At 52.4% G+C, this 238037-nt stretch overlaps 7 protein-coding genes and 4 long non-coding RNA genes across 16 annotated transcripts; 5 read left to right on the top strand and 6 right to left on the bottom strand.

Annotated features, from left to right (window-relative positions):
• Positions 1-10295: 10295 nt before the first annotated feature.
• LOC136372933 (uncharacterized) lies at positions 10296-19344 on the bottom strand. 3 transcript variants are annotated; one of them, XR_010745551.1, is made up of 7 exons: positions 18464-19344; positions 15256-15524; positions 14253-14435; positions 14021-14161; positions 13833-13912; positions 13712-13755; positions 10296-10728 (listed from the first exon to the last, which is right to left on the bottom strand). It is a non-coding gene; the product is annotated as an uncharacterized lncRNA (long non-coding RNA). The 3 variants fall into 3 exon arrangements; XR_010745548.1 differs by having other exon boundaries at positions 14253-15524; XR_010745549.1 differs by lacking the exon at positions 18464-19344 and adding an exon at positions 15730-16482 and having other exon boundaries at positions 14253-15550.
• Positions 19345-21545: 2201 nt separating this feature from the next.
• On the top strand, positions 21546-28663 carry LOC136372931 (uncharacterized). The gene is made up of 5 exons (XR_010745546.1): positions 21546-21584; positions 23235-23305; positions 25496-25595; positions 26490-27525; positions 28634-28663. It is a non-coding gene; the product is annotated as an uncharacterized lncRNA (long non-coding RNA).
• Positions 28664-38534: 9871 nt separating this feature from the next.
• Positions 38535-50134, bottom strand: THUMPD2 (THUMP domain containing 2). 2 transcript variants are annotated; one of them, XM_066337785.1, is made up of 10 exons: positions 50028-50134; positions 49646-49778; positions 48033-48448; positions 46782-46862; positions 45351-45403; positions 44964-45051; positions 44332-44403; positions 42941-43055; positions 41140-41257; positions 38535-39677 (listed from the first exon to the last, which is right to left on the bottom strand). In XM_066337785.1, exons 1-10 carry the CDS (start codon positions 50121-50123, stop codon positions 39350-39352), a joined length of 1500 nt encoding a protein of 499 aa, XP_066193882.1. In that variant the 5' UTR covers positions 50124-50134; the 3' UTR covers positions 38535-39349. The 2 variants fall into 2 exon arrangements, with proteins under 2 accessions (XP_066193882.1, XP_066193892.1); XM_066337795.1 differs by having other exon boundaries at positions 46785-46862.
• Positions 50135-50346: 212 nt separating this feature from the next.
• LOC136372917 (uncharacterized) lies at positions 50347-61563 on the bottom strand. The gene is made up of 3 exons (XR_010745544.1): positions 61438-61563; positions 56666-56855; positions 50347-51370 (listed from the first exon to the last, which is right to left on the bottom strand). It is a non-coding gene; the product is annotated as an uncharacterized lncRNA (long non-coding RNA).
• Positions 53965-67095, top strand: MAPK15 (mitogen-activated protein kinase 15). Its single transcript, XM_066337757.1, is given in 14 exon segments — positions 53965-54147; positions 56686-56784; positions 57045-57074; positions 59395-59485; positions 59634-59764; positions 60318-60481; positions 61461-61600; positions 62017-62074; positions 62833-62970; positions 63191-63296; positions 63705-64008; positions 64246-64308; positions 64311-64387; positions 65803-67095. Coding segments are annotated over 14 exon segments (1677 nt in total). The 5' UTR covers positions 53965-54078; the 3' UTR covers positions 66010-67095.
• An 873-nt stretch (positions 67096-67968) lies between these two features.
• On the bottom strand, positions 67969-77562 carry FAM83H (family with sequence similarity 83 member H). The gene is given in 8 exon segments (XM_066337766.1): positions 67969-68241; positions 68243-69874; positions 69876-70243; positions 70246-70844; positions 72948-73072; positions 73400-73564; positions 74935-75395; positions 77541-77562. Coding segments are annotated over 7 exon segments (3384 nt in total). The 5' UTR covers positions 75382-75395; positions 77541-77562; the 3' UTR covers positions 67969-68193.
• A 15553-nt stretch (positions 77563-93115) lies between these two features.
• On the top strand, positions 93116-94383 carry LOC136375354 (uncharacterized). The gene is made up of 2 exons (XR_010746070.1): positions 93116-93788; positions 93880-94383. It is a non-coding gene; the product is annotated as an uncharacterized lncRNA (long non-coding RNA).
• An 842-nt stretch (positions 94384-95225) lies between these two features.
• On the bottom strand, positions 95226-203342 carry SCRIB (scribble planar cell polarity protein). 2 transcript variants are annotated; one of them, XM_066337751.1, is made up of 46 exons: positions 203096-203342; positions 181886-182003; positions 181608-181686; positions 180165-180254; positions 179439-179495; positions 176002-176065; positions 174413-174487; positions 173979-174123; positions 173542-173660; positions 172791-172990; positions 172003-172169; positions 171267-171391; positions 168889-169014; positions 167730-167951; positions 166932-167249; positions 163609-163671; positions 151020-151109; positions 150444-150521; positions 147604-147918; positions 146818-146898; positions 141931-142179; positions 140221-140331; positions 138897-139073; positions 138417-138533; positions 136679-136867; positions 135439-135558; positions 135152-135208; positions 131257-131313; positions 130484-130567; positions 125521-125892; positions 123567-123635; positions 121413-121463; positions 120757-120798; positions 119832-119957; positions 118002-118115; positions 116785-116832; positions 115740-115905; positions 113554-113719; positions 112095-112184; positions 110571-110759; positions 106153-106317; positions 105319-105458; positions 104937-104974; positions 103851-103925; positions 102213-102264; positions 95226-97379 (listed from the first exon to the last, which is right to left on the bottom strand). In XM_066337751.1, the coding sequence occupies exons 1-46, from the start codon at positions 203255-203257 to the stop codon at positions 97219-97221; spliced, it is 5919 nt and encodes a 1972-aa protein (XP_066193848.1). In that variant the 5' UTR covers positions 203258-203342; the 3' UTR covers positions 95226-97218. The 2 variants fall into 2 exon arrangements, with proteins under 2 accessions (XP_066193848.1, XP_066193840.1); XM_066337743.1 differs by lacking the exons at positions 103851-103925; positions 106153-106317; positions 125521-125892 and having other exon boundaries at positions 203096-203339.
• Positions 203343-211504: 8162 nt separating this feature from the next.
• Positions 211505-212813, top strand: CCDC166 (coiled-coil domain containing 166). Its single transcript, XM_066340806.1, has one exon. The coding sequence runs from the start codon at positions 211747-211749 to the stop codon at positions 212752-212754; it is 1008 nt and encodes a 335-aa protein (XP_066196903.1). The 5' UTR covers positions 211505-211746; the 3' UTR covers positions 212755-212813.
• An 8656-nt stretch (positions 212814-221469) lies between these two features.
• GRINA (glutamate ionotropic receptor NMDA type subunit associated protein 1) lies at positions 221470-228402 on the bottom strand. Of its 2 annotated transcripts, none has more exons than XM_066337731.1 (7): positions 227924-228402; positions 224881-225223; positions 223681-223793; positions 223404-223604; positions 222872-223000; positions 222451-222594; positions 221470-222260 (listed from the first exon to the last, which is right to left on the bottom strand). In XM_066337731.1, the coding sequence occupies exons 2-7, from the start codon at positions 225191-225193 to the stop codon at positions 222111-222113; spliced, it is 1050 nt and encodes a 349-aa protein (XP_066193828.1). In that variant the 5' UTR covers positions 225194-225223; positions 227924-228402; the 3' UTR covers positions 221470-222110. The 2 variants fall into 2 exon arrangements, with proteins under 2 accessions (XP_066193828.1, XP_066193820.1); XM_066337723.1 differs by lacking the exon at positions 227924-228402 and adding an exon at positions 227607-227719.
• Positions 228403-228468: 66 nt separating this feature from the next.
• Positions 228469-235940, top strand: PARP10 (poly(ADP-ribose) polymerase family member 10). The gene is given in 12 exon segments (XM_066337709.1): positions 228469-228516; positions 228827-228987; positions 229911-230156; positions 230977-231158; positions 231160-231196; positions 231282-231868; positions 232454-232666; positions 232755-232896; positions 233021-233977; positions 234049-234182; positions 234252-234429; positions 235335-235940. Coding segments are annotated over 11 exon segments (3144 nt in total). The 5' UTR covers positions 228469-228516; position 228827; the 3' UTR covers positions 235643-235940.
• Positions 235941-238037: the final 2097 nt, after the last annotated feature.

Below are 238037 nucleotides of genomic sequence, written 5' to 3'. Positions count from 1 at the left end.
CAAACCTAACTACTAAGAACCAACTTACTCATCTGAAAACTGTACAACTAACCCTAAACATGACCAAAAAATACCCCACCTACCAAACTCTACTACTAACTCAAAAATAATAACCAATACCCAACAAAATTAGCTAAAAAACCCAAACCAATTAACAACATTTTAAAAAATCTAAATTGCAAAAAATAAACATCACTACCCCCAAAAAACTACCTAAAAAATCCACCATATCCTTGCCTATGCTCCCAAAAATAAAACTAATAACCCCGCCAAAATGACTGTCCTAGAGTGAGTTTTTGATGCTTGTATCGCCAGCTGTCTGTTCTGTTTGTGCTGTATGTTGCGTTCACTACTGTTAAGACCAATTCTGAGGGCAAAGCAAGGAAAAAAAAGAAAAAGTGCACGGTTTGTTTTAAGAAGACAGTGCTCACTCCTGTGCATTCCCTCTCCAGTATTCTCAGCTCAAGCACAGACAGACTGCAGCACAAAGAGCTGCCTGGCTCTTAGTTCCAGCTGGCTAGGGCAGAGAAGTCCCCTGGACTGGTTTTTTTTCCTTTTCCTTAGGGCTGAGCAAACCTGCCGCACACTCAAAAACCCAGAGAAGCACCGAGCACTGGCACCTGCAGCACATGGGGCCTTTATCAACACCAGAACAGCATTTTATCAACACCAGAAGAGCTGATAAGACACCAAAGAAGCTGAGCTACAACCCCCAGCAAGGACTTTCTAATTTTACTATCTCCCTTCGAAGCAACAAAAAGTTATTTATTTCATGTTATCCATTCTTTATGCTCGTTTTTTTAATAAATAGGTTTTCCCACTTTTCTCCAAAGAAGTTCTTCCCCACACCGGCTTGGGGGAGAGAGACCGTTTGGGTTTACTTTCCAGAAGAACCCCGTTGGGATGTTTCCTCCCACATTTGCCTATACCACGAGAATACGCATTTTTATTGGTGCCCAATGTGGCTTGAGAGAGCCACCTTGAAAAAACTTGTACTGATTTCATTTTAGTTATACTTTGTGTAAAGATGAAGCAGTCAGTAACTATGTTCCTCCTTAAATTCCTAATGTCTCTTAGAAACAAGTCCCTTTTGTGTTTCTGTTCCATAAGCTTTTTTAAGGTTTTAATACCTTTCCTGTCCTTAAGCTTGCTTTCTTACCCAGAAACAGCTCCTATCTTGTTCCTAACCCATAGCTTTTATACTAGAAGGGCACGAACTAAAAGAATGATTCTCCCAGGCTCAGTGATTATGATTTATAAAAATTTTATGCAAGTACTGGAAATTGTCCCAGGTATGTTTAGAGTTTCTAGTTCAAACCACACGTTTTAGAGATTCGTAATTGCACTCCGTTTGTTATAAGAAGAGTAGGAAATAAAGTTTTTCAGCCTCAGCTTTCCTTGTTCTCCTTCAAATCAGTTACAGCACTTCAGACAATGTTCATCTGAGGTGAAGCGATACTTAAAAGACAACTGCCATGATGACTCTAAGGAGAAAAAGCTCATTGCAATAAGCTAGGCTCTGGCATATGCTTATCACACACTGCTAGATACTGTAAGACAGCAGATAAAGGCAGGGAAGCAAAGAAATAAATCAGCAGCTTCCCAGTTACTCAGGCTGCAGCCAACAACCCCACAGCTACTCCAGTTATAGCTAAATCAAAGAGTGAGCCTAAGTCATCAGCTATACCAGAGAGTAAGCCTAAGACACCAGAGGTCACTGCAAAGAAAAAAAAAAAAGAAGCACACACACCAGTAGACGATAATCCAAGGGAGACTCCCTATCAGGAGCTGTTCAATTAGTCTTAGATATTGCTAAAAGAAAAAAGTAGCCAAAGCTCTTCCTCTATACTAATTCCCACTTAGTAGCCAATGCTCTATAGGAACTGTTAAAAAAGGTAAAAAAGGGCTAATTAGCAATGTTAAAACCTCCCAATTTATGCCAGTAAAAAGTAGAAAGACATCACTACCAAGGCAGAGAATCTATCTGGAAAAGTTCACCACGTAGATACCCATGTCCTCAAAAGTAAAGCTAATAAGGAGCACCGAAACAATAAACAAGTAAATCAAGCTACAAAAATAGAAGTGTCAAAAATAAACTTAAATTACCAACACAAAAGAAAGCTGTTCCTAGCTCACTAAGCTCATGATACCTCAAGTGATCAGGATAAAAATGCCACCTATAAGTAGGCACAAGGCCAAAAATAGATCTAACCACAAACAGTATTTCTCAAGCTATCCATAACTAGGAGACATGGGCTACAACCAAGCAAGCCAAGCAAATGAAGCCCTTACAGGATAGTGCGCAGTAGTCGAAACATAAGCATAAGAAGGCCCTAACAAATTGATTATATTACACTGCTCCAGACCACACCAAAGTAATAAGCACTGTGTACTCACCAATAATAGAAGCCACCACAGGATGGCTGGAGATCCACTCTGTGCCTCACCCTACAGCCTGTAACACCATTCTAAGCCTTAAAAAGCAAATTCTTTCAAGGCATAGTACCCCTAAGAGAATTAAGTCAGACAATAACACTTTTATTATTGTTTTATTATATATCTATTATATTTTATTTTATATATATTTATTTTTATTATATATTTATTTATTATGTATATTATATAGATTATATATATATTATAATGTATTATATATAATATATATTTTTTATATATATATATATATATAACACTATATTATTTTAAAAATAACCTTATCAACACCTAAGCTAACAAACATAGCAATTAAGTAAGTGGATCATATCCCCTACCATGCACCAGCAGCTGCCAAGAAAGTGGAGAAAATACAATTAGACTATTAAAAACCACCTTAAAAACATTGAACGATCTTTCAAAAATTAGGAGCAGTATCTAACAAAAGCCACCCGGCCAGTTAACACCCGAAGTTCAACCAACAGAGCAGGCCCTGCCCAGTCTGAGCTCTCACATACAGTAAATGGAGATAGAGTCCCCGGAGTACATGTAAGAAGTTTGTTAAAAAAAAAACAGTTTGAATCAATTCTACCTCAAGTACAGACAAACCCATCTGTGGGATTGTCTTTGCTCAAGGATCAAGTTGCACGGAGTGCAATGCAGAAAAATGAAACAACATGATATGTACTTCAAGAAAACCTAATTGTTAAGTAAGAACAATGTGTAAATAACACTGTTCATGAACTACCATTATCACTGCCTGTATATAGCGATATATATTGTTTCTACAGAGATACATGTACATGTAATGGATGTGTTTGTAGAGTTAGAATTCAATTAGTTTTGAGAAGTTTACTATAAGGGGGTAGATAAAGGGTAGAATGCAATAAAGTAACTTTATAATGCTGGTATCCCTAGTCATCTGTTCTGTTTGTGCAGTATGTTGTGTTCGGTACCTGTCGGACTGATTTTGAGAACGAAGCAAGAAAAAAATCTGAAAAATTGCATGGTTTGTTTTAAGAGGGAATCAATCCTATGCATTCCCTCTCCAGTATATTCAGCCCGAGCACTGACAGACTGTAGCACAGAGAACTGCCTGGCTCTTAGTTTCAGCTGGCTAGGGCAGAGAAGTCCCCTGCACTGGTTTTTGGCCTTTACCTTAGGGCTGAGCAAACCTGCTGCACACTCAAAAACCCAGAGAAGCACCAAGAGCTGGCGCCTGCAGCCTACGGGGCCTGGACCTCAGCATTTTATCAACACCGGAACAGCTGATAAGAGACCAAAGGAGCTCAGCTACAACCCACAGCAAGGACTTTCTAATTTTACCATCTCACTAAAAAATAGCAAGAAGTTTCATTATTTCATGCTATTCATTCTTGAGGCTTGTGAGTGCTTGGTTTGTTAAATAAAGAGCTTTGTCCACTTTTCTCCAAAGAAGTTCTTGCCCAAACCAATTTAAAACAGAGATGCCCTTTGGGTTTACTTTCCAAAAAAGCTCAGTTCAAAAGATTCCTCCCATATTTACCCTAAACCACGACAATAACAAACAAGTCAATGTACAAAAAAAACAAGAGCATATATACACTGAAATTAACAACACCAAAACCAGTTACTCCTAACTCAATAAAGCCACAGTGCCTCAAAACTATCAAAACAAAAATACCATCTATAAATACACAGAAAGCCAAAAGATCCGTTTGACTGTAAACAATATCTCCCAAATTATCCATAACTACAGAACGTACACTGTAGTCAAACAAGCTGACTATATAAACCCCGATAAGACAGTAAACAATAATGCAATTACAAACATTAGGAACCCCTAAGATATTAACTACATCACATTACCTCAAACCCACCAAAACGAACACTACACACTCACCATGATAAAAGCCACCACTAAATAAATAAAAACCTCCCCTAAACTTCACACTACAGCCAGTCACACCATTGTAAACTTTAGGAGACATACCCTTGGAAAATATAAGACCCCACCAAAAAAATTCAACAACAAATCTCAGTTCAAAACCAATCTGATCAACATGGAAACTAATAAACCTAACATGAAATAAATACACCATATGCCTCATCGTACACTATCTATTAGCAAAATAAAGCTACACAATAAATTATTTAAAACCACTCAACAGAAAAACGTTGAAAAAAATTTAAAACTGCATATAACAGAACACCCAAACTTTGACCAGCCTTACCCAATTGGAATCCTTAAATACAATAAACAAAACCCCAAGAACACGTATCAGAAGTCTATCCAAAAAAGCCACTTGAATTAATTCTACCTCAAATACAAACAAGCCCACCCATAAAAGTTATTTTCTTTGAGTGAGAGTTATTTTCACACAAAAACCAAATTACACATAAGACAAAAAAAACCAGAAAAAAACAAACAAACAAAAAAAAAAACACCCCACAAACAAACACCACTATATACCACCAAAGACCATAATATTGAATAAAACCCCACATGTAAGCACCACTATTTATTAGAAGTCACTATTTATTAGGTGAAGAAGGATTCCCTCCAGGTTAAACACAGACAATAATAGAAGAGGAGTTTCTTCCCTCCTTTTGTCCTCATTTCAACTCCTTTTGTCCTCACAACTCCTTTATCTTCTGGGAGCACCAGGGAAGAACTGGCAAGATGGAACTGAAAAGGCAAAGGAGAAAAGTCCCCCCTACAAACCCACACTAGCTCACCTGCTCCTGCTGCTCGACACAAAGGTTTGTCCCTCAGCACCTCCTGAAGCAATATTCCACATCCAAGTGCTCCCCATGACCCTGTGAGAGGCTCTTAATGGAGTTCCATAAGACACTTGTAGGAACCCAGAATGAGATCCTCTCCTCCCACAGCTCCATGCCAAAGGGAGTGAAGGCTCCTCTCTTCAGCAGCCCTGGCAGGAACTGCCCCCTCATTCTCCTTTACAGCTCTCACCTGGGGCTGCTCTGTGCCCTCACCGTCCTGCGACAACTCCCACCTGCAGCTGCCGCCACCCCGAGTGTGAGGGCGGGGGCAGAGGGGACTTGCTGCTCATTCCCTGGACAGTTCATTGTCTGCACCTGACCTGCAGGGGCTCCGGGCTTTCCTTGGTATGGATTAGGACCCGTTTTCTCCCGCAGGTGCCCAAGGCTCAAACTGGCATTCCACCTCCAAAATTCTGTATGTGTGAGATAATTCCTAATAATAATTCCTAAGGAAATTCCCCAGCAAGCATTACCCTTCTTTTACAACTTTTCCTTTGGAATAATTGCTAACTTGTCTTTCTGTGGAAGTGTTTCAAACATTCATTGAGAGTTCAGGAGCTGAGTTGGCTTTTTCATGACTCAGCTGACAATCCCAGGCTAAATCCAAATACCCAGAATTAAGGAATGTGTGGGGCAGGAATAGGGGAAGGAATCTATGGGGCAGAGATCTATGAGGCAGGAATGGGGTCAGGAATGTGTTGGGCAGAGATATGTGGGGCAGGAATGGGAGCAGGATGGGGGGCAGGAAAATCTGTAAGGCAGAGCTGGAGGGAGAAAAATGGGGTCAGAAAATCTCTGGGGCAGAGCAATCTATGGGGCAAGAATGTGTGGGGCAGAGATCTATAGGGTCAAGATGTGGGGCAGGGATCTATAGGGCAGGAAGAGGGTGAGGATGTCAGGCAGAACTGAGGGAGAGAAATGGGTCAAGAAAGCATAGGGCAGAAATGTGTAGAGCAGAGAAAAGGAGAAAAAAGGGGTGAGAAAATCTCTGGGGCAGGACTGGGGTCAGAAACGTGTGGGGAAGAAATGTGGGGCAAGGAATGGACTCAGGATGTGCGGCACGATTTGTGATCTGTGAGGAAGGGAATGTGCAGGAATGATATTCCCTGCCCCACATATTGTCGCCTCATAGATTTCTCTGCCCCGCAGATTTTCTGACTTCATATGTCCCATCCTCCAGCTCTGCCACACACAGGTCTTGGGTAGACCTGTTGTCCCTGGCTGGCCTTTGTACCTGCCTCTGGGCTCCTGGAAAGACCAGTCGTCCTAGGGCCTTTTTTGTACCTCCCTCTGCCTCTCAGGTTTCCTGTTGTCCCTGGCTGGCCTTCAGACCTGCCTCTGACCTCTTGGGTAGACCGATGGTCCCTAGCTGGCATTAATACACGCCTTTGGGCTCCTGGGTAGACCTGTTGTTGTTGGCTGTCAATACATTATTTTGGGCTCCTGGGTAGACCTGTTGTCCTATGGTGGCCTTTGTACGTTAGCTCTGGGTTCAAGGGTAGACCTGTGTACCAGGCTGGCCTCGGTACCTGGCTCTAGGGTCCTGCGTAGACCTGTTGTTCTAGGGCCATTTTTGTACCTGCCTCTGGCATCTCAGGCATTCCTGTTGTCCCTGGCTGGCTGCCAGACCTGCCTCTGGCCTCAAAGGTAGACCAGTAGTCCCTGGCTGGTCCTCAGACATCTGCCCTCTCAGGTAGATCTCTTGTCACCAGCTGAACTTAGTACCTGGAACTGGGCTCTTGGGCAGACAGAAACACCTCAGAATTCAACCACAAATCAACCCCACATTGAGCCCCAAAATAGCCCAAAATCAACACAAAATTACCCCCCCACATGGCCAAAACATGTTGAATATTGTCCCAAAATTATCCTAAAATTGTCTTAAAACAACCCCCAAAATACAGCCCCAAAGTTTCTACAATCAGCCCAAAATTGCCCCCAAATTCAGACACAAAATCAGTGAAAATTCACCCCAAAAATGACCACAAATAAAACGAAAATTCTCCAAAAAATTACCCCAGAATTGTCCCCAAATTGTCAAAAATTGAGCCCAAAAATCAGACAAAATCGGCCCAAAAACCACCCAAACATCTACTCCAAATGGTCCCCAAATAAGCTCAAAATTCAGCCCCAAATGACACAAATTTCTCCCAAAATACCGCAAAAAATTACCTCACAATCAGCTCAAAAATCAGCCAAGATTCAGCCCAAAATGCAGCCAAAAATGGCCCCAAATAACCCCCAAAATCATCCCAAACTTGGCTAAAAACTGGCCCAACATTCAGTCCAAACTTCAGCCCAAAGAGTCCCAAAATCAGCCCCAAAACAAGCCCCAAATCACCCCAAATGTGGCTCAAAATTGGACTAAAATTCAGCCCAAAATTCAGCTCAAACAATCCAAAAATTAACCCCAAATTCCACAGAAATTGCCCCCAAAATGAGCCCACATCACCTCCAAATGCTCCTAAAATTCATCCCCCAAATCTGCCCAAAATTCAGCAAAAATTAGCCCAAATTGTCCCAATTCCAGCCCAAAAATCTGACAAAACCACTTCTACAATCAGCCCAAAAACCACCTCAAACATCTGCTCCAAATGCTCCCCAAATCAGCCCAACATTCAGCCCCAAATGACCCAAATTTCTCCCAAAAGAGCCAGACAAATTACCCCCAAATCTGCTCCAAAATCAGCCCAAAATTCAGCCAAAAATGGCCCCAAATCACGCCCAAAATTGGCCTTAAATCAGCCCAATTTCAGCCCAAACAGTCCCAAAACCAGCCCCAAACCAGCCCCAAAATACCCCAGAAATCACTGAAAATTCAGCACAAACTCACCTCAAAATGCAGCCCAAAATGACCCCCAAAATAAGCCCACATCACCTCCAAATTCTCCTAAAATTCAGGCCCAAAGCAGCCCAAAACAGTCCAAAATTCAGCAAAAATTACCCCCAAATTCAGCCCAAAGTTTCCAAAGTTCAGCCCAAAATCAGCCGCAAATTCAGCCCAAAAACAACACAAAATTACCCCCCAAATGCCCAAAACCTGCTGAATATTGTTCCCAAAACTCTCCCAAATTATCCTAAAATTACCCCCAAAATTCAGCCCCAAAATCTATAAAATCAGCCCTAAAAATGATCCCAAATTCAGACCCAAAATCAGTGAAAATTCACCCCAAAATTGACCTCAAATTAAACCCCAAAATTACCTCAAAATTCAGCCCAAAATCAGCCAAAATCAGCCCAAAACCCACCCAAACATCTGCTCCAAATGCTCCCCAAATCAGCCCAACATTCAGCCCCAAATGACCCAAATTTCTCCCAAAAGAGCCAGAAAAATTACCCCAAAATCATGCTCCAAAATCAGCCCAAAATTCAGCCAAAAATGGCCCCAAATCACGCCCAAAACCGGCTTTAAATCAGCCCCATTTCAGCCCAAACAGTCCCAAAACCAGCCCCAAAGCAGCCCCAAAATACCCCATAAATCACTGAAAATTCAGCACAAACTCACCTCAAAATGCAGCCCAAAATGACCCCCAAAATAAGCCCACATCACCTCCAAATTCTCCTAAAATTCGGCCCCCAAAGCAGCCCAGAACCGCCCAAAATTACGCAAAATTACCCCAAAATTCAGCCCAAATTTTTCCAAAATTCAGCCCAAATCAACCTCAAATTCAGCCCAAAAATATCCACAAATTGCCCCCAAATCAGTCAGCATTCAGCCCAAATTGCCTCTCACTTGTCCCCAAGTCGGCTAAAAATTCAGCCCCAAATCAGCCCGAGAATCCGCCTCCAAAGAAACCCCAAATCCACGGTCGGGCGGCAGCAGTGCCCTCGAGCTCACAGCCCGGGGCTGCCGTGCGGCTCGCTGACGGGCCCGTGGAGCAGCTGCAGTACCGCTCTCTACCCACACGGTGGCAGCACCGCCTTGAGCGCAGCCCGGGGCTGCCGCGGGCTGGAGCTGCAGTACCGCTCTCTGCCCACACGGTGGCAGCACCGCCGCACAGCCCGGCCCGGGGCAGCGGCGCACAGCGGGAGGCAAAGAAGCGCGTGGCCAAAAATGCCCTTCCGAACATCCTCTCGAATAAACGGCCCAAAAGACTCCTAACCACAACTGCAAGAACCCAGCCATCAGCCAAACTGAAACCAAAAAAGCCTTTCGTTTAAGCTATGTTCCAATATATTTTGTATTAATTTTTATATTCTATTTATCATTACCATTCGTCTTTTTTATTCATATCTATGTCTACTGCATATAATACATTATAAATATATTTAACATGTAGCCGTATATATTATACTTATTTTTATTATTGATATTTTTTGTTATTTATTTTTCTATTTTTGTTAATAATATTTTTCTATTTTTAACTTTTTTTTTTAATTCATGTTTAACATATTAACAAATAAACAATATTTAAACTAGATGAAATCATCAACATAACACATCAGAACCACACTTAATTAGGATTAAATGCACCGGGGTCTCTAAGGGGTCAAGATTTAATTTTTATTTGAAAATTACTGGCCTATTTTCTCTTCCAGTGTTTTGTTCTTGGGGGAGTGGTTGTGAGGGGTTTTTTTGCTTTGTTTTGGATTTGTTAATAGAAGCTATAAATAACGAGTCCAATTTCATTTAAAAGTGCCAATTTATTAATAGAATTTTGTGAATCAGTATTTTGTGGAAAAAGCCAAAATCAATGGGACAGCATACAGCCCTCGCGATTAAACGCTGGGTGCACCTCAGGTGTGACTGCAAAGCCGCACCCCTCCCCGCTCACAGATTCTGCCCCAGACAGTCTCTGCTTGAGAAAAAAGGTTGCCTCTTTCTCTTGTCTACTCTGCAGCTGTTTTCAAATTTATATTTCTTTTCTTTTCCTCTGCTGCTCTGCTGAATGGGGCTCCGGGCAGAGCTGATACTTCTGATTAGTTTTTCAGGAACTTGGCATACCCACGGCCACGGGGCAGAGTGTGGATAAAGGCTCAGTCAGGCGATGAGCATTGAGTCATTAGTAATCTCATCGCAGGAGAAGGCCCATCTCCTTCAGGGAACTCCTCCCTTTATTTTGTAGATGGGGGGTTAACGTCATCCTGGAAACAATCACGGAGCTGCAGAATACTTTTATTTCAAAGAGACATAGGCATTAGATATCGTACATGTTTTATACAGAATGTTTTACTGAAAGAACAAATTAATTCCACCATGGCTATAATAATAAACAAGGAGGTTCAGGGAGTTACAAAAGAAAGCGTCGACTTTGTTTTGTGGCTGCCTCTGAAATACACCCCGACATCAGGCTGCTGCTGCCAATTCTGTGCACGGGTGGGATGAGACCTGTTCGCGGGCTGAAAGGAATAAAACGGCCCCGGGGGGTTCAGGGCTTTCTCCGTTCAGCTGTTTGACCCGAGCAGAAAACACGGAGCTTTTGCTGAACTGCGCCCTCCATTCTATCCACACGCCCAGGGCACGGGGAGGTCGTTTCTCAACTTCTTTCTTGCCAGCAGCCAAACTTCCACAGCCCCGGGGAAAGAAAGAGTCTGGGGAAAAAAGGAACAAAGAAAACATGAAAAAATAAAATAAAAATACATAAAATAAGAAACAAAATTAAATATAAAAAGGAAATAAAATTTAAAAGTAAAAAACTAAAACTAAAAATAAAAATAAAGAAAATTGAATAAAAAAGTAAAATTACTAAAAGTAATTAAAATTAGATAAAAAAAAGGAAATTAAAAATCAAAATAAAAAAATAGGAAGAAAAACGTTTTAAAAACACAATACTAATGAAAGTAACACAAAAAAATCACAAAAAATAAACATAAAATAGACAAAATGAAACAATAAATAAAATACATAATTAAATAAATGCAGCTCTGACCTCATGCCACTGCCTAACACAGCTCCAGGAGTTTCCTGGATTAGGCTGCAATACGGAAAACAAACCCAGTGCCTGCCACAAACTAAGGTTTTCTAGACAATGCCCAGTTTTGCTTGCAAACAAATTCTATCTTAGCAGGAAGCTCACTTTGGATGAACATCCACACGTGTGCCAAGGCAGGAAAGAACCACCTTACTGTGTCCCAGGAACAGCAGCCAGGCCAGGACTGCAGTTTTAATGGGATTCATGGAATTACAAATGCAGCAAATTGAACTTCACAAAGAGATGAATCATGGCCATGAAACACTTGGCAAGTTTTGCTGGGAATTCACAGAATTCTGTGGATATGGTGCAGAACAATGCCTGATTTACAAACATTAACGTGGTAAATTTCCTTGGAAACGTGAGCTAAGACACACCGAAATCCCAATTAGGATGGAAAACTAGCATTTGCAATAAACATTTCCCTTCCTAAAGCCAGAGAGAGGAGAAACATCAAAGAAAAGGAAGAAATACCAAAACCCCATGCCTAACACTGAAAACTTTTGGAACAGTCATCAAGTTAGTGGAAGTTCATGGAATGATGATTTAAAATCTGCTTCCTCTGCTCTGATTTTAAAGGGAAGTGGGAATTCAACAGGTCTACTTGCTCCTATCCAAGAGTCACCTGTAGTTTGTGGGAGTAGATGCAAAAAAACTCGAGACTCACTTGTATTTCACATCTGAAACTCTGTAGGGCAGGAATGTGTGGGGCAGAGAAACGAGGTCAGGATGTGGGGCAGGATACGTGTAGGGCAGGATTATATATGGGGCAGAGATCAGGGAGAAAATCAGGGGTCAGAAAAATCCATGGGGCAAAGATCTGTGGGGCAGGAATGGGAGAAGGAACATGTGAGGCAGAGCTGGGGGAGAGAAACAGAGCCAGGAAATCTACAGGGCAGGAAAATCCATGGGTCAGGAATCTGTGGGTCAAAAAATGGGGCCAGAGAAAGCTGTGGGGCCAGAATGTGTGGGGCAGGGAACATCATTCCCACACATTCCCTGCCTCACAGATCACAATCACGCCCCACATCCTGACCCCATTCCAGTCCCATACATTTTCTAACCCCTTTTTTCTCCCCAGCTCTGCCCCACACATTCCTGACTCTGTTTTTCTCCCCCACCAGCACCACCCCACACAGCTCCTGGGGAGACCTGTCGTCTATGAAGTTATGTCTTAAAAATGAAGTTTTTAGTTTAGTAAGGATCAAGTTTTGCTGCTAAAAATTAAGTAGGTGGCATGCTGGTGTCAGTGCTTTAACCTTCTGACATTAGAGAGTATTTGCAGTAAAAATTCATTATTGAAGCAGCTAACTTCAAAATAAGACTTAACCACAGAGTTAGCCAAAAGAGAGTCTCAAAATCAAGATATAAATCTCACAGCTATTAAAAAAACTGCTGTCTTTGGAGCCTGTAACTTACAAGCCCCTCATGTTTTCATGAAGAAAATGCAACAATCTGACTTATTGCATAACTATTCATTTTTAACAAGTAGATGATTAAAACATAGTAGAAAGCTTAAAAAATTTTAAAAAAATTTAAAACTCCAGGACAAAACTACTCATTTCCCCAAGTACCCTCAGTGGGGAGCTGTGTCAGGCCCAGGTGTTTGGTCCCTGGGCTGTTCTGCCAGGGATTTCAACCTTCGGCATCTGAAAGAAAGTTCAGACAAAAGCCAAAGTGCAGCAAGGTAACTTGACAGCTCCAGACACCTCGTGGCAACATGGGAATACCCTCCACAGGCCAGCTACACCCTACGTCACAAATTCCAAGTCCCCAGGACTCATCCTATTACCCCTACCCCCAGACTGGGCAGCAAGGCAGAGCAGCTCCGGGCCAAACACACACAGACACCCGCGACACAGGACAGGACAAACGAGGGGACACAACAGGGACATAAAACTCTCAGCAACAAGAACGACCGCAAGGACCGAGAGAACTCGGGATGAGACGACCGAGGTAAGACTGAGGGTGAGCTGACCAGGCCCAGAGAACCCTGCGGGAAGGTAATGCCAATGGGATGGCTTATCCCAAGAACCAAAAAGACGGATGCCCGCGAGTCCTACGGTCAGAATCCTCTACCTATCTTTGCATTCCTACAAGACCTGATCCTCCAGAATGGACCGTGGCAGTGCACAGCTGTGGACACAGCTCAGAACAAGACCCGAAAAGGCACCAGACCGGATGCTTGTGAAGAGAGATGGATTCTGGTGCGTGTCTGAGCACCCGAGTCAAAGGCACCTGGCCGAGGAACGCAGAGATCAGAGATGCTAAGAGCGATGCCAGGGTTTTGATAAGCCCCTCGAAGGGGTAAGGGAAAACACATGAAAGACAAAACACATAAAACACACAGAGTGCAAAACAGACAAGTGACACGACACACACCAGGACTGCTCTGCCCTGCTCACCTCAGCATTGGAATTAAAAATGAGATTTTCCCTCTCTGTAGCCTGAGGGGTCACATCTTGGACATCCCCACCTCCAAACCTGACTCAAAACTCCCTCCTGGTGACCCCTGCCCCGGCACCCCGCTTTCATCCCCTCCGTGAGCCGGAGCCCTCCACTTATCTCTCGGACGTCTGGGGTGCCAAAGAAGGCCGCCTCACCCTCAGGGAAATTCCTGGTGTCACCGGGCTGCTGTCTCAGTCAGCTACAACAAAGATGACCCAAGATGAACGCGTGATCTTAGCAGCACATTGGCCAAAAAGCAGCAATTCTGCTACTCACCATCTCCTAAGTGTTCCCGGGTCCTCGGGCCCCGTGCTTCAGCTGCGCCCAGAGGCCAACGCCGACGTCACGGGCTGTGCCTGGGTTAAGACCGGACAAGGTGACGTGGCATTGCTGAAACTCCAGGGGACCCTCGCTCCTCCTCCCCGAATCCTAACCCCAACTGCTCGGCTGATAGCCAAGCCTACCTGGATGGTGCCCACAAAGGGAAAAGATCAAGGCTTCCTCACAGAGTCCTGAAATGCTTCCTGGAGGGCTCACGAGCCAGGCGAACTGGGTCTGTAGTCCGGTCGGTGAGAGGGGAGCTCGGCGTCACGCCAGTGGACCACCTGAAACACACAATAACCGAGGCTTAGATTTTCACCAGCAAGTGAGGCTTGAGCAACCAGCAACTGCTTCTGCCCACCCATCACTGCTCACCGTGCCCACTGCATCTGGAGTGCTGATATCCGGCTTCACCTCCTAAAAATAAAGACAAAGAACAGCACTGTAACACGGCCACGATTTACACTTCCCCTGCAAACACCAACAGTGACTGACCTTCTTGGGGAAGCCCCCTCACCCGGCATGGGGCGTTCTGCCACAGATTTTATCCAGCTGCATCTGAAAGAAAGTTCAGACAAAAGCCAAAGTGCTGCAGGGTAACTTGACAGCTCCAGACATCTTGTGGCAACCTAGGAATACGGTTGACAGGCCAACTACACCCTACGTCACAAATTTCAATCTCTGGGCCTTGCCCTATTACCCCTACACCCAGACTAAGCAGCAAGGCAGAGCAGCTCCGGGCCAAACACACACAGACACCCGTGACACAGGACAGGACAAACGAGGGGACACAACAGGGACAGAAATCTCTTGGCAAGAAGAACGACCAAGAGAACTCGGGATGAGATGACCGAGGTAAGACTGAGGGTGAGCTGACCAGGCTCAGAGAACCCTGCAGCAAGATGCCAATGGGATGGCTTATCCCAAGAACCGCAAAGACGGATGCCCAAGAAAACTACGGACAGAATCCTCTACCTATCTTTGCATTTCTGGAAGACCTAATCATGCATAATGGATCGTGGCAGTGCACAGCTGTGGACACAGCTCAGAACAAGACCTGAAAAGGCATCAGACTGGATGCTTGTGAAGAGAGATGGATTCTGGTGCGTGTCTGAGCAGCCGAGCCAAAGGATCAACGCCCGGCTGTTATCGGCGCCGGGCCAATGAACAGGGAGATGTTAAGAACGACGCCCAGCATCTCCAACAGGCCCCCAGAAGGGCTAAGGCAAGAGACACACCACATGACACACCCAAAAGATACAGAGTGCATAACAGACAAGTGACACGACACACACCAGGACTGCTCTGCCCTGCGCACCTCAGCACTGTGAGACCTACCCTTGCACAGCCTCAGGGGTCACATCTTGGACACACCCACCTCCAAACCTGACTCAAAAACCCCTCCCGGTGACTTTCTGACCCAGCACTCCACTTTAATTCCCTCTGTGGCTCCGAGCCCTCCACTTATCTCTCGGATGTCAGGGGATGAGATTCCTCGTCGGGTGCCAGAGAAGGCTGCCTCGCCCTCAGGGAACTTCCTGCTGTCTCTCAGTCAGGTACCATAAAGAAATCCAAACATCGATGCATGATCTCAGCACATCTGTTGGCTGGTCAGTGAGGGGGTCTCTGTGTAATACAATGGAACACCTGAAACGCAGAAACAATAATGGATGCTTAGAGCTGCCCCAGAAACATCCCTACCCTAACCAGACAAACAAATGAATTTCAGAAAAGAAAACTCAAACAAATGTCCACAAAAAGAATCCAACTCTTATTACCCACAGTTCAACTACCAAATATAATAAAAATAACTCCCATGTCCAATCCCCTCAAGGAGCTCCAAAATATAGACCCAGAACCTCAAGTTAGAGCCCTGCCTCTGGCCAAAGAAGCAGAGAACCCATATCTTTTGAATTACATAAATTCATTAACCTAACACATCAAACCCACAAAATTTTCAATCCTTACTCAACACTAGTATGCCATATACCCTAATCCCATCACTACATACAAAATCAAAACCTATTGTCAATTATTAACATAACAAAAATTCACAACTTTTAACTGCAATAAAACCTAAAAATACCTCATTAAAAATAAAACAATCCCTTTACAACTAACCCCAAACATTCCAAGCAAACTTCCTCCAAAACAAATATTTCAAGTGCCAAAAATCTGCAAGCATTTAAAGTAACTACTTGAAAAAAGCCCTCTACCCACCATGCCACCAATAACACAAATAAATTACTCCCTTCATACAGTGCACACTACCAAAACCTAAATCTCCCTAAAATCTTTAAAATAATTACAAATTAACCCAATAAAACCTTTAATCTCATTAACAAAAAACCCAAAACCAAACACAAACTAAAAAACTCCACTATACAAACCAACTACCAGCCAACAAACCACACTACGCTCTTTTCACTAGCAATTCTTACCACATCATAAAATTGGAACAACAGTAAAAACAACCATATGGAATCCCACACATGAAACCACAAAAAAGTAAAAAGATAAACCAAAACCAATTTGCTAAACTCAAAACTGTACAATTGACCCTTACCATGACCAAAAAAAACCCAACCCAAAACTTTATCACTACACTAACTCAAAAGTAATAAGCAACACCCTATAAAATGAGCTAAAACACCCCAAACTAATTAACAACATTAAAAAACTCAAACTACTAAAAAATAAACATCACTACCCCAAAAAGCTACCTAAAAAAAATCCACCATATCAATACCTATGTTTTCAAAAATTAAACTAATAACCCCACCAAAATGACTGTCCTAGGGTGACTTGATGATGCTGTATCCCCAGTTGTGTGTTTGTGCTGTATGTCATGTTCGGCACCTTGAAGGTTAATTCTGAGGGGAAAGCAAGGAAAAAAAAGAAAAAGTGCACGGTTTGTTTTAAGAAGAGAGGGGTCACTCCTGTGCACTCCCTCTCCAGTATGCTCAGCCCAAGCACTGACAGACTGCAGCACAGAGAGCTGCCTGGCTCTTAGTTCCAGCTGGCTAGGGCAGAGAAGTCCCCTGGACTGGTTTTTTTCCTTTTCCTTAGGGCTGAGCAAACGTGCTGCACACTCAAAAACCCAGAGAAGCACCAAGAGCTGGCACCTGCAGCCCACCGGGCCTGGGCCTCAGCATTTTATCAACACCGGAACAGCTGATAAGAGACCAAAGGAGCTCAGCTACAACCCACAGCAAGGACTTCCTGAATTCACCATCACACTTCAAAATAACAAAAGGCTTAATTATTTTGTGTTACTCATTCTTTATGCTTGTGAGCACTTGCTTTGTCAAATAAACAGTTATTTCCACTTTACTCCAAGGAAGCTCCTTCCCAAAGCAATTTAAAAGAAAGATACCCTTTGGGTTTGCTTTCCAAAAAAACCCATTGAAAAGTTTCTGCCCAAGTTTACCCTAAACTACAACAACCAACAAATCATACTACACAACCATAAATAAATGAAATGACAAAAATAACAAGAGCAGAAATATACTTAAATGAACAACACTAAAACCAGTTATTCCTAACTTGATAAACCCACAGTGCCTCAAAACCATCAAAACAAAAACACCACCTATAAATACACAGAAAGCCAAAAGATCCATTTGACTGTAAACAATATCTCCCAAATTATCCATAACTACCGAACATACTGTAGTCAAACACGCTGAATAAATAAACCCCTATAAGTTGGTAAACAATAATGCCATTATAAACATAGGAAACCCTAAGAAATTAACTACAACACATTACCTCAAAGCCACCAAAACAAACGCTACACACTCACCATGATAAGCCACCACTAAATAAATAAAAACATCCCCTATACCTCACACTACAGCCAGTTACACCACTGGAAACTTTAGAAAAAATCCCCTTGGAAAATGTAAGACCACACCAAAAAACAATTCAACAGCAAAGCCCAGTTCAAAAACACTCTGAGCAACATGGAAACTAAGACACCTAACATGAAATAAATACACTATATCCCTCATCATACACCGTCTATTAGCAAAACAAAGCTACACAATAAATTATTAAAAATCACTAAACACAGAAAGCCTTAAAAATTTCAAAGCTACATCTAACATAACACCCAAACTCCAACCAGCTAGACTGAGCCGACCCAACCTGGATCTCTACACACAGTCAACAAAACAATAACACACGTCAGACGTCCATCAAAGGCAGCTCCTTAAATTAGTTCCACCTCAAATAGAAATCCACCCAAAAAGTTAACTGCACTCAAAGACCAAACTGTGCATAACAAATAATACCAAAAAAACAAACAAAACACTATAAACCACCAAAGAATGCAACATTGAATTAAAACCACAGGTAAGCACCACTAAGAATTAAAATACCAGGTGAAGACAGATTCCCCCCAGTTTAAACACAGACAACAATGGAAGAGAAGTTTTTTCACTAAATTTGAGCTCCTTTCATCCTCTTAACTTTTTTTTTTTTTTTTTTTTTTTCTTCCGGGAGCACCAAGAAGGAATCGGCAAGACGAAGGTGCAAAGGGAAAAAAGCCCCCCTCCCCCCCGGCAAAAGCCACAGCGGCTTACCTGCTGCTGCGGGGCACAGAGGATAATTCCGCAGCACCTCGGGAAGGAACGCTCCACATCCACGTGCTCCTGCAGGCCCCGGGAGAGGCTGCCACCGGCATTCCATAAACCACAGACAGGAGGGCAGCAGGCACTCCTCTCCTCCCGCAGCTCAGTGCTGGAAGGAGCGGAGACTCCCCGCTTCAAGCGGCCCCGCCAGGAACCTCCCGCTCATTCCCATTTACAGCTCTCACCTGGGGCCGTGTGTCCCCTCACCGTCCTGCGACAACTCGCACCTGCAGCTGCCGCCACCCCGAGTGTGAGGGCGGGGGCAGAGGGGACTTGCTGCTCATTCCCTGGACAGTTCCTTGTCTGCCCCTGAGCCGCTGGGGCTCCGGGCTTTAGGACCCCTCTTCTCCCGCAGGTGCCCAAGGATCAAACTGGGATTCCACCTCCACAACTTCACATGCCTGAGATCCATCATTCCCAAGGAAATTCCCCAGCAACCGTTACCCTCCATTTACAATTTTTCCTTTGGAACCATTACTACCTTGTCTTTCTGTGGAAAGTGTTTCAAACATTCATTGAGAGTTCAGGAGCTGGCTGTTTATGACTCAGCTGACAAGCCCAGGCTAAATCCAAACACCCAGAATTACAGGGAAATATAGAGACAGTTTATAAATACTGCCCTCCCCTGCCACCGTAGTTCTTCCTTGGACATCCCCCGAGCAGATTTACTCCATGCTTTCTTCCGAACAGCACCTCTCCTGCACAGATCTCACTTCTGAGACAGAAACTAAACAGAAATCTACGTGAACGGGGGCCTGGGGGGGGCCGGGCCAGAGCCCGGGCCGGTGCCTGTACCGGGGCAGCAGGGCCGAAAGCGGCCGGGCCTGAGCCCGGGCGGGGCTGGGGGAGCGGGGCCGGGCCCTCAGCGCGGGCCGGGGGCTGTTCCCGGGGCCCACTGTCCAATCGGCGCTGCCGATGCCTCAGCGACCCCGCCAATCAAGAGCCGGGGGGGGCAGGGGAGGGCACCCAAAAGGATGCCGGAAGTAGCCGCTGCTTTACGGGCTCGGTGGGCAGCTCTCCGGCGGGGACGCGGGGCCGTGCACTCGGGACCCGCCCCGCGCGCCCCTGAGGCCACGCCCCCGATCCTGCCCGGCCCCGCCCCCGACCGCCTCTGGGCCCCGCCTCACGGAGCCCCGGCTCCGCCCCGAGCCCGCCCCAGCGCCCCGAGCGGGCCGGGATGGGGCCGGGACCATCGCCGGCGGCCCCGCCCCGCGCCGCCCCTCACGGCTGAGCCGAGGCTGCTCCCGGCCCCGCGCGGAGCCAGACGGGGGTCGGGGGTGGGACCGGCCGGGGCGAGGGGATCCCCCGTGCTGGCCCCAGGATTCCCCAAACCCCGCCGCTCTCCGCGGGGCCGGGGAATTGTTTTTTCAGCACAGGCAGTAAATTCTTTATGAGAAAACTCAAAATTGAAGGACACGGGGTCTAAAGGGGAGAAAAGAGATTCTGCTATAAATTCAAAACGCATTGGGAAAAATAAATCTATGACACGGCTCATTTCCTTTCCCAGACTGTGTGATCGTCTGTGACTGCAACTGCTTAGATGGGATTTTCAACCTGTTGTGGCTATAATGACCTGCCAGATTCTAAGCACGACAGAAAATAATTGCAGAACTCTCTGGATCAGGCAGTGGAGCCTCCCTGTAGCATCCCAAAGGTCCAGCAGTGCCCAGCATCTCCGACTGGAATTTGAGGGGTCCCAGCACAGCCCCTCTGTAGCGTTCCTCCTCTTGAGCTGACACTTCCCAGCATCCCTAAAGAGGGTTTGGGGGTCCCAGCACAGGCTCCCTGACACATTCCCCTGCTTCTACAAGTCCTGTTTAACAAGGACTCCAGGGGCTCCCGGGCCGCCGCCCGGCTCCAGCAGCGACAGCGAGTGCTCCAGCTCTGGCCACAGCGCCAGCGTGTCCCGCCCGGGCAGCGGCCCCCCACATGACCTTCGAATGGCCCACCGAGGCAGCGGCGGAGACGCCCAACACCGGCCCGGGGCCGGCCCGGAACTCCTCTCGGGGGCCGCCCGTCCTGCCGAGGGCCGCCCCTGGGGCCGAGCCTGCACCGCCGGTGGGGTGTTTGCGGCTCGTTAGGTCGTGGAACCGAAGTGGAAGGTCTGATTTTTTCAGAACTTGTGTTTTGTATGAAGTGTTTTATGAAGTCACACCTAGTTCAGAGAACCTCCTGAGCTGAAAGGGGCCCACATGGATCATCCAGTCCCGCTCCTGGCCCTGCACAGGCACTCCAACAATCCCACCCCGTGCACCCCTGGCAGCGCTGTCCAAAGGCTCCTGGAGCTCGGGCAGCCTCGGGGCCGTGCCCATTCCCTGGGGAGCCTGGGCAGTGCCCAGCGTCCACTGGGGGAATAGCCTCTTCCTGATATCCCACATAAACCCCTCCAGACACAGCTCCAGCCGTTCCCTGGGTCCTGTGCCAGGGAGCAGAGAGCGGAGCTGCCTCTCCAGAGGAGCAGCAACACCCGGTGAGCTCTGTCCTGAGACTCCTCCAGGCTGAATAGGCCAAGTGCCCTCAGCCACTCCGGGTGTGGCCCCTCCACATCCCAGCCCTTTCCATCCAGATACATTCAGGAATGTTTTCCAGCCCAGCTGTGCTCAGGAGCTCCCAGGAACAGTGTGCTGCTCTAAGAGAAGGGTTTGTGACTTGTCCACCCTGTTTGCACTTGTCCACCCTGTCCCTAGGTTACGGGACACCCATCTCAGTTTAAAACATGCTGAGAAATAACATGAGTGTCCAGCAAGAAGCGAGGATTGAATTTTCAGGACTGCTCTTACATCTCTGCCGTACATTAATACTCATTGCCACTAGATGTTTTCAGTGCCACGGCAATCCTTGCCCTGCGGGACCCCGGAGTGATTGGCACAGGCATCAGTTGTGCAATTCTCATTCTGAGGGCACTGAAGTACAATGAAGCAAAGTAGTGGGTCAGAGTTCTGAGCTGGCTTAAAAGGCACCACTGACATGGCTAACAGAACAAACTCCTCTGAGTATTTCTGGTCTTATGAATATTACTGGGATTACATAGATCCAATTCCAGTAGATGGAAGCAAGCTGGAGGTTAATAAATGTAAGTATTGTGGAATAGTAGGTGCTAATCTAGCACAGGGAAAATGTTGCATAGCTTGTCTCTCTCATCTGGTTTTGTTTCCTTGCAATAGAGTCCACAACAGTGCATGGTTTGTGTAAATGGGTGTCTGCCTTCAGGCTGGCAAATTACTAACACACATTCTGGGCTTTATCTTACAGTATTTGAAGCTATAAGACTGCTGACACTAATTCTTGTTTACAAGGACAGATATATATATATATTTTATTTTTTTTTTAGTAATTTGCTAAGGGAGAATTTGATGACTTGAGAATCTGTAGTGTGGGGTGCTAGTTGCCTGTGTGCTACTATCACCAAAGTTCACTGAAAGAGCAGAGGTTTTCATAAAAATACTGTGTTTTCATCTTGGGACAAGGCTGACATTGCAAGTGGTAAACATTCAGACTTTTAGTAAAGGAAATGTATGTTTCTACTAGCAGGAACAATAAGCTACAATCATGTTGTTTTATCTTTCCTCCTTTGATTTAGTGCTGCTGAACTGATAAAGTAATAATAGCCATTATTGTGAAAATGCTTTCCACACTGCTGGGCTTTGCAGTTTATTTTCAAAGGATATGAAGTAGCATTCACCCAACTCACCTTGCAGTAGCTAGTTCCATTTCACACCTGGCTTTGCACAGTGAAACAGCAATGTCTTTTTATGGCTACTTAGAGCAAAAATTTTTGGTTTTTCTAATGTAACTGCACTGGTTAGGTTTTGCTAAGATAAAATGACAAGCTACATTACCGTGGATCAACCAAGGCTGGTGGATGGACTGACAAAGACCAAGGGGGAGCAGGTAGGGTGTGTTGGAGTCACTTCTACTGCAGGCAGTGCTTCCCCTTGATTTCTGTCAAGCCTCTGCCTGTGGTTATATCTTCAGTTAATTAACAAATGTTTGGCCTTTACTCATTGCTGTTTAGTTTACTGAAGATGGCTGCAGCTGTTCAGACGTGGTTTCAGAGACTAGAATTATTTTTCCCAAGGTTATTACAGTGAAATTATTCCATATTCCAGGAAAATGTGATGGCCTTTCACAATATCTTCCCTTCGCTTGGCTGGACAGCAGTAGGAAAAAAGAGCAGAAATCGACTCTGTACCACCTCTAGAAAAGCTTTTCTGTGCATTCAGATCAGCTGAGGGTTTACTGCCTCCAAACTTAGAGCACCACACCTTAAAGAAAGTGGTGAGAATATCCACATCCTTCTGTACAGAAAATCTAGCTCTCTAATGCTGTAGAGCAACATCTGGTGCTGCTGGGACCAGACAAGTTATGAGCAGCTCCTATGATTCTCCTAATTTTAAAGTTAGGGCAGATTATTACCCCCAAATTCCACCAGGGAAACCTCAAACTGCTTAGCTAAGCTAGATCTAAGTCTCTGCCATGTGGCTTGCATAGCAAAACCCAAAAATCAGGAAAAAAACTCTCCCCTGTTTTCTCCTTAATAACATTTTTCTGCCATTTGCATCACTTGGTGCACAACAGAGGAGGCATTGGTGTTATAGCACTTCTCTCTCTGGCAATTGACAGGGTATTTCTTCAGCTGCCTGTTTTCTTGAATTTTGTGGAAGTTGTGTTTCTGAGACAAGATGGTCACCCTCTGTTAAATTTAACTTAAATTTGTTAACAGTTTTGCAGAGGAAATTACTCCATATGTGCTTATGAATGATCTCATCAGCCTTATTTCCATTAAAAAACAAGGTAAACTGACTGATATTTTTGTCCCACTTGTTCTGTCCCCTTAAAGAAGTAGAGAAGTCGGCCACCTTTCAGGCGTTTTTATATTCTGAGGAGATGAAAATAGGTATTTTTCCATGTCAGCAGCCTAGGAGGAACAGAGACTGCAGCCTGTCGGCACTATTATTCTTCTTCTCCAAACACCAGTGGGAGAACAGTGGTTACAAGTTCTAATGAAAACACCAAGGGAAACAATTCCACAGCCGGTTACATTCTTTCCTTGTTTGGAGTAAAAGCAGCAGTCAAGCAATGAATATACTTTGCAGGATTTCCCGTCTTTGCATAATATTTACATTCTTCTACCCCGAGAAGCTGCTGCTGGGATTATTGGCTTCATGTGCTCAGGGCCATTGCTGGGGCAGCCCAAGGGAACTGGACAGTCGCCAGAACCCTGGGATGGGATTGCAGTTCCCTAATTCAGTTTTGCCTCCTAGGATTTTTTTATTATTATTATTATTTTAATGTGAAATACAGGCCTGAATCTCTGCACTTCTTTTCCTCTGTGGCTGGTCCCTGAAACTTTGTGAGACTGGATTTGTTGCATGAAAATGAATCTAGACACAGATAAAAAGCCATGGTCTTGCTTTCTATTTGTAATGTTGTGCATCTCTCTCCACTTTATATGAAAAATCTTAATTGGCCCATAAACTAATAGGCAATTTAAAACATGCACACACACATGCACAAAAGGTGATGGTAAAACTTAGCAACAGGAAAGTGTTTTATAGATTGGTAAAATATGAAAATATGTTATTCCAGTTAAAAAAATATATTAATTGCAGCATTTAAACCCAGGAAATTTTGTTTCAAGCTCCACCTGAGCCCTGGAGACAATTTATTTAGCTTCAGTGAATTCCATGAAATGTATTAAAAGATGTTTTTAGTAAATGTTTTTAAAAGATGAAGCAAAAATAGCTCTGATAGGGAATTCTGTAAATCCAAAGTCTTAATTTCTGTCCCAATAGCATGGAACACTTCAAAACTTTGGGCTTTTTAAAATGTCCCTGGGCAAAAGAAGAGTAAAATCAGCTACCCCTCCCGACTGATATTTCTCAGTAGCCCAGCTGAAACTCAGGTTTCTGATAAAGGTACAGCTGGACCAGCTCAAGTTTTGGGTTTAAAAGGAGTTGGGCTAATTCCCTGAATCTCTTTGTGGATTTGATGCCAACATATACTGAAGTTTTTTACAAAGAAACACTCAATCAAACATACTGGACCTGTTTCAAAGAACACAATGTTTTCTGTACTTTCAGAGGGAAGATTTATCTTGGTCAATATTTGTCTCTGGAGTCAGTGACCCTTCTTTTTCCACCTCATCTAAAGTGAGTCACCGGCAATGAATCCAGGGCAGAGCACCCAAACTTCCCAAGGCCACCACCACCACAGTGATCCCAGGAAGGAGCACTTTTGAAACAGCAGCCAAATGTGCTGTGGGGGTGAGAGTGGATTCGTCCCCTCCTTCAGTGAGACCAAGGCTCGCTCAGGCAGTAATTGGCACAGCACTGTAGCCTCCATGAAAGAGCAGCTCCCTTTGCTCCCCCAGGCACTTCACACTCTCACTAAACCAACTGTGACCTCGCATTGGCACTGGCAATCCTCTTCTTCCTTAAAGAAAGCATTTGCTCTTGGCAAATCAGGCAACATCTTGCACTATTTTATGGTGGTTGTGGGGGCACTGCAGCTAAACGGGGCAAGGGGCACATTCTCTTCCACTGAACTGATGTGCTGGGAGGGTCATGGGCACTTTGCAACAAACTTCCCTTGCTATTTCTCATGGTATAAAATACTTTCAGGCTGTAATTCCCTTCCTGAGTGCCTCTCCTTAAAGATCCTGCAGGATTACGCAGTGACCCCTCAGGCTTCCTGCACTGTGGTTGTGTATAAGGAACCATATTCAAATATGCACAGTTCTAGTCACCAGAACATTCTCCAGAGGCTTTTCCCAATCCCTCTCTCATCCCTGTTACCTGTTACCAGACACTGTTAGGAGGCTCCCAAGTCCTTTGACAAATTGGCACTTAGATTCCTCTCTCTAAAAGGAGAAACTCAATGAATCAAATGGCACACCTTTACTAGAGATGATAAATCATCTTGCTGTGTTTTATTTTTGCCATGCCAGAAGTATGTGACAGAATTACTGTGCTGTCTCCACAGACTCCATTGTCATTGCCTTTTGGGTCGGCCTTGCTGCCTTCGTGATGTTTCTTTTCCTTATTTTACTGTGTATGTCCTGCTCTGGATCAACGTCAGCAAAGTAAGTATAACCAGAGAGAAAGTAAGTAGTCACTGGTGTGAAAAAATAACCTGCAGGAAACATTCACTGCCTCAAGTGATCCAGCAATGACACACAGCATTTATTTCTGCACAGAGGTGATACTTCTGTCAGTATTTGGTTGGAGTGTCTCTTGACACACTGCTCCTCCTAAAGCATTTGGCCACTGCTCCTCCTGATCTGATCAGGACACAGAAATTTTCACTCAGGCAGAGATTCAGGATTAGGTCACAAACAAGCAGAGGGAAACAGCAGTCAAAAGGAGCACTAAGATTCTTTTATTGGCACCCTAGGGCCCCTGGCATGCTCAAAAAAGGTAACAAAAACAATAAAAAAAGGCAGTTTACCCAAAGAAACCACAAAGCAGGAGGCGGACTAACAACACAACACACATGGAAATAGACATGAGACTGCAGGGTAACAGAGGCATGTCGCCAAAAATTTACTGTTCCTAAAAAACTGGCAGGAGAAGTCTGTGTACATGACAATCTCAGAGTGTTTGGAAGACAAAGTATTCACTTTTAAAGTTTTTTCACTTTTCCATCATGTTACTGAGCAAAATACTTGGCTTAAAAATACACATATTTATCCCTCATGTAATTCTGGCCACCAACGAAGCCATTGCAAACAAGGGAAGTCTAGAAATGTTTTCTGGAGTGCCCAGAAACCATTAATGAAAAACAGCATTCGATGAGATTTGTTTTGGCTTTGAAACCTTCCTATCTTATAAATTTTCTAGGTTTGAAACATATTATAAGAAAACAATTTTAGGACTGAAGAAACTATTAGACCCAGTCACACACAAAACTTGTCCCTTTTGCTTGAGTTCTGTTTGTTTTTTAAGTCCCACTTCAATTCCGCTTCTCCCTATTCCAGCACCGAAACCCAGTGAAGTGCCTGAAAGAAGCCACCAGTGTAAATTTGCAACCCCTTGTCAACCTCTCTGCTGTGTCACTGTGTGCCCTTGGCAGGACAATCATGAAATAACTGTATGGAAACCTCATGTCTCTTTTCTTATGATAACCCTGATAAACTCACCCAACAAATGTACACTCACGTCACTGGTCAAGGCTGGAGAACGTTTCCCTTCATCACTTCTGTGCTCATCCATCTCTGTCAAGCCGAGGGACATGCAGGACCCCATCCTCGGGGGACCCCAGTGCCCTCCCAGCTCGTCCTGGTGAGAGGAGGCAGCTTCTCTGGACAACCTGTGCCAGGGCCTTTCCACCCTCAGCCAAGAATTCCTCCCCAGTATCCCATCCATCCCTGCACTCTGGCAGTGGGAAACCATTCCCCCTGTCCTGTCCTTCCATCCCTTGTCCCCAGTCCCTCTCCAGCTCTCCTGGAGCCACTTTAGGCCCTGGAAGGGGCCCTGAGCTCTTCCTGGAGCCTTCTTTTCTCCAGGTGAACACACACAGCTCTCCCAGCCTATCTCCAGAGCTGAGGGGCTCCAGCCCTGGGAGCATCTCCATGGCCTCCTTTGTGCTTGTTCCAACAGCTCCACACATTTCTTGTGCTGGACCCCAGGGCTGGGTCAGCTCTTGCAGGTGGGATCTCACCTGAGGGGGGGAGAGGGACAGAATCCCCCCCCCCCCCACCTCTTTTGATGCAGTGTTGATGAAATTTTGGCTATGCATGACAACCCATCTCTTCCCCCACTTTGTAACACCAAGGATTAACTCTCTTGGCAAGGGCACACCACCCTCCACAGCAGAGTCCCTTGTTCTTACCTGCACATCTGCACAGAAACAAGTCACTCTCCAAGTGTCTTCCAAAAGGCCTATGCAACGTCTCTGTTCACTGATGCCACAGTGTAATCCTTATACACGCAGAGGTCCTGACCTGGATCCATGACCTGATTGCACCCGACACTTCTGTGCAGTATTGGATGATTTGGTGCCAATGTTGATGGGTGAGTTTGGGAGAGGGGGGAAGGCTGATGCCTGTCCAAGCCCTGCAGTGAGGTATCCATGTCCCAGTGCCTTTTGTCAGCACTGCACTGTCTCACAGAAATAAGACAAAAGATCTGGAGCATGGGCCAAATGATTTCAAACCCATTTGCCTGCCAAGGCAGCTGATGATCACACTGCTGGGATGCAGAGCATTAGCATTTGCTTCAGTGAGGTGTATTAACATCCAAAATGATGCAGAAAAATAAAGGTTTGTGGCTGGAGATGGTTCCTGGACAAGGCTGGAATTTCACACAGTGGAAAGAGGACAAAGCGAGCTCCTTGCAGGTGTCCCATGCATTTCACAGGCATTTCTGATAGCCACACACAACACGAACCTTCTAGCTATTCTACCAGATGGCATAAAGTTGGAGAGAAGCCCAAGCTGGATGCCCAAAGAGTTGGCTCCATGGATGAGGAGTGAGACTCGCAGATCTTCCAACCCTTTGGGCGTGCAGCTTGGGATGCCTCTCCTAGAGAGGCTCAATCCAGGGCCCCCGGGCCCCTGCTGGCTCCAGACAGGTCTCTTGCAGGAAGGAACTCCATTCAGGATTTGGATGTAGTGCATGACCACCCTTACAGTGAACCACAGATGTGCAGGCTGCCTTCACCCTTCAAATCACACCTCCCTCAAAGAATGACATCAGACATTGTCACTGTCCTTGTCTTGGTGCAAACCCACAGAATCTGGAATTAGCTTCCCCCATCCTTTGAAAGACCTTTTCATTTGTATCTTAGCTTTAGTTGTGTGATTTTGCTTGGGCTGAGGTCAGTCGCAGCACTGCCTAAGAGTGACCTGGCTTGACCAAGTCGGTCTCTTTGGGTACTGGGACACCGGGACTATTCCAGCCTCCTCCAGCCTCTGCTGTTCCAGGTGTGCTTAACGATTAACCGAGCTGGCCCGAGTTCTCGTCAAAGGCCCCAGGTCTCTGGGATGCCAGTTCTACAGCTGATAGTAAAATGTGGATAGCTAGATGGTGGTACGTAGCTACTTGATAGACTGGAAAGAAAACATCCTGTTTTGGTAAGGTTTTTTTTTTTTTTCTTTTGTCTTGCTTCTGTTAAACAAAGAGGAAAAATGTCCTGTACATCTGCAGCATAGCCTTGGTTCAGTCGAGGACGGAACGTTCGGCTGACCTCGGCCTGGTTCGGCGCAGCCCGTTCGGTTCGGCTGAGCGCAGCTACCTTGGGCTGAATTCAAAGTCGGCTAAATACGGCTCGGAAAACTCGGCTATTTTCGTTTGTTCGTCTAAACTCGTCTGTTGTCGGCACCTTTCGTACATTTTCGGCTGTTCGGCTACACTCGGCGATTTTCGTCAGAGCTCGGCGATTTTCGGCTGGTGGGTTGCACTCGGCTGTTCCCGGCACACCTTGGCTATGACCGGACAGCCGTTTAGATTCGGCTCTTCGGGGAAGCTCGGCTCGGCTCGGCTGCCCTCGGTGCCCCTGGCTCCGCCCCCCCGCAGCTCGGTTCGGCTCCCTGAGGGCGGCGCGGGCCGGGCCGAGGCGCCGTAGCGCGGCAGCCTCACGTTTACCACGGAGAGCTCGGTGTTTTCCTGTTGCCGACTCGCGCGGGCGGCCCGGCCATCGCACGGAAACGAACGGGAGCGCAGCATCGGCCAGGAGCTCACAGGCAGACTGCAGTCGCGCTAATTAGTGGGTGCCGGAGCAGGCGGCGGGGTTCGGCCGAGCTCGGCCCGGTTCAGCTGAACTCGGCCGGGTTCGACCGTACTTAACTAGATTTGGCTAAACTCAGCTAGGTTCGGTTCCCAGATTTCGTGATGTCAGCCCCTAGGAATTCTGCATGACACAAACTAGCCTCTCCACATTTTCCCTTTCCAGTGGGATGCAGGTTCCACCCCCAGCAGAGGCAGGACAATTGCCGTGTTACCCACAGTACAACACCTGCCTGGCAGGCCCAGGATGACAGCAGCGAGCAGCCCTTCTGCCGCGTTTCCTCTCACGAGCATTTTAAGCCTGCCGTGCTTCACAGGTACTTTTCTCCTGAGGGCATTCCCATCTTTTTTTACCCGGATTCAATTTTAGAAAGTGGCGTTTCATGATGCTATAAATGGATGTGCTGCTTAATTATCCAATCCAAAAACAAACTCCAAGCAAAAGTAAATGTAGCAACAAGTTTGAGCAGCTTAAAAGTTACAATAATTTGCTTATAATATTGGTTCTACATAATAATACAAAAGCAAATTTATTCCGCGGGATACATTCCCGCGGGGTACGGAGCAGGACTTGGTCTCCTGTCCCCCGCACAAACAAAATGCTCCAAAATAAACCCCTTTATACAGTGCCTCACCTCCCATTCCCTCCCACCCCCGACCCACAAGATCCACAGCACTGCTCTCATCACCGCCAATTTCTGCCTCCACTGCGCACACCCCATCCCCCTTCAGGGGTCTCCTCATTTTCGGAGGTCGCAAGGATGAAGGCTAATGGTCTTCCTCTATATCCTGTGAATGACCTTTCTTAATTACACATGCATATTAAGCTTATTATAGATATAAATACATAAATATACTTTTGCTGGTACACTAAGGCAATAAATTCAATATAATTACCACTTTTCTGGATTTTCCCAGGTTTTCCCTGTTTCCCAGATAAATACAGCTTTTCTTATCTCAGTTTCTTCCTCTCTACTGAACATCTGCTGGAGAAGGGGGGGAAACTTCCCCCTCCTTCTTCTCCTAAAAAGTTATATTTTAACTACCGTTTTTAAATATTGATCACTGTTTCAATTTTGTCAACATGAATCATACCTATTTATCACAATGAGAATTGCTTCAAATTTTGATTAGCCTTAACTCTGAGTTTCCCTGGGCACCAAAATCAGGGGGTGAACCCTACATGGCTTTGAAGGGCCATGAGATCCCAGCCATCCTCTCCCCAAGCCCCTCGGCATTGGTCTGTTGAACCTTTTCAGGGTCCATTTAGCAAACTGAAGGGTTTGGCAATTTCAGGATCAAAATAATCAGAAACCCGTGAAAAAGAAACTGAAGGAAAGCCGGCTAAAAGCAGCCCCTGCTGATGACTCACTGAAACGACTCGTTCAAAAGGAGGCAGGATTGTTTCGATCCTCACCAACCCACCTGGCCATCCATAGACAGCACAGTCCAGCAGCAGAATGTCGGGAGTGAGTGCTGTTTCTGAAAACAAACTGCGTGCTTCTTTTTCCACCCCTTGCTCTCAGAACCGGTCTCAAAGGTGCAGAACTTATTTCTGGACTAAACGGACACATGGGGATACAAACCTCATAAAGTCACCCCAGGACAAGTGCCCCAAATTTCATCATCACCCCCCAGACTCCAACTCCCTCCCTTTTTACTCGCCCCCAAAGCAGGCACAAAATGAATCAAACTAGTTCAGAGAGCAGCCTGTTGATCTAATAATGCCATTTACATATATACAGCCCCTCTCCAAAAGGGGCCTCCATGTAATTTCTTATATTTTAAAATCTTGTATAAAATAGATATATTTTTCTTTGAAAATCTATTCATATACAAATTATTTTTCCCTATATTAAAAAAATTATAAACTTTACAGGTTTTGATACATAAATGAGTACAAGCAGAAATTGTATATTTATTTCAGATCTGATGATGTCCACAGTCAAAAAACCATGGTGCACCAGAAATAACATTACTCTCTATATTTAATACTAGGATATTATGAATGGCAATGTGTAAAAACCAAATATATATGAATCTGCTGTTTAAAGAAGACTAATTATATGCTGGTAACATGCTTACAGATAGCTTGGGATCTATCTGTAATTACCTCACTTCTGGTTAAATTAAAGCTCTTGACTGTAAAATCTGATAAATCAGTTTTAATCTAGGACTCCTCAAGTTAAAATAATTGTGACAACATAATGGCATTAACATTTAAAATTATATTCTTGTATACATAACACAGAACTTCATCCAATACCAAAATGTATTGAGAATCGATTTAGTTTGGTTTTATATATTCTTTGAATACAGTGAATTACCATAACTGCACTGTTGCTAAAATACAATTTTAATGTATCCAGTTTCTAGAGGGTGTATACAGTACAAGAAAAAATATTTGCAAAGGTTTGGGTTCACTTCTAATTTCTTCCAAAAGTTGTCTCTAATCAGCTGCATATACTTTAGTATTTTGAAGTACTGATATAGAAGTGTGTATTTAGTTGTATTTGTAGTTGACTTGCTTTAACAAAATATAGAAAACTTTGCTTGTCATTTGTTGGAGTCCAGGACATCCCCTTGGATGGCCTGGGACCCGAGGAAGGGAATTGGAGCCCTGGACAGGGGGGTGTGAAGACGGTCCAGGGGGCTCAGAGACCTTGGTACAGAGCCCAGGAAAACACCGGGTTTGATTTTAATCCATGGGAAAAGCTTCCAACATTGCAAAAGGAATTACAAACCACTGGGATGTGAAAACAGTAGTTTAGTACAGTAGACGATATAGAATTCAGTAGTTTTAGAGTTTATAGAATAAATGGGGACAAGATGGTGGAATTTGGGTGGTACCTCATGTACTTCTCCTTCTTCCTCCTCCTCCATCTTTTGGGGTGGTGATGGCACAAAGTAGTTAGGGTGGATTGGGTCAAAGTAGAAATGACACTTCTAGTGTGGGCACTGGGCATTGGCACAAAACAGTAAATAACCGACACGTAGTTATCTGTATAAATGTTAGGGGACATCCCATCGTGGGCAGTCGCCTCGTGTCCCAGCTGCTGTCCGGACCTCGGCTGGGAGCAGAGAAAATTCTGAGATATCGAATAATAAACACCACGAGAAACCTGAAAACAGACCTTGAGGACTCTGCTTTTTTATACTGACATGACTCGGGGCTTTTTGGAGGGCCAAGGACTTTAAACCACCTAAATCTCGGGTGGGGAGACCCTCCCCGAGAACTGGCATCCCTGGGTGGGCACTGAGTGGGCACCTCACCGAGAATTGGCCTCACTGGGTGCTTTCCAGTGGACACACAAAGCCCTCTAAAGCCAGGAAGGAACCCAGAGAAGACAGGGGAAGATTACTGGCCAAAGCAGCTGACTTCAGGCCCTGGACTCGTCACCCTGTGATCAGGACACCTCCGGGACGAATTTGAGAACATCTGCACCCTGTTCTTCAGTTTTGGTGAGACTGGTCGAATCCAGAACACATGGGGGTGGGAGTCTCCCAGGAACATCTTAAGATCCCAACTGCTTTACGAGTAGTTATGTCTGCACATCCTGCAGGCCTTCCTGAAAAGGAGCTTCAAGCTCTGCTTTTGTGGGTTCGGTGTAACTTTCCACATTGCGAAACCCACGTCCTATTTGAGCCGGCATTTTGGCAAGAGGCAAATAGAGAACTGTACCACAGGGCAACTAAAAGGGATAAAACGGCTGCGAAGCTATTGCCCGCAGGGAGAATCATGCTAGAAGCAATTTTACGTAATAAGAAGGCAGTTCCTCCTTTTTTACAGCAGCGGAGGGCTGCGCGAGAGGAACAGAGCGATGTTTCTTCTGTTGAACAGCAGCCAGCTGCTTCTCAGCAGCAGGCAGGTCCCATATCTCCTAGTGAGAATGTGGGAGGAGGGGATATCCAGCAGATTCCCCAGGTTATAGCAGCAGGAGAGAGCCAGCAGCTTCCCCAAGATGAGGCAAATAAATCACAAGAGCTTATCTCGGCGCCGCGAATTCCGAAACCTGATTCCCCGATGCCGGTCCCGGGAAAGAAAAAACTTGTACTTCATCCCAGCGATCAGGATAGAGACGTGCTTTCTTTTGAGGCATGTCCCCTGGACATGGGACAATTGCCCCAGAGGGGGGAACGGGAAGATTTAGATCGGATTCCACCTAGAAGTCCGTTTACCCCTCCCCAGACACCGCGCGAAATCGCTTCGCCATCCCTTCCTCCACCCGAGCAGGGACAGACACAACAGGGGGGAGGGGGAGTGAGCCAAACCCCAGAGCAGCAGGGAAAACAACCCCAAATCGCGCCGGCGGCGGGAGATAACACCGCGGCGCAAGGACGCCAAGGCGATGCGAGTCAATTGCGCCGGGAACAATCACACGGCGCGGACGCGGAACGTGACGGGGGGCAGCAGAAAAACACACCATGTCAGGGGGGCGCGGATCGCGGGGAAAAACAACTCGCGGGCGACCGTCGGGATTTCGCAGACCGCGAGACCGGGACAAAGGGGGAGGAAAAGCCCGTGCCGGTAGTCCGGCGTAGGGTGATGATGGAGGCTACGGGAAGCGAAATGGGCAAAATTGTGTCCACATCGCAAGGTGTGGGCAGAGAGCCAGGAGGGGCGGCGCAGGCGCAGAGCCGTGCACTGCAAACCCCAGAGGCGCTCGCGGCTCACGTTGGCGCAGGCGCAGTGGGGGTGGGATGTATCCCAAGCCGCAGTCTCGCTGCGGGCGGGGTAAACCCCGATGGCGAGCGGGACGGGGCGGCCCCCGGGGGCGGGTCGAGAGGGAACGCCTCCCAGGGCGGTGCCGGGACGATGCCAGCGGGATCGGAGACGGCGGGGGCGGTGCAAGTGTTGATGGGGTGGGGCCAGGGCGGAGAATTTCCCCAAGGGGCCGCCTCCTCACAGCAGACGCCACAAACCATAACCCCGCCCACGAGCGGCGCCTCAATACCAACACGGCAGCCACTCGGTGATTCAATATCAGCTAGCTCGTTCAGGCACATGGGTGCACATCCAAACATCACTGCAGTGTTTCCCAGAGATCCAGAAATGGAGAGTTTGTTACAAGCACAGCGTCTTCTGTCAGAAATGACTGAAGAGATCCCCGACAGAATATCGGTCGATCGACAGGGTCCGGTTGTCGCGATGCCAGCGCCACCTAGTGGCGGGACTGCACAATTACAGCAGCCACGGTGACTTCCACATCCCGCCATGGTAGCAACAGCGCCACCGAGTGGCGGAACACCCACATTGCATCATTTTTTCCCAGTCACATATAACAAGCAGATTTATTCTCCAAAGCAACAATTCCAACAAGAACAAATGGAGCCGTTGTCAACTTTAGGGGACCACGAAGCAACTCAACTTCAACAACAAGCATTTGCCACAGACGACAACATGATTCATATTACTGCTTCACAAGGCATTCCTTTCAGATCAACAACTGCATGTCCTTCATCTCAAGATTTCATGAAACAATTTTTTCCACAATTTAAAGAAATAGCTTTGGAGCTCAACCCAGATTCAAACATTCAATTCCCTCAAGTGCTCCTTCCACCAAAAGGCAAACAAGCATCTCTTCAGTTAACTCCACAGACGCTTTCTTCAGTTACCTTCCAGCTATCTGATGGCTCAACCCTTTGTTTTGGTAATGCTGCACAAGGATCACGTGCTGCACAAAAATCCCAGCATTATACTCCTCAACTAGAAGGGAGAGAAATGCCAAAAAGAGAAATATGCCTCAAGGATGAAGGGATCACGTCTCAAGAAGATGGGAACAAACAACAAATAAAGGCAGACTCCGGAATAGGAGGAGCAGTGTCACAATCAAAATCTCAAGAATTAATTCCATTTTCTCAAAATTTACAGATGTCTGATGCACAGATATCCAGTGCAACAGACTGGACTGAGACAAAGAAAAAAGTATTAAAAGAACTTAGTTCAGCAGGCACAAGAAGTTTAGTACTGCCAGCGGCATACTGTGCACAAGGTCAAAATGCAAGATGGGAGAGATTGGATCATGATGTGATCAAAGACGTGGTGAAAGCCATGCGTGATAATGGATTGGGATCCCCGTACTTCAAGCAGCTTTTGAAGGCAACATTTAATACATATGACTTAACACCTTTTGACCTCAAATCCATTGCTTCGATGATTCTTACAGGTTCGCAAATCCTTATCTGGGAAGCAAAATGGAGAAGAGCTCTTGAAGACCTCAGGAGAAGATATCAAAGAGGACCAAATTCAGGTATCACCGTGTCACAAATGGCAGGTGATCCACCAAATGATGAGCCATGTCATCAAGCAAGAGATTTACCACGAGAAGTGTTAGCAGATATAAAAGAAGCAGCAAGAAAAGTAATCCTGCAAATTTCACCAGCAGGAGTTTCAGAAAGTATTTATACAGAAATAAAGCAAAGCACATCAGAATCTTTCTCCTCATTCATTGATCGTCTCACACAGGCAATAGACAGGCAAGTCAATGATGAGGCAGCGAAGCCACATCTGCTTCGAAGTCTTGCATTTGCAAATGCCAACACAGAGTGCAAAGGTATCATCAGTGCGATGCCAGGTCAGCCTTCCTTAGCAGAAATGTTAGAAGCATGCAGCAAAGTAGGAACACCAGAGTATGTGGCATCCATTCAAGCAGACATCTTGGGAGAACGTCTAGGAAAACTTATCGAAGCCCAGACTGAAAAGTTCAAAGAGGCTTTTGCAACTCTTCGACAAAATGACTCCACAGCAGAAATGATGGTGAAACTTGTGAAAGCACAATGTTACAAGTGCAGCAAACAGGGTCACTTCAAGAAAAACTGCCCAGAACATACAAAGAATGCAGATCCATCAGGTGTTTGCCCGAGATGCAGAAGAGGAAAGCATCAGGCAAGCCATTGTCATTCTAAAACAGATGTGGATGGAAACTCTCTGCCTCTCTCAGGAAACTCCAAGAATCTTTCCTCAGAAAGGGAGTTTTGTGAAGAACAGCTCTTAATTTTGTATTACAGCAAAATATAAGATAACATATGGTCCAAGTGATTACAGAAGAATTCATCTATACGTACAGTAAGTCTCAGCATTCACACACAGATGTTTCTTTGGTATGTGTTTTTCCACAGAATGGGGGGGGGGGGGAGGTTGTACTTTTTAAATGTGTTTGTACTTCAGCACCAAAGAAACTTAGAGGGAACATCTGCAAAATTTCCAATGTTGGTATGACTACAGGGCATACATCATTATTTTCAGGTCTCAGCACTGTAAACCACAAAACATCAAACAACTTCAAAAAGCAAAGGCTTGAAGACCTCAGTTCACTGATCAGTTCTAAAAATGCAGCACATATAAAGAGTGAGGGTCAGTGTGACAATTAGCACTGCAAGTGCCATTTACATTCCCTTTTTGTTGGTGTTGCAAGACTAGAAAAATCAGTTTTCATACAAAAAAACCCAACCCCCCAAAAAAACCCCAACCATAAAGGGACCAAAATAGCCTTAGGACACAGGTAAATGTACTACAATAAACACAAAGAACTTGGCAAAACAACACAAAACCATGCTTCCATTCCTCATGAGTATCAATCATCTCACATTTCCATGTGGGCACAATGTGGCCTAAGCTTTCTTCTAAAATACCAAAGCAAAAATTTTCACCAAGGTATTTTTAGATGTTTTTGTAAGCACAATGGCTGAAGAATGTCGAACCACACTAGAAAAATATAGTTAACCTGAATCCAAAGTAATTGTTTTTAAAAAAGTAACATTTTCAAAATACAATTACATATTATTCTTTGATATGCTCAATGTTAAAAAAAGCAAGCCAAGTGAAACAAAACCAAAACCGGAACAAACAAAAACACCCCCTCCAACCTACCCTTACAAAAAAAGTTTGCTTTAGTCCAAAGTGCTGCTGAGTTTCAAAAGGAAGTCTTTAGCATAGACTGCACAGCTGCAAAAATATACATTAATAACTACAAGATATTTTAGGACAGAAAAGTGTTTGAAAACACAAATATATTCCCATTTTATACTTTTCTCAGTAAAAACATTTGAGAGAAAATGTGCTGAAGTCAACAAAATAACATTATTAAATCCCACTCTGCTCTTTAAGTCAGTCAAAATCTTAGAACAGAAGCATATAGAAATGTATTTAGTATTTTATCCTAATGTTCTCTTCCCAAAAGGCCTCCAGTGTTCCTGCAGATTGGCATGGCTCAGGAAAGCAGTGAGAAGTCTTTATGTTTAGTTCTCAGAGAAAATGCGCAATTATTTTTGGCTTTTGCTATCTCAGCCTTTGTACAAAGGATGCTAAAACACGGAGGAGAAAGTGATTTCAGTATTATCTTGGGCCCTTTATTTAACGCTGGTACAGTTATAAAGGCCCCATTTTGACAGGTCAGAAGAATCAAGAGAACAGAAAAGGTACAGCGAAGTCACAACAGTGAGAGGGTGAGAGGCCGGGGCAGGGAGGGCCCAGGACACACAGAACGGAGTCGGGGCCCTGGGACTTGCTGCAGCTCTGGCTGTCAGTGCTGCTTCTGTCCCCTTCGGTGCCCCCTTCCTTCCCAGCAACTCAGGTGGCTCGCTGTTGAGGGTTAAGTTTGTTCCTTTTTACTCTAAAGACTTTTTTCCCCATTAGTTACCGAGGAGACTAAGTGTGGTACTTAAGACTATTTAACAAAACAAAGGCATGGTCGAAGCTCGGAGGGAGAGATAACTGAGTTTTGGGGCAGGTAAAGGACAGCTTGAGGCACCTTGGCATTCTGGTTTTTTTCGGCGTTTGGGGGGGGAGAGAACGGCTGGATTGGTCTCTTCTAGAAGAGTTCACTGTCTCTGGAGAAGTCCAGTCCTGGGAAATCTGCCATCATCTGCTCGCCCTGGAATTCTGAGCTCCTCTGCCACCCTGTGGGAGCTGGGCCAGCCCAGCCCTGCCCTGCCTTCACGGTTTGGTCAGCACTGCTCCTCTTGTTACAGCGTGATTCTGCATCCCCCTGCCCTGCTGGGACACCCTGCCCCTGCCCTGCTGGGGACACCCTGCCCCTGCCCCAACACCCTGCCCTGCCCCGCTGGGACACCCTGCCCCTGCCGGGACACCCTGCCCCTGCCCTGCCCTGCTGGGGACACCCTGCCCTGCCCCGCTGGGACACCCTGCCCCTGCCCCGCTGGGACACCCTGCCCCTGCCCCTGCCCTGCCGGGGACACCCTGCCCCTGCCCTGCCCTGCTGGGGACACCCTGCCCCTGCCGGGACACCCTGCTCCTGCCCCTGTCTGCTGGGAGACCCTGCCCCTACCCCGACACCCTGCCCCTGCCCTGCCGGGACATCCTGCCATCCCAGCTACCAGCCTGGAACTTCTCCACTGTTCCCAGCTTGGTGCTCTGAGGATCCTACAGTGGCACTGAGACCAAACTGCCCTGGGTTTTTGTGAAGCCAAGTCCTCGAGATTCTTGATACTGTTTTTGTTATCAATGCTGTAGTTGTTTTTTTGTTTGCTTTCTTATACATACTAGTAAAGAACTGCTATTTCTATTTCCAAAATCTTTTGCCTAAAGCTTTTAACTGCAATTTTATAATTGGAAAAAAAAAGGGGGGTGGTGGTGGTTTACATTCTCCATTCCAAGGAAGCTCCAGCTTTCCCTGGCAGATACCAGTCTTCCCAAACCAAGACACTTGCCTATCCTCCACCTAAGAACAATCTCAACATTAAAAACAATTAGAACAGACAAAGCTGTAGCTTAAATATTACTTTAAAATTAGTAGCTGGAGTGGACAGCCCAAAGATCATGGGCAACCACATCTGGATTTGCAGTTCTGCAAGTAAAGACTTTCTCTCCCAGAGAAATTCTTCCCAATACTGAGCAGCTTTGCCTAAAGGAGAATTTGAGGACTCTGCCTCATTACAACATACTATATACTGTTTCACTGTGTACAACACAGTAGAACTGTCTGAAAGGCTGCTAAGCATCTTCCATCTCTCCTAAAAACCTAAGAGAGAAAAGCACAGTGCCTTAGGACATCCAAAGAAAGTGAGGCAATCCAATGGATGGCACTGGGTTTGTCTGCATCAGCAGGGTTCCACCGAGTCCTGCTGTGCTGCTTCTGAAGTGTCTCAGGATTCAAGTTCCCTCCAGCCCAGGAGCAGATAGCTCCCAGTTCCCAGGAGCAGACACCTTCCTGTATTTGTGTATGAAAGCATCAGTCTTCCCCAGACTAATGGCATAGACACCCTCTGGCACCAGAGACCCAAAACATCTGCTGAGAACAGATTCTCCACCACCCTGTGCCAAGGACGAAGAATTCCCATCCGCACTCAGGGCTTGTGCAGGGTCTGCTCCACTGTTGCCATCAGCAGAGTCACCTCCAGCACGCTTGGTCAAGCCATTCACACATCTGTGGAGCTCCTGGCTCAGCAGCAACACAAGAGTCCCTCCAACACGAAGCACTCTGGTAATCACAGGAAAAATAAAGGTTAGGTCTTGATTCTTCCTGCCTTTGCCTGGGCACAAGGCAACACTGCTGACACATCAGATGCCACCTGCATTCAGTAAAACATCTGAGTGTGTCACGGCTCAACTCAGCGAGCTGCATCTCCACAGGGAATTTAAATCCCAGATCTGCTTACCTCTTTCTACATGGGAGAACAGGGCCCTGTCCTGACTCTGAAACTTTTCTGATGGTAGCAGCTCTTTCAGTTGATTTAGCAGGGAAGATGGACTCATTTTTTACCACTATCAAGCCTATGGTTTTTGGAGATTGCAAAGGAACAGCCTCCCAGTGCAGCAAGGGCTTCTCAGGTTAGCAGGGTAATTCTGAAACTGGCCTTTCCTTTTGGGAACTTGAAAAGGTCTGCCCTTTCCCTGTTCCACTGATCCTTAATGCTTTCAAACTCAGGAAGCAGAGGAAAATTAACCATTGCTTGTAAGTAATTTTTCTAGGTATATGTCCAAACATTACACTTGGCTTTGAAAGAGGGAAAAAAATATTATCCTGACTAAGTTTACAGCAAGTAGCTTGACCAGTTTTACTGATGGGGCTCTCATGGTCCCTTCCTCATCTCCACCTTCCCAAGGGAATATTTTGCTCAGGATGGACCAATAGAGCAAATAAGGCCAGAAGGCAAGCACAGCTAAGATTGCCACACCATTCTGTGGTGCCACACCACCTTCTCACAACACTCCTGCCTGGAGTGAGTGAGATCAACACCCACTAAAGACCGGTCCTAGAGAAAGGGCTTGTTTTCAGGCAAGAAGCAGAGGGAAGATGGTGTGAACTGTCTGTTAGAAGCAGCTCACCTATTAGCTTGGCTCAACTCTGCCACAAAATGACACGGTGAGAGATGAAAGAAGACACCTAAAATTAGACCAGGTTGCTAGTGAGAGATTCCTGGATAGCACAGAAAATGCACGCCACTTTTTCTACTCTGAGATCCTTCCTGTCAAGGCAGGTTGGTCAAATCTCGGCTGTGACCTCAAAAAGGAAAGCCTATGATTTTATACAAGCAGGCCTCAACTGAAAAAGGATTATACCTTTATTTGCCTGGCCATGCTTTAACTTTGTCCATGTAGGCCTCTCCTCCTTCTCCTTTCTGTCACACTTTTGAGTGTGGCTCAGAAATATTTCATTATCATACCTTGCAAAGAGCATTTGTGAGCACGGCTCACACAAGATCATTCCTTGTCAGCCTGTGCTGCCATCAGCACTCACAGCTGGCAAAACACAACACAACAAAACACAACAGTCTCTAAGGGACAAGTAAAGGGCCGAGACTTCCACAGCCTGCACAGGGTCAGAATACACAGCTGGAGAATGTTTGGAACAAAGCAAATCTGAAGCTGACTGAATATCTGTATCACAAACAGTCGTGGCACTTGCATCAAACCCCAAGCCTGTCAAAGGCTACACATACCTCTCCATTTCCTGGAGAATATCTGGTAGGAGCTGGGCATCATTTGTGGTCTTGAACTTCTTCCCAAATGGAATATCTGAAATAACACTGTCGAAGCTCTCTGAAGGCAATGGCAATGCTGCAGAATAAAGGCAGGTCTTTATCTCTGAGTGTCTGAAATACGCACAGCAGCTGTGCCCCCACTCCCCTTTTAACACTGTCTGCCAGCTCTTTTTGGGTTATGCACCCGGATTCACAGCTCCTTCTGCACTGGCCCTCACAAACACCCCTCTGGAGCCACCACCCTTCTGCAGACTGGGAAGAGACAAACACATGACAGCATGGCTTAGTTTGCAGATTCCCTGCTCCTGGTGATGCTTGCCCCTGCAGCAAGGCTCTCATATAGGGCACCACATGGGTCCAAATTAACTGCTGTGTCTCAACACACCATACATCTCAAACATGAAAATAATTTAGCAAAATACAAAAGAAGAACTAAGTTTGTGAGCACTCAGTGAAAACGTTCAAGTGCACATGTATGAATGGCAAGGAACCACATCAAATTCCACCCCATCTCCCTTTTCTCCTCCCAGGAATCTGGTTACAGCCAGAATCACCTGGATTCCATCAGAGCCAGTGTCTTTGAAGTGCTGCCTTAGAGTTTCTGCATCCCAGCAAAGGTCAGTTCCCCAGATGAAGATGCTAGGCTGTGCAGGCCAGGCTGAGATCCTTCCCGAGACCCTCTGGGCCCCTGTCCCTCAGGGTGCTCAGAACTGACCGGACCTGAGCAGACAACAGGACTAAAGGCCTCCAATAGTTCCTCCTCAACTAAATTCTGCTGAGATTTTATGCCAACTTCTCTAGAACTAGCTGGAGATGTTCCCCGGACCATTCTTGGGTCAATGCTTGCAGCACAACAACTGGGTATCAATTTTATGTGCAAATGAAAGGACAAGTCACCTACAGCCCTGCTCAAGAAATGCAGAAATAACAGCTTTTTGACCAGTGATGAAGACACTATCTACTTCTTCAGTTTAGAAAACCTGACACCCAAGTACTTTCCATTAATCTAGAAACCAAAGTCAAACACAGCTTTTAGGTGAGAAATAAACCTACATTTTTATAAAAAAATAAACAGTATTTCTTACCATTCTGGTAAGAAATACTGCAAGATTAAAAAAAAAAAAAAAAAAAAAAAAAAAGGCACACTTCATCATTCATGCACAGGGGAAAACAGCCAGCTTGCCTGTCATGTATTTCATATAGGGATAATTTAGCCTCAGACTTTGAGGTCCAGAATAAGGTCATGAAATGATTCTTTGTCTGCAGACTAGCTTGTGAATTAAGAGGAAACAGATTCCCTCTTACAAGAGAAAGGCACCATCATTCAAAATACTCCTACTGCAAAACATGAACAATTCAGCTTAGCTAAATGAGTCCTCACCATTACTCTCCTGATTTAAGTTGCAGGTTGCATTTTATTTGGATTTGTCCTGGCTGTGTTCCATCAAGATACAAAGAACTCCCACATGGTACATTCTCTTTGTGGTATTTGCACTTTTACCATTAAGAAAGACAACTACTGTCCATGCCAGATAATTATAATTTTTATTGTCTTCTGCTGACTTCATTCTTACCAAAGTTCCCAGGTGCAGGCAGCATGGAGGAAGAATAAATAATTATCCCATCACTAGCACTACAGAGTCACCACCTAGCTATTTGTTGAGAGTTAGCACTATATCATGCCACCTCAAGAGAACCTACATTTCCTGTACAATCCTAGAAACACAAAAAAATTCACTTGGCAAGCCCACAGACACACCTTTCACAGAAGTTTTAAGCAGCTCAATCTTGTCCATTAAGCCTGCAGTTCTAATGTTCCCATCTGCGCCCTCTAACTGCGAGTCACTTACATCAGCACCCCAGTAACAGGCTTCCTGTTCAGAGACAAAGAGAAAAGTCATTTTGTTAACACTCAGGTGATTTGTTTTATAAACCCTTCTCAGAACTGCCTTGTTGCACAGCTCTTGAAAGACAACCCCCTTTCTGGGCCATCTGCTATTGTCCCACAGAGCAATTCACAATCCAGAGGATGGAGGAACGGAGGAAGTATGTGCGATCTTCACTCTTTTAATGTTCTGGTCTGTTCACAACAGTTGAAATTACAGAAGTATCAAGAGCATGTCCTAACAGCAAAATCCCAGCTAGCTGCAGCCAGCCCCACTGCCTGTAATGCTAACAAACTGTCACATCACACCAACTCCTCTGACCCCGGGATAAGCCCAGAAAGCTTTAGAAGTCGTGATTGCCTCACACAAACCCTGCTGTGTGAATCAATAGGGCCTTGCAGGACACATTCACCTGGGGGAATGTCTGCACTAAAACACTTCTAGCAGCTGCCTAGAAAGATGAGCTTGGTTTCACCTTCCCTCTCGGTGGGGGTTTCCTCACCCCAGATTTCGGTGGTTTAAAGTCCTTGGCCCTCTAAAAGCCCCGAGTCACGTTGGTATAAAAAAAGCAGAGTCCTCAAGGTCTGTTTTCAGGTTTCTCGTGGTGTTTATTATTCGATATCTCAGAATTTTCTCTGCTCCCAGCCGAGGTCCGGACAGCAGCCGGGACACGAGGCGACTGCCCACGATGGGATGTCCCCTAACATTTATACAGATAACTACGTGTCGGTTATTTACTATTTTGTACCAATGCCCAGTGCCCACACTAAAAGTGCCATTTCTACTTTGACCCAATCCACTCTAACTACTTTGTGCCATCACCACCCCAAAAGATGGAGGAGGAGGAAGAAGGAGAAGTACATGAGGTACCACCCAAATTCCACTATCTTGTCCCCATTTATCTCTATTCTATAAACTCTAAAACTACTGAATTCTGTATCATCTACTGTACTAAACTACAGTTTTCACATCCCAGTGGTTTGTAATTCCTTTTGCAGTGTTGGAAACCTCTCCCATGGACTAAAATCAGACCCAGTGTTTTCCTAGGCTCTGTGCCAAGGTCTCTGAGCCCCCTGGACCGGCTCCACACCCCCCTGTCCAGGGTTCCAATTCCCTTCCTCGGGTCCCAGGTCATCCAAGGGGATGTCCTGGACTCCAACACTTTCCAGCCATGGACTTTGGACAAACTAGTAGAGAGAAAATCCTGTATCACAACTACCAGTTTCTCTGCAAAGGTCCAGCCAGCTGTGACTGGGATACTTACAGGCCACTCTTTGGCAGCCTCTAGTAGGATTGTTCCTAGTCCACACATGGGATCCAGCACAAGGGCACCAGCCTAAGAGAGAAACAGAGGCATTACTGCATCCCAAGCAAGACAGACTCCTTACCCAGGACAAAGCTTACAAAGGGATGTACATAATCCCACTGAATCCAGCACAGGTTAACAATATTCCCTCACTTGTAAGGGAATATAGTAAAAAGCTTCACTACAGACAGCCCTGAGGTGACACTCAGGAGGAAACAGCACAAGTAGACTGCAGATATTGGTACCAAATTAGTCTGTGAAAAGAGATCACATTTCCTTGGGAAACAACACCAAAGTTTCATTTTTTCACTGTCACTGGACAGTGAAAAAGATCTTGCCACTTGGACATATATCTGTACAAGGATTAACAGGTCTGTTGGGAAGGACTTGGAATTACAGCAGGTACCTGGCTGAACAGCAGGTGACAGCACACTCTCATCACAGGCATGGCAGACCCTGTCCACATGCACTAGAAAATGGGGCATTAAAATCACCACACTCCTTCAGAGCGTCCAGCTCCAGTCCCGATGAGCAGCACCCCCCTCCCCTTCATTCAGGACTCCATTTCTTTGCCAGGAACATTCACTGACACTGATTTCAGCCAGAGATGCCATGGCCCAGGCGACTGTTGACCGCAGTCCTGCTGTTTTGATATACTCTCTGTTTGCCAATGGAAGCCTGCAGAGAGCAAAAAACAAAGCCAAATAACTAAACCAACAGAACCACCCAGAAAAGCCCATGTAATGTCAAAGAACAAATGAACTGGACAGATGCACTGAGAATCAGAGAAGTCTGCTTTTAACCATAACTAACCGTAAAGTAATTTGTGTTCATTTAAAATGCAGGCAGACTGCAAGACTGATTTGACAACCAGTGATTATCAAACCAAAAGATAAATACTCATGGTGGACAGCAAGATTTACAAATCTTGCTTGTTCTGATAGTGCCATGACAAATCTGGTGGGGAGAATGCTTACCTGAAAAGAGGAATCCCCACCACAGACTGAATGTCATTAAGATGTACAAAGATCTAAAAAGACGAAAAAAAACCAAGTCCAACATTTTAAAGTCTCAAACTGACACGACAATAGCTTTAACTCATTTAAACCAGATGCAGATGGTTCTAGAAACTTCTGATCCCATTTTTAAGAATAAAAATGCATACTATAAACAATAACAATTAACTGTAAGAAATCCAACTAGATAATCTGAATGACATTTTAAAGATGATTTCATGCTTAAGCAAGCTGAAGAGGATTTTTTCAGCCAGGAATCCACCAGCAAGCACTTGAATTTACAAGGGGGCCTATTTTTCCTTAACACAGCATGGGAATTTTTAGTTATAAATCCATTTACTACAAGTGTGAGAATATTATTCACTGTACACTAGCAACAAAATAAATATAAAACCATCAACCAAACAAAAAATTCCACCCCAAAAATCAAACAATGAAACAAAAAACCTAAACCCCACCAAATACATAAATAAACCCCCCAAACAAATAACAACAAACAACCCCACCATCATCCCCACTATTACCACTAAGGGGCAATTCAGTGTAGAAGTTATGTATAAATAATCGTTCCAGAAATGTAGGCAGCTAAAAGAAATTGTTCTGCTGTCCCACAGAAAGCATCCAAAAAGAAGAGTGAGCTCCCCCAGCAGGTCCTGCATGACTGCAATCCCTACCCCTGGAAAGCACAAAGGGAAACATGACGCTATTGAAAAGTCCCAGTCCTCAGCACTTTGATAGTTTTAGAGCAAAAATCTGGGCAAGAACAGGAGGTCCATATGAGCCACAACAAAGCCGTACAGAATGCTCAGCGTGGGAAAAACAGTGCCAGTAAATACACTGCAGAGCATCTACAGGTCTTGGATCTCTCAGCATCAGTGCTGACAGCAGCCTGCACAAGCCCAGGGCAGCGATGGAGAAGCAGCTTGTCAAGAGCAAGGTCTCCAGGCAGCTGCACAGGAAGGGTGCACTAAGTGAGCTGCCTGTCAGACAAGGCAAGAGGCGGCTCTTCCACAAACGCCTTCTCAGCTCCTGGAGAACACGCCCTTGCTGCTTGTTCTTTTCTCCTTCAGAGGCCACAGATGGCCCATGGCTCAGGTGATTCCCACTTTCACACAGTCAGAGCCCAGCAGTCTGTAAGGGTACTGGATCCTGAAACAACTCCTCTATGGACCCCTCCCATGCAGGCCCATGCAACAGGCTGCTGTTAATTCCAGAGCTCTGGAAAACACACGCACACACGGGCCGCTTTGCTCAGTGCCACCAGCTGATCTCCAGGTAAACTCAGCAGCAGAAAGACCAGCAGGGAGAGGTCCCATGGGAGAAGGGAGCAGAGAACAAAACAAGAGGTGTCAGGGGTGACTCTGGAAGCATCAACAGGCAGACAAGTACCACTACCTCCAGGTCAGGGTCCCGCAGATCAGCACGCCACCCGCACTGCTTCACGAGTGTCACACCAATGGCTCTTCCCACCTCCTGCAAGGGGCAAGAACAGTCACAGCCAATAAAACCCCACAGAATTCAGGAAACGGCAGATCACAGCCTTGGATGTGCAAGAAACCCCCAGGAAAAGAAAGACTGTATGCCTAAGAGAACAACTCACGCAGTTCATGCCAGAAGAGGTACAACAGGGCAGAGCAGGTGAGTGAGGAGCAAAGCAAACACACCACATGGCAAACAACCAACACTCAACTGGAGCAAAAGAGGCTAAAGGTCAAGTCCTGAGCAAGTGATAACAAAATATTCACTTGAGTTGGATTTGATCATTGTGGATCCCCTCCAACTCAGAATATTCTGTGATTGCCACAATTTTGGAATTCTTAATCACATGCACAAAATACTTCCAATGGCTCTACAGCAGATTACCTAACAGAAAACCTGTAAATGCACAACTACAACTCACAATTTTAATGCCTTCATTACATATAGAAAGCCCTGATTACCTTCAGAGTATAAGTTTAAACATAGCACAAATTTAGGCAAACACCCTTGTAGGGAGGGTCACGTGTCTCACCTTCGTCAATATACCAGCTCAAGTTAGGAAAAAAATCTAAACTACTGTTAACTTCAAGTAAGATAAACCTGCACAAATGGGAAGAGGGCTGGATGGATCAGACCCCTGGAGGTCTGTATGCCACTACTCTTTTCTAAGGACCAAGCTCCACTTCTCCCAAGACTCATCCTAGGGCTGCATTCCTGAAGAACAAGTTCTCCCCAACACCTAACCAGAGGTAACAGAAGCTGTAAGTTCAGGCTTTTACCCCTTCTTCTAGACTGCCTGCCACAACTGAGAGAAGTTTGGCTCCATGGTCCTTCCAATAGCCCTTTAAATAACTGTACACTTACCCAATTGCTCCACAGGGCCAGAAACCTCAAACTCTTACCTTTGCTTATCCTCCAAATAAATATCCCAAATAAAAGGTACTGATTGGAAAAACATTAAGGGTAATAGTGCACAGAAATTAAAAACAGCATTTGTATTTCTACTTGCTTAAGGTGAATGCAGGTTAAGGGCTTTTCGAGAAAATGCAAAAAAAGCTTACACCAGTTTCTTATTCCAGAACACACAACACAACTCAAATGACAAACTACACATCTCTGTTCACCTTTGCTGAATTCTTTTAAGACACAGATACTCCAGCATACCTGTGAAGTAACTATTTTGGCAATCGCTCCACTACAACGACAAGACACTCTGAAACTGAAGCTTAACTTCTCATTCACAACAGGACTTTCTCCACTGCCTTTTGAAAGGAATTCTGAGGAAGTCTTGCTCTCAGTCCAGCACTCCTGACTGCTCATTCTCTCTGGCGCCGCACAGGTCCCTCCAGGTTCCACCTGACATTCCTCAGACACAACTGCTCTCACTGGCTCCGTTTTCTGCCTTTTACTTATACTGGTGGTCTCTTCTTCTGACTTCCTCTTCAGAGCCAGTGTGTTTTCTTGAGAGACATCATCTGTTTCCCCCTCGTGTCCATGAAGTTTTCTCCAAACAGAGATAATATCCAGCCAGTATTTTGGATCCCCAACGACAAGGCTTTTAATCTCATGAAGCATTTTCCCTGGAAGAAAAAAGCAGTTTTCAGTATAGTACTTCAGCCTTGGCATTTCATTTCCCTATGGACTGAGAACAGCTGTTAACAGCAGCTGTGTTCAGATTTCATTCTGTGTGACTCCAGAAACCAGCAGCTGACACCACAGGCACAGCTGAGCTCTCAGCACCCGTGTTACCCACCAGAAGGCATACAGGCATCCCTGTGATTACAAGCTCTGCACAGCCAAGATTAAATCATGCAAGGGTTGAATTCTGCACAAGAACACTGCAGCTGCAGAAAACCAGACCACCTGTGAGAGTCATTCCCAGGGACAGAGGACCAGCTTACCATGCCATCCTCCCCAGAAAGCACTTGGCCCAGGACTAAAAGATGCAGGACACTTTCCAGAGTTGAAAGCCAGACACAAACATGAATTACTTTGAGTCATCTCAGGCAAAAACAAGTTTATTCTTTCAAAAAGAAAATTTCTGCTTCCCATTCGTCACTCTGCCTTCAACCCTGCAACAGACATGTGTGGGCAGTCCTAAGCTACAAGAGAGGCATGAGGAACAAGAGAGGCCAATTCACTTAACCTCAAATCTGGTCAAGAAAAAAAAAAATAAAGGTCTATCTAGTTATCTATTTTAATAATATCTATTATTAAAATTTTAGAATCATGATCAAATTTCATCCTTAAAGCTGAAGGTAATCTATCTCCCAAATAAACACCCACCAGCAGGCAGATATCATTCCATCCAACTTGAAATTCTCGTTCCAACAGTGACAAAAAGGATGACCCAAACAGGTAAGACTTAGAAGAAAGTTGTGTACTTAATAGTAAATTGACACGAGATATAGGTCGGGATTCACTTTGTTTAACAGAAATAAGACTTATTGGTAAAATAAACACAAGAGATCCAGAGCTGAACTTTGGTTTTCGGGTGGGGTGTTCTTCACTTTTTTGGGATCGGGCAGGGAGAGAGAGCCTCAGTAATACACATATACATTCAGTGCCGGCAGAATACAGGCGGGAAGGGAGCTATTAAAAACAATTTTAAAGCCCTTTTCAGGTTAAAAAAATGTTGAAAACACACGTGGGTGAAAGACGCTAAAGAACCGATTAGTGTCAATTAGAACTACAGCCACTAGTAAAAAACCCACCTCATATTTCACAGCTAGGAGGCAAAGGGAGGCTCCCCGTCCCCGCGCAGCCCGTGTCCGTACCTCTGTTCCCGCACACCGGCAGCGGGCTGTGTTTCTTCAGCAGCAGGAACAGGCGCTCCCCCGACCGCAGCCTCCGCAGCTCGCCCGGCCTCGCCGCCGCGCTGAAGAACACTTTTCCCGAGACGCAGTCAACCTGCGGGGAGAACACCCGTGGGATGGGGCCGGGCGGCTCCGGGTGAGCCCCTCCCGCAGCCCGCGGGCAGCGCAGCCCCAGCCCCGCACGGGCGGCGGCACAGCCCGGCCTGTGCTCGCCGGGCTCCGGGGCGTGCAGGGCACGGGCTGCGTTCCTGCTGAGCCCGACCGGCCGGAGCGTCCGGGCGGGCACCGGCTCCGGCTCCCCGCTGACCTGGACCGGAGCGCCGGCTCCCCGCTCCCCGCTCACCTCCGTGGCGCCGAGCCGCGCCCGCACCTCCCGAGCCAGGAAAGGCTCCAGCCCACGGCCCGCCGTGCAGAAAAACCGCCCCGGCTCCACCGACATCTTGATGGGGCGGGGCCCTCCTGGGGGGCGGGGCCCTCCTGGGGGGGCGGGGCCGCCTCGGGGGGGCGGGGCCTGAGAGCGCCTGGTGGATGTATTGTTTCCTATATTTTATTTTATTTAGCCTTCGGCTACCCAACCAGTACGTGCTGTTTGTGCAGGACAAACGCATTTTCCATACGGAAATGCACAAGATACTTGTCACCAGCTGTTCAGCGGGGCGGGCTCAGACACTTGCAATGGCTTTATTCTCTGTACAATTAGTATTGTGTAGTGATGACTGTATATAAATAATGCAGATACATACAGTATAGTACACACGAATTTTTTCTGTAAATTTAAAAGTGAAAAAAGTACTTCCCACTGTCATTCTATACAAACACTTCGGTAGGAAGTTCCAGCTGTTGTATTGGCATGACCTGCAACTTCAGAGGAAAAAGGACAAGAAATAGATCTATTCAGAGCTCTAAATTCACTATGTAGTAAATTACACAAGACATATATCAGCCAGCAGAATACCAAGGATCTGAATTCAGTACAGTAGTGATTCTTCCTCCAAGGAAAATAAGAAAAATCTTGCAAAAAAGAAAAGCTAGCAGCTTGCATTATATAACTAAGACAAATTGTGAATGTTACAGCCTTTTCTTCAAATGTTTGTAAACGATAGGTTTACGACTTCAGGCAAAGAAAACAAAGTTCTTGAGTTGGTCCTTGCACTCTTCACACATAAATAGCATTGTAAAAGTGCAAGGACCACAGCAAACGTGCATTTCATGCTTAAAAGCTTGAGTGTGCATTTTGTAGTTTTTATATGGTATATACACTCTGTTTATTAAGGCTACTGTGCACAATAGATTCTCAGCCACTGAAGGTGTTTCTGTAATTCTCTAAAAATTATTAGCAACATTCCTAAAGTTTAGCAGGCCTGTGTGAGATTATTGGGAAAAAGAATCATCCTTGTAGTTGACCCTCAGTGCTGTAGCCAGTCCCTGTACAGCCTGTGCACAGAGAGAACACTGGCAGCAGCCTGCATGGCCCATGAAGTGTTGAGAAACATGAGCTAGTATGCATTGTGTTTTATTTCAAAATACACAAACATTTCTAAATGGCACAAAGCTTGGTACAGGTGCATCTGACAGTGCAGACACAAATATATGAGGCACCAATCATTCAGGCCAGATCTATTTTTATATGTCTTGCAATCACTGTCTTCATTTCTTGTTGTCAGATAAATGCTACAGTTTGTCAGCCTGTAAGAAAAAATAAAAGTCAAAACACTTTTGGAGCTTTTCAGTATCAGACCACTGTAATTTCCCTACAATTTAGGTTTTGATCTTCCACTTCTGAAACTGCTTAAATTATTTTATTTTTAAAAACACAAGTGTTAATTTTCTTTTTCAAAATTTGAGACTTGATTATAGGAAACAGTAAAAACTGTACAGTGTATATTGGAACAATAACTAGCAATGTCTGAATATTTTAACATTGTTTGAAATTTTAATAAGGCCTGTCAGGAACACAGTTGTTGCTATTCAGGGTCTTAAAAATAAAACAAACCTGAAGGCACAGGAAAAAACTATTCGAATAGTGAAATTAGGCAGATAGAAACTAGCATCCTGCCTAGGATTCATTATTTTGCATTTGAACACTCTTCAAGTTATCTACAGCTTTCTCCTCCAGGCAACTATGATGACATTTACATGGAGATATGGATTTAAGTGACTAACTGTGGGGGACACAGCTTTTCAACTCTGGTAATTCTTCAGACATTTCAGATGGTCCACCTGGAGTACTTGCTTTTTCAGGGTTTGAGTCATATATCCTGAATAAATGTGAAAAGAAAAAATGCTGGTTTGTATAAACTGACAGTTAACAGAAATATAGACTAGAAGAAGAAACCGGGAGGGTTTTTTTCCCTAGTAGAGTAAAATTAGGCATCACCAAGTTATAAAAGCAGTATATTTGAGGTTAGTATCCAGAGCTGTGCTGCTTATCTTGCAATACAAAATGGTATTCCTTAACAAAACGGTTCCTATTTAATTGCATATACTAAAAAGCTAGCCACTGGCATTTACCTCACTCAATCTCCTGAAAAATTTGACATTACAGTTGACACAAAGCAGTGAAGTAAAAGCAGTGTTCCAGCCTTCAAACCTACAAAGTATAAGAAATGTCAGAGTCCTAAGATTATCTGAACAGACTGTGATGCAGTACTTGTATGTAATGCTGAATGGAGTTTATACATACTGTTTCAAGAAGTATTTCACCTCCCTCAGTTCAGGATCGGTTTTTAAACACTACCTTAACAATATTAAGTGAAGAGTGAAAAACCAAAAACTGGAACAACCCAGAAAATTTCACTACAATAGGTTAAAGTTTCTTCTCTAAATAAAATCTAAACATCAAATTAATAAAGAATTAGAGGCTTGAGCAGAAACTCATATAATACAAGGGTTCTTCTCATCACCCCCACCCACAGGACAGCACTGTATGCAGAGGGCCCTCACAAGAGCCAAGAGTCGGCAGCTGTTCTCAAATTTTAATCAGATTTAAGTGGTCAAGTCACTGGTAAGATGCACACACAGAGCTTTGTTTGTGAGCAGGATAAGGCAGATAAATGTATCCCATAAACAATACAGCCTAAAGTAGTTAGTGAGTCCCTTGAAGAATCCTAAATGAACATTTAAAACTAAACTGAATGCAATTTCTTTAAAATCATGAGAGGAATAAGCCTGTTTTGTAAGAGTCAGAATTCAGGAAACTTCCACACAAAATGAATTATGCCAGTGATGGAAGCGCACACTCAGCAAACCAAATCCCTGCACATGACCAAAGATGCCAGTTCATTAATAAACTGAAGTCATATCTCAAAGAACATTTACAGTCATGCAAATCCATTACACTAAATCCAACTCCATAATTTTCTCATTTTAAAAAAAGTAACAACAAACTATCTAGTAAATGCATTCAGCTTAACAATTTTGATTTCAAATTTGATTTTTGATCTAATTCAGAAAAGATCAAGCTTCAGAAATCATCCTACCTGCTATAAAATACAAGGGAAGAAAAGTAACGCTGTAGAAAACACGACTGCAAAGTGTCATATTAAATAAACTTTAGCCTCATCAGAAAAGTTGGAATTGGGTGGGGGTAGGAAGGAAGAATTAAAACTGGAGGGGGAAAAAAAAAAAAACCCCGAAGTATCATTTAATCTCAGAATGGTTGAGCTTAGAACGGACCTTAAAACTGATCCAGTGCCATCCACCTGCCGTAGGAGGGCCACCTTCCACCATCCCGGGCCCCAGCCCCGTCCGGCCCGGCCTTGGGCACTGCCGGGGATGGGGCAGCCACAGCTGGGCACCGCGTGCCAGGGCCTCGGCACCTCCCCGGGAACAATTCCTGCCCAAAATCCATCTGTCCTGCCCTCCGGCGGCGGGCAGCCGTCCCCTCGCGCTGTCCCTCCGGGCCCGTGTCCCGGGCCGCTCCCCGGCTCTCCCGGAGCCCCGGCAGGAGCAACCGGTCTCCTCCTGTCCCCGTCTCCCCCTGTCCCCGTCTCCCTCAGTCCCCGTCTCCCTCTGTCCTCCTGTCCCCCTGTCCCTGTCCCCCTGTCCCCCCGTCCCCGTCTCCCTCTGTCCCGCTGTCCTGTCCCCCTGTCCCTGTCCCGCTGTCCTGTCCCCCTGTCCCCGTCTCCCTCAGTCCCCGTCTCCCTCTGTCCCTTGTCCCCCTGTCCCCCCGTCCCCGTCTCCCTCAGTCCCCGTCTCCCTCTGTCCCTCTGTCCCCCTGTCCCCCTGTCCCCCCGTCCCCGTCTCCCTCTGTCCCCCCGTCCCCGTCTCCCTGTCCCGCTCTGCTCCTCCCTCAGCGCTCAGGGCACCGCCCGCCGGCTCCCCGCGGCGCTGTGCGCCTGCGCGCTGCGCGGGGCCGTTTCCATGGCGGCGGGGGCCCACAGGGAGGTGCCGCCATGAGCCCGCCCGAGGTGGAGCCGCTCGTGTGCCGCAAATACGAGATCAAGAGGCGCCTGGGCAAGGGCGTGAGTGCCTGGCGGGGGTTGGCCTGTGGGAGATGGGCTGGTCGTGGGAGCTAGGGGGGACCGTGAGAGCTCGAGCGGCCCGTGTGGAGTTCAGGGCAGCGAGAGAGCTCCAGGCGGCCCGGGGAGCTGAGGGCCGTTTGGGAGTTCAGGCGTCCGTGGCAACTCTGTGTGTCGCTCATGGCCTGGTGGAAGCTCCAGGTGACCCAGGGGAGCTCCGGGGGACTGTAAAAGCTCAAAAGTAAATAGTAAAATGGATCTGAGTCTCAAAGTACATTCTCTCTGTGCCTGCCAAATCCTTCTACATTTACTATAATCCCATCACTTCAGATCATGCTGCATCAAGTCATATCTTCTCCATAAAATGTATTTTTATATGTGAGTCAGTGGTAAATTCTAACGTATGTCTCCTCAGACAGCTCTAAACTATCCCGAGTTAGCTGGTTTTCTATTCTGGCACTTCTTTGGTATCATTTAGTTGTGTTGATACAAGTATTTAAGTATTTCCCTCAAGGAATCATTGAGGTGGGAAAGCCCTCTGAGCCTATGGAGTCACCCCTGCTCCCCCAGCACTGCCAAGACCACCACTAATCCATGTCTCCAAGTGCCACATCCACGTGGCTGTTAAATCCCCCTCGGGATGGGGACTCCACACCTGCCCTGAAGCAGTCTGTGTCAGGGCTGCACAGCCCTTTGCAGGTGTGTTTTTTCCAATATCCAACCTACACCTCCCAACTTGAGGCTGTTTCCCAATTGCCAGCAGGGTAGGACTGTAGCACTTACCTGAGGTACTCTTACAACTATTTGTACTGCCTGATGCACGGCAAAGGCCATGATCCCATGCTCCAGGACCACACATGTTACTGGAAAGCCTGCCTTGATGCCCTTACATGAGCTGGAATAATACATTGTACCTGTTTTGCTTCATACAAGTATTTAAACATTAAGTGAGCATTTCTGAGTGGGATGTGATTCCTTTGTGCAAGGGTAAAGCAGCTCCTAGACTGGAAAGTCAAGATTCAAATCTGTGGCCTAAAATAAAAAAAAATGGATCTGTACCACAGAGTAATCTGACTGAGTAATCATCATTTCTAAGTATCACAGTCATCCAGAATAGGGAAAACTCATGTTGAAGTCCCTGTTCCCTTAATAGACAACACAGCTTTTAATTGAAAAAAAAAGTTTAGTGTTGGACTTGACACTGCTGTGTTAGTGGTTGGACCCAGTGGTCTTGGAGGGCTTTTCAACCTCAGCAATTCTGGGATGTTGTCACTACAGACTGTGGTGAAAAGTCAAAACTGACCCTCTTTCAGTTTTGAAAGACCACAGTAGGTTCTCCTTGGAGCCATCTCTTCTCCAGACTGGGCACCTGCAGCTGTCAGCCTGGCTCCAGAGCAGAGCTCTCAGGGCATCTCCATGGCCCTTCTCTGCACCTGCTCAAATTGGTCTGTGTCTTTCTTGGAGCAGCTCCAAGCTGGATGCAGTGCTCCATTTGGGAATCTCACCAAAGTCAAATTGGGAAGAATTGTCTCTCTTGACCTGCCAGCCACACCATGGCTGGTAACAGCCAGGTGCCATTGACATCTTGCCACCTGGGCACACTTGGGCTCATGTTCAGCCACTGTCAGCAGCACTGCCAGATCCTTTTCCAGCTTTCCAGCCACTCTGTCCCAAGCCTGGCATGTTTCATGGGGCTGTTGTGACCCAAGAGCAAGACCTTGGCCTTGTTGAGCCTTGCACCTTGCCTTGGCCCATCGATCCCATCCCATCGATGCAGCCTTTCCAGGTCACACTGTCACAGAGGGAGGTCAGGTTGGTCAGACAGGACCTGCCTGTCACAACCTAGAACTGATCCCCTAGTTGTCCTTTTGATGCATCCCAGGACATGGTTGGCTGTCTGGGTTGCTAGTGCATGTTGTCACCTCATTTCCAGGTTTTTGTCCACCAGCACTCCCAAGTCCTTCTCAGGGCTGCTCTCCATACAGAGTCCTGGAAGCACAGAATATTTGTTGCAAGAGACTTCAAAGCCTGCTCATTCCCACCCCCTGCCATGGCCATGGACATCTTACACTAGACCTGGTTGCTCCAAGCCAAATCCAGCCTGGCCTTGCACACTTCCAGTGATGGGGCAGCCACAGCTTCTTGGGGCAGTCTGTGCCGGGGCCTCACTACCCTCCCAGGGAAGGATTTATTCCCAAATCCCATCTAAACCCTGCCCTCTAGCAGTGGGAAGCCCTTCCAGCTTGTGTTGTCACTCCAGGCCCTTGTCTAAAGTCCCTCTGGAACTGTTTTGGAGTCCTTTCAGGCACTGGAAGGGGCTCTAAAATCTCCCTGCAGCCTTCTCTACTCCAGGATGAACAACCACAACTCCCTCAGTGTGTCTCCTCAGTGGAGTAGCTCCTTGGCCTAATCTCTCTATCTTCTGTGCAGCTTCTGTCCCCTCTGCCTGCAGTCCATGGCTGGACAGGCTGTGGTTCCACTGCAGGCCTGAGCTGTGTGCAGGTGTCAGCACAGGGCTCACCTGTCTGTGCTTCTCCGCAGGCTTATGGCATCGTCTGGAGAGCGACTGACCGCAGGACAGGAGAGACAGTCGCTGTGAAAAAGATTTTTGATGCTTTCAGGAACAGAACAGATGCTCAGGTGAGAAATTACTGTCTTGATGTATTCTGAGATGTGGTGGGATTCCATAGGTATTTTCAGGACTTTTGTCTCTGGAAAATGATAATTATGCATGTAACAATACAGTCTGCAGCTATATTGGGATAAAAACAAGTGATAAATATCAAGCTTTGTGTATCATGGCATGTACAGAAGAGGAGTAGACTTAACCCTGTCATTTAACTGTATCTCTGTTATGCCATTGTCTTGAGTTAATAAATTGGTTTTTTCTTTATTTCTAGAGAACATTTCGAGAGATTATGTTCCTGCAGGTAATGTCCATGTTCCCCCTCTTCTCTGATTTTTTTATTATCTCTGATTTAAAGTCTAAGTATTTTCTTCCCGTTGTTTTCCAAAATGCAGCGGTCATTGATAAGTGTTGATAACTCTAATTTCTTTTCTGCACTATCTTGGCAAAGAGCCTTTCAGGGTGAGCCCACCTGAATGAAATAGTCTCCATTTGGGCTTATTTTTAGTCTTTCCCTCTCTTTCCCCATTATTAGCAATGTGTCTGCTGCAATAAAAGCACATTAGCACCTTCTGTCACTTCTTGCTTCTTTGTGGATAGAGACTGTTTCTCTTACATTGTAACTGCCGTGATTGGAGGAGGGGCTGGGGTGGGAGAGGGATTTACACTCCAAAATTGTTTTCCTCCATCATGCTGTTAGAAATTTAATCACTTAAAATAATCGAACCAAAAGAAAAAGGGAAATTCTTCAAGAAATAACTTTAGACTACTCTTGTTTTGATATAATTGACTTTAATCATGGCATTCCAGTTATCTGTCCACTCCTCCTCAGACTTAGCATGTAGAAACATCAATATTTTGGAATAATGTTGTAATAACTTGTGATTTGTGTCCTTGTTTCTATGGACAAAAGGGAGGCAGGGCTCATAGAAGATATATTTCCTAAGACTGCAAAGTTCAAGTAGGAAAGAGATGATTTTTTTTTACTTTTTAGTAATTCTTGAAGCCTGAAATAGAAGCTGCAAACTTCAAAGATAAAAATATAAACAATTCCTTAGAAGTGAACTATCTGTAAGTTATATCATCTCTGAAAGTGCAGCACTTCTGGAATGGATGGATGGAGGAGGAGCAGTGGAAAAAAGGATATTTCTTCTGAAGGAAAGAAGGAGTTACTTGGAAGCGGAGAGCAGGGAGAGGGAAGTGAATGTGCTGTTCAGGCAATACTTCCATAACTTTTGGTGGTCAATAGACTTTAACAATTTTAGTTTCCCCTCCTATTTTAAACCTCTTTCTTGAGGTTCAAGATGGAGGGTTCAGAGAGGAAAAGATGTGAAAAATACTCTGTTATTCATAATTGCATGCTTGTCTTAATTTATCTGTGCATAATAATTGCTTTGTTCAGTCTTGATGTTTATCACAAGGTCATTTGATGGGCTAGGTTATTATGTTATGTATCTCAATTATTCTAGTTGAGAAGCTGTAGAATCTGGAGTGTGAATGATTCTCTGATGGCCGTTGTTTGCAGATTTTGTGTTTGCTGTTCAGTTGTAGATCTACAGGTGTATTTTAGGCCAATTGTAGAATATCATTTTGGTAAGTATATTAGTAGCATCATTATTCTTTAAGAAAAGATTAACAGAACTGGCCCTGACAAGATTTTTTTCAAGATAATGTGGGTTTTTTAGTACAGATTGAAATTTTTTTACGACTTCCTGTTATCAGTTCCAGGGCAAGGCAGTGTGAGACAGTGGAATTTTCCTTCTGAAACAGCACTCTAGTAATACTGTCAAAATTTAGCTGCATCTCTAGAAACAATATCCCCTTTTGGGTAAAAATCTCCTTTAGATCATTTGGATGAGTATTGTGACTGTTCTCACAATGAAAATAAAGTGTGTGATGGCCTGGCTGTGTATCACTGCTCTATGAGTGTGTTTTCACAGGTTGCTGCAGGTGAATGTTGTTGTTTTGTGATCTTTCCCAGATGTTACATGTTATAAAATGTCGTAGTATTATGAATATGAAGTGTTTATGGTGTCCCCAGCTGTGCAGAGTGGGAAATTAAAGCTGTTACAGCTGGGGATGAACTTAATCATCCTATGAGGATTGTCAGTCTGCAAAAATGTGAGGAAGGACTCCACAGCTGCAGTGTGATACCTGTGTTGAGGTATCTCTGTGTGCTGTCTGATCTCCATGCAGTCAATTCCACAGTGCAGCCTGTGAGTGTCTGAGCCAGCCCTCAGACTGACATGTTCTGATTGTGTGCGTTTCTAACTACGAATGTTGATGGCAACTATCATCTATTTTCATGCCACAATAATTCTTTGGTTCAGTAGGAAGTTTGAGGTGCATAAAGGGGACTGGATATTATTATAAATGCTATAGAAGGAGTGTTAGAACTAATGTCTCATTCAACAGAGATTACTTTTTTGATTAACTGATTGTTTTCCTACTATGGAACACACTTAAATCCTTTTTTAAAGTTTATTTCAGAAGAAGCCTAAAAGAGGAAATAATATGTTTATGTTTGTTCTAAACAGTAATACAAATTAAAATAGGTTATTGTCCCTTTTTATGATTCACAAGCAAAACACATGTTTTGACAGCTGTGTCTCTACCCTGTGTAGGAATTCGGAGAACATCCCAATATCATCAAGCTGCTCGATGTTATCCAAGCAGAGAATGACAAGGACATCTACCTCATCTTCGAGTCCATGGGTGAGACTCAGCATTGCAACTGCCATTCAAACCCAGCCTCTCGTAGGAGTTATCCTTCTTATCACTTTGGTAGTGGTGTGGTGGTGATATGAATGTTCATGATGCTACTGATATTTACTGATGTAAATATATTACTGGTATATTACAGAGACAGATTTACATGCTGTGATTAAGAAGGGGAATTTGCTGAAAGACATCCACAAGTGTTACATTCTCTACCAGCTCCTGAAGGCAACTAAATTCATCCACTCAGGGAATGTTATTCACAGGGATCAGAAGGTACATTTTGATCATGATCTGTATCCTTCACTCCAGTTTTCTGTTGAACACTAAATAAAATCACAGATTGATTTGGGGTGGAAGGGACTTTCAAAGCCCATCCATTCCCACTGCCTGCCATTGACAGGGCCACTTTGCACTATCCCAGGTTGCTCCAAGCCCTGTCCAGCCTGGCCTTGTACACTTCCAGGGATGGGGCAGCCACAGCCTCTCTGGGCACCCTGTGCCAGGGCCTCAGCACCCTCCCAGGGAAGAATTCCTTCCCAATATCCCATCTAACCCTGCCCTCTGGCAGTGGGAAGCCATTCCTGCTTTTGCTGTCCAGGCCTGTGTTCAAAGTCCCTCCCAAGCTTTCTTGGCACCCCTTTAGGCCCTGGAAGGGGTTCTAAGATCTCCCCTGGAGCCTTTTCTCTAGGATGAATACCCTCAGCTGTCCCAGCCGGTCTCATAGGAAACGTATGAAGAAATACACAAGTATGAGACTAGTAAAAGAACCTTGGTAATCCGCTATTCAGAGATTAAAGGCTAATTGATTCTGCTGTGTTCAATGCAGCCCTCCAATGTGCTGCTGGATGCCCAGTGCCATGTGAAGCTGTGTGACTTTGGGCTGGCCCGTTCCCTGTGCCAGCCGGGCGAGGAGCAGCCCAGCCCCGCGCTCACCGAGTACGTGGCCACGCGCTGGTACCGGGCCCCCGAGATCCTGCTGGCCTCTCGCAGGTGAGTCCAGGGCTGGGGGCCTGGCACTTCAACACCCCGTGCAGGTTATTTGTCTGAAAGTCTTCAGTCTTTGAATTGTCAGTGTCACCAGATGCGGTGCCATGTCAGCAATCGGTTTTCTCAGTATACAATTAAACTTCCGTGACATAAAAACCTCTTATGAACATGTACACGTTCTTCGTGTGTTCTTAGTGTCAATGTACGTACGTGAGCAACTCATCTGTTTGTCACCTTTTCTCCCACCAGACTTATTTCTTCTCCCTTAAACCCACAGCTTTACTAAATCTGCTTGAGAACATAAGTCCTCTTTTCCAAATTGAAGCAGTGTTTTTTTGATAGACCTTCACGAAATACTCCTTAATCAAATGTTAAACCAGCTGCCTGTTAAGTCAGGCTTAGTCCTTTTTTTTTAAATTAAATATAAAAAATCAGAAAAGCAAATAAATAGAAGCAGAGTAGTATCCCAAATTTTAAATTGGATTGATGTGGGTATTTTGCAAACATCTCTATGTTTGTCCTATGTTTATATGATGTCCTATACCCACTGTTTGGCATTTACTTTGCTTGAAAATGTAATTCTTAGGTAATTGTGACTACTTTGTAAGTGCATCATGACCAAAGTCAAATGTTTCCAAAGTACAATGTGTATCTTCATTCTTGGTCATATGAAAAGGATATAATACCTTGTTCTGGCATTACCTTTAATATATTACCTTGTTCCTGCATTCCCCTGTAATATTTATTTCCTTTTATGGTTTCTTAGACTAAACTGTGAGTAGGATAAATCTCCTTCCTGTTTTGTACTTGCCAGTCTCATGATTCCCAAATGTTATTCAATTTGTGGTTTAAACCACATTTATATTTGAGAAGTCACCAAGCCTGCTTTCTAGCAAATAAATCAATGTAGGCGATGTGAATACCAGGTACAGGAAAATATTTGCTACATTTAATCCTACCTCTGTTCTGTTCCTGTTTGTAGTTACACTAAGGGTGTAGACATGTGGAGCATTGGCTGTATTCTCGGAGAGATGCTGCTTGGAAAGCCTCTTTTTCCTGGAACATCAACAATTAATCAAATAGAGCAGATCCTGAGGGTCATCCCTGCTCCATCCCCAGAAGGTAGGACTCTGCTGTGGGGAAAGGTACCAAAAGAAGGGTTAAGGGTGGAAGAAATCAGCCTGCCTGGGTCAGGGAAGAAGGTATCTCTCATTCATTCTGGCACTTTCCCAAAGAAATTAAAATCTTCATCTTGAATGTTAATGTTGGAGGAAAATAAGAATTTCACATATCATGGTGCTTCTGCATCTGTTACAATGACAATGCGAGTTAATGAAGTGTATGATTAATAAGTAGGAATTCAAAAATCAGATTAGAAAATTTGTAAGTAAATATTCCATCCCTCTTCCATAGATCTCTGACTGACTTTTATGAGGATAATTTCTAATGTTAATATCAAATAATTTGCTTTCCTTCATAAACTGTGTAGCTCTGCTAATCCTCATCTTGGCAGTAACAGTATCTTTTTATTATTGCAGATATTTTGGCTCTGCAGTCAGAGTACAAGGCCTCAGTTATTAACCACATGAGCTCCCGGTAAGCTTGAGGTGTTTGTGTGTCTCAGATCATCCAATGTAGGACCACGGAGTCATGGAACCACAGAATAGTTGGAGTGGGAAGGGACCTTAGAGATCATCTCATTCCACCCCCCTGACATGGACAGGGACACGTTTCACTAGACCAGGTTGCTCCAAGTCCCATCCAACCTGGCCTTCCAGGGATGGGGCAGCCACAACTTCTCCAGGAAATCATTGCAGTCCCTCAGTACTCTCACGAGCAGTAATTTCCTCCCAGTACCCCATCTAACCCTGCCCTCTGGCAGTGGGAAGCCCTTCCCAGTTGTGCTGTCACTCCAGGCCCTTGTCCAAAGTCCTTCTCCAGCTGCCTGTGAACCTTTTAAGGCACTGGAAGGGGCTCTAAGTTGTCTCCTTAAATAGAAATTATGTAAAATATGAGTAAGATTTGGTGCTTAAAATTATGTGCACAATTATATTTAGGATTTCAAAACGCAAAACCAGATTTTAAAGTGCTATCTTCTTTTAAACTTGTGTCTGTAAATTACTGAGAGGTATGTTTCTATTATCTTGGGTCTAGGTTTGTGGGATCACGGGGCTGGAAAATGATGAGCTTTAAGGTCCATTCCCAGCCAAACCCTTCTAGGATTCAGTGATTATGATACACCTTGTCAGTGAACTCGTGTCTGGTGTCACCTTGACGTGATCCCAGAACTGTCACTCCTGCCTTCACTGGGAATTAGACACTGAGAGTTTGTATCATTTTTTTCTGACTTCTAGGCAGCGAGTAGCATTTGAGGAGATTTTCCCATCCTCTACTCCACTGCCTGCCTTGGATCTGCTGAAGAAACTTCTGGTATTTAACCCTGACAAACGGCTCACAGCAGAGGAGGCTCTGCAGCATCCTTACGTGAGCAGGTGAGAATGACACCAGCATGCAGCTTCCCCTGATGTCTTCTGAGACATTACAAACCTGCTCTTGGCACAAATTTTCTTTAGATGCATTACAGAAAAAATGGCAAAGCTATTTCTTTATTTTCTCCAACCCTATTTACACAAGATTGTTTAATAATCCTGTTTAAATTTTAATAATCTGTTCCCAGTCAGTGAATTACATGATGTGTTCTCATTTCCTCAGATTCCACTGTCCTTCCAGGGAGCCCTCTTTGGATTTTGATGTGATCCTTCCTTTGGGGGATGATGTCCAGCTGTCTGTGGCAGAATATAGAAATAAATTATATGAGGTACTTTCATCCCATTTTCCCAAATCCTAATCCTCCAGGTAACCTGCCATTCTTGCACACACTTAATAAATTCTGTCATTGTCTTGTCTTTGTGTTCCCCTGGGCTTTCTGTACCTGCTGGCACAGTTATACTTGGTGTTTGATCAGCCAGTTCCATACTTTGAGAGACCTTTACTTGTCAAATTCCCACAGGGCAAAGAAAGATCTCTGAAGCATGATGTCTGAGAAAGATTCACAGAATGGTTTGGGTTGAAAGGTACTTTAAAAGATCATCTAGTTCCAAAATTATACTCGTTAGTTACCCTGTAAAATAAATTGCAGATATTTATAGGTACTTCTCTTTGTTTTGATGCTTTATTTTTCTGCTATATTGCTGTATTAAATCTAACCAGCTTTTCTGTTCTGCAGATGATCCTTGAAAAGAAGTCAAAGAGCCTTCCAAAGGAGCAAGGGCGGAGAGAAAACATTCAGCTGAGCCAGTGTGAATCCAGCACACTTGTCCCCGGTTTCAGCTCAGTGACTGTACCCACCAGAAAAGGCCAGCAAGAACCAACACCCCCTCTTGTAAACCCTTCACATGTGCACACTGGAGCCACAGCTGCGGCCCAGCCAACAGGATCCAGCCAGAGCAAGGACTTGGCCAGAACTGTGTGTCAGAGATCACAGATTAGTGTGATGATATACAACCCCATCACACACACCACTGTGCAGAGTAGGTACCACCTCCTAACCCACCTTGGGGTATTGTTGTGGGGGAGAGAGAATGAGTGCTGTAAAAGAAATGAAGGGAATTTGCATGGGAAAATGAGGGGCTGAAACTGTATGAGGGAAATGACATAAGAACAAAACACTGTGGAATGAGTGTTGATATGGGACTGTCCCTGCCTCAGTCAATGTGTTCTGTGTTCTTCTGATTTTCCTACTTTCTCTCATGTTTTTCCTTCTGCAGGAAATGCAAATCCTGGTGCTGGGATCAGGAACTGTTCTGCACCACCTCAACAGTCCAGAATCTCCACAATGAGAAACTAGGGAGACAAATCACATGGCCACACACTCGGCTCTCTCCTACAAGTGCGCAGAACCATGACAATGTGAGTCGCTTAACTTCTGTCCCTTACTTGTGGTAGCCTGGGTCACAGCAAGTCCCTGTAGTGCTCCAGGAAGAGTGGCTGGAAGCTGGAAAAGGTCACCTGGTGGTGCTGATGACAGTAGCTGAACATGAGCCCAGGTGTGCCCAGGTGGGCAGGAGGCCAATAGCACCTGGCTTGTACCAGCCACGGTGTGGCTGATGCCCAGAGCAGTACCTGTCCCCTGTGCTGAGGGACCTCCAATCCTGGGGGTAAGTTTGGACTTAGCACAACAAGAAAGGAGGGGTCCCACTGTGGGGCTGGAGTGTGTCCAGAGAAGAGAACAGAGCTGGGGGAGGGTCTGGAGCAGCAGCAGTAGCTATGGAAAAAAGGAGGCTCAGGGGGACCTTGTCACTCTCTGCAACTCCCTGACAGGAAGGTACAGCCAGGTGGGGGTCAGGATCTGCTCTCAGGAAACAAGTGACAGGAGGAGAGGAAATGGCCTCAAGTGGTTCCAGGAGAGGTTCAGGTTGGATATTGGAAAAAACACACCTTGCAGGCCTGGCACAGACTACCTCAGGGCAGTGGTGGAGTCCCCATCCCTGGGGAGATTTAACAGCCACATGGATGTGGCACTAGGGGACATGGATTAATGGTGGCCGTGGCACTTGGCAGTGCTGGGGGTGTGGTTGGACTCAGTGGGCTCAGAGGGTTTTCCAGCCTCAATGAGTTTGTGGTTCTAATGGATTGTGGCTGCTGAGCTGTGAGGATGTCAGTCCTGTCCTCTCTGCTCCTCCCTCTTCCTTGATCTTGGCCATGCTTCCTTGCAAAAGCCCTCACCCTCACTGGGTTCTTTAGTGACCTATTGCTCCTGCTTTTTTTCTTCCTGATCTGTCTGTCTGCTGCCTGGTGACTGCTGGCACCTGCAGAGGTGATTGGAGGAAGCTTATGACAGAGGAAGAGTATGGAAGGTTCACAGAATCACAGACTGCTTGGGTTGGAAGAGTTGTAAAAATCCATCTCGTTCTACCCCTCTGCCATGATCAGGGACACCTTCCACTAGCCCAGGTTGCAGAAACTTTCAAGCATGTCCCATAGCACACTTGCAACCCACCTTCTAGCCCCTCTGATTTGGAATCCCATCCAAAATGTTTTGAGAGAAAAAGAAACCATTTATTCCCCAAGATGGGATTGTGGAGCTTGCTGCACATGCAGGTGTACATATGACCAATGCATCTGGAAGAATCTTTAGGGAATTTTGACCAACTTTCTGTGACAAGAAGAGCAGAAGAGGGAGAAAATCAGCCTACATGCGCCCTGAGTTTGTGTTTTGTTTCCTGAGAGGATAGTGCTGACCAAAGCCAAACCTATGTCCTATTTGCATTCCAGAAAGCTGATTCCAAGTTATCAACTTTTCTTGGCTTTTCTTTCTCACACAGAATCCCAGAAGCTCTCAGTGTCACAGCAAAGATGTTCGTCCACTTCTGAAGCCCAGTAAAAAGATGTTCCAGATCACTGCAAACGTGGGAGCTGCAGGTGATCCCAGAGCATCCATGGGCAGCTACTCCCAGGCCTATGGAACCATCAGTAAATCTGCACTGCAGAGTCTTCCAATAGCAAAGGCCTCCAAAAACCCTGAGCAGTGACTGTGGAGATGTTCCAGACAGGTGAAGTACAGCTCATCCCTCAGCCCCTGACTAAGAGAGGGCAGCAGAGGAGAGCAAAACATGAGGAAATGCTTTAATCAGTGCTTAGGGCAATGTCCTCCTTTCCTCTGGAGAAGTTAATAGAATAGGAAATCCAGCTCCTCTGCCTTCCTGTCTCAGCATTCAAGGACACAGCTTGTTTGCTCTCACACCCTGAGAACAGGAAATGCTGTCAATTCATACTCCTTGTTTGAATTACTGCAAAAAAATCGCAGAAAACAGCATTATTCTGATACTTGGGTGGGTTTTAAACATAATCAGGATCCTGGGCAATGTCCTGCAGTTGAACAAGGCCAAGTGCAAGGCCAAGAAATGCTCTGAGGGCTTGAGCCTCTCTGCTCTGGAGATAGGCTGCGAGAACTGGAGGTGTCCAGCCTGTAGGAAAGAAGGCTCTGGGAAGACCTTTGAGTCCCTCCTAGTGCCTAAAGGGGCTCTAGGAGAGCTGGAGAGGCACTTGGGCCTGGAGTGCCAGGACAAGGGGAAATGGCTTCCCACTGCCAGAGGCAGGGTTAGATGGGATATTGGGAAGAAATTCTTCCCTGTGAGGGGGCTGAGGCCCTGGCACAGGTTGTCCAGAGAAGCTGTGGCTGCTCCATCCCTGGAAGTGTTCCAGGGCAGGTTGGACAGGGCTTGGAGCAGCCTGGGATAGGGGAAGGTGTCCCTGCCATGGCAGGCTGGGGTGACCTTTAAAAGGTCCCTTTCAACCCATTCTAGGATTCTATAACAGTCTGCCTAAATGGTGGGTATTTTTTTGAGCAGAACAGGTAACTGTTCTCTGAAGACCAAGAAGACCTAACTCTTCACAGATAATCTTACAGTTCTTCACTTATTTCTATGACTGTTCTAGGCTAGATGAACAGAATTTATTATGGTCTGGTTTTGTTAAAATCAAGTAGAAAAGCATTTGAAATACAGGCAGCTTCTTCTACAATATTTAACAACTTCTTTACTGTGTAATACTGTAATAATAAATCCTTTATATTGCACTGCAGAAAATCTTTGTCTTTCAAGAAGCATTTGCTGTGTCTTCTTCAATGAATAATTGGTCATTTTTATTGTTTTTGCTTTCAGAAAGCAAAGTTTCATGATACTATTGCTGAGACATCATAAAGGTGTTGCCAGTCTACAGTGGGACTACAGGAAGCTGTATATTCCTGTTTCAAAGATGATTTGGGATACATTTTGCTCATTAACTTGAAGCTCTTGTCTCTGTCGCTGGCGTTTTACTCTACCTGTGATGAATGATTGTTATTACCTCTCAGCTCTCTCAACTGCTCATGCTGCTCCAGACCTGTCACCTTATGAACTGCAGTTACACTGTCAAGGAAGTCACTACTTGGCCAAGGCAGGACTTGACTTTAGATGCTTATTTAAATTCAGACTCACCTAAGTAGGGCTCCTAAAACCAAGCCCTTCTCCATCAATAGCATCTCAGCAGCTTCTTTCAGCTCAGCCCCTAAAGCAAATTAATTCCCTATATACAGAGGAACAAACCACAAGCCAATCAGACTCCACAGCCTCAGGAACTGGTAAATACAAAAGCTGGGCTGCTGGAGAAGATCAGAACCACAGGTTAGGCCAAGACATTGATTACAACCTTTTTTTAATTTTTTGTTTGTTTTTGTATGTAAACCTTCAAAAAGGTGCCTCCTGTGTCTGATTCATTGTAAGATACAGAAAAATAGTAACTTCACCTGAGAAAATTCACTGAGCTTTAAATACTTTTTCCAGTTAATACCTGTGTGTGTATTTATCTTTTCTGGCCCAAACTCAAGTATGGAATTTTCTATTTTTTTTCCCCTGATATTTGAATGCTTTTGTCTGCTGAAAATATTCCTTGAGTTTAACAGAGACTATCACTTAGTTTGTAGAGTAACAGAGACTTGTTTTTTAAGCATGTTGTCATTTTAATTGTTTTATTTGGAACATACTGTGATAAGGTTGTTTGATACCACCTGACTTTATTGAGCAAACTGTGCCGTGGGAGGCTCATGCTGGATACACTTCTGCTCACTAACCAAAAAGAGCATTGCCACTGGGGTTTGTAGCCATCATAGACAAGTTTTCTTCCACATTTCCCTGTGACAGTCAGTGATTAAATGCAATTAAATAGGATTTCTAGGATCATTTTTTGGTCTTGAAGGTCCCCAGGATTTTGGGCATGAATTTTCCCCATTTTTTTGTCTTTGGCATCTGTGTCATACTCCTCTTCACTGGGAGTCGTGTGTTCATCCTTCTTGCAGAACACCTCAAACCTGCTGTAGACTCGCTTCTCCTTCCGCATGTTCTCCATCTTTTTCAGGAGGGTGTCTCTGTCCTCTGACGGCTGCCGCTGGAAGTTCCGTTTCTGGCTCCCAAAGCTCTCAGACCTGTGGATGTTGCAGCTTTTCTCCTTTTCCCCTTTTCTTTCCAAGCTTGTGGTCGACCTGGAGAGGTCAGGGTTGCTGGTGGATGGCAGCTGCTTGGCCAGCTCGGCTCTGTTCTTCTGGCTGTTGGCAGAGATCTGCTCCAGGATCACCTTGGTGTCGTCACGCAGGTTGCTGCTGTACAGGATGTTGGCTGTGGAGGAAGGGAACCTCCCTTGTGTTGTCTGGCTGCTCTTGGGGGGGAGCGGTGCTGCAAATTTGTGGGTTTTTTCTTCCTCCATTGCTTCTTGGCAGTCCCCTATGGATGATCGTTTGAGCACCACTGCCTGCTTGTCACATTTCCCACTCTCAGAAGCAGGCTCCTCCTCCAGTTTCTTTTCACCTTTTGGGTTCAAAAGCTGCTTCAGCCGCAGTGAGCCTTTTCTTAAAAACTCCATGGGATTTTGCTCTTGTTTTGAACAGTCTTCCTCAGATTTGTTGAGAGAGCTGTCAGAGCCTGGACTTCTAGACAGGCTTTCTAGAACTGAGGATGTAGTGCCTGTCCTAACCTGTGGTTTCTTCATTTCTGTGTTGACTAATTTTGGAGAGTCTTCTCTGAAGGTCACTCTGTCCTTCTTCTCTGGAAGAGCCAATTTCTGAGTGTCTCCTACAAATATCAGGCTCTCCTTCTCTGGAAGAGGAGGTTTGTTCTCGATGGGGTAAAATCGGGATGACAGCTTGTCCACCTTTGTGCCAAGATGTGCCAGGGGATCTTTACTCAACCCATCCCCAAGCTGGGGGGTGGATGAGGCCATTCCAAATGCTCTGTCCAACTCTCCATGCATTTTGTAAGTACTGCAAGAGTCTTTGGAGTCCAGCACCCTGCTCTCCAGAATCTTATACTGCACAGATTTGGTACATTTCTTCTCTGTATTCTGTGATTCCTCCTGTAGGTAACCCGAAACAGCTTTGGTGTGGGTGACTGTGCCCCGTTCCATGTCCTTGCCCACAGCTTTGTACTTCTCCAGCAGCTCGGCCACTTTGGAGGAGGCAGCCGTCTTGATGGTTTCATTGTCCTTTGTTAACTCACTGGACATTTGCTCTTTTTGGATCATCTGCACCTTTTCTATCGTAGTGTTGGGCTGATCTAACTTTGCAGCACTGAAAATCAGAGAGGACCTGAGCCTGGAGCTCCTCTGGATCAAGGGATTTATCCTGGACCTGAAGGCATCTGGTTTCATTATTGAGGTTTCTTCTCCTGGTCTGTCAGGATCTGCAGATTCCTTGGCACTGTCAATTCCCAGTGGCTTGCTACTGAAGGGTGTGGGGGGTTTGAATGCTGGAACAAGGTCAGTGGGGTGCTTTGTGAGGGGCTCCCCAAGAGCATCGTTGTATGCCTCGGACTCCATCGGCATCGGGAGCCCTTCATCTGGTTCAGACTGGTACGCACTGAGGTACGAAAGAAATCCTCCAGTTCCGTAGCCCTGTTCTGTTTTCCTGCGTGTTCTTGTCGTCATCCTGGTCTTCATCCTTGTCCTGCAGGAACAGGCGCTGCTCCAGGCTCTGCTTCTGCGTGGGAGAAGTCTGGCAAATGAATTTCTGTCCTATATTCTGCCTCCGTAACATCATTCCCATGGGGCCATTGCCCGCAGGGTTCAGCTGGTCAGAGCCATGTCTCACCTCCCTGGAAGAATTTGAGGGCACGTAATCCAGCCGTAAGGGGAAACCCTCCTGTTGGAAACTGGGCTCCAGTTCAGGGTATCGGGGTCCCTCTCCATAGTCTTCCAGTTCATTGAATCCCGGCCTCCCCCCTCGAATCCTCTCAAGAATCCCTGAGGTCTGCCAGAAAGATGGGGATGTTCAAACTGGTACTGGTAGAACTGGTCCTTCTGGAAATGACTGGATTGGATTTTGAACTCATCCATGTTGTTCATGAACATCTGCCGTGCGTACTGCTTGGCAGAAGCAAAATTTTCAAACGTTCCTTCTGCAAAACTGTGTCTCTTAAAAGCATCCACCTCCAGCTGCTTGGAACGGAGAAAACCCCTGACTGGATCCATCTGGGAATTCTCCATTTCCACCTTTTTATACATCCGCAAGGCTGAGCCCTCCACGGTGTGCCGCAGCATGTCATCCCGTCGAAAATTGGAGAGGAAGTACCTGTCCGGATCCACCCTGTCCATGAAGGAGGGGAAGAGACTCTCATCCCTCTGGAACATCAGGGGGCCTTTTTTGGGAAAGAAAGGCATGTTACTGCCAAAGGGAGCCATGGCAAACGTGTTCTCTGCCTTTGCCAGGAGGTTGGCTGGAGGAACGAGAGGTTCCGACTGTGCAAACAAAATGCGGAATTCTTCATCAAAGCTGGCCACCAGCTCACCCTGGAAGATGTGTGCAATGCTCCTGTGAATCTTCTCAAAGGACCACATGAAGCTGCAGAGAGAACAGAAGTGATGGAGGGTGTGACCATCAAGTAACTCAGCTGTTTTCATTTAAATATTTGCTCACATGAAGCAAATTCTACATTTTCTGGTGGTGGCAGAAAATTCCCCTGCAGCTACTTGTTACACATGACTGTTCCCAAAATTAACAGCTTGATTGATTTGGGATCACATCTTTGCAGAGAATTTTACAAGGCAATAAATATTTCCGTTCCAAAAAGCCAGTCAGTCGTGTCACCCAGAGTGAGAGCTGATGATAATCCTTATGTGAAGTAGATGTTCCTGTCTTTAACACTGTCAGAAATGACCTGGACAACAGTCAGTGTGTACCCTCAGCACCTGGCTGGTGACACCAGTCAGGGGGCCCCAAAGGGTGGGGAGGTGTGCCAACAAGAACCTCTGGAAAGACAAACACAAGATCTTACTCCTGGGGTGGCACAACCCTTCCACTCGCACAATTTGAGGGGGACTGAAGAGAAGGAGCTGGGCTGGAAATGAGGGAGGAACACGTTCAGTGTTACAGTGTTCATCTTCCCAAGTCAAGCTCTGCTTTTTTTTTTTTCCCCATCTGCTGACTGATGGGAAGCAGGGAAGGGATCCCTGATTTTGTCTTGCCTGTGTGTGCAGGTTTGCTGTAACTGTTAAAACTGTATCACAACCCAGGAGTGTTCTCACCTTTACAGTTCTCTACCACATCTGCTGGGAATCATGAGGGACACCTTTGTGAGGCTTGGCTGCCTGCTGGGCTTAACCAAAACTCTTAGAATTACTGTCTTTTTTTTTCCATAGATTTTTTAATTCTTAATGTGAAGGAAGCTTGGTTTGGGATTGTTTGGGCTCAAGGACTTCTTGGTGTATCTACCTCCACTGCAAAATGGAGTACTTTTCCCAAAAAATGTATACTCAATGCCCTTCAGTGAGCAAAATTTTTGTCCCTGATATTCATGTGGAAGTGCCAGAATTCTGCTTTACCAATCCACCAGCCTCTCTCAGAATCCCAGACTGGCTTGGGTTGTAAGGGACCATCACACTTTGTTTCATCTTCTCTGCCATGTGCAAGGACACCTTCCACTAGCCCAGGTTGCTCCAAGCTTTGTTGAGCCTCATCTTGAACACTTCCACAACTTCCCACTTCAGAAATGATACAATATTTGAAAGCCCAAAGCACATGGGAATGTGGCAGAAGTAGTCCTGAGCAGTTAACTTGATGCTCTCATAAACAAAATATGATCCAATTGGAACAGCTAGTTGTTTGGTACAGCTAACAAATGTGAGTAATTCTTTTCAAACATCAGAAAAAAACAACAACAAGGTGTAATCTTATTATCAAGGAATGTGCACTTTAATCAGATTCTTACAATTTTTTTTTCATATACTGTGTTTTAAAATACCCTTAATTCTATTTGCTTATCTTCCACCACAAGAAGCAACTCGTGGCAGGCTTTGAGCAACCTGGCCTAGAAGGTGTCCCTGCCAACAAGCAGGGGGAGAAACCATATGAGTTTTAGATCTGTCCAACCCAAACCATTCTGTGATTCTATGATTACATTCTTAAAGCATGACAGGTATGTATCCCATCACCCTTTTAATAAGTGAAAAAGAAATTCCTATACTGCAACTCAGCAAAAACATTTATTTTTGCCAAAAATGAACCCCTTAGCCTGGTAAGATTGTTATTCCCAAAAGGATGGTAATGTGTTAATGGCTGATGTCAATCCTAACTAAAACCACCCATCACAAAACCATCCACCTCTGTTGCCCAGAGAAGCTGTGCCTGCCCATCCCTGGAAGTGTCCAAGGCCAGGTTTGGATGGGGCTTGGAGCAACCTGGGATAGTGTAAAGTGTCCCTGCCCATGTGGGGCTGTGGGAGTGGAGCAAGATGAGCTTTAAAGTCCCTTCCACACAAACCATGCTGTGATTTGATGATTCTATGACCAAAGTTCATTTGGTCCAGACTAAGACGCAAATCTTAAACTCCTCACGCTATGGCAAATTCTCCCTGGAATAGGTCAGATGGGAGCTGAGCTCCTCTGCAGCCAGCCCCTTGCATAAAGCACCTGAGTGTCTCTCCCCAAACTGGACAGGGCTCCTCACCTGTAGTTGCCACTCAGCACCACCATGCAGTCCACCAGCAGGAACTTCTCCTTCAGGTGCCCCTTGAAGGACATCCCCGTGCGGCAGTAGTAGGTTGGGCCAGACACTGTCCTCACCCTCAGGAACTGCAAACCAGAAAGGCACTGACTCAGATGGGACCCTCATTCCCTCCCCTGCCCCTCCTTCCCTGTTTCCTTTTAACCTCCATCCTGCCTCTGGATTATCTTCCAGCTGCAGTGGTTCTGCCTGCAGACACTCTGATGTACAAACACCTTTCTCAGCTCATCTTCAGCCTTCACCCTAAGTCATGGCAGCTCTCCTCACTTTCTTCACACTCATCTTTCACCAGGCTACGGCCCATTCTCCCCTTTCTCAGGTGTTTCCTGCCATACTCTGTGTCACAGGACACACCCCCTTAGGACATGAATCAGGTAGGGCAGGTCTTTGCTCACCTCCACGTAGTTCAGGTTGACTCTGCACTTGGCAGCTGTGTCGAGGAAAAGCTGAGAGTTCATTTCATCCAGCAGGATGTAGACAGGCACTCGGCGAGAAGCAGCATCCAGCACCTCAAACAGCAGATCCACATCCGTGAAAACGTCCATCACAATTGCCACCACCTGGGGAAGGGACGCAGGGACATGTCACCCACCTGTGCTGGCCCTGACCAACCATGTTTCCCAGCTTCTCACACCCAAAAGCTGCACTGTCCTCATCTCAGCTTCCTTTTGAAACAGGAAACAGCCCAATTAAAGGTTCCATTAAGCACTGTGGGCTCCGAACTGGAAAGAGAATTTCTGCCCAGGAAGGTGCATGTTCTGTGTAAGCAGGTGAGAGGAAACCTCCTTGGTGTTTCCTGACTCATCAATCCAATGATTTCATGAATGTTTTGGCCATGTAATCACACTGGGTGGTGTATGGAGCTGGTCCCCCCACTCCAACATCCACGTGCCATTTTTAGGTAACTTCCTGGCCAGCACTCAGGCAGCCACTGTTCAGTGGCATCCATGTGTTGATAATATGGGAAGCAGCTTCACAGGTCTACCCTCCTGTCCTTCCCAGCAACCTGAGTATAAATACTTGATGGAAAGGGCGTAAGGAAGAAGGAGCCAAACTCTTCTCAGTGGTGCTCAGGGAGAGGACAAGACACAAACTGAAACACAGGAAATTACAGATCAGTTACAGAAAAGCCTTTGGGACTGTAAGGAGACTATCAACATGGGAACAGGCTGTCCAGAAAGGTTTAGTCTCCACCCCTGGAGATGCTCAATGACACATCCTGAGTGACCCTCTCTAATCGACCTCCTCTGAGCAGGGAGGTGGACAGGATCAGCTCCAGAGGCCCCTTCCAATCTCTAATGTTTTGGGATTCTGTGAGAACTCTTGGTGTATTTTAGCATGGCCTAGGACACTGTGCCATGGCAGCAGAGCAGACAAGCTTTGGTGCAGTCAGTGGTGGATTTGAATCATCCTGCTCCTTTGTCAGGTTCTGGAAGCAAAGTTAAGGGAATTGCCAGAGAACCTGATGTTGCTCAGCCTGGAGAAAAGAAGGCTCCAGGAAAATCTTACAGCCCCTTCCAGTGCCTAAAGCGGCTCCAAGAGAGCTCAGCAGGGACTCTGGACAAGGGCCTGGAGTGACAAAACAAGGGGGAGTGGCTTTACACTGCCAGAGGACATATGAGAAGATGAGAGAGGTGGGAAGATGAGATATTGGGAGGAAATTTTCCCTGTGAGGAGGATAAGGCCAGGGTACAGTGTGCCCTGAGAAGCTGTGGCTGCCCCATCCTGGAAGTGTCCAAGGCCAGGTTGGATGGGCTTGGAGCAACCTGGGATAGTGGAAGGTGTTCCTGCCCATGGCAAGGTGGGGTGGAACTGGATGAGCTTTAAGGTCCCTCTGACCCAAAGCACTGCCTTACGATTCTCTATTCTGATGCTTCTCTGGTACATGTGTGATTTTACCTCTGCTCTAGCTGGCGTCTCCCTGTCTCACCTGCTGAGCTGCTCGGATCATCCTGCGAGCCTCCTCCTTAATGCTGGGGTTGTCTGGTGGGGGTGGCTGCACCAGTGTTGTCACCTCTGTTCCCCTGAACCCAAAGACCATCGGCCAGCCCAGGTCAAGCTCAGGAATAGCAAGGTCTGAGTTCATGGGCCAGTAAGTCCCAGAGGATCCGTCCATGTCATTGTCCCCCGCGGTGTCTGTGCTGCCCTCCTGGCTGGCGTACTGTGGCTTCTGGAGGTTCTGGATGATGTGATCCACCTCAGAGCCACAGAGGAAGTCGGGGGCCGCCTCCTCGGCCAGGAAGCGCTGGTAACTCTCCTTGCCCTCCTCTGTGAGCACATCCAGGGCCAGACGGTAATACTCCTTGTAGTGGGGGGGAAGGTAGTTGGGGTCGAGGGGGTTGTCCCCCTGTGAGGAGCTCTGGGATCGACGAGCCATCAGGGAAGGGAAAGCTGGAGGGAAAGAAAACACATCCATGAGACTGGTGTCACGACAGCAACACATCTTCCTCACAGAGCAAAGGCAGAGATTAAAAGACCATGGAGCAATGCCGGAGAAAGTTCAATCCAAAGGCACGGGAGCCTAAAATTAGGCAGAGGTGTGAGTCACTTAACCATTACCTTCACACAGTTAATTGTTTTGGGCCAAAATAAGGAACAAATCAACCAGGCAGCCCTGGGATAAGCAAGAGAAATGCATCCAACAGAATGACCAACTTTCTCTTTTAGGTAGATGATTGCTAAGCTTCAATTTATCATTTGTTTTAAAGTCAAGATCAAAGCCGTAGGTGGTTATTATCTACAGTCCATTAAAATGAATTTCCAAATGCTACAGAAGTTATTTACTAATGCGGTCCTAAACCAAAAGGGTCTGCCTGAACACAAGGGCACCCTCTGGACCCGTATGAATTGGGTGCTACAACCACCTCAGCATGTGAACAGAAGCAGGTGGTGCATGGCTGCAGCTGAGTTTGGGGGTGTCCTTCTGGTGTAACACAGTCAGAAGGCAGAAGAGTCTTTATCAGATGAATGAAGAAATTAAAAACAAGGATGTGATCATTTCTTCAGTCACTTCATGCTGAGAAAAAAACAGAGCTGAAGGGGCTCAAATGCAATATTTGATAATTGTCTATAGGGGACAACTATTTGAGACTAGAGACAAATCTGATTTTAACCCATTTTTGAAAGAAAAGCTGCTTGTGCCACACCAGTAATATCTGATGGATCCACAAATTGCTCAAAGCACTTTGGCTTTAGACTCTGAATTAATGTCAATGCTGGAATGTTTTTTTCTCGCACCCCACCACTGAGGTGCCAGCAGAGACCTCTCACGATCCCCAAAAGAGTGACTCCTGCTCAGTTACATTACTGAGAGTGAGTACAGAAAGTGAGGGTGGCTGCTGTTGTCGCCATCCAACACTTCTGCTTCCAAAATGGGAGGGATTGCCATGGACTGGGAGGAAGATAAAGACTTCAGACTCAGACTATCATGCACTAAGAGCTGTAAGGATAAACTAGTTTCAAGTTCTTATCCCACCACCTGCCAAGCACACAGCAGCACTGTGTTACTCCTACCTCAACCTCCCACTAGTTACTCCTGCTCCAAACTCCTGGTAAAGCTGCATGATACAATAGGAAAAATTATAGTGTTAATACAAGGATAGGAAAATCCAACAGGTCCCCATGTGATGTACTGCAACAGATAATCATCTTTATAGTCCACACATGAAGCTGCCATTACAGTCTGAATTGTCTGCATTTATCTTCCCACTCTAATTCTGTCTTTTTTTTTTTTTTTCTCTGTATAAGAGAAAAAAATCTACAGAGCACTCCAGTATGTATCTCTGGTGGAAGGTGCCCCTTCCCATTGCAGGGTTGAGGAACAAAATAGTCTTTAAGGTCTCTTCCCCCTCAGACCATCCTGGGGGTTCTCTGATTTTAGGATGCTCAAGTCACCTATGTTCCTGCTTTAAACTATTTCAGCAGGGTCATGTCATTTTAAAGACTTGCTCCATGTTCCACTAATCTTGGATAGAAGAACAACATATCCAGCTCATCCAGATATAACCCACAAAGGGGGCAGTGGTCCCACAGCAAACTGCTCACAGTGCTCAGAGATGGGAGCGTGAGAGACAAAGGACCAACTGCAATATTGAATAGAAGAAACATCAGAAGAACCCTTTGGTACTGCTGGACAATCAAGGACAGCAGAGGAAATGTCATGCTGGTAAAGTGGCAAAGTAATTTTATATTGATTAATGTAATTCTTTCACTACAGTTATAAATGAAGAAGGAGAAGACGGAGCTTTAAATAAGCATCAGGTAATACTGACTGTTACTTGGTAGGACCACAGAAAACAGCAACACTACACAGGTTCAGGAGGACTCACAGTTGGAGTGGGCTGGGGGTAAGGATATTTTATTTCTCCCATCCCAAAAATGGGTGGTTTATGCCTGAACTCTTGATTCCTCAGTCTAGGGAAGACATCTACAAACTGTGACCAGGGCATCTCTGCTGCAAGCACAAGGACTAAATGGGCAGAAAATGAACCTCACAGCTGGTAGGTTCAGAGGACATCAGGAAACACCTGTGCTCACCTCCCTCATTGTTCTGCAACTCCCTGACAGGAGGGTGCAGCCAAATCGAGGTCAGCCTCCGCTCCCAGTTCTTACAGTGAGGAGTCCTTGAGTTCCCCAAGTCTTTGTGGTGCTCAGTATATTTGTGAATTAAGCAGGGAAAATGGTACCAGCAAAGAAGTAAATTTGAAGTGAAAGCAAACTGATGCTCATGGGTTTTCCTGAGACATGGATGTGGAGCTGGAGGTGTCCTGGTACCACTGAACACAGCTCAGGGGGTGGGCTGCTGGCCTGGCAGGGATGATCAGGGGATGTCTGGAGGAGGCCTGGAAAACCCTGCACTTTCTGTGTGTGTGAGGGGTTATTTCCTCCAAAATAGACCCACGACTCAGAACTGTGAAACAGAACCCCAAAGTTGTCTTTGTGTCCCCATAAGTGTCTGCCCCAGGTCTGCACGTGTTCCATGGAGCCACCTGGTCTGCTGGAAGGTGTCCTTGCCCAGGGCACAGGGTGGAACAAGAGGAGCTTTAAGGTCCCTTCCAACCCAAACCATCTTGTGCTTCCACGATTCCATTAATTGTTGCCATCCTTTAATTCCCTGGGTTGCAACAAGAACAACACTGTGTTGATGAAGTCTCAGTTTGCATGAAAAATGCTGGTTTATACATATAAGTAAGTAAATAAATAAATAGGTATACATACACACACACACACACAAAATTCTGGATATTTCATTATTCTTCCAAAATCCTTCCCTGTCAGGTAAGCAGAAAGGAAGAAAATACCTGGAACCCCAAAGGTTATTTATGACCTTCTGTCACTTTGGTGAGTGTGAGCTGAGTTCAGGTAAAGGAATAAATAAAATTTCTCCTGTTACAGCCCATCTTGCTGAATTCAGATGGATTTTGCACTTAGTTCACAGATTTTTTTAAATTTTGTTTTGCTCTGTTCCAGCTCCTGGGATCACCTGTCTGCAGCTGGCAGAGCTCTGAGGCTCTGCATCAGATTTGGTGTCATGAAACTGCTGACTGCAAGGCTGGTTCTCCAGTTCTGGATCAAATCATGCACTGTTTGGAAAGCAATTCCTCTCCAAATCAGATGGAAGCGATCACATACCACTTCTGGCTGATACTTGTGTGCCAGAGGGAGGTTTCTAAGACAGAACTGACTTCTAAACTCCCATCTTTTCACTTCTCTCTTAACTAGTTTTGATCCATTCCAAGTGTGTCCATTATCCCAGTGCAAGGCTGGATTTGGTGGAGGAGCAGTTCACATGCCTCAGGAAACAGCAGATGAGTTACTTCTTGTGCTATGTTGCCTTGTTATTTGTTATTTTGTAGGGCATTCCATGTTTTAAGTCTTGGTTCCTTTTAACAGGACTTCAGGGAACACAGCGTCAGGTTTCCTCTCAGGAGGACAAGAGACTGGACACATCAGTTATTAGCACTCTTCCCTGATGGCTGGATTCTCCTTGATCAGGGCACCTGAAACAACCTGGAGGAGACTGAGGGCAGACCTCCCTGCACTCCACAACCTCCTCACGACAGGAAGAGGAGGAGCAGACATTTGATCTCTTCTCTGTGGTCATCAGTGACAGGACTCAAGGGAGCAGCTCGAGCTGGATCAGGGGAGAGTCAGGCTGGAATCAGAAAAAGGTTCTTCACCCAGAAGGTGCCTGGGCTTCCTGGCAGAGTTCAAAAACAATTGGACAATACTCTTGGGCACATGCTGGGACTCTTGGGGATGGTCCTGTGCAGGGCCAGGAGTTGGACTCCATGATTCCTGTGGCCCCTTCCAACTCAGCTTACTCTGTAAGTCGAAGCAGGGGTTGGCTCCTTGGTTGAGCCAAAAATCTATCTCCTGCAGCTTCTTTCACCCCAGAAAAGACAAATGCTGTATTTCTGGAATTCTGAACCATCACAACTGTCAGAGAAACTGAGCCACAAATTGAAAATACCTAAAATGTAGATTTTCAGCCTGTAACTACTGATTAATAGAGAATTTTACTTACTTACATGCTTGTTTACTTGTTTATTTTATCTAATTAGGAATTTAATTTTATTTTAATTTCTGGTCTCAGTTTACAAAAATCTTCTGATGCAAGTAATTAGGATTTGGAGCAGAAATAAGGATGCTAAAAAGAATAAGGTGTGGCAATTCACTTGGGGGTCTTTATAACGGGTAACAAGATATTCTTTATGATGGGTAATAAGATATTCTGTGTGCAGTTACAGCTCAGGCACTGAACTGTCAGTGGGTACAGGAGGAGATGAGCTCATGTCAACCCAGCACCTGCAGCTGTGAGATGTGTGCAGCCACAGGGAACCCCTGAACATCCCTCCTTCCATTTCCATGACAGTATTGGAAAACTAAGGCCCTGAAGTCCCTTAGTCCAAAAGCCCTGCAGTGCACCTCCAGAAGGGAAGAGGAAAGTTCAGGCACATCCCCAATGTCCTCCATGCCTTCAATAGCCACAATTTTATCAGGAAAAGCTTCCCAGGGAGAGTGGGAGAGAACTGTCCCGGCATTAGACAGGAGGAAAGGAATCCTGCTACACCCTGCCAATATGATCTGGGAAAAAATTCCAGCTATTGTTTTAAGCTAGATTTTTTGAGCAGAAAACACCGACACAGGACCTGAGATGTTCTTCAGACCACTGAGCACACTGTCAACATCCCAACTGATCCTGCAGCCAAGACCCTGGTGCTTCAAGGAAAGAAAAATTCCAGAAGGTAAATTAGGCAGCAAGGGGGGCAATCTACTTCTCCCCATCACCGAGCCCTTAGGTCCTGGGGAAGTCACTATAAATAAAGTTCAAACAAACCATAGCCAGGGCAGCAATTGAGGTGTTCACACAGAGGTGCTCCATGTCACCTGGGATGCCTGAAGGTACCTAGCCTGGCCTCCAGCTGCTGCTGAGGAGTCTCTGCATGGCTGCTGTCACACCTGCTGTGCTTTATATGCCCCAAGGCACCTGGAATGGGCCAAAATCTGCGAGCTTCAGAATCAGGATTACTCCTCAAGGATCAGTGACCGAAAGCATATGTATAATGTGTCTATCTGCACCCCCTTACAGGTGATGGGAAATAATAATACCTGAGAAATACGGGATAGGATTCATCTTCCAACAGACATGCTCATGTTTGGCCAAATATTCTCTTAACTTTTCTCCCAGACATTAACAAATTGGCCTGCTAAAGCCTCAGTGCTCAGACCTCAACAGTTTTAACTCCGAGATTCTCCCTTAGGCTGTCACAATCCATCCTACCAAGATTCTGCTTGGAACTGTCAATTCTTTATACTAGACTTTACCTAGAGGGTGGGAGGCAACTTTGACAGGAAGATGAGTCAGATACTGGGGACACACTCTTCCCTGTGAGGGTGGGGAGGCCCTGGCACAGGTTATTGCCCAGAGAAGCTGTGGCTGCCCCGTTCCTGGCAGTGTTCAAAGCCAAGCTGATGGGGCTTGGAGCAACCTGGGCTAGTGGAAGGTGCCCCTGCCCATGGCAGGGGTATGGGACTGGATGAGATTTAAGATACTTCCAACCCAAATATTCCATGATTCCTGCTCAATATCCCATCTAAACCCTGCCCTTTTGCAGTGGGAAGCCATTCCCTCTTGTCCTGTTACTCCAGGCCCTTGTCCAAGTCCCCCTCCAGCTCTCCTGGAGCCCCTTTAGGCACTGTAAGAGGCTCTAAGGTGTCTCTGGAGCTTTCCTTTCTCCAGGCTGAACACTCCTAGCTGTCCCAGCCTGTTTCCAGAGCAGCAAGGTTCCAGCCCATTCCTATGTGTCACAGTGTCACTTCTTCATACATTCCACAAGTCTGTTACCATTATTTGGCATTTCATGCACTTCTCTGCTATCCTAAGTGATCATACCATGAAATTATGTCCATAAATTTAGAAGTATTAGCACTCATGATCAGAACCTTTAGAACCAAACCCGCAAAATTTAGTTCTTCCCCAAGAAATCCTTCTCCTAATACAATGGCTGGGACAAGCATGAGCACAGACATGTACACAGAACAGTGTGGAAAAAACCAGAGAATCTCCTGAGTTGGAAGGGACACACAAGGGCCATCAAATCAAACTCCTGGCCCTGCACAGGAAGCCCCAAGAAACCCCACAGAAAGAAGGTGGTATGAGTACTGCTGGCACTCTCCTCACTCACTGATCTGGGTTGGGTTCTGCAGCAGGAGGCTGCTGGAGAACAGAAAGCAGCTCTGTCGCTATTTGCAGTAACTCCTCCCATGCTCGGGGGCAGTGGATAAAGGAGAGCACGAAGCAGCTTGTTGGAAACTCAACAAGTGGGAGATGAAGGCCGATAGAATGGGCTGATGAGAAGCAGGACTCAGTTCTCCTCCGCCCGTCTGCCTGGGCTGTGCCAAAGACACCGAGCTGGCTCTGCTGCACCGGTGCATGGGGAGTCCCAGTGGAGTCACTCCCCTCTGTGGCCAAAAGCCATCAGAAGGAGAGAACAGAAAGGAAGGAGCATGCAGGTCCCAGACATCCCTGTGCTATGATCAAGGCAGGGGTGAGAAGGGAGTCTCCATGGAAAATTTTCTTTCAGCTTGGCCTGAGATCTGCCTCTGTTCCCATTGGCATAAATGAGAGTGACTTTATTGCCTGTGATACCTCTCACATGCATTCAGTTTTGAGATTCTCAAAAGCTGTCTGACCCCTTTAATAAAGAGCAGAGTAAGAAGTGATCACAGCTTGCAGATTCCTCCACGTTGAAAAACACTCAACCACAAGGAATATTTAATGTAAGGAAAAGTGACTGACAGATGAAGCTGGAGGTAAAATCCACCCTTTTACCTCTCGATTCATTATAGGAGCAGAAACTGGGAAAAACACAAACCTGTTGACCTAGGCAGCATTTGGTGCCTGTCCATATTATGTTCCATTTCAATAGACTTTTACTGCTTTTTCCTAACAGAGCAGCAGGAAATCATAGAGTCAGACATGCTGTGATCACCACAAAGCCCTGCAGATTAAAATAAATAAATAAAAGGTCCTGCCTTTCCCCAAGCCTTTGTGCCAGGTGTGAATCAAGGGCGCTGTTTGCCCAGTCTAAGCAAAAGGGAACCGGCTCAGTGTTCCCTTTCTCTCTCATCTGCTGTGCCTGGTGCCAGCCCTGCTGATGCCTCAGCACCTGGGGCTGGCTCCATCTGCCTCCCTGCTGCTGACTCCAGTGCTTGTTGTTACGTGTTCTGCCTGCACAGCCAGTTCCCAGGCTGCCTCGCTCAGGTGATCCCTTCCCTGGCTGGACCTGCTCCACTGCTTTGGGACACTCCCAGGGGCTGAGGCTGCCGCGGGCCTGTAGCACCCAGGAAGGAACTGCCTGGGAGGAAGCAGGGCTGGATCCCGGAGTCTGGAAAGGGCTGGGAAGACCCGATCTGTTCCCCGGACCCCTTATGTGCAAGTACAGACACAGTTCTGGGCTTAACCACCTCAGCTTTTCACTGCCCTAGACACCACCTAGAAAGAAGGCAGCACAGACTATTCTGTAGCCCACACTCTGCACAGGCAGCCACAAACCCTCTGTGCTATCAACATCTGAAGGACTTCCAAACCATGGGCAAGAATGAATCAAGGTCCTTTTGATCCCTGTGATGGGCCTCACCTGACCTGACACTCAGTGGCATCACTGACTTATCTTACAGTGGGCTGTGAAAAAAATTCATGTTTCCAAAATGTCTCAATACACGAAGTTTACAAATCAGTTATTAAAAGAAAATATTTGGCCTCAAAAAAAAAATAGGAAAGATCCTATGCAAACAGACTGCTGATGTTCTGGGAGGGTTGGGTTTAGGAGAGGACAGCAATGCCTGAGGGAAAATGACTGGAGCAGACATGGTGACAATGAGACATGGAAAGTGTTAGCTTGCTCTCAAGAAAATGTTGTACTTGCTAAATGATCTGGGAAGGGACCTGTCTCTTGGAATATGGTTTAAGGTGTGGGGTTTTTAATTCTGCACTGTGTGATGGAAGGACAAGCCAGTGCCTTCTGATCTTGCTGCAGAGGAAGAACCTGTATGAAGAGCAGGACATGCTCGTTGTCTCCAGAGGCTGCTTTCTCATTTTCCGTCCTGAGGGCTGCACTTCTGCTGAAAAGGATCCTGCCAGTCTCACAGGGGTGCAGCACATGTAGTTTTGAAGTGTAGCCCAGAATTTCCTATTTTGGCCAGAACACGTGGCCATGGAATCGTACAAGAGCTGAGGCCAGGAAGAAGCTGCCCAGAGAAGCTGTGGCTGCCCCATCCCTGGAAGTGTCCAAGGCCACACTGGATGGGGCTTGGAGCAACCTGGGATAGTGCAAGGTGTCCATGGCAGGGGATGGGTCCTTAAAGGTCCCTTTGAACCCAGACCATCCCATGGCTGCATGATAATGGATGCTGGACACCTCCCCATGAGCTGCTCTTCTCACCAAGCAGGGCTCAGGCACATTCCTCAGAACAGGACAGTGAAATATGGGTGATAACTTGGATTAGACACTCTTTTAGCTACAACTACCTCTGCCAAGTCCTAATTCTTATTTTTTCTCTTTCCATTTTTCTCTCTGCATTTCCTGCTGAGTCTTACCATGCTCTAATTCTCAATATCCTCTTCAGGGAGTACGCTCAAAGCCGGGTTACTATCAAATTTCTGGCTAGAATTTGTTGTTCCTGTTACAATGCCATATAATGCTTCCAGACCTTCTCCTTTAGTCATCTGAACAGCTGATCACTCCATGTTAATCATCTGAGAGAATTTCACCCCTTCTTCACTCTGGATGGTCTTATGTGTACCTCAGTCATCATTAAGAAAAAGACAGTTCCTCTGCCTGCTGCTGGGAGTTTCACTTCAGAAGTTTTGGCCATCATATTTCTGCTTCAACTAATCGATTTTTCACTGAGTCTTCAGACATCCCAGCTGCACTTTCCATGTTCATACCTGTGGCAGCTGACCCTGATAATGGCTCCAAGAACTCTTTCTGTGTCTCACGTGAGTAGTGAATGCCCTGAATGCCACAGGCACATGGCAGAGTGGAACTGGGAGCTTGGTCTGCAACTCACTGGACTCTTACTCATCTCTACTTACTAGGGCAAGGGATCCCACAGAACATCCTTTGCTGGAGAATCCGAAAAGTGGACCAGACACTGAGAATATCCAGGGGATCCTTCTGCAGGCCAGAGGAAGGGAAAAGTTGGAGAAGAATCACACGCTGTAATTTTCTTTGTGAAATGGTTATTTACTGAGACACCATGTCCCACAGTGTGTCCCACACTGGCAGATTGTGAACCTGGTCAGCCTTAACTGTCCCATGCAGCAAGGGTAGAGAGGTGGAGAGTCACCAGCACAAAACTTGATGTTTACAGCAACTGGAAATGAAATGCCATCCTATGTGCAAAATCTCTTAGCAGATTATCTGAATATCATTGAATCCTTTGGGTTGAAAAAGCCCCCTGAGACCCTTGAGTCCAACTGCTCTCTCAGCACTGCCAAGGGCTACCACTAACCCACGTCCCCAGACACCACATCCACCATTGCAATGCTCATGCCACATTCACTATCCTTCAGCCAATTCCTTTCCCTGGGTATTTATTCAAAAGGTAGCAAGTATAAGGAAGTCTAAAACAGAGAACTTAAAGGACAAATTGTAATTTGGAAAAGGAGAACCATGTGCTGCCCTGGACTTCTACTTCGCACACACACACTGTTTTTTAGAAATGCACTCATCAATCTCCTCTTCGTTACGACTACAAAGGTCCAACTTATGGGGTGAGATAAGCAGTCCAGATGTGTCCCATGTAACTGTAAAATGCAAAGAACTCCAATCCTGCAGGGTTTGGAGCTAATTTCCATTGCCTGGAAAAGTTGTGGTTGCCAGAAAAATTATGTCTAGAACATGGGTGAATCTGTCCTGAGCCACGACCCTGCTCTGAAACAAGCATACAGACACTTCCACGCTTATAGAATCTCAGAATCAGAGACTGGTTAGAGTTGGAAAGGATCCTCAAACCCATCTTGTTTCACCTCCTTGCCAAGGGCAGGGACGCCTTCCAATAGACCAGGTTGCCCCCAGCCCCATCCAGCCTGGCCTGAACACTTCCAGGGATGGGGGGAAACAACAACTTTTTCCTTTGGCACGCAAATTCCCTAAACCAGGTGAAAAGCAAGATTATTTTCCCCCCGCTCACAGTACTCCTATTGCCAGGTCACAGCAAATTCAACTCTCTTTTTACCCCTCAAATGCAACTATAAAGTCCCTCAGGTAAACGGGAGTGAGACCAAAATGAAAACACCTTCCCTAAAATGCAGCTCCCATGTGTCCATCTAAGGGGGGTTGGGACACCCTGTGCTCTCCTGCCTCCTGGTCCAGGGAGAACATATGCACAAGGAACTGGGAACTGATGTTCAGCACTGCTGTCACTGTCACTGCTCTGGTTTGGGGGTAGTTTGCTTTTATGGACCTATTTTTGGCCTCTCTTGCAGCTGAGCTTATTGCAGCTTCCACAAATTAGATGTTTTCAGCCAGCAGAAGGATGTGATCAGTACTTCTGTTCCTTCACAGGTGACTTTCCCTTTCTAACTGTTCTAGGAGATGGAGAACCCAATCCTCAGGCCAGGCAAGATGCATAATTGACCCCTATTGACCTTGGCCAATTTAGAATGAGCAACACGGAACCATCCCCTTCCTCTCCTCACACACAAATGCTGAGGTCTGTCAGGCTCACACACACCTATGGAAAACTCAGCAAGTGCCAGCCCGTGTGCCTGTGCACGCCTGTCCACACGCATCTGTCTGCACTCCTGCGTGTACGTGCATGACTGTGTCAGCTCGTGGGCCGTGGCAGCATTCGGCTGCACACCCAATCCATGTGTGTGGAATGCAGGGGCCTCGGGAGTTGCTTCCCAGCTCCTTGCCCACTGCACACCTTGGCCCTCACTGCACATACCCCCGGGTGCCAATCTCCTGACCATACATCCCTACAGTGTTTCCTGGTCCAAAGAGGAGGCCTGCTTGGGCTCTGTTATGGGGAGCTCATTAAGGCTGCAAGACTCTTCCCAAAGAATGAGGCCAAGTTTGGGAATATCTGCTCCTTAGGACTTCTCAAAGCGGAAGGGACAGAATTGTGTGAAGTGTTTGGTAAGCAGTTTTGATCTGAGGACGGAATGGTCCTTGTCCCTTGCCGTCCAGGTCCCTTCTCTCAATCACCAACCCCTGCTGTCTGCACTTGGGACATTCTGGGTCCGTTCCTTCCCCATGCCCAGTCCCAGCTGCCAGCGCTGGGACATTCTCTCGCCCCCCCTTGCCTCTCTCGTCTCCTCCTGTCTCTCCCTTCTCGCCATCATGGCTGCGAGCTTCTGCCACTGGAGCCTTCCTGCATAGAAGCAACAACCTCCTGCTCATGGACTGCCTGTGGAATTCCCTGTCCCAAATGCCAGGTGCTCAGCCCTGTGCGGAGAGGCAGGATAAACCCTCCCCAGCCCGTGCCCTCCACCTCACACAACCACACAGGTACCCCAGGAGGTATCTGCCCTTCTCCTACCTTACGAGGGCAGCCGGGCAGGTGGTGGGTCCCTCTCTGGCTCAGGCGGCCATGCAGATACCCACGAGGTCTCCACCCTTCTCTACCTTCCCAGGTAAGCTGGGGCAGCTGGTGGGTCACTCTCTGCTCACTTGGACGTGCCTGCGACCTGATTCACCTGGAGCCAGGCGAGCGAGGCTCCACCCAGGGCAGAGCGGGGGTGAGTAAGAGCGAGAGAAAGGCAAACTCCGGAGAGCTGTTCCCTCCCCAGGCGCACGGAGCCAGAGATAAGGGCTGCGCATTCCTGAGCCGCCGGAGGCCTCTCCCTTTCCCGTCTGCCCCGAGCCTGTCAGACCAGCTCGGGACTGCGCCTGGGAGCGGGGGCAGGGCCGGGCCGCAGCCCCCGTCCTGTTCCGGCCCTGGACATGGCCCCCAGCACAGCCCCGGGCAGGCTCCCGGCCGCTGGGCCCAGCCCGGCCGTAGCCCCGCGGCTCCCGGGAAGGGGGATCTGGGCTCCTCGGGCACTTCTCGTGCTCCGGGTCTGTTTGGACAGACGAGCAGCAGCTCCCGGGCAGTGGCACCGCGGTGACAGGAGGGCTCGGCGGCAGCGCCCTCCCCACTGCGGCGGGCCCGTGCTCCCCGTGTCCCTCGGGGTGCCGCGAAAGGGGGCCCGGGGCCGGGAGCCGTGGCTCGCTGTCTGCCCCATCGCCGGGGCCCCGCGGGCAGGGAAGGGTTAAACGAGATTCCCCGCAGCCCCGGGCGTGGCAGCGCCTGTTGCACCTTTCATGTCCCAGCTCGTCCCGCCCGGCAGCCGCCGCCGTGAGGGCCGGGCCGGCGCTGACTCAGGCGGGGAGGGCGGAGGGAGCGGGCTGGGGGAGCCCGGCGGGCTGAGGGAGGGCGGAGGGAGCGGGCTGCGGGAGCCCGGCACGGAGCGGGCTGAGGGAGGGCGGCACGGAGCGGGCTGGGGGAGCCCGGCGGGGAGCGGGCTGAAGGAGGGCGGAGGGAGCCGGCTGAGGGAGCCCTCCGGGCTGAGGAGGGCGGAGGGAGCGGGCTGGGGGAGCCCGGCGGGCTGAGGGAGGGGAGAGCGCCCTGCGCCGGGCCCTGCTGAGGACTGCCGGGCCGGGGCCACGTTTGGCCTCCTCACGGAAAGGGCACTGAGGGCTGGAGAAGGGAACAGAGCTGGCCAAGAGTCTGGAGCACCAGGAGCAGCTGAGGGAGCTGCCGGGGGGCTCAGCCTGGAGAAAAGGTGCGGTTAGGAGCGACCTTCTCGCTCTCTACGGCTCCATAACGGGAGAGTAGAGCCAGGTGGGGGCCAGGCTCTGCTCCCAGGTAATAGAGGACAGGATGAGAGGTCATGGCCTCAAGCAGCACCAGAAGAGGTTAGGTGGGGTATTTGGAAGAGTCTTCCTGCAAAGGGCCGTGCCACAGCTGCCCAGGGCAGTGGTGGAGTCCCCATCCCTGAGGAGATTTAACAGTGGTGTGAATGTGGCAGTCTGCGGACATGGGGTAGTTCTGGGGAGCGGCTGAACTCAGTGATCATTGAATCATGGAGTGGTTTGGGTTGGAAGGGACCTTACACCTCATCCAGTTCCACCTCCCACTATCCCAGGTTGCTCCAAGCCCCATCCAACCTGGCCTTGAACACTGCCAGGGATGGGGCAAGTCACAGCTTCTCTGGGCACCCTGTGCCACACCACCCTTACAGAGAAGGATTTCTTTCCAACATCCCAACTAAACTCACCTCTGGCAGTGGGAAGCCATTCCCTCTGTCCTGTCACTCTAGGTCCTTGTCTAAAGTCCACGTCTCTTGGAGCCCCTTCAGGCACTGGAATTGAGGTAGCGATTCCTCAGCTGCTTGGCTTTTCCTCCCTGTGGACACAACACTTCTGCTCTCTAATGGAATGTAGTGTTGTCTTTGTTTACATCTTTGATGTACCTGTTCTGTCATCAGGAAACTGCAAAGGATCTGTTCTGAGGCCCCCAAAACGATTGACACTGCTGGTCATGGTTATGATATGGCTATTTAAGGCAGGATCTATCAGACTGAACACTGGTGACTACTACAGAGGTGGCTGCATCAGCACCATGCTGATGGCTGCATCATGCTCATCTCATAGACCTTGGAATGGTGTCACTACCTTCATGGGGGCAATTCGGACCTTCCAGACCAAAAAGATCAACTGTAATTGAACGCCACTGATACAAGGGAGCTACACCATCTATCTGGCATCTCAGATATAAATTTAGATTGGGTAAGAAGTGCCCCTGGTCTGAAACTGTGATTCAGAATGAGCTGAACCATTCCTTCCTGTAAGGAAGGCCAGCTTCAATGAGTTTGGAGTTTTTTCCCTGTATGATACTGAAATATGAATTGGTGAAATCCCTCAAAAATTCAGGTTTAAAACTGTTTCATTCGTTTTTCTCTAAGGTTTCAGTGTGGCTTTACAAACCTTTTATCCCTAAATAATGATGACTTGTAGTAAGAGTCTGGAACAAACTGTAAAGAAACTTAAAATCTTTGTGAACTTTGGCTTTTAGATTCTATCAGCCTGCAGGGACCTGGGTGTTATTCTGAGATGTTATTACGTGAGAGAAACCCCAGTGAAAACACATTGGCCTTCACAGAGTTTGTGGGTCAGAACTACCCCCTGTGCTCTTGCTTCAGCCTTTATCTCACACCAGTCTAATGTACTTCTAAGGCTTAATACTAATACTAATGTATTAAGCCTCACAACCTGTATTTGACTAAGTACTTCTCAGTAACGTAAATATAATTATCACCTTCCAGTCTTCTCACTATTAAATAGTAACATTTAAATCTTCTCATTTTCTCTTTTCCTCATCAGTTAAATGGTGTTTGTGGACCTTTTCTGTTCCAGCTTTTCAAAACTAACTTTTAAATCTGAATATCAAACAGGATGCTTCTACTTTCAGTTTCACTATTGCTGTGTACACAAACACATCACCAGCATTTTATTAGAGTAGGTTTGACTTCTCCTGACCCCATTTCTTTGCACTCCAGAGTGATTATTACCTGGAATTGCTGGTTTTAAAGCTATTCCTAATGGAATAAAAGGCCTGCATCCCTCCACTTGGGAATTAGTAATAAAGTTTTGCTGCTTTTCTATTCTGAATGTTGGTTGTGTTTATTTTCTTGTATTGTTTCCAAGATAATATTGGTTATTTTAGAGAATCTTCTTTCACTGTAAATGCAAAGTACATGTGTAAGTGGTGTTTGTTTGGTTTTCATGAGTTACAATGCGTTTGCATTGTTACACTGGATTAGGGCAGTAATCTGGGTAATTACTGTTTGTCACCCGTGTTTTACTAGGCTCCCTCTGCAAACAAGGGACACTCGTGTCCCAGATTGATGATGTCTGGATAACGACATGGGGGTAAAACAAAGCGTGTGGAATGAGTGTGAGACCTAATTTCAGATTGTGGTGGCTGCCTCTGCTCCACTGCAGCTCCTGGTGCCAGCAGAGCACGGCAGTGAACACCCTGAGCAGGTGGGCAGCAGCAGGCAGAGCTCTGCTGCACTCCTCTCCCCAGGAACCAGCACAGCTCACATGTCAGGTCATGCTGGGGTCATGCTCCAGCCCTCAGCTTTGGCAACAGCCTGAACAGGAGCACTGCCAGGGGCCTCAGCACTGCACAAATTTGTGTCCTCGAGTGCCACAGAACTCAAAGCCCGTGGAGATTATGGCACTCAAGCACATGGTGTAGTGGTGACCGTGGTGGTGCTAGGCTGCTGGTTGGTCTTGATGCTCTTACAGGTCTATTGTGACCATATGGTTCTGTGATTCCATGATTTTAAAATTGAAATCATGGAAATCTGACCTGATGGGAGCTGGCTTCAGGTTCAGATGGGATACTGAGAGGAAGTTCTCCCCTCTGAGGGTGGTGAGGCCTTGGCACAGGGTGCCCAGAGAAGCTGAGGCTGCCTATCCTTGGAAGTGTCCAAGGCCAGGTTGGAGAGGGCTTGGAGCAGCCTGGGATAGTGAAAGGTGGGATGTGATGGGCTTTGAGGTCCCTTCCCACCCAAAACATCCATAATTCTGGGGCTGCCACACTTGGCCCCTGGCTACATCCAGTGGCCCACTGTAATCGCTGCAAGAATGCAAGGAACAGACACATTACCTGCCCCAAAGGTGCCACGAGCAGAGACAAGGTAATCTGGAGAACAGGAACTCATTCCAGAGTCGCTTCTTTAGCAGTGCAGATCCACAGGCTCTTTGATAATGCAGAAGGTGGTGAATCTTCCCCTTGACTCCACACTGATGACTCATCCCTGCTGCTACTTGGGTTTGATCTGTTCAGGCTCTGCATTTGTACATATCAGATTATCTGGGTTAAGTGCAGCTTTGTTTCTCCCTTTATCTGTCTGTTCTGATGCTGTTTAACATGATCTGCCTGTTTTTATGCCATTCCAAGGAGTCCCAGGCACTGACTGGCACTGAGCACTGAGCTATTTTTTTTTTTGCAGTGACTGCAGGCTCAGTCACTCAACCCACAGGTCCCTAATCCAATTCCCACTCCCTGCTCTGCTGACAGAATCGGAAGAGTCTCTTCAGTGGTTGTACGACTCACCCCCCCCTAGTTCCTCACAGTGACTTTTTATTGTAAAGAATGGAGAACTCTCACATTATCCTAACAAGCAGAACTGACATCTGAGTGGAACTCTGGGAGTGGGAACAGAATATGGTCTTGCAGAGTTTCACTGTTGGAAGTTGTTTGCTTTTTTAAAAGAAACTGTCCTCTATTAATGGGGCTGATGGCAAATAATCTGCAAAGAATCAGTGTTATATTTATACAGCAGCACTGTTTCGGTACCAGGGCATGAAGTTGTTGTGAGGGTTTGCTGGTTTTTTGTTTACCAGTGTTCAACCCTGATGGCCATCCTTTCCTTCTGGGGAAAAGCCCAGGAAGGGTCCTTGACCTAAGGAAGGTAGGTCCTAGGATCAGGTCACCTGGCCTTAACCTCTGACCACACCTCCCCGTGCAGACAGGAGGGATTCGGAACACCCAGTATGACCTGAGTAAGAGAAAATCCAGACCTGCTTGGCTTGGCCAGTTAATGTTCCCTCACAAGAACAAGGGTATCCAGAGCCAGAGCTCATCCCTGCACTGGCAGAGCTTCCATCTTCAATCCTCATGGGAGACACGTTTTAATTTCCAGCCCAGACTCATCACAGTCTGAAAATTTCTTATTAGGGGCCGAGGTGCAGACACTGATCTCTTCTCTGTGGTTACCAGTGGTAGGAACCAAGGGAATGGCCTGAAGTTGTGTCAGGGGAGGGTTAGGTTGGATATTAGGAAAAGGTTCTTCACCCAGAGGGTGGGTGGGCACTGGAACGGGCTCCCCAGAGCAGTGGTCACAGAGCCAAGCCTGGAGAGTTCAAGAGGTATCTGGACAATGCTCTTTGGCACATGGTGTGAGTCTGGGGATGGTCCTGTGCAGTGCCAGGAGCTGCACTCGATGATCCCTGCGGGTCCCTTCCAACTCAGCTCACTCTCTAATTCCGTGATTCAGACAAACTAGTGCTGCAGCGTGTGGAGAAGGCAAACAAGAATTTGCAGTCAGGTGCACTGTGTGTCTCCTCTGTCCTCCCTGAAGAGAAACAGCCTCACTGCACAGGGGGTGCTGATTTAGAATGCTGGTTTAAGGATATTAAGGCTATTAAATAAATGAGAATTCACCACAACTGCAGGTAAATGGTTTCTGCAGGCAGAGAACTGCACCTTTTCACTGGCGATGCGCAGCACGGGCGCTGAGCCGCTCCCGGAGCCGTTTCCATTCCCCCGCTCCAGGATCCTCTGCCGGGATCCGCTCGCCATTACCGGACTGGGCCTGGCCCGGCCGCGCCCGTCCCTGCTGCGCCACTGCTGCGTCACGTGACGGCGTCACTGCTACGTCATTCCTGCGTCACGTGATGGCGTCACTTCTGCGTCATTTCTGCGTCCCTGCTGCGTCACAGGGAAGCGTCATTGTTGCGCCACGTGATGGCGTCACAGGGGAGCGTCAGCACGCAGCGTCACGTGACAGCGTCAGGCCGGTCTGGGTCCGCTCCCGGCCCGGCCCGGCCCGGCCCGGTCAGTCCCCGGCGGTGCCGCCGCTCTGGGTCCAGCTCTCGGCCCGGCCCGGTCAATCCCCGGCGGTGCCGCCGCTCTGGGTCCCGTTCCCGGCCCGGTCAGTCCCCGGCGGTGCCGCTGCTCTGGGTCCGCTCCCGGCCCATCCTCTCCGGTCCTGCCGGTCCCTGCACAGCCAGGGCCCCAGCCCGGTGCCACACACACAAGCTGTTGTTAAGCCACACGCCGCCGGTGCCCGCCAGCGCTCCGGCCCCGCCGGGTCCCTCCTCTGCCCTCCGGGGAGCTGCAGCTCTTCCTGACTCCTCCACCAACCCGGTTAATATCCATGGCGATGGGTTGCACCAGGACAAAAGGACCTGAAGCCGGTGAAGTGGCTTTGGCCAAGGCCCAGAGATAGCCAAAGAAAACTTCTGTGGTGGTGGCAGTGGTCGCTGTGTTGAGGGAGGTTCTGCAATGCTCCGGCATTTGGGTCTCTTGGTGCTCCATGTGTGTCACTAATAGTCGCTGTAAGCACAGAATCAACAAAAACTACACGTAGCAGCAGCAAAAATGGCACTGAGTTACAACCACAGCTTCATCTCGTCCAGCCGTTTGTCTCCAGAAGCAGCTGGTGGCCGGTGGGCAAGACTGGAAACCAACATTCTCCAGCCTCCGTTATGGCAGGTATTCCAAGGGCCAGCTTCTCAGAGCTGAGGAACAGGTAAATTTGTGGTGGTTTGCAGCTTCCATGACAGCCCCTCCTCTCTGTCGGCAGACAGTCTTTGAAGAGACTCCTACAGTAATTCCAGACACCTGCCTGCTGTTATATATGGAGGGAAGTGCCGGGAAGGAACAATGTAATCCTTCCCGTTACATACCATACCAGACAGGATTGGCTCCAGAAACCAAGAAAACTTGCATTTAGCAGGATCAGAGGGGTAGGCTGTGCAGGTTCACACCTTCACACCGGGATTGTGTCCTCACATTTCCTACCCCTCCATCTCCCAGAGCCCAGCTGTGAATCGCTGCTGCTGCACTTGGCAGTCAGCTGCAAAAGTGTTTCTTGCAAAACCTTTCAACCCAGCCAGCTGTGCTCTGATCTTTGCCTGTGCAACCTTGGAGATATTTGCATTCTCCCTATATACTGATCTGGGTTATTTCTGTTCCCATTTATATAAAAACCATAGAATCATAGCACGGTTGCGGTTGGAAGGGGTCTTAAAGACCATCTCGTTCCAACCCTACATAAACAATCCCTAAATAAAACAATTTCCATTGATGTTGCTTCTGTGTTTGCTTTTGTCTGAAGGGGTAACTACTTCCTACGACCTAACCAGGGTTCCGTTGTAGTGGGCCAATTATACACACAAAGAGAGAAACCTGGTAGTAAACCTGGCCCAAGGAAACGGAGTGGGGAGAGAAGAGAGACCTGAAATGCAGCAAAGGAGCCATGGACAGAGCCTGTGCGAGGCTTGTGGTTCAGACTCCTGAAGTCTCATGTTGACCAAGAACACGGCTGTTCCTCACGTTCCATGAGGCACAGCCAAGGCACCTCTTCCAGCTGTACCTGTCACACAGCTGGGAGAATGAGGCTGAGGTCTGGCACTACCCTGGCTCTAGGAAAAGGAAATCCCCACCCTCTTCTGAGACTGCTCCTTTCCCTGGGGTGGCACAGCATGGTGCCCATCTGAGCTACTGGAAATGGGGTTGGTTTTTACCAGTCAAACTATTTTTAAAAACTTTAATAATGTAAACAAAATAGCGTGTTTTTTTTTTTTTGTTTGTTTGTTTGTTTTGGTTTTTTTTTGTTGCCTTTTTTTTTTTTTTTTTCTTTTTTTAACACAGCCAAGTGAGGAAAGCCAAGAGACTGAAGATCTTGCAGGCATCACTGTGTTTCATACCACTTTTTTCCCCACATCCCTGAATATTGCCACATCCCTGAATATTGATTCTCTCACAGCTGGCAGTAATTTGGGTGTGCATGAATTTCTGCTCCCAAAAGCAGGAACACAAAAGCAGGAGCATCTTTGCTGGTACATGCGGTGAGTAATAACCACCACCAAAGTGCTGATACTGAAATTGTAGACCTCACACAGGGCAAACCACTGTGACTAAAGGCTCTAAAATGTAAAGTAAACTTTATTATCCTTGAACCACAAAATAGATTTCTTTGGTTGTACAAATTTCACTAGTTACAGTCTTGATGCGCTAATTTTCCCTCGGAGTCTCTTGGGAGAGAACAGGAGAGAATCCAGAGCCTGGCACCAGGTACCGCACAGGGAAAGGAGAGAAGAATCACAAGTTAGTCACCAAAACCCAGCCAGGATTGTTTCCAAAACTGCTGTTGTTAAAAAGCAAATGCTAAAATTAGATTTAAAAGGAAAAGCTCAGATTGCTGATGATGGAAGCAGCTGCAGCTGCAGTGTGAGATTATCAAGAGTTCCCCCTTCACACGTCTGTAAAATCAAAACATACAGAGTCAGTTAAAATGATCCGCTGGATTTTGGCATGAAAGGAGAGGCTCAACTGAAAAACTGCACCCAAAAAACTGCATCCAGCTCTTTCCTTCAGCAAACGTACAAGAGATGTGCCTGTGACTGCACAGCCACTGTGAGGCTCAAGGTCCAACCCTGGTCTTACTGGGGAATCAGAGAGCACCAATGGACAGAGAATGGGACTGTGCCGAGCTTGGACCTTCCTCACGGTTAGAGGCAGTGAAAAAAAGAAAAAGAAAAGGGTTGTTTCCCCTCACTAGTGGCAGCAGAGGCTGATGGCAGAGTCAGGAGCAGCAGCTGTGACCTCCACATTGGCAGAGCTCCCTTGATACAGAACCTGCTCACAGCCCTTGTCCCACACGTGGAAACCAGGACTCCCCCTCACTCATTTCTCATTTTCCTTTTTCCATCTTGCATGGGCAAACGTGCATTTTCCCTGTCCTCCATGGAAAGGGGCCTGAAGCCAATGAGCTGGCAAAGTGGAACTGTGTAGTTATTGCAAGGCACAGGCCAGCCCCACCCAGCTCTGTGGTGCTCCTGGTGCTCCCTGCCAGCCCACAGCAGGCACCCCGTGAAATCCCACTCCACCCTACAGCCAGCGTGGCCCCTGTGCACTCCCCACCAGTATCTCCCATGTGTAAGATCCTCTGACTCCCAACCTGACCCCAGCAACGCCACATTCTACCCATCCCCAGTTCCTGAACTCTACCCACCTAAGGTACCTGCTGTCACACCTCCCACCTCTGCCATCGTGTCCTACCCCCATTGTCCTGCTCCCCATTGCTGTCACACACCCCTTACACCCTGCTACGGCTGTCGCCTCTTGCCCCAGTTCAGCCCCAGTCCTACAGGAGGAAACGCCTGCACTTGTGTGCTCGTGGAATGGCTCACACCGGTGTGACAAAAGGGGGACGTGACCATCCAGTGAGGGACCTGTCCCCAGGCAGTGTCCCACCAGGATAGAGGCAGGTGGCAGAGAGCTGGCTCTGTTTTCCTTGAGCACAGAGTGTCAGTGGCAGAGGGAGGCACTTTGATGGAATTCTGGTGGGTTTTTTTCTTTTTTTCCTCTTCTTTTTGCCTCCAAGCTTCCCATTCCCAAACACTCCCAAAGGGAAGTGAGGTGACACAGTGCAGGAGGTGGGAGGAGATGCTTTTTGGCAAAAGACTGGAAATTAAATAGGAGTAAAGGCAGGTTGGACCTTCCTCCTGATTCCCACCAGAGGAGAAGCTCCTTTTAACCACTGCAAAACCCAAGTTGAGGCAGTAACAGCTGGAACCCAACACGCTCTCACACTCCTACATTCTCCCTGTCCTACCCTTCCCCACACACAGTATTTACAGGCTAACAAGCTGCCCACTGTCCTGGCCACACTTCCTCTCCAGCTGCCAGCAGTCAGTCCAGTGTTGTCCCAGTTCTGGGACGTGCCCCAGCGCACTGCTGGATGAGAAACGAGGGCGGTTCACAGCCTCAGAGGAGTCAGCTGGCCACAGAGCTCACGGGAAGCTCAGGTCCCATCCAGAGTCTGTAGGCAGGGGGGCAGCCTGGTGCTGTCCCTGGAGCACAGGAAGCTCGGGAGGGCTGTGCCAGGCCAGTCCATTGCCCAGGTGTGTCAGGTCACCTATGTGGGGACAGCGGTCTCCAAACTGCGCCGGCTGTGCCGGAGCTTCCGCTTGCTGCTGTACAGGGCCATGTCCTCCAGGGCTGAGGGGGCTGCTGCTGCTGGATCCCGTGTTCCCAGTGTGTCCTCCTCCTCTGGCTGCCCATCCTGCTCCCGGGGAACTGCAATGACAGGAGACCTTTAGATCTGAAGACAAAGCGCGGGGTTAAGTTAGGAAAGCATGAGAAGAAATCCTTCCCTGTGAAGGGGGTGAGGCCCTAGCACAGGCTGCCCAGAGCAGCTGTGGCTTGCAGCAAGCCCGTCTGATGGAAGGAATCCCTGCTCAGGGCAGAGGGAAGGACTGGGTGATCTGCCAAGTCCCTTCCTCGCCAAACCATGCTGTGAGTCTGGCAGCACACAGCTGGCACAGTTAATGCAGACGTTAAGGCTATCTGAGGATGACAGAATGGTTTGTGTAGGGAAGAACCTTAAAGCTCATCTCGTTCCACCCCCTGCTACAGGCAGGGACACCTTCCACTAGATCAGGCTGCTCCAAGCCCTGTCCAGCCTGGCCTTGAACACTTTCAGGGAGTGTTCCAGGGTATTCCCAGGCACTAGATTTGGGGCAGCACTGGTCTGAGTCACTCACAGAAACCCCATGCCCAGACCTTCCTGTAGCTCACGCAGTGACCATTATGGCTCCTGGGAAGGAAATGCCATGGGTGAGAAGACACCTGCCTGTAACACCCATCATTCATTGGACATGACTGGAAGTGCCAAGCTGTATGAAAATTCAAGTGTCCTAAAATGCTTCTGCTCTCCAGACCATGGACCCACCCTGGCCCAGGTCTGCAGGGGGCTGAGGGGTCCCTCTGTCAGGAAGAGGGAGGAGCATCTTTGGTCAGAGACTGGCCCAGGTGGTCAGGAGGGCTTTGAACTTATGGGCACCACAGAGACACGGTGGGACAGTTCCTGTGCCTGAAGGGTCGGGATGGGAGGATCCAGACCCTTGGGGAGGGACAGGGGCAAATGAGGTGAGGGTCACCCTCTGTGCCAGTGCCCAGCTGGATGCAGGGAGCTGCACCTGAGAGGCTTGAGGAGCTGAGCAGAGCTCACAGGTCAGGACTGCAGGGACAGGTGACTTTCCTGACCAGGAAGACTGAGGGGATGAGATCTCCACAGACAGATGGGAGCAGCCTCACATTCACAAGCCTTGGTCCTTGGGGCAGGGAATTACCACTCCAGTGTCTGCTGGAAAGACTGCCCAGGAGGTCACAGGCAATCCATGAGCTTCAAGTGCAAGTGGGCTCCTGGGAAATCTCTCTAAAGCCTTTGGATGCAGCAGAGAGCCTCCAACAGAGAAATCCATGAAAATCTGTCAGCTGGAAGGCTCAGTCTGCTGTGCCCTGTGTCCCTCTGCTCCAGATGCAGATCTCTGGCAGTGGGAAGCCATTCCCCCTTGTCCTGTCACTCTGGGCCATGCAGAAAGTCCCTCTCCAGCTCTCTTGTAGCCCTTTTAGGCTCCCCAGAGCCTTCTCTTCTGTCAGCTGAGCACTCCCAGCCCTCCCAGCCTGTGCTGGGCTTTGGAAGCAGGTGACTGATCCTCAGACAAGGCACACAGGTAAAAAAGCAACACATGGGCAACATGAAGATAGAAATCCAGCCTGGGTGGGTGGGGGAGGAAATCCCATGGCTCAGAGAGAAGTCGGTCCTTTGAGCCCCTCTTAGGCCAAAGGAGCCTCCAAACATGCAGGTTTAGTGATCCCCACACAGCACACCAAGCTTTAAAACATTTGGATTGTACCCTGGGAAAAGCTCTACTGAAAACAAGTGGGGCAGCTTTAGTGGGCCAATCAATAAGTACTTACACCCCAGGAAAAGGGCAGGAAGGTGCTGCCACAGGACCCAGCAGCCAGGACTTGTACCTGGGGCAGCATCTTACAACTGGAAGGAGGAGGAGTGATGAAGGCTGTATCAGGGGAGACTACTGATGCCACCAAGCTGTATCAGGGAGTCAAGTGAGACTCAATTTTAACAAAGTGCATCATGATCTATACAGTTGAGGAGTAAAATGACATGGAACGGGCAATTTACTGCAAATGTGAAAGGATTCAAGAAAGAACTCTAAAATCAAATCCTCTGTCTTAGAAAGTGCAAACCCACTGATGGCTGCAGCCTGGAGCAATTCTGGAAGGAAGTACTTTGTGCATTTCCTCTTTTCTGGCACTCCCAGTGGCTCCCTTCACGCCCCAGAATAGCCAGAACCTTGTGCTGACTCAGTAAGTTCATTTTTACACCACTGGATGACAATAAAAGGCATTTCACTTTGAAGTTTAGGTACTGGAGAAGATGGGAGAGCACAGTTCAGAATGTCCTCCCCTCCTGCACAGACTGCAGGCAGCCCTGGTCCCTTCCTCCACTTTAGACACCAATGAAATAAAAAGGTCCAGGTGAGTGTGGGAATTGTTGCCACGCAGAGGAACCAGCCTGGGAAGAGGGGAACTGCTGCTCTCTGCTGGCTGATGGGACTGGCACAGACAGAGCAAAGGAGACACTCGCTCACTGCATCCCAGAAGATACAACGGAGTTATCCAGAAACAAGGTAAATAAAATGCCTCATTGTGGAACTTGGTATCACAACACTCCATGGAAATTCTAAAACATCTGGACAGTTTTACAGAGGCTCATTCCATTGCTGATGCAGATACACCTCGTTCAAGACTTGCCTACACAATAGATGAGCCCAGAAAACTGAGAATATTCATCTCTACAAGCTCATTTTCCCTGTTTCTCATGGTCTAACCCTAAGAACCAACTTCCAGCCAAAGAAGATCCTGGTGTATCCTGAACCAGTACAGGCCTCACTTACACGGTTCCCATCCTGAGAGAAAACAGGAAATACTGGAGGAAAACACAGGCATTGCCACTGGTACGAATCCAGAGATCCCACTTTTGTGAAATGTTGGCATTTTGGTGGGAAAGAACCTGTGAAATGCAGGTCTGGAGAAGGAAAGGATGGATGCAAGTCTTTGGAGCAGTGATGTGGCTGAAAGGGCTGGACAGGCGTAAATTAGAGCCACAAGACGGCAGAGAGAACACCTCTGGAGTGCAAGAACTGCCAAGTTCATTACCCAGCAGCAATTAGGCCGGGTGCAGGATGAGGAGGCACATTCCTGTGGAAGCTGCTGCAAACACCAGACAGCCCAGGTGGGCAGAGACCACAGGGACAAAAGCTGCTCCTCACATCCTAGAAGCAGGTTTCCAGTAACAGGAGCAACCCACAGTCATCAGGGGAATTCCTGGAAGCTGAGGGTTCAAGGACTGGGAAGCGAAAGTCCCCAGGTGATGTGGAGAAGTTATGCCATAACAGGATGACACAGTGCTTGGTTCCACCCTAGAAATGCTGCTCTGCAGTTCAGCAACTCCACAGCCTCATGGAAACCTTACAGTGAGGCTTTTAAATACATTGAAGAGATGATGACCATGAAGTGAGACCAGAGAATGGAAAGAACTGTTCCTGCATGGACAAGAGGAGAAGGGTGTGCTGGGAGGAGTGAGATGTCTTTCCTGCAGTTGGATTTTCTGAGTTCCTGATATAATGGTTTGCTAGCACAAAGTTTAAGAAGTGCTGTGAATCAAAAACCCTAATTCCATGATCCAGGACAATTTTGATTATGGTGGCTGGAATGCTGCACTACCTGGGAGAGTGAGATGGGATGGGATGGGATGGGATGGGATGGGATGGGATGGGATGGGATGGGATGGGATGGGATGGGATGGGATGGGGGGCCCTAAAAAAGCCAGGAGAGCTTGGTCCCATGCCAAGAGCTTCCTGGCATCTTCACCTGCCATCCTTTCCAGAAGATGTGGGAAAAGCTGCTTCTTTTCTTTGTGCCTCACACACATCACAGGCGATTTAAGCTTTACTTTGGGTCCATTAGTTACTTGATGAGCACCACACTCTTTTCTGTCTGGCTTTGATCCCACTTGGGGGCCCAACAGAGCAGTGACAGGCAACAGTGAGGTCTGAGAGCCCTAAGTAGCAGCTGGTATTCCCCAGACCTTCTCTGACCTCTCAATTCCTTGCACTGGCTGAACAAACAACCTCAAGAGAATAACACAGAGCTCAGAGGATGACTCTGAGGGATGAAGAACAGATACTGCTCCTAGGAAAGTAAGTTTCTGTTGAGTCCTACAGCAGAACTTCCTTCTGGAAACAGCCCAGCCATGGGTCAGCTGTCTGGGATGCAGCCTGTACTCAGGGGAATTTGTCAAGATAAAAGAAACTTTTGGGGTTTTTTTGGTTTTTTTTTTTTCAAATAAAGGGGTGAAACAAGCAAAATGGGTAGAAGCAAACCAGCACCAAATTTTAGAGGCAACAGGAGTGCTCCTACAGAGCAGGCAGGCTCTGCCCAGCTCCATGGTGCTGCTACAGCCACTGGAGCCAGCTGGTGAGGGTCTCAGTCTGTTACAGCTGGGGACAGGCAGACACACCCCAGCTGGGCAGCCCAGAGATCCAGATTTAATTCCTCCAATTCCTGCTGATTAAGATGGCCATGCCCACAGAGTGTAGCTTGGAGCCATCCAGGTGCTGGAGCACCAACTGCTCCAAGTCTGTCCCGGGATGAATTTACCTGCATGATCCCCTGTTCCAGCAAAAGGGGCACAAGACAGCCCCAGAATGATGGACATCGTGCACCTGCAGCAGGTGACAGAGGCCCAAACTTCCCTGCCACATCCTCCTACCACCATTCTCCAGGACACAAAACTGGAGAACACCAGGCATGCTTGTAACACACCACACTGGGAAGATTAGTCACCACTGGAGCACAATGCAAATGTCCTACCCAAAATGAACGTGGTGAGCACGGAGTTCTCATTCTAGAATAGACAGAACATGACATTGCTTCAAGCAGCAGAAGGTTCTCAGGGTGGCTCCACAAGCCAAGGGGAACCCTCTGGACCCACAGCAGGGAGTGAGTGGTGCAGCCATGACCCCTCTGGCCTGGGCTTACCTGAGTTATTCCTGTCATCGACGTGTCTGAGGTCATCAGCTGCATCAGGCGACTGCAAGAGAAGAGCAGATGTGACCATTCACATCTTGAACACCTGTGCTCAGTAATTCCCCCCCTTCCTGCAGCCTACAGACACCCTGCTGCCCTGACAGGAGCTGCCACAGTGGGGACAGAGACTCCAGCAGGAACCCCTCATGCCTGAGTCTGCCCCTGCCTGGCCTGTGTGTGGGAAGGAGAGGGAGGAACACAAAAGGCACTGTGAAGAGTGAAGGAAAAGGCTTTAAGCTGAAAGAGGGGAGATTTATTTGGATATGAGAGAGAAACCTCTCCCTGTGAGTGGTGAGGCTCTGGCACAGGTTTCCCAGAGCAGCTGTGGCTGCCCCATCCCTGGCAGTGTCCAGGGCCAGGTTGGACAGGGCCTGGAGCAGCCTGGGATGGTGGAAGGTGTTCCTGCCCATGGCAGGGGGTGGAATGAGATGGAATTTAAGGTCCCTTCCAACACAAACCATCCCAGGATTCTATGAATTACTGCACTGCTGAGAGAGGCCTGCAGTCGTTGCCTGAGGATTTGCAGGTTCAGCCTCCTTTGGAGGCATCTTCTCAGCTGTATGAAGTCCCAGTGCTGCATCTGGGGAAATCTGGGTGGTCTAGAGCTGCCACAGGGCTCAAGCAGTCCCCCAACTCGCCTGGAACAGACCCTGGAGAGGGGCACATCCCAGAGCAAGGTACTCCAAGACAATGATGCATGACTTCCAGGAGCAGAGCAGTACCACAAGGGACAGGTGCCAGTGAAGAACAGACACCCAATAAAATAAAACTGCCTGACAATCCTCAAACTGCAGCTCAGCCTGTCTTTGGAATGACACCCTTGGGCTGGGGTCTGTGTCCCCATGGTGAGGTGAAGTGTGGCAGTGCTTGCTGGCTCTGCATGCACAGGTATCTGCTTCATGGGCTGTATGTGAAACTGAAAAAGCCCACCTAAGGCCATTTAGACACAGCGTATCTGCTCGATTCAGCTGTCACAAATGCCATCAGTGACTGACTGACCCAGGCAGTTACAGCTCCCAGCCCTAGGAGATTGGTTCCCAGAGCAGGGGCCAGGGGCCAGGATCACCTCCAGAGCTGGCATTCCATGACAAAGCAGCTTAAAACAGGCCATTTTAGGATGGAGAAGCACCTCACCACGGCATTCACTCTCAGAACCAGGTGTTTACTCCACAGCTCACTGACAGCAGAGCCACAGCCTGAGCACAGGCACCCCTGCTGCTCCTCGGACACCAGACACATCCCAGCTGGAAGTTCACACCTGCTCCAATCTGCCATTTGCTAGCCCTCATTTCTATAACCTTTTCTTCCCATTTAGTTCTCATCTTTCACTTAAAAATATTTCAGGAGCCATTCTGGTGAAGATGCAGATGTTTTACATCTGCAAAGCTTTTGTCGTTCATTTTAAAACCACCTTGACCAACTCTTTCCTAATTCCACTTGGCTCCAGTAAGTCCTCAGTTTTCAGCAGGGTGTCACTGCCCCTACACAGGCAAGGCCTCTGCAGAGGGGTTCCCCAAATCCCTCAGCTTCAGCTCTTCACCAAACCAAGTCCTGACCTATCTGAAGTGGCTCAGCATGCACAGTTTATACCTGGATTTCGTAAACAGGTTTGGAGGAAGGAATAGCAGCAAATTCCCGGTAGTCAAACTTCTTTTCAGACATTGACTAGAAGGGACAGCAGAAGGGAAGAAACAGAGAGTGAGGGGAGAGAAACAGATGGAGAAGCAGCAGCAAGCTGAGCAATCTAAGCAGAGATCACAGCAGAAGCAGAGGGACAACTTCAGGGAGAGGCAGGAGTGCCTGGAGAGAGCCTGGAACGTGGGGCATCCCTGGGACACTGCCTTTGGAGCTCTTCTGGTGGCAGGACAGGGGTTGGAGTCCTAGAGGAAACATCACGTGCTCCAGTGAAATGCTAATGCACACCAAGTCAGGTGGGGGGAAATTCCTGATTTCTGATAGCTGGAGCAGAGTCAGAATTTCAATCCAGAGCTGTGTTATGGTGTGACCTGGCAGGACAAGGGCCCCTCTGTGCAGCTGTTCCCCACCTGCCTTCCCTGGTCTGTCTCACCAATTCTTACAGTTCTGTCCCATGGCATTTACTCAGGGTTAGGAAAATGCTGGTTACAGCTGAAGATTTGTTTTGTGCTGTTGTAGAAACATAGGGCCCAAGTCCCTGGAGTAAACTGAAAGGCTTTCAGAACTGAGGCAAAGGCTTTCCAAACCCAGGAAAAGGCCTTCTGAACCTAGGCAAAGGCCCTGTGAGCATGGTGAAAGGCTTTCTGAACCCGGGGAAAGGCTTTCTGACCCTGGGGCAAAGGCTTTCCAAACCCAGGAAAAGGCCTTCTGAACCTAGGCAAAGGCCCTGTGAGCATGGTGAAAGGCTTTCTGAACCCGGGGAAAGGCTTTCTGACCACGGTGGAAAACTTTCTGAACGAGGAGATTAAGAACCTCAGAAAGGATGACATAATCAAACAGGGAAACAGAAAGCAGATGTCCCATGGGAGCTGCAGGAAAGGAGTTTGGCAAGGTTCCATCCACTGGCCCCTCACCATTCCCTGCACCATGCAGCCAGGCCTGGCTCAAGGACTATGTGGGGACCCACGGCTCCCAGGCACAGCTGAGTAACCAGGGAATCCAGGGTTAAGGAAAAGTGAGAAAAGCAAGCAGAATACCAACCAGCCTTCCCGGGGACGTGACGTTCCTGGGGCTGCAATCTGCAAGAGGGGACAGAAGAGCACAGTTAGTGACAGGCTGGCTGTGTGACATTCCCCCTGAGCCAGCTCCTTCCTCAGCAGCATTTCAGTGTGATGGTGTCACCCTACACTCTGCTCTCCCAACCTCTTCACTGCTTTTTCAGAAGATCAGGGTGCTGGTTGTGTTTCCAGCCTGGCACCTCACCTCTACCTGAGGAGCCATCACATGTGCTGAGAGATGCCACACCATGTCCCCAGAGACCTTCTCACCAGGCTGAAGGAGGGAATGGCTCCCCACAGCTCTCCCTGTGAGCGGGTCGAGCTGCAGGAGCAGTCTCCCCTGGCAGCAGGGAACTGCCCAGTACCTTCCAGCGGCGTTGGAGACGGCGTCGGAGCAGGGGACGGGGCCTCTGCCAGCTGCTCCAGCGTGCTGCGCTTCTTCCCCTCCTTGGACTTGGCAATCACCATCTGGGCCTTAAGAGCGTCCTGTTCCAGCGACTTCATCCTGCCCCAGAACGGGTGGGGAGAAGAGGCCATCAGTCGGTGAGGGGACAGGTGAGGGGACAGGTGAGGGGACAGGTGCCACCTGTGTGCGGCAGGGCAGTGCCAGGGCCCCTGGGCTGGACACAGACGGGTGGAACAAAGCCCTCGAGGGTCCCCGAGGCAGGCAGGAGGACACCTGTGATCACATGTGCCAAACACACAGAGCTGTGGACCAACACACTGAGGAGCTGCGGGCGGTCCCAGAGTGCCACACAACAGGACAGTGACCTGAGCTGGGGACAAAACTGCAAGGATCACACGAGCAGGATCAGTCCTCGGGGGCTTTACTCTCCTTTGTGCTCTGTGTGTTGCACCTTGACCCTCTTCAGCCCTCAGGAGATCATGGAAGGCCAGGCTGGATGGGACCCTGAGCAACCTGCTCTAATGGAAGGTGTCCCTGCCCATGGCAAGGGGGTGGAACAAGGTCATCTTTAAGGAACCTTCCAACCCCACTCTGGGATCCTGTGAAATAGCTGTGAAAACGTGGGTCCAGCCCTCAGAGAGTCTGTTCCTTTCTCCCCATCAGACAGCCCCAGCACCCCCCCTGTTCTCTGGGCAATGGGCACCAGGGACCACTCCCATGTCCTCCTGCCCCAGGAGGGGGGCACGGGGACACAGACAGGAGCATGCAGCTGTGGGGAGGGGGCTGTGCACACCTGGATTGGCCTCCTGACCCAGGGATTCTCGAGGCGTGACTCTGCACTGGGCTAGACATCTGAGCTGGCCTGGCCCCGGGAGCAGGGGCCCACTGCCGGGACTGGTACAGCTTCCTGGCCAGATCCTGCTCGTACTGTTTAATACTGTCTTCAAGGGCTGAGGATCTGAGGAGGAGGAGCAGGAGAAGGAGGAGGAGAAGGAGAAGGAGGAGGAAGAGGAAGAGATGATGGTGATGAACATCGCAGCAGACAAGAACAGGAAAAGAAAGAAACAGATACAGGAACATACCCTGGTGAGGGGAAACACAGGTCTGACACAGGGGCAGTCTTGGCTACACTGGGTCCCACATCTGATCCTGCCCAACTACTGAGGCAGCAGCAACCCCTGGGGGCAGTCTGGGATTGTGCCCAAGGACATCAGCCTCAGAGCCTCCACATCCAGGGCTGAGCTGCCTCCCCCATGTGCTGGGAGGGGACTGGGAACAACTCCAGCCCCAGGGAAAGGCTGTGAGGTGGTTACAGAGTGTGTGAGTCAGACTGAGGGATGTGGGAGTCTCTCAGCATTCACTGATCACTGGCTTCATCTGCCTCGGCTGGACCATGGGAGAACGGGAACAAAATGGCCAAGCACATGACACACGGTTTCTGTCCTGGGACACGTGTAACTGAGGGCGAGTGTGTCCCTAATCCAGTGTGTGTGAGGGAGGAGAGCTGCCAAATGCTCATGGGCCCAGGCCTTGGTGTGCACAGAGCCTCTAAACCTCCCTTTTCCCATGGGACATGGGCCTGGAGTGACAAGGGGAAAGGCTTCCTCCTGCCACAGGGCAGGGTCAGATGAAATACTGAGAATCCTTCCCTGGGAGGGTGCTGAGGGCCTGGCACAGGGTGCCCAGAGCAGCTGTGGCTGCCCCTGGATCCCTGGAAGTGTCCAAGGCCAGGCTGGATGGGGCATGGAGCCAGCCTGGGATAGTGGAAGGTGTCTCTGTCATGGCAGGGGCTGGAACCAGATGAGCCCTAAGGTCCCTTCCACCCCAAATATTCCATGACTCTGTGCCAGGAGTTGTGTATGCCCAGGACATGTGTGTAATGTGGCTCTCTGTGTGTGTCTCCACGGAGCACGAGGGCTGCTGGGGAAGGAGGGGCACCACACATCCTGGCAGAGCACTGATGACAGGGAGAACAAGGAAAGCCCAAGGAGGTGCAAACTGATGGGGTCACAAGTGACAGCACAGAGCAGAGAACTGGAAGGAAGCAGAAGACAGGAGATTAGAAAGGGAGGAACAAACTCTTGGAGAGAACGTGGGTTAGTGGGGCTGAGCCCTGTGTGTGGGGCAGTGCAGAATCTCCCCTGCAGCACAAGGACCTCTGGAGACAGGACCTGATCACACCACTGTGCCCATTCCAGAGCTGGGAAGGAGAGACCCTGAGACCACTGGATCCTCCTGGGAGATGTGTGGCAGCAGGGAATAGTCCCTCCTCCTTGTCTTACAAAAAGGAGCACATTGCAGTGACTGATTCCTGCCCAAAGCATCAGCCAGGCCCTTCTCCAAGAACTGCACAAAAAGCTGGGCCTCAGCATTGTAAGCAAAGTGGAGCTGAAGCCTGGTCGGCCAAACACAAACCCAGAAAGTCTGGATCTGACAGCTCAGGCAGCTTCTCAAGGTGCTCCCTCCTCAGGAAGGCTCTTCCTTTGCTAGCCTCATTTTCCATGGGCAGAACACACTAAACAGAAAGGGAAGGTTTGGGATGGGAGATATTTCTTCTCCCCACAGTGGAAAACCCCATGGTGCTCCACAATAACCCTCTTGAAGTGTCATGTGAAACTTTTACTGTGCTCTGAGCAACTCCAGCCAAGTCCAAGACCACGGGCAGATAAACAGTAACATTACAGGAGCAAACCACATCATCACATCACCTGAAAGCATCCTCTCCCCTCCCAGCATTTTTCAGATTTATCTGCTGGCAACACCAAGTTCCTGGAAGAGCCAAGGCCTGAGACTGGAGCTGCACACGTGGGACAGCAGCAGTGTCTCTGCAAGGACTCTGCTCCCTGAAGTCTGCATGGGCAACATCCTGTTTCTCCTCCTGACACCCCTCTCAAACAAAGCCTCTGTTCCAGCATTGCTGGGATACATCCATGCTTAGGTATGAATCAGAGCTGAGAGGTCTCAGAAAGCCTTCCCCTTCATGTGAGGGACACACCTGGGGAGCAGAGGCACGGGGATGTGTGGGGGAGTGAAACCCTTACATGTCTCACTGGGAGGAGATGGCAGATTGGGCACTACCCCTCTCCAAGCACAGGGATGTGGATTTCCAGGAGAGGCCTGACAGGAGGTCCAAAGACCAAGAATAAGTCAGTGCAGGATGTCTGACACTGTGGTGCTTGCACAGTGTCACACTGAAGGCTGCTTTTGGCACTGTTTCACACTGACAGCTTCTCCTCAGAGATGTGATTCCAGCCCTCTCCAAACACCTGCAGCATAAGGAACTTGGTGGTCTCTCCAGCCTCATAAGGAAGGAAATGGCAGAGCAAGGCAGTCCCTGAAGAGGCTCCAAGACAGCTGGAGGGAGGCTTTGGACAGAGACCTGGAGTGACAGCACAAGGGGAATGGCTTCCCACTATCAGAAGGCAGGGTTAGAAGGGATCTTGGGAAGAAATCTTTCCCTGTGAGGGGGGGGACGCCCTGGCACAGGGTGCCCATAGAAGCTGTGCCTGCCCCATCCCTGGATGTGTTCAAGACCAGGTTGGATGGGGCTTGGAGCAACCTGGGATGGTGGAAGGTGTCCCTGCCATGGCAGGGGCTGGGACTGGATCGTCCTGATGGTCCCACTCACCCAAACCATCCTGGGATTCTGGGAAAAGCAGCCTCAGAGGAAATGTGCTCAAATCCCCAGAACATCAGCTCTGCTCTCAGTGAGGACCTGCTTTGCAGTTCTCCATTCTCAGAGCCTCCCTGGGAGCAACAGCCCCATGATCACCCACGTCAAGTACAAACATTGGAATTGCTCATAGTGATCCCTCCAGTCTTATCTAAACCCCTATTCATCTCCAAGCCTCATCCAAACCCCAAAAGAGACAGTTCAGACTGTCCTGTGAATATCTCCTACAGGAATTATCAGGAAAAGAAAGATATCAATAGGAGCAGCCTAATTTTTGGAAAGAATTCTATGACCCAGTAAACATCTGGACTTGCTCCAAGTCTTAAGTTCTGTGTTAGAAAGTTCTATTTCTTCCAGAAAAAATTCCTAGTCACTCTTTCATAGCTGATGTAAAAGCTCATGTGGGTAAGAATGGGAATGGCCTGATCCTGCCAGTGTTTTGGCTGCAGCACAATTTCCAGCCCAGTAACACTGGAAATATGAAATTCCATTTTTCATTGTGGACAACATGACCTTGCAGCTTCGCTAACACCATTTCATGGGTTACAAATCAGGTGAGAATGGTGTGCTGAGGGAAGGAACACACCCACCACAACACACGGCTGTGCCTGTGCTCATTGTGACCTCCCCGTGTCCACAGCCGTGCAGGGGAATCAGGGGATCTGGGGGAATCTGGGGGAATCTGGGAACCCTCCCACCTCCCCTGTGCTGACAGGAGTGGGCAGGCTCAGCCATGTCACCAGTGCTTTGCACTGCTTGAACAGATCCTACACAGCCTCCCTCAACATCTGCCTTTGAAAGGATCCCTTATTCCCTGGTTTTACTCCCTGTAGGTCCCAGACACGCAGGAGCTCCCTGTTCTGTGAGAGGGTCCCCATTCCCTGGTTTCACTCCCCGTTGTGTGAGAGGGTCCCCCATTCCCTGGTTTCACTCCCTGTTCTGTCAGAGGGTCCCCATTCCCGGTTTCACTCCCTGCAGGTCCCACACAATCAGGATCTCCCCGTTCTGTCAGAGGGTCCCCATTCCCTGGTTTTATACTCTTTAGGTCCCACACAATCAGGATCTCCCCGTTGTGTCAGAGGGTCCCCATTCCCTGGTTTTATACTCTTTAGGTCCCACACAATCAGGATCTCCCCGTTGTGTCAGAGGGTCCCCATTCCCTGGTTTCACTCCCCATTCTGTCAGAGGGTCCCCATTCCCTGGTTTCACTCCCCATTCTGTCAGAGGGTCCCCATTCCCTGGTTTCACTCCCCATTCTGAAAGGGTCCCCCATTCCCTGGTTTTATACTCTTTAGGTCCCACACAATCAGGATCTCCCCGTTGTGTCAGAGGGTCCCCATTCCCTGGTTTCACTCCCCATTCTGTCAGAGGGTCCCCATTCCCTGGTTTCACTCCCCATTCTGTCAGAGGGTCCCCATTCCCTGGTTTCACTCCCCATTCTGAAAGGGTCCCCCATTTCCTGGTTTTATACTCTTTAGGCCCCACACATGCAGGATCTCCCCCGCTGCCCCCAGAGGAGCAGTGAAGCTGTGGCTCACCGTGCCGCCCTCCACATGGCCCGTTTCTCGGCCTCCAGGGCACGGCGCTCCGCCGGGGACAGCTCCTTCTCCTTGTCCTTGTCCTTGTCCAGCAGCTCGGGGCTCTGCATCCGCAGCCGCTCCTGGTGCCGCCGCTCGGCCTTGGCCGTGCGCACGGGGGCCGCGGGCTCCGGCAGCGCCGCGCCCGGCCTGGGAGAGAGAGAGGCGGTGACAGGGGGCCACCACGGCTCCCAGGTGGTGACAGAGAGCCCACCACGGCTCCAGGCAGTGACAGGGGGGCCACCACGGCTCCCAGGCCACCACGGCTCCCGGGCGGTGAGAGACAGGCCACCGCGGCTCCTGGGCCGTGACAGGAGGGCTGTGACAGGGGGGCCACCACGGCTCTCAGGCGGTGACAGGGGGGCTGTGACAGGGGGGCCACCACGGCTCCAAGGAGGTGACAGGGGGCCATGGGGCCACCATGGCTCCCAGGATGTCACAGGGAGGCCTCGGGGCCACCACGGCTCCAAGGCAGTGACAGGAGGGCCACCACGGCTCCAGGGCAGTGACAGGGGGGCTGTGACAGGGAGGCTGTGACAGGGGGGGCCACCATGGCTCCTGGGCTGTCACAGGGGGGCCACCACGGCTCCCAGGCCGTGACACAGAGGCCCTGGGGCCACCACAGCTCCCAATCTGTGACAGGGGAGCCACCACGACTCCTGGGCTGTGACAGGGGAGCCACCACAGCTCCAGGCGGTGACAGGGAGGCTACCACGGCTCCCAGGCCATGACAGGGTGGCCACCATGGCTCCAGGCTGTGACACAGAGGCCGTGGGGCCACCACGGCTCCCAGGCTGTGACACAGAGGCCACCACAGCTCCCAGGCCGTGACAGGGAGGCCGTGGGGCCACATACACAGCTCCCAGGTTGTCACAGGGAGGCTGTGACAGGGAGGCTGTGACAGGGAGGCCACCATGGCTCCCATGCGGTGACAAGGAGACCATGAGGCCACCACATCTCCCAGGCTGTGACAGGGTGGCTGTGGGGCCACCACGGCTCCCAGGTGGTGACAGGGGGACCACCGCAGCTCCCAGGCCGTGACAGAGAGGCCATGGGGCCACCACGGCTCTCAGGCGGTGACAAGGAGGTTGTGGGGCCACCACGGCTCCCAGGCTGTGACAGGGGGGCCACCACGGCTCCCAGGCTGTCACAAGGAACCCATGGGGCCACCACCTGCCTGGGAGTGGAGCTCTGAGCAGCTGCTCGGTGCCACTTCCCAGGCTGCTGTGGGACAGGGCAGGACACGGAACACAGGGAGGTCTTTTGTAAGGAGTTTCTGGGGGGGCTTGGACTGTCCTTGGAGCAACCCCCAAAGGGCAGGGGGTTGAGACCAGATGGTCCTGATGGGGTCCCTCCAACCCGCCCCATCCTGGGATTCTATGAATTTGGCTCTCATCAGTTTCCCTTCCTGCCCCAGATCCTGCCTTTGCAGCCCCGGCTGCCAAAGGAGGAACTATTTGCCCCTGCCCCAGCCGTCCCACTCACCCCGACACAGAGTTGGTTCTCTGCTCAGATTTGATCCCCTCTTCCAGGGAATTCCTCTGTGAGCTGCTGTTCTCACTGAGCTCCAAAGGCCTGGAAAAAAATACCCTGTGAGCTGCAGCACCACAGGCTGCACACCCAGCCAAGGCTGGGACAGATCCTCCCCGGGAAATCAACAACTGCTCCAGGGTGAAGTCACAGCCCTCCGTGAGCACTGCTGTGAACATTCCTGTGGGGATCTCCTGAATGTCCCCATGAACATCAGAGCCCATTTCCTGCAGCTGCAGACAGCCACTAACACACACACAAGAAAGTTTTTTCCTCAGTTTTTCTAATAAAAATATTTGCTGGGCTTTCTTTTCCTCTGGATCTTACCCTTTGGTCCTGGGAACTTGGACCTCACGTTTAGCTTTGTCAGATGTGGCACAAAGAGATTCCAGAGGAGCCCAAGAAAGATTCACCTTGGAAAAATTAGTCACCTGATCCTGATTTCATACCTTCATTAACAGATTAATTTGATTATTGCAAGTTCTTCCAGGAGATGGGCTATGGAGCTGCTCTGAGGGCTGGAACCTGGCTGGGAGAGCTGGGCTATTCAGTTTATAGTGACACTCAGCCCTGACTTCCACTGCTCAAGTTTATTTTAATTAAATCTCAGTTTCTCTTCCAGCATGAGAAAGATTATTTCAAGAAACACAATTTCAGTCTCTTCCCCTGCCTGCCCTGCATTCAAGCATAAATAATAAGCAACTGAAAGTCATCTGATTGATCCAGCCTCCCTGTTCTTCAGCATCCCGTGTTTCAGTATGGAAACAGGAGGGATAAGTGGGACTTCCCAGAGAACCAAGGAGCTGCATGTGACTGCTTTCCTCCTTGGGCTGCCTCAGCACAGGAGGGGCAAGGAAAGCCTCAGGGCATCATTATGTGAGAAAGTTCCTCAACTGAGACTGGGCAGAAACAACAGAGAGAAATCAGATTCCACATGCCAGGGTGTGTTCTGACACTGTGACTGAAGTGTTTGTGGAGGGAATGTCTGTCCCAAAGACTTCAAAGACAGATAAGGACAGCTTCAGCTTTACTGTAGTGCATTCTTAGTTTACCTGGAGCCTTTGAGAACCCTGCTCTCATTCCTCAGTTCTATGCCCAAGAATTAGAAAAAAAACCATCAAGGTAACCTGCAGGGTGAGTCCCAGAGAACTGGGAAACAAAAGCTTAAAAAACAACCAAACCTGTTTTAGCATCATCACTTTATCATTCAGCTTATCTTGAAGTATCTGTCTCTAAAAATGCACCTTTCTACATGCCCTCGAGCAGCTGAAGGAGCTGTTCCCTGAAAAGAGCGAGCTGGAAACCTTGGCCTTTTCTGTGCTGAAGAAGAATCGTGCCCAGCCCTTTTCCCTGAGAATTCCTGGGACACCTCTGGCACGTGGGTGGGACAGGGCTGCCTGTGGTGCTGCCTTACCGAGCTGCTGGAGCCTGGGTGCTCCTTCCATTGAGCCTCTCCACCTTGTACTCCACGCCCTCGATGATGACGCTGGACTGCACAGCCTCGGGCACCTGCCTCACCTCCTCATCCTCCTCAGCTTCCTCCTCCAGCAGAAGAGCTCGCTGCTGCTGCAGCTTGCGGGCTGCCAAGGGAGACAGGAGGCAGCTGACACCACAGAGCATTGGCTGAACCCCCAGGATGGGACCCCTGGGCTTGTCCTCACACTGAACCCCCCAGGATGGGACCCCTGGGCAGGTCCTCACACTGAAACCCCAGAATGGGACCCCTGGGCAGGTCCTCACACTGAACCCCCAGGATGGGACCCCTGGGCAGGTCCTCACACTGAACCCCCAGAATGGGACCCCTGGGCAGGTCCTCACACTGAACCCCCCAGGATGGGACCCCTGGGCAGGTCCTCACACTGAACCCCCAGGATGGGACCCCAGAGGAGGTCCTCATACTGAACCCCCTGAACCCCCCAGGATGGGACCCTGGGCTTGTCCTTACACTGAACCCCCCAGGATGGGATCTCTGGGCAGGTCCTTTTGCTTCTCATCCCTGCCAGTCTGGGCTGGTTTCAGTCCATTCCCTCTCCACGAACACCTTTGTTCCTCCACACTTCCACTGATGCTTCAGATGAAACAATCTTTGCATCATTTCCTCAGTCCCTCCTGCCTTATCCACCAAACTTCTGTCCCTGGACACTCAATGGGCAGACTTCCAGCAGATTTCCCAATGTTCTCATGCTCAAACTGCAAATCTGGGACAGTCTCTTCTGCCCTTTTCCCAAAGGGAACTGCCCTGGGAGTCTGCATCTTCCCCCTGGCCTCCTGGAGAAGCCAAGGCCTGTGGTGCTGGTGCTGGCCCCACGCGTGGCAGTGGCCCTGGGAACAATTCTGATGATGAGCACACAAGTCACAAGAGGGTCAGGGACAGAAGGAGACAGGAGCAGCTGGCTCTCTGGGTCAGGTGTCCCACCAGTCCCCAGGAGTGTTCCTCAGGGCTCAGGCCTGGGGCCAGTTCTGGGCAAGATTTTTATTAATAATTTTCTATGGCTGCAAGAGCTGAATGCAACAGTAACACTTTGCTGATGATGCCAAAGTGAGAGATGCTGGTGACTCTCTGAAGGGCCATGAAGGATCCAGACAGGCTGGAACACTGGGCAATTATTAATGGCATGGAATTTAACCAGAGCAAATGCCAGGTTCCACAACTGGGACAGCAAAATGCCAGGTGCAGGAATGACTTGGAGAGGAGTGGCTGGACAGTTCAGTAAAAACACTTCTTTCCACTTCATTTTGTTCCTCATCATCTCCTAAACCAACTCTCAATCAGGAGGCAATGGCATCAAAATTGAGAGCAGCAATTTACCTCCTAATGCAAACCTAAAGCAGCACAGTGAGCACTGAGAGCTCTTCCTGCAGTCCTGTGTGAGGGTGCTGCTCACCTGGGCAGCTGGCACAGACTCACTGTGTCTGTGTCACTGAATTGTCACTGAATTGTCTACCAACTGCAGGCATGGAGCTGCTGGAAAGAGTCCAGAGCAGGGATATGGGAATACCCCGAGGGCTGAAGCACTTCTGCTCTGGAGACAGGCTGTGAGAGCTGAATTGTTCAGCCTGGAGAAGAGAAGGCTGCAGGGAGAACTTATTGCAGCCTTTCAGCACATAGAGGGTTTCCAAGAGACCTGGAGAGGGGCTTTGAACAAGGGCCTGGAGTGGCAGCACAAGGGGGAATGGCTTCCCACTGCCAGAGGGCAGGGTTAGATGGAATATTGGGAAGGAATCCTTTCCAAGGAGGGTGGCTGCACCATCCCTGGAGGTGTTCCAGGCCAGGCTGGACAGGGCTTGGAGCCCCTGCTCCAATGCAAGGTGTCCTTGCCCATGGCAGGGGGTGGGACTGAGTGGCCTTAAAAGTCCCTCCAACCAAAACCATTCTGTCATTCCATAGGACAGGACACTCTGAAACTACAGCACTTCCACTAACCCAGAAATAATTACTGAAGCATCCACAGAATTCTTCAACATTCACTTACTCAAGATGTTCCCAGGCCTTACAATAACCACCCTGGGCTTGTTATTATTTGGCTTCTGGAAGTGCTGCATTTCCTTGGGAAGGAATCACTTAACAGGACAAACTTCTGTGCACATATTCCTACGTACCTTCCTCTTCTTTCATTTTCTTCAGGTCATCCTCCCCCACCAAGGACACACGCTTGGGAGGCTTGTCCAGGTGCTGCTGCTTCACCTCAATCTCAAAATACTTCTGCCTCTCACGGAAGGACCTTTGCTCAGGGCTGTGCTGTCCACCAGGGCTGTGTGCGGCCACCTGAAAGAGCCACAGCACTGACCATGGGTCATCCTGCCAGACGAGTGACCATGGGTCACCCAGCCACACCACTGACCACGGGTCATCCAGCCACACCAATGACCATGGGTCATCCCACCACACCACTGACCACGCGTGATCCTGCCACATGAGTGACCATGGGTCATCCCACCACACCACTGACCACACCTCACCCGGCCACACCACTGACCACAGCTCACTCAGCCACACCACTGACCATGGGTCATCCTGCCACACGAGTGACCATGGGTCATCCAGAGACACCCGTAACCATGGGTCACCCAGCCACACCACTGACCACGGGTCACCCAGCCACACCACTGACTGTGGGTTACTCAGCCACACCACTGACCACAGGCCATCCAGCCACACCACTGACCACGGGTGATCCTGCCACACCACTGACCACGGGTCATCCAGCCACACCATTGACCATGGGTCATCCTGCCACACGAGTGACCGTGGGTCATCCAGCCACACCACTGACCACGGGTCATCCAGCCACACCACTGACCACAGCTCACCCAGCCACACCATTGACCACAGCTCACTCAGCCACACCACTGACCACAACTCACCCAGCCACACCACTGACCACGGGTCACCCAGCCACACCACTGACCATGGGTCACCCAGCCACACCACTGACCATGGGTCACCCAGCCACACCATTGACCACAGCTCACTCGGCCACACCACTGCCCACCGCCCACTGGCACCCTCCCCATGCCACCCCAACCCTCTCTCTGCCAGCTGCCCCACACTCTCCTTGTCCTCCCCAGCCCTCCCACACTATGACCTCATCTCCCCATCCACAGCCCTCATGACCCCCACCTTTCTTCCAGCCCCAGAACTCACCTCTGAGGCCATTTTGTTGTTTTCTGAGCTGCTCTGACCACACAATTCCTAAGAACAGAGAGAAACAAGCATGTTCTAAAAGGAAAGTTTCCAGCCACTCCCCACCATCCTCCAGCCAGATGTCCCCAAGGCCAGAGGAGCTGACATAGGCTCCTCAAACTGCCCTAGAATTCACACAGATTTAATAATCGTCAGGAATGAGGATTTATGTTAATGGGGGGTTAAACAGAACCAGGTGTGACAACTTCTGAAAGGGCAGAAACTGAAAAACACGGGGAACAGGCACAAAACAGGAGCAGGGGCTGAGCCAGAGCTGGAGGGGGTTCACAGCAGCTGGTGGGAGCTTACTCACACTTTATGTACATCAAAGACAAAACCACCAAAAATTTACTTTACAGAAGCAAAGATGCCAGGAGAAGGAACAAAATCTCTATTTACTGGGATGCATAACAAAGTATTAGATGAACACAACCACAGGAGGAGGAAACTGATCCACAAAATCTGCCTGTGAACCAGGAATCTGTAGGGGTAAACTGAGAACTGCAAACAAGTTGCAGAAAAGAAGGAAGGTTTATAATCAGACAAACTGAAAGGACCTACAAAAAGAGAGCAAGGAGATGAACTCTGGCTTTACCCAAACACACTCCAAAAACTAACTCAGAATTCAGAATTTTAGTGGATCTGCCTGAGCAACCTCCTACAGCTCTGGAGGCATTTGAGCAATGCTTGTAGCCCATGGTGGGATTCTTGGGAGTGTCCTGAGCTGGACTTGATGATCCTTATGGGTCCCTTCCAACTCAGGACGTTCCAGGATTCTACAATTCTAACATCCAAGGCTGCCCTGTTTAGCATGGGGGACTGAGGCAATGACCTCCAAAGCCTCAGCTAGCCTGGACTGTTCCAGCATTCAGCTAGGTGGAGGGGAAGAGTCCCAGTGAAGACCAAAATCTATTAAAAGATGTCTCATCACAGGCTTAGCCTGGTCCTGGGGTCTGGAATTTCAGAGTCCCTTTGCATGAGAACGGCATGGTTGTCATCAGTATCCCAATGCCTGGGGAGAACAATGCCACCAGATTCCACGAGCTTCCAGGACCTGGCAGAGACAGGACTCTGCCAGGATGACCACCACCATACTCCAACTTCCACGGGGCTTCTCCACGTCCCTCCTCTAGAGCAGCTTTCTCTGGAGGGAGCCGCTCACCACCTGCTGGTGTTACCTGTGTCCCGAGCAGTGGGTGGGACAGGGGCACTGCTGCGAAGGTCTTGTAGGCCTGCTTGACATTGATGGGGACCTCGTCAGGGGAGGGTGGCGACGGTGGCGATGGCTTTTGCTACAGGGACAGACAGGAGGTAAAGGTGAGCACAGGGGGGTGGAAAAACCCACGGGGGGAAACACAGCCCAGCTCTTGGCCCGCAGAGCCCGACGAGTGGGATATGGAAAGGAGCATGGTAGGGAACATGTAAGGAGTATGTGAGCCTTGGGAAGGCTGCTTCTGAGCCCTGGGCAGGAACACGAGGAGCAGAGCACTGCACACACACTGTACACAGCAGCACGAGGGCCACAGCCCCGTCCTGTTTCCTGGATGGTGGAGAAATGGTACTTTTGGTGGCACGGATCTTCACTGACATGGTGGGAACGTTGTGACAGATCCTTTGGCCAAGGGCACATTGCTGTGCCAGTCCTTGAGGATTTCAACCAGCCCACCTGAATCAGGCTTTTTTGGGCTAGAACAGGACAGGTACACATTGACTCTGACTTCTGTATAGGGCTGAATAAGATTCCCTCTAGTGGAAGGTGTCCCTGTCTTTAAGGTCCCTCCCAACCCAAACCACCCTGTGATTCCAGGACCTGATCCAGGGATCTGTGATGTGGAGGAGAGCTGCCTTTGATCTCAGATTTTCCCTTTGCAGAATTACACTTACTGGGAAACATCTGACAAGGTCTGAGGGGACCTTCCTACTGCTGGTCACTGTCTTTGCTGGTCCCCTCCTCACCCACCTTCCCTGTGACCCATCCTGCCACCTTTGGGGGAAAGCAGCACCGGGGTGACCTGCCCAATGCAGGACAGAAATAGAAGGAGTGGGTGGCAATGACACCACAACCCTCCTTCTGCTGGAAAGTAAATCCCCTTTAGCTGTTCATCCCTCCAACCCTCCAGCTGCACCAATCCACTTCCAGGCCTTCTGGTTTTTCTTAGTCCTGGACTAGGCCTAAATACTGCTGTTTGATGGTGCTCCTGCATGGGCCAGAGGACAGCACAGTGAGATCAGAAAAGGCTGTGACATGTGGATCCTGTCCAGTTCCATGGATTCTGTACAGCTCTTTGCCTGCAAGTCGGGTCTCTGTTTTGGTACCACACTGTACAAGCTCCAATGGGGAGAGAAGGGCTGGATTCATGGAATCTCACCCAGGATGATTTGTGTGGGAAGGGACTGAAAGCTCATCCAGTCCCTCCCCTCTGTCATGGGCAGGGACACCTTCCACTATTCCTTCCACTTTTACATCGAAGGGACACAGCTCTTCCATCACAACAAGGACCAAATACCTGAACTTTTCTCTCCCATCCACAAGCAGCCCCAGGAATATGAACCTTTCAGAACCAATCATTTTGCAAACCATAAAAACCATCAGCAGGATGGATGCTTTTGCTCCAAGGTGCCAGACATCAACCAAGGTTCTGTAAGATTGATGTCTCCACAGAGCTCAACACCTCACAAATATGGCTCTAAACCTGTATCTGCTCTGGGGATTTTGGCCATGGATCTTCAGCAGTGCTGACTCCTGGGACAGGGCCGTGGAGACACGAGGCAGCTGGGGAGGCCCAGAGAAATAAGAGGGATGCACCAACCAGGTCCTGCCTGTGAGGAGTGTGTGACCCTTCTCAGGGAGCCCAGACTGGTGCTTGGCCACCACCACCCTCAGCTCAGGTCCGTGGTCACCAAACCACAGAGTCACCTCGGGGTGGGTGTCCTGCCCCACAACACGTGGCACTGCAGCCACCCAGGACAGACACACGGCTTCAGGGAGGAACCCCCAGGCCACTTACAGAGCTGTGGATCCTGAAGCACGGCCCAGGCTGCTGGAAGGGGTTGGGGCTGTCCCCCTCCTGGGCCCTGTGCGGCGCGGCGCCTGGTCGCACGCGGGAGAGAGGCTGAATGACGCCAGGCTTGGTCTGCTCCAGCCAGTGCCCCGGGACAGCGCCGGGAAAGGCACAGGGAGAGAAGGGGAGGGAGAAAGAGAGAAGAGAAACGAGCTGTTAGGGCAGTGAGGCGTCTGCCATGCAGGTGAATAAACACATCCATGCACCCCCAATTCTTTCCTCAGCTGTGCTCCAGCTGCCAGACCGGCAGGGAGAGCTCCTGGAGCCAACGCCAAGAGATTCAGCCAAGGAAGGGTTACACAGGACCAGGGGACTGCAGAGAAGGCCAGGACAAAAGGAAGCACCTGGCATCCCAGCAGCAGCTACAGCGGTTTGCAGGGTTTGGTAAGGGGAATGAAGCTCAGAAAATGTGAGCACCAGGGATGGAGGTAGGGAAACATCAGCCAGGAATGAGAATTGGCAGAAGCTGTGGATGGAAGTGAACCAGATCGAGTCAGAGCTCTGAAGAGAAATGCAGTTACTGGAGCAGAGGCAAGAGTCTAGAACTTCTCCTAGATGTCACTATCACTGCTGGATGTTGTGTGAAAGTGAACAAAGCATCTGCATCTAGAGTGGCAGCAGGAACTGTGTAAGCCAGCAAAACCTGCAGGAGGGGAAGCTGCAAGGGGAAATAGGAATAAAAGCTTCAAAGACAGTTACATTGGGTTTTCAGATGGACCATATTTAAGACCTGATGCATTTGTACAAACTTGAGGCATAGTGGAGGACTGGAGGAGACAGAATAGGAGCCAACAGGAGGAAGAAACAAGTTCCATGTGCTGGGAGGATGCACAGGGATACCACAGTCAGTTCTCACAGCAGCTGTACTCACTGATTTACTGTCATCCTGCGACGTAATGAAGCTAATGGAAGCCTGCAAACAGAAACACGGGGTAAATCTGGAGCCCATCCTGAAAACCTTCAGTTCACCCCTGCTGCACTGCCTACCCTGTGTGGGGAGCTCCAGGTCCCACAGAACCCCCAATACCTGCTTCTTTGAGCGAGGACAGGCCAGAGCCCACCTCCATGAGCCTCTCCCAGCACCTGTGCTCCATGAGGAGGACCCTCACAGCTCTCTGCACACCTCCAAACGCTGCTCCCACACCGGGGACAGTCCTGGGCACATCTCCAGGTCCTGCCCCACGGTCACAGCCCCGGGGCACGTCCCCACCCTCAGCACTTGCCCCCGAGCAAAGCCGTCCCCCCAAAGCACTGGCGGGTGCCATCGCAGCAGCAGCAGCTCCCAGGGGCAGCCCCTGGTGTCCTGGGTGTCCCCTGGGTGCTGCTCCCCCGAGGAGCCTGGGGGAGTCCCGAGGAGCCTGGGGGAGCCTGGGGGAGCCCCGAGGAGCCCAGAGGAGCCCAGAGGAGCCCCAGGGAGCCTGGGGGAGCCCCGAGGAGCCCTGAGGAGCCCTGAGGAGCCCCAGGAGCAGCAGAGGGCTTTGGGCAGCAGCCGGGGCAGAGCGCACACCGCACACCAAGAGCACTTACAAAGCGCGTCTCCCTGCCGGCCAGGTGAGGGGCCCGGGGGGCTGCGGGCACCTGCGGGGGCATCAGCAGGGGAGAGAACGGGAGAGAAAAGGGAGAGGCTGGGTTTGCCACAGGAGAGGAGCACACAGACCGGGGCTGGTGGGGTCCCCGCCGTGGGGAAGCCCCTCTGCCCTGCCTGGCACACACAGATCCTCCACAAACACCTCCTGCCTTCCCCCACCCTGCTGCAGGACTCGAGGCTAGGCACAACCATCACAGTGCCAGCTCAGGACAGAAAAACCTCACTCCGTTTCCCTCAAGGAATTCTCTGAAATCAGCCAGTAAATTCTGGCTGGACTGTGAGATGTTGAAACCAATGAATTAACATTAAAAATAGATGGAGCCAGAGAATGAGAGACAAAATTCCTCAGAACTTCTGCTCTGGAGCAACAACCTGAAGGTCAAGACTCCTCAATCCCGAGAAAAGGAGAGATCTGGGACTGTTCAGCCTGGAGAAGAGAAGGCTGCAGGGAGACCTCAGAGCCCCTTCTACTGCCTTAAAGGGCTCCCAGGAGAGCTGGAGAGGGACTTTGGACAAGGGCCTGGAGGGACAGGACAAGGGGAACGGCTTCCCAGTGCCAGAGGTGGGATTAGATGAGATTCTGGGAAGGAATCTTTTCCTTCAAGGGTGGTGAGGCCCTAGCACAGGGTGCCCAGAGAAGCTGTGGCTGCCCCATCCCTGGAATTGTCCAAGGCCTGTTTGGACAGGGCTTGGAGCCACCTGGAATAGTAGAAGGCGTCCCTCCCACGGCAGGGGGCTGGAATGAAATTGTCTTGAAGGTCCCTTCCCACACAAACCATCCTGGAATTCTGTGAAAACCCATCTCAAAGAAAACTGGCACTTGTGGTAAAAGAAAACTTACAGATAACGTAGGTGCTGTCAGAAATGTAACTAGGGGCACACAGCTGGAACAAAGTGCATTGAAATAGTTCAGCTATAACAGCATCTTCTTCTAACCTTGCTGTGTTCCTCATGAACACTCAACTCTAATGATCCAAGAACTGAGGGAGATGTGAGACAGGCTGAGAAGAAACAGAGATGGACTGAGCTGCTGCTCCTGCTGCTTCCTGCACGGTCCTTCTCCTAAGCCTGTCTCAGCAGCCACCTCAGCCCAGGGGGACTCTGTTCACCTCAAGAGCTCCTGTCCAGCTCTGAGAACTGAAATTGTTCACTGAAGACCAGGGAAGGGCCAGAGCTGGTGGGGAGAGTAGCTGGAGAACAGCTGGACTCCACAAGGAACACAACAGACCCAAAATTGAGTAAGGACAAAGTACAACTGGCAATTCACTCCAACCCCCACTATTAAACCCAGTAATAGACAACCACTGTAAAGGGAAAATTTAAAAATCTATTTGAGTTCATTTAATTTCAAAAGGCTCACCTGAGCTGTGATACCTCCTGTCATGGGATGGACAGGGGGATCAAAGACTCAAATATTGGAAAGGAAAGTTCAGAGATAAATAAGGAGTATAAATGTCAAGGGGTAAGAGGTAATGTTTATAAAGAAAAAAATCATCAGAAGTTACAAGAAACAAAGATACTTCCCATTCTATAGGGAAAGCCTCCAGCAAGGAGCTGTAGCAAACCACTCCCTGAGGGCAGGGTCACCCAGAACTGGCTGTGGCAGGATCCTGCCACCTCCTGCCCAGCAGCAGCTCAGGTGAGTCAGCTCCAGGCTCACACAGAGAACCAGGGATCCTCTGCAAGCCTGGGCAGCAGTGGGCAGCCCTGGTTTACACACCCAAGGTCCTTGTCCAAATCCTGACTCCTCCATTTCTTACCACATACCAGAATTAAAAGAATCTCTGTACAAGGCACTGCTCCAAAAATACATTCCCAAAAACCTCACAAGTACACGTTGTAGCCCCTCCTCATGACCCTGCAGTTAAGCTCACCCCCAGAGCCCATTTATGACCAGCTAACAACCCTCCTGGCTCCCTGAGTCATTCTGAGGCAGGGAGTTGTTCTCTTGCTCTCTGGTCGCCCTCTGTGGTGGATCCCCTCCACCTTGACAGTGTCACTCAGGATGGAAACTGCCCTCAGCTGCCCCTGTCCTTTACCCCCCAAGTGCCTCCCTGCCTTTCCCACGTCACCTGTCCTGGGGACAGTCTCACCTGTGGATTACTGGGAGAATAGGGGGATTCACGCCTGGAATTTCCTGTCCCAGACTCGCCCACGGGAGCCTGAAAGAGAGAAGACAAAGCTCAAGACAAAGCTGGAGTGGTACCCCACAGCAGGAGGGGGTTTGTGCAGCCCAGGGGCACGGGACACCCTGGACATCCAGGGAGCAAGGTCAGCAGGGCCCAGCAGCAGCTGGCACATGCCCAAAAAGCACCAGAAACAGCGAGGGAATGACGTTAAACTTTGGAACCATATCCCAGTGCCCTGCCAGGCCACTGGATCAGGTTACAGCCTCGGGAATCCTCTTCCCTGAGTCCCCACAGCACTCACAGGCAGGATCACAGTCCAGGAAAACCCCCTGCTCCACAGACACTGGGCAAAACCAGCCATTCCTGGCTGCAGGGAGACAGGGCTCTGCTGGCTGGCACTGAGCTCAGCCGAGGCAGCCACCAGCCCTCCCCAGCAGCTGCACAGAGAGCAGCGTTCCAGGAACCCCCTGCACTCCCACTGCAGCACCAGGAGCACGTTTCATGAGTACTTCACATGCCTGAAGGTAGAAGCTGGTCATTTGGGATTTAGGGAACTGGACACTAATACCACAGCCATGCACACGGTCAGTTGAAACAAGTCAGTATTTGGACACACCAAGCCTGAAGTGACCTGAAGTTAATACTGGAGCACAGATTCCCAGATACCTTGCTCAAAGCTCCCCTGGCTACATACTTGTGAAATTCCTACCAAGGAACTAAACCACCTCCAAGATCACTACAGCTGAGGGTTGGTTGGTTTATCCACTGTGTATGGGGCTCTTTATGTGGGGCTGTTTTGATTTTCAGACCTCCCAAAAGGCTTAAAAAGGAAGAAGGGGACAGCAACGTGGTGCTCATCTGGAGGACAGTATCTTTGGGTCTAGGCCCTGCCCCACCACAGGTTCCCTGTGCAACAGCAGGAATGTCAGATACAGATTTCCCAGGGCAGAAAGCAAAGTTCTCCCTCCAAATCCCACAGTCTTAATCTACCAAACAGCGTCACTTGGAGGAGCAGCTCCTGGGCTGAGGGTCTGCTGTGCTTTGCAGATGTCTGATAAGGGTTGTGCTCAGCCCAGGAACACAAGTGGCACCAGCACTGATCTTCCACCAGTCCAGACAGCTCCTGCTGCCCATGGGGTGGGCAAGGAAGAGATGCCCCCAGGCAGGGACAGATGCCCCTGGGCAGGGACAGATGCCCCCAGGCAGGGACAGATGCCCCCGGGCAGGGACAGATGCCCCCGGGCAGGGACAGATGCCCCCGGGCAGGGACAGACATTCCCAGGCAGGGACAGATGTTCCCGGGCAGGGACAGATATCCCCGGGCAGGGACAGATGTTCCCAGGCAGGGACAGATGCCCCTGGGCAGACCCCAAGTGACAGCAGGATGGCAGAGAGGCCACCCTGTCCCCTGAGCAGCACTCACCTGGGCCCTGTTCTTTAATGATTCCATGCATTAGAGTCCCCCTGCCCCACATCACCCCTTGATCTCCAAGCAAGGACAAGCAGCATGAGAAGTCACTAATGCTCTGCAGGATCACAGCTCCCAAAATGACACTGAGGGAGATTTAAGGTAAAGTTTGTTCTGAATCTGGTTATGCTCGTTTTGGCCAAGAGTTCTCTGTAGGGTGAGGGTTGCAGGTGACACTAATCTGTGTGTGACTCTTCTCTGAGGTCCTATTCTGAGGGACAGGAGCACCAGTCAGCCCAGATGGAGCTGTGGCACACTCCAAATCCATCTCTGACAGTGGCTGGGGAGGATCTGCTCTAAGAGTAGAAAAGTAACTCCAGCTAAGAGCCAGGAGAGAGCCCCAGGAATCAGGTCAGCAGGGTGTTAGTGGCCGGAGGAGGACACAGTGACGGGGTTAATAGGGAGCAGTGGCCAGGCTGTGACAGTGAGCGCATGCCACACGCTGCTTGCCTTGGAGTAGAGGCTGGTCTTCAGCACGCCCCCCCTGCCATAGCCCAGGGGAGGCCCCCCCAGGCCCGTGCCCGTGGCCTTGCCCCTGCGGTTGGCCACCACAAAGGGGTTCTCACTGAAGGGGATGGGCTGCGAGTCGATCAAACACTCGGGCGCCTCCGGCAGCTGCTCCTGGGACAAGGGACACCCCTCGGGGCCCTGCTCGTCTCCCCGGGGCCGCTGTGCCCCGCTGCCATGCTGCTGGGGGGGCTCAGGGGGCCGGGGGCCCGCCGCAGGGTCCAGGGCCGCGTCCCCGCTGTCCCCTGCCGCGGGAGGGGACAGCACCGCCAGGTCACCCTCCATGCTGCAGCTGGCCTTAGTGCACTCAGCAGGCTGAGAGGAAACAAAGGGTCAGAGAGAAATGAGGAGAGCAGAGTGAGGAAGAGGAGGGAGAAAATACAGAGCAGCGGCTGAAGGACGGGAGAGAATTCCAGCACTCATGTCCGCACACCATCCCGACCCTCTCTCCTGCTCTGCCACCGATCTGTGACCCCCAGTGTCACTCCCATGAGCGCCCAGCCGTGCACACACACCCTGGGGAGCTGATGGGAACAAGCACTCCCTGCACTCCTCCAGCTCACACAGGTTCCTGCAAACCCACTCCCAACACCTGCACCAGTACACGCTCCCCCCAGCTCACCTCAGCACACAGAACCATGGAACAGCTGGGGCTGGAAGGCACCTCTGGGGATCCTCCAGTTCAACCCCCACTTCCCTGAGCCCCAAAACCCGTGGCCCAGCTTCTGCTGTCACCCCAATACTGCCACAGACCCACCCAGGGCACTGCCACCACACCTGCTCAGGTGAACATGCTTCAAAAGCCCCACTGCACCACAACACCCCCAAAACACCGGAGCTCCGTGCAGCAGGCAGAGCAGACCCTTTGGGGGGCTCCTGCTGGCAGGACTGAGGCAGCCCCAGCTCTGTTTGGGCTCAATGCACACAGCCCAAATGAAGCCCTTACTCCTAATGCCACAGAAGAGAGTTTGTTACCCCAGCCAGAGCCTTCCTTCGGGAGCAGTGACAGTCAGAGAGCAAAGACCAAAGCTTCCATCCAAGTGCCTCCAGGGAGCAGAAAGACTTCTCCTGCTCAGAGCAAATTCTTCAGCTCCTGTGTCATGGCAGTGGTCACCAAAATAGCTCTCAAGGGTGGGCTGGTGACTACAATGGCAGCTGGGAGGCTCAGGAATTTCTGAGGCCCTCCCCTAACCCCCAACCCAACCTCTGTGGCTGGCAGAGCCCTGGCTCATATCGTGTTTCCTCACCACTGAAGCCCATGCTACCCTGAGAAATTCTGCTGTTGTGGCTGTGTGATTTTTCAGTGTAAACCCCCTAGTTTTAACCCCTTTTCCCTAGAGTGCCATAATGCCTGACAGTCCATGGGGAGCCTCAGTCCCTGTTCTGTTCTTGGACCTGACTGGATCTGTGTCACTGTAAGCTCCAGCTCCTGCTGTAACATGTCCTGGTGAGGGATTCCTCACTCCCCGGCCTCACTGGGGCTATTCCTGTCAGACAAGCCACAATTTCTATTTTGGGTAAGCAAAAATTTGGGCAATGCAGTGAGCTTTCCCAGCTTGCAGATGGAACAGGCATGTGCTACCCTGCATCCTCCCTGGCACTGAAAGAAATCCAACCTTAAATCCAATGAGCAAGCCAGAAAAAAAACCAGAATCAATGGCAAGAAACTGAAGAGAAATAGATTCAGAACAGAAAGCACAGACTGCTAATTAACTAACCATGAAGACCTTGTATTGAGACATGTCAAGTCTTCTCCACTGCTCATAGTCCAGAAAGCAAAACTAGACTGATAATTTTGCTGGGATCAGTCCCTCACGGGTCTGGCTTTCATTCCTGTTCAGTGCAGAAGACAGAGACTGCAGCAGCTCTTTGACTTCTGTAAGGGAGATGTCAGAGCCACAGAATCCCAGGATGGTTTGGGTGGGGAGGGACCTAAAGTTCATATTGTTCCATGCCATGGGCAGGGACACCTTCCACTGGACCAGGTTGCTCCACGTCCCATCCAACCTGGCCTTGGGCACTGCCAGGGATGGGGCAGCCACAGCCTCTATCCAGAGCCTGCAGTGCACTGGAGCATCCCCCAAGCAAGCATTCCCATGCTGCTTCCAACGGGAATTTTCAGTTTGAGTGGACAAACAGAAAGGGCACCTCATCAGCCTGTGTTAAATCCTGCTCACAAAAGGACCCAGATGCAGCAACACAACCACCTGCTCCCTTCTCTGGTGGCTGTTCCTGGGGGATCCTCATGACCAATTCCACCCACAGTTACAGTGGTCAGTGCAGAGATCTCCATCTCCTGTTCCACAGGGGACAGATGGACCTGCACCTCCTCCTGCTCCACGGCAAGAGGAGTTCCCTACAGATCCTCGTGTGGCACGGTGAGGACAGGAACAGTTCCCTGCAGCCCCAACTCTACAGCAGTAAAAGACACCCATTACCATTACTATACAGCAGTAAAAGACACCCAGCACTGCTCAGACAAGAACATCTGTGCTGAGAATTGGCCTGGAGACAGGAAGAAAGAGAAAACCACGATGGGAACAGGCCAAGAGCATCAGTCACTTGGATGAGGTTGTCCAGAGATAGACAATCCATCACTGACCTGCCTGCTCTTCCACTGGCTGGACTGACCCTTCCAGTGGCCACCTCACAGGCCAGGGCAGCTCCTGGAGGACCACCAGAACCTCCCTGTCCCAGGCAGGTGTACTGTTCAAACCAGAGCAGAGACAGGGCAGGTGACAGCTGGACAAACAGAGGCACCCGTGGACCCTTCCCTGAAATGGGACATTTATAGCCCATCACCCCGCTGTGCCCAGCCCCACATTCCCATTCCTGGCGTTCCCAGGCTGACCCTGGCTGCAAGGCACAGCCCCAAATGCTGCTCTGCTCTGGACCACACTTGAGCTGTCCCACACGGAGGCAGCTGCTGCCTCTCCCCCTCTTCCAGCTCCTGAGTTACACTCAGAGATGCTAAAAATAAACCTTTTCCTGACACTGCTTTGTTATGTGAACAGCAAGAGGGAAAACCCAAAAGCTGGGAAGTGTGGGAACAAGAGGAGGTAGAGCTGGAGCCAAAGCAGAGTTGTTACTGGAGTAACAGAGGAAGGAGAACAGGAGAGGAGACCTGTCTGCCTGGAATGAGACGGAGACAGGAAAGGTAAAAGGGATGATCCTGAAACACTGGAATGGGAATGCAGAATGGGATGATGCCAGCAAAGGGAGATTTTGCTGCAACAGGAGCAAAGGAAGAAGACTGAGGATGTGTGAAGGCAGTAGACAGTAGAATGGGTGTGAAGCAGGAAAGATAAAAGAAAGAAAAGATGGAGAGATGAGATTTTAAACACCACAGGAGAGAGGTAAATTTGTAATCTGTGAAGTTTGTGAAATCTGGAATTTCTCCTGGCTGCTACAAATGAGGGACTGCCAGGCAGGGCACAGGACAGGAATGCCCAGGGCAGGAGTCAGGATACACAGCAGGATACAGGAGGACAGGGCTCAGTCACGACACACAGCCACAGCCACCTCACTTCTGCAGCCTGGGGGAATCCTGGATTTAACAGAATCTCAGGGTAGTTTGGGCTGGAAACAAAGACCAGCCAGTCCCACCTCTGCCAAGATCAGGGACATTTCCACTAAAGCACCAGTGGTAGACACCTCCACCAGATGGGTGGCTCCAAGCACTGCCCAACCTGGCCTTAAACTTCTACTTTTAATATTTTCAGTTTCAGCACCCTCATTCCTCCTGCTTCCTAAACAGCAACCCACAATGGATTTACAACTGAGCTGTGCACACAACACTGTCATCACTGTGTCAGGAACAACCTTTCTCTCCCTCCTTGGCAGCTTTCTGGAGCTTGCTCCTTCCACAACAAATCCCTGCACTTTCCCAGTCACAGCCCCTTCCCTCCCACCAGGCTGTTCTTTCTGTCTTGTTCCCTGGTGGGGAAGATGAATCAGGGAAACCTTATAAATATGACTGCTTAGCAAAAGATTCTGAAAATATGAAACCTATAATGGGGATAGAAATGAAAGCTGACTTTGAGTTGTAGGATACTGAGTTTAGTTCCTATATAACCTGAAAACAATGGTCTAGCTGAAGGAGAATCCCTTTGGATTGAACAATCCCTTTCTTCTGGCTCAGGGCTCCAAAGGTCAATGCAGCAAAACAGAAGTCTAAAGAGTAGTTTTTAGAGTTTGAAATATAACACAGTATGGTAATGTAGCAGTTCTTACAGGCTGTGTGTAGATTCTATAGGATTTTGTGTCTTGTGTTGGTTGGTCACTGAAAATTAGAATATTTATCACAAAAGGAGATATAATGTACTATAATAAAGACTTGCTCTTACCTCTTACTCTTACCTCTCCTCTTAACTCTCCCCCTTCCTCTTCCCCCTACTCTCGCTCTCTCCTGCTCTCTCCCCCTGCCCTTTGCTCTCTCTCAGCTCTCCCCCTGCTGTTCTCTCTCCCTCTCTCTTTGGGACTCCCCTCCAGCCCAGGCTGGTGGCTGAAGCCAAGGCCCTTTTACCCCCGACCCTGCAATAAACCCACATGTTCTAGAATATAGAGATTGGCAGAATTCCTTGTCCCAGCCGTCCGTGGATCCGCCTACCGTTCACAACTCTGCTTTCTGCATCTTCTCAAACTTGGCCACTTCCCTTCCCAAAAGGCAAAGCTGCCTGGCTCTTGCTCTCCTCATTTTCTTATTCCCATCTTTCTTTTGCAGCTACCTCCTGGTTCAGTCCCCCACGGTTCTGCTGCCCAGTTTTCCTTGGCAGAGGATGCTCACCTCTCACAGCACAGCACAGGCGGAGGCCAGGGCCTTTCCCGTCGGGAATCACACCTCCCCAGCCCCCTGCTGCCCCCCTGCAGGGACCCCCAGCCCCCCAGGACCCCCAGCCCCACTCACAGCACGGTTGCCTCTCTGCAGGCCACTGCTGGGCAGCGCTGCCAGGGTCCGGTAGTCCAGGCGCAGGGGTTCACTGGGCACGTTCTGGAGAGGGGTAAAAACACCACAAACACCAGCAACAGGTCAGCCCAAGGTCAACTGAATCACTGAGAAAGGGCAGTGAAAAAGGGAACCACCCCAGTAATACCCAAGGCCTAATCCCCAAACTCTGACGAGTTCCCACTGCCTGAAAAAATAGTTGGAATTGTTCAAAACACAACCAGGTGAACTTGTGACAGGAGCCAGGCTTGAGAAAGCCCACAGAGAATGTGTCACTGTGGACCCCTGGCCACCCACTACTGCTCAGATCCCTCCACTCATCCTTTCCCCATGTCCACTTCCCTATGGAGGAGAGAACGAGCCACACCTGCCCCTTTGCTCTAAAAGCATCCTGAACGACTGGATCTGGACACACGTAAGAATGCAAGTTCTGCAATTCCTCTACAGCTTCTTTTTCCAAACTTAACTCAGACTCACTGTACAACTTCATGCAATTTTGCTTCCCATGTATTGTCTTTATAATAATAATAAAGTAGAAGCCAAGGTTTCTAACCCGTTTTCCTCAATCCCTTACACATTTCTTCAGTTCTTATCCCCAAAGCAACATCCTTTTAGGGGAGGGAGTGGAGGACACATGTTTTGGGGAACAAACTCTCTCTGGGGACTTCTCCAGCCTCCCAGCCTAGCTGTAGCCCTCTTCTGAGCCTCGCCAGCCCTTCCCCTGTGCTGCTCACCTCCGCCTCCTCCTCAAGCTGCTGCGTGGCTGCCTCCCGCTCCCTACGCATCCGCTCCTTCCGTGGGACACACAGAGCAGAGCACAGAGACAAGAGAGAGGCACAGAGGTCACACATGCTGGGCAGGAGCTGCTGAGGGGACACGGCTGCAGTGCCAGCACCAGCAGAGGGGGAGCAGAAACCCAGCACCAACACTGGGCCTGGGGAAGGAGCAGCTGGGATTTGGCACTGGCTCTGTTATTGCCAGCAGGGAGGACAGGGACAGAACAAGATCATCTGGTGCCACAGGTGAGAGGGGACAGGTGTCCCCAAGGTGCTCAGCAGGGACAGTCCTGGGGAAAGTGAGGAGAGCTGCAGTGCCCCCAGGCATAAGCTACAGCCAGGGAGAGGAGGAGCTTGCTCCTGCTGGAAGAGACACCTTGATGGAGCACAGAGAGGACAGGCAGGAAGGGAATGGAAAAAGAAACCCACAGAGCACAGGCCTCGCTGGCTTATAGCATCACTTACAGAATGATGCAAATACAAACAAAGGTCCTGGCATAAGGTCAGCTCAGCTCAGCTGAGGGTCACTCAGCACTGAGGGGCACTAGAGAGTGACCAGTGACTAATCCCAAAAGCCCCAGCCATGGGCTTCCTCAGCCTGCAAGAGGAAGGGAACAGTGCAGGACTTGTCCTAAGGACTGATTTCTGGGCACTCGTGTTTCTGTGACTTGTCACCTGGCACCTCTGGGCAGAGCCAGGCCCGGGGACAGCACAGCAGCATCCTTCCCTTGTCCAGGAAACACTCTCCTCTCAGCTGCTCTTCCCCAGCAGGAACCAGCTGGTCCACAAGTCCTGACACTGGGAGGTGAAAGGCAGCTGAGAGGGAGTCAACTGAAAATTCTGCTGAGCACCTGGGCCCTGTTCTTTAATGATTCCCTGTTCTTTAATGATTCCCTGTTCTTTACAGATTCCCCCTGCCCCACATCACCCCTTGACCTCCAAGCAAGGACAAGCAGCATGAGAAGTCACTAATGCTCTGCAGGATCACAGCTCCCAAAACGACACTGAGGGAGATTTAAGGTAAAGTTTGTTCTGAATCTGGTTATGCTCGTTTTGGCCAAGAGTTCTCTGTAGGGTGAGGGTTGCAGGTGACACTAATCTGTGTGTGACTCTTCTCTGAGGTCCTATTCTGAGGAGGGACAGGAGCACCAGTCAGCCAGATGGAGCTGTGGCACACTCCAAATCCATCTCTGACAGTGGCTGGGAAAAATAACTCCAGCTACAGAGCCAGGAGAGAGCCCCAGGAATCAGTCCACAGAGACTCAGAGTTACTGACACTTCTACTAGAAACTGAATTACCTAAGAACCAGAGGCAGGAGGTGTCAGCAGTGAATGGGTTTGAAAACTTCTACCATGAGTAGAGCAAAGGCATAATGCCTCCCAGTTACTCAGTTCACAGCCTGCTGTGAGCTGGAGACACGTTTGGTCTTTCTTACTCTTGTGCAAGAATGAATATGAAACACTGAAGAGTAAGAAAAACAGTCCAAAGAAGGGTGACAGAAATTACCAGGAGTCTGGCACTGGGACAGGAATTTCCTTTATTCAGTATTCCAATGGCCACGATGGAGAGTTGACTCCATCACTGGGATTAATTTAATCATCAAAACCAGTTTTAGAGACATAATTCCAGATTCAAGGTCTGAAAGGCCCAGCAGAAAAACGTGTCCTTGCTGATGGGCCTCAGGATCCCAGGAGGTCCCAGGAGCCTGGAGCATCCACTGCTGCCTCCTCCTGGCACACCAGGGAAAGGAGCACCAAAATATATCAGCGTTTTTTAAAATGACATATGGCCACTGCTACTTCACCAGTCATAAAGGTTTTTTCTGGGTTTTTTCTGACCCAAGTATTTTTAAGTAATCTCACTATAAATTTTGGCAAAGTCTTTCTCTACCTGAGCCTGGACAAATGCCACCTGCTCAGCCCGAACAGTTTGGGCCACATTTGGTACATTCACAGGTGTTAGGAATGCTGATACTGACCCACAGTACCTGAAATCTCCTGCAACGAATTTCAATCCATATATCCATATTCAAATCCATATACTGCCAACATTAAAACTGGCAGGAACATCCTTTGCTCAGACAGAAACACAAGGAAATCAGGTTTGCTGAAACCACATCAAACCACTCTGAGTTCCCTCCCAGGCAAGGAATGAGACATTTCACAGGAAAAACCTAAATCTGATCCAAATTTCCTCTGCTCTGGGCTGAACCAAGGGAACTGCTGAGGTCCCTCCTACCCAAATTAGTCAGGATGGTTTGGGTTGGAAAAGACCTTCCAGGGTCAACTTTGTCCAATCCCTGCAATGAGGAGAGCAGATTCCCCACTGACAACACTGAAGAATTCAGTTTTCCCTCTTCCTCCAGTGATTCTGACTAGATAAATTACTGTTTTAAGAGGGAGGACTGGAAACATTAAGTCCTCAAGAGGCTTGAGCCTGCTGGTCTCTTTCTGTGAAATTCTCCTGTGAAAGGCCAGGCCCGTGGGCACACACAAAACTCCCACAGCAAAGCAGAGAAATGACCATGTGAACTGAAGAGCACAAAGCTGTGACTGACCAACACCATCACCCCTCCACTCAGGGCAGCTGGAAGCTGTGTGTTCTCATCTCTACTCACAAAAGCTCTGCCAGTCACAGGGTGCTGGACAGACAAAACTGATTAAATTTGGGACTTCTAAGTTCATTGGACATTTTTCTTGAAGCTGCAGTTTGGCCAGGAGGTACCAGCAAGTAACAAAGGTGGTCTTTGTGAATACCACAGGAACATCACCAGAGAGGTGCACAGGGAAGTACAGCAAAGCCAAAGAGCAGCCAGGGCAACAGAGCAGTGCACTGCAGAGAGGGAATGCCCAGAGCTCCACCCCATGGCACTGACAATGGGGCAGAGATCCACCCCATGGCACTGACAATGGGGCAGAGATCCACCCCATGGCACTGACAATGCGGCAGAGATCCAAAGATCCACCCCACGGCACTGACAATGGGGCAGAGCTCCACCCCATGGCACTGACAATGGGGCAGAGCTCCACCCCATGGCACTAACAATGGGGCAGAGATCCAAAGATCCACCCCACGGCACTGACAATGGGGCAGAGATCCACCCCATGGCACTGACAATGGGGCAGAGCTCCACCCCATGGCACTGACAATGGGGCAGAGCTCCACCCCACGGCACTGACAGTGGGGCAGAGTTCCACCCCATGGCACTGACAATGGGGCAGAGCTCCACCCATGGCACTGACAATGGGGCAGAGATCCACCCCATGGCACTGACAATGGGGCAGAGTTCCACCCCATGGCACTGACAATGGGGCAGAGATCCAGAGCTCTTGGGGCACTGACAATGGGGCAGAGATCCAGAGCTCCCATGGCACTGACAATGGGGCAGAGATACAGAGCTACACCCCATGGCACTGACAATGGGGCAGAGATCCAGAGCTCCACCCCATGGCACTGACAATGGGGCAGAGATCCAGAGCTCCCCATGGCACTGACAATGGGGCAGAGATCCAGAGCTCCCCATGGCACTGACAATGGGGCAGAGATCCAGAGCTCCCATGGCACTGACAATGGGGCAGAGATCCACCCCATGGCACTGACAATGGGGCAGAGATACAGAGCTACACCCCATGGCACTGACAATGGGGCAGAGATCCAGAGCTCCACCCCATGGCACTGACAATGGGGCAGAGATCCAGAGCTCCACCTCATGGCACTGACAATGGGGCAGAGATCCAGAGCTCCCATGGCACTACAGTGGAGCAGAGATAACCTGTGACACCTTCCCTGGGACTCACAGACTCGGCAGAGCCACTGCCACAAACAGATTCTGCTACACAGATAATCTCTCACCACTTTCTCCATTTCTTCTCTCTCCCACTGAGTGGCTTCTCTCACCATTTCCATCTCCTAGGAGAGAGCAGAGTTAGAGCCACCTCACCCAGTGCTCTCTCTCCACCCCTGCAGCATCTAGACCCTCCTGAAGGTGTCACAGTCCCCTCCTAGCGTGTTCCTGATCCAAGTGGTGGGTCCTGTAGATCCCAGGCCATGTCCATCCACAGCACTCTGCAGGCTGCATGCACCAAGGGAGACACCAGAGCTTTCCAGAAAGAGGCTCCCAGCTCAGGCACAACACACACCTTCTGCAGGAGCTCCAGCTCCTCGGGGCTCAGGTCCCGGTCGATGGAGGAGATGCTCTCCAGGCTGTTCTTGCGCCCAATGCCAGCAGCAAAAGGGTTTGCAATGATGCCTGGGGACATCTGCAAAGCAAACAGAAAATCACACCTGGCGGAAGCCCACAGAGTGCCACTCCAAAACTTCCCTGTTCCAGCCTCCCAGGTACAGGACAATCCCAAGCAAGTTAGAAACAGAACTCTTTCAACAACTTGAAACCTTATACCATAGAATCCCAGCCTGGTTTGGGCTGGAAGGGACCTGAAGAGCATCCAGCTCCATCTCTGCCGTTCAGGCTGACAATTGTTCGAGGAACCCAAGGTCTAAGCAAGCTGAATTTAAACTGATCCAGGTGCAAGAAGGGGACAAGGTGAGCAGGGACTGGCTTCATGTTCTACTAGAGAATACAAAAGCTGACTAGCTAAGCCTTGCAAACAGAAATCTGAGAGGGCACAGGATTGCTCCAGGGAAGCTCTACCCTGTGGCAAAGACGAACACCAATAAAGAGCTGTTGTATTTCTCTGGGGAATGGTTTTTCCCCAGGACCCCTGAAGCCTGTAACCATGTAGTTTTACCCTTCCTTCCTTTCTTGACCCAACTGGCTGAGGTCCAGCCATCCCCCCTGGGCAGAAACCTTGGTAAGGGTCTGTTCTTTCTCTTTCTTCCTCTTGCCCTCTGGCCCTCCTTCTGGACCTCCCTTGCCCTCTGGGCCTCCTGCCCTCGTTTCCCCTCCTGGAATAAACATCTTGGATCAACCCTGGGTGTAAGAGCCTCTTTTGGATCTTTTGCCTTATCCCTGAAATATTCCCCCAAAGCCTCTCAGGAAATTGAGCTAGCCCCGGGGGGCTGCAGGGGATTCATTTCAAGAGCTAGACCATTTATTGTAAATGTAACAGTGGCCAGGAAAAAATGGGCATAAATATCCTAGTGAAAATCAGCTTGAAAACAATTTTTTTTTCAGTGCAGTGCTATTGTGTGACAGCTCTGAAACCAGCAGGACAAAGGTAGTCCTGAGGGCCCACTGCTTTTCTGGACTGGAGATCCCCTCCGGGTCATATCACAGGTCAGACTTGGAAACCTGGCACCTCAAAAACCCCAAAATTCCCAGCAGAAGGTTGGGAAAAGGCAGCACTGTTTGAAGAAAGAGCTGGGATGCACGTGTGGGGACAGTGGTGGCTCCAGGGACACCTGCCCTGCAGCGCTCACCTCGATGGCAGCCGCAGCCTTGGGGTCGAAGCCGTCGCAGACCAGCACGAGCAGCGCGTCGCCCACGGCCCGCAGCACCTGCACGGCCTCCGTGTGTGTCATGCCCAGCAGGCTCTGGTGGTTCACCTCCAGGATCCTCATCCCCACCTTCAGCCGCCCGTCCCGGGCTGCGGCCCCCGAGGAGCTCACCTGGAGGACAGAGGGTCACTGCACAGGGGACACGAGACCACGGGGATCGCGGTGGGGACGGGGAGGAGGGCACACACAGCTGCAGCTGCCAGCAGGGCATCGATGGAGAGGGCAGCATTGCACAACCTGCACAGGCTGCTGGAGGGAACAGCTGTGCAAGAATCTTCCACGTGAGGTAAAAGATTCACCGGGTGAATTAGAATTGTGAATTCGAAATGTGTTGCCCGAAGGAAAGAAGCAGGTGGGAAGGAAAAGCTGTCACGTCATGATGCATCTCACAAAGAAATAATTTTGTGGTGAGAGAGAGACACAGTGGAAATGCAAATGAAGACAAACAAAGGAGGAAGGAGGCAGGGATCAGACATGCAAACAGGAAGAAGAGGAAAAGCACCACTTTGTCTCTCGGTTACCACAAATATCCAGGGAAAATCAGAGGCAGGAAAACCCCTCCAGAAAGTACAAGTAAGAGAGGTTATGGGAAGTAACACAGCTCAAGGGAGAGTGGGGAAGTTCAGCATTTTGGTCCTCTGTAGGCTAAACCAACAAGTATTGGGAAAAACAGGGAGGGGAGATGGGGTAAACTGTGAACCCCCAAATGCTGTGATGCTGCAGGACAGAAAACCAAACCAAATTACTCAGAATAACTGTCAGTTAGAATAATCCCAGGTTTTCTTTTCCTGCTGTTAGGAACGTCCCAGGTGAACATGCAACGGTCAGTCTGAAAGAGGGAATGTATTCTTTTAACTTCAGAATTCAGATAAAGCAGTTACAGCCAAGTAATGACAAATGCTGAATGTTCTCTTGCCTTAACAGCAACCAATTATCAATTATCAGGGCTGACTGCCAATTATCGAATGTCTTCAGCCATGAGGATAACTCACATCAGTTCAGCCCAAAAAACCAGCTAAAGAGGGAACCAGTGACACTGTGGTGAACACTCAGAGTCCTCTTTGTCAGCAGCAAGACCAAAATGACACCACTTATTGCTGTGCTCTGCTGCCAGTGAAGAAGAGGCAATAAAAACTTTTTGGAAAGGGTTGGGAGGAGCATGTACTGATAAACATAAGCGTATGTGGAACAACAAAATGTGTAATTTCTGGAGGAAAAGTGATGTGAGAAATACGTGTGACACAAGCAGTCACCTGAAAAAGGAACAAAGATACACACAGAGAATGGCACAAGGGAAAAGGTTAGGAATTCCTGATGCTTTCCATGGAAAGAGGAAAGAGCTTACACGTGTAAGTGGGCAGGAAGCCACAGGCACAGGGGGACCAACAGGAGTGTGGGTACAAGGAAATGTGTGTATTTGCATTACAGGAAAAAACACAAGAGAAGAAACACAAAGCAAAATAAAGGCAAGCAGGAAATAAACCAAGAAACTGTGTAGCTGTTGTATAGGAGAAAATATAAAGGACAAGGATTTGTCTCCTTTGCTGGAGGGAGAATCTCCAGAGCTGATGCAGCAGTGAAAGTTGAGAGCATATTCCAATAGTTCCCCCAGGAATCACCCCTGTCCCTGGCAGTGCCTGCAGAGGTGGTGCTCTGGTACCTTGGAGATGAAGATGCCTTCATCAGTGGGATCAAACGGATTGCCAGCATGGCCCTTTGCTCCACCTCGGATGCTGATGCCCAGCTTCTCTCCTGGAGCCTTTTCAATGCATATTTCCTGGGAACACAGAGGAGTATCCCTGTTTCCGGGTCCAGTTCAACTCAGGGAACACTCCTCAGAGTGACCACAATTCTAAATGCCCTGAAAAGGGCTTGAATGAGCCCCACCCCTCGTTTGGCAGCTTATTCCTGTCAGTGAGGAGCTGTCCTTTTCTGTTCCCCCATGACAGAGTCACCAGGCCATGGCAAGAGATCCTCACCACACCTCAGCTGGAGATGCACGTACAAGAGGCTGGATTCCACCAAAGGAGAAGGAAATTCCAGCCAGGACTCTGGCTGTATCCTAGTCCTGGACCTCCAGCCTGATAAGAAACTCCCCCCAGGAGCCATCCTGTGTGAGTGCCCCCTCCCCAGAACCCACCTGCATGCCAGGTGGGGCTGGGTCCCTGCGGACCACCATGGTGAGCTCCTGGGCGTTGGAGAGCAGGGCGTTGACGGCCTCCTGGTGCGTGGCGTGGCGCAGGTCGATGCTGTTCACCTCCAGGATCCTGTCCCCCACGCGGAGCCCGCTGCGCGACGCCAGCCCCCGCGGGATCACCTGCACGGGACCAGCAGCACAGCTGCACAGGGAAAGGCCTGTCCTCCTTGGAGGTGTGACTGTGCCACACTGCAGCCTGCTCTGAGCCCTCTCTCTGCAGACAGAGTTCCCTAAGAGGTGACAGATCTGGGAACTGGCAGGGAACGAGGTGGGATGTGCTTTGATGTGCTATTCCATATGTTATTCTCATATTCCTAATTCAATCTGAACCAATCCTGTGCCATCTTTGCCATTATTTTAGGACTGACAGCACCAGTACTGCTCCAGTCCCCACCCAGTGCTCTACTGGGAGCTACAGAGGGTCTAAACATACAACCAAACCTGTGCTCCTGGTGAAAATGGAGTCAGCAAGGAATGGGTGAAATCTGTGAGCACATGGGCAAGCAGGGATGGTGGGAGAGAGTTAGCTGGGCTTTGAGCAGAGTAAATCCTGCCTCATTGACCTGCTGATGCACTGCAAGAAAACCACGGGCACATGAAGGGAGCTGGCAGGCATCACTCCTAGAATTCCAAATAGCCCTTAACAAGGCCTGGCCCTGCCACAGGTGTCAGAGGAGTCAGGTTCAGCATCTCCAAGGGACAAAGAAGTAGAAGGAGCTCAGCAGGGATGTCCTCTCCAGCATCCCTATTCCAAGGAGCATGGCTGTGCAGGACTGTGAGGGAATGGGTGCAGGACTGCAGCCACTGGCCAGCCTGTGTGCTGTCCCTGAATGGCATGAGCTGATGTCACCACTGGAATGGGAACGTGGGATCAGAGGACACTGGCCCGAGTGCAGCAGAGCAGCTCTGGGTGCCCCAGCAGTGACACACTCATCTCAGCAGCACATTCCCAGGAAGGGCTGGCTTTCTGCAATGCCAGCATCTTCCCAGGACTCATTAAAGCCAATGTGAACTCAGCAATTTCAAACGCTAACCGGGATCCCTCCAAAGGGTTCAGCATGGATTATTATAGGTTTGAGGCTTCTACATGCCCTCAGGTGGCTCCAGCAGCAGCACATCCAGTACAAACAATCCTTCACATATTCCTCTCCTATGCCCTTATTTCACAAATCCATCCTGTACATCTGGACTCACATCAAAATCCTTCACCTTGACCCCAATAATCAACAGCTCAGGAACACTCAGAGCAGCTTTCCCAGGACTCTACCTTGGAGATGAAGACACCTGGCTCATGAATCCCAAAGGGATGACTGGAATGGTCACTGCCTCCAACGATGCTGAGGCCCAGGGGACCACCTGCTTTCACCAGGTGAATTTCCTTAAGGCAGAAGAAGCAGTGTCAAAGGCAATGAAGGATATCACACACAGACCATAAACACTGACAAACATGGAGCTGGGGTGTTTTACACAGGTAAGGACAAGGTGAACACTCGGGACAAGGGAGTTCCCCATGGAACTCCCCATGGAATGGGGCTCCAGGAGAGCTGGAGAGGGATTTTGGACGTGGGCCTGGAGTGACACAAGGGGGAATGGGCTCCCCCTGGGAGTGGGCAGGGTTAGATGGGATACTGGGGAGAAATCCTTCCCTGTGAGGGTGGGGAGGCCCTGGCACTGGTTGCCTGAGAAGCTGTGGCTACTTCCTCCCTGGCAGTTTTCAAGGCCAGGTTGGATGGTTTGGAGCAAGCTGGGATAGTGGAAGGTGTCCCTGCCCATGGCAGGTGGTGGGTCTGGATGGAGTTCAAGTCCCTTCCACCCCAAGCTCAAACCTTTCTACAGTGACATCTCCAGGCCCCAATAACCCAGCAAGGCTGGCCCCCATCACACCACCAATAACCCAGTAAGACCAGTCCCCATCCCACTCCCAATAACCCAGTAGGACCAGTCCCCATCACACCAATAACCCAGCAGGACCAGTCCCCATCACAGCACCAATAACCCAGTAAGACCAGTCCCCATCACACCAATAACCCAGCAGGGCCGCCCCCATCACACCCCCAATAACCCAGCAGGAACAGTCCCCATCACACCAATAACCCAGCAGGGCCAGTCCCCATCACACCACCAACAACCCAGTAAGACCAGTCCCCATCACACTCCCAATAACCCAGTAGGATCACACCAGCAATAACCCAGCAGGACCATCCCCATCACACCAATAACCCAGCAGGACCACTCCCATCACACCCCCAATAACCCAGCAGGAACAGTCCCTATCACACCACCAACAACCCAGTAAGACCAGTCCCCATCACACTCCCAATAACCCAGTAGGATCACACCCCAAATAACCCAGTAAGACCAGTCCCCATCCCACCACCAATAACCCAGTAGGATCACACCCCCAATAACCCAGCAGGGCCAGTCCCCATCACACCAATAACCCAGAAGGACCAGTCCCATCACACCCCAAATAACCCAGTAGGATCACATCCCCAATAACCCAGCAGGGCCAGTCCCCATCACACCAATAACCCAGCAGGGCCATCTCCATTACACCCCCAATAACCCAGCAGGGCCAGTCCCCATCACACCAGTAACCCAGCAGGGCCAGTCCCCATCACACCCCCAATAACCCAGCAAGGCTGGCCCCCATCAGACCACCAGTAACCCAGCAGGGCCAGTCCCCATCACACCCCCCATAACCCAGTAAGACCAGTCCCCATCACACCAGTAACCCAGCAGGGCCATTCCCCATCACACCCCCAATAACCCAGTAAGACCAGTCCCCATCACACCAGTAACCCAGCAGGGCCATCCCCATCACACCAATAAATCAGTAAGACCAGCCCCCATCACACCCCCAATAACCCAGCAGGACCATCCCCATCACACCAGTAACCCAGCAGGGCCATTCCCCATCACACCCCCATCACACGGATCCCAGGCAGGATTGCACCCTGCCCAGGGCCCCGCTCACCTCGATGGGGTACTGATCCTCCAGGCCCTTGCAGAGCTGGCTCCGGGGCGGCGCAGGGCTCTCCTCGGGAGGGCTGTCCCCGGGCCCGGGGGGCGGCGGGGGGGAGTGCATGCGGCCGTGGGGCGTGCCCCCCTCGCCGGGCTGCTCCGGGCCCTCTCTCTCGACCAGCAGCACGATGGTGGGGGAGGCCGCGGTAAGCAGCGCTACGGCCTGATCATGCCTGGCTTCTGTCATGTCTACCCCATTGATCTAGAACGACCCGCAAACTCGGCGTCAGACCGAGCCCTGGGGAGCCCCGGGGAGCCCTGTCCTGCTGCTGGCCCCTGCCCAAAGGCCTGTGCCCCAAAGCACCTCTTAACCCAGTTCCCTCTGACCTGGCAAAGGGGAACAGGCACCTGCTCGTTCCTCTGATCCCAGTCCCCTTCCTCCTCAGCTCTCCTGCCCCTTTCCCATGTTCCCTGCACTAGTGCTCAAGGGGACCAGGTGTGATGATGTTCCACCTCCTGCAGCCAAATGTCTCCTGGGAGAGGCAAAACCAGCGACTGGCAGTGCAGTGCCACGACACAAGCACGCGCTGAAGCCTTGTCACTGAGCCACCTGCCCTCAACAGTCACCCAAAGCCCTTACACAGACACTGCAGGCACGATCTGATGGGTGACAGGACCTGTCACCGGGCCACTGGCTGCCCAAGCTGGGCAAGGTTATGGGAGCCCAGGGAAGATTCCACCTCTAGGGCATTAAAACTGACCCCAGGTACAGAGAGATTTGAAAGAACAAAGCCTCTTCTACAAAATTAAGATTTAAAACTGCCTCCCTAGAAACTCAAAGGACTGGAAAGGACATGACTGTTCTCTATAGATGTACCAGGGGCAGAAACCTGAAGAGAGCTGAGCTGAGAGAACACAGCCAGCCAAAACAACAAAACTTGTCAGGAAAAAGCTGAAGCTGAAAATTAAATGGTTTCTAGTCATTAGGTGCTGGAAAAGCTTGCCAAAATGCACAATGGGGACATGAAAAAGGAGCTGCCAAGACGGGGTTTGATCAGCTCATGAAATAACAACGTGACTGTAACAGTCCCAGCAACTGGGCTTTGTACAGAGGCCAACTCCCCACTGCCTCATTCCCAGAAATGTGATTGGTACTTCCCAGCTCCTTCCCAGAGAGCAGTTTCTGGACTAAGCTGACACATTCCAGGGCTTTGTCCAGACCACCCGTGACCCTCCAGGACTCTCCCCACCCACAGCTGTGGGGACTGCTCTCCTTAGGACAGGCAGGGAGGGGCACAGGCAGCCCTGGACTGCCCTGGGAACTCCACGGTGTCACCTCTGCTGAGGGCACTGTCCCCCAAGGGACACCTCTGGCAGGAGCCACAAGGACGTCAAGGTAGCAGCTGGCACATGCCCACAGGAAGAGGAAGAGGAGGGATGAAAGGAACCTGGGCAATGGCTGCTGAGCACAGGACAGAGCATCAGGCAGGAGAGGTAACAAATTAACCCCAGAGGTGCCTGGCCCTTAACCCAGTGCAGGTAACAGACACAGGGCTCAGACACTCCCACATGGATCCTCAAAGCAGTCACCAGAAACAGCTGCCCAAAGGAATCACCCACACCAGAGAAGTGTGACCAAACCTGGAAACTGATTCGTAGAAGAAATGGAAATTATAAGGGCTTGTCTCAGCACATCTCCTGTAGGAAAGGGCCAAGTGGTTGCAGGAAGCTTGAGGGAGGTGTTGCAGGAATATGCAGCACTTATTATGGGACGTGTAGCAGAACAGAAAGAGGACTGGAGGTGAGGAACAAGCACAGGGAAATACAGGGGAGAACAAGAGGCTGCTGGTCAGTGCTGGTCTGGCCAAGCTCTGGGCTTGAGTCCACATCTGCTCTGCCTTCTCACATTCTGTATTTACTGTGCCAGTTCACTCTGTTCTGCAACAGCTACTGGTAAAATTCAAGCTGGACTAGCCATCAACAAAGAATCCAAAACGTGGGAAGACTCAAGAGGTGGCTGGCCCAGAAGCTGGATGAAAGCCTTGAGGTCTGACAAAGAGCCTGGAGACCTTGCTGCTTGGAGCAGAGGCTGGAGACCTGCCGACAGGAGCATTTACTGGAGTGAGGAAGGGAGGATGTGTGCACGTTCTGCCAGCAAGATAAATCCTGAGCCTGAGGGCAGGACCAGGGAGAAGCTGGCTGCTGTTCCTGCCCTGTGAGCACTACCTGTGCCCAGGTGTGCCCCTGGAAAGGTACTGCCCCCCTCCAGCCTCTGTGATTTGGGCCCAGCTGTGTCTGCAGCGTGTTCCTTCTGGAGTTTGCACTTATCCCTGCTGAAGGGAAAGCAGCAGCCGTGTGTCCAGGGACTGGGAAGGGAGGGTTCCTCAGGTCCTCTGATGGTTAACAAAGGCAACATGCAGGAGAGATTTGGCTCCTTGGTTCTGTCACCAGATCAAGGCCAGACATGCTCACTGAGTGGGAACAAGATGATCTTTAAGGTCCCTTCCAAGCCAAGCCTTGCTCTGACTCTGCAGCACTGTGATCACACTGCACACACAGATCTGCAGCAGCGTGACCCACCCTCATTTCTCACATCCCCTCTTCTGTTTTCCTGCCCCTGACAGGGGCAGATGGGGTCAGACCAGAAGAGGATGGTGGTGCCTCCCTGGAGCAGGGACCAGAGCAGTCAGAGGTGTCTCAAATGTAACAGCCCTCGGTGCATTTCACCCAGGAACTCTCCACTCCCTGGCAATCCTGATGGCTACCCAGCTTTTGGACAGCTAATTTTCCATGGCCTTCATCTAGACAGAGAGCAAGGCCAGCCATGCAGCATGGCTCCCCGAGTGCCCTGGGAAAGGGACAGTGTCTGTCCTTTCCCTGCTCCACACATTTCTCTGTGTGCCAGGGAATTGTATCATCCTGGCCAATCACTAAGGGGTCACACTGCCTCATCCATGTGTCCCTCACCACTATCCTAAATCTCCCCACAATCCGTTTTCTTCCCAGTCCCACCCCAAAAGTATCAGCTGCCCTTAGCAACTGCTCCCAATCCTGCAGCGTCCCTGCTGGATTCCCTTCCCACAACTCCAGCACTCCCCCCAGCAGGTCCCTGTGCAGTGTCTTCACCCACCAAAATGACTCCCAAGAGACACGGGAACACAGGGAATCCGGGGAGTGAGTGACAGTCACTGGGGCATGTCGAGGGGTGTTAACTCAGGGGAGACCTAGGCTGGGCTCTTCAATCCATGTGCTCAAAGCTCCCCATAGAAGGTCAAAGGAGCAATCCCAGTTCTTCTGCTAAGAAGTCCAGGAGGATTTAGAGCACAGGGGAAGAGCAGGAAGCTGTGCTGTATTTATTTTCTTAAGAGAACAGAATTCTTTGGCAAAGTGAGAGCTGAGCACGACCAGGAGACCACAGCTTTGAAAATGGGCCTTTGCCTGAGGGACCTATGAGCCCTGTACCAGCAAGGGTCCTCCCCTTCCCCATGCACCCACATCCCAGGAAACCTGGCATCGTGGGAGCTTTCCAATAAAAACGGGCAATTGCTAATTCAAAAGGGTATGGTGAGCAGGCTTGGAAATTCTGGGAGCAGTTCTGGTGAGTGTTCTCCTGAAAGGTGACACGTTCCTGCACTCATCAGAGGTGAGCCTGGGGTCTCAGCACCAAACCTGTATGGTCACACACACCTCAGCACAGGTGACCAAGGGGACCCCGCTGGGGGTGTCAGGAATAGTGACAGTCATGCCTCAGCCACGTCAGAACCCAGCAGAGGCCTGAACTCTGTAGGACATGAGCTCACACATCCCATAAGGAATGCACTGCGTGCTATTACTAGGGAATTAGATCTGCTTTTCCTATGAAGCTGCCCACAGATATAAATAGAGCTGCTGAAGCAGGGAGGAGACAGGTTTCACTTTTGAATCTGTTCTAAGGTTTTGTGTCTCCTCTTTCCACAGGTTGAGCAAACCGACCCCAAATGATGGGCCTCAGTACTGTCTCCATACCATGGAGCATCAAAACATGAGCAAATCTAAAACAGTTCAGTCCATCTGGCATTAATCACAGTCAGGGATTGATTCTGGGGAGTGGGAGATGCTATACCAGTTCAAGCTTCCTGCCAAGACACCAGTGTCAGCCCTGGGCCCAAGCTCCACCAAAACGTTGTGCCTGAGCAAATACAGCACAGCCCCAGCCCAGGGGTAGAGCAGACAGAAGCCAGCACTGACGAGGCTGTATCAGTGTTTACTCACGCCAGCGCTGTGGTAACACGTGCTCTTAGCACAGCAGCTGGGCCAGAAACCCACCACCAGCAGCAGGATCTGGAGGTTCCCTCAGAGGCAGCATGCAGCGTGGGAGGAGGGTGGGAGGTGGAGGAGAGGCTCCCGCAGGAGGGGAGTGAGGACCAGGAGCAGAGACACGAGGTTAGAGCAGTGAGATCCACACGCACAGGACGGGAGGCCGAGGCCAGAGCTCCAGTGAAGCAGGGAATCACTGAGGTCCCCCTGCACTGCTCCACAGACCCCAGGGAACCTCCTGCTCCAGCCCACGCTGACCCTGCCACCCCCCTGTGCCCCGAGGGGCTCCCCATCTCCCCATGGCCGAGCCCCCCAGCCACCACCCAGGCTCCAGAGGGACACCAGGCTCCAGAGGGACACCACGCTCCAGAGGGACACCAGGCTGGGGCAGTGCTGCTCTGTCCCCTCCCTCTGTGCCATTCCTGGGAAAAGCACTTGCATAAAGCACTTGGGGAAAGGGGAGGTGTAACTGAACCCACCACCAGACAGGAGAGAGCCACCCAAATGACACGCTCTCCCAGAAGGCTCAGGAGCTGAAAAAAGGACCCCCAAAACCCAGCTCCAGAGCAGCAGCCCCTGCAGGAGGAAGGGCCCACACACTCACCGAGATGACCCGGTCTCCGACGTGCAGGATCCCATCCCGGTGGGCTGCGCCCCCCTCGGCGATCCGGGAGATGAAGATGCCCTGGAGCACAGTCAGGAAGGTCGGAGCAGCCCCGGCTTTCCCTCACCTGAGCCTGGCTCTCCAAAGGTGTTCCCAGGCAGGTCTCAGTCCTCTCCCCTCCACAGACCCTTCCCCTGCCCTGACACTTTCTAGTTGCTCCCCACTCCACACAAACCCTCTGCTCCCAGAGCCCCTGACAGCAAAGCCCTGCTGTGGCCCAGAGCCTGGAATCTGTGCCAAGAGGGCAGCAGCAGGATTAGATATCACTGGCAGGGATTGGGAGCCCCAGCCCCCCTCCTTCTATAAAAGAGATGGAGAGGGACTTTGGACAAGGGCCTGCAGTGACAGCATGAGGAACGGCTTCCCAGACTGGCAGAGAGCAGGGTTGGATGGGATATCAGGAAGGAATTGTCCCCTCTGAGGGTGGTGTGGCCCTGGCACAGGTTGCTCAGAGAAGCTGTAGCTGTCCCATCCCTCAAAGTGTTCCAGGCCATGGTGGGCAGGGCTTGGAGCAACCTGGGACAGCGGAAGCTGGCCACGACTAGGGGATGGAATCGGTGACACTTAAGGTCCCTCCAAACCCAAACTACACTGGAATTCCACGGCTCCCTGACTCAGGAACACTTGGCTCTCAGAGACCACCCGGCACACCAGCCCAGGGCCAGGCTGCAGCGCTGCACGCCCAGGGACGGGGGAGATTCGGGGATCCCAGGGGATGAGACTGACCGTGTCCCCGGCCCGGTACGGAGTGGAGCCCTTGCCCCCGGCGATGCTGAAGCCGAGGCCCTTCTCGTTGCGCACGAGGCAGGTGGAAAACCTCTGTGTGTCCGGAGCCGGCTCGGGGCCCTCGGGGAAGCGCAGCCCCCCGCGCCGCTCCCGGGGGCTGTAGTCGTCCTCGGGGCGCAGCGGGGTGACGGTGATGGCGTTCTCCGGCTCCACCATCCGCTCCCGCAGCACCGTCATGGCCACGGAGCTGCCCGAGCCCCGCAGCGCCTCCACGGCCACGTGGTGCTCGGCACAGTGCAGGGACACGCCGTTCACCTGGGCACACACAGGGACGGCTTCCCGTCACACGCGGCCCGGAGCAGCGCACAGTGCAGAGCAACACAGAGCCCGGAGCAACACAGAGCCCAGAACAACACACAGCCCAAAACAACATATAGCTCCAGCCAATACACAGCTGAAACCAACACACAGCCCAAACCAATACCCAGCCAAATCAACACACACACAGCCCGGAGCAGTGCACAGCGCGGACCAACACAGAGCCCGGAGCAACACACAGCCCCGAGCAACACACAGCCCAAAACACACAGCCCTGACCAACACAGAGCCCAAAACAACACCCAGCCCAAAACACACAGCCCTGACCAACACACAGTCCAAAACAACACACAGCTCTGACCAACACAGAGCCCAAATCAACACACAGCCCGGAGCAACACACAGCCCAAACCAACACACAGCCCGGAGCAGTGCACAGCTCTGACCAACACAGAGCCCAAACCAACACACAGCCCGGAGCAGCGCACAGCCCAAAACAACATATAGCTCCAAATCAACACACAGCTGAAACCAACACCAAGCCCAAACCAACACCCAGCCAAATCAACACACACACAGCCCGGAGCAGCACAGCGCTGACCAACACAGAGCCCAAATCAACACACAGCCTGGACCAAAACAGAGCCCAAATCATCACATAGCTCCAAACCAACAAACAGCTCAAACCAACACCCAGCCCAAACCAACACACAGCCAAACCAACACACAGCTCTGACCAACACAGAGCTCAAATCAACACATAGCTCCAGCCAGCACACAGCTCTGACCAACACCCAGCCCAAACCAACACATAGCTCCAGTCAACGCACAGCCAAATCAACACACAGCATCGACAGGTACCCAGCCCAAAACAACACACAGCTCTGACCAACACACAGCCCTGACCAGCACACAGCCCAAAACAACACACAGCCCAAAACAACACACAGCCCAAAACAACACACAGCCCAAAACAACACACAGCTCTGACTAGCACACAGCCCAAACCAACACATAGCTCCAAACCAACACACAGCTGAAACCAACACCCAGCCGAAACCAACACCCAGCTCTGACCAACACACAGCCCAAAACAACACACAGCCCAAAACAACACACAGCCCAAAACAACACACAGCCCAAAACAACACACAGCCCAGACCAACACACAGCCCAGAACAACACACAGCCCGGAGCAGCACAGCTCTGACCAACACACAGCCCAAACTAACACACAGCCCAGAACAACACACAGCCCAAATCAACACATAGCTCCAGTCAACGCACAGCCAAATCAACACACAGCACTGACCAGTACCCAGCCCAAACCAACACACAGCCCTGACCAGCACACAGCCCTGACCAACACACAGCCCAAAACAACACATAGCCCAAAACAACATCACTCCAGCCTCACACACAGCCCCACCAACACACAGCCCTGACCAACACACAGCTCTGACCAATACACAGACCAGACCAGCACACAGCCAAATTAACACCCAGCCCAAAACAACACACAGCCTCCCCTCAGACACAGCTCCAATCTCACACACAGCCCCCCCTCACACACAGCCCCAATCTCACACACAGCCCCCCCTCACACACAGCCCAAATCTCACACACAGTCTCCTCTCAAACACAGCCCCAACTCAGCCACTGCTGCCCCAGGAACTGGCTCAGCCCTGCCTCACCCGGGCCCTCCTCCCACAGTTGTGTCCAGACCTCTGGGAAGTTTTCCTGCATTCTTACAGCACCTGCTACCTGTCCCAGGTCAGGGAAACCAAGGAAATGGTTTCCTTTCAGAGGAATTCTTTCCCACAGGGAGTCGTAAATTCCCTACACCTGTATCACCCCTACAGGCAACATCCCAGACAGATAACCCTCACACAGAAACATCTCCACCAACAAAATTCAACACAACTCAGGTTCATCTTCCGGAAGGGCCATCCACCTGCTCACATCCTTGGAACACCTGGAGCTGTCAGTGTGACAGTCCCTCAGTGTGGGGAATGTCACAGAGCAGGTCACCTGGAGCGTGGCACGTAAGGGAGAACCAGGGGATAAGGCCCAGGCTGCCTGAGCTGGATGGGGCTTGGAGCAACCTGGTCTAGTGGAAGGTGTCCCTGCCCTTGGCAGGAGCTGAAATGAGATGGGTTTTAAGGTGCCTTCCCACCCAAACAATTCCCATGGCTGGCTCCCTGGGAAACAAGTTATTTTACAGGGTTCACTTTTGCCCTGCCCAGGTATGCACAGCTCAGCCTGCTGGGGATGTATTTTTTCCCACCTGGGTCACACAATACTTCAGAGCTGGGCCAGAGTAAATGCAGGAGCTTATAAAGCAATAAAAGATTCATGGTAACACAAATTAAACAACTGTCTCTGAGGATTTTGTTCAGCCCTTACACATCTCCTAATGCTCGATTTGGTCTAAAACATGTGTGATGCAAACCCATCCCCATCCGTCTCACACCTCCACTCCAAGTTACCAGCAGCATTTGCTTTGTCACAGAAGTCCTTACCTCCAGAAGCTTGTCACCAACACGGACCCCTGCACGAGCTGCAGGGCCCTCCTCAGACACACGGGAAATAAAGATGCCCTGGAAACAAAACCATCTCTTATATGGAGAGCCCATTCCTTACCCCTTCAGAGACCCCTCAGCTCCAAGGAGAGTCCTGAACCCACAATGAGGGGACGTGGCAACTACATCAACCCGCTCAGGAGCTGGGAAAAGGGAACAGAAACCTCACTGCAGGGCTACCCCAAGGTGACAAGGGGGACAGAAACTCCACGGCAGGGCTGTCCCCAGGGAATGGCACATTAACCCTCCTCCAGTGGGACTGGCACACGATGCAGCTGATGCCACCAGGAGGGGAACAACCCCACACCCTGTGCCCCAGGACACAGCTGGGGAAGAACCCTCTGCTCCCACGGCTGCTCCAGGTCAGACCACCCTGGTTCAGGGGCAGGGTCTTGCTTTGGGGGGATTTGGGGCTGCTCCCCCCCGGCCCCACAACGCTCAGGTGCGAGGACACGCAGGCGACAGAGAAGCAGGCCCCAAGGCAGGTGCCTGAGCAGTGACCCAGCCCAGCCTTACCTCGTCATCCCCCTTATAGGGCGTGGAGCCCTTGCCCCCCGCGATGCTGATGCCCAGCCCCCCCGTCTGCCGCAAGATGGTCAGCGTCAGCTGCAAGCACAAGGGACAGTGGTTATGGGTCAGGGCAGCCCAGAACAGGGGACAGCTCTTTAAACAGACAACAGCAACTCCGAGGTGACTGCTGGCACCTGTGGGGGAGCCGTGGAACCACCACCACCACAATGCACCAAACACAAAAATCCCTTCCCACGGCTGAGTCCTGACCCAACAGTCAGCTGGCTCACGGTGGACACGGCAGGAGGGGACTCCACCACAAAGCAAACTGGGCAGCCACGGACTGGAACTGGGTCACAGAACAGGCAGGGACAGCATTCACACCACAGCCTGGCTCTGGTGGGGCTCCCTTTGAGGGTCATTCCATCGGCCACTGGGGGATTCCAGGTCACCCCAGCGTAGTTTGCAGTGACAAGGATGGCACCTTGTCCAGAATACTCTGGATGGACACTTGGCTTTGTTGTATTGATGGAAATCCACACACAACTCCAAAAAACCCCATCTGTGCTGTCCAGATCCTCTGCTTCCCTCTGCCCCAGCTGCTCAGGATCGCAGCTGAGCAATCCACAAGTCTTCTACCTCCTACCTCCCACCTCTGCATACCCAACTGTGCCCACTGCCAACAGCTGACCTGACTTGACCTGAGGCTGTTTCTTTCAAGGACACCAGCATGAACCATTCACAATGCCACAGTCAGGAGAAGGAAGACAGGGAGCATGTGGTAGGATATAGGGAAAGGAACAGGATAGGCAGGACTCTCTCAGGGCCAAGGACCAAGGAGCTGGTGAGGTAAGGGACAGAAATGAGCAGAGACTCCTCTAGAGAACCAGATTTGCTGTCCTCCGTGTCACCTCTTCGGGAAAAAAGCCCAGGATGGAGAGAGGCTGCTGCAGAGATGTCAAGTGTCAGTTCCACATGGCCACAGCATGGGCAGCAGAGGAAGCACGTTACCTTCCTCAACACTTCCCTTCCAACCCTCCTTCACCTCTACAATAACAGAACCAATCTCTTGTGGAGCTCCATATTCTGCTAAATTTAAAACAAAAACCAAACCAAAAAATCACCCAGGAAATGTGAAATAAACTGAGGTGCTCTGCCCGTTCCTTTGGCATCCAGTTAACAGCACAGCAGAATGCTCCCAGGGAATTCCCTGATTCTAGACCTACCATCAGTTCACTGTCTCTGGTGCAAGAGCCAGAAACTGAGTAAAATTCCAAGTTTTGGAATACCCAAGTAAGACAGAAATGGGGTACTAATGAGACAGCCCAACTCAAACCAGCTCCTGACCAGACAAATGCTTCTTGCATGACCATGTCTGCTGGGAAACAATTACAAAACCCATGTTTCTCCATCCAGACTCACTGGATTCTAGAAATGTTCTGAAGACTCACATCTGTATTGTTGAAGGAGTGTTTGGACACTGCTCTCAGGCACATGGGAGGATTTTTGGGGTTGTTCTGTGCAGGGCCAGAAGCTGGACTTGATGATCCTGGTGATCAGGAAATTGTGTAATTCTACTTCAACACAAAAGCTTCTAAGGATGATAGAAAACCAGGTCTTCAGGCAAGGATGACAGACTAGTCCGATAGCAGGATGTGGTATTTCCCAGGAAGACAGCTGATGGTCCTGCTCAGTGCCCGAATCCATTGGACAGGATCATGATTTTGGACAAGGACTGAGGACTGCCTGATGTCACTGGTCACAGGGAGTCACCTCCAGCTGCATGGGAAGCTGATGCTGTAAACTAAGAGAAAGATACACCACAAACCCCCTGGATTTCACTCATTGAGCAAACCAGTCTGAAAACATGGGGAAACCTCGGGAAGAACCTTCTCTCCATAATGTACACTGAAAACCCAAACACCAAGAAGAAAACAGGACAGGTTACTGAGACAACTGCAGCAAAGGGGCTTGAACTAGATACAAACATAAGTAGGCTGAAAAGAAGATTTCAAACTCCAAAGCAAATCAGTTCTACCACAAAAAACAGTGTGGTGAGAAACAGAATTGGGGGATGTTTGAGGTCTATGCAAAGAGTAACTGATGTGACTATGAACCTTAAAAAGAAGGATCTGGATCCAGCAGCCTGTAATGGCCCTTTGTATTGCAGCTCAGGCTGTTTCTTGCACTAAACCTTCAGTTGTTTGTTTCCCAATGCTCCCCTTTCCCAAGGCTGCTCCTGGGCTGCCACGATGTTGGACTGGCGCTGAAACCACAGCACAGAGCAGCTCCCAGCAGGGACAGCTCAGCTCCCTCCTTGCCACTGCTCCAGCCACGGACTTCACTGGGCATTTTACTCTTTGTTACTTTTCCCCCAAAGGCAGGGATCCACCCACAGCCCATCTCAGATGATCTGATCTGTGCTGCTTCCCACCAAAACTTGCTGCTTCTTCCTCTGCAGAGAGCGTAAACCTCCATGGAGAGCACTCCCAGCTCCTCAACAGGGGTCCAGCCCTGCACAGAAAGTGCTGCAGTGCCAGGGGAAAGGGGGGTAAACTGAAAAAGCTGCCACCCTTCCCCCTGGGCTCCCACTGGGAACCACCCACCACCAGAGGCACTGGACATGACCCAGGGAAGCAGTTTTACCTCTTCCCCTCAGTCCTGCCTGTGGCTCTGCCTGTGCCTCTCTGGGGACACACCAAACATGAACTGGGGCCGCCTCAAGACAGTTTTCATTTGGTTTCTGGTGTAAAACTGCTTTTTAACACTGAATCATGGAATGATTTGGGTGGGAAGGGACCTAAAAGCTCACCCACCCACCCATCTCTGTTAACAGATTCACTTGCTCCTGTGTTGGGGAGGATGAATCAGGGAAACCTTATCAATATGATTGCTTAGCAAAAGATTCTGAAAATATGAAACCTATAATCGGGATAGAAATGAAAGCTGACTTTGAGTTGTAGGATACTAAGTTTTAGTTACTACAGAACCTGAAAACAATGGTCTGGCTGAAGGAGAATCCCTTTTGATTGAGCAGAACCCTTTCTGCTGGCTAAGGGATCCAAAGGTCAATGTAGTAAAACAGAAGTTTAAAAAGCAGTTTCTAGAGTTTAAAATATAACACAGTATGGTGATATAGTAGTTCTCATAGGCTGTATGTAGATTCTATAGGATTTTGTGTCTTGTGTTGGTTGGTCACTGAAAATCAGAATATTCATCACAAAAGGAGATATAATGGATTGTAACAAGGACCTCGCTCTCTTACCTCTTACTTCTTAACTCTCTTACCTCTTCCTCCTCTCCTTCCCGCTGCTCTTTGCTCACTCTTCCCCTTCCTCTTCCCCCTACTCTTGCTCTCTCTTACTCTCTTTCCCCTGCCACTTTGCTCTCTCGCTCCCTCCTCACTTAGCCCATATCCTCCTGTTCTTTCTCCCTCTCTCTTTGGGACTCCCCTCCAGCCCAGGCTGGTGGCTGAAGCCAAGGCCCTTTTTACCCTTGCAATAAACCCACATGTTCTAGAATATAGAGATTGGCAGAATTCCTTGTCCCAGCTGTCCGTAGACTTGCCTACACTCCTGCAAGAATCCCCAGCTTTCAGGAAACAACTGTACACACCAGAAGTGTTGCACAGACTCCCTTTCAAGCAGCAGCCAGGGACATCTGTGTGCTGCCCTACAGATTTGGGGCACTCTGAATTTGCTGCTGTGCAAAACTCATCACTGAGAATTCCTGAAGCCTGTCAGGGGCACGGCAGAAACTGAGGCAGAGACCAAGCATCACATCCACAGGACTCAAGGGACAAAGCTCAGAGCTGTTGTACTTGAGAGCTGCTGAGTGGCCAAGTTCTTCCTCCAAACACACCCAAGAGACAGAAAGTTTCTGCCAGCACAGGCATCACTTTATAAAGGGCTGCACATGTGGATGCACACAGCTGGGGTCACTCTGGGGCCTCTGTAACAAGAAGGACATTGAGGGGCATCAGCAAGTCCAGATAGAGGAGCAGAGCTGGGGAAAGGTCTGGAGCACCAGGAGCAGCTGAGGCAGCTTGGGGAGGCTCAGCCTGGAGAAAAGGAGGCTCAGGAGGGACCCTCTCAGTCTCTACAACTCCTTGACAGGAAGGTGGAACAAGATGGGGGACAGGCTTTGCTCCCAGGGAACAAGGGACAGGATAAGGGCCAACAGTCTCAAGTTGCACCAGGAGCAGTTTAGGTGGGATACTGGGAAAACTCCTTCCTGTAAATGGCTGTCCAGCCCTGGCATGGATTGCTCAGGACAGGGTGGAGTCCTCATATCTGGAAGTGTTCAAAAACCATTGGATATGGCATCTGAGGACATGGTTTAGTGATGAACGTGGTGGTGATGCTGGGTTGATGGTTGGACTTGCTGATCTTCAAGGTCTTTTCAAACCTGACTGATCCTCTGACTCTCAGTGTCCAATCCTCGCATTTACATGTTCCAGAAGATTTATTTGAGACTGTCATACTGACACAGGAAATGCAACTGCAATAAAGAATCTGGATTTATGTTGGGACAGACATGTGACAAGGGACATGAAGGTGAGGGATCCCACTACAACAGCAGCTGAAGAATCCACTAAATATCATCAATAATCTTTTCAAAAATCAAAAGGACTGAACGACTTGTGTTCAAGAGTCCCAACATTTACCTGAGATCTCTGGGATGCTTATAGAGCATTTCCAAAATTCTGGGCTTTTTTTTACCCTGAGATCCCTTATATTGTGCTGATGGACTGAGAGACTACCCAGAATGATCCTGTAACCATCAGCTCCTGATCCAGACACCATTCCAGACAAATAACTGAGGAACACCTGTGCCTTTTACCAGGCACACAAATGGCTCTCAGGAGAAACAGCTGAATTTATGAAAATGAGCTATCTCAAAACCCAAACTCCCTCATTCTGAGAAGACTCCAGACTTGGCTGATGGAGTGAAGATGCACTAAGCAGCCTTGTGCAAAGCTGTGCTCCAAGACCTGGCCCTGACATCACCCAGTGCAGGTTCAGCTGTGTGCTGTACAAGCCAAGAACCAGCGAAGAGTCATCGGGACAGAAACAAGAATTTGGGTTCTGTCAAGTTGTATCAGGAGTGGCTTTACTCTAAAGCTGACAGAATTGAAATAATTCCATATGAGGGGAGGCTGGGAGCCTTCCAGCTCAGGAGGGGAAGAGAGACCCTTTTTATCTTCTCATGCCATTAATAACTTTATAGGAGATGATTATTCCACGTTTGTAATTGCAAAAGAATTAGGGATATTCAGTGGAACTCAGTAAGATACCAAATGAAGTATCAGAGGAAGGCTTAAATGCTTTTTGATATAAAGCTCAAGTAAATTACATAATTTACTGCCACTAGATTCTGTGGGACTGGAACATATCAAAGGAATGGGAGAGGATCAGACAAAATCATGGATGGCAGTTCCATGGTGCCTCATACAAGAGCCTGAACAGACCAGAAATCTTCATCCAGAGAGGGCCAGGAGCTGAGCACCCACCAGTGAAAGGATCCCTTTGTCCTGCTGAGATCTGGGCCCCTCAGCTCCTGTCACTCTGACACACATTCAGTCAGTGTAACACAACACAACATGTCAGTCTGTAACTGTCACACAGCCTCAAGGTTCAGCTTGGACAACAGGAAAAGTTTCTTCCTAGAAAGAGCCACCAGGCTTTGGCAGGGGCTGCTCAGGGAGGTGGGAGAGTCACCACCCCAGAGGTGTGCAAGGAATGAGTGGATGTGGCACTCAGTGCCCTGGTCTGGTGACAAGGTGTGGACCACTCAGGGCCTGATGGTCTTGGAGGTCTTTTCTAACCTAAATAATTCTGAGATTCTGCTCACTTCTGGTGCATACAGCTGGGACATGGAAGAGCAGGAGCTGGAGAAACTGATTCACCAGGAAAGATGAGAAGAGCTAAATCTGTCTGGCTTTGGTCAGTGACAGCTCACGGGGACAAGGAGACAGGCTGAAAATAACAGTGAGCAAAAGGGAGATGGGAGATTGCTGTGTGACTGCTGAGAGCTGAATTAACCCCAGACACTGGAAAAGGAACACTGAGGAGAAGTGGCCCTGGCAGAAGAGCAGCCCCTGGACATGGGCTGGAGGTTTCCTGGCTCTGATGTTACTCCTTCCTCTGTTCCTGTGGGTTTAGTTCTCAAAGGAAAGGGGGTCTGAAGGGCAGGGAGGGTGGGCACAGTGCAGAGGAGTTTGAGTATTTCACTGACTTCTCACTGAACACCTCCAACAAAACCAGTGCAAAGCAGAGAACCCTGAACGAGACTGTGACAGCAGCACCGGGAACATGGGACAGGGACTGTCACAGCCCCACTGGTGACAGCCACAGCCCCACAGGTGACAGCAGCACCGGGAACATGGGACAGGGACTGCCACAGCCCCACTGGTGACAGCCACAGCCCACTGGTGACAGCAGCACTGGGAACAGATGGGACAGGGACTGTCACAGCCCCACTGGTGACAGCCACAGCCCCACAGGTGACAGCAGCACCGGGAACATGGGACAGGGACTGTCACAGCCCCACTGGTGACAGCCACAGCCCACTGGTGACAGCAGCACTGGGAACATGGGACAGGGGCTGTCACAGCCCCACTGGTGACAGCCACAGCCCCACTGGTGACAGCAGCACTGGGAACATGGGACAGGGACTGTCACAGCCCCACTGGTGACAGCAGCACTGGGAACAGACAGGACAGGGACTGTCACAGCCCCACTGGTGACAGCAGCACTGGGAACATGGGACAGGGGCTGCCACAGCCCCACTGGTGACAGCCACAGCCTCACTGGTGACAGCAGCACTGGGAACAGATGGGACAGGGACTGTCACAGCCCCACTGGTGACAGCCACAGCCTCACTGGTGACAGCAGCACTGGGAGCAGATGGGACAGGAGACCTGCCATGCTCAGGGTGCTGCTCTGCTCCTGCTCCTCCCTTCACCAGGAGACCCAAGGACGGTGACATTTCGCAGAGGGAGAAGGAAGCGAGGATGCCTTTTTACAACACGAAAGATGGTGACATTTAAAGCACCAATAAAAGCCAAGGTTCCTACAGACACATGAATATCCATGTATCATGTGAGACTGAGAGCTGTGTGCCATGGCTATAGACTCATGAAGAGATTTAGAGTATTGCTGTGTGTCTATATAAAGGTATGATTTCATCTTGGTGCACGAAGGGAATGTTTGCAGTGAAAACAATCCTCCAGTGGGACAAACTCCACGGGAGGTGCTGATTCACACCCCTCAGGGCCAGAGTGGTGACAACCTCACCAAGGCTCTTCCCCACAAAACCTTGAGCCTTTTGAGGCCCCTCCAGCCTGGGATGGCTCGTGATTCAAGGATCAGTTATTTAATTCGTGAACTAGGGAAACTGGGACTTCAGAAGCTGGTACTGCCTTCTCATCACCACTGGGATCCAACTCTATCATGGGCACAGAAACACACAAAGAAGGGAATCCTGCAAGGATCTGGGCTGGCCAAACTATGGAATACAGAGGACAGGGTCTCTCTGGGAATGAGAACACTCAAATGCTTAAAGAGAAGCATAAAGCACTGTCCAAAGCCACCGATCCTCAAACCATTTCAGAACCAGAATCAGGACAAAACCTTACACCCTGATTCAGCTGGAACAGGTAACAACACTAGAACACATTCTATTCTATCTCTTCAGCAGCACAGAATTTTTATTCCTATTCTTACTGACCCTTCTTGTGTAGTGAAATCCTTGGAGCAGTCATTTTTCTGCACTATATTTGCCACTATAAAATTCCACTGGAGACTCTCCTCAGCCCTGCAATTTCAGACTGTTCTAAAGGTCAATTTTGCCCGTCATTTAATATACAATTACAAGACTATAAAGACTGGGGGAAAAAAAATCTATTTCAACACTGTGCTGCTAAGTACAGGCCTTGCAGGAGGAAAGTAATTATCCAAGGAACAGTGGAATATATGGAGAACTTTCATTAAACCTGGCATCACCTGATTTACAACACACAGGCAGAGACTCGCCTAAGTGCACCTTGTCTGGAGGCCAAACCTCCCCAAGTCCTGAAGGACACAGGAAGAACAGCTAAAGGTATAATAAAGATATGAACAAAGGTGCTAAATAGAATTCCCATCCAGGAACAGGAACTGCCATATTTGAAATGGAATAACAAGTATGGAATTTAGTGAACTAAGGCCTGGGTTTGTGACAACTCTCTCATGTTGTCTGTAGGCACAAAACCTGAGCTCAGGTAGATCAGGTGCAAGAAAAGGCAGCAAGAAAGGCAGGGAATAAATGAAAATTCCTCTTACCAGAGAACACCAGAGGAATTGGGTTTCTCTAATCCAGCAAAAGGAAAGCTGGAAAAAGTCAGGACTGGCCTCCATAGAATTACACCAAAGCCAAGCAGGCAATGGGTGAGCAGCAGGGAAGAGATTGGACAAGATAAAATACAATGAAAACAATGAACTAACAAATGACAGGTTAAAGTAAGTTTTCTAATCACTCCAGAAGCAGAAACATGGAGAAGTTTGGGTGTTCTCCCTGCAGGAGGAATCTGTGTGTGTGCACACACTGTGTAACAGGATGAAACAATCTGTATTTTAATAAAAAGTGACTGACTTATTAACGAGAGCATCCTGTTGGGTTGCAGTCATGGCAGGAGACTTGACCTCAGGACTTCTTCCAAATCATCTCTTATCTCCCTTGTGAACTCAGCTTTGTTGTTCCTGAGCACAGCCCTTTCTCAGTTCAACTGCATCTCCCAGAAATGCCAACCCATCCCAGTCTGGCCTCACTCCAGTGCCCACATCCGAGCTGGGGACTGTTTCCCACCACAGTCTCCTGGGGCTTTCTGGGGGTTACTGCACTCCTGCACTGACAGACACAGACACAACACACTGCAGGCAAACAGGGGCCAGTTTTAAGGCAGGCAAATGCTTCAGCCCTCATAATTTCTACAGGGGTTCTTTTAATGCCTGACTTTTGTAATAACCCCAGCACCAAGCAGCAAAGCCTGTTACACACAGGGCACCTGCCTGGGGCAGAAGGGACAACTGGATTCGCTGTGGCACTGTGTTTAAACTTGTCATTTTCTCTCAATCAGTCACTGTTCTGCTGCTTTCTGCTCTCTCTGTGAAGGCCAATGAGATGATGGTGTGACAGAAGAGAACCAAAGTGATCCTGCCCCACTCCTGGAGCAGGGAAAGGAAGCTGCAGATGGGACTGCATTTGTGTGAGAAATCATTCCACATCTGCTCCTCGGTGCTCAGAGAGCTCCAGATCAAACCTGGAGCTGAGACAGGGATCAGTGATGATGAACAAGCAGCAATCACACAAATCAGTGTTCAATCTCTGACACTTTGTTGGTGACTCATGTCCATATTGTACCTTAACACAGGTCCACAGGTGAAGTTGTACATTTGCAGGAAGAGATCCCAAACCCACCTCAAGATCCCAAACCCACCTCCACACCAGAGGGTCATGGCAGGGGAAAGGTGGCAGAATACTGCTCCAGCTGCCCAGAGAAGCTGTGGCTGCCCCATCCCTGCAAGTGTTTAAGGCCAGGCTGGACACAGGGAGCAACCTGGGATAGTGGAAAATGCCTCTGCCAGTGGCAGGGGAGTGGCACTTGGTGACATTTAAAAGGCCCCTTCTAACCCAAGCCATTCTATGATTCCATAAAAAACACTGAGGACCTTTCAACCCAGTAGAAAAACGTAATAAAAACATCTTGATGGCAGTAAGTTAAAAGCCAGACAAATTAAAATAGAAAATATAGCATATTTTTCTTTGCTCAATAGGAACTTTGATCATCTTAAAAATTAAATGAGAGAAATGGGAATATTGTATTTTTTTTAACCTCAAAAAACTCTACTCCCTCCTATTCCAGTCAAGCCAGGTGAGCAAACAGGTGACATGACCTCTCCTGCACTACACAAGAGGCTTATTAAACTTTCCTGGGTTTAAAATTTATGGGTCACATTGTGGGAAAATCAAATCTGCTACATAAGAATTCCAAGTCTGGTGATGCCTTGATGAGGCACACAGTCACCCCCTAAATGCAAAACCAGAGCAAGGGGAAGAGCTCCATGTGTGCAGCAGCAAAGAGCCCCATGCAGAGGGGCAGGATGGCTCCCAGCACATCCCAGTGCTCCCCAGTACCTGTGGAGCCTTTCCAGAACTGAACCCTCTGAGCAGGGGATGCTCCAGGACCAGGCTGTGCTGTCACATCTGCCATGGCAAATCCTAACGGGTGCCAGGCTCGAGGCTGCCATTCCAACACAAATGGTGACATTCCTGAGCAGTTCCCACAGGATGAGGCTCCTTCAAGAAGACCTGACTCACTCCTGACTGCAGAGCAACAGGATGTGACACCTGAGCAGCAGCAGCAGCAGACATCCAGCATCTTTGGAAACCCTCTCTTCTTCCCAGGGAGTGGAATGGCAGCTCCTTCTGCTCCTGGACAGAGCCAGAGACAAAATCCTGTTGATGTGTCCCAGCAGCACAGAAATCTCTGTGGCTCCTGGACCTGCAGGGGCTCTGCAGGACACGGTTAAGGCTGGGCACACCCAGGGATGTGCCACAGCAAAGCATCATCACACCCTGAAACACAAACTGGGACCCTCCTCCCACTGTCACTGTAACCTGCCCAGCAGCTCTCCAGGCTGCTCCATCAGAACTACCTGAAAACAGAGTTCAGGTCTAACCTTGTGCCATCAAACAGGTGCTCAACATGCTGCTTTTCTCCTCTCAAAACCTCTCTACATCCCAGTACAGCCACTCTGCAAGGCAGATGGGGATGGAGACAGAGCACTGGGAACAGAGCCAGCCCTGGAATCCAGATACCCACCATCAGGTGATTATCACAGGCTTTAACAAAGTTCTTCTTTTGCTGCAGCAGAACAGCCACAGGAGCTCTGGCTGTACCCGACCTTGGGGGCTGGCAGAAGCTGGGCCTGTCTCTCCAGTTCTGCTCCAACACCATCAGTCTCCAGCTCAAGATGATGGTTTAGGATTAGGGAACACACAATCAGGAATCAGTAGCCCCTTTTCTCTTGGGGCTGTATTAAATTATCTAAGGAATGTGACAGCAGTATCATGAACCCCAAACCGTGGTGCCCAACAGCACCAGCCTCTGCTCTGCTCCATCAGCCCACAGATTCTGAAGGGATCATCCCTGGGAACAGCAGGCAGATGCTGTTTGGAAATGTCCAAGGACAGGCTGGTCAGGGCTTGGAGTAACCTGGTCTCATGGAAAGTTCCTTGCTGAACGCTCCTCAGAGCTGTAGGACAATCAAATATTCCAAACCAACTTCCCAAAGTTGGTCTACTCTTGGATGACTTCAGCTACCACCACCAATCTGGGGATCTTCAGCATGCTGCTCCTCAGGAGCTGCACAAACACATCCTTCCTCACAGCACAGGAACAGATCTGTGCAAAGGGGACTGTGCTGAGGGGACACCAGAGCCAGCCTGGGACCTCCCCCAGCAATCACAGAATCACTTAGGCTGGAAAAGACCTCCAGGATCAGAAGATTTTGCAAAAGAGAAACGCAAGAAATACTAACGTGGTTTTCAGCGACCTAGAGATGGAGAAAGATGGAGGAATCTCCAGGATCCACTAAGAGGGGACCACACCTGACCAGGCAGCTCATGTTCTGCCTGGGTGCAAAGGATTCATCACCTCCCTCCTGGAAAGCCTCACTCCAAACCCAAGAACATCTCTGTTTTACACCTGAGGGGACAGCAGAGCCAAGTTCTCAGAGACACCCAGGCCAACACTCCCAGGCAGCACATGGCCCTATACCATCTGTCCCATGGGAGAAATGCCTGTGCCAGCTGTCAGCACGGATGCTGTTTCTGCCTCTTGTCAGCGGCAGGAATGCTGTGCCTCCAGCAGCTCCTGGGAACCTGCAGAGAGGTTCTGACCCCACAGCTCACCACTGAAAACCTGGGCAGAGTCAGAGGATGAGCCAGGCAGTTAGACACAGGATCTTAACCCTCAGCACACTCACCACCCCCATGCCAAGGCCTTTGTGGTCCCTTGGATGCCCCTTTCTGACACCTCAAGGTGCTGCACGTTGAGCCTTGAAGGGATTTGGGGGAGGCTCTAGATGCACATATCATTGGCTCCAGTCCACTTTCCCCAGTGGTACAGTGCTCCCTGAGTGAGATCCTCCTCCTTTCATCAAAGGGTCAGCACACAGCACTCAGCTGATTCCTGAGGCCTCTGCTCCTCCTGGGGAACCCACGTGTCCAGAAATACCCATTTATTTAACTCCATGTCTCCATCAACACACAGCAGCTAGGAACTGAACTTCCCACCTCAGCCCCTTTGGCTCTTCCATCATTTCCATCTCACTCCTGCTCTGCAGCAGCCACTCTCACCTCGAGGACGGGAAAGGAGGAAAAGGGGAAAGCAAGGAGGAAACAATCATCGTGTTTGTATCAGCCAGGTCCAGAAGCCACTTGACCCAGAGAGAGATCAGAGTTCCCCCTACAACAACGGGTGAGGCTGGGAAGCAAATCAAGCAGGCTGGATGATTCTGGGCAGAGAGAGAACAGTAGGAGTGGTACAGACCTCTTCCTCCTCAATGCGAGCAGGTTCAATCAGCAGATTATTGGCTTGATCAAACGACACCCCCTGTTAGGACAGGAACCAGCAAAGAGGCATGCGGATTAGTGGAGCATCAACCAAACCCGCCACCACGACCACCACAACCACCATGACCACCACCACCACCCAACACAGGCACGGCACGGTCACTGCTGACCCCTAGAGCCCCTGGGGTCACTGCTGACCTCCACTCCTGGGGTCACTGCTGACCTCCAGAGCCCCTGGGGTCACACTACTGACCACCACTCCTGGGGTCACTGCTGACCCCTAGAGCCCCTGGGGTCACACTACTGACCACCACTCCTGGGGTCACTGCTGACCTCCAGAGCCCCTGGGGTCACACTGCTGACCTCCACAGCTCCTGGGGTCACTGCTGACCTCCACTCCTGGGGTCACTGCTGACCCCCAGAGCTCCTGGGGTCACACTACTGACCACCACTCCTGGGGTCACTGCTGACCTCCAGAGTCAGGGGTCACTGCTGACCTCCAGAGCCCCCGGGGTCACTGCTGACCTCCAGAGCCCCCGGGGTCACTGCTGACCTCCAGAGGTTCCACAGTAACTGCTGACCTCCAGAGCTCCTGGGGTCACTGCTGACCACCAGAGTCAGGGGTCACTGCTGACCACCAGAGCTTCCAGAGTCACTGCTGACCACCACTCCTGGGGTCACTGCTGACCTCCAGAGCTGCTGAAGTCACTACTGACCTCCAGAGCTCCTGGGGTCACTGCTGACCTCCAGAGCCCCCGGGGTCACTGCTGACCTCCAGAGCCCCCGGGGTCACTGCTGACCTCCAGAGCCCCCGGGGTCACTGCTGACCTCCAGAGCTCCTGGGGTCACTGCTGACCTCCAGAGCCCCCGGGGTCACTGCTGACCTCCAGAGCCCCCGGGGTCACTGCTGACCTCCAGAGCCCCCGGGGTCACTGCTGACCTCCAGAGCCCCCGGGGTCACTGCTGACCTCCAGAGCCCCCGGGGTCACTGCTGACCTCCAGAGCCCCCGGGGTCACTGCTGACCTCCAGAGCTTCCAGAGTCACTGCTGACCTCCAGAGCCCCTGGGGTCACTGCTGACTCCTAGAACCCCTGGGGTCACTGCTGACCACCACTCCTGGGGTCACTGCTGACCTCCAGAGCTGCTGGAGTCATTGCTGACCTCCAGAGCCCCTGGGGTCACACTACTGACCACCACTCCTGGGGTCACTGCTGACCTCCAGAGTCAGGGGTCACTGCTGACCTCCAGAGCTCCTGGGGTCACTGCTGACCTCCAGAGCCCCTGGGGTCACTGCTGACCTCCAGAGCCCCTGGGGTCACACTACTGACCACCACTCCTGGGGTCACTGCTGACCTCCAGAGCTGCTGGAGTCACTGTTGACCACCAGAGCCCCTGGGGTCACTGCTGACCTCCACTCCTGGGGTCACTGCTGACCTCCACAGCTCCAGAGCTGGGCCCACTCACATCCCAGCTCCAGGGCTGACCCCTCAGCACCAGAGTACCCCCACTCCTGCTCAGCCTCTCAGCAGTGCCAGGGCTGCTCACGGGTTCCCAGAGTGCCCAGTTTGGCACCCCCAGGGCCAGGTTTTGTTCCTGCTGCACCCTGAGGCCCTGAGCTGAGCAGCACCAGCTGACATCATCCCCTCCACACCAGATCACAGCAGGAAGGAGGAAGGATTACAATCAGGAGAAGGAACCAAGGAGCCTGTGGTGCTGCTGCACAGGAATGAGCAGTCCCAAACACAACTGCACCAATTCCTTTCTCTGGTGAAAAAGTACATCCTGACAGGCACCTGGCATCCTGCTCTCAAGCACAGGAAATCTCAGGATTTCTTCTGAAAACCAACTGTCCTTGCAACAAAACCCACTGGTTTTAGGATTCAGCCTCCTGCACAGCCTGTCCTGGTTCCTCCTTCACTGCCCCTCTTTCATAAGCCTCCGTGCACAGGGACACTGCTCCCTACATCCCGTCTCCTGGAATACAGCTCAGGAGGCAGCCAATAAACGTGTTCATGGAGCAGGCATCCAGTGCAGCCCCACAGAAAGGAGAGCTGATCCCAGGCAGGAGGCTCAGTGACAGCCAGGGTAACTTCTGACAAGTCCCCCACCCCTGAGCAGGCATCACAGGCTCTGCCAGGTCTCCTCAGCTCTGAGTGTCCAGCTAAAACAACCTTTGTGGGTGAGAGCATTCCCAGCTATGATGGGTCTTGCATGAAGGGGACTTGGGACAGCTTCAAACTGTTGTTTGAACAGTTCAAATCCAAACCTTCATTCCTTCTGAGGAACTTCAGCAGCAGTGGGAAAACTGGCCCCATCCCTAGGGAGCACAGGAGGAGCTGCACTGGCTCCAACAGAGCAAGGCAAGCATCCCCTGAGGGAAAGGACTTTTCCCTGGGCAACCCAAGCTCCAGCAGGGATGGGAACGATCCTGGCACCATGGAGCATGTGCAGTTACAGCAGCAGGTTTAATCCAGCACCTTCCACATCCAGAAACCCACATCTCACCCATGAGATTTGTTGATGCCAGACTGTGATGGAGACTCAGCCACATCCTGACCTCTGCCCACCAAACGCAACTCAAAACCCTCAAACCAGCTTGGCTGAGAACTGGGCTGATCTCATGAAGTGTCCCTCATCCTTGTGTTGTCATTCCATCGTGAGGAACTTCCTCAGGCAGGAACCTCTGTGTGTCCCTAACCAAACGTGGTGGTTCAGCTGAAGAGAGCCAAGGACCCCTGTCTCTCAGGCCCCAGTATAACCAGTAAGGCCAAAACTTCATTGCACAAGCTCCCCTAAATCCCAATGCACCCTCCATCAGGCTGTGTTTGGGTGGAAGCACAGGGAAGGGCACACTCCTGGCTGCACTTACATGCTCCAGGAAACACTGTGCCAACAAGTGTCAGTGCCCCAAACGTCAGTCTAACATTGAACCCACACAGGGATAAAGCTCATCCTCCTGTGAACCAGCAGCAACAACCAGCAAGTGAGGAGGAGGCTGGAAGGAACAGCAGAACCCACCAGAGATGAGACAGAGAACTGTCCCTGCAGCACAGGGAACAGCACAAGGAACGGGGATGGTGCAAGGACCTGGATAGAGTGAAGGTGTCAGGCACAGCAGCACATCACAGCTCTCTGAGAACCCCATGAGCCTCCAGTGACCTTCAGCTCTCCCACCCTCAGCACTTCCCCAGGTGCTGGAGCCTCTTGCCAGTGCTTTCACCAGCACCACATTAACCTCAGCCACAGGAGCAGAGGGCAGGTCTGCACCCCTCTGACCTCCCCCTCCCCACAAGACCTTACCTTCACGGATGGCTGAGCAGACAGAGCTCCATTCTTTCTGTCATCCTCATCCCATGCCTCCTCCTGCTCCCTGGGCTCTGTGTTATTATTACAGCCTCCCAACTCCTCTTCCTCCTTGGGAACCCCATCACTGTTCAGCCCCTGCAGAAGTGCCACCACTGCCTCTGGCTTGGGCAGTTTAGTGATCTTGAAGTGTTTCTTATAATGGGGCGTGTCCTTGCGGATGAGCCTCTGCTTCTCCACTGGGAACGGTCGCTCTTCATCCTCATCCTCATCCTCACTCCGTATCAGCGTGTCCTCAGCGAAGTGCACAGTGGGCTGTGACAGCAAAGCCCCAGACAGGCCGTGAGCCTCAGGGGACAGAGGGGTGGCAGCACAGAACCTGCTGCCCCTGTGAGCCCTCTCCCGGCACAGGCAGAGGCAGTGTCCCTGCTTGTGTGCTCAGGAAAATGCAGGAATGCATCACCATTTCCCCATCCCTGCCTTTTCCCATAACCACGCCTTCCCCAGACACGTTTCTGCCAGCTCCAGGGATGGAGGGCATCCAAACCTCTCACGGTCATCCCCATTTTCCCCCGGCCTGCCTGGCTCCCACGCTGTCCACCCCAGTCTCCCACGTGTGCAGCTCCCACAAGCTGCCTCAGACTCTGCTAGCGCTGCCTTCCACAGCCTGGATCTGCCTCCAGTGATGCCCAAATCCCACACCCATTCACCTGCACACCTACTTCCCACTTCCTCTCAAAATTCCAGGTCCTTTCACTTTTTATTACGACCCTGCTGCAGCTCCCAGGCTCCTACCTCATTGTACTCCACTTCCACATCCTCCTCTTCCTGGTCAGCAGCTTCCTTGTGCTCCTCCTGTGCTCTGGGCCTGCCGTCCCTGTCCAGCTCCCGCAGGTCAGGCAGCTGCCCGTTGGGCCAGCCCCGCTCCCTCTCCTCTGCCCTGCACTCCACAGAGGCAGTGCTGCTGGACAGGTGGGACTCCTCGCTGCGATTCGATGTTGAACTCAGCCTCTTCTCCTGAGAAAACGGTTGTGATGGTCAGGTGTGGGAATACACAAGTCTGAGTGTAAGACAGACTTAATTAGCATAACTAGGCTGGTGACTAGGATGCCGTGGCGAGGGCAAACAGAACTTTGAGCTTATGAGAAGATGGGATTAAAACCTGTTTAAGGGAAAAGATTCAATCAACCCTCTACAATAAAAATGTTGTATAATGCATAAGTTGCTTGTATAATCTTCTAACCTAATTACTGTAGTAGAAATTATTAACCTCACTGAAATGGTATATAAGACTTGGAAAACCTGAGTAAAATCGAATTCTGATCATGAATCAGTCTTCCCGTCTCTCCATCAATTGCCAATAGTCAGGATGGAAGCCAGAGCAGCAGATGGAGCCAGGCAGTGTGACTGGTGTGAGCTGGGAATGGTCCAGCACCGACAGAACCAGCTTTTGCTCAGGCTGCCCACAGCTTCCCCTCCTGAGCTCCCTCCATGTGGCCTGGGTCCATCCTCCTGTGTGGCATTTATTCTCAGCTCCCACCAGGGCAGCAAGGTGCCTCCTCCAAGTGCTCTATTCCCATCATTCTTCACTGGGAATTTCAGAGCCTTCTCTTCCTCTCCCGCTGGCCTGTGCTATGACAAAACTGGTACCAACACACACAGTTCCCCTTACACTGTTCTATCTCCTGCTCAATTTCACAGGTCCCCCCATGACATCTCAAGGCAGATTCCCAACCTTCCCAGGCAATGCTCTCTCAGTCCCTCCCAAACTTCCCCAAAAGTCAGTCCTTTCTCCTCCCCATTTCTCACATATGCTGCATGTTCCTGGTGGAAGATGTCTCTGCCCAGGGCACGGAGGTGGAGCTCAGTGGTGTGCAATATTCCTTCCAACCCAAACCATTCCATGATCCCCGTGTTCTCTGTGGTTATCCATTCCCCAGGGAGCAGCACTCACCTCTGAGTTGGGCGAGCTGGGGTTGGCATCAGCCTTTGCTGCGTTCACCTCATTGCGCCGCACCTCGATCACCTTCTTCATCACCTTCAGCTCGCTGGGGTGAGGGGTGGCTCTGCGCTGCAGGCCCTGCCACAGGGAAACCCTCAGCAGGGGGATTCCAGCCCTGGCAGCACCTGCCAGGCCTCAGGAATGAGCCTCTGCAGGTAACTAACACCGTTATCGGAGAGCCAGAGCCCCAGGGGGACAGGACACAGAGCCCCTGGGGGACACAGGGGGGACACAGAGCTCCGGGGGGACACAGGGGGGACACAGAGCCCCATGGGGAGACACAGAGCCTCAGGGGGACACAGAGCCCCAGGGGGACAGGACACAGAGCCCCAGGGGGACACGGAGCCCCAGGGGGACACGGAGCCCCAGGGGGACACGGAGCCCCAGGGGGACACGGAGCCCCAGGGGGACACGGAGCCCCAAGGGGGACACAGAGCCCCAGGGGGACACGGAGCCCCAGGGGGGACAGGACACGGAGCCCCAGGGGGGACAGGACACGGAGCCCCAGGGGGGACAGGACACGGAGCCCCTGGGGGACACAGGGGGGACACGGAGCCCCTGGGGGACACGGAGCCCCGGGGGGACACGGAGCCCCGGGGGGACACGGAGCCCCGGGGGGACACAGGGGGACACAGAGCCCCACGGCGACACAGGGGGGACACGGAGCCCCAGGGGCGACACAGAGTCCCGGGGGGACACAGGGGGGACACGGAGCCCCAGGGGGACAAAGGGGGGACACAGGGGGGACACAGAGCTCCGGGGGAACACAGAGCCCCAGGGGGGACGGGACACGGAGCCCCAGGGGGACACAGAGCCCCAGGGGGACACAGGGGGGACACGGAGCCCCAGGGGGGACACGGAGCCCCAAGGGGGGGACACGGAGCCCCAAGGGGGGGGACACAGGGGGGACACAGAGCCCCAGGGGGACACGGAGCCCCAAGGGGGGGGACACAGGGGGGACACAGAGCTCCGGGGGGACAGGACACAGAGCCCCAGGGGGACACGGAGCCCCAGGGGGGATACGGAGCCCCTGGGGGACACAGGGGGGGACATGGAGCCCCAGGGGGACACGGAGCCCCAAGGGGGGACACGGAGCCCCAAGGGGGGACACAGGGGGGACACAGAGCCCCAGGGGGGACAGGACACAGAGCCCCAGGGGGGACAGGACACAGAGCCCCAAGCGGACACAGGGGGGACACAGAGCCCCGGGGGGACACAGGGGGGACACGGAGCCCCAAGGGGACACGGAGCCCCAAGGGGACACAGGGGGGACACGGAGCCTCAGGGGGACACAGGGGGGACACAGAGCCCCTGGGGGACACAGGGGGGACACGGAGCCCCAAGGGGGGACACAGGGGGGACACGGAGCCCCAGGGGGGACAGACCAACACGTCCTGCAGCTGGATCTGCTCCAGGCCTTACACAGCCTGCAGCTGGCAAGGGGAAAGAACAGAGGCAGGGAACCCTAACAGCTCCCTCAGGACATCATCCTGCTCTCCAGCTGATAACGGGTTTGGGAAGAATGACAAAGAGTTGGGAAGTTCAAAGTGCTGTTTCAGGCTTGGCAAATGAAAAGTTATCAACACAGAAACTCCTCCAGAACACAGGTGAGAAATCCTGGGATATCTTCCTAATTCCTCTGGGCTTAACAGGTCTGCCAAGCCCAAATGCACCACAATTGGTGCTGCTTAGTGAGCTGTCCCAGGACAGCTGCAAACACCATTCATTAGAAGAATTCAGATGTCAAGAATGGTTTTCCATAAACTAAAAAAGAAAATAAAGTCCTCCAAGAGACTGAAACCCTTAGAGCACTTGTGAGAACTTCTGTCCTGGCATTTGCCTCCGCACTAGAAGCAGAGTTTTGAGGTTTTTGCAGGTTTTGAGGCTGCCTACAGCGTTTAGTATTTTACTAACAGGACACTCCATAGCATGGGCAGCATTGCCTCCATGCCATGAGGGATGGGGATGGCCTGATTTGGCTGGGCAGCCTTTCCCCACGGTTGGGGTGAGCTAAAACCCCATCCTGACAGTGCTCTCCTGGGATCTCTGGACATTTTGAGTGCTCCCTGGGCACGTTAGTGCTCCACTCCCGTAGAAGAGCCTCAAAATATGACTCTGCACCACAGCTCCCAGGGAATTCACTCCCTTTTGCTCCTGCTAAGGTTCTCAGGGCAGCAAACAGCCCTCATTCAGACTGTGGAATTCCTGCACATGCCTACAGCAGTGTCACGGGGTGAGACATGGACACCACAGCAGCTCCCCATCTTTGGAAAGCTTGGTTTGTCCCCGTGCTCCCACAGGGAGCCAACACGCCCCCAGGAGTTTCTTACTCGTCTCTCAGCTCCAGACTCCTCGTCATCGTCCCCTTTAGGCTCATCCAGGAACTGGATCACACTGACTCTGTTCAGGTTGGTGTCTGTCCAGCTTTCGTCCACGCTGTTCTGCAGGAGGTTCTCTGGGGAGGGAGAGAACACAGTGAGAGCTCTGTTTGGGAAGAGCAGGGCTGTAGACTCAGATGGAACCAGTTCTTATCCCATTAGGGCACTTCCACTGTATCTGCCCATGGCACCAAAGGCTTGAGGACAAAGGCTCAACGTCCTGTCACCTTCTGTACATCCCCCACCAGACCCACAGCAGCCTCCACAGCAGGGAATGGTGCTTCAGCTCCAGCACTCCCTACCCAACAAGTGCAGAAAGAGGCAGAATTAAGGAATAACACACTGACAGGACAATGAAAATTAACTGCTTGGTCAGTAGATCCAAGCAGAACACTCAAAGATGAGGCTGCAGGGCCTTATCCCCTGGCAGAAGGCAATTCCTCAGTTTTAACCATCACTGCCTGGGAAAGGTAGTGATTATATATATTATTATATATATAATAATAGCTCTCTCTGCCCAAACATATATATATAATAATATATATATATATATCCAGCCATACAAGAGCCTGGATCTGCTCCAGGAATGACAGAAAGGGACAGTCCAACCCAGCAGAGAAGGTTCAGGGCCTCAGCCCCCTCCAGGGCACAAGGCTCTGCAGCCAGTGCTTGTGATGCACATTCTTACCCAGGCTGGGAGAGGGCTGCTGGGGGAGCAGGTAGCAAGTGAGAACCTTTTCTCCTGTCTTTTCATCATCCTCGGTCTGGAATTTCAGCATGGGCTGGGACTGGTTTTCTGCCAGCCAGAGGGCTTTCAGATTAAGATTTGTCAAAGCAAAGGGCAAGTTCTGCAGCCTGCAAAAGAGAGAACAACTGCTTGTTAAACTTACCTGGTCAGGAAGGAGCTTCACCTCAGCCCCAGAGTGCCCCACCTGAACAGAGAGGGACAGAGCCAAGCTGCTGTGCATCCCTCAGTCCTGCAAACTGGAACAGCTCATTCTGCCCATGGCTGTGCACTGGGCTCCAATACCCCATCCTCACCAGCCTTTAGCAGAAGACAACTCCCTCCAACAGTGTGGAGGGGTTTAGAAACAGAAAAACAAAGCTCTCACAGACCAGTGTAGAGAATGTTCCCTACAGAACCTCTGGTCGGTGTTCAGCTACTCCCAAAAGCACCAACCTCAGTGAACAGAACTACAGAACCTTCCAGAACAGCTCCCAGGCACCTACACACCATGAAGGAGGCTTTGACACCGACCACCTGAGCACTAGCGACACAAACCCACAAAATGTGCAGGAAGGAAAGGGAGCCAGTGACCGGGGATCTCCCCTGATCTCTATTTCACACGTGATAAAATACCCTCACACCTCTGCCCTGTGTTTAGGTGACACAGAGGAGGGGTTCCTGGGCAAAGCTCAAGCCCTCAGCAGCCAGTCTGGCTTTTCCCGGGCTGTCCCTGCCAGCAGCCTGCTCACCTGTTGCCAGCCACGTCCAGCACGTGCAGCTCGGTGGTGTTGGCCAGCTCCGGGGGCAGCAGGGCCAGGCGGTTGTCCCGCAGGGACAGGACACTGAGGTTGGCACAGCCTCCGATCTCCGCCGGCAGCGCCGTCAGCCGGTTCCGGTCCACGTTCAGGTTGGTCAGCTTGGCCAGCTTCCCCAGGGACTTGGGCAAGGCCTGGGAAGGAGCCGAGTCAGCGGGTGCAAGGGGAAAGGGCAGCACAGGCAGAAGGCACAAAGCCCTCGGTCTGGGAAACGAGCTGCCTTCCATGCCAACAGACACACTTGGGATAACGCTCTTGGGACAGGTTTTCCCTCAGGATCATAGATGATCCATGCCAATTCCTCCCCTCAACACAGCACAGCACACTCCAACCACCACTGGTCAAGACTTGCCTTCTGTTTATCTGCCCATTCCCAGCCCTTATGTTTTACCAATCAAATCACAGGCAGTTTGGAGCAGGGCCATTTTCAGTCACACTATCCCAAACCCCTCACCAATGCAGCCTGGGATGTCTTTGGGATGGGCCACCCCAGCATCCCTGCTATCCCAGAGAATGTTTTAGGGGAAAAATCAGCGAGAAACAGCAGCTTCCAAATGTCAGTGAACTTGGTGAAACTGTGTGGAAGCAGCTGGAGCACACTCAGGAATTCAGCTCAGAGGGCAGAAGGTGGGAAGAGATCCCTGCAGCTCTGCTGCAATGAACAGCCTGGCTGCTGTGTACTCACTGTCAGCATGTTCTCAGTCAGGATGAGCTCAGACAGATTCTCACAGTCCCCAATGGATTCTGTCATGTCTGTCAGCCGGTTCTGGTCCACCTTGAGGATGGAGAGCTGCTTCAGCTGACCTGGCCAGGGTGACAAGTGAGGTGTGAGCTGTGCCAGAGAGAAGGATGCTGCTCTACACCCCCCCTGGCTGTTATCCCATCAAGGATCACACAACCCAGCCACGGAGGCTCTGCCTTTCCTCCTCACACACACCTGATGCACGTGACCCACCTGAACTCTCCTGCAGAGTTCTGCTCAGTGCACCACCCACTGCTTCTGCTCCCGCTGACTGCCCCTGAATCCCTGATTCCCTGCCACAGACACTCCTTCCCAAGACTCCTCCAGGAGCACTGACAGGAACTGAAGTCCTGCAGCACTCCCCACCCGACAACACTCACCGATGCCATCGGGAATGCACTCCAGCAGGTTCTGGGACAGCAGCAGGTCCGTCAGTGCCACCAGCCCACTGACCTCGTTGGGCAGCTGCTCCAGCTTGTTCTCAGACACATCCAGACAGACCAGGCGGCGCAGGTTGCCCAGCTCCTGGAGCAGAGAGGAGAGTCCATGGCTCAGGGAGGGGCAGGGGCAGCGGCAGGGGATGGGACAGGGACAGGGGCAGGGGCAGGGGGCAGCTGGGGCAGGGGGCAGCTGGGGCAGGGTGCAGCTGGGGCAGGGACAGGGGGCAGCTGGGACAGGGACAGGGGGCAGCTGGGACAGGGTGCAGCTGGGGCAGGGGGCAGCTGGGACAGGGGCAGGGACAGGGACAGGGACAGGGAATGGGACAAGGGATGGGACAGGGGATGGGACAGGGGGGATGCCGCAGGACACTCACTGGTGGCAGGGCCGAGAGCTGGTTCCGGTCCAGCCAAAGCTCACGCAGGTTTGGGAGTGCACCCAGAGTGTCCGGCTGCAGGAGACAGGACAGGGATGACATCAGTCCCTCCCAGGGACAGGGAGGAGCTGCTGCAAATACACCACTCTCTGCAAAGCCAGGCGCTGTGCTGCCTCTCACCCCTCCCAGGACCATCATGGACCATCACACGACAGCAGCACACGTGCCTGGGAATGTCTGGGCTGCCCCCAGCTGCAGGAGCCCCAACACAGATGGCAGCAGCAGGACTGTGCCCGCAGGCAAGGCAAGAACCAAACCTGCAGCACGGTTCTGATGGAGAGCAGCTGAGGGAGCTGGGGCAAAAGGGGAGAGCTTGTTTTCTGCAACTCCCTGATGGGAGGACAAAGCCAGGTGGGGATCAGGCTCTGCTCTCAGGGAATAAGGGACAGAACAAAGGCAAACAGTCTCAAGTTGTGCCACAGAAGGTTTAATTTGGATATTGGGGAAATGCCATCCCAGAAAGGACTGTCCAGCCCTGGCACAGGCTGTCCTGAGCAGAGGTGGAGTGTCACCCCGGGGTGACTTAACAGCTGTGTGGATGTGGCACTTGGGGACACGGGTTAGTGGTGGCCTTGGCAAGTGTTGGGGGAACGGTTGAACTTAATGGTCTCAGGTGGTTTTTCCAACCTAAATGATTCCATGATTCTAGGCGGTTGGAAATTCTGGCCTTACAGAAGAAACCCATCTTCCTCCTCTAAGACATGAAAATAAACATTTGGGTACCACTGGCCAACTCAACACGACCCAGTGACACCATCAGCCGTGACAGACAGTTCACATCCCACAGCCCACCCAAGCAATCAGCATTTGGGTTTGGAGTTTGCTCCACTGGAGCACGGCTCCAGTGTCACACACCTTGCTCACAGGTGAGGTCAGCCTGCGCACAGCTAAGCTGCATGAGCCCCTTTGCCTCCCAACTCTGATGGGTTTCCGCTAAAACCCTTTCCAGAACACCAGAAGTAAGACCCAGTAAGAGCTGAATCCACAGCTGCAATATTACAGGATATCATGGAGTGTCCCCAGATAACCTGAATTCTGAGACCTTGCTCTCCACATGCTGAGCCCTCCATGAAGAGAGCCCACACACTGGGCTACCCTCACTGCCATGGAGAACGTGGAATGGCCCAGCACTCTGTGGGGCAGAAATCACATCAGAAAGGAGAAAGGCAGGAAGCTGGATGAGAGGAAAAACAGCTGGGGGCAGTGCAGGACAGGGAGGGGAAGCACCAGAATCTTGCTGGAAAGGAAAGATCCTTGGCAGCCAGACAGAAGAATTACCATCCTGCAGCCTGGAAAGGGCAGAGCAGGCAGCGTGTGAGGCCAGCAGGACACAGGACACAAGGACTGACACATGAAGAGAAAATTCATCTGGGAATGATGACTAGGCCATGCTGGGCAGATCAGAATCTCCCCAAATAACCTGAGGGCCTATTTCTTTGCATTTCAGGTGGAAACCCACTTGCTTGCACCGAGGTGCAGGATCTGCCCCTACCAGCCACCCAAATCCCTCCCCAGCAGCCCTCACCTACCAGCACTTCCAGGTCATTGCCACCGAGATCCAACTGCTCTAACTTGACAAGGAAGGAGAGTGAACTGCAAGGCACAGGGGACAGAGAGATAAAACAAGAAATAAAGAGCAGAAGGTTAGCATCTGGGACACACATTGCACAAATCACATGATCTCTACTAACTCCTAAAGCAGGTGGGGCAATCCTGACCTTTCTCACGGTCCCTCTGAAGCCCAACAGTTTGAAGAGCTGGTCCCTTCCCCAAGCCCCAGGGAGCTGGGTTCAGAGGCACCAGCAGTCCCAGTTCCACTGGCACCAGTTTGCCTTCTCCCCCTCCCACCACAACATACCCTTTGATTAAGGGGTGAGCAGCCACAGGTTCCCAAGGCTGCCCGTTCTGCAGCAAGGACAGGGACCTGGGCACGGACTGACAGGCAACAGGAGGTGCTCAGCAGAGGACAAGACGTGTTTGGGGGGCAAGGGGAGCACAGCCGCAGGGACAGGGAGGAATGACAAGTTCAGCAGCCTCAGTTTCCCCACACAGGATGCTCATGCTGCTGCAGAGGAAGGGCAGACGACAGTGGCCTGATGTCTCAGTGAGGTGACTGCGCACAGACAGAAGCTCACGATGAAGACACTGCACAGGACCCTCAGCCTTGTGGCCCAAGCACCCCACACACAAGGCACCAGCCCCACAAACCCAGCGGTGGGGTCTCATGACATGGTCCAGGTGCTCATTTGTCCTCACACCTGAGTCTGACCCATCAACTCCACCAGAGGACTGCTGCCCCTCTCTGTGTGCCAGGGTGGAGCTGCCAGCCCTGCCCACTGCCCCCGCAGGGAACTGCTTTATTCTCCACTTAAGGAACCACTCCAATAGAGAAATGCCCAATATTTCTCCAGAAACAGGTCCACCTCTCAAGGCCACCCAAACTGAGGCTGCTGGGGGCTGCAGTAAGAGGGAGCTATCTTGCCTGGGCCAGGCTGTAAATACATCTGGGTTACACAGGAAAATTAATTTCCTATTGCATGCAGCAGTCGATTTTGAGATAAACTCCAGCAAAGGTTTATCAACAGTTTCATCCAAAGGATCCTGTTGCACAGCACTCCTTCACCATGAATGTACATCAACTCTAACTTCTCCAAAGGAGATTCAGCCTAGACTGTCCCTTTGCACCTTCACAGGCTGAATTCCCAAAATAGGAACAAGTGATCTGTGGAATCCACACTGGTGACATCTGGCAGAAGGTCTCAGTAGAGATCACCCTCCACTATTCCACAGCAATACAGAAATGCCCTTCCCAAGCCTCTGGCTGCGTCCCATCTGCAGGGGAGAAATGAGGGGTGACCACCAGCTGCACAAGCTGAGCCATTTCAGACCTCAGCCAGGATCAGGAGACTGACCAATGGAATGGAATTTTGGCAAACAATGGTCACTCCAAGCTGGATCTTTCAAGAGGCTCTACAACAAATAAATACCAAAAGGACGCTGATGCATTATGCTGCCCCAAATTCTCAGTGTTGGAACCCACCTAACCACTGGGCTCAGGAACCCTGGGAACAAAACACCAGCCATTTTTGGCTAAAGTTATTCTCCTCTTTGGCAAGGTCACCTGATGTCATTTAGAGCTGTTCTTATGCACAATGTGCAGCCAAAGTACCAGAGCCTTGGGCAGAGAACCCCACAGCATCACTGAAATGGTTTTGGCCATCTGCTGCCATCTTGTACTTAACTAATACATCTGATCAGAACCACCCTGGCCTTCAAGATCCATGTTCTACTTTTGGAAATGATGCCAAAATAGAATTTGGGGAACTGGGGAAAGATGAAAAGAAGCTGAATTTGCATTCCAGAATGAGTATCAAGCCTGGATTAACCATGCAGTGAAAAACACCAAAACCTCACAGCACACTACAAGTATCCTGCTGGATGGCACCCAGATCTACCAAAGGGCAACGTGGGAGCACTGGGAAAGAGGGATCTCCAGGAAACCCCAGGGGCTGTGGTCACAGATCGGATTCTCAGGACTCCAGAGACTTGGTAGCTCTGAGATGGTGAAAAGCTATGGGGACTATCTTCACTGCAGTTTGAAAGGCCAGTCTTGGATGAAGACACTTCACCTCTTTGCTGAGGTGGTGTAACCCAGCTGTGGCACCTGCCTGTGTCAACAGCCAGGACAGGAGCAGACAGAAGAGAGGCCCAAACACCAAGACCCAAACTCCTCCTGCTTGCCACTTCTCAGCCCAGAATCAGTGTTCAAGGCCAAGCTGGACGAGGCTTGGAGCAACCTGGTCTGGTGGAAGGTGTCCCTGCCAAGGCTGGAACATGATGAGCTTTAAGTCCCCTTCCAACTCAAACCATCCTGGGGTTCTAGGAGCTTTAACTCTCCCATTGTCCTCTGTGGTGACACTCCACACGGGACCATCTCAGCTGCCCCCTCCTGTCACCTTCCTGTGACAGGGTCACTGCAGCACAGAAGAGATGTGCTGACTGGCACCAGACAAGGGGACTGTGAGATTCTGATCTGTGCTTCCACAGGGTGTGACCACGGGGGGAAGTGCCAGCAGACAAACTGAGCTCCTGCCAGGGACAGTAAGAGAGCTCTGGGGATAGTGACAGCAGCTGCACACACCACACCATCACTGAGGAGTTCATGTGGCCCCAAAACAACCGCTGTTCAAAAAGGAGTCGGGCAGAATCCCTTCCAATGGCATCCAGGGAAAGGGGGAATCATCAGTGGGATGCACAAGAAGGCAGGAGACAAGCTGACAGAGCTGATGGACAGTAGAAAACTCAACAAACTCTGATGGGCCAAAGCAAAGACTAAAGTAGCAACTGGAGAGCAAAGCAACTGGAGAGTTCTCCATGTCTGTCCCCTGAGAGCATCACCTCCACCGTGTTCCCTGCTGGGAACTCATCCCTGTCCCTAACTCCAGAATGTGGAACAACACTTACCTCTTCTCCCTGGCTGGCTTATGTTTTGTCTGCTGCAGGGAAGGTAGTTATCCCACCCAGAGCAGCCAGGAGGGATACCCAACCAAACAGATGTCAGAAGCAAAAGGGCCCCTTCAGCTGTACCCTGCTGCTCTTCAAATCCTGAACCTCATTGTGCACAGAGTTCCTCCTGCACCTCATCCACAGTTTCCTCCTTCTTCCCAAAAGGATCCAGTGCCTGCTCCACCTCTTCAGGTAAAATGGTTCTCACTATTTCCAGCAGTTTTTTTTGGGATCCTGTCTATTCTAAATCAATCCTTACACAGGCTGAGTACAGGCCCTTTGCTGCTCTCCAGCCCTGCACCATCCTCTCCCTCCTTGCCCCAATTTATGGAAATCCAGCAGGATTCAGCCTCTTTATGCCCAGCCTGAGCCCTCCCAAGCCAAGGGATGGTGCCTGCCCTGAGGAAGCAGCAAGAACGACCAGGCAGGAGACTCCTACAGCCCCCAGACAGACACTCACGTGGGGAGAGTCTTTAGCAGGTTCTCACGTAGCTCCAAAGTCACCAGGTTTGCCAAACTGCAAGAGAAAAGGGAGCAAGAAAGCCAGGTTCACTGGACAGGGCTTCAGGGATGCAAGGAGCTGCTCATCTCCCTTCCCTAAGAGCCACCCTCACGTCCTGTGCAATGCATGGATGTGCACACGTGGATGGAGATGTGGGGGAACAGAAACAAGGATGTGAATGGCTTTGGGGGACACAAGTGCTGCAGTCACAAGGAACAACAAACACTATGCCCACACTCAGGACAAGGAACACACTGTCACAACAGGACTGGCTGCCCAAAAAGGTAAAATCCCTCACATGTAAAGGTAAAAAAGGTAAAATCCCTCACTGCACCCCATGAGGCCATTTGTCAGCTGCATAAATCTGACTCAAACACCATCAGGCAGCCCACACCTACCAGGAAAGGGGCAAATGGGCACTCAGAACATAGGGAAAGACTGGATTTGAGAAGACTGGATCAATCCTCGCTGTGCCACAAATCACAGCAGGAGAAGCAGCTGGGACCAGGACAGGAACCACTGTAGGAAGGTCTTTTAACAAACCAAGGCTCAGAGGTGCTCACAGAGCACTGTCAGGGCAAAGCTGCACCTGGCTTGTCCCTCCAGGTCCTGCCACTGTCCTCATCCCACCAAGGTGTCCCCACGCCAGCCCCCTCCCTGCTGCCAGGACAGGGCCATACTCACTTCCCAATGTCAGTGGGGAGGCTCTGCAGGGACACATCATTCAAGGCCAGGTGGCCCAGGCTCCGGAGCTGGGTGAAGCCCTCAGGAAGCCTGTGAGAACATGAACAAAACTCCATTAATCCTGTGTACAAAGCACAGAATCCCCCAAAATACTGAAAACCTGCCAAAGCCAATCTCATCCCAGTTGGCATCAACACGTGGAAAGGAGCAGAACAGGAGCCATCACCAACCCTGGCTGCTGAGCCAGGACAAGTTCTGCTTCCAAGACCACAAAACCCCCTTGCACCAGACATTACCTGTCCAGGTCTGCAAACTCAGCTCTGAAATCCAGAGAATAAATCCCAGAATAAACCATTCCACGGGATCATCCACCCTTGGAAGAAAGGAGGGCTCCCAAGCATTCCAAGTGCCCAACAAAGGATATCTCTGCAGATGACACTGCAGCGTTTCCTGGGACCTACCACCATCACAACAGACCCAAGGTGGGACAGAACAGGGAAAAACCCTGGAAGAGGAAATTCCTTTGCTTTCACAGGCCGCTCATAGAGCCCCCTGACCACCCACTCCCCAACTCATCTGAACCCTGAACCAGAAAATGCTCTGACAAATAACACCTGGTGCAGAATGCTGCTCATTCCTGGGGTACTGGGATTGTCACCAACAGGAAGCTTGTGTCACCCACACTCCAGCAGTGCCCAGGACCAGGAGAGGAAGCAGAGTTAAATGTGCCTAAACCTGGACAGCACCTGCCCTCAGCACAAAGGGGAGTGGACACCTGGGGCCAGACTGGCACCTGCAGCAAGACAACAGTGCCTGAAAACATGGCTCACCACGGCAGGGGAGCCACACTGAACCCCAACTTCATCTATTAAAAGCTCCAGACAGAGAGTACTGAAAGACAAATCAGAGAGTCCTTCTTGGGCACAGCTCTGGGCACTGAGGTGAAAGAGAAACAAACACAAACACAGGGTTCAAGGCAGGGCTGCCCTCAGTTCTGAGTAAGAGAGGTGGAAAAGGGGCTAAGAGGGGCCAAAAAGGGCTGAGAATGGGGACCAAAAGGGGCTCTGGGGGGCAGAGGATGGCATGCAGGCTTTCTCTCCTTCGCAGCACAAGCCCAGATCAATTCTGGTTTGTGACCAGGGCAAAGGGAACGACAAACTCTTTACAAGAGGACAAAAGTCCGCACTGTTGACACCGGTACAACAACAGCTCATCATTGACAGGCACAAGGCCCAGGCATGGAGCACACACCAGCTCCCCCAACAGCCAGCATTCATTCCACTGGCCAGGACAGCAGAGACCTGCAGCTTTGGAAGGAGGCAGGGCAACCCCAGGCCTTGGCTGGGACACAATTACAAGATGGAGATCAGAGAAAGGCAGGGACAATGTGTAATTTCAGGTCTCCTTCTCAGCTGGACTAATGGGGTGCATTTGCCTTCTTACCTGGAGAGAGGATTCCCACTGAAGTCTGCGATTTCCAGAGATTTGCAGAATTTGATGCTTTCCGGAATTTCTGGAATGTCTGGAAAAAAAACAGGTGAAATCACAAAAGAGGTTTGAGAAGATGGGACAGCAGGTGACAGCCTGAGACACAGTCATACAACACTGTCCCAGCTGAGGAGCCCTGAGGGATGGCTCCATGGGGTGAGGACACTGCCTCTCCTGAGCCCGGGGAGCACTGCAGGGCCTGGGCAGCTGCTCCTGCCCAGCTCTGGCCTTACCATTGCGGGAGATGTCCAGCTCCACCAGCTGCATGAAGTTGGCCACCTCGGGGGGCAGCCTCTGGATCTCATTGTCACTCAGGCCCAGCTTGCGCAGGTTCAGGAGCCTGAAGAAAGGCTGTGACACAAGTGACACAACTGGGTCAGCAGCAGTTCCGGGGGAAACGCATCTCCTCCCTTCAGGAGAAGCCTGAGCATCCATCCCTGAGAAAGCTGCCTGTCCCACCACCCCCAGCCCAGCCAGGGGCAGTCACTGCAAGAACCACAATCCTCATGGAGGGCTACAAGGGACGAGGGTAAAAGAAAGAAGGCAAAAATGAGTCCAGGTTGATCACTCATTTGGCATCTGTAACCCCAGTGCTCTCCTCCCTCCCGCACAGGACACAAATTAGACATTCCCTGTTCCCTACAGTAACAGTTCACTCAGGCTCTGGAGTCCAGTCCACGGGAAGTCACTCTAAAGCAGCTTGCAGCAGACACTTGGGTTTGTGAGGCAGCTCCAGAAGCCCCAGCAAAGGAGAAACACAAGGAGGCTACCCCAAGAGCTGTCCCTGCTGCTGCTCACACCTGCTGTACAGGATGGACACCAGTGGCAGGTCCCCACACCCCCAGGGACAGCGTCTGTGCCCCGTGTGCCAGGTGGAAAAGGCACAGCTGAGCTGTCAGCACGGCCCCAAGTCATCACAGAACTAGAGAAGGCACGAAAATTCTTTTCTAGAAACACCACAGCCACAGGAGTGGGGACTGGAAGGGCCCTCGACTTTTCCACACAGCCCTTGGGGCTCCCAGGAGCCCAGCAGCTGCAAATGGCAAATTCCAGGATGCACCAATCACTCTTCCAGGACACCACCAGCCCCAGTGAGTTTAGTAAACACAATGTGCTGCAATTATCAACTGACCACATACTGTGGCCATTCTAACCACTGCCAGAGGTCAGCCCTGGACAGGATGGGGACCAGGGCTGGGGTGTTTGCTGCATTTCCTGGACTGTTTCAGAGCACTGGCAATAACAAACAACAATGTGGGGCCACTGCAGAACACGTTAAGAAGTGACCCAGAACACTGAGGTCTGTGCAGGGACACGCACAGGGCATTTCTAAATTACAGCACCCCGTGTTTGTCCTCAGCAGAGGCAGGGAGGGGGCTCAGGAGTACAGGAGAGAAAACCCTGGGATCATTCACAGGTCACAAACACGGCCAAAGTCAGGGCTGCTCCTGCAGTGACACTGACAGGGACCAAACCAGAGTGAGCTCTGAACCTCCCTCCATTCAGGCGCCTTTCCAGGTATCCCCCTGCTCCAGAGCTGCTGGGACAGAGCTCCCCAGGAACAGCCACAGGGTGCCTTCAGCTGAGGGGCACCTTCAGGACCCCACAACACTGCCAAAAACCAGAGCACAGAGCAGACAAGGGAGGGGGTGGATTAAAACCACTGAGGTGAGCAGATGACAGCCCTGAGGAGTGCACAGAACACAGTGAGCTGCTCCCCCCTCCTGCAGTGACAGCCTGTGGTGTAACTGCAGGAGCTTCTCACACTCTGCAGTCCCCAGGTCCCAGTCAGGACACACTGCTGGGCACAGGGATGTGTCTGGGGGACACCAAACCACCGTGGGGCTCTCTGGCTCCCACAGCCCTCTGCACACAGGCAGTGATCAGGGATGGACAGCACTGATAGCAAATTCACACTTCTGGCGTCCTAAAGGACCACAGTAATTGTGTAACGAGTAAATAAATTTAAAATATAACCCCTCTCACCACTGGCCATCACCAGCTCTCTCTAACTTCGTTTATCTAATGCAGACGGGTTTGGTGAAAAGGAAGTGGGTGAAAGTCTACATGACAACAAAGATTCAGGGGAGCAGGAGTTCAGAGACTTGATTTGCTATTGTTTCCTAGAGCCTTCTCCTAATTTTAGAATGCAAGGAAATTCCAGGCAAGACATCGTGCTGACCTGCCAGAGTCTGCACACTGGAAAACAACCACAGGGACTGGACATCCACAGCCCAGGCCACAGCACTTCTTGCCTCAGGGTACCCCCAGAACACACTTTTAAATGACATTTAGAGCAAACAGGAATAAACCCAGGCTGTATGCACAAAACCCATCGGCTCTCAGCTGCTTCTTTTCCTCTCAAAAAGAAAAGGAAAAGGTTTCTAAACGCCGTGGCACTGCCAGGGCTGGGCACAGCCCACGTGCAGAGCTGCAGGAGGACACAATCCACATCCCACTTGGCCCGATCACTTACACTGGATCTGAGAAAAACGTTTGGATGTGACAAAAAGCAAAGGCAGCCAACAGCCACCAGTGGTAGCCAGAAAAAACAAATGTGAGAATTACAGTGTTTTCACGGCTGAATTCAGGTTTGATATTTGCCAAGAAAGGATGGCAAGAGGAGGTGACCAAGAGCTGCAAATGCTGTCTCTGACACTAATTGCCATGACATTTCCAGCCCAGTATTCTTTGAGCTGAGGAATTCAGCAACCCAAAGCAAAGTCTGCACAGGAGATTCACCTGTCACAAGTAAAAATGAGAACAAAACTATTTAAAAATTGTTACTAGAACTAAGAGTGAAACCTTGATTACATGTCTCTAGAGACTGGCAATTATCCTTTCTGGTAATCAAAGTGTCCCAGATTTACCCCAATTCCCAGAGGTGACAAAGTAAACCCTTGGATTTGGCACCACATTGAACATCTCCAAGAAAGAGAAACTCCCCCAACTTCAAAATGTTCTGATTTATAAAATAAAACACCACCAAATGTGCCCAACCCAGATTCCTCAGCGCCCAAACTGCACTCAGAGTAGATTAAAAATAGAAGTTTGAAGAAGAAAAAAAGGTAAGCCAAATCTCTCCCTGAAGCCCAAAGGCCACAAGGACCAGCAGAGAAATATTTCAGCACACAGGAATCCAGAACCAGCACAGGAAGATTCCAGCACATGGGAATCCAGCAGCTCAGTGTGATGAAAGTTATCACTAACAACAAAAAAACAGCTAAAGATTAGTGGGTACCAACCTTACAGCAGTTGGGTGTAACGTGGCCAAAGCCTTTGCAAAGGTGCATCACAAGGATAGTCTCTGTGGAAGCATGGGAGCACTCACAGGTTGATAAGGCACAACACAGCTACAGAACTGCCCAACAATTCGAATTCAGGGACATAAACCCTTACAATGCCCAGAGCAGGGCTGTCACAATGCAACCAGCTTGAAATATATTAAATAGCCATTAATTAGGGACAGGTATAATGAGTTTGTAAAGAACCATATGCTAAAAGATAAGAAATGCTCCACAAAATTATAACATTGCAAAAAAAAAAAGGCAGAAAACTGTGAAAAGCCAGGCCCTGCAGCAGGTTTTCAGATGTAACAGCCTCCCTCAGCAGTCCCTTGAGAGCCAAATGCAGCAAACACATTTGAAGGTTTTCACTAAGTTCTGAAACGAAATTCAGTTACTTCAATCTTTAAATAAGATGAAAAAAGGCAACCTAGACCCATGAATTTCTCAGCCAAAAGGGACAGAAACCTAATCTGATGCAATATCCTTCCAATGCTTTGCATATGGCAGACCTTCATCACAGATCCATGAAATAATTCATGTTGGAAGGCCCTTGGGAGATCTCCAGCCCAACCTCCTGGTCAAGGCAGGATCAGGATGAGGCTGTTCAGGCCTTTGGTCAAACCTCCAGCCAAAACTCCTCTGGGCCCTGGGTCCACCAAGTAATTATCCTCACAGCAGAGCCACTTGGCTCCAGTGGTTTCTTGCAGAAACCAATAAAATACCTCCAACATCTCTTGCTGCAGCAGCCAGGCAAGTGCTGAGTGTGGCCAGTATCACCCATGAGACAGAACCAGCAGAATTTGGGGAGCCCCTCATGGGCCAGACCCTGTCCAGGGACACCCCACAATCACCACACAACCACAAGTCACACAGCTGCCCTCTACAAACCTGTCTCTTCCTTTTTACATGCTCTCCTTGTCAGAGAGTGGCTTCTTTCCCCTTAAACTGGAGACATCTGGCACTGAGTTTTCAGTGCTAGACTCTGTTTTGACTGGAATTTATATGATGGCAGTTTTGGGATGCCAAACCATAAAAAGGTTTGGGGAGAAAGGGACCTTCAGAACCACCCAGTCCCACTCTGTGCCATGGCAGGGACACTTCCCACTGTCCCAGGCTGCTCCAAGCCATACCCAACCTGGCCTTGGACACTTCCAGGGATCCATGAGCAGCCACAGCTCCTCTGGGCACCCTGTGCCAGGCCCCCCCACCCCCACAGGGAAGGATTTATTCCTAAATCCCATCTAACCCTGCCCTCTGGCAATGGGAAATCAGTTCCCCCTGTGCTGTCACTCCAAGCCTTGTGCAAAGTCCCTCTGCAGCTTCCCTGGAGCCCCTGTAGGTGCTGAAAGCCTGCAATGAGGTCTCCTCAGAGCCTTCTCTTCTCCCAGCTGAACAATCCCAGGTGTCTCAGCCTTTCATCTCTGGAGAGGTGCTCCAGCCCTCTCATCATCTCCTGGCCTCCCCTGCACTTGTTCCAACTGGCTGATCGCTGCAGGAGTGAGAAAGGATGAAAGGCACAGGCAATTATTAGCGAGCCTCTCCAGAGCACTGCACTTAGCATCAGTTTATGAAAGACAAATACTCAGTGGTGACAGCAGGATCGCACTGTGACAGCTCAAAGTGTCCCCAGAATGAGCCTGTCCCCCCAGGTGAGAGCCTGCAGCAGCCAGGCAGAGCCAGCCTTGTTGGGGAAGATGAATCAGGGAAACCTTATCAATATGATTGCTTAGCAAAAGATTCTGAAAATATGAAACCTATAATGGGGATAGAAATGAAAGCTGACTTTGAGTTGTAGGACACTGAGTCTCAGTTACTATAGAACCTGAAAAGAATGGTCTGGCTGAAGCAGAATCCCTTTGGATTGAGCAGAACCCTTTCTGCTGGCTCAGGGATCCAAAGGTCAATGCAGCAAAACAGAAGTCTAAAGAGTAGTTTTTAGAGTTTAAAATATAACACAGTATGGTGATATAGCAGTTCTTACAGGCTGTGTGTAGATTCTATAGGATTTTGTGTCTTGTGTTGGTTGGTCACTGTAAATTAGAATATTCATCACAAAAGGAGATATAATGGATTGTAACAAGGACCTCGCTCTCTCTCCCTTCCTCTTCCCCCTGCTCTCGCTCTCTCCTGCTCTCTTCCCCTGCCTTTTGCTCTCTCTCAGCTCTCACCCTGCTGTTCTCTCTCCCTCTCTCTTTGGGACTCTCCTCCAGCCCAGGCTGGTGGCTGAAGCCAAGGCCCTTTTTACCCCCGACCCTGCAATAAACCCACGTGTTCTAGAATATAGAGATTGGCAGAATTCCTTGTCCCAGCCGTCCGTGGATTCACCCACACAGCCTGGCCACCCCAGGCTCACCCCCAGTGCTGGGGTCAGCCCTGCCCCAGAACATCCCCGGGCTGTGCCTGGATCCCAGGTTACCTGGAGAAACAGGAACAGGCTCGGCCGGTTCATGGAACAAGACTCAGTGGTGGCAGCCAACACAAAATCCCCTGGCAGATCCCCTGTGGCTCCTGCTGAGGAGGGAACACCTGGGCAGTGGGGCAGTTGCCTGGCCCCGGACACGATTCTCCCTGACCACACAAGGCTGGCAGAGCTGCTCAGCCAGAAAGGGGCACAGGCACCCAAGTCCCTGGGAGCTCAGGAATCATGAGGTGTGCCTGTGCTTCAGCCAGCAAGGGGCACAGCTCCAGGCCCACAGGAAAGCAGAGTGCTCCAAGAAGGAAGGAGATGTCCACCTGACCCAGTTTCTGCCCCCAGAACTCCAGCGTGTCATGATGGGTCACCAGCAGCACAGATGGGTGGCACTGGAGGAGGCACTGGCCAACATCAGGACAGGGAGATGTCCCTCTCCTGGGCAGGGACAGCAGGATCCCTGCATCCCTTCCTGATCCACTGCACCAGGAAAGAACTGTCTTGCCCCACAGCTGGCTGCACCAGCCACCTCCTGCCCTGCCCATGAGACCTGCACCTGCCTGTCCTCACAGCCACCAGGGAGACACCCCAGGGCCTGCAGACACCAGGACAGAGCTGCCAGGCATGTCCAGAAGGCCTGGGGACACCCAGGGGGTGTTCTGGAGAGCTGACAGCTCTGAAACTGCAAAGGTGCAGTGGATGGACTGTGAGGTACAGCAGCTTGCTCCAAAAGGCACTCTGCACCACAGAGATCCACACAGATCCAAAAGTCAGGCCCCATCACAGAGATCCACACAGATCCAAAAGTCAGTCCCCATCACAGAGATCCACACAGATCCAAAAGTCAGTCCCCAGCACAGAGATCCACACAGATCCAAAAGTCAGTCCCCAGCACAGAGATCCACACAGATCCAAAAGTCAGTCCCCATCACAGAGATCCACACAGATCCAAAAGTCAGTCCCCATCACAGAGATCCACACAGATCCAAGTCAGTCCCCATCACAGAGATCCACACACATCCAAAAGTCAGTCCCCATCACAGAGATCCACACAGATCCAAAAGGCAATCCCCATCTCAGAGATCCACACAGATCCAAAAGGCAATCCCCATCACAGAGATCCACACAGATCCAAAAGGCACCCTGCACCACAGAGATCCACACACATCCAAAAGTCAGTCCCCACCACAGAGATCCACACAGATCCAAAAAGCAAAATCCCCACCACAGAGATCCACACAGATCCAAAAGGCAACCCCCATCACAGAGATCCACACACATCCAAAAGTCAATCCCCATCTCAGAGATCCACACAGATCCAAAAGTCAGTCCCCATCACAGAGATCCACACAGATCCAAAAGGCAATCCCCATCACAGAGATCCACACAGATCCAAGGCAGTCCCCATCACAGAGATCCACACAGATCCAAAAGGCAAAAATCCCCATCACAGAGATCCACACAGATCCAAAAGGCAAAATCCCCATCACAGAGATCCACACAGATCCAAAAGTCAGTCCCCATCACAGAGATCCACAGAGATCCACACAGATCCAAAAGTCAGTCCCCATCACAGAGATCCACACAGATCCAAAAGTCAGTCCCCATCACAGAGATCCACACAGATCCATGGAGGGCTCGAGGCTGGAAGGGACACAGAGGCAGGTCCAGCAGATCCATGGAAGGGCTGAGGTTGGAAGGGACCTGTTAAGACCAGGTAGTCCAACCTCTGCTCAGAATAAAGTCAGCCACAGCACGTTACCCAGGGCACGATGTGCACACACAGCAATGTCTTGTGACATACATACACAGCAGTCACACGTATGTATACACACAGCAGAGTCACGTGTGACATGCATACACACAACAGAACCTCAAAGGGCCTTCTAAGCCCATTCTCTGTCCTTCAGGAACCATCTGGAGCAGGCTCTGTCCCCTCTCTGCCATGACCAAGCCCTCAAGTTGTGTTTCTCCAGCTGATGTGACACGCCTGTGCTGATGCCTGTGAAGCTCCCAGCAATAGTGCTGAGGCTGCAGCAGAGCCCCAGGACGTGAACAAAGGGCTGCTGGAGCTGTGAGGTGATCTCAGAGAAGCACAGTGTCCAGTGGTGTTAGGAATTCAGACACCACCCCCGTGTCTCCCTCCTGCTGCAGCGTGATGCTTGGCAGAGCCCTGGGCCACCCCCTGCTCACTTATTCACTCAGACCAAGAGGTGGAAAATGGGAAAAAGGGAAAAGGACAATGGATAAAAGGCTCAGAGCAAACCCTCTGAGCCACCACTCAGCCATGCCATTTCCCAGAAACTGCAAAATCCCAAGGGCAGGCCTGGAAAGCCACCCATTCCCCAGGATTAGGGACAGAGGCAGCCTGGCTCAGGGGGTGACAGTGCTGGGCCACCCCTGTGCTGGGACACTGAGCTGGTGGAGCTGGTCCTGCTGCTCAGGCAGCACAGGGGAATGGGCTGCAGTCCTGGAAGGATCTGGGCAGAACAATCTGATGGTGCAGGGCAGGCTCAGGGACACAGATCCACAGAGGCACTGAGCTGCCCTCAGACTGCTGGTGTCTGTGACCTGCAGCCACCACAGAGCCCTGTGCCCGTCCACTGTGCACCCAAGGCAACAGCCCGTGAGCCACAGCTCCCATCCCACCTGCAGGAGATGCAAATTCGCTGCCAAGGAAGAGGGGAAGTGTTTGGGTGCTGAACCTGGGACCTGCAAAACACCAACTGTGTCTGCATGCAGAGTGATCCCCCTCCCAGGTCAGCACCACGGCTCTTTCCCAAACCTTTGCTTTCCTGAGGCTAGATCCAAAAGGCAATCCCCATCTCAGAGATCCACACAGATCCAAAAGGCAATCCCCATCACAGAGATCCACACACATCCAAAAGTCAGTCCCCATCACAGAGATCCACACACATCCAAAAGTCAATCCCCATCACAGAGATCCACACACATCCAAAAGTCAGTCTCCATCACAGAGATCCACACAGATCCAAAAGTCAGTCCCCATCACAGAGATCCACACAGATCCAAAAGTCAGTCCCCATCACAGAGATCCACACAGATCCAAAAGTCAGTCCCCATCACAGAGATCCACACAGATCCAAAAGTCAATCTCCACCACAGAGATCCACACAGATCCAAAAGTCAATCTCCACCACAGAGATCCACACAGATCCAAAAGGCAATCCCCAGCACAGAGATCCACACAGATCCAAAAGGCAATCCCCATCTCAGAGACCCACACAGATCCAAAAGGCAATCCCCATCACAGAGATCCACACAGATCCATGGAGGGCTCGAGGCTGGAAGGGACACAGAGGCAGGTCCAGCAGATCCATGGATCCATGGAAGGGCTGAGGTTGGAAGGGACCTGTTAAGACCAGGCAGTCCAACCTCTGCTCAGAATAAAGTCAGCCACAGCACGTTACCCAGGGCATGCTCCTGGCTAAGCTCCAGCTCTCCCCTTCACCTGGTGCCTAATCTTATCATGCCATGGGAAGGGAACCAGGACATGGAGAAGTCTTTGTTCCCCAGGATCACCTCGTGCTCTCCCTGGAGGGCCAGCCCCCATGTTCCCACCTGTACCTGGAGGACAGACAGACACCTGGACTCCCCTACCAGTGTCTGTGGAGAAGGAGCCATGCTGTCCTCACAGCTCTGGAGCTGCCTTGGCTCCAGGACCCCTCCTGCCAACAGCAGACAGGAGGAGGGTGGCTGCCCAATGCCACCACAGGCTGGGGACATTCTCCCTCTCAGCCGAGCAGCCTGTAGGCAGGTTTCAGTGCAACACCTCAGAATCTCCCCAGGTGACAAACTGCAGCACTGCTGGAGGGGAGCAGGGTTAGGTCAGGGGAAGAGGAGTCAGGCACCAGCTTAACCACAGCGCCACAACAATGTCACACTCGGGCCACTGGCTCTAGAACCAGGCGGTGACAATTCACACAGCTGGAGATCAGGAATGGGGTCTGCATCACAAACACCATCTTGGCTCTGGAATGGGACAGAGTCTCTGCTTCTGCAGCAAAACCACTGTGGTGTTCCCAGCTCTGCTGCCCAAAGAGCAGAGCTCAGACACCTCCTCTTCCTCAAAAACAACCTGTGACAACCCAGGCTGCCCCAGGACACCAGCCCTGAGCCAGCAGTGCTGGTTGCAGGTGATTTTTTTTTTTTTCACCCCAGCAGTGCCTGCTGTGTGACAACTCCTCCAACACGAGCTGAGGGGCTCCAAGGCAGAGGTTTTGCCAGCCCTTCCAACCCTGGAAGTGCCAAGATCCTCCTCAGCTCTCATTTCTCTTCAGAGAATTTCAAGTCCACCTGTCCAGCCCTGCCAGAACAGTGCCTGCCTCCAGCAGGACAGCACACATTTAATTAAAGGCAGGATCAGACTGTGCAGCAGGAAAATAATTACAATTCTCCTTGTGATTCATGGGCAAGAGGGCCTGCTTCCCAGGCCACCATGGGCTGGGCTCCTAGATGAGCTCTGTGTTTGTCTTCAGGCTGATGAATGCACAGGGCCCTGCACTGCAGGCAGAGGTGTCTGTCCACCCGTCAGCAGCTCCTCAAACGCTGGCAGCAAAACCACCTCGTGTATTCGAGCCTCGTGTTTCATTCCCAGTTTCCTGGTTAAACATGGGCTTGACATCTTTACACCTGCCCCTGGAGGAAGCAGAGAGTGCTGCACGGGCACTGGGACACGTGTCTGCCCTAAATGCCCCAGACACCCACAGGGAAGTCAAGAGTGAAGGGACCTGGGGCCCCCTTCACAGGTGTGCTGAGAGGTCTGCAACACCTGCACCAGTGGCATTGTCCCGGGGAAATCCAGCCTGGGATGGAGGCAGGAGGAGCTGGAAGCAGCAGCGTCAAAGCAAAACAGCCAGGATGTGACCAGCTGTAAGGTTAAACCCGGCACCTCCAAGTCACTGTGCTCAAAGGCAGCGTGGCACAGGCGAGGCCACAGAACCAGAAAGACCTGTATCCCCTGGCTGGGCAGCACGGGCAGCACGCCAGCTCCAGAGGCTGCACAGCTCCCTCAGCAGGGCAGGACTCACCTCCAGCACAGCCCAGTGCCCCCAGGCAGCACCAGCCAGCCCAGGAGACACCCTTCCCCACAGAGAGAAACCAGGAAGGCAATGGTTATTCCCAGAACAGACTCAGGAAGAATCACCGAAATCTGGTGAGGATAACTGAGTTAAGCCAACCCACTACTGAGAGGTGGGAACATCAGTCTGGAGCTCCAGCAGAGTGGCCACCACCGAGCCCAGGGACAACCCTGGTGCCACAGGGAGGGCACCACAGCCACCAGCCAGGTGCCAGTTCCCTGGGGCTGGGTGTGACCCATCCCAGCAGGTGTGGGACCACCTCAGGCAGTGCACACAGACCACCCCAACACCACACTGTGCCAGCTGTCTCCACTCCACAAGGGCTTCCATCTCCACTCCTCACAGTATTGGCCAGAGCCTGAACCAGCCCCAGGCTAGGGAACTCCTCTGGCTGCAGGCACATGGCCACCAGCACCTGAAAGGTGGCACATTCAGACAAATCCCAAAGAGACAGGGCTGAGAGGCAGCCACACTCAGGCCAGCAGTCAGAGCCATGGCAGAGGTCACGGAGGGAGAGGAGAGGATGGAGGAGAGGGGAGAGGAGAGAGGAGAGGATGGAGGAGAGAGGAGAGGATGGAGGATGAAGGAGAGAGGAGACGAGAGGATGGAGGAGAGGGGAGAGGGGAGAGAGAGGGGAGAGGGGAGAGGGCAGAGGGCAGAGGGCAGAGGGCAGAGGGCAGAGGGCAGAGGGCAGAGGGCAGAGGGCAGAGGGCAGAGGGGAGAGGGGAGAGGGAGAGGGGAGAGGGGAGAGGGGAGAGGGGAGAGGGGAGAGGGGAGAGGGGAGAGGGGAGAGGGGAGAGGGGGAGAGGGGAGAGGAGAGGATGGAGGAGAGGGGAGAGGGGAGAGGGGAGAGGGGAGAGGGGAGAGGGGAGAGGGGAGAGGGGAGAGGGGAGAGGGATGGGAAGGGTGAGGGGAGAGGGGATGGAGGAGAGAGGATGGAGGAGAGAGGATGGAGGAGAGAGGATGGAGGAGAGGGGAGAGGGGAGAGGGGAGAGGGGAGAGGGGAGAGGGGAGAGGGGAGGGAGGAGGGAGGAGGGAGGAGGGAGGAGGGAGGAGGGAGGAGGGAGGAGGGGGAGGAGGGAGGAGGGAGGAGGGATGGAGGGAGGAGGGAGGAGGAGGAGGAGGAGGAGGAGGGAGGAGGGAGGAGGGAGGAGGGAGGAGGGAGGAGGGAGGAGGGAGGAGGGAGGAGAGAGAGAGAGGAGAGAGGAGGGAGGAGAGAGGAGGGAGGAGAGAGGAGGGAGGAGAGAGGAGGGAGGAGAGAGGAGGGAGGATGGAGGAGAGAGGAGAGGATGGAGGATGGAAGAGAGAGGAGAGGATGGAGGAGAGAGGATGGAGGAGAGAGGATGGAGGAGAGAGGATGGAGGAGAGAGGATGGAGGAGAGAGGATGGAGGAGAGAGGATGGAGGAGAGAGGATGGAGGAGAGAGAGGGGAGAGGGGAGAGGGGAGAGGGGAGAGGGGAGAGGGGAGAGGGGAGAGGGGAGAGGGGAGAGGGGAGAGGAGGGAGGAGAGAGGAGGGAGGAGAGAGGAGGGAGGAGAGAGGAGGGAGGAGAGAGGAGGGAGGAGAGAGGAGGGAGGAGAGAGGAGGGAGGAGAGAGGAGGGAGGAGAGAGGAGGGAGGAGAGAGGAGGGAGGATGGAGGATGGAGGATGGAGGATGGAGGATGGAGGAGAGAGGAGAGGATGGAGGATGGAAGAGAGAGGAGAGGATGGAGGATGGAAGAGAGAGGAGAGGATGGAGGATGGAAGAGAGAGGAGAGGATGGAGGATGGAAGAGAGAGGAGAGGATGGAGGATGGAGGAGAGAGGAGAGGATGGAGGAGAGGATGGAGGGGCCCGGCAGGGCAGGGGGGCACTGAGGCACCCACAGGAGTGGCCCCACATGCCCCCACACACCCAGGAGGCAGGAGGGGCCCAGCCCCAGCAGGCTGCTCCCTCCCTGGCCGCAGGACACAGCCCTCCCCACCGACGGCGGATTTCCGACTATTTAACCCCGTATCAGGCCCTGAGGAATGTGCCACAAATATATAAAAGTACTCAAGTGTTGGGAATACATTCCAGCGGAGACAAAGCAGCTGTCTCCGAGCCAAAGGCTCAGCAGCTGCTGCTTCTCAGGCACTGGAGCAGGACTGAGGAATGCTGTCCCCTTCAGCTGCCCCCAGCACACACACGGCCAGGACACAGCCAGGAGCAGGGAGGAATCTCTGCCCCGGGTGGAACAACAAACCAGCCCGGCCCCCAGAAGGGCAATCCTGAGCCAGAATTAAGTCAGGACACCACAATCAGCATCCCACCGCGGGGAAGGTGTGGGAAGCGATCAGTGCTCTCACACTGGCCGTGGACACGAGGCAGCAGCAGACCATGGCAGTGTGAAGAGAGGATCCTGACCACAACCCCAGCACTCACAGCCTCCACCCTGCTCTGTGCAGTGGGATGGGGCAAATCAGAAGGGCCAGAACTCCCTGTGGCAGGCAGAGGGCATTCAGGGGCATTTTCCATTGAAATACTGGAATATATTAAATAATCACAGCACTTTGTTCTCTGGTTTAGTTGACAAAATGGTGCTCAGTCAAAGACAGGACTCAAAGGTCTTTTCCAACCTCAATGGTTCTGTGACTCACCTGCAAAAGCATCAATCTGGAGAGACATGAGATCATTCCACGGGACAGCACCCTGGGCATGGGTGAAGCAGCCAAACCCAGCACACCTCAGGCACCACCCAAGGACCTCTGCCCCTTTCTGATGTGCCCCAGCATTCAGGTGTTCCCAGCCAGGCCCTTCCTTGGAACACCAGCACCTCGGGAATCACCTCCTACCATTCAGCCAAGGGACACCATCTCCCTCTAAACCATCCCCTCAGCAAAGAAGGGTCAACTGGCAATTACTAAAAGGAATTGACTGATCTGTAATGCCACAGCTATTAGCAAAGGGAAAAACGCCAGAAGTTGTATCATACAACAACCTGTTGCAATTGTTTCCAATCAGACTGTGTCTTCCCCAGGCAGAAATCAGAAGCAGGTTTATCAAACAGATACATCTCCAGCACAGTGAGGCACCATAAAACAACCAAAAAACCCAACGAACCGGGTCTCACCCTGAAACTAAGAATCCAAGACAAGGTCATGAGACCAAGCCAAGTAACTGGTGCAAAGTGAGGGACTCAGGGGCAGCCAGTACCCTCGGGGTGCTGGAAAACACATCTGGGGGACTGGGAAAGTCTTGAAGAAGAGTTAAGTGTCCCTGTGCAGGAGGACAAAGAGCCAAACATCTCCTCTGAGCAGGAAGAGGACAAGGAAGAAGGTGCTGGAGCAGCTCCCAGGGGAACAGCTCAGATGTAAATGCCCTGAACCAGGAGTGGAACAAGGAGCCAGAGCCCACAGAGATGCTGGGATGTCACTGCTCAGCACACAGCACCCTTCCATCCACCACACTCCCACCACTGCCTCAGCCACGTTCCTGCCAGGGAGATGGCACAGCAGGGCTCCAAAGTGCAGGGAACACACCAAACAGGGCAGAGGAGAGGTGAAGAGGTTAACCCAGCCCTGCCTCTACCTCCAGCCATCAATGAACTAATCCCTCCTGGCAGATTCTCAGAAGCAGCCAAAGGGAACTGGAGACACCTGAGATGAGCACGCAGGGCCTCTGCAATGCCACATTCAGGCTTCAGAGACAGCACTGGAACAGCAGCAAGGGCTGGGGAACTGACACAGCACCAGGAGGAACCCCAAAGGGGAGACCACGCTGGCAGGGATGCACCCACAGACAGGGCAGGGCTTAAATCACCCAACACAGACGTACAGAGGGGTTTTTAACAACCTGGGAAAGAGCAGGTGCTCCCACCAGTGACCTCTCTGCAGGTACCAAACCGGTGCCAAGGAAGGTCTGCTGAGAGACAGAGCTGCTCCAACCACGGCCACCTGAATTTTCATCAACTTTTTACTCCACTAAAACTCTCTACTGCCCAGCAGCCTCTGCACCTCCTATTCTACACACCTGAACGTCCTCCAGGACCCGAGCTGGTGGGGAGACACAGGCTGGGCAGGACACCCACAGCTGTCCCACCCAGAGCTGAGCACACCTCGGAGCTCTGGGAACTGAATATTAACACCCATTTCCCTTCCCCAGACCTCAAGTGTAAAATCCACCTGTGCACCTCTTTCCTGTTCCCTGTTTGTATAGCCAAGAACTGTACATCCAAGAGTCTCAGCAGCTCTTTTCTCCATGACTGAGCTTGGAGCTGGCTGCTGCCACCCCAGCACAGATCCCACACCTCTGCTGTCCTCAGGGGAGATGGCCTCTGGTTATTCTAACTCCTGGGCAGCAGCAATCCAGAATATACGGCCTTTGGAGAGACCAACACACACCCAGCTGTCCCACTAACCCACAGGGCTCCTGAGCTCCTGCAAAGCCATGCCAGCTCTGCACACGAGCCTCACAACGAGCAGGTGAAACCAGTTTGCTGGCTGGTTTTGTTAAACAAATGCAGCTGCAGCTTTGACACAGCCTGGGCTGGAAAGAACCACATCCAGAGCAAGAGGAGGTGCCCACTGCACATCAAGCCTTGGCAGGCTCCAGGGCTGTGTGAGCCACGGAGGATTCCCAGCCCCCTGACTTTCCCAGGGAAGGGCTGTTAGTACAGAGATTAGGAGGAGAAGCTTTACTCTTCCAAGGAAGTACATAAACCCCAAGATCCTCCTTACAGCCCTCAGATGCCAGGAAATTAAAAGCTGCTCTTAATTAGATTTGTGAGGCCCCGTTTTGTGTTGGGAAAGTGACAAACCACAGCCTCAAGCTTCACCTGGGGGCAGTGGGACCCTGGCTCTGGACACGGGGCAGGGACACTCTCACACTGGGCAGCCAAAGAGGGGAGAGGACTGCTGAAACCCAGCCAGCTCCAAAGGGCCTTGCCACGTTGCAAACAGCAACAAGCCCAAACAGGGAAGGACCTGCCCTGGACACAGATGGGCTCCTCTGGCCAGTGTCCATCTCCCACAGGCTCCAGGGCCAGTGAGTATCAGCCCACTGGGCAGTGAGAAGTGTTCTCTGCACGGGGCTCGGTTGATCATGGGATTTATCATGGGAGCTGTAGGGAGGAAAAAGCAAAGCAGAGGAACTGGGAAATGCCTGGGGCTTCCCTCTTCAGCACCACCACTGCTAAAACCCTTGGGACCACAGCCAGCCCTTGGGTTTCCTCTCTGCACTGCCCACAGCCTCAGACACTCCAGCCCAGTGTTCCCCCAGCAGCCTGGTCCTGTGCACACTCACGCTGACACACCAGAGCTCTCAGGTCTCCTCCCTCTGCACAGACTTGTTCAGGATTTCAGTTCCTACTCAGCTCCACCCTCCTGTCCTCCTACACCAGGTCCTACCAGCTCTGCTCCACCCAGGTTTCCTCCAGCCTCCCCATGCTCCCAACTCCAGCGCTCCTCCAAAAACACACTAAGAGCCTCTGGATCCTTCTGGGCTGGATCAGCTCCGTCTGCCACCTCTGAGTGCTCCAAATTCCACACTGTGCTCATTCCTTCCTGCTGACACCTGGGCTCAAGTGCTCAGGAGTGGCCTGGATGACTTAGGTGTTATGCAGGGTGATTTCAGCCAGCTGTACTTCCAAAACCCACAGCACCTGGGCAGGACCAGCTCTCCACCCTGCTCCTGCAGATATCCTGCAGCTACCACTCTCTGCAAGATGGGCACAGCACAAGTCAGCACGGAGCAAGTCATTTCCACCTCTGGAATTCAGACACCCTCGTGGAAAGCACAAAGGGAATTCCCTTATCAAAGGGAATTTATAATTTTCCATTAAATCCCTGCAATGGGGCAGCAGATGCTCCCACACACATTTAATCTATCCCTTCAAACTGCCCAAGCAGAGCCACCCAAGGGGAAATTTAGGCTCAAAACAGGCAATTTTCCACAAGGGACAGGTGACAAAGAAGCAAGAGCAGACAGAAGAGGACCCAGCACTGCAGGATGCAGAGAAACATTTGTTGACTCCTGCAGCTGGGAGGAGAGAAGCGAGGAAAGCACAGCAGTGTCACTCAGCAATCCCAGGAGATGGGCAGAGCAGCAGCACAAAGGGCACTGGAAATTCTGCAGAGGAAAACGATGCCACAGAAAGAGCAAGAGATGCCGTGTTTCTGGAACAGGTGAAATAAGGACACAGAAAAGCCCGTCTGAAACACCCAGCTGGTGCTAGGCAAGAAACTCCTCAGAAGAGGAACAATATAAACTCGTGTATTTTCAAGAGAGTGCCTTGACCTTTCCAAAAGCTGCCCCTCCAGTCCTTTCACCTCAAGAATCATCTCCACAGGGAAGTCTTCCCTAAAACCCCTCGAACACAAACGTGCTGCCCAAGGCTGTGCACACTCTCCCATTCCCACTTTTCTGACAGATCTTCACAGGCACTTCCCTGTGTCCTTCAGACCTTCTCCCACAGAATGGACGTGTGCAGTTCTGATGAAACAAGCACAGAACGGGGCTTGTTTCTCCAGAGGTGCCATTTCTCCACCTTCCCTCATGGTAAGCACAAACCCTCCTCCCAGGACCCCTTTCCCAAAAAAAGCCTTGTTCCCATGAAGGGTTCCTCACCTGGAAAACATCTCCCTGACCCACCCAAAGAGTTTTCCCACCACCATCCTTCAGGGACAGCGTATGCCTAAACCCAGTGTTCCCACCTTCCCTCTTCCTCGTGGAATGGCAGGTTATTTTCACTTTTCATCACCATATTCACCTCACACTACACAGATTCCTACTCCTGCCTCAGGTATCTGTCCCTACCAACAGGAATATCCTCAAAAAAAGCCCTTCCTGCAGTGACCCGTGTGCCTGGCCCCAAACACAGCTTGGCACAGCTCAGGGAAGCACTGTGAGCACAAACCTTCAGGACACACATTGGGTCAAACCTAAGGTGGGCCAAACCTGCTTCCTTGTTCCACCAATTGCAGGTTTCCTCCTCTTCCTCCTCCTCACCTGCCTCTGGACCAGCCATGGCACCAGGCACAGGGAACCCAGAGGGGCTGGGAAGGGGAGACAGCAGAGTGCAATTCTGCTTTCCTTGCCCAATCTGTCTCCAAGGCTCAGCACCTCTGGAATCCCCAAACTGAGAACATCCCTGGATGTTCTCAGGAGCAGCAGTTTGGGGCTCTGACATCCCCAAACTCCCTGGATGTTCTCAGGAGCAGCAGTTTGGGGCTCTGACATCCCCACACTCCCTGGATGTTCTCAGGAGCAGCAGTTTGGGGCTCTGGAATCCCCACACTCCCTGGATGTTCTCAGGAGCAGTTTGGGGCTCTGGAATCCCAAAACTCCCTGGATGTTCTCAGGAGCAGCAGTTTGGGGCTCTGACATCCCCACACTCCCTGGATGTTCTCAGGAGCAGCAGTTTGGGGCTCTGGAATCCCCAAACTCCTTGGATGCTCCCAGCAGCAGTTTGGGGCTCTGGCATCCCAAAACTCCCTGGATGTTCTCAGGAGCAGCAGTTTGGGGCTCTGGAATCCCCAAACTCCCTGGATGTTCTCAGGAGCAGCAGTTTGGGGCTCTGGAATCCCCAAACTCCCTGGATGCTCCCAGCAGCAGTTTGGGTCTCTGACATCCCCAAACTCCCTGGATGTTCTCAGGAGCAGCACTTTGGGGCTCTGGAATCCCAAAACTCCCTGGATGTTCTCAGGAGCAGCAGTTTGGGGCTCTGGAATCCCCAAACTCCCTGGATGTTCTCAGGAGCAGCAGTTTGGGGCTCTGGCATCCCCAAACTCCCTGGATGCTCTCAGGAGCAGCAGTTTGGGGCTCTGGCATCCCCAAACTCCCTGGATGTTCTCAGGAGCAGCAGTTTGGGGCTCTGACATCCCCACACTCCCTGGATGTTCTCAGGAGCAGCAGTTTGGGGCTCTGACATCCCCACACTCCCTGGATGTTCTCAGGAGCAGCAGCACTCAGGGCTGCTCTGCTTGCCTCCCTCCTTGTCCACAGCTGCAGGCACCTGAGGTTCACCTGCCTTGTGAGGACATTTAGGTTTGGCTGGGGATGGGCCAACACCTGGCCACAGAAAGCCCTCAGCAGCTCCAGACAGGAGGTGAGGAGGAGGAGTGTGAGTACAGCAAGTCCAAAGCCAAACTCCCTCCCAGCCTCTCCCAGAACAGGCAGTGCAAACACACACACTGGTGTCTCTGCAGATCCTCAGTTTTTGTTGTTTTCTCCTTTGTGGACTGCTCCACTTCTCTCCTGAGCTTGTGTTAACTCACAGCTTTGTCGTGTCATGTGCCAGGTGGTTCCACAGCCCAGGTAAACTACATTTTGCATGGAGAATGATTTCACTCGTTGAGAACAGAGCCCTTTTTGGTTTAACTCAATGCCCTCCTGCAAGCAGCAGCAGCAGCAGTCAGTTGCTCCCTGTCCCCTCCTCGGGGCCATCATTTACACTCCAGGCCTCTGCCATCGATGGGGAACATTTCACTGCCTGTCCCAGACACATGGAGACATCCTGGAATCCTTCACCTCCCTTGTGCAAAAGCTCTCCTACACTGGGTCTGGTCACACTCTTTGCTGCTCCTCGTTCTCTGTCCCCCTCCTGATTTACCCCATCTCCTGAGACCAGGATCTCTCTGTTCTCTTCAATTTGTTATTCTAATCATTCTTTGCCAGAAGACTCCAAAAGGGGCACTCAAAGGCCAGAGAGGAGCCTGTGAGCCCAGGACAGGTCACGGCAAGAACTCTGACGCTCCAAGCTGAAGAGATGCCACAGCTCTGTGGAACAGAAGCTCTTGGGGTGACTCAGGAAGGCACCGAGGGCACACACACAGCACCTGCCATCGCAGGCAGGATTGTACCCACAGGCCAGAACAACATTTCCATTTTTAATCCAAAAGATGCCCTCCCAAGCTCCCAAAGCCCAGCCTGCCCCAGCTCCACGGGGCTCAGTGCAGCACCAGGCCGGGCTGTGGCTGCTCAGCAGGACACACGAAGCTGAGAGCACAGGGACCAGCAGGTTCTCTGCAGGTGCGTCACAATCACCTCATCTGCAGGTGGGACTTACACCCAGCCCCACGTCCCTGCCCAGAACACACATTTTCCAGTAGTTTGGGAAGCACAACAAGATGCTGAGCTACCTGAGAGCATCACACTGGTGTCTCCAGACCTGAAGAACCTCACAGCTGAAGCCCACCTCACCAGGGTCCGGGGAGAGATAAGCAGGAAAGACAAACAGAACCCAAAAATACCAGAGCAAGAACTGCTGCTTGCAGACAAGAGAATCTCTTGTTTTTTTTAAATCTAGATTTGATGACAAATTCTGTAACATGTCAATATTCCATAAAAATCTTGAAAGATAATGACCTGCTTCTCCATTTCTTTAATAAACATGCAACTCAGCCTCTATTCCCTGAAGACCATCTCTCCAAACTCACGGCAGTCAAACACCTTCTCCCTGTGCAGGCAGAACTTAAATAACTTTTAAAATCATACTGTTTCCAAAAGGGACACACAATGAAACTTCCTCTGGAGTATCCCACAGCCCAGCACTACCTTAAAGCCTCTTCCTTCCCAAGAATCAGGCTCAAATTCCCACCTGCACCATCCTGTGTGCCAGATTACCAGGCAGAATGGGAACACCCTGGCTTGGGTTCCTTGGATGGTACTTCATGGCCCAAACTGAACCAAACTGAGCTCACCAAACTGAGCCAAACTGAGCTCACCCCATCCCAGGGCCCTGCCCTGCCAAAGCAAACCCTCGGGAGTCACGAGATGCTGGGCCAAGCTGGCAGTGGAGCAGATCTCCAGCCCTTTGCTTCTGCAGCGGTCCCTGTGGCACAAACAGCACATGGAGGCCTTGTCCTGATGCTGTTCCCTGTGTGCAGAGCTCTGCAGCTGAATGCTATTGCAAGAGAAGCTGAAAGTGCAGGCTGGAGCCCCAGATCACAGAATAATTTGGGATGGAAAGGACCTTAAAGATCACCCAGTCCCTAACCCCTGCCATGGGCAGGAACACCTTCCACCATCCCAGGCTGCTCCGAGCCCTGTCCGACCCGGAATGGACACTTGCAGGGATGGGGCACAGCTTCTCTGGGCATCCTGTGCCAGGGCCTCACCACCCTTCAGGAAATAACTTTTGGCCAATAACCCCTTTAACCCTGCTCTGTGGGAGAGAGAAGCCATTCCCCCTTATCCCATTCCTGCAGGCCCTTGCCCCAAGTCCTTTCCCATCCCTCCTGGAGCCCCTTTAGGGGCTGGAAGGGGCTCTGAGCTTTTCCCAGAGCTTCTCTTCTCGAGGCCCAGCACCCCCAGCCTGTCCTCACGGCAGAGATGCTCCAGCCCCCACAGCACCTCTGCAGCCATAACCATAAAGCACCTCTATCGCCTTTAATTCACTTACTCGACACTTTTCGCAGTTTACCGATTAAACCAGAGGGTTTAATTCACGCCGTGTTTTGCTCGGCAGCGGCTGGTGACCGGGGCACAGCGCTCTCCCCCAGGGCAGCGGACCCTCTCCCCGCTGATGGCAGCGCGGACCCCGAGGGGCTCCCGCCCAGCCGGGGCTGTCCCCCGCCCGCCGCGGCCACGGGGCGCTCGGTGCCGGGCCCGGAGCACGGTAACACGGGCAGGGCTGCGCAGGCCCCGGGCCGAGCTCCGGGAGCGGCGGGGCCGGTGCCGGGGCTCACCTTGGGCAGCTCTCGGAGCTGGTTGGCGTCCAGCAGCAGCTCTTCGAGCGAGCGGCTGTAGCGGTAGATCTCCTCGGGCACGGCCTGCAAGGAGCAGTGCCGCCGGTCCAGCGCCTCCACGTGCCGGTTGCAGCGCCAGAGCGGCGGCATGCAGCGCAGCATCGCGCCGGGCCGCGCCGGGCCGGGCCGAGCCGCCCGGGACACACGGGCCGGGCCTGCGGGAGCGCCCGGATGTGCGGGGGCCGGGCCGGGCTCCCGCTGCGGCAGCGCCCCCGCCCCGCTCCCTCCGCCCTGGCCTGCAGCCGCTCCCGGCGCCGCTCCCGGCGCCGCGCCGCCCTCCGCGGGTGCGCCTGGGAAAGGGAGTCCCGGGACACGGGATCCCTGGGAAACGGGATCCCTGGGAAATGGAGTCCTGGGAAACGGAGTCCCCGGGACACGGAGTCACCGGGACACGGAATCCCCGGGAAATGGAGTCCTGGGACAGGGAGTCACCGGGAAATGGGATCCCTAGGAAATGGAGTCCTGGGAAACGGAGTCACCGAGAAAGGGAGTCACCGGGACACGGAATCCCTGGGAAACGGAGTCACCGGGAAACGGGGTCCCCGGGAAATGAGTCCCCGGGAAATGCAGTCCCCGGGAAACGCGGTCCCCGAGAAACGAGGTCCCCGGGAAACGCGGTCCCCGAGAAACGGGGTCCCCGGGAAACGCGGTCCCCGAGAAACGGGGTCCCCGGGAAATGAGTCCCCGGGAAACGCGGTCCCCGAGAAACGGGGTCCCCGGGAAACAGGGTCCCCGGTAAAGGGAGTCCCCGGGAAAGGCGGTCCCCGGGAAATGAGTCCCGAGAAACGGGGTCCCCGGGAAATGGAGTCCCCGGGAAACGCGGTCCCCGGGAAATGGAGTCCCCGGTAAAGGGAGTCCCCGGGAAACGGGGTCCCCGGGAAATGGAGTCCCCGGGAAACGCGGTCCCGGGAAATGGAGTCCGCCCCGCTCGGGGCCGGCAGCGGCCGCCGCCGCCCTGGGGACTGCAGGAACCGGCGCCGGCACAGGACAGACCGCGGGCACCGCCTCCAGCCCTTCTCCCGGCACAGGGCACTCACTGCAGAGCGATTAAAGCCCCCATGGGTCCGCCCCGGGACACTGCGCCCGGGTGCTGCTTCGTGACCAGAGCCAAAATGCAAAGGGAATAATTCCCTCTGAGCTGTCCCAGGACACTGCACTCCTCCTCCTCCCTGTTCTATCCCCTACTGCTTTCAGTTTCCCGGTTGCCTCGGCGCTCTTTATCTTCCGTGTCCAGTTTCTCCTCAGTGAACTTTGTCCCTGCTCAGTGTCTTACGCCAGCGCTATCACACGGCCCTCAGAACATCTCCTCCCCAGACCTCTGCTGGATCCAGCTCCTTTTGCCTCGCACACAGCTCCCCACCAGCTCCTGGTTATCTCAGTTATCGATCCTCTTTCCTCACGGTGTGGCTGTGACAACTCTGTCACTGGTGTGACACTGAGCAGAGCCCAGTGCCCCAGAACAGCCTGGGACATCAATCCAGGCCGGGAAAAATACCGCATTTCAGTCGTATCCTCAGAGGGAGATACTAATTTTGAAGAATTAAGGACTTTAGTTAAACTAGATATTGCTGACGTAGCCTTCCCTTTACATTTTGAAGAATAAATGACTTTAGTTAAACTAGACATTGCTGACGTAGACTCCCCTTCTACTAACTAGACATTGTTGAGGTAAACTTCCCTTTTTTTAACATAAGCCGGATTTAAAGAACCGATAAATCAGGAGACCTGTCAACTTAATCAATAGACTCCAAGAACACAATGTGATCATAAATCAGATAGTCTTGAGAAAACAGGATCCAGGTGTCACCAACACTAAAAGGTTAAAAAGGCAAAGCGAGGAAGACCCATCTTACTTCATCATTTTGAGACCCCACCCCCTAAAAAGGACCACCGACCCATTTCAAAGAACAAACTACGCATGCTTAATTGCTTTTTGGCTAATTACCATACGAAGCAGGGAATGGGATGGACCAGAGTTATGAATATGCATTTGTGTTTTGGGTATTCAACACTTTTGGACATAAAAAGACCCTGTGAGCATCTGTAAATTGCGGTGTGTATTTGGGAGCTATCCCTCACGCTGCCCAGCGTCGTGATAAACACACACTTTGTAACTTCAAACTGTTAGAGAGTCTTTGTCTGTCATAGTTGGATATCGGTGTTGGATCAATATCCATATTTTTTAACAAATCAAGAGTGCAGGGTCAGAAACTACCCTGCAATGAACAGAGAGTGACCAGCAGCTGGTGAGGCACTGACATTGGCAAGGGACTGGTCCTTGTGCAGGCAGGAGATGAACATTGTCCTTTCAGCGTCCACAACAGGCAGAGGCTGTGGAACTGGGAAGGGAGGAAAGAGGGAATTTATGAAGTCATTGAATCACAGGAGGGTTTGGGGTAGGAAGGGACCTTAAAGCCCATCGAGTTTCATGCCCTTGCCATGGGCAGGGACACATTCCACAGGACCAGGCTGCTCCAAGCCCCATCCAGCCTGGCCTTGGACACTTCCAGGGATCCAGGGGCAGCCACACCTTCTCTGGGAACCCTGTGCCAGGGTCTCCCCCCTCTCACAGGGAAGGATTTCTTCTCAATATCCCATCCCTGTCCTCTGGGAAACCATTCCTCCTTGTCCTGGCACTCCATTTTTAAACATTTGGGATTACTGAGCTTTCATTTGCCTCAACTGCAGTGTCTGTAACAGAGATATCCTGCTGTGTCTGTCACAGCAATCCTGTAATAGAACAATCCTGCCACACAGAACATGAAGCTGTGACTTCATACTAATTATTATTCCTGGGGCAGTACCTGGGGTGATGCATCAGCTGGTGTCGTGCCCTGTCAGAAATCATCAGGGGAGCAGAATAATATGGGCATGGTGGCAGGTGGTGTGAGAGAGACAATGACTTTGCCATCAGGATGAAAGATGAAATTTAAATTAAATTTAATTTAAATTTAAATTTTCAGGCCAGCTCTGAGCATTTGTACCAGCGTGGGAGTTGCAGGTGTAGGATGGTCCCAGCTCTGTTCCCAATAAATGGAGAGGCAGCACCATGGAGCAAACCCGTGGTGCTTTGAGGATGGTTTCATTGGTCCACTAAGCCTCAGCAGAAGTGCAAGATCACGGCAGGGACAAAGACAAGAATTACAGTTCTGCAAAAGGCTCAGAGGGCAGACACAATGTGTGTCTCCAGGGAGAGCTTGATAAGCACTCTCCAGTGCTTATCACCCATCCTGGCAGCCCAGAGAGGTCCCCGAGGACTGGAGGTGCCAGTGTGATGCCCATCCACAAGCAGATCCAGAGGAGGAGCCAGGGAGCTCCAGCCTGCCCGGGAAGGTCATGGAACAGATCATCCTCAGTGTCATCAGCACGTGCAGAACAACCAGGCCATCAGGCCCAGCCAGTCTGGGGCTGTGACAGGTCCTGCCTGCCCAACCTGCTCCCCCTCTGGGCCTGGGTGACCTCCTCAGGGGCTGAGGGAAAGGCTGTGGATGTGTCTGCCTGGACTGAGTGAAGCTTTGGCATGTTTCCCACAGCATTCTCCTGGAGAGCCTGGCTGCTCCTGGCTCATGGCTGGGCCAGGCACTGGTGGGGACTGGGGCCACTGGGATTCCCTGGGCTCAGTTTCATCTCTGTGTCAGTGCTCTGGACAAGAGGACCAAGGGCACCTCAGAGGACACCAGGCTGGGTAGGAACATGGGTCTGCTGGAGGGCAGGAACCTCTGCAGAGGGATCTGGAAAGGCTGAACGACCCTTCCCTGCACACATTCCACCCCCTTAGTTGTGATGGCCCCAAAATTAGTTATTTGTGATGACCCAGGATGGGAGGTGACTAAACAGTGTCCAGCACGGGCCTGGCCAGGGCCTGTGGCCACTCTCTGGCTGATACCAGCCAGGTGCTATTGGCCTCCTGCCCACCTGGGCACACCTGGGCTCATGTTCAGCCACTGTCACCAACACCCAAAGGTCCTTTTCCAGCCTCTCAGCTGCTCTGTCCTCAGCCCAGGTCACAGCAGGACCCAGAACCTGGCCTCATTGAACCTCCTCTGTAGGCGTTGGCCCATCAGTCTCACCTGTCCTGATCCTGTTTAGTCTCTGCAGTGTCTACATTAATCAATAAAGTTGACAATCAAGTTGTCCTGATCCTGTTTAGTCTCTGCAGTTTAGTCTCTGCAGATCCTCATTTTTGGTTGTTTTCTCCTTTGAGAGAAAACAAACAATCAAGTTGTCAAGTTAATCAATAACTGTTGAGAGCTTCAAGGGATTCTGCTGCTGAGCTGAGCCTGGGGAGCTCCCGGGGCATCCCCAGGTCCTGCCCCAGCCCCTCCAAGGCTCTGTCCCCTCCCTGTCTCCCCCCTGGGCCCTGCAGGGGGACCTTTGATTGTCCTGGTGTTGGGTTAGGGTCAGGGGGCTGAGCTGGATCTCCTGTTTCCTCCCAGCGCTGGGCTCACACTGGGACCTGGGCAGGTGCTGACACCCCTGAGCTTGGTGCTGCTGGGCAGGACCAGCACTGACTCCCCAACATTCCAGCCCCATCTGCTGTGCCAGGGCCCTGGGAGGGGACACAGCCAGGACAGCTGACCCCGGGGGTATCCCAGGCCTCGTGACCTTGGCTCAGATGGAAAAGCTCAGGAAAGAAGGAGGAGGGGAGGTAAATTTGTCATTTACTATATTTACCTTCCGGAGAAACAGCTCCAAGTGCTGGAGCTCTGCTTTCTGGGAAGTGGTCAGACTGCTCATGGGAAGTAGCGAATAAAATCTTTTTTTCCCTCTTCTTGTGCAACCTTTTGTTTTTGCTTGTACTTGTGCTGAATTATTTTGACCCTCCACACCTGGGTGGGGGCTGAGAGGATTTGTCAGGGGGTTCCTGCCCATCCCTGGGGCTGGAGAGGATGGTGGCTTCTCCAAGTCCTGTGGTGGGGACAGTAAAATTGCCCAGGAGCAGGGAGAGTGTCTGGATTGAAGCCCAGCCATCCCAGCAATAAAAAGCTAGAGGAACCAGATGTCCCCAGGAGCACAGGGAGGGCCTGAGAGCAGCACCCAGACCCCACACCCAGCACAGGGCACAGGTGAGGCTTTGGGTTGGGGTCCCAGGAGTGACACCGTGGGGCTGTGGGGACCAGGCTGGGGGTCTGGATGTGAAGGGACAACAGCCCATGGGACCAGCCAGGCTCAGGGCAGCACTGGGACACAGCCAGGGGACAACTGGCCTGAGATGCAGCCGGGGTGTCCCCTCTCCCTGGACTGTCCACTCTCCCTGTTCCCACCTCCTCTGCCCCTCACAGAGCATCCAGCCACATCCCCCCGAGTCCCTGCAGTGCTGGGGCCCTGGGGAGTCTCTGCCCACCGTGGAGCTCCTGTCACTGGTGCTGCTGGCCGGGACCTGGCCACCAGCATCCACCTGCGCTGGTGGGAACGTGGTGGTGCCATCAGCATTGTACTGAGCATGGCCCAGCTCCTTCACTTCAAAATAATGAGGGCACTGACAGCACTCAACCACACCCAGTGTGTCCCTGACAGTGACTGTGCCAAGCCCTGGAGCAAGGTGGTGGCCCTGTGGCACAGCCAGCCCTCCCTGCTGGCCTGAACATGGAGGAGGGTCTGTACCCCGAGTTCAGCCAGGCCACAGCTCCTGGTGGGAATACCTGTGCTCCTTCTGCCTCAAGGTGCTGCCTTTCCTGCTGGTGGAGGCCCTGGAGGACCTGTGGAGTGCCCGGAGCCAGTCCTGGGCTGCACGTGGACCACAGTGTCACTGTCCACTTTGTCACCAGGCTCAGATGGCTCGGCCACTTCACCTCCACCTCCTGCGAAAAATGTCAGCGTGTCCCATGGCGCCTTCCAGGTGGACACCTGCCATGGTGCTGACACCCAGAACTTCTCCAACTACCCCGAGGAGGAGGAGATCCTCATCCCACCCTTTGAGACCTTCAAGGTCACCGATATCACCCACTAAGGCAACGAGACCTGCATCCACCTCCGCTGCCACGGCATGCACAGCAATTACACCTGTGACAACCCTGGGGTGGGGACACTGCACCCGGGCTGGGGACACTGTACCTGGCATGGGGACACTGCACCTGGCATGGGGACACTGCAGCTGGAGTGGGGACACTGCACCTGGAGTGGGGACACTGCACCTGGGCTGGGGACACTGCACCTGGGATGGGGACACTGCACCCGGGGTGGGGACACTGCACCCGGGGTGGGGACACTGCAGCTGGGGTGGGGACACTGCACCCGGGGTGGGGACACTGCACCCGGGGTGGGGACACAGCACCTGGGGTGGGGACACAGCACCTGGGGTGGGGACACTGCACCCGGGGTGGGGACACTGCACCCGGGCTGGGGACACTGCACCCGGGCTGGGGACACTGTACCTGGCATGGGGACACTGCAGCTGGGGTGGGGACACTGCAGCTGGAGTGGGGACACTGCACCCGGAGTGGGGACACTGCACCTGGGGTGGGGACACTGGAGCTGGGGTGGGGACACTGCAGCCGGGGTGGGGACACTGAACCTGGGGTGGGGACACAGCATCTGGGGTGAGGACACTGCAGCTGGGGTGGGGACACTGCACCCGGAGTGGGGATACTGCAGCCAGGCTGGGGACACTGCACCTGGGGTGGGGACACTGTACCCGGGGTGGGGACACTGCAGCTGGGGTGGGGACACTGCACCCGGGGTGGGGACACTGCACCCGGGCTGGGGACACTGTACCTGGCATGGGGACACTGCAGCTGGGGTGGGGACACTGCAGCTGGAGTGGGGACACTGCACCCGGAGTGGGGACACTGCACCTGGGGTGGGGACACTGGAGCTGGGGTGGGGACACTGCAGCCGGGGTGGGGACACTGTACCTGGGGTGGGGACACAGCATCTGGGGTGAGGACACTGCAGCTGGGGTGGGGACACTGCACCCGGAGTGGGGATACTGCAGCCAGGCTGGGGACACTGCACCTGGGGTGGGGACACTGTACCCGGGGTGGGGACACTGCAGCTGGGGTGGGGACACTGCAGCTGGGGTGGCTGTGGGGGCCACGATGGCTCCAGCTCCGCTGGGACAGGGGGGTTGGTGCTGGGAAAGGTGATGGCAGTGGCAGAGCTTCGGGTGTGAGGCATTGCTCAGCTCCAGCTGCTGTCCTGGGATGGCACAGCATGGCACAGGAGAGGGTAGGATGGCATGGGATAGGATGGCATGGCATCCATGGGATGGGATCCATGGGGTGGGATCCATGGGGTGGGATCCATGGGATGGGATCCATGGGGTGGCACCCATGCGATGGGATCCATGGGATGGGATCCATGGGATGGGATCCATGGGATGGGATCCATGGGGTGGGATCCATGGGGTGGGATGCATGGCATGGCACCCATGGGATGGGATCCCTGGGATGGGATCCATGGCATGGCATCCATGGGATGGCACCCATGGGATGGGATCCATGGGATACCACGGTGGGTTTGTTTCCTGGACACAGCACTATTCCACACCCCGAGGCGAGGGATTTCTGGTTTTCATTCAACTTTGCACAAAGCAGGGAGCTCTTCCTGACCCCCTTCTCGGGCAGAGGTGTCCCAGAGGAGCCCCAGGGCTCACTGGACTCCTCCTGGCAGCGCTGGCAGCTGTCACTGTCCCCCCCTGAGCCATGAGGTCACAACAACCCCGTGGAAGGCTCCAGGGACAGAGCAGCTGGAAATCTGGGACAGGCTCTGGGGCTGCTGGTGGCAGAGTTTCCCAGGGGTGGGATCCTGCCTCCTCGGGGATCAGATCCCACTGGGGAAGCTGACCACAGGGTCAGTCCAGGGGGTGGGGTCCCGCTGCAGATTGTCACTGCACCCTCCCCTTGTGACCTCAGCTCCATCTCCATGGACACAGCCCCAAACACTCCGGATCTCCAGGACTCTGCTGGCCAGCAGCAACCCGGGAGCGGTGGGAGCACGGGGAAAACCTGAGAGCAGGAAAGGTCAGTGCCTTAAAAGACCAAATCTTGTACAATCCCAACTTTGGCCTTTTCCCACGGGGAGCTCTCTGACCCTCACACATCCCCCACACCAAGCCCCCAAAATTCCAGCACCACTGCAGCCTGTGCTGGGATTTTAGTGGATTTATTCTTTTTCAACCATCTCCTAGAATTTTGCAGGTTTTTTTCCCTTAAGAATTGACATGAGTTGTATTAGGAAATGCAAATTTTTATTAACAAATTATTCACTAAAACCACTGGACTTGTCAGACTTCAGCTCTAAATCCTGAATTCCAGTATTCTACACTGGAATAAATAGTTCAGAGATGCAGCCAATCCTGAAATTAATGCCTAAAATGTGTTTAAAAACCTGAATCTCCTTACATTAATGCTGATAAGTATTTTTTTTAAAGAGAATCTCCTGAAGTTGGGATGTGAGATACTGGTTTGGACAGGAGATACTGGTTTGGGATGCAGCTGTCCCTTCAAACACCACAGTCAGTAAGGGGGGAATGGGGTGGACTTGCACTTTTTCCTCCAAACTGCAGGAATATGCCAACATTTTACGGCAAAAAAGAGAAATCTTTAAAAATATGCGTTTTTGGTTTCCTCTGAGGCAATTCAGGATGGGAAATGCAAATCCACGTGCGGCACCTGCGCTTCCACCCCAAACAGTTCTGGGTTAAACATGTGAGCTGTTGCAAGAACCAGCTGGAAACACAAAGGCAGGGCTGGAACAGAAATGTTCACTCTGAGCTTTTTTTCTTCTGCTCCAGTTTTTCAGAGTTTGGTTGGGACATGGCATCCAAAACAACAAAGGGCAAGGATGGAGAGGCACCCGAAGAACCGAGTGACACGCAGGACCCTGTCCAGGAGAGGAAACTGCACCTGCAGGAGGAATGCAGGATCCTCACACAACACCTGGACACGTACCTGGGGAGGGCCGAGCGGCTCCTGCAGGGAAACAAACGCCTGGCAAAGGAAGCCCAGGGCACCGAGGAGCAGAGGCAGTGTTACCTGTCCTGCGGGGCAAAGCTCAGCCGGGACCCCCCGGACATGGTCATCACCCTGGAGGAGCAGAACCGCCGGGAGCTGGCCCAAATCCAGGCGCAGAAGGAGCAGCTGATCCCACGATATGCCAGCAAGGAGCAGGAGGTGAGGAGCGCCCTGAGGGACACGGAGGCCTCGGCCTCGCTCCTGAACACGGAGCTGCAGCAGCTGGAGCCCTGCAAGGAGCAGAAGGTGCAGGCGGAGCAGAAGGTGAAGGCGCTGGAGAAGGAGCTGCGCGTCACCAGGATTCGCTGTGCCGAGGAAACCAGCGCCGTCAGGAGCACGTTCCAGCGGGACAAGGCCGAGTGCGAGCGGCAGTTCCAGCACAGGATGCAGGAGCTCACCTGGGGAGCCGAGGAGGTGGCGCTCCAGGCTCTGGTCCAGCACGTGGAAGAGGTGAAGGCAGAGAACAGGCTCCTGCGCCAGGAGCTGCTCGGCCGCCTCCAGCACTGCCAGCTGCTCAGGGACGCCAAAAGCCGGCTGCAGGACCAGCAGGAGCAGCTGCTCCGGGAGAAGCGCTGTGCCCAGGGGGCAGCGCTGCTGACGCCTGCACACAGCCGGCCCTGCTCCCCCACCAGGGCGGGCCACTGACCCCAGGCCACCTGTCTGTGACCTGGGGGAACTGAACATGGAGGCGAACAAACCCTTCTGGCAGTGGAAACACAGAGCTCTGGTCACAGCGATCCATAAAATACATTTATTGGCTCCATAAACATAACACAGCATAAACATAACATCCATGATGTTCTCCTTCTGTCTCAGGGCGGGGATGGCTGGTTGGGTTTGAGGCCAGGGTTGGACGGGGGCTGGAGCAGCCTGGCCCAGGGGAAGGTGTCCCTGCCCATGGCAGTGGGGTGGGCTTTAAGTCCCTCCAACCCAAACCATTCCAGAATTCCATGAAATGATGGCTCATCTCAGAGCAGATGGCTCCTGTGACAGAGAGCTGTGCCTGCAGCAGTGACCCTTGGGTTCTGCAGGAGGGAGGTCCCAGGGACCATCCCCAGAGCTCTGATCTCACTGGGGACAGCTGGGACTGAGCTGGAGCTCTGCTCCGGGCTCTGCTGACATCCAGGGAGGAATTGTTGGACCAATAGACGCTTCCCTAGTCACTGCCCACACAGTTGCCAGGGAAAAGCCTGGTAATCAGCTCACATAAAAAACCCCCTGAAACAACATCCATGGCAGTAAACTGAGGTGATTTCAGCCACCTCCTGGGTCGGGCTGCAGATGGAGGATTCTCTGGAGCACCCACACAATCTCACCAGCTCTGGTGCTGCCATCTCCTCGCCGGGTGGGGTTTGGAAGGACAGGGCACTCCCGTGTGTTGGCATTCCCAGCCTTGCCATTCCTCTCCCAACAGCCACGGGAAGATCTCCCCACCAGGGAGCACACAGGAAAACGCTGACAAACAGGATTTTCCCTTTTCCCCACCAAGCTGAACCGTTTAACTTCGGTGAAGCTGATGTGAGCAGAGGCTGTCCAAGCACCAGAGAGACACAGAGCAGCCTTCTCGTGCAGCTGCTTTGCTTCAGGCAGCTGCTTCCCGAGTGAATTGGGCTCCTCCTGCTCATCTACCACGAGGAATACTCTAATGGGGTGTCCAGATGCAGCATTGCAGCTGGTGATGGATTATTCACATCAAAGAGACTTGGAGAAATGCATTTCCATGTTGGGAAGGGTGAGGGGAAACAGCAGTGGCAGCTACAGGAATGGACAGGAGCCAGTTTCAGGTGAATTCAGCCTCCTGTAACCACAGAATGCCTGACTGAGCTCACTCAGGCACCTGTATCCATCGGGGGTGAGACCTCCAGCCTGATTCTCCAGGGAAGCAACCCTCAGCAGAGGAGCAGGAGCCCCTGAGCTCCCTTTTCCCCGAAAATGATCCAACCCCAGAGCCTGGAGCCAATCCTGTCCTGCTGGGACCGGGCTCTGGGGCTCAATGCTGCTCCAGCCCCACTGCAGCTGCTCCAACCTCCACTGCAGCTGCTCCAGCCCCACTGCAGCTGCTCCAACCTCCACTGCAGCTGCTCCAGCCCCACTGCAGCTGCTCCTGCTCCAGAACAGGACCACAGGAGCCCTGCTCTGGCAGCAGCTGGATCCTGTGAGCCCAGATGTGGAGGCCCATCCCCAGCGCTGCTCCCTTCAGGGATGAGAAGAGCTGGACTCGGAGCCCGCAGCACGGCCCGGGAGGGAGCTGGAAAGCTGCTCTGGGGCAGCCCCTGCCATGGGCAGGGCCGGACCGGCCCCGAGCCCCTCCCAGCCCGGCCCTGGCCGCACTCAGCCCGAGCTCCAGCGCTCCGGGAACAGGCTCCCGTGCTTCCTTCGCCCTGCGCTTGGGGGAGGTTTTCCCTCAACGCCAGAGGCTCCTTTGACAGACGGAGCTGCTCAGTGGTTTGTGCAGATAGCCCTGAAAGCTCGGGGCTGCCAAAGACAGCGCTAAAGCTGCTGTAGGCACGGCATCCCCAAATCCCTGCATCCCAAATCCTGCATCCCAAACCCAGCTGCTGTAGACACAGCATCCCCAAATCCCTGCATCCCAAACCCAGCTGCTGTAGGCATGGCATCCCCAAATCTCAGCATCCCCAAATCCCTGCATCCCAAACCCCAGCTGCTGTAGATCCAGCATCCCCAAATCCCTGCATCCCAAACCCCAGCCGTAGATACAGCATCCCCAAATCTCAGCATCCCCAAATCCCTGCATCCCAAACCCCAGCTGCTGTAGGCACAGCATCCCCAAATCCCTGCATCCCAAACCCAGCTGCTGTAGGCACAGCATCCCAAATCCCTGCATCCCAAACCCCAAATCCTGCATCCCAAACCCAGCTGCTGTAGACATCCTGGCATTCCTCACACTGTCCTGCCAGGGACACACGCTGGAATCATCAGGTTGGACTATTTCATGTGCTGTGATGAAAACCCCTGGAACTGTGTTTTGCTTGAAATTCCTCCACTGAAATAACGCCTCTGCCAAGTATTTTTCCGTGAAAACCAGGCCCTGCCAGCTGACAAAACTTTCAGTAATTTAAAATATTTAAATCGCAGTAATTTAAAATATTTAAGAGATACAGACAAGATGATTCCACAACTCCTTTGGCCATAGCCTTTGTTACCCCAGATGCAATGAAAAACTAAAGCTCAGTGGCACAATGAAGGAATCCTCCTCACGCTTCACAAAAATCCTGCACGGATTTTAAAATCTGTAGTAAATAAGGCAAATTCTAAACATTTTCCTCTCACTGTTGCTTGCTCCCACCCAGAGTTCCTTGCCCTGCTCAGGGCCATGACCACTGCATCTATAGCTCATGGAAACGCCACTGAATCATTTTAGGTTTATAACTCAGGAATTTCCTTATGGCTGAAATTTTGAACCTCACTATACCAAAAAAAAAATTACAAAATTAATTCAATTTACCAGCCCGTGGTCACATATTCCCAGATGTGAACAACAGCTACTGCCACAAACACTTTAAAGGTTATATATTGCCATTTGTGGCACATGAGAGAGTTTTAAGGCCACTTAGAGAACCACTGGCAAAGGCAGCAGCAGAAGCAGGGTTGAAATAAAAGCAAAACCACAATGAGGTTCGTTGGCAGAGCTCGCTCTGCTGCTCACTCAGTGGCTAAAGCACCCAGAGAAAACAGTCTGGTGTCAGTCCAAACCCAAAATCACCCCAGGCTGACTTCACCCCCAAAGGGAAGGGGCTGGAGCATCCCAGAGGAACATTCCCGGTGCCTTTGCTGCAGCTCCCACCCAGGGGGCACCTGGAGAGTTGGCAGCAGGCAGGTGCAGGGGCTGCAGGCACAGGTGGGGCCCGGGGCAGGCACAGGGGCAGGGACAGGTTTCCACCTGGGAGAAATGTCCCCAGAGCCCGGGGCAGAGGACTCGGGTCAGTGCCTCTGCTCTGCCCCAGGGCTGAAGGGCTGAGCCCTGAGGAGTGGGGAGCAGCCCAGGCTCCAGCCTCGGTTCTCCAGAACAGCCAAGGTGAGGTCCTGCTCCCGGGGAGGGCAGGCACAGCCCCCTGAGGGGCAGAGAGCTCCAGAGATCTCAGGATGGTGTTCACAGGCCACAGCAGAGCTCCAGAGCTCTCAGGATGGTGTTCACAGGTCACAGGAGGCTCCAGAGCTCTCAGGACGGTGTTCACAGGTCACAGCAGAGCTCCAGAGCTCTCAGGATGGTGTTCACAGGTCACAGGAGGCTCCAGAGCTCTCAAGACAGCCTGTACAGGTCACAGCAGAGTGGACTTTGGCCACTGTCGTTTTCCAGCCCAGCTGCAGTTTGAAAGTGTGACAATGAAATATTCCACTTGGGTTGTTCTTCAGGCAAGAAAAATACGTTCTCAAGGCTGTTTGTTAAAGGAGGAGCTCGTTATCCAATCCCTGGAATTGGAATTCCTGGGAGCAGACAGAGTTCCTGATAAGCTGGAGAGGAGCTCGGGGCACATGCTGCTTGTTGGGTCTGAGGGCATTTCTGAGATCACAGAGCAGCCCGAGACTCGGGGAGAGAGGCACCATCACCAATTCATTTACGGAAAAAACCTGATGCTTCGCTCAAGAACCTCTTTTTTCTTTCAAATCGGGGAATTTCTCCACTTCATCCCGCACATCTGAACTCGCCGTGATTGTCGTTCAGGAATTGTCCACCGGAGGGCAGCAGCGAGCAGGGTTAAACAGCAGCACTGCGCATGTGCTGCCCCCTCAGCTGCAGTTCCGGGTGTCACCACCAGGCGGCAGCACGAGCTGGTGGCGCTGCCGAGCGCCCGCCCCGCCCCATCCCGGCCCCGGGACTCTGCAATGGTTTGGGATGGAGCCACCTTAAAGCCCGTCCTGTGCCAGCCCTGCCATGGACAGGGACATCTTCCCCTGCGCCAGGCTTCTCTAGGACCCTCGAGCCTGGCCTTGGACACGGGCAGGGACCGGGCAGCCGCAGCTTCTCTGGGCACCCTGTGCCAGGGCATCACCAGCCTCACAGGGAAGGATTCCTCTCAATATCCCATATGACTTTGCCCTCTGACAGTGATAAGCCATTCTCCTTGTCCTGTCCGTCAATGCCTTTGTCCAAAGTCCCTCCCCAGCTCTCCTGGAGCTCCTTTAGCCAGGAAGCGGCTTTGATGTCCCCCTGGATCACTCTCCAGGCTGAACACTCCCAGCTGTTTCCACAGCAGAGGGGCTTCACCCCTCAAAACCGCTCTATGGCTTCCTCTGAACCCGCTCCAGCAGCTCCACATCTTCTCTGTGCTGGAGCCCAGAGCTGGCAGAGCGATCCCGGTGGGAATGGTCCATGGTGGGAAGGGGTCAGTGCCCCACTCCCATCCCAGAACCCAGAGGGCTCCAGTGGCTCCAGCCTCGGCCTCTGGCAGTGTCACTGGCCTGGCAGCTGCTCCTGTCCCCGTCTGTACCCCCAGTGCCCCCCCTGGCTCTGGGACAGCACAGGGACAGCCAGGACAGGAGGGAGCACAGGGGCTGGGGCACATTGGGACAGCCAGGACAATCCCGGGACATTGGGACAGCCAGGGTAGCCTCGGGGCTGAGGGACATAGGGACATTGGGACAGGCAGGACAGTCCCGGGGCTGAGGGACACAGGGACATTGGGACAGCCAGGGCAGTGCCGGGGCTGAGGGACACAGGGACATTGGGACAGCCAGGGCAGGAGGGAGCACAGGGGCTGAGGGACACAGGGACAGCCCCAGGGCTGAGGGACACAGGGACATTGGGACAGCCAGGACAGCCCCAGGGCCAAGGGACACAGGGACATTGGGACAGCCAGGATAGTGCCGGGGCTGAGTGACACAGGGACATCCCAGGGGATCCTGTGTGTGACACACTGTTCTGGGTGACACACACACGATCCCAGGGGATCCTGTGTGTGACACACTGTTCTGGGTGACACACACACGATCCCAGGGGATCCTGTGTGTGACACACTGTTCTGGGTGACACACACACGATCCCAGGGGATCCTGTGTGTGACACACTGTTCTGGGTGACACACACACACGGCCTCAGGGGTGGGACGGGGACAGCAGTAACACGACAGGTGCTGGGGAGGGGTTTACAGAAATAAACAAACGCGGCCGCAGCAGGTGGAATCCTGAGGCCGGAGAAAGGAGAAGCTGCCAGGGCTTCTGCCAGCTCTGCTAGAGCCAGCGGCTGCTCCGCAAACCAGGGACAGGGGACAGAGGGGGACAGGGGACAGAGAGGGACCTGGGGAGCCACGGGGGAGGAACAGGGGAGAGAGGGACAGGGGACAGAGAGGGACAGGTCACAGCCCTGTAAGAGGAGCAGAGGACAGAAAGGAACAGGTCACAGCCCTATAAGAGGAACAGGGGACAGAAAGGGACAGGGGACAGAGAGGGACAGGGGACAGAGAGGGACAGGGGAGCCCTGGGAGAGGAAAGGCTGGAGGTGCAGCTCTACAAAGAGCAGTGGGATGTGGAGCCCCGGGAACAGACAGGGGGGAGATGGAGCTGGGGCTGCTGCACTCCCCACACCGTTCTGTGATCCCAGAACTGCCCCAACAAGCAGCACGTGCCCCAGGAGCTTATCAGGAACTGTCTGTTCCCAGGAATTCCTGCTGGATAACGAGCTCCTCCTTTAACAAACAGCCTTGAGAACGTATTTTTCTTGCCTGAAGAACAACCCAAGTGGAATATTTTCACTGTAACACTTTCAGACTACAGCTGGGCTGGAAAACGACAGTGGCCAAAGTCCACTCTGCTGTGACCTGTACAGGCTGTCTTGAGAGCTCTGGAGCCTCCTGTGACCTGTGAACACCATCCTGAGAGCTCTGGAGCTCTGCTGGGACCTGTGAACACCATCCTGAGAGCTCTGGAGCTCTCCTGTGAACACCATCCTGAGAGCTCTGGAGCTCTGCTGGGACCTGTGAACACCATCCTGAGAGCTCTGGAGCCTCCTGTGGCCTGTGAACACCATCCTGAGAGCTCTGGAGCTCTGCTGGGACCTGTGAACACCATCCTGAGAGCTCTGGAGCTCTGCTGGGACCTGTGAACACCATCCTGAGAGCTCTGGAGCTCTCCTGTGAACACCATCCTGAGAGCTCTGGAGCTCTGCTGGGACCTGTGAACACCATCCCGAGAGCTCTGGAGCCTCCTGTGGCCTGTGAACACCATCCTGAGAGCTCTGGAGCCTCCTGTGACCTGTGAACACCATCCTGAGAGCTCTGGAGCTCTGCTGTGGCCTGTGAACACCATCCTGAGAGCTCTGGAGCCTCCTGTGGCCTGTGAACACCATCCTGAGAGCTCTGGAGCTCTGCTGGGACCTGTGAACACCATCCTGAGAGCTCTGGAGCTCTGCTGGGACCTGTGAACATCATCCTGAGAGCTCTGGAGCCTCCTGTGACCTGTGAACACCATCCTGAGAGCTCTGGAGCTCTGCTGGGACCTGTGAACACCATCCTGAGAGCTCTGGAGCCTCCTGTGACCTGTGAACACCATCCTGAGAGCTCTGGAGCTCTGCTGGGACCTGTGAACATCATCCTGAGAGCTCTGGAGCCTCCTGTGACCTGTGAACACCATCCTGAGAGCTCTGGAGCTCTGCTGTGGCCTGTGAACACCATCCTGAGAGCTCTGGAGCCTCCTGTGGCCTGTGAACACCATCCTGAGAGCTCTGGAGCCTCCTGTGGCCTGTGAACACCATCCTGAGAGCTCTGGAGCTCTGCTGGGACCTGTGAACACCATCCTGAGAGCTCTGGAGCTCTGCTGTGACCTGTGAACACCATCCTGAGAGCTCTGGAGCCTGCTGTGGCCTGTGAACACCATCCTGAGAGCTCTGGAGCCTCCTGTGACCTGTGAACACCATCCTGAGAGCTCTGGAGCTCTGCTGTGACCTGTGAACACCATCCTGAGAGCTCTGGAGCTCTGCTGTGGCCTGTGAACACCATCCTGAGAGCTCTGGAGCCTCCTGTGACCTGTGAACACCATCCTGAGAGCTCTGGAGCTCTGCTGTGACCTGTGAACACCATCCTGAGAGCTCTGGAGCTCTGCTGGGACCTGTGAACACCATCCTGAGAGCTCTGGAGCTCTGCTGTGGCCTGTGAACACCATCCTGAGAGCTCTGGAGCCTCCTGTGACCTGTGAACACCATCCTGAGAGCTCTGGAGCTCTGCTGTGACCTGTGAACACCATCCTGAGAGCTCTGGAGCTCTGCTGGGACCTGTGAACACCATCCTGAGAGCTCTGGAGCTCTGCTGTGACCTGTGAACACCATCCTGAGAGCTCTGGAGCCTGCTGTGGCCTGTGAACACCATCCTGAGATCTCTGGAGCTCTCTGCCCCTCAGGGGGCTGTGCCTGCCCTCCCCTGGAGCAGGACCTCACCTTGGCTGTTCTGGAGAACCGAGGCTGGAGCCTGGGCTGCTCCCCACTCCTCAGGGCTCAGCCCTTCAGCCCTGGGGCAGAGCAGAGGCACTGCCCCGAGTCCTCCCCCAGGCTCTGGGGACATTTCTCCCAGGTGGAAACCTGTCCCTGCCCCTGTGCCTGCCCCGGGCCCCACCTGTGCCTGCAGCCCCTGCACCTGCCTGCTGCCAACTCTCCAGGTGCCCCCTGGGGGGGAGCTGCAGCAAAGGCACTGGGAATGTTCCTCTGGGATGCTCCAGCCCCTTCCCTTTGGGGGGTGAAGTCAGCCTGGGGTGATTTTGGGTTTGGACTGACACCAGACTGTTTTCTTTGGGTGCTTTAGCCACTGAGTGAGCAGCAGAGTGAGCTCTGCCAACGAACCTCATTGTGGTTTTGCTTTTATTTCAACCCTGCTTCTGCTGGTGCCTTTGCCACCTTAAAACCCTTAAAAGCTGCTCTTAAAACTCTCAAACACAGGAGAGCTCTGGGAGCAGCCAAGGAAGAGCAGGGAATGTCTCTCCAGGGAGAACACAGAAATATTGGCCACGGCTGCCAGGATGGACTGGGCATCCAGGAATCACAGAATCCTTTGGGTTGGATGGAGAAGCCTCTGAGCCCACCAGGTCCAGCACTGCTCCTGGCACTGCCAAGGCCAGCCCCAGCCACATCCCCAAGTGCCATATACACATATTAAATCCCCCCAGGGATGGGGGCTCCAGCCCCGCTGCAAGGAATTATCCCAGTGTCCATCCTAAACCTCCCCTGAGGCCGTTTCCTCTTCCCCTTTCCGGGAGCAGGAGCCAACCTCACCTGGCTGCCTCCTCTGGTCCTGGCTGGGGTCTGCCCTTCTTGTCCCCAGGCTGTCCTCTGATGCCACCTGAGCCCCAGCTGGACTGCGGTGGGGACACTGGGAGCTTGGGGACACCAGGACACGCTGGGATGGAGCTGGAGCCGTGGGAGATGAACAAGACAATTTATTAACAGCAGGACCAGGATGGGGCCTCGGCCACGCGGGGAGGGGACAGGGGGGTCTGGGGGTGCCACAGGCAGGGACTGTGGCTCAGGGAATCAGGGCTGGGGACATCCAGGGGTCTGGGGGTGCCTCCACATGAGGACAGTGGCTCAGAGCAAGAGTGTCTGAAGGTGCTCAAGGGACAGACAGGGACAGTGGCTCGAGGGGCTCTGGTGCTACATCAAGGGGAACTCAGGACTGTCTGGAGGCGCCACAGGCAGGGGCTGTGGCTCGGGGGGGGCCTGGGGGTGGGGACAGGCAGGGTCAGTGGCCTGGGGGGGTCTGCAGTGCTGCCGGCACTGCCCCTGCCTGCGGCCGGAGTGGTGACAGGGGAGGGGACAGCGCGGTGGGGACAGGACAGGACGAGAGGGGGGATTTCCAAAGTGCTTCCAGTCCGCGTTCAACGCAAGGGGAGGGGCTGACAGCAGGGAGGAGCAGGGGGCTGGGGGGGCCGGGACAGCCCCGCACCAGCAAACCCCCGCGGGGGCAGGAACCGCCGGGGAACGCGATGAGAACGGCAACAAAACCGGCTACGGGGAGGGGACCCGACCGGGGCGGGGCCGCGGGGCTCGGGGAAGGGCGGGACTACTCCTTGGCCCTGCCGATGATGGCGAGGATGTAGAGGAAGATGTTGATGATGTCGGTGTAGAGGTTGAGCGCGGCGAAGATGTACTCCTCGGGGCTCAGCGCCAGCTGCTTGTTCCCCAGGATCAGCTGCGTGTCCACCGCCAGGAACTGCGGGGCAGGACGGTGTCAGGGGGTGGAAGGCACCAGCAGCAGGTCCCCAAAGGTCACCTCCCTACCCCAAAGCTCCTCCAGAGCACCCTGCAGCCTCCAGCCCACACCCCGCGTGTCCCCAGCGGGCTGGAGCACCCAGGGGTGCTGGAGGCACTGCCCCCTCAGCAGCTGGGGACCCCCAACTCACGCAGGTGAAGAGCAGGGCCCCCAGCGAGGCGTAGACGATGTCCACGATGCGGTTCCGGATGAAGATGCACAGGATGGAGAAGAGGATGAGCACGACCAGGCAGATGATGAGGACGCCCCGGCATGAGGTGAAGTCGTACTTGGTCTGTGGAAAAGGGGATTTGGGGAGGGATCAGAGCTCGGTGTGGAGGCCCCAGAGACCCCAGACCTCAGAGGGATGAGGGTCATCACCCCGTTCAGAAGCCCACAGACCCAGCAGGCAGCTGGGGGAGGGCTGCAAATCCCATTTGGGTCCAAAAACCTGGGAGGGAACTGAGGGAACATCGCACAGCCCCCCAGGAACCCAGCAGGAAGTCAGTGGGGAGCTGTATCCCCAGTCTGGAGCCCCCCCAGGCAGGAGCAGGGGCAGCCCTGGCACTGACCTGCAGGGAGAAGATGACGACGGTGAAGCAGACAACGACGGTGATGCCGACAGCCATGATGACGGCCTCGGTGTCATAGAAGCTGGCAATCATCCCCACCATGTAGGACAAGCTGACAGTCAGGATGGACTGAGAAGGCAAAGGGGGGAATTCATCAGGCCTGTCTGCCCAGCCTGGCACCCCCAAACTCGGCGTGTGCCCCCTGGCTCAGTATCCCCCAACCCTCTGTGTGCCCCATCACCCCACCCAGCTCAGCACCCCCAAACCTGCAGCAGTGCAGCCCCCCAAATCTGCCCCCTCAGCCTGGCACCCCCAAACTCACCATGTGCCCCCTGGGTCAGCGTCCCCCAACCCTGTGTGTGCCCCATCACCCCGAATCTGCCCTGACACCTCTGTGATACAGCCCCCCAAATCTGCCCCCTCAGCCTGGCACCTCCAAACCTTGCTCAGCATCCCCCACTGTGGCACCCCCAAACCTTCCGCGTGTCCCTGGATCCCCAAACTCATCCCAGCCCGGAGCCCCCCAGCCCACCAGGGACACGAGGTTCCAGGGGTGCTTGCGGCGGAAGTCTCCGCAGCAGCTGAGGACGATGAGGGAGATGAAGAAGACGGCGTAGGACACGTAGTACGTCCACACGTTGCGCTGCACGAAGCCCCGCACGCCTTTGACGAAGGTGAAGACGGTCACGAAGGCGAAGGTGACGGTCAGCTGCAGCGTGAGCACCAGGAACACCTGGGGACAGGCGGGGAGGGTCACAGGGGGTCCCCCCGAGGCCCCAGACACCCTCCCTGAGCCCCCCGTGTCCCACCTTGCGGATGAAGGCCTGCCGGATGCTCTTGTCGTCCCAGTGCGCCGACGGGAAGTCCTGGTTGTCATAGTAGGAGGGGGGCCCGTCCTCATGGTAGGTGCTGTGCAGGGGGGCTGTGGGGACACTGCGTTCAGTGGGGGGCTCCCAGGAGCCATGGGGAGGGGAGCTCTGCGCCCCCTAAGCCAGGTGTCACAGCTCTGGGCAGTGTCCCCCCTCCCAGGGTCATGGGCAGCGCTGTCCCCTGTGGGCACGGCCCCCCAGGACACCAGGACCCACGGGGGGCTGCCAGAGCCCCCCACCATCTGCACAGCCAGGCTGAAACAGGGACAGCGCTGCCAAAACAGGACCCCCCTCCCAGGCAGCACCCCCAAGCTGCCCTCAGTGCCCAAAACCAGGGGCTGCCCTGCACACCTGAAGCCCCCAGACACAGACAGGAGCCCGGGGAGTGGTCACACACCCACTGGGGACTCCCATCTGGGAGCCAGGAGGGTCACACATCCACTGGGGATCCCCATCTGGGAGCCAGGAGGGTCACACACCCACTGGGGATCCCCATCTGGGAGCCAGGAAGGTCTCACACCCACTGGGGACCCTGATCTGGGAGCCAGGAGGGTCACACACCCACTGGGGACTCCCCTCTGGGAGCCAGGAGGGTCACACACCCACTGGGGACTCCCCTCTGGGAGCCAGGAGGGTCACACACCCACTGGGGATGCCCATCTGGGAGCCAGGAGGGTCACACACCCACTGGGGACCCCAATCTGGGAGCCAGGAAGGGCACACACCCACTGGGGACCCCGATCTGGGCGCCAGGAAGGGCACACACCCACTGGGGACCCCGATCTGGGCGCCAGGAGGGTCACACACCCACTGGGGACCCCGATCTGGGAGCCAGGAGGGTCACACACTCACTGGGGACCCCGATCTGGGAGCCAGGAGGGTCACACACCCACTGGGGACTCCCACCTGGGAGCCAGGAAGGGCACACACCCACTGGGGACCCTGATCTGGGAGCCAGGAGGGTCACACACCCATTGGAGACCCCGATCTGGGAGCCAGAAGGGTCACACACCCCATTTGCAGCTCCCCTCTGGGAGTCAGGAGGGTCACACACCCCATTTGCAGCTCCCACCTGGGCGCCAGGAAGGTCACACACCCCGTTTAGAGCCCCCCACACACCCCGTCCCCACAGGTACTCACAGTCCTGGTCGCCAGGGACCATGGGCTGGGGCTGGGCATAGGGGGGCTGTGCGTAGGGCCCCTGTGGGTAGGGCCCGGGCGGGGGGTACGGCCCGGGGGGGTACGGCCCGGCGGGGGGGTACGGGGGTCCCGGTGGCGGGTACGGCCCCGGCCCCTGCGTGAAGCCCGGCTGCGGGTAGGGTGTGGGGCCAAACTGGGGCTGGGGGTACGGGGCCACGGGGTAGGGGGGCTGAGGGTAGGCCGGGGGGACTGTCGGTGGTTGCTGCCCCCCGAAGCCATCGCTCGTCACCAGGAAACTCTTCTCGTGGGACATGGTGGCCCACAGGCTGCGGCCGCCTTTGTGCTGTGGGGAGGAGGAACAGGGGGTTAGAGATGGTGGCATCACCCCTCTGTGGGTGTCACCCACCTCCCTTCCATCACCCCCCACAGCCATCGTCCCCCCCAGTCATCACCCATTACAGCCCCTCATGCCCCCACAGCCACCACCCTGTCCTCAGCAGCCTCCCATGGCTGTCACCCTAGCAGTCCTGTCACCTCCTTCCTCATCACCCCCATGGCCCTCAGCCCCCCACAGCTACAACCCTGTCCTCAGCAGCCCCCCATGGCTGTCACCCTCCCACAGCTGTTGTTTGCTTCCTCATCACTGCCACAACCATCAGCCCCCCATGGCCATGACTTCCCCACAGCTATCACCCCTTCCTCATCACTGCCACAGCCATCACTCCTCCACAACTATCACCCCTTCCTCATCACCCCCACGGCTATCAGTCCTCCACAACTATCACCCCTTCCTCATCATCCCCATGGCCCTCAGCCCCCCACAACTATCACCCCTTCCTCATCATTGCCACAGCCATCAGCCCCCCATGGCCATGACTTCCCCACAGCTATCACCTCTTCCTCATCACCCCCATGGCCCTCAGCCCCCCATGGCCATGACTTCCCCACAGCTATCACCCCTTCCTCATCACCCCCACGGCCATCACTCCTCCACAGCTATCACCTCTTCCTCATCACCCCCATGGGCCTCAGCCCCCCATGGCTGTGACTTCCCCACAGCTATCACCCCTTCCTCATCACCCCCACGGCTATCAGTCCTCCACAGCTATCACCTCTTCCTCATCACCCCCATGGCCCTCAGCCCCCCATGGCCAGTCCCCCACAGCCATCAGCCCCCCACGGCCGTCACCCTCCCTCAGCTGTCACCCCTCGCCTCATCCTCTCCATGCCATCAAGCCTCCATTGGCCATGGGCTCTCCAGCCATCACCCCCACCCCTCCACCCCTCAGCCGCGGGGGTCCCGGGCCGGTTCACACCGCCACGGCGGTTCCCCACTCGGGGTTTGCCGGCACGGGGGGTCCCCGCCATCGGGGTCCCGTCCCGCGGCCCCTTCCCCCGCGCCGGCACAAGATGGCGGCGGCGAGGCCGTTACCATGGCAACCCCCGGGGCAGGGGGAGATGTCGGGGCCGGCACAGCGAGGGGACACGGGCCGGGCACAGCGAGGGGACACGGGCCGGGGGGCGATGTGAGGGGCCGGGGGGCGATGTGCGGGGCCGGTCCGTGCCGTGAGTACCGGCAGCGGCGCGGGGCAGCTCCGGCGCCGCTTCACCGCCCCCTTGGGCCGCCACCGGGAGCAGCGGGGTCCCGCCAGGCCCGGCGCCAGCCCCGGCCGCACTTCACGGAGCCGGGCGGGCTCCACCGCAGCCGCGGGGCCGCCCCCGCTCCCGGAGCTCGGTTACAAAACCGGGGGGGTTGCGACAGCGGCGGCTGCGCCCCGAGCGGGGATCGCGGGCCGGGCGGTGCGGTACCGGCGCCGGTGCCCCGTGCGGTACCGCTGCGCTGCCGCGGCCTGGCAGGCGGCGCTGGCCGTGTCCCCGCGGTCCCGGCGCGGTGCCGCCGCTGTTCCGGTGCCGCAGCGGCCGCGGCCGGGCCAACGGGCAGCGCCGGCCGGTGGCGCAACCACAGCGGCCGCGTGACGGCCCCGCGCCCCGGGCGGGCGGCGGGACGGGGGGGCTCGGCCCCGCGGAGCGGGGGACATTCCGGGGGCTTCCCTGGGGGGACGGAGGGCACCCCGAGCGGGGCCAGGGGACACGGGGGACACGCCGTGTGGGGGTACCCCAGCGGGGGGCTTGGGGGAATCGCTACACGAATTTGGGGCAGTACAGGGTGCGGAGGGTGCCCGCCCCGCGGATTGCGGGGGTGCGGCGGTGCCCGCAGCACGGCGTGCGGGCGGCTTCAGGGGGCGGAGGGGAACCGGCAGCACGGCGTGCGGGGGGCGCAGGGATGCCCACGGCGCTGCGGGCGGGGCTGCGGGGGTGCAGGTGCTCCCGCATCACGGGTTGCGGGGGTGCCACCGCCCGCTCCCCCCCCCGCCGGTTCTCTCCCGAGTCCCGTAAGCCGCTTTGCCCTGACGCTCGGTAAAGCCCCGACGCGGCCTATTTACGGCAGCAGCGAGCCTAATCCCCGAGCGTTGCTGCCGTGGGGGGGAGCAGCCGGGAGACCCCCGCCTTGACCGCCGTACTCGCGGGGTCCCGCTCGGCCCCGCCACCCCCGCCGCTACCCCCCCACCCCCCCCGTCCTCGCACCGAACCCGTGCGCTGCGGAATGCGGCAGCGGGAAGCGGCGGAGGGAACCGCGCTCGGGGGCGGCACCGGAGCCCCCGCACCTTCTATTCGCCGGCCGCGGCCCCCGCCCGAGCCCCGGAACCCCCCGAGCCCCCGCTCACCGGCCGGGCCGAGCTGCGCGGGGTCCGGTATCTGCGCGCCGGATGGGCGGGGCCTAAAGGGGGCGGGGCTTAGAGGGGGCGGGGCCCGCCCCTTTCAGAGCTGCGTAGGCCGCAGGAGGCGGGGGGTCGCTTGGGGGCGGGGCCTCGTTGGGGGCGTGGTCAGAAGTGCGCCCCCTGGTGGCGGCGGCGCGCACGCCGCCGCTCCGCCGTGTCCCGCGTGGGGACGGTCACGCGCCCCCGGTAACGCGCGAGGGACGGCCACGTGTCCCCTCGTCACCCGTGGGGCTGGCCCGTGTGCCCGTGTCATTCTCGGGTACCCCTGTCAGCTGTGGGGCTGTTCCTGTGTCCACTCGTCACGTCTGTGGTCAGTTCCGTGTCCCCCGGTCACTCGTGGGGATGGTCACGGGTCGCCTGGTCACGCCGAGGGAGAGACACTCGCCCCCCTGTCACCCGTGTGGCTGGCTTCGTGTCCCCGTGTCAGTCTCGGGGACGGTCCCGCGTAAAAAAGCCCCGTGGGGCTTTCCCTGTGTCCACTCGCGACATCTGGGGTTAGTTCCGTGTCCCCTGGTCACTCGTGAGGCCTGTCATTCCTGTGTACCTCTGTCACCCGAGGCGCTTTTTCCGTGTCCCCTCGTCACAGCTGGGGTCACTTCCGTGTCCCCCGATCACTCGTGGGGCCGGTCACGCACGAGGGACATTTATTTGTCCCCTTGTCACCCGTGCGGCCGATCCCGCGTGACGCCGGTCCCGTACCCTCCGGTCCCCCTCTGCGGGCCGGTCACGCGTCCCCGTGTCCCGCGTGGGGCCTGTCCCGTGTCCCCACCCCCGTCCCGCCCCCCGCCCTTCCCCTTCCCGTTTTGGCCCCGTTTCGGTTTCGGTTCTCGGCCGGGGCGGAGCCGCGCCGTGTCCGGTCCGTGGGGGGCCCGGGCCCTCCGGGGGTGCGGGGCTCCCGGGGGGTGGAAAGGTGCGGGGCCATCGGGGGGTCCAGCCCGGGGCTCGGGGGGGTCCAGCCCGGGGCTCGGGGGGGTCCCGCCCCGCGGACGTGGGCCTGGGGGGCTCTCGGTAAGGGAGGTGCGGGGGGACACGGCCGTGGGCTTTGGGGAGGGGAGTTGGGGGTCCCGTGGGGCTGCACGGGGGTTCCTTGGGGCGGGGGGATCACAGCGGGGCCGGGGTTGTAACGGAGCCGAGAGGGTCTCACCCCAAATGTGCGGGTGCCCCAGGATGGCGGGGGGGGTGCTGGAGGTGCAGGGGGTCCCCCCCGACGCCCCCGAGGAGCTGCTGATCCTGTACTTCGAGAGCCGGCGGCGCTCCGGCGGGGGGCCCGTGCAGAGCTGCCAGCGCCTTGGCCCCCTCCTCTTCCTCACCTTCGAGGAGCCCCGGGGTAAGTGTGGGCAGAGGGTCGTGTTCCAGTTCCAGCTGGGAGCACTGGGATGAGGTGTGTGATTGTCCCAGTCCCAGCTGGGAGCACTGGGATGGGATTTGGGAGGCTCTCAGTCCCAACTGGTAGCACTGGGATGGGATTTGGGGGTCTCAGTCCCAGCTGGGAGCACTGGGATGGGATTTGGGGGTCTCAGTTCCACTGGGATCACTGGGATGGGATTTGGGGGTCTCAGTCCCAACTGGGAGCACTGGGATGGGATTTGGAGTCTCAGTCCCAACTGGGAGCACTGTCTTGGGGTGTGGTGGGTCCTGGCCCCACTGGGATCACTGGGATGAGGTGTGTGATTGTCCCAGTCCCAGCTGGGAGCACTGGGATGGGATTTGGGGGTCTCAGTCCCACTGGGATCACTGGGATGGGGTTTGGGGGTCTCAGTTCCAACTGGGAGCAGTGGCATGGGGTGTGGTGGGTCCTGGCCCCACTGGGATCACTGGGATGGGGTGTGTGTGTGTGTGTAACTGTCCCAGTCTCAGCTGTGATCACTGGGATGGGATTTGGGGGTCTCAGTCCCACTGGGAACACTGGGATTCTATTTGGAGCTCCCAGCCCCACTGGGTACACTGAGGCAAGATGTGAGGGTTCCCAGCCCCACTGGGATCACTGGGATGGGCTGTGGGGATCCCAGTCCCACTAAGTGCACTGGGACAGGGTTTGGGGGATCCCAGTCCTGCTGGGAGCACTGGGATGGGGTTTGGGGTTCCCAGTTCCACTAAGTGCACTGGGACAGGGTTTGGGGGATCCCAGTCCTGCTGGGAGCACTGGGATGGGGTTTGGGGTTCCCAGTCCCACTGGGAGCACTGGTGAGCAGTGCTGTGTCCCCGAGGGTCACTGCGTGAGCCCCCAGTGACCCTGTTTTGTCTCCACAGATGCTCAGAACGTGTTGGCCCACGGCAGCCACAGGCTCGGGGGGGTCGAGCTGAGGGTGTTCCCGGCCCCCCCCTGGGACCCCACCCACCTTCTGCTGCACAGCCCTGATCCCAGGACCCCCTCCCAGAACCTGCACCCATCCCTGGACACCCTGCTGGGGGTCCCCCCTGGCACTGTCACCCTGTGCCGGGGCTCCGTGCCCGGCTGGAGCCTGCTGCGTCTGCAGGACCCCCTGACCCCCCCAGGTGGGACATGGGGGCCGTGGGGGACACACCGGGGGGGATGAGGGTGCTGGGGTGGGGTCGTGGACAGCAAAGGTGACGGGATGGAGCTGCCAGGGAGGTGACAGGTGACGGGATGGAGCTGCCAGGGGACTGGAGGGCAGTGGGGTGGGGATACAGGGTGGGGTCGTGGACGGCAAAGGTGACGGGATGGAGCTTCCAGGGAGGTGACAGGTGACGGGATGGGTTTGCCAGGAGACCGGGGGGCAGTGGGGTGGGGATACAGAGTGGGGTCGTGGACGGCAAAGGTGACGGAGTGGAGCTGCCAGGGAGGTGACAGGTGACGGGATGGAGCTGCCAGGCGACTGGGGGGCAGCAGGGTGGCATTGTGGAGGGCAGAGGTGACAAGATGGAGCTACCAGGAGACCGGGGGGCAGTGGGGTGGGGATACAGGGTACGGTTATGGAGGGCAAGAGTGACAGGATGGAGCTGCCAGGGAGGTGACAGGTGATGGGATGGAGCTGCCAGGGTGCTGGGGGACAGCAGGATGGCATTGTGGAGGGCAAAGGTGACAAGATGGAGCTGCCAGGGTGCTGGGGAGCAGTGGTGTGGCGACACAGGGGCTGGGGTGACACCATCAGGCTTCTGAGCGCTGGGGTGACAATGCTGCCGGGGGTGGGAGTGTTGCGGGGACAGGGGACTGATGGGCCGGGGGTACCATTTGTGGGTTCTGTGGGGTGCCCAGCACCGCGGGGGCGGTGGCAGCACCGCGGGGGCGGTGGCAGCACCCCGGGGACAGTGACAGCCCCGCGGTGTTGCGGTGCCAGCGCTGCCCGTGCCGCAGAGCTGGCGGCGGCGGAGCGGCGGGCCCGGCAGCGGGGGCTGGAGCTGCTGCGGGTCCCGCGGAGCCCCGCGGTGCTGCTGAGGGCGGCGGGGCCGCTGCCGAGCCGGGACCTGCTCGAGCTCTACTTCGAGAACCGGCGCAGCGGCGGGGGCCGCGTCAGGGATGTGCGGCTGCTGCCCGGCGGGCGCGGGGGCCGTCGTCACCTTCCAGGAGCCGGCAGGTGAGCGGGAACCCCCCTGGAAGTGCCGGGGAGCGCGGGGAGCCGCCTGGGGCCGCCGCCTGCCCGTGCCTTTGTCCCCCCGCAGCTGCAGAGCGGGTGCTGCAGAGGCCACACCGGCTGCAGGACGTGGTGCTGGAGCTTGACCCCCACTACCCCTTCCTGGAGCTGCTGCAGGGGAGCGGGGACGCGCCCCTGGACACTGTCCCCACTCCGGACAGGGCCCCTCCTCCTGACCCGGAGCCCCTGCTGGTCACGGACCTCTTGGTGGATGGAGATTGCCCGCCGGACACAGAGCCGTCCTCGGAGCCCACCGTGGCACGCACGAAGCCACCATCGGACACAGCTGCCACCGTCCCGGTGCCAGCAGCACCAACACAGCACCCGGTGCCAGGGCAGCCGTCAGCCGCCTTCTCCAGCAGGGACAAGGACGCCGAGGGGTTCGGGGCCGTGCCCAGCCAGACCCAGAGCTCGGGGCTGGCTCCGGTGGTCCCGGAGCTGGTCCCGGAGCTGGTCCCGGAGCCAGTGTCAGCAGCGCTGGTGCAGGATGAGGTGCTGGTGCCGGCGGAGCCAGGAGCCCTGCGTTACCTGCAGCAGCACTACCAGGAAATGCTCAGCAACATCCCCGAAGTGTCCCTGCTGCCACTGGAGGGAGGGGACGTCTCGGGTTTCCGGGTGAGCTGCAGGCGGGAGTGTGGGCAGGTACAGGCAGGAGAGTGGGCAGGTACAGGGAGGTGTGGGCAGGTACAGGCAGGTGCAGGCAGGGGTGGGCAGGGGTGGGCAGGTACAGGGAGGTATAGACAGGTACAGGGAGGTGTGGGCAGGGGTGTGGGCAGGTACAGGCAGGAGAGTGGGCAGGTACAGGGAGGTGTGGGCAGGTACAGGGAGGTGTGGGCAGGTACAGGGAGGTGTGGGCAGCTACAGGCAGGGCTGTGGGTAGGTGCAGGCAGGGGACTAGGCAGGTACAGGGAAGTGTGGGCAGGTGTGGACAGGTGTGGGCAGGTACAGGCAGGTGCAGGCAGGGGTGGGCAGGTACAGGGAGGTGTGGGCAGGTAGAGGGAGGTGTGGGTCGGTGCAGGCAGGTGTGGGCAGGGGTGGGGACAGGTGCAGGCAGGGCTCTGTGCCGTGGTCCCACCTCCCCACTCATGTCACATGCTGGTGGCTGCCAGCCCCTTGGTGCTGCCCACGCTGCCTGCAGTGAGTGGCGATCTGGGCAGGTGCTGGTGCCCAGGTGCTGACCCTTGGCCCATCTGCTGGCAGGTGAGCGGGGAGCCGGGCCAGTGCCGGGCAGTGGCAGATTTCCTGCAGAGTCTGCTGGACTCGGTGGCCTCACACCCCACAACCCTGCGCTTCCCCGGCGTTGCCCGCTTCCTGTGGGACCCGGCTGGGCAGAGCCTCCTCCAGCAGCTGGAGAGCCGCTTCCAGTGCGTCATCCAGCTGGACGGTGAACCCTGGACCCCTCCGGATCCCCAGGTGCGGCCTCGTGGGGAGGGCTCTGCCACTGTGCTGGTCCCTGCTCGGCCGGAGCAGCGTTGGTGATGCTGCCCTTGGATCCCCGCAGCTGGAGCTGGAGGAGCTGCTGCGCCCAAGCATCCACAGGGAGCCCCGCTCACACTCCTGGCACCGGGATTGGCCTGAGGACAACAACACTGCTGCTGGGGACAGTGGGGATGGAGGCGACAATGGCTTTCATTCCAGCGCAGGTGAGGGGCGAGGGTGCTCCGCATGCTGCAGGGGGGTGAGGGGTGGGGATGAGGGGACCGTGGGGTGCTGTCCTCCCCCAGGACGTGGTGGAGCCTCACGGCTGGCACCCCACTGGTCCCACAGAGGAGATCAAGGAGGTGATGGCAGCGCTGCAGCCGAGTCACGCCAGCTGCCGCGGTAGCCCCAAGCTGTGGCCTGACAGCGAGTGGGACCCCGAGGCTGAGCTCCCCTGTGCGGCCGGCGGGGACGGCGCCGGGGAGCTGCTATCGGACACCGGGGAGCCGCTATCGGACACCGGGGTGGAGGAGGAGGTGCAGATGGCTCTGGCCATCCAGTACTCCATGGACCGCACGTGGGGCGAGGAGCAGGAGCTGGCGCGGGCCACCGCGCTGTCGCTGCGCTCCTACAGCCGGGAGCAGGAGCAGGAGCGTGCCGAGGAGGACGCCGGGCTGCTGGCCGCGCTGGAGGCCTCGCTGGAGGAGGCCGTGCTGGCGGCAGACGCGGCGCGGGTGACGGTGTTCTGCTCCTCGGAGCGGGACGCCTCGGCGGCGCCGCGGGAGCTGGAACGGGCGCTGGCGGCGCGGCTGCGGGCGCGGGAGGTGGCGAGCGAGCGGCTGCGGGCGCTGCCGGCCGCCGGCCGCTGCGCTCTGGTTCTGCTGCGGAGCCGGCACGCCGTGCACCTCAGCCTGAGCGGCGGCACCGCCGCGGTGCGGGGCTTCGCCGAGTACACCGGCCCTGCCGCCCGAGAGCTCACGTCGCTGCTGCAGCGCCTGCCACCGCCGGAGCACGGTGCCACCGATGCCACCGATGCCACCGCTGCCACCGATGCCACCGCTGCCCATCCCACGGCACATTGGGTGCGCTGGGATGACTCTGGCACCGCTGTCCCCTACGCCCCCGAGGCAGCGGCGCTGCTGGAGCAGGCCTGGTTGCATCAGGAGCGCCGGCTGGATCTGGTGCTGGATGGGAGGCCCTTCACCGTGGATTTGGAGCGCATGGAGGAGTTTGACATCGGCAATGCCCGTGCCGTGCCCGTGTGCCGCAGCCAGCCCCCGCTCGACAGCACCTACTGCCTGCTCGGTGCGTGTGGGTGCCGCGGGGACGGGCCTGCCCCTCGCCGCGCCCGTGTTCACCGGGGCTTCGTCCAGCAGGGCCGGAGGTGGCTGGACAGGAGGAGGAGGTGCGGCTGATAGCGCTGGCAGAGGACTCGGAGGAGTTCGCTGACACGGTGCAGCATTTCTGCGGGACGCTGGAGGAGCTGCACAACCAGATCAGCATCGTGCAGGTGGGTCCGGGCGTGGGGGACCCCCGTGGCGTCCCCGTGGCGCAGCAGTGACACAGCGGAACCTGGCAGGTGCAGAAGCTGATCCATCCAGTGCTGTACAAGCAGTACCAGCTGAAAAAGGGCAGCGTGAAGCGTGCCTGTGCCGCCGGCACCGCCGTGGAGCGTGTGCTCTTCCACGGCACCACCAAGGCGTCCAGCCGCGAGATCTGCCTGCACGGCTTCAACCGCAGCTTCTGCGGGAAGAACGGTGAGCGCTGGCCGTGTGTGGGGTGGGCGCAGGGTGCCCATGGGGTGGGCGTGGGGTGTCCTTGGGGTGGGCATGGGGTGTCCTTGGGGTGGGCATGGGGTGTCCTTTGGGTGGGCGTGGGGTGTCCTTGGGGTGGGCACAGCGTGCCCTTGACGCCGAGGGAGGCACGGTGCCGTCGGCATGGGAACAGAGTGCCAGCATGGGAACCGTGCCATTGGCATGGGAATGGGGCACCGAGGGGGGTGTGGTGCCATTGGAATGGGAAGGGGGTGCCAAGGTGGGCATGGTGCCAGCGGTGTATGAATGGGGTGGTGAGATGGGCACGGTGCCATTTGCACAGAAATAGGGTGATCATGGGTGCGTGCGAAGGGGGTGCTGAGGTGGGCACAGTGCCCTTGGTGTGGGAATGGGGTGCCACGGTGGGTGCGGTGCCAGCATTTGGGAACAGGGTGATGAGTCAGGCACAGTGCCAGCAGTGTGGAATGGGATGGTGGGGTGGGCACGGTGCCATCGGCGCAGGAATAGGGTGCTCACAGAGAGGAATGGGGTGGAATAGGGTGCTCATAGGGTGGAATAGGGTGCTCACAGGGAAGAATGGGGTGGAATAGGGTGCTCATAGGGCGGAATAGGGTGCTCACAGGGTGGAACAGGGTGGAATAGGGTGCTCATAGGGTGCTCATAGGGTGGAATAGGGTGCTCGTAGGATGGAATAGGGTGCTCACAGGGTGGAACGGGGTGGAATAGGGGGCTCATAGGGCGGAATAGGGTGCTCATAGGGTGCTCATAGGGTGGAATAGGGTGCTCGTAGGATGGAATAGGGTGCTCACAGGGTGGAACGGGGTGCCGGTGGTCCTGGGGCGCCGCTGGCACACCCCCTGTACCCCGGCTGATGCCCACCCCCGTAGCCACGCTCTACGGCCTCGGCGTTTACTTCGCGGCGCGCTCGGCCATCTCGGCACGGGACCGGTACTCGCCGCCCAGCGCCAGCGGCGCCAAGTTCATCTTCGTGGCCAAGGTGCTGACCGGGGAGTTCGCGGCCGGGCAGCCGGGGCTGCGGGCACCCCCGCTGCGGGAGGGCTCGGGGGTGCCCCGGCGCTTCCACAGCGTGGTGGATGACCCCCGGCAGCCCGACATCTTCGTCATCTTCAACGACACCCAGGCCTACCCCCAGTACCTCGTCACCTGCCGCAGCCGCCACGGGGGACCCCTCTGAGCCCTGGGAGCCCCCCAGGCAGCAGCTCTGCTTCGAGGACCCCCTTTGATCCCCCCGGCACCGGTGCCGTTGAGGGGGTTACGGTGTCCAGGGGCTCGAAGGGGCCCTGCCATCGGGGCTCGGTGTGCAGGGAGGTTCTTGCCCTACCCAGGAGCTCAGAGAGGGGGGATCCTCGCTTGGGGACGCTCCCGGGCACCCTCGTGCCGGGGCAGGAGGTGGACAGGAGGACTTGGGGTCACCCGTGTGATGCCAGTGAATTTTAAAATAAAACTTTAAATAAAATTGGTAATAAATTGGGGCCTTTTGCGTGGCTGGGATTGAGGGGGCACTGGGAGGGGTAAGGGAAGGGGGATGGATGTTCCAGTCCTGACTGGGAACACTGGAACACTGGAATGGGGGGGATGTCTCAGTTCCAACTGGGATTGGGGTGGACGGAGTCCCAAGCCCAACTGGGAGTACTGGGAGCTGGGGTCAGGCGGGAGCGTGGCTGTGTGTGGGTGCGATGTCCCCCTGTGGGGTGGCAGTGCTGGGCAGTGGCTCTGGGTCACCCCAGGGCTGGACCCGGCCACCCTTACACCTCTCCCTGCCTCCTCCCTGCCTGCATCCTGCTCCCCACCTGCTGCCTGCTTTGCATCCTGCTCCCTGCCTGCTCCCTACCTGTTTCCTCCCTGCCTGCATCCTGCTCCCCACCTGCTTCCTACCTGCGTTCTGCACCTCCCTCTGCTCCCTGCACCCTGCCTGTTCCCCAGCTGCTTCCTGCCTCCTTCCTCCCCGCATCCTGTTACTCCCTGTTCCTGTGTCCCACTGCAGCTCCGAGCAGTGCTGGGGGGACCCGGGTGCCCACCCGAAGGAAGTGGGCAGAGCGCCCACCCTGGACAGTGCTGGTGGCTCTGCTGCCCACCGGTGAGACCCCCCAGCGGGCAGCGCCGGGGGCAGGGGGGGGCGCACAGCCTCCCCTCCGTGTTGCCCACTGAGATGCCCCAGCTCACAGGTGGGCGAGCGTGGGGCCGGGGGTCTCGGTGACACCCGTGACCCTTTGGGGAGCCCACACGGAGCGGGCACGAGTGTGGCAGCAGCGGCCCCGGCCCCGCGGGCACGGGCAGGGTGCGGCGGCACCGCGCCGGCGTGTGCCAGCCCCGCTGACGTGTGCCAGGCGCTGGGATCCCGCCGGGCTCGGTGCCAGCCGTGCCAGCCCCGCGCACGTGGCGCCAGCCCCGCTCCCCGGGGAGCGGCGGCGATGGAGGTGAGAGCCGAGAGGGTCGGGGGTGCACGAAGCGGGTCCTGGCCGCACGCCCACCGCCTCTGCAGAGTCCGGTGCCCGGCGCCCCGCGGGTGCCCCGAGCGGGGAGTGCCCGGCGCTGCCGGTGCCAAGCGTGCCGGACCTTTGTCCCCTGACGCCGAGGGGCCCGCGGGGCCCAGCGCCGCTGAAAAGGGCCCTTTGTCCGGCTCTGGCCGGGGGATTCGCTCTGTGCGCCCGTGCCGGCACCGGCACATGACCGCGGCGAGAGCGGCCGCGCCAGCACCGGATCCGGACGGACGGAGAGAGCGGCAGCCCCGGTACGGCCGCGGCCAGAGCGGGTGGGGGGTTCTGAGCCTGGGCCCCCATCGCGGTGGGGATCGAGTGTCCTGTGGAGCCAGGAGAGGGTCCCGACCTCGGCGCTGTCGGTGCCACTTTGGCCTTCCGAGGCGTCGGGTCCCAGGGGTGCTCCCGGGCCCGGGTGGTCTTTGGCCCCGCGGGGTGGGCGCGGTTGTACTGGGGTTGTCGGGCTCAGTTTGGCACGCGGTGGGGCTGGGGGTCGGGGGACTGTGCCTAGTGAAGCCACTGGATGTGGTGGGGGGCACCGGGAGCCTTTGAATGCCGAGACCCCCCCAGTGTGTGTGTGCGCAGGTGTGCGCAGGTGTGTTCCTGTGCCGGGGCGTGCCTGCGGGCCAGGGCCGGGCACACGCGTGTCCACCTGCGTCCACACCCAGGTGTGTGCACGCACCGCGGGGCTGCGCACCCGCCTGTTCTCCTCTCCTTTCCCGCTCCCGGCTCCTGTTCCTGGCTCCAGCTCCTTTTCCCGCTAGCTCCAGCTCCTGGTACCACTTCCTGTTCCTGGTACCGGCTCCACTTCTCGGCACCAGCTCGGGGACCTGGCAGCGGCTCCGCTTCTCAGCGCCGGCTCTGGATCAAGGCACCGGTTCCCGGTATTGATTCCAGCCCCCAGCCCCATCTCCCCGCTGCACCGGGGATCCCCGGCTGCTGAGCCTCCCCAGCCGCCGGAGCAGAGTCCTCCTGCGGCGCTGCTGGCTGCAGCCGGGCTCTGTTCTCCGGCCAGGAGAGAGGCTGGCGGCCGGCCGGGTGTGAGCACCGCACCGGAGCGATGCCAGGGCCGTGCCAGGGCCGAGCTGCGGC

The sequence above is a fragment of the Sylvia atricapilla genome, chromosome 1, assembly GCF_009819655.1.
Source record: "Sylvia atricapilla isolate bSylAtr1 chromosome 1, bSylAtr1.pri, whole genome shotgun sequence".
NCBI lineage: Eukaryota > Metazoa > Chordata > Aves > Passeriformes > Sylviidae > Sylvia > Sylvia atricapilla.
The sequence above is the reverse complement of the archived record's forward strand: the minus strand, read 5'-3'. Positions and strand labels throughout refer to the sequence as shown.

Coding starts and splice junctions, on each gene's coding strand:
- THUMPD2 (XM_066337785.1), bottom strand. CDS start 50,123: ATGTCGGTGGAGCCGGGGCGGTTTTTCTGCACGGCGGGCCGTGGGCTG. Junction 43,056..44,331: donor AGGCTGCCAAAGAGTGGCCT/GTAAGTATCCCA, acceptor GTCTCTGAACAG/GAAGCCTGTTACTGGGGTGC. Junction 39,678..41,139: donor ATTCTCCAGGAAATGGAGAG/GTATGTGTAGCC, acceptor TGTGATTACCAG/AGTGCTTCGTGTTGGAGGGA.
- GRINA (XM_066337731.1), bottom strand. CDS start 225,193: ATGTCCCACGAGAAGAGTTTCCTGGTGACGAGCGATGGCTTCGGGGGG. Junction 223,794..224,880: donor GGTCCCTGGCGACCAGGACT/GTGAGTACCTGT, acceptor GTGTCCCCACAG/CCCCCCTGCACAGCACCTAC. Junction 223,001..223,403: donor CCTGGAACCTCGTGTCCCTG/GTGGGCTGGGGG, acceptor TTGCCTTCTCAG/TCCATCCTGACTGTCAGCTT.
- CCDC166 (XM_066340806.1), top strand. CDS start 211,747: ATGCAAATCCACGTGCGGCACCTGCGCTTCCACCCCAAACAGTTCTGG.
- SCRIB (XM_066337751.1), bottom strand. CDS start 203,257: ATGCTGCGCTGCATGCCGCCGCTCTGGCGCTGCAACCGGCACGTGGAG. Junction 182,004..203,095: donor AGCTCCGAGAGCTGCCCAAG/GTGAGCCCCGGC, acceptor CTTGTGTCACAG/CCTTTCTTCAGGCTCCTGAA. Junction 116,833..118,001: donor ACCCACTGCTCGGGACACAG/GTAACACCAGCA, acceptor CTCTGTTCTTAG/GAATTGTGTGGTCAGAGCAG.